The 288,358-nt window shown below is 40.0% G+C and overlaps 1 protein-coding gene and 1 pseudogene across 3 annotated transcripts; one reads left to right on the plus strand and one right to left on the minus strand.

Moving 5' to 3' along the window:
- Nucleotides 1-17,355: 17,355 nt before the first annotated feature.
- Ankrd28 (ankyrin repeat domain 28) lies at nucleotides 17,356-170,688 on the minus strand. Of its 3 annotated transcripts, none has more exons than XM_036176708.1 (28): nucleotides 170,356-170,688; nucleotides 106,519-106,602; nucleotides 89,210-89,288; nucleotides 79,933-80,003; nucleotides 69,812-70,012; nucleotides 67,931-68,018; nucleotides 65,489-65,631; nucleotides 62,998-63,210; nucleotides 54,398-54,476; nucleotides 52,461-52,575; nucleotides 51,099-51,181; nucleotides 49,253-49,316; nucleotides 47,533-47,601; nucleotides 44,750-44,890; nucleotides 41,497-41,608; nucleotides 39,611-39,637; nucleotides 39,190-39,264; nucleotides 34,515-34,716; nucleotides 31,002-31,089; nucleotides 30,521-30,638; nucleotides 30,222-30,441; nucleotides 27,885-27,972; nucleotides 27,717-27,800; nucleotides 26,974-27,119; nucleotides 26,117-26,199; nucleotides 25,672-25,754; nucleotides 24,013-24,104; nucleotides 17,356-18,296 (listed from the first exon to the last, which is right to left on the minus strand). In XM_036176708.1, exons 1-28 carry the CDS (start codon nucleotides 170,380-170,382, stop codon nucleotides 18,010-18,012), a joined length of 3,162 nt encoding a protein of 1,053 aa, XP_036032601.1. In that variant the 5' UTR covers nucleotides 170,383-170,688; the 3' UTR covers nucleotides 17,356-18,009. The 3 variants fall into 3 exon arrangements, with proteins under 3 accessions (XP_036032601.1, XP_036032600.1, XP_036032603.1); XM_036176707.1 differs by lacking the exon at nucleotides 170,356-170,688 and adding an exon at nucleotides 107,682-109,207; XM_036176710.1 differs by lacking the exons at nucleotides 79,933-80,003; nucleotides 170,356-170,688 and adding an exon at nucleotides 109,199-109,311.
- On the plus strand, nucleotides 126,685-127,171 carry LOC118576468 (annotated as a pseudogene).
- Nucleotides 170,689-288,358: the final 117,670 nt, after the last annotated feature.

Here is a 288,358-nt window from a genome sequence, read left to right on the forward strand (position 1 = left end):
ACTGTACAAAAAGAGCTAGGTTTAAATCAACCATGACGACACACACCTGTAATCCCAGTACTCAAGAGTCTGAGGCAGGAGAATTGAAAGACCGAGGCCTGCCTGGGCTACATAGTGTGATCTTGTCTCAAAAACATACAAACATAAACCAACAAAAAGTTTGTTTAAACTCAGAGCTGGGATGTGTAGCACAGTCTGTGAGGACCATGGAGGCTGTGCTATTTCTGTGACCACAAACAGCTATTCAAAAAATGCAAGCCATATGTGCAGGCTCACAGGGTGCGAGAATGTGGCCTCCAGCCTCAGCCCTGGCCAGCTCTCAGCCCCAGCAAATACTCTGCTGCCCCCTGAGAAACAAGCTCCACAGCCCTGGAGGAACCACGGCATCTAAAAGGGCCAGAGGCCTGACATCTCCACTTTGTCTAGTGCAAGTTGCAGCCTAGTTAGCTAAAAGAAGCGACTATTGTTTGGAGCCACTGGATTCTGGGATGGCTTGTTAGGCATCAGTCAATCAGAGCCCGTATCACTGAACCATATGGTTTGGGCTGCTTGACAGTCTTAAAAAAATTAAAAATATAAAAGGTCAGTGAGGAGACATCAGCGGCTACTGTCTGTGCGCCCTGCTGGCTGTGCAGGACTGTGGATCTGCACAACAGTAGCAGTGGTAAGCTGGGGGGTGAGGCCATTTGACTTGATTCTCCTGGTTGCTGCTGAGTTTCAGAAGCCCTGTCCACTTCTAAGCCACGTATACCTCACGACTGGCTAGTGGGCTCACCAACTAGTGAAGAGCAATAAAATAGTCATTTTAGGAAATGCAACAGTTTCTAGAATTTAGAATAAAAAACTGTACCAGGCTTTTTCTTTTGGGCCACAAACCAGCTCCCAAATTATGACACAGAGACTTATTATTAGTTTTGAATGCTCGGCCTAACTTAGGCTTGTTTCAGGCTAGCTCTTTCAACTTAACCTGTTTATCTACCTTTTGCCTTGGGGCTTTTTTTCTTCCTGCCTTCTGTATATCTTAGTTTCATGGCTTCTCCTATCTGCCTGGCTGGTGGCTGCCTGGTTGCCCCAGGTGTCTTCTTCTCTTTCTCCCTTGTTCTCTTGTCCTTCGTCTCTCATTCTTCTCAAACCTAGATTTCTCCTCTTATTTATTCTCTCTGCCCGTCAGCCCCGCCTATCCCTTTCCTGCCTAGCTTTGGCCGTTCAGCTTTTTATTAGAGCAATCAGGTGCCTTAGGCAGCCAAAGTGAAACAAATGCAACACATCTTATCTTAATTAAACAAATACAGCACAAACAGGTGTAACACATCTTTACATCATTAACAAAGGCAGCAGAAACAAATACAACACACCTTCACAGTTAAAACAGTATTCTACAACATAAACAAATGAACTCATCTTTGCCCAGTTAAGATCATTATCCATAACAAAGAACAATTTAAGGGAGGGAGGAAGGAGGGAAGAAGAGAATGTGTCTGTTAGAGTTCTTTGGAGTTACTCGTTCTAACTTTAATATTCTCTATATGCAGTACTATGCCAGGCTGGCTTTGAACTCCTGATTCTCCTGCTTCCCCGGTATTGAGATTGCAGACATGATCCACTGTTAGATCGCAGACCCTCTAGCTTGCTCTGCCCCGCTTTGCAGCTTGCAGCTGAAAGGTTAGTTTATGGTCATAGTGCGTGCCTGATCTGTGCTCCTCAGCTGTATGCCAGCCTCGGCAGGATCAAATGGAATGAAGATGCCTACTCTTCTGAAGATCCATAAGCACAAACCCCTTTGCCCTTGGGATTTGGAGGGAAGGCTCTTCTCTCTCTTTAAGGCCACATTGTGCTGCCCATAGTATGACAGTGTGATATGTCTCTTTGAATGCTTTTCCACTCTAGGCCGTATCAAGGCCCCTATGGCTACCAAGCTCTCCCTCCTAATAAAGCTCATTCTGAAGGGTATAATATAGGATCAGCTTCTTTCCATGAATCTGCTGTTTTCCTCTTACATTGCTAACAGTCACATTTATCCTGTGTTAGTTAAAAACAACCCTCCATTTATTTGTGTGGGAATATGGGTGGGGCACATGTACTGTGGTGCACTGTGGAAGCCAGAGGACAACCTGTAGGAGCTCATTCTCTCCTCTCTCATTCAGGCTCTGGGGATTGAACTCAGGTTGTCAGACTTAGAGGCAAGCACCTTTACCTCTGAGCCCTCTCACCAGCCCATCAAAACCAAAACAACAAAGGCTCACATCCAGAGAAAATAGAAAGGCATATTATCTGTAAAAATTAATGCATCTTCAAAGAAGAGTTGCTATCTAGAGTTTTCTGAAAACATTAAAAGAACAAAGAAGGTTGTGTCCTCTGGTCTATGATGTGCTTTTTATGGGAACTGTTACAAATGGGGCTGAACTGTGCCAAGAGTTTGACGTATACATGAAACAAATGACTGTTTTGATGAACTAAAAACACAAAGATGTACTTGCATGCAAACCAATACTTTGGCATAGTAAATGAACTTAAAATGTGTTAGAACATTTTTTTTTCTCAGAAAGTATACGATGTGAGCCTTACATTCTACAAGCCCTGAACACTCTATCTTAGATCTTTCCAAGGAATGGGCAATGTATGTTGAACATGTAAAATGGACATATGTAAATACAGACTCCTTCCTGAAAAGTAATTAAAAAGTTAAATGACACACCAGATTTTAAGAGACCTGTTTGGGGAGTTGAGAGGAAGCTTGCTGTCTTACAAAATTGCTGTGTGACCTTTCTGGGCCTAATGTTCCTGTCTCTGGGAAGGAGACTAAACTAGCCAGTGCCCTCAGACACCCTCTACCCCCACCTTTTTTTTTTTTAGACAGGTTTCTCTGTGTAGCCCTGGCTATCCTAGAACTTGCTCTGTAGACCAGGCTGGCCTCAAACTCACAGAGATCTGCCTGCAGTGTGTGCCACCACCTCCAATTTCTTTTTTTAGAAAGTGCTTATTGTGTGTGTACACAGTGTACATATGGAGGTCACAGGACAGTTTGTGGAGGTTGGCTGTCTCTCCACCATTGGACTCCCAGGTTTCAAAGTCAGGTGGTCAAACTCGATGGAAAACACCTTTACTGGCTGAGCCATTTCATTGCGTATGTGCACAGCATACCTACCTTTTCTATGTCGTTTACTTCTTAGTTTCAGTACTAGGAATGGGAACCAGGGCCTCATATATACTAGGATTTATTTTTAGATGATGTGTGTGTGTATGAATGAAGTCACATGTGTACCACAGTGACTATGTGGTGGCCAGAGGACAACCTGGTAGTTGGTTCTCTCCCTCCACCATGGGACCTGGATCAAACTCAGGCTGCCCACCTCACAAGTGCCTTTACAGGCCGAGCCTTCTTGCTGAGCCTGGTTTTTGTTTTGAGGGGAGGGACAGGGTTTCATATGGTCCAGGCTGGCCTCAAATCCACTATTCAAATTTCTTAAGGCTGGACCAGAAATAGGTACAGTGACACATCTGCCTTGTGTGGGTTGTGTTACTCAAGCTCCCTCCCACAGTCAAATGGAGGAAATAGACCACATTTGCCAGTCAGAATCTGGGAAAGGAATTCATGGCCATCTTAAGCCTGTCTCAATGGAGGCTTTTACACTGTTAGCAGATTTTATTTACTGGGGGTTACTATTATGCCAGATGTAGTAGCTAATTTAATGTTTTCAGTCCAGAATATTTTAGAAAGAGGTTTAATTTAATTTATTAATTTATTTGTGTGTGTGTGTGTGTGTGTGTGTGTACATGCATGCACGCTTATATGCATGCAGGTGCCCAGAGAGGCCAGTAAAGCTCCCTTGGAGCTGAAGTTATAAGCTGTTCTGAGTTACCTAATATGGATATTGGGAGCCAAACTGAGGTTCTCTGGAAGAGCAAGCACTCTTAACCACTGAGTCATATTTTCAGCCCAAGACAGACATTTTTACTAACTTATTTCACAGAGAAGGAAAGGAGAGGCTAACTTCCCTGAGACTACCAGGTTGTGTCTGATCAAGATTTTGAAACTGGGTAGCCTGTGCATGAGAAATTAATGAATTACTTAAGGTATTTATTCTCATAAATTGCTGTATTTATGAATAGCAATGGCAAGGCATGCCGAAGCATTTGCCAGAGATGGCCTCTCCCTATGTCAGGCCCAGGTGCCTTTTTGTTGCAGGGACAGATCACACCTGTGGGTGAGGGCTGCTTGAGGCCATCATTTCCAGATCATTCTGGCAGTTTCTCTGGACATGAATCTTATGAACAAGATGGAAGTCTCCAAGCAGCCAAAATATATCAGGAACCTAGGACTGGCAACAAAGACGAAGGAACAATTCACAGTAAACACGGGTGTCCACGGTCTGCAGACAAGCAAGAGCACATCTAACAAAGCCTGGGCTGCCCAGAATGTGTGTCAGCTCTTTCTATAGCTCTTCTCCATTAATGAACCATCTTCCCATACCTCTTACCCAAGTAATGCCACACTGCCCCACATAGATGAACAATAGTGTTTGGGAATGAAAGTGCCTGGCACCAAACAGTCTTGCCAGGCTATTAAGTACAGGCTCTCAGCACACAGCCTACTGGTTTCTTGCCCATACTCTGGCAGACACCCCCCATTTTCTGGATATCTGGATTGTATGTTTTGGGAGTCATAGCCACTCCAGGTAAACTGCACTTGCCTTGGAAGGCAGCACGGCAGGCAAGTCACATCCCAGGGAACTCAGTCACTGTAGCTCTCCTCTGTAACCCAGCAAGATGCCAGTGATGGGTGCAATGCAGGATTTGAGACTGATCGATATGGATTGATTGAACTGGAAACTGTACTGTGATTGGCAAATACAATACTTAATTTACACACACTCCTTTCTGAGAACACATTGAGGATACTAAGACAGAGCCATTCTGGGCCGGGAGGGCACTCTGGGCCTAAGGGTTCCTGAGTGCTTTGTCAAAATTTGTTACACAGAAGGAATTGCTAACTGATGTCATTTAGCTTAGACTGGTTGATTGTATGACTGCTTTGCAGCCTCCTGGGGCTCCACCATCCCTAGTTCTTTCCACAAAGGCATTTCCTTTAGGCAGACTCTTGCACAGTGAACCTGCATTTGCTCCAAAGAGGACCTAGACTAAGACAGTAGATTTTTTTAGATGACTTTTGAATGACTGAGACTACTTCTATTCCCTGAGAAAATATGATGTCTTCATTAGGAGACAGAATATCATGGTGTTATGGCAGAAAAGTTTTTTTTGCAAGGGGCCTTTCTGGAGTGCTTCCCTGGACCAGATCATGTGCCCAGTCCTCTGCATGTGTCCTCCCTGCTGATCTTCTACATTACCTTCTCAACAACAACAAGAAGCCCCCAACAGCAACCTCCAGTGAGATAAAAGGATACATGTTTTCATTAAAAACAAAAACTTGGGCTGGAGAGATGGCTCTGTAGTTAAGAGCACTGGCTGCTCTTCCAGAGGACCTAAGTTTGATTCCCAGTACCCACATGGCAGCCCACAACTGTCTGTGACTTCAGTTCAAGGATCCGACACCCTCACAAAGATATACATGCAGGCAAAACACTAATGCACATAAAATAAATAATAACCCCCCTCCCAATAAAAACACTTGAAGTTCAGAGAAGTTAAATTATTACTAGTCTTTTTTTTTTTTTTTTTTTTTTTGAGACAAGGTTTCTCTGTGTAGTTTTGGTGCCGGTCCTGGAGCTCGCTCTGTAGCCCAGGCTGTCCTTGAACTCACAGAGATCTGCCTGGCTCTGCCTCCCAAGTGCTGGGATTAAAGGTGTGTACCACTGCCACCAAGCTGCAGATTACTAGTCTTAAAATCACACAGTCACCAAGTCACGGAGTTCAGAGTCTAGGCTGCCTATTATCTCATTTAATCTTTTCCATAAAAACAACAGGGTATATCAGATAGGTAACATTTGCTTAATACATATTACATACCAGCCTCCTTCCATGAACTCTCAAATCCACCTTCCTTTTGCCTGAACCCCTGGGCAGATTTGGTTCTAGCTTTGCTTTTCCATGACTTGAGACACACATAAAATGCAATTGCTCATGTATCTAGTCTTAATGGAATACCAAGACTCTATTAAGCACAAAATGCATTTACATATAATGTGCTTTGTCTTTTAGAGTGTCTGTCTAAATGTCTTTAGATCCATGTTAACATGGAAATTTACTATAAGTGTTGAAAGTAAAAAGTATAAACATCGTGATGTCACTAAAAATGACTTGTATTGGAAAAATACAAAACCAATTTAGTGCGTTATGGTTTCTTAGCAGTAAGACTGGGCAGCTCTCTTCACAGCATCAGAGTAGTCTGGTGCTCCAGAAATCCTGTATTCTGCTTCCCCAACCCAGCTCCTGAAACCATGCATCTTGCTGTCTTTCTAGAGATATCTCTTCCCCCAAGAGAATATTCTTGGACTTAGAGAATGCATAATCTTTCTGGCTTTTCACTTGGTAACCTGGATTTGTGTGTTGTGTGTGGTGTATGTATATGTGTTTGTATGCAAGTATATCTGCACACATTATGTGTGTGAAGGCACCAGTAGTTGACATTGGGTGCATTAAATTTCTTCCCACTTAATTTTTTGTGACAGCATATCTCACTGAACCTAGAACTCACCACTTGGGTAAAGCTCCAGGGATCCTTTTTCTGCCCCCTAGCTCCAAGATCATAGGTATGTGCCAATGTGCCCAGCTTTCTATATGGGTCCTTGGAATCTGAACTCAGGTCATGTTGCATAGCAAACACTTTGCCAACAGAGCTATCTCCCCAGCTTCACGATAAGTCATTTCTTCTTAGCTTTGAATAACCATAGATGTATTAGTTTACTTGACCTTTTTCCTACTGAAGGTCATTTTGGTTGCTTCAAAGATTTGGCAACTGTCTATGCTATAAACACTCACGGGCATGTCTTTGTGTAGACATACATTTTTAGCTCCCTTTGGGTAAATACCAAAGAGCGCAGTTGCTGAAACATGGAGTAACATGAGTATGTCTTAGTTTTTGAGACAGGGCCTCTCTATGTAGCCCTGGAACTTGCTATGTAGACTAGGGCTGGTCTTGAACTCACAGATATCTATCCACTTGCCTTTGCCTCCCTTTGTGCTGGGGGGAATCAAAGGTATTTTAGTTTTGTAACAAACAGCAAAAATGGTTTTCAAAGTGGCTGAACCATTTTGAATTCCCACTAGCAATGCACCAGAGTTCTCACTGCTCAGCACAAGTGTTCTGTGGTATCAATGTCTTCGATCCCTACCACTCTGCTTGGTGTAGCGGTTCATTTGTTTTCATAGTGTGGAGCATATTTCCAACCTGTCATCTGTACAGTCTGTCCCTTTTTCCACAAAGGAAACATTCCAAAACTTCAGTGGATGCCTGCAACCTCACAGTACCAGACTTTCTATTTGTTTTCTTATCTGTATACCCTTATGATAAAAATTTAACTTGTAAATCTTAGCAAGAGATTGACAACCAATAATAGAAGTATGAAAACATACTGTAGCAAGTTATGTGTGACCTTTCAAATTACCTTACTTTACTATAAATTTGAGTACAGCAATTTATTTCCGTATAAAGTCATCAGTTTTACCTTTTGCTGCAGGAAGCACTGTATGGCTTCTCCACGGTGTGCCTGCTTTTCAGAGCACTGCTCGAGCTTGGGGTCATTATTAGGCACAGTAAGGATTAGTTGAATACCAGCACTGAGACTCTATAGCAATTGATCTGATAGCCAGATGGCTAAGTGATCAGCAGGTGCTAGTGTGTCCAGCATGGGTTTGTGGGGCATGGGGATGATCTATGTCCCTCATGGGACCGAGCAGGATAGGGAGCTGTTTCGCCACACTAAAGAATGACATATAACTTCAGGACTTGAGAATTGATTACCTATGGATTTTGACATTCAAATTTTCTGGCCTGCAGTGAAACCACAAATAAGGGGACAATATTGTTTATCTGGTTGAGTAAGATACAAATTCTGTGGTCTGTTTTCCACAATGGGTTATAACTGATTTTTACATCATCTGTATGTTTTGAATAACATTCTTTTATCTGCTATGCCTTTTGTTAGTATTTTATCCAAGTCTATGAGCTCGTTTTTCATTCTCTTACAGTCAACTTTTGCAAAGCAGAATTTAAAAACTTTATTGAGGTCTAGCTTCTTTCCTTTACAGATTGTGCCTTTGGTATTGTACCTAAAGTCACTGCCAAACAAACCCCAAGCCATTGAGATTTTGCCCATGGCATTTTCTGAGAGTTTGACATTTACATCCACAACAATTTCTGAACTAGGGTCCAAGAGTGTATATGCTGTGCCCAAGACTGACTTTTAGCAGATGTCCATGCATCCCGGAGTTTGTCTAAATGGTTTTCTTTGGCTCTATCACACTACCTAACTCTGCTGTCGAAGATCAGCTGATGATGCTGTGACTCTCCATTCTGCTCCAGTTTTTGTCCAAAGTCACACTCTATAGTCAGTAGTCTATAGTCTACCATAGCTTTTTATATCATGTGATGAAATCAACTCCTGTCAGTTCTTTGTTCTCCAGTAGTCTATGAATGCCTCTGTTCTTTTCCCTCTATACAAACTTTAGAATCAATTTGCTTACAAAATAAGCTGGCTGGAATTTTCATTTGGGCTGTATTGACTCTATAAATAAGGGGGAGGGATCTGATGTCTTCACATTATTGATGATGTATGAGCATGAAATGTTCATTTATTTTTTTGTCAGTTTTATAAATTTACTTCATGTAGCTCACACATATTTTTTGTGGCCTTTTATACATTGTCTTTCAAGGAATTAGTCTACTTAATTTAGATTATTAGATCTGTGTGTAGGAAGTTGCTCTTGGTAATGCTTTATTGTTCATGTTCATGGGCTCTGTACTAGGGTCTCCTTACTGTGCCTTTTTTCTTTTAAAGCTTTGATCGATTTCTATCAATCTTTGCAAAGCACCAGTTGTTGGATTTCCTGTCTTGGTAATGAAATGACTTTCAATTTAATTGATTTTTCTTTTTGAGACAGGATTTCTGTGTAGCCCTGGCTGTCCTGGAACTAACAGAGATCCACCTGCCTCTGCCTCCCGAGTGCTGGGATTAAAGGTGTGAGCCTTCACTTTTTTTTATTTTTTATTTTTATTTTTGTTTGTTTTTGTTTTTCGAGACAGGGTTTCTCTGTGTAGCTTTGCACCTTTCCTGGAACTCGATTTGGAGACCAGGCTGGCCTTGAACTCACAAGATCTGCCTGCCTCTGCCTCCTGAGTGCTGGGTTTAAAAGCGTGCACCACCACTGCCAGGCTATGAGCCTTCACTTTTAGTTGTTGCTTTTTAATTACTTTGGATTTAACTTACTCTGCATTTTCTATCTTTTAAGATGGAATGCTCACATGGACAGTCAATGCCAGGAACTTTACATTTAAACACTGCTTGATTAGCAACACAGAAAATTCTTATCTTTTCATTTCATTAATTTAAAATTTACAGTATCTTCTTTGACCTGCTTGGTTTTTATATGTTGTTTAATATTTAAGTGTATTCTGTTATATTGATTTCTAACAATGCTATCAGTGCCCAAGAGTAGACTCCATATGTTCTCTGGTGTTTTAAGTGTGCTAAGGGATGTTCTATACTTCAGAATAGTCTATTTGGTGTGTTTCAGATGAATGTGTATTTTGCTGATGTAATCTACAGAAGCTGTCCACTATGTGCAGCTGTTGATGCTGCTGATTTTCCACTTGCTAGTCTCCAGTCATTGATTAACTGGTAGGGCAATCTTCAAGTATAAAAGTGGATGTATCGGGGTTGGGGATTTAGCTCAGTGGTAGAGTGTTTGCCTAGCAAGCGCAAGGACCTGGGTTCAGTCCTCAGCTTAAAAAAAAAAAAAAAAAAAAAAAAAGTGGACGCATCAACTTCAACTTTTCCATCATTGGATTTGATACCCGACTGTTATGTGTCAAAGAACAAGATTAAGAATTTGAACATAGGGCAAGAATGTGGGCTGCTAGTTTCCAGCTACCACAGAGCTGGAGTGAGGAATGCAGTCAAAGGTTGGGACACTTGCTGTTCTTACAGTCAGTGCCTTTTCCTTCACACACACTCTGGAGGTTGCTGGCAGCCATTAATATGTCCACTTTTGAGAAATTCGATTCTGACATACATACTTTGCTGGTTTTATCACTGCTTCTGTGAAGGCAAATTTCAGAACTACTTATTCTGCCATTTTCACTGTCATCATGTGGTTTTTTAAATTAAGTTTCATGACTATAATTGACATATAGACAGTTCTTTATACTGTCTATAGATTTCTGAATAGATGCACATGAACACATTTTTTTTTTTTTTTTTTTGGCTCAGATCTTTGTTGAGTCTGGCATCAATGTGCACATTTGGATTTTCTACATTTCATAGTAAACATTTGGAACTCTCGGAGTGCCAAGGCATGCTTCTTGAAGTCCACCCCCCAAATATGCTAGTATGAGGTGGCACATTCTCTGGTCACCACCTCCTTGATGGAGAATGGCCCTTCCTTTTCTTACAACCTATCTTTGATGGAGTCAGAATGTAAGCAATAGAGCAGCTCTCTAAACTGGCAGTAAGAAAGCCTATCTATCCTAAGTCCTCTCTCAGCTCAACTGGTGAGGCATCTCAAGCTCCTCAGGTGCCCAGAATGGATCTTCCTATGGCCCTGGCCATCCTTCTTCCGAGGGCTTGGAAACTCCTAGTGAAGCACAGGCCCCTTCCCTGAACACAGCCTCTAGACAACTCTGGGCATATAGCTCCACCGAAAGTACACCACTGGGGAAGAATGGAGATGAGAGTCCCAAACTCAGACCCTGATGCCCAACCTTTGACCGCAGTTCTTATGCCCTGTTCCTACATCAAAGATGCAGGCAACTGCTGGCCTTCTCCCCTCCCCCATGTTCCTGGCACTGGGATCAAAGGTGTGTGTTACCACTACCTAGCTACCCAGCTACCCCTGCCCGCTCATGCTATTAGTATTTGTGGCTGCTCAGCTGAAAAGAGACCACTCTCCTCCAGAAGCTACCTTGCCTTGGATTCTCTTTATTCATTCTCTCAGGTTTTGGCATTTCCTGTTTGAGGCGCTGCCATCTGAACCACAAAGAACTTTCCTTTCATCTATGTTGTGCCTTAGTGACCAGAATGTGGGCTCATACCAGGCTACCAAGGCAGCAGAGGTTAAGTGGCAGGTTTTCCTGTCCATATGAAATGTGCATTGTCTCTGTTAGATCAGAGCCTATTAACCACAGTGCTTGCTGTTACTTAAGAAAAGAACTGTTGGTGATTTAGCACTCAATGGTAGAGTGCTTGCCTAGCAAGGGTAGGGCCCTGGGTTCGGTCCTCAATTCTGGTTAAAAAAAAAAAAAAAAGAAGAACCAACTTACCTGACGTTCTGACCAATTCTTTATTTGCATACAGCTCATGCTTTAGGAGACAGTGCTTCTACCACTCAAAGTGTGGTGCCATCTTTAAGGCAAAGCAATTCAATGCTGTACAGTTAGCAGGCATTCAGAGGGCTCATACTCAACAAACTAGCTCAAAAGAAAATCCAAGGGCTGGGGATAGGGCTTTGTGGCAGAGAGCATTTGTCTAGTGTATCTGAGGCCCTGAGTTCAATCCACAGTACAGCTCAAACAAAAACCAAAACCAAAACTCAAAAACAAAGCAAAGGATAAGGGGTTCTTGGGTGAATCTGTGACATGCTGTGGTTGATGTTGACGGGTTAGCTTAGCATCCCCATCCTCTACTGCTACCAGGAGTCTGAACATTCTTCTGCATATTCAGCAGCATCTTCTGTCACACTATACCACAAATACTTGTGTAATCCTTAGTGTGTGAACAAGTGACCCTCTCATCCTCAAGGGCTTCTCTCACACACCAGAACTCAGTCAGCATTGCTCTCAAATCTTTTTCTGGCAAGTAATTATTATTATTATTATTATTGTTGTTGTTGTTATTTGTCTGTCTGACCAAAGCAGAAGCAATCTGAGGGCAAGGACTTCACCTGGTCCCAATGTATCTCCAGTATTTGAGACATTGCTTTCGATATACTATGTGCTTAAAAGATGTTTGTTGAATGTAGAAAATAAGCTTTAAAACTGAAAACTTAAGTTTAAAAAAAGGAGTAGAAAGGAAGAAATATTTTAAGCTTAAATCACTATTCAAATTTTGTTTTAAAATCTAATTAAAACATCAGACAGAAATATAATAAACCCACCACCTACAATTAATGCTAAAAAGGGCATTTTTCTTTCTTTAAAAACAAAATCCCCAGTAGGCAGAATGCAAGAGTAACAAGAAGGAAATGAGAAACAACTCAGAGAACTAGGCAGGGATGGAGTCACAGTCGTGCTAAAGGTTGGAAGACTGGCAGTAGACGACATTGTACATGTCACCATCTTCTCTGATTTTTAAAAGCAGCCATTAGGTAAACCTTATAATCTTCCTTTAGTCTAGCATCTGCTTTGGAAAGGATGATCACAGTAAGAATTAGAGAAGATCAGGTTCTTTTGGAGCAACATTGAGATAGACAGAAGTGGGGTCTCTACCTTCAGAAAAGAGTAAATGTTTTTGTTTACTCCCCAACCTCTCCACCTCCCAGATCCACCCACACTAGAAGGCAATCAAGAACTGATCACAAGTTTGGTGTCAATTTGGGTTACATGGCAAGACCTTGTTTCAAAGGAAACAAACAGAAGGGGAGCACAGATACAAAGGAAGAAGAAATAGGCATGAAACAGACTTCTAAGTGCGACCAACCAGCTGGCACACCCTCTTAGAACTATGAACTTGGAAGCTGCACCCAAACCATCCTCCCCTGTCCTAGAGAGGCTAGGTTTACCATGCCACTTGTTAAGCCCAATGGGGTGGCAGTAGATGTGATTGATATACAGAGGGCACAGATCATGTTGGTGTGGTCAGATTCCTCTCAGGCTCATGAAAACATCCATGTAACTTTTTTTTTTGTTGTTTTTTTGTTTTTGTTTTTTGAGATAGGGTTTCTCTGTGTAGCTTTGGAGCCTGTCCTGGAACTCACTCTGTAGCCCAGGCTGGCCTCAAACTCACAGAGATCCGCCTGCCTCTGCCTCCCTAGTGCTGGGTTTAAAGGTGTGCGCCACCACCGCCCGGCCCATGTAACTTCTTATATTTCAACCCAGGCTCAAGGGTGAACACAGATAAAACAAATGAAGGCCAGCTCCTAAGAGGTGCAAAAGCCCTGTGTAGGCCCAGCTCAAAGCAGTCACTCAACAAGCCTCTATCAGCCAACCTGCAAAGGCATGAGGGTTATTTTAAGCAAGTGAAATACAGGGTGCTCAAGTAACTGAGGTGAGCAGATGGCAGGCTTTCTGGAGTCACTCCATCCCAGGGTGAAAGATACTACATCCTCCCTCACCTTTCTACATCCAGAGCCTCAGCTCCTTTCCAAACAGCAAGTGTTCAGTATTGGTTGTAACCAAATTTCTGTTTGTTCTAAAAATAGTCATCTATGAAAATGAAACTGAAAGGAATTTAACAACTTTGAAGTCAAGATAAAAAACAGAAAATCAGCAAACATGTTAAGAGACCATTAAAGAATCATGGCAAAGGAGGACTGCCTGCATTTGAATTCAGGCTTTAAAAATTACTGCCCTGATAAAAAATTGTTTCATCTCCTTCCACATGTTAAATGCTATTAATAGGACCTATCTCAGATATGGGATTAAGGGGTAATGTATTTCAAGCATTTTATGACTTTGCCTGGCACATGATAAATGCTGTATTGGCACCTGCAGAGATGATTTCAAGAAAGGTTAAATCCCCTTTATCTGTTGCTCCAACCAGTTATCAATGTCTGTAGTTTTTATGCCTGTTATCTAAGCTCCATCTAGTTTCTTATAGCCTCTTCTCATACACAGGAAGCTAAGTACTGAAGAGCACTGCATCCCCACATAGCCATCTTCTGAGCACTTTGAGGCAGGCTGGCTCTGTTCTGGAACCTAGGAAATCACTTAGCCTTTTTATCTAAGACCTTTTTTTTTTTTTTTTTTTTTTTGCGGGGGTGGTGGTGGTGTCGAGACAGGGTTTCTCTGTGTAACTTTGGAGCCTGTCCTGGAACTCACAGAGATCTGCCTGCCTCTATCTCCCGAGTGCTGGGATTAAAGGCGTGCACCACCACCTCCCCACTCAGCTTCTTTTCACCTGCTAATTCAGCCTGTTCCTTGATGTCAATCTCTGCGCCACCTACTCCATGAAGTCTTCCTCAAGATGTCCTGTTTCTGCTTTCCTCAGCAGCTTATCTCAATAATCATATTTTATCACTTTCTGCTTCTATTGTCTGAAGATCAAACTATTCACCATTGAAGGTACCACCACCATTCTGCCTATTGCTACCCCTGGTACATAGCAGGTAAGAAATACTTAATACATTTGAAAGATTCATTTAGATAAGCTCAAAAGTCCAAGATAACTTTATTAAAAAGCCAATGAATTTTTAAGGACAAGTCAGAGATGGGCATGGAGGCACATACCTGTAATCCCAGCACTTGAAGGTGGAGGAAGAATGACCAGGAATCCATCCTGGGCTATTTGAGACCCAGAAACAACCTGCAAAACACCTATCTGAAAACCTGCCATAACTTATCACTACACTTTTTAAAGGGAAACATTCTTTACACGTGAAAAAGAAAGACACTTGATTTTTTGCATTAAAAATTTTTATTTCATTTAAAAGATCCAATGTATGAAGCCAAATTAACCCCAAATTTACAGCTACATTTAGAGATCTCCTGAACTAAATGGCACTGTTCAAGGTCACCTATCATCACTATTTCCCCAAAGTTGTTTTTGAGCAAAAGCTGGTATTACTGTAATACACGTATTTCAGATATCACCTTTCACACAGAGGTTAAAGGCTGACAGGCTTTTCCCTTCTGGGTGAGGATAAAACACCACAGAACCAGGTCTAGTGCTTTTCCCACACCAGGTGCATGTAACTATAAAGTAACTTAGGGTCCTTTGCTTTGCTCATATATGTGTATTTATTCCAAATACTGTTGTTGGCCAACACTTTCTGGACAGTACTTCAGAATTTCCCTCTTCCGGTGCACACCAAAGGAAGTGGGTTGCTCAAGTCAGGGACAAACTACCACAAAGCAAAGGAACTGCTTTCCTAGTTGGCCGGCAATAGCACCAACCACCTCCCAAATGTTTTCAGTTATGGCATCATTTCCATAAAGTGAGGCAGGATCTACAGTCTCTACATACACAAGAGGATAAATTAAAAGAAGGGTTTGTTACTTTATAGCTACACCTTGGATTTCATTAGATGTGGAGACAATGTGTCTAATGAGTCCTTCTGGAAATCACTGCAGCAAAGGAGTCAACAGCCTGTGAAAGAGAAGACGTGGCAGAGGTGGAAGATTCATTCTTCCCACTCTCTCCTGGAGGACAGAGCTGGGCCCAGGACAGAAGTTACCCGGAGGGAGGCTTCAACTCGGTTAAGGAGCCCTCCTAAAGAGCTGCTCAACAATGAATGCACTGCTTGTGAGGTAGAGTCACTGCAAGTGTTCAAGGTGGAAAGACAACCTTGGAGAAGGGACGCCTGCATTGGTTAAGAGGTTAGACTGGATGAACCTCAGGTCTCTTTCAATTCTGAGATTCTAGAAAATTCCCTCAGGGAATTCAGAAGAGAATTCCTAAAAGGAAAGAGAAAGCACACATATGGTATACTTTTAGAATCCTCTTGAGTTCTCTTTTTTTAAAAGGTACAATAGAAAATGTAGTCTACGGTCTTTAAAATGCATATTTACCCTTCTACCACTATTAGTTAGGAAGGGTTCATTACAACTTCTTTATATTATAAAGAAAAGATGGAGATTATATTTATAATTTTGTAAATATTTTAGAAAAAAATGCTTAAAATCTAGTAGTCAATGCCCTAGAAACTTTATAGATTTTTAAGTAATATGCACAGATACAAATACATTGTTCATTAAATACAACTCACATCTGTTTTATTATACTCTAAAATATACAGGAATCTTGATGTACTCAAAGAGTGCAAGTGAGTACAGTACTCAAGCAGTCACTATTTCTATGTACATGCTCATTAATTCTTCAAAACCACAAAATTATCAAAGAGGTCAAAATACTGTTCTGTGTCTTCACACTTCATATTCAGAAAAACCAGCTGATAATTTACAATGTCATAAAGTTCCAGTTTCACAATACAAAAAGGATAAGGTGAATTGGTGTCATTTCGTTGCAATGTATGGAACTTTATCCAGCTCTATTAAGATCCCCCCCCATGTGAAATCATTTTTACTGGGAAAGTAATAGTTACAATAAAAGCAGAACCACAGAGAAGTGTTGTTTAAAAGCCTAATGTCAGCCCCTTCCCTATTACCTGAAAGGCAGTCTCCAATTTGGCAGGCAATCTCTCTCTGACAGTACAAACTGCAAACATGCTACTCTAGATCTGACTTGAACCTAAAGCCTGAAGAATTTTAAATTCTGCCCAATATAGAAATGCCTTCCAAGTGACCTGATTCTGTTTATATCATGAATCATCATCTACACCAAACTTCAACACTTCTGAAAATGAAGCCCAATGCTTTGAGGTTGATTTTTATAAAGAAAACACCTGAATCTGGGCATGGTGGTGCACACCTTTAGTCCCAGCAATCAGGAGGCAGATGCAGGTGGATCCCTGTGTGTTTGAGGCCAGCCTGATCTACACAGTGAATCCAGGACAGCCGGAGCTGCACAGAGAAACCCTGTCTCAAAAAAAAGAAAGAAAGAGAAAACATATGAACATATGAAAGCCTTCATACTGCATTAAACCATGAGAGAAAGCAGATGTCTTTTTTCTTTTATATAAAAAATTTAAAATTCTAGTTTTTATACAATTTTAAACCAGCTTTAGATGATCTCTTATAACAAGAGCTTAATTTTTTAAAAAATTTGATTCTTGCTTTGCAAAGCTCAAACATTAATAAATGACACCAGAAGTCCTCCAACCCAAAGGTGGAGGTGTGTCACCCAAGCAGAGGCTCAAACAGTCCCACTCCCCAGGTCCACTGAGCTACAATAGGTGATATAATCTGATTTTAATTTCATCAAAAACATTTCCACTATGGAATTCCTTAAACAAAATAGTTCAATCTAAAACCAAACCACTCAACAGTGGGCGGTAGCCTTGACCTATCTACAACTCTGTCACAAGTACTTGCACTCACACTGCACCTAGTCAGCTGGGTTTGAATTCTATAAAAACCTGAATCTTAAAGTTTTTATGAAAAAAAAAAAAAAAAAAAAACCCACAAAAAACCCAAACAAACCATAAAAAGACACTTGCTTTCTTTCATGGATTAATACAGCACTGGAAGGCTTTCCAGTGTTTTCTTTACAAAAATCAACACCAAACCAAATCTTAGCTTCATTTTCAGAAGTATTGAAGTTCGCTTTAGATGATGTCTCATTTCACCTACTTCTGTTTCCACAAAATGGCGTTCCAATAAAAAAATCTGTACGCTATTTGGTCCTTTGGCAATTTGGTGTGTACATAATGCCTACTATACCAAACTTTTATTGCATTTAAATTTAGCTGTAATTTTCTGGGTACAATTTAACCTAGTGTCCTTATCTCTTCCTTTAGAGCAGTGTTGCCTGCATAAGCAGGTCAGGGAGCAGTGTCCCAGTTTCTGGCCCCGCAAAGCCAATTAAACAATCCCACAAAGCAATCGACATCAATGTGTTTTCCACTGGTCAAGTCATTATTAAGATTCTAGAAGTTCCTTTTGCAAAACTTGCCTTTAAGATTCTTCTTCCTAATGTCATCACATTTCTTCTATTCGTTCACTGCGTGATCTTTCTTCAGAATGAATTTGTATATGCGTAAGAAAAGTGCTTTTTTTCCTGAAAAAGCCTGGTTTGAAGTTTCAGTGTCAGAACTTCCTTAGACCTTTAGCTCAGCCTTTCAGTAGGTCTCAGAGTCAGAGTCGTTGAGCTCATCCACATCAGTGTACAAGTACTCTTGTTCCCCACCAATGTTGTTGAAACTGCAATAGGAGCTAGGTTCATTTCTCATGATAGGCAAGGCTTCAAAGCTAACTGTTTTTGAGGTGTTGGTATAACGGTTAATGGCATTGAATGTCAGGGATGACAATGGGCTACTTGAGGAGACAGGCATCATGGTGGCCAAAATGAGAGCCAGGCAGTCAGCCACATCCTTATTGGGAGCACAGGCCAAAGCTGGAGTATAGCCTAGGAGTCAATAAAATTTAAAAATTAGTACCCTAAGACCCATGAGGCATGAGGTAGTAAGTCTAAAGGTCTTAAACTTTACACATAGATTCTTATAACAAATTCTTACAGCAAATTGATTGATAACTTTCTAGTAAGCTGAAAGAGACATGATCATAAAAATGTGGGGTGAAAGGAGAACGTTCATACTAAATAATAAAAGAAACTAGGGCCTTGCGATACACTTTCCCCAACATCTCACCCAACCCATCACACATCCAACCCAACTCAGAAAATACCGGGCATTCTTAGAATACGGAGAAGAAAAAACCCCAACAAACCCATAGATTAGCCAATCTCCCTTTAAAACAGTGAGCCAAAGCTTAGTGTCAGTTCATACCTGTGTAATTTAACTTTTATATGCTGAGAATCTAAATGTATATGAATTAAGCATTAAAGAGATGCTCATTAACTACATACCAAATGAATTATAGTCGTCAATTTAACATTTCCTAATGTGTTTGCCAGTCAGTCTCAGTTGAAGACTACAGCAGGTAAACTGGGTGTTGGGAAGATGGCTCAGTAGATAAAGTACCCTGTAAGCATGAAGACCTAAGTTCAAACCCAGAATCCATGTAAGTAAACCAGGCACAGTGGTAGGTACTTACAGATTCCTGGGGTCTACTGGGTAGACACATCCATGCAAGAAAATGATAAACTAAACAGGCAAATGTTAAAAGCCAGGAATCTAAGACAAGTATTTCCTTTTTATCTTAGCTGACAACCTTCAGACATCAAGTGCCCCAACACCAAGCATCAATGGGCAAACAATGGAGGAAGCATGTGGTACCTTGGTTGGCAAAGAACTAGCCTTGTGGATGAAGTGGGAGAAGATGGTGAAAGTAACACTGTGTGATAGCAAGTTTCAATTATTCCATATGACGTTTTGTTTTTACTTGTTTTAACCATATGGGGCCAAAAAGTGCTAACGCCACAGATGTCTTATAGTTTTAGCCTATAGCTTCATTTATTGTTGCAATGTTTTTCATATTACGCTTATTTCAGCATCCACATATATATATGAAAAGACTATTTGTTTTTAAAATAGCTTTATCACAAACCAAGCACTGATACAGTAACCAGCCAGAACAAGAAAGAACAAAGAAAGAGAACATACCAGACACCACAAGTGCTACATGTCTTTTCCTCCTCCACAGTGTAACTCTATTCTGACCTTTTCCTTCTGTGGTAACTATTTCCTTGTTACTAGTACTTAGTGTTTTGAACCTAATATAAATAGAAGCATATAGTATACATATTTTTAAATATGACTTCTTTTGCTTAATTACGTATGAGACCTAATTTTGTTACAGGCAACTATAGTCAGGTAATTTTTGCTGCTGTATTGTATTTCATTATAGGATCATACCACAATATATACATTTAACTACTGAGCATTTGGCTGTTCCCTCTTCTTCCATATATTTTCATTATCATTATTATGAAGGTATTATTAGCCTTCATGTAAAATTGCCATTTTGCTAAAGGTCAAAGAGAGCAACTAGCTGACTACCCCAAAGAACTGGCAAGAGTGGCTGAAGGATGAGCATGTTTTAATTAAACTACTTCCTCAAAGTGCCCGAGCAACAGCTTTATTCTCACATATCTTTTAAGGCTCTTCTGAAACTGTGAAGGTGCCAGCTCCTATTCACCCTGATGCTGTTAAGCAGAGCCAAACCATTGGATAGGACACGATGACCTGAATGAGTGGGAACACATCTCTCATCAGTTTTTGTAGGCTTCTGAAAACAGAAGCCTCTCTCCTCTTCTACATGAGCTGGTGTGGTTACACGAGAAACTCCTTGAGGACAGTCCGTGAATATGTAACATGTTCTTCTTCCTCTTCCTCCTCCTCCTCCTCCTCCTCCTCCTCCTCCTCCTCCTCCTCCTCCTCCTCCTCCTCCTCCTCCTCCTTATTCAGAAAATCCACCTCAATACCACTAGCCCCATTCTTGGGAGCGAAAAAAGGCACAGAATGTACTGGCCCCTTCATCTTGTCTTTATTTAGTCTTCAGAACATAATTAATCATCAACCTGTTGTTACTATCACTACACACAATCATAAAATGAGATTGACATTTTAGCTTGTGAATTAAAGCCACATTACTATGAAACATGTCAAAGGCATTAGAGGATAACTAGGTCACCAGTGGGGAACCTTTACCAACAGGATATTATCCTTTCCTTTTCTTTCTTTCTGAGACAGGGTTTCTCTATATGTCCTGGCTGGCCTCGAACTCAGAGACTCATCTGCCCCTGCCTCCTGAGTGCTGGGAATAAAGTGGTGCCACACACTGGCCCACTTCATTTTCATTTCTTAAAAAGACAACATGAATTCCTGTAAACAGTCAACAAAGAAGTACATATTGGCAGCTATCATAATGTGCAAAATGTGGCATTCATTTTAATCTATACAAGTAGCTGTATTCCTAGAAATACCTAGATTTTGCTTCTGTGTTTCAGATCCATACCTTTAACAGCCCAGTTTCATTCAGCTTTCCATTTGTGTCCAAATAAACTTAATACAGGATATTCTTGGCTCAATGCTATTTAAAGTGTCATCCACACAAGCTTTTCAAGTCACAGTGAATCTGACTTCATCTACAAAACCTCATCACTCCTTTATCAGATCCCAAAGAACCTATGATCATACACGCTAGGAAACATCCATGTTATTGTTCATTCTGAGTACTTCATCTCAATGCTGGTGGCCATCTATGCCTCTACGTCTTATTTCCCCATTCTAGTCTTGCTGCTCCCCTGTCAGACTAGCTGCATCTTTCTAATGTTAGACTCCTAACAACCTGATCTAATGCTTGACTCACCTCAAGTTCTCTCAATAGGTTTATTGCTCTTTCAGCTTAGAAGGCTCTCTCCCTAACTAACACAGAGACCTGCAACTGGACAGTGTGCAGAGTAACAGGTATTAGAGCACTTACTACTAAATGGGATGTCTGTATCAAACCTCTCCCCTCAAAGGCTCAAGGATCTCTTTGGAAGAGGAGCAGGGAGAGGTTTTAAGAGTCAGAGGAGGCCAGTCTGGTCTACAGAGGGAGTTCCAGGACAGCCAGAGCTGTTACACAGAGAAACCCTCTTGTGAAATGTGCCCCACTCTACCCCTAGCAAAAAAAAAAAGTCATAGAAGTTGGATGACTTCATGGAACATGTTTTCCAGACACACCAAGACTGATGCACATTATGAATTTAGAGACTGTGGGAGCATGCACAAAGCCTATACATTTCAAGCCAAATGGGGTCCCAGCACTGAGAGGGTAAAGTAGACAGAGTTCCCACCTCTAACCAAGAAGATATCTGCAATTTATAACCACTGGCAAAGGAAAAATTAATTTTCTCCACTAGTCTCCTAAGTATACTAACCATACTTCAGTTGGCCAACAAAACTATTATTTTCATATTTTTAAATATTTTTAATATTTTGTATTTTTGTAGACTTTTCTCATTTGCTTTGGACTTTTTTTTTTCTTATTGGTCTTCTCTTATTTATTTTGATTTCCATTTTTTGTGGTTTGTGTGTGTTTGTGTTTTCTGTTTAATTTTAAGGAGAGGGAGAGAGAAAGAAAGAGAGAACATAAAATTGGGTGAGTAGAGAAGTAGAGAGGATCTGAGAAGAACTGGAAGGAGACAACATGATCAAAATATATTATATGAAAAAAATTATCAATTAAAAAAAAAAGCCAGTGGCGGTGGTGAACACCCTTAATCCCAGCATTTGGGAGGCAGAACCAGGCTGATCTCTGTGAGTTCAAGGCCTGCTTGGTCTACAGAGTGAGATCCAGGACAGGCACCAAAGGTACAGAAAAACTGTCTTGACAAACAAACAAACAAACAAACGTACATTCCCTCCCCACTTGCTGCTGTTTTGGAATGTCTTTTATCTGATCTTGTAAGGAAGGGTCAACATTCTTTAATGTTCCTTTATAGAGAGTAGATTATGTCATACTTATTCCACACAGAAGCCTCAGGCTTAACAGTTTGATATAATAAAACATGTAACAAACATCTACTGAACTCACAAACTCTTCTGACACTTAGAAAACATCAGTGAACAAAGATGACAGATTCTCTGCTTTTATGGTGTGCATATTCATTCTAATGGAGGAGACACACATTGGCATGAAAAAATACATGATATTCAGTAAGTTAGACTATAATAAGATTTATTGAGAATAAAAGATGAATAGACTAATAGGGACAAAGAATGCCGTAATACAATTAGTTAGGGAGGTAAAGCTTCAAGGAGAAGATGAAATCTGAGCTATGATTTGAAACAGGTGAAGGATTTAGTCAAAGAATATTTGCAGATGAGAGTGTGCCAGGCAGAAGACAGCTAAAACAAAAACTATAATGCACGCATAGACTCTGTGGTAGTTTCGCTGGAGGGGCAAAATGAGGCAGAAAGGTCACAAGAGTGGAGTACTTTGTAGGTCACTGTGAGAACTAGGAATAAACTGACAGGAAAATATATTATCATGTGTTTTAAAACTATCTGTGAGGGTAGTAAGCAGAGAGAAAGATGGACAAATGTGGATTACTTTAAAAGTAATCAATAGCATTTGCTGATGGAGTGTATAGTGGGCATGAGAGAGGAACTGAGGACAATTCACAGTCCTGCCTTGAGCTATAAAGAAAGCACCTGTCTTCAACTGAAATCAGAGTTGGAAGGGTAAGGAAAAGGGTTGTTAGTTCTGTTTATTAGACATCTATATGGTATTATTAGTTAAGCAGACATATGAATGCAGACACTGGGAAGGCTGGCAATATATATTTAGGAAGTCTCAGCAAATAATTTTTAGAATCAAGGGTTAGAGTAGTCACCTAGAGGGTAAATGTAGGCAGAGAAAAAAAGAAAAAAGGATTTAGACTTCAGAACTCTACATTATGTGGACCCCCTAAAAGCCAAGTAAAGGAAGTTTAACCAAGAAAAAAGGAGTAATCACATACTAAAAGCTGACCTGCCAAGTGAAACAAGAACTGACTTAATATCGTGGAGAACCAAGAACCTTGATGAGAAGAGTTCTACAGTGTGGTGGTGACAAAGGCCTGCCTATACGAAGTCAACCCTGGAGTAAATAAAACACAGTGGCAGCTGGCAGCAGCTGTGAGATCAGTGACTGCTAAGGTGGCAGACTAATGAATGTCTTTATGTTGATGGGTGAGGCTGAGGGTGCAGCTCAGTAGAGCCCTTGCAGAGTATGCACAAGGCCTTGGATTTGATTCCAACACCACAAACACATGAAGTGATATGCTGATAAAGAGTAATTGCTAAAGTGAGGGTCTCTAATAAGAAAGAGGTAACAGAATCTCATTTAAGAGTAGAAGGACTAGCTTTGCCTAAAATTATGACATTTTAGTAGGGCCTTGGTAAATATTTGTTGGACGAATCTTTGGCTACCAAAACAAATAATAGTGGTGACCAAATAGTAAACATCACATTTGGTTTAATAGAAGGTATGCAAATTCAGATGCTCACCTACCAGATGGACTTTTTTCTTGTTCCTTTTGCTCTTATTTCTCTACTACAAAGAACTCAATATTAATTTCAGTGTTCTTCTTTGCCCAATAAAAAAGTACAGAACTTTATTTTACTTCAAAGATGCTCCATCAAGAAAAACTACCAAGAAGTTGGCCAAAGGAAGGACACATGGAGCTTACTTACCATTTTCATCCACGGCAAGTACACTTGCTCCTTTCCCCAGAAGCTCTTGAACAACCATTGTTAGCCCATTTCGGGCAGCAACATGCAGAGGCCTGTAGGGAAAAATTGTACATATATGTGCAGTGCATGCACAGACACACACCTGCCTGCACAGAGCATTTGGTCAAGTTGTGAAGACCTATAGTAAGAACCGAAGACACCCAGTTCTCAATCAATGAAGATGGGAAGGACAGTAGCACCTCCATAAGAAGCTCAGCCTTAGACATCAGTAGTAGTTTCCCGACCTCATCGAATCCTTTGTACTTTCCAAGGCTCCATATTTAAAAAGAGTTAACCAAAAGAATTACATGCTTTTTTTAATTTCTTGAACTTTTGAGGTTTTAATATAATTACATCATTTCCCCTTCCCTTTCCTGTCTCTAAACCCTCACATATACTCTTTTTCATATCATTGCCTCTTTATTTATTTATTTATTTTTATTCCATATATATATATGTATATATATATATATATATATATATATATATATATATACATGTATATTCCTAAATATAACCTGTTCAGTTTGTATAATGCCACTTGTATATATTGTATGTATGTTTTCTGGGCTGACTACTGGTATTAGGGTGGCATGCTCTTCCTTGAGAAGACCATTCTCTGCTCTCAGCATTCCTTAGGTACCAGTAGTTCTTTGTGAGGGGTTGAGACCTCCTGGGTTTTCCCTGGTCCACTCTGGCATGGCTAATGTTGTTGTCCTTATTCGGGTCATGTTTAGGCAGTCATGTTGGCAAGACTTTATGGCTTGTAGCTTCTGACCTTACTAGAAGACACAATCTCACAAAAAATTCCCTGACCCTCTGGCTCTTACCATCTTTTGATCCCTTCTTCCACAATGTTGTATGTAGATGTCCACTGGGACTGGGGGAACTACAGTCTTAACTTGCTAAGAAATGAAGTTAATAAATACATAATAAAAGCTATAAACTACAATACCACAAATTCTAATAATCTTTAAAAGATGTTTATTGGCCTCATGACTAATATTTGGACTGTTGAGGGATTGTCTGAACCTAGAATGTGAACTACTTCAAGCTTTTTTTCTCTTTTAAAACCAATGGAAACTGGAAGACAAAGATGGCAGGCATGGGCCTAAGATCTCTGTCAGTCAAACTCAAGACTTACTGCTTATACTAAGAGACTGATTCTTTCTGAAACCTCTTTAAGCTATATGCACACACAGAGCTTCTTACCCCATTTACTGCTGGTATGAAATGGCACTTTTTAGTTAATTTTGATATCACACAGAATAGCATTGCCTTCTTTTAGAAAATTATATGAATAAGTAAACTGAGAAAAAAATTCATCAACATTGTAATAAAGTTTCAGTTCAAACTATATTAAGGTAATATATTTCTTAGTTATATGATTTCAGAAATGAGTTATTATTTAAACATTTTGTAACTGATATACTACTGGTCACATTCCCTCCCTTCCCCGCAACTGAGGCCCAAAGCCAGGCAGGGCCTTGTGCTTGCTAGGCAAGGGCTCCACCACTGAGCTAAATACCCAACCCTACTGGTCATATTTTTAAAAGTGCATTTATCCTTTTTTAGAATTATATAGATCACTAAGTTTACCCAGATACTCAAAGTACTTACGTTTGCAAGGCTGCATTGGTTGCATTGATGAGGTTTCTATCTGTTATCTTTTCCAGTATTAACAAGGCACTAGTTTCATGACCCTAAAATTGTGGCAAATAGCTCTTAAAAACTGCACACTATTAAGAATAAACATATAAACTCAATCATCTCTACCATATGTACAATATTACACACATATCACAATTTTTCTAAGCTAATGTCTTTAGTATTTATTCAAAGGTATCAGAAATAGGAATAAGAAGACAGGTCAATAACAGTTAAGTGTTAAGCTTGTATTTCAAAACCTAGTAAGCCAACACCCCCCCACCCCACCTCCACCCAAGAAACTTGGGGTTAGTAATCATTAGGTTTGTTTCTAACTTCTGTTCATTTTACTGAGCTGGAAAGACTTAATATCACTCAATAGTAACCATGAAACTATATTCTTAAACTATGTACATACCTTGCCGCAAGCCAAGTGAAGGGCGGTGTTTTTACTCTTATCTTGTAAAGTCAGATCTGCACTAGCACTGCTAACCAGCATCTCTGGGAAGAAAAAGTGCATCAATTCTTATGTTTATGAACATGCTTACAGACTACCAATAAATCACTAGAGAAATGAAGACATACAGCAAAAAAGTACCCCTTTTGCAAATACTTAATTGCAAGAAAAACACTATAACACATACATTATATTATCATAGAATATGGAACCTTTATATTCTTATGCAAATCAGATTGTAGCAACAATAATTAACATTTTGGAGTGTTAATAAATGTCAAAGTTTTAGATATCCTGGATTTATAGGTTATAGTTAACCCTCACATCAATCTTCTAAAGCAGATGCTGTCATTTCTCTCATTTTACAAGTGAACAGAGGCAGGAGGTCACTTAAGATCTAGGACTCACACTCGTGCAATCTCATTCCACAGCCAGTGTTGTTAAACCATGAGGTTGAACTACCTTGTTAAAGAAAACTTTTCAGTCAGTAAGGGCAATGCTCCAAAATGAAAATGTGGAATGGTGAGATAATTCATGGAAGTCAGAAGGGTTGGGAATCTAAGTTACACACAAAGAACAGAATTCTTAAACAGCTTACAAAACCAAAAATCAACATGGGTTGTGCTTTTACTACCTAGCCCAGAGTAGCCTTACGTTTGCAATCTTCTGACAGGCTCTTGGGTAGCTGAGTTTATAGGTGCACACTAAGCCAGGTTCTAAACCATTTTTCTTTTCTTTATGGAGACACTATGTAGCCAAGGCTGACCTCACAATCTAGGCAGCTCTACTGCCTCAGGTTCTCTAAACAGTTTCTTTACCAACTGTATTAGTTTGTCCATTTTCTGCAGCCATCATGAGGGGTGTTTTTCCAGTAGAGTCCACGGAATTGACTTGAGCATTATGACTGAGCAGCAGCTGTAAACACTCTACGTGGTCTGTGAAGGCAGCGGCATGGAGAGGAGTCCTGGGGCAGTGAAATATAGAACAAAAGCTGAATGGCACATATGCTGGAAAAATTATTCTTTAATTCAGAACAAAAAATTTTCAAGGGTTTACATATTGGGTTATAAAAGTATTGCTAAGATACAAATAGGCTCAACAGAACTCACAAATTTCTACTTTATATATGTATAGTTTACACAATCTATCTTAAACTACAACTTGTCTAAACTAAGGATGAACTATATAATACTGTTAAAATAACACTGTATTGTTAAAGAAAAAATAGTTTACTTCCAAACACTACTTATTACAATTGTTGGACTCTTTTTTTCAGTCTTTAATCCAATTTAGAAAACTATTAACTTTTTAAGCTATTTTCTCTGGGTTTAAAATCATACTCCTTAAATCGGGAGATATTTATATTTTAAAATAAAATGACAAAAAATTTAAATGCCCTAATAATGCAAAGAACTTAAGACTTTATAATAATTTACAACATCTACAAAATGCTGTTTTCAATTAGTTTTGAGTTCTCTATAAGCTCTCAAACAGGTTGTCAATAATTACAGTGCCTTCTCTTATTGAAAGTAATACCGTATGCTACTAACTGGAATCCTACCTTCCCTTTGAATCTGTGGCATTCACAATATTGGCTCCTAAGGTATCAATAAGCATCTCAGCAGCACCTTCATTGTCATTGATCCTGGACAAGATACAAGGTTATCAGTCACAGTAAGAGTGTTTCTTAAAACACCCAAGGAATTTGATTCACTATGACTTTACTTACACAGCACAATGCAATGGACTGAAAGCATTTCCATCTATTTTCTGGAAAACATCCTGTTCTAAAAGCAGTTCCACACATGTCTCATGACCTAGTAGGTGCATAAGAACTAAATATTAAAATCCAAGAGATAGTTGCAACCATCTCAAATACACAGAAGTATCTATAAGGAGAATGTTTAAGACCCTGCTCCATACCACCTTCACTCTTTAGACCATAACCAATGATCTCAATAGCTCTAGAAAATTTCCAGGCATACACAGCTGCCTGCATATACTTATTTTTTCTTTTTACAATTCAAATGGTGTATTTTGTCCTGCAATTTTTCTTTTCAATTAATAAACTATATGTATCTTTCTATAATACATGCATAGAATAATTTCCTAAAACATGGTATTGTGAAAAAGGACAAATATACTGCCTGCTGAGAGAAGTAGGCAGATAGCTTTTTAAAAAGCAACTTTAAAAACACAAGCAAAACAAAAAATCCAACAAAACAATAAATCTCAACCAAAACTTCAGATTTTCTTAGCCTAGGCGTTGGTTCCCAGGAAGCAAATTTAGGTTGTTAGGCTTGGTGGCAAGCACCTTTACTGCTGAACCATTTTGCACATCCCTCAAAAAGTTGCTCTTGTAAAGACTTTTAAACTTCTCAGGTCTTGTTAACAATGCAGACATTAGCAGTAGCTGTAACCCACAAACCCTGAGACCAAGGGTTAGAGACCCACTATCTGTGTTGGGAATGGAGTACTCTATCTGCTATCTCCAGGGAACAGCACTGGGTAGAACCAAGCTGACAATCTCAATATTTCAGAAAGCGCTCGCTCTCTCCCTCTCTCTCTCTCTCTCTCTCTCTCTCTCTCTCTCTCTCTCTCTCTCTCTCTCTCGCTCTCTCGCTCTCTCGCTCTCTCGCTCTCTCCCCCTCCCTCCCCCCCCCCCTTTTGGTTTTTCAAGACAGGGTTTCTCTATGTAGCACTGGTTGTCCTGGAACTAGCTCTGTAGACCAGGCTGGCCTTGAAGTTACAGAGATCCGCCTGCCTCAAGTGGTGGGATTAACGGTGTGTGCCACCACTGCCTAGCTCAGAAAGTTATTTCCTGAGGGTGCTTACAGCATCAAGAAAAATTGATTAGTTTTGAAAGGAATAAATGATAAAAGCAAAATACTCAAAATTATACAAGCAAATGGCTCTATAGATTGAAATTTTGGACTTTAAGCTTACTAAGGTTATAGCCAAGTCTTTTCTAAAATCTGGTCATCATTTCATTTTGAGAGAAACATTTGTTTTGATTTAATTAGAATACTTCTATTTTTCTGAACAAAAATTACTAATCAGAGTAAAACCATTTAATATATTCCACTTTTGTAATGTCAAATTATAAAGCAGGCATCTGGTTAAAAATATGCCAGTAATTTTTTTAGACTGTGTGGTCTCATTGTATGAACTAACATAATTTCTTCCAGTTCAATTCAGAATCACTACAATTTTGCTTGTCTGAAAAAATTAGACACATCTGTTTTGATTTTTTTAAAGGGCAACCAGACATGCTACTTGTGTAAAACTCTGTTTCTTGTACAAAATGTACAAGATAAGAAATGTTATGAGAGTAAATCTCCAAAAGACAAGTAAATGCTCTACCTTAGGAAATACACTTCTGTGTGACATGGCTTTTAATGATGGTCAGATAACATTTATTAAAAAAAAATCAGCCAATAAAAATTTTTGCCTTGGGCAGGTGGTGGTGGCACATGCCTTTAATCTCAGCACTTGGGAAGCAGAGGCAGACAGATCTCTGAGCTTGCAGCTACCAAGGTCTACAGAATGAAGTCCAGGACAGCCAGGGCTACACAGAAAAACCCTGTCTTAAAACCCACCACCCCAAAGAATTTTGCTTTCAAAGTTTATCTTACTAATTTTTACATCAAATTCACATTTGTAATACTTTCTCAGGTTATAAGACTCACAAAATGTTAATTCATATTATAAAAACAAACTGAACTTCAATGGCAATATACAGCAATTCCTTTGACTCAGGGACAACCTTTAGCTACTGTACTATAACCATTCAACATCCATCCAAATGAGTAGAAAGGAAAAGAACATAAAAGCTTATCTCAAACACTTGAAAACTAGTGATTTGTCTTTAGCATGATAAAGGACAGGAGTAAGATACAACTAGAGAGTAGATAGATTATTCCTACTCTTTCCACTAATGTTACATTTTAAGCCCGCCTTATAAATATGATGTTGTCATCAATATCACAATGTATTTTGTGTTGCTTGTTTTTACTTAATACCTAGTAGGCAGGCACTCAGTGCAAGTTTTTATCTGATACTTAACCATTGTAGCAAGCCCAGTGAAGTGCTGTATACCCATGATTGTCTACTATGGCTGGATTTGCATCTATGGATGCTGCTGACTGCAAAAGGGCTCCAAGAACTCCAATGTGTCCACAGGCAGCTGACAAATGTATAGGTGTCCGACCCCTGCTGTCCCTTAGTAAGCACTTAGCACCATGTTGAAGCAATGCATCTACACATTCTTCATGGCCTGTAACTGCCTGCAAAAACAATTTGGGTATATTAAATACATGATGTGGGGCACCAAGGGCCAATGTTAGTAATCCAATTCCGGCTTACCCCTCTATGCAATGCTGTCCTTCCCCACTTATCTTTGGCATCTACGTTTGCTCCTTTGTTTAGTAGTGAGTATACACAGTCCGTGTGTCCATTGAGAACAGACAGCATAAGAGGTGTCCTAAACAATAACAGAATTAGGTTAGTGCTATCACTTACAAAACTCTAAAACAGCAGTGATGGGATGGCTTATTTTCTATATGTGCACTTCAGTGACATAACTTTATTATGTATTTAAAAGAAAAACTATATATATGTTTGTTTTTTTTTTCAGTATACAAACTATGACATATTTACTAAAAAAGGGGTCAAAGTGTTAGAATATCTAGTATTGTAATAACAATCTAAAGGTAAGGTGAGTGGCACATGCCTGTAATCCCAGCACTAAAACTGGTGAAGTAGTGAGATTGTGGAATGGAGGACTGCCTGGGTTATATAGTAAGATATTTAAAAAAAAGTTAATTTAAAAATTATTAAAACTTACTGTCCATTTCCATCTTGAATATCTACAGCATTTTGTGGTTCTGCATTTCCTATTAATAACCGTAAGCATTCCGAATGACCATTTGTTGCTGTAAAGTAAAAACATTTTAAATAATTTTTTCCCCTTGGTATGCATTGGTGTTTGACCTGCACGTCTTTGTGAGGGAGTTGGATCCACTGGATTTGAGTTGCAGACAGTTGTGAGCTGCCATGTGGGTGATGGGAATTGAACCCAGGTCCTCTGGAAGAGCAGCCAGTGCTCTTGACCTCTCGCCAGCCCCCTTAAAATAATTTTAATATACACAATAAAACAAAAATATCAGGGTAAGCACATCTTTTAGAATATAATTTGGGGGCAATTTCACTGAATTCAATAAGCAGAAGGACAACTATGCGTACAAACTAAGTTTGATACTGTATTTGTTATCAAGGGACTCATTCCTGCACATAGCAAGCAGAATGCACATCACCCCCATCCCTTCATCCTCCCTCATGTTGATAGAACCCTCATTTAATTTAGCTTGCCACTACAAAGAGTGACCTGTCTCCAGCTACGGGTACAATCAAGTCAACCATGTTAGATTAAGTCAGTCACAGACCAAGTCAATCATATTATCTTATTTTCCTTTGATACAAGAAGCAATGAAGAGTCTGGTGGACTACTGACTGACATTGTGGAATCAGCCAACTGTAGAACTGCACCACTCTCTAGGGTGAGACTAAACTCTGGTCAATTTAGGAAACTTTTGGTTAGGTGATTTATAGCTGAAAAGAATTCCAAATGGCATACACATAATAAATGACACATATTTTATCAAGGAAATGTTTTTATATGCCCTGAAGCTTTACTGGCAAGCGAAAGAACAACCGGAGTCTCCACCTCAATAAGAAGCCTTTAAAATATATCTCCTTCAAAATTCAGGTCCTGCCTTAAGTAATAAACTTGAAGTGTATGGAAATATGTAAGTGATACAATGATATAGAAAGGAAAGTCTTCCACTATTTCTAAACCCCCCAAAAAAGATAGACAGAAAATAGTAAAGACAGAAAACTAGATGCCTAAGTGTCTATAGTACTTTCTTTCCTTTTTTTTTTTTTTTTGAGACATGGTCTCCTGCAGCCTAGGCAAGCCTCAAATTAACTGTTTATGAAAGAATGGCCCTGAACTCCTGATCTTTGTGCTTCTATCTGAAATTACAGGTGAGTATCACTATACCATCTTTATACAGTACCGGGGATGGAACTTCTGACCTTTCTATTGAGATTATAAGAATGCACCACCATTCGACTTTTTATGTGGTACTGAAGTCAAACCCAGGGCTTCACATATGCTAGGCAAGCACTCTACCAGCTGAGCTAGTACAACACCTCCAGCCTTTCTACAGTACTTCACAGTTATATGAAACTAATAAGTCACAAAAATGTATGACTCAAAACCACCCTCACTCAATCTGTATGTTGCACTCTGGGAAAAGCTCTTAGCTTAGTAATAAACAAATATCAAAATACTTTGGGATAGTTCAAAGAGATCTAATTTGGCCTATTATTAAAAAGTCAGTTCCTTTTTTGCATTCAGTACATAGCAGATACTGATGAGTGTTTTTGTGTTCTAAGTTCAATAACCACAATACCACCATAGTATCATTGTGAGAAAAGCATGTCAACCTTCAGGAAGGGGGCGGGGGAGGAGAGAAAAACCTCTGCTTGCCCATAGCATAGTAGTAAAATGCTTCCTAAGAGATCTCTGAATGTGGAAGACATCTACCGAACCAGTTTCATTCAGTGTTTTTTCTTCTTTTTGATGGGTAGCACTTATGGTGCATTATATGGCAGAGTGTCTCAGTGCTCTTTATTTTTCAAGAACGCATATGAATTAGACTAGTGGCTGCCTGTACTCCTAGCACTTGAGGGAGGCTGGGTCTAGGAAAATTGTCAGTTTGAAGCAGTCATGGGATATATACAGCAGAGTTCCAAGCCAGTTTAGGGTGATGAGATTATGTGTTAAAAAAAGAGGGAATGACGATGACAAATGCTCCATTGAAAGCTCTAAACTGGTCCTGTGAATATTCTGTGGTTACAGTATCATTTTGTAGAGAGAGATTTGTATGACTCCATTCTTTATTTTCCTTTAAGATAGGGTTTCTTTGTGTAGGCCTGACTGTCCTGGAACCCAGGATGGCCTCGAACTCAAGAGAGATCCTTTAGCCTCTGCCTCCTGAGGGCTGGAATTAAAGGCATGTGCCACCACTGCCCAGCTGACTCCACTCTTCTTTATAATAGAAAATGACTCCTTATTCATACCACCTAATAGTTTCTACAAACATCTTTATTAGAGAGAGTTTAAAAACTCGTTAAAATATTTGTCTCTAAGCCTTACCTGAATATCCAATAGTTTTTAAAAGCTGCTCTGAGAACAACAGGGAATGTTTTCTATATTTCTATAGTTTTTTGAAATGTATTTGTCCCCAAACAATACAAGTACAATTCAAGTCATATATTGAATGGGTTCTTAAGGATTACTTCATAAACACAAATTGAACAAGAATAACACTTGACTATTATTTTTTAATTGTACTAGTCTTGGTTATTGAAAAAAGAGTACTATACCTTGTAGTAAGAAATCCTTAAAAAGGATTGGGAAATTTGTGTCTTTTATTAATATATGGCTGGTACTAAGTCATTTCTATGACTGTTTCCTTCCCCCTTGCCAATCTTTTCCTATATACCAATAACTTGGTTACACATCCCTGCATTTTTTAGTACATTGGCAAAATTATGAAACTACAACTTGGGGCAGTTCTTGCAGAAATTAACATTCTATAATTTTTTCTAGGAGTTTAATGCAATACACCAGTAAAATAAATAAAAATGACTATTAGGTCTAGAGAGATGACTCAGTAGCTAAGAGAGCTTCTGCTCTTGCAAAGGCCCCAGGTTTGATTTCTAACACCGACATGATGGTTCACAATCATCCACAACTCCAGTCAACACACACACACACACACACACACACACACACACACACACACATGCAGGCAAAACATTCATACACATGAAATTCAACTAAGTCTTAAAAATAAAAAGATTTCTTTTAAAAACATTAATAATTCCCATGAAATAACTTCCATTAGAAAGAAGTAAAAGATATTTGGGAAGTAGAGGTAGGCAGATCTCTGTGAGTTCGAGCTAGCCTGGTCTACAGAGCTAGTTCCAAGACAGCCAGGGCTACACAAAGAAACCCTGACTCAAACAAAACAAAACACAACACAACGGAAAGGGAGGGAGGGAAGGAGGGAAGAAGAAGTAAAAGAAGACTTAACCCTGGTGTTAATCTAAATATCTTATTTCATAAATCCAATTCCAAAGGTATATGATGTTTTAAAAGTGTTGTTTGTCCTTCAGAATACAATCATTTGAACTATTTAACATAAAAAGTAAACACAATTACCAGTAGCAGTATGAAAAAGTACATTAAGATTATAAACAGCATAATCAAGTATAATATTTGGCATACCTGCTGCATGGATAGGTGTTCTCTTCAAAACATAATCTTTTACGAGGATTGAAGCTCCCTGATTAATGAGTACATCCACACATTCCACATGGCCCTTAAATGCCGCAAGATCTAAGGGTGTTCTACCACTACTATTTCTTACATCAAGATCTAACAAAGATTGTACCAACACTTCCAGGGCTTGGTGATGACCATGATAGGCCTAGAAATAAAAATATATAAAATAAAAAAAATATTTAGACTGACTCTCCAAGTAGGTTTTTCTCCCTTTCATGGTTCTGGGGATAGAAACTAAGGACTTGTGCATGCCAGGTAAGTAAGAAAATAAGCAAGTTTTACCACTGAGTTACATGCCCAATATCCCACTGCTTTGGAAAATGTAAAGTAAGCAAATTCATGTTTACATTGCTATATCTGAGATAATACAAACTTTTATATTGAGAAGCCAGAAAGTTTAAATCATAGATTTTTTTTTATTGTAATAAATCACCAATACTCTCCCATATTAAGAAATACATATTCTGTAAATAATAAAACCTCAAATGACAGATGGTAACAATGCCTGAATCATGGCAGATATCAAAAACTGGATGTGACATAGAGTCACTGGAAGCCCTGGCTGTGAGGCTAATAATAACAAGGAAGCTTTCCAGACAGCTCATATTAAAAATCCAGATGTCAATGGCACATACATTTACACTGGACTGGATACTGTACAGAGAATAAAGCAATAAGCTTCAAAGAATGATAAAGCAGTATTTTTTGTGAAAAATACCCAAAAACTGTGCTGGTGAAATGGCTCAGTATGTAACAGCACTTGTTCTGCGAGCCTGGTGACGTAAGTTCAATTTCCAGAACTCATGTAAAGGTAGGACAGAATCAAAATCATTTAGGAGATGGACTGAGGGTTCAGGATGTCCACTTTAAAAGAAGGAAAGGAAAAGTCAGAAAGTACAAGCAAAGAGAAAGCAAGGCTTTGCTGCTGTCTGTATTGAAAGTTTATCTACGAGCTTAACTATCTCAAAGATAAAGTAAGTGTAGAAAATAGAATTCATTTTAGGATCACATCCAATTTTATTTGGTAATATTAAGTGGATGAACTTATGCTACTCCAAGAATGAGCTTTGAAGAATCTCATTTAGACACACAGAAGATAGTATTTAAAAAAAATAAATAAGCCGGGCATTGGTGGCGCACGCCTTTAATCCCAGCACTCAGGAGGCAGAGGCAGGCGGATCTCTGTGAGTTCGAGGCCAGCCTGGGCTACCAAGTGAGTTCCAGGAAAGGTGCAAAGCTACACAGAGAAACCCTGTCTCGAAACAAACAAACAAACAAACAAACAGGAAAGAAAATAAAGACCAGGAATCATGATGCTTTGTTATAGGGCTCTTCTCATCACTTCCTCTATGGGACTAAAGGAAAAAGCTTGTATGTCTAGCACCAACATTAGAAAAAAATAACACTTTCCTTAAGCCTTACTCCAGTGCCCGCTATATCAGGTTGTCTGAAAACGTGAGTTTAAATTAATTATAAAAGGGGAAAAAAAACTATTTAAACTAATTTCTGAAATCCTTTTAGGATTAGAAATAAAATGTTAAAATTGCAATATAATCACACTTCACTGAATTTAGTCATTAAATTGTAAAACTATGTCCATTTCAGTTTAGAAAAAAAAATACAGCAGCACTTACGTAGCCAAAGGATGAAACAACAGTAAGTGTCCATTGATAAGCTGATTGAATATAAACTGCAGTGTGCATATATAAGCTCAAAAGTGAAAGAACTGCATAGGGAAGAATTTTGGGAAAGTATGTTAAATGAAATAAGACACTCAAAAAAATTCAGAAGGGAAATGCTGTATGATTCCACTTAAATGTGGCATATAGAAATTAGTCAACAACTCTGAAAAATAAATATTTGGTTAAAATTTATGTAAAAATAAACAAGCACAACTGTCTCGTTAGTATGAAAATGTGCTCTATTGCTGTGTGTACATATGTGGGTGGTATCATGTGTGTATAGCAGTAGTTGTGCATGCACATGGATGCACATGTCTGTGAAAGCCTAAGGTGGATGTAGAATATCTTTTCTCAATTGCTCTTCTCATTCTTTTGCTTGTTTTGTTGAGACAAGGTTTTGCTATGCAGGCTTGCCTGAACCAGGACTTGCTATGTAGACCAGGCTGGTCAGGCTGGTCTTGACCTCATAGAGATCCGCCTGCCTCTGCCTCCTGAGTGCTGGCTGAGTGCCACCCTAGCTGGCTTTCCCTTTCATTGTTTTGAGACAAGACCTCCAACTGAACACGGAGCTCACTGATTCGGCTAGGCTGACAGTGAACTTCAGGGATCCTCTAGTTGCTGCCCAGCACCCCAAACACCAAGGCTTGCTTTTCACATGGGTTCAGGGGATCTGAACACTGGTCCTCATGCTTGCATGACCAGCATTTTACTGACTGAGTTATCTCCTCAGCCCCTACTCTTTAATAAAGTATGGGGTCCTACGTATACCAAAAAAAAAAAAAAAAAAAAAAAAAAAAAGAAATTGTCAAATTTACAGTAATAGCTAGAGGGAGGGGAAAGTACAGCTATTGTTTTAACAAATTTACAGTTTCAATTTTTAAGACATAAAAGTTCTAGAGATCTAACACTATTGAACAATACTCTAAGAAATGCATAAGAGAGTATATTTCGTGTGTACATGGTTATATTTGCAGCACATGGGAGACTAAGTTAAGGACTGTGAGTTAAGGCTAGCCTAGCCTACAAAACAAGGAAGTAAGAAAGGGGTAGAAGAGGGAGGGAAGAACTTGTCAAACTGGGGACAGAAAAGTTACACCAATAAGTTAGTAAGATAGGCCTATGACAGACTGCAGGACTTTCGGACACCACTGTTGCTAATTTGTTGACTCTCACCAGATGGCGATTTGCACCTAGCAAATACTCAAGAAATGAGTGGATGAGTGACAGGGACAATGCCAGAAAAGCCTAGTCATCTGTTCCAAGTTCCTTTCTTGTCACCAATAGTGAAACAGCTACTTTTTCCATCCTGACCTCACATTTTCAGACCTAGTACTAAGAATTCAAGTCTGGTAGAGGAGACAAGAAAGCAGAAAGCTTCAGAATACACTGTGCTAGCTAGGTTTTGTGTCAACTTGACCCAAGCTAGAGTTATCTGAGAGGACTGAGCCTCAGCTGAGAAAGTACCAGTAAGGTCTGGCCATAGGCAAGCCTGAAGGGCATTTTCTTAATCAGTGATTGATGTTTGAGGGCCAAGCCCACTGTGGATAGGTCTAGCCCTCCCTAGGCTGGTGGTCCTGGGTTCTAAGAAAGCAGGCTGAACAAGCTAAAGGTGAAAGCCAGTAAGCAGCATTCCTCCTTGCCTTCACATCTGCTCCCACCTCCAGACTGCTCCTGTTTGAGTTCCTGCCCTGATTGCCTTCAATAATGAACTGTGGAAGTACAAACAAAATAACCCTTTCCTCTCTGTGGTGTTTTAAATGAGAATGGCCCCAGCAGACTCAGATATTTTAAAGCTGTTCCCCAGTTGGTGGACTACTAAGGGAAGATTAGGAGGTGTGGTCTAGCTGGAGGAGGTAAAGCCCACACCTGGCCCAGTCTTGCCCTCTCTCTGGCTGCAGGTCAGTACACAAGCTCTTAGCTACTGCTTCAGTGCCATGACTGCCTGCCTGCCTGTCACCATGCTCCCTGCCACGATGGCTCAAGGACTAATAACCCTTTGAATCTGTAAGCAAATTCTCAATTAAATGCTTTCTTCTACAAACTGCCTTGGTTATGGGGTCCCATTACAGCAATCGTAACAGTAACTAAGACATTCCCCCATTAGCTTTTGGTCATTGTTTTATCACAGCAATAGAAACCTTAACTAAGCCAGGCACCTTCTTAGTTATTTAGATAACTAGAAAGTAGTACTATGGTGGGAGAGAAGTGCAAGGGGCAGAAAGATTGATTCAGTATGTCAGTGTTTGACCATATGTAAGGAGAATATTAAGATAAAAAGTTACAGAATACATGAAAAGAAATGGATTACTGAACTTTTAGTGATCCTGTTGTATGAAGTACTATTCTTAATACCACATAAATAGCTAGTGATAAATCTTGGTCTCTTGATGATCAAAGTCCTCTACCCAAATTTGTTTAAAAAAATAAATTATTTCAGTACAGAAGAGCTAAGATGGGTTTTACTTAATATTTCCTAATCTTGTCAGAGGAATCTGGAAGTGGATGGGAAATTATGGAGCATGTCCCCAATCCTACAGCAATGAGCAAGGGAAACAGCACTGACTCTACAGTCAGCCAACACCCATGTCCACAAGCAAGCCAACAACCGCTGAGTTACAGAAAGTGTGTGCTTTATAGAATCTGCTTAACAAATTGCAGTCCCTTTACTAGGGAGCACATTTTAAATTCATGTCAGATTCTCTCACTTAAAAGCAGAGCTTGAGGAAGCCAAGGACCACCAGTTAAAGGAAAGTGAGAAGCAGATAACCAGGAATGCACTGAAGAAGTTTCTGGATTAAACAAGTTCTTCAAGTTTTAATTCCATGGTAATTACTATACCAATCAAATGTCTAGGGTAGTAGTTTGAGTCAACACAAGTAGATACTAGAGAACTGTAGTGAAGCAGCCATCAAGTTGGCTATGAAGGCAGTACTTACAGCCAAATGTAAAGGGCTTATTGTTGCTCTATTATCTGAATCACTCAACATGTCTGTTCCTGAAGTTTCCATTAACTGAAAAAAGGAGAGGCGTTTAAAAATGTTAGAAATGATACTTTTAAATATATCATTAGTCGTTATCTCTCCTATCCCCCACTCCATTTTAGAGTATGTCAATAACTCAGCAAGCTCACAGAATAGGATAATCACGAAAGTATAGTAAGAATCGCTGACTCTGAACTTAATCAATCAGATGTTTGGGGAAACATTCTTCCATCAGGTAAATACCTCCTCTTCCTGAACACACATTCTTGTCACTGTCTTTGGTCTCAGGGGTACTATGTGAAAACATGTCTAATTTTAATTCTAACGAGAATAAAGAAAAAACTATTTTGAATGTTAGAGGGGAATCAATACTTACAACATCCAAGGGAGTTTCACTTGCAATCTGAAATTAAAAAAAAAAAAATGACATTTTATGAAGTTACTTGCTGTGCAAGAATGCTCTTGTACACTGTAAAGATTTGTCATTTCTATTAGTTTAATAAAATGCTGTTGGCCCATAGCCAGGCAGGAAGTGTAGATGGGGTGACCAGACTAGGAGAAGCTGGGAAGAGGAAAGGCAGAGACGGAGTTGCCAGCTAGACACAGAGAAAGCAGGATGAGAATGTTGGACTGAGAAAAGGTACTAAGCCATGTGGCTAAACATAGACAAGAATTATAGCTGGGCAGTGGTGGTGCATGCCTTTAATCCTACTACTTGGGAGACAGAGGCACGTGAGTCTTTGTGAGTTTGAGTCCAGCTTAGTCTACAGAGTGAGTTCCAGGACAGGCTCCAAAACCACACAGAGAAACCCTGTCTTGAAAAACCAAAAAAAAAAAAAAAAAAAAAATGGTTTAAGCATAAAAGCTAGTTAGTAACAAGCCTGAGCCGTTTATAATTAATATAAGTCTCTGTGTGTTTATTTGGGACTGAATGGCTACAGGACCATTTGACATCTTTATTGATATAGGGCTTTGTTAGTTCCTGTTTTAAACCCATGTTTTCTTTGTCTCCAGAAAAGAAGTCTTTTACACAGGTAATTAGACACTATAGTAGACAACAAATCTATATACGAAGCCTAAAATTTTATTCTAAAGATACATAGTAACCTATGAAATTATGGGTTATTTTTATAGTAGTACACAAAATGCTATATTAAATATGTTGACCTTCTTATATACCTTTCTTGAGTTTTCTTTCCTACTGAAGGGAAGGAATGCTTAATATACATGTCTATAAATGAAGCTTTAACCTGAACAGGTTGTCACACAGGAATATATTTTAACTCATTCCTTCTCTTCAGTTTGGCAAAGTAGAGTTCTGAATGGTGTGTATATTCCAGGACAAGATCACTGTTGAAATCCAAGCTTCCTTTGTAGAAGCAGATTACCCTTTATTAAGAAGAACTGGGAAATAAGAGGACCCTGCAGAGTCCTCTAAACACATGAGGAAAACATAACTCTCTCAGAGGCTTTTATTTTATTTTTTCCAAGTAAGACATGGTTACAGCCTTAAAAAAAAAATATATATATATATATATATGGAAAACATTTATTTAAAAGGGTAGAATAAATACAATAGACCTAGATGTTGAATAATATGAGGATTTGAAGGCTGGTAGTGTATAGCTCAGTCGGTAGTGTGCTCATATGAACTACATCCCCAGCACCACCTAAATTAGGTATGATGGTGCATGTTCAGGATTCAGGACGTGGAGGCTCAAAAGTTCAAGGTCATCCTCAGTTACACAGCTACTTTGAGGCCAGCCTCGATATGTCTGAGTGTCTCAAGAAACAACGATTTTAGGAGCCTTCTTCAGAGAGTGATCTGTTTTTTGAGGCAGTATCTCATTATGTTGTACTGGACTCAAGCCAGTGTCCTTCCTCAGCCTCCCAAATAGGACTGCAGGGATGCACTACTGTACCTGACTCTGCCCCTCAAGAGATTAAATGCCCCATCATTTAGACAACATTTCACCATAGCCCAGAACTTACAGTATTCCTGCCTTAGCTTCTTAAGGACTAGGGTTATAGGTATGTCCTACCACACTAGGCTCAGTGATTTGATTTTTTTTTCCTTTTTCAAAAGGAAAATAGAGAATGAGAGTTATGTTACTGAAGCAACTATGGATTTAAGAGGTAAATGGAGTATGAAAATGTTAAAGAATAAAACTAAACGTTTCCTGGACCATTTAGTCTCATTTTAGTTATGTTACTAAACTAAAAACTCACACTAGTCCTGTCATGAGAACTCAGAAGTCTTACCAGTTGAAGACACAGACGGTGGCCATATGCAGCTGAGTAATGAACTGCATTGTATCCTTGTTTGTCCCGGATCCCGGGATTTGCATCATTTCTTAGTAAGTATTCCAGGCACCTACATACAATAACAGCAAAATGACAATTCCAAATTTTACATGTAAATACTTTATTATAAAAATATCATACACACAAATCACATGCCAAAATTAACCAGATCTAAAGAAATACGATAAAACTCAATAAATTTTTCTATACTGTAGAATATGCCTTTACACTGTGTGAATAAATGAATATATGTCACTGTGATTGGTTTAATAAAGAAGTTGACTGGCTTATAGCTAGGCAGGAGAACCAGACTAAGAAAATGCTGGGAAGAAGGAGAGGAGTCTGAGAAGTCTCAAGCAGATGCGATGAGATGCAAAGCAACAGTGGTAGAGCGCTTGCCTAGCAAGTTCAAGGCCCTGGGTTGGGTCCTCAGCTCTGGAAGAAAAAAAAAAAAAAAAAAAAAAAAGAGATGCAAAGCGAACAGGATGGGAAGTATGTACATGAGGTAAAAGAGCCTCAGGGCAGCACATTGATTAATAGAAATGGGTTAATTTAAGTTATAAGAGCTAGCTAAAAACAAGCTTGAGTTATCAGCCTAGCATTTATAATTAATAGTCTCTGTGTGGTTATTTGGGGAGTGGATGGTGGAACAGAAAAGTCTGCCTATACTATACAGTAAGAATAACCATTTGGAATGAAAGCTGGAACTTCACATTAGATTTTATATTTTTAGTATTGAATATATTTTTATATACTTATTCACCTACATTTTGTTTATTTATTTAATTGGGATTAGGTCTCTCTGTGTAGATCTGGCTGTCCTAGAACTCTTTATGTAGACCAGGCTAATCCGATCTTCCTTCCTCTGCCTCTTACCATGCCTGGCTGGCCTTTTCACCTACATTTTAAATAAATGATTATATCCTGGTAATTGTTCTCTTCTTGTCATTAAAATTTTTATATGCATGATTACATAATATAAGTATTATATCCAAGATATAATTGCTTGTGTTTTTTGTTAATTTTGTCAGGCTTTTAACATGAAAGGGCTTTTTTTACATAACTATTTGGGAAGTCTAAATGACCACTGGCTTCATACAATGATGTGCAAATGTCAGATACATTTGCACATCAGATAGTAAGTCTATTTATGGTCTTTATTACTTGTTAAAACTTGGCCCCAAAAGGTCTTTGAGTACTGACTTACTGCCAACCCCACTTCCTCCTGTGAGATCATATCAAGGCAAGCGTGCGTGTATAGGAGGTATTATTTACTCATTCAGATAATATGGGTCAATATACACTCATAAGATAGCCAGATTCAGGTTACAGTTATTGATAACTTAGCTTTCTAGTTTTAAAAAATATTTTAAATTATGTGTGTCTATGTGTAGGTATGCACATTCTGATGCTAACCTTTATTTCTATTTTTTTTTCAATTTATGTATATGTACACAAGTTGTGCGCAGAAGTGCACACCCATGTATATGCAGAGACCAGAGGAGGACTCTTTACTACTCTCTGCCTTATTCCTTTGAGACAGGATTTCTCACTGAATCTGGAGTTTGCTATTTTTCAGCTAGGCTGTAGCCAGCAAGCTCCAGTGATCCACCTATCTCTGCCCTTAACCACCAGTGCTGGTTACAGGTGTGTGTAGCCATGTCTAACTTTTTACATGGGTGCTAGGAATCCTAACTTGTACCTAACTAGCAAGCATTCTTACCTACAAATCCATTTCCCCAGTTTCTAACCCTATTCCATTACTGCTAAAGGGCTTAAAACCATTTAGGCCTCTCAGGAATTACTTTCAGAACTTTTATACATTATAATACTCTCAGTGGTAGCAAACAGCATCCTTTCAGGCAGGAATTGCCTGATAATTTGAATTCAATTGTCTAGTCCCCAAGTAGAAAATTATCTTGACTTACATAAGTGCACTGTAGCATGTATGTCCATATCTACATACGTATCAAAATATACATTCACAATAAAATTTAAACTTTTGTGTGTGTATGCACATGTATTTGGACATGGTTGTGTGTGTCATAGGAGGTATGTGGAAGTTAGAAGACAACCTTGGGTGTCAGACTTCACTTCTACCATAGAGACAGGTCTCCTATGGTTTGTGGCTATGTACCTCATGGCTAGGGAACTTCTAGGGATTCTTTTGTATCTGATTCCCATCACAATGTACAAGTGTTAGAATTTCAGATGTCTACTACTAATCTGGGTTTACATAGATTCTGAGGTCAAGTGCTAATCTGAATTACATGGCATTATTTTTTTATTTTTTTTGTGGGGGACAGGGTTTCTCTGTGTAGCTTTGCACCTTTCCTGGAACTCACTCTGAAGCCCAGGCTGGCCTCGAACTCACAGAGATCCACCTGCCTCTGCCTCCCGAGTGCTGGGATTACAGGCGTGCACCACCACCGCCCGGCAATTACATGCATTTTAAAAAAGGATTAAAAAAGTGAAAAGCAAAAGACAGACTTTTATGTTAAATGTAACTTCCCACAACTAATTATTTTTAAAGCATCTTTCCCTAGGAGTCGTTATTCTTAACATTTTTACTCTCTGCTGACTTACACATGGAGAAAACTAGAAACATGAAGATCTAATTTGCTGTTTTCACCGAGTTTATTTTAGTCTAAGAAGACAAAATATTATACTGAGGCACTACAAATGGATCTGGTAATGGGATTTCTTATGCCAGTTTATATCACTTATGCTTTTTTTCTCACCCATCACTTTTGACCAACATTTACTTAGTCTGCTATCTAATATTTATTTAAGCATTCTGGACCTACTATAAGTCAATCTCAGCACTCAGGAAGCAGAGGCATGCCTCAATGAGTCTGAGGCCAGACTGGTCTACAGAGTGAGCTCCAGGACAGCTAAGGCTACACAGAGGAACCCTGCAATTAAAAACCAAAAACCAAAATCCAAACAATAAACAAACACTGTTCTGTAGGAAGAATAAGAAAAGATCATCTTCTATCAGATTTTTCAAGTAAGGGCCAGATGCTTGGGAGATAGCAACAGCTAGGATTAAATAATAATTATGAAATGTCTTTATTTTACAAACTGTGGATTCAGGGAATGATAATCAAAATATAAAAAGGAAATACACATTTGCAGTAAAACAGTCCCCACATGAAGATGCCAATTTATAGAAATAATGATTCTCTTCTCCTGCCTACATGGTACTTACTTGCCATCTGTGTCTGACGTAGCTGCATAGTGCAGGGGTGTACAGCCTCTTTCATCAAGGTCATTCACGCTTGCTCCTGATCCCACAAGAGCAAACAGGCACTGGTAATTGCAGTTGGCGGCAGCATAGTGCAGTGGAGATCTTTTGTAACCAAATTAATACAGGGAACACAAAAGCCAGGAATATACATTTGTAAACATAAGCATAGTGGACCCTTATTCCACACATTTAGTTGCAATACAGTCTCAAGTCAATCACAACCTCTATATTCTTCTTAGAAACCTAAAAAGTTTCATTTTAATAAAGTTAGCCTTATATACACTAACAAAAATGCCCCATAGTCCATGTCTTGTGTAATAAAAGCAAAAGAAAAACACAAGATGCACACTGGAGCGGTTATTAAAACTCCACACAGGCCTCAGCAGTAATACCAGCATTCTCACACATAAGCTAGGTGCAGTTGTACAGACTAACTTCCTGTTCAGAGGAGCTAATGTACCGTTTCAATCTCTAAAGACTTAGTAATCATAGCTACTTTCTCTCTGAATACTAAAATCACACAGAATGCTATTAAACATAGGAGTCACTATTTTAGAATGATAAAATTAAGATGATTCTATGATTTCATTAAACAAAAAACAAAAATTATAGTAAGTTCAGTTCAGAGTTCCTTACAGTGTATTTTTTCCCCTGTAATACCTCTATCAGGAAAATGATACCAAAACATTATTTTGCCTTATTGGATATTATAGTGTTTTCTGTTTATTAGTTTGAGACAGGATCTTACTAGGTAGCACTGGCTAGTCTAGAACTCACACAGATCTACCTCCCCAATTCTAGAATTAAAAGCATGTGCCGGGCTGGAGAGATGGCTCAGAGGTTAAGAGCACTGACTGCTCTTCCAGAGGTCCTGAGTTCAATTCCCAGCACCCACATGGTGGCTCACAACCATCTGTAATGAGATCTGGTGCCCTCTTCTGTATACATAATAAAGAAATTTAAAAAAAAAAAAAAAAGCATGTGCCATGATGCTCAGCGATTATAGAATATGCTCTATTAGAATATGCTTCAAAAATCCTCTTTACTGTTTGTTGCATGGAATGTGCAAATTACTACAAATAAAAATTTAGCTTTTTTAAAATTTCATTTTGTGGGCCATTTGTTCCCTCTGTTAGTACATTTATGAGCTCAATCTATTTTTCAAAGTATTATGGAGTCAATCATAGTTTTCTTCTATTCATTTCTTACTTCCTACCACACACAATCCTTTCTTTTCCTTCTGCATTGGTACTATCATATGCATCAATACACATCCACACATTTCCTTCTGATTTACACTCTTCCCATCACACAGTCTTACATAGTTTTTACCTGCTGACATATATCGCTTATACTGTCACCTACATCTTTCAAATAAATCCAAACTAATTTAATTCTTTCTTGAAAGGTTTTAATGTACTTTATGAGTCTAATCCTGCAATAAGTAGAATCAGATGTAGATAGAGTTTTCCTGGTCCTTGCCTGGCTCACAGTCAGAACAAATCTCTCACCCACCAGTCCCACAGCCACTCAGACCCAACCAAGTAAACACACTGAGACTTCTATTGCTTACAAACTGTATGGCTGCGGCAGGCTTCTTGTTATCTAGATTTTTTATCTGAAATTAACCCATTTCTATTAATCTATATTTTGCCATGTGGCTTTTGGCTTACTGGTACCTTACATCTCCCTTGTCATGGCAGCGGCTGGCAGTGTCTCTGCCTTAGCCTTCCACTTTCCAGAATTCTCTTCTCTGCTTGTCCCGCCTATACTTCCTGCCTGGCTACTGGCCAATCAGTGTTTTATTTATTAACTAATTAGAGCAACATATTTGACATTTAGAACATCCCACAGCAAACAGATAATAGAAACTCCAACTGCTATTACTACAAATGCTAGTAGCAATAAGGCTAGACAATGAGATTTTGTCCTTTTATTAAAGCTGCTTTCCTGCAGACTGTATTCAGTAGGTAATATGGATGTGTATAATAGAGGAGGTAGGGGAAATCACATATATATCTGTAACCTATTTTTTCCTTTTAGTAGTGGGAAGCAGGTATGGAAAGTATGAACTTTCACAAAAGAATGACTTAGAAAAATTCTAGGTACTATGAATTTTTTGAAGGCACTATGGGACAAGAGAGTTTTACATTTCTATGCCATAATTATAGGAAAAGGACAATTAATATCAAAAAGGATAGGAATGGAGCTAGAGGGATGGCTCAGCAGTTAAGAGCACTGGCTGTCTTTTCCAGAGGACCTGGGTTCAATGCTCAGCCTTCACATGATGAGTTCACAATGATCTGTAACTCTAGTTCCAGGGGATCTGATGGTCCTCTTTTGGCCTCCATGAGCATACAAGCAGGCAAAATACCTACACATACAAAATGAATTCTTTAAAAAATTAGGGGGGCGGACAGAGGAAGCTAGGAAGTAGGGGGAACCCAATTAAAAGACTGGGGTTAAGAACAAACACTTAAAACCCATTGACTCCGGCTGGTTGGTGTACAGTTGTGTGCTCTTTTTCTTTTCTTTTTAGCAATGTTAGGGATCAAACCTAATCCTGTGCATTTGGGAAGATAAGCCACAACCCTAGCTCTACTTCAGACTCAACTCATCCTGATTACAACTCAAAAGATGCTGTGTAACACAAAGTTAAATTTCAGAAGTCAGTTAAAGGTCCAGCAAGCCATTAAGTAGGCAAATTTAACCTAGCTTTAAAGAGGAGCTGAATCACAGATTACCTCCCAAATTTATCCTTTTTGTTGAAGTCTGCACCAGTATTCAGCAGAAGGTTTAGGCACTCCAAATTTCTAGTCAGGAAAAAAGAAAGTTTAAAAGTATAATTATCAGTGATTTTATGATAAAAACGGTAGGCTTAAATAAACATAAATGAATTTTTTTTAAATGAGGATTACTTTAAATTTTATGAAGAATAAAAAATTAAAATTCATTATATTTAGCACTTTAAAAAGTTATGTGCATACATACTGTCACATAGGAAATAAATAAATGAATTATTTTACTGTAAAAAAAGGAAGATCACTTTGTAAAAGATTCTAAGAGATTTACAGGAAACCAACACTTATATTTAAGGAGTGTTAAAATACTCAATTAAAATGAACTAAAAACAAACAAAAAAACATTCCTGTACCCTTAAAACACATAATAATAAGTCAATTTACCGCAATGTCTCCTATTCAGACTGAACATTGATTAAAATTGTAGGACATGCTTACACGCTTACTATGACTTAATTTTTATAAACCTGAACAACTTTGTACATTATAATGAAAACTGTGCCTCTTGACTTCTGTAGGCAAGTTTCACACAGATTCGGTTTGAACTAAAACTCTGGTGACCTTAGAAGAACAAGGGAGTGAGTCACATGTGCTCTCAATTCATCTCTATAACTTAGACTTGCCTGGAGGCAGTCTTGGTTCAGCAGACTTATTTGAAATAACAAGGAATTAAGGAATTTTCATTAGAGATAAAAGTGCTTACAAAAATGTCCTTTTTGATAAATCATGAATTAAATGGCTTAACACAAATCTAAGTTTTCAAAAGCATTAAGGTAAGAAAAAGCTTTCAGAGACCAGGAATTCTGGTCATTCAGTAGAACTGACTAGTTTTCCCTAGAGAGCTTCTTAAAACTTAATCCTAACAAGAAGGGTGTTGTGGGGTTGGGAATTTAGCTCAGTGGTAGCACGCTTGCCTAGCAAGCGAAAGGCCCTGGGTTCGATCCTCAGCTCAAAAAAAAAGGGTGTTATATGCCTATAGTTCCAGCATTTCAGAGGCTGAGGTAGGGCACTGAGTGTTAAGCCAGCCTTGGCTACATAGCAAGACTCTGTCTCAAAAAATCAGGACACACACACACACACACACACAAATAATATAAATGAAATTTAGTCTACAATGTTCTAATCACAACATTTCTTCTTCTGAGCCAAGACATAACTATTTCATCAACATTTTTTTCTCTGAAGATACAATTTTTAAAAGTACCATTTATAGCAGAGTACATAGTATTATTTAGAACATTCACAATAATTCACAATATTTTCAGTATTTTGAATACTCTCATCATTTCATAAACATTTTTCTTTGTTTAGGAATTATTTTCCCTTGTAAAAATTAACACTTCCATTTGTAGGGTTTTTTTTGTAGGTTCTTTCCTACTTAATACTTATGACTTAGTTGAAAAAAGAACAAGGGGGGTGGGAGGGTTAGGGGAGGCGGGTGCTGGGAAGCAATTTTTGCTGCCCTGAACTTTATTTTGTTAAATTCCAGGTATGTTTCAGTTTCTATTTTGTGAGGACTCAGAACTAACACAGGGACAAAGATAGACTCCATGACTGATGTTTGCCTGTCCGTCTTTCTCTCTGGAATGAACCCAGGTGCTCTTGAGATACTAAGTGCATGACACTGACTTCCATAAAAGAAATAAGGATACTATTAACATACCCTCCAGCTGCAGCTGCATGTAGACAGGTCCTGCCAAGATCATCTGGGGTATCTATGTCAAATCCTGTAAGAATGAGTATATATCTTCTCTCATATAATATTATCGATGCATTACTTTGCATTAAGATAGTATTATCAAAAAATATCATATCACATTGTTCTTTTCAATCCCAAGCAAACCTACATATTCATAACAAATACAAAATGAATAAAGAAAGAACACTAGTAATGCACAATATTACAAAAAATTCCACTCAAAGTTTGGCAATTTTACAGGTGCTATATTGTTGTTTGAAAGGCTATGCCAGGAGTGTCACACCTTCAGTCTCATATTCCCAGCTCCACAGAAGACTAAGACAGGAAGATCACTAAGACAAAACCAGGAATCTTGGCTAGCCTTGGCACATGGTATAAAACCTGTTAAAATCAAGCAAGCAAACAAAACCACTCCAGTTCCTAAAAGACTGTAAGGTTCGACAGGGATAATAGTCAACAAGAAAAAGAACAACAGACACAAACAGAACCCTTAAGATCATGAAGTGTAAAAGGCAAGCCATAAAAGATTTTGTTAGGTAAATCTATAGAAATTACCCACGTGATCACTAATACATCACATTATGCTAACGGCATTTCTTTGATGGGAACTAAAGATGTTCCCCAATGGATGTAATTTATGGTTATATACCCACATGAACATATAATAAATACTGAACTGTATACAACGAGTAAATGAACTTCTAAGTGTATAGTACACAGATATCTCAATAAAGCATTTTTAGCCAGGCATGATGGTACACACCTGTCATCTGAGCACTTGGGAAGCAGAAACAAGAGAATTGCAAGTTCAAGGTCAGCCTGTGCTTTACAGACTCTCCACTCATCACCTCCCTCCCTTCCAAAAAAAAAACCAAAACAAACAAACAAACAAAACAAAAAAAAAAAAAAAAAAAGACATATACTTTGTTCCATGTGGCTGTTCTTAATACTTGGGAGAGATTTTCATATTCCCTTTCATGCAAAGTGGGAATGGGCAGTTTCACATGAATACTTGTTGATACAAACTTAATAAAACAATAATGGTTATTCACATAAAAATGTATTGCACACACCCGCCAACAAAACCCCCCTAACCTCAGAAGAGTATCTGTCTCACTCTATATTTTCAATGAAACCTCATTAATTAATTTCAGTAAACATGAATGTTAATATTTAACTTACTTATATACTGCAAAATAGAAAGTAATTTAAAAACAATTTAACCCTATAATCAGTAATTCATTGATGGCACTTATTAACACTCATAGTTAGCAGTAATACTGACAAAAATCCACGTCAACTATAATTATAGCATTTTCTACTATGTATTGGTAATGAATGAATAATTTCATAAGCCTATAAGATATTCATATTATGACTTTTAACTATAAAAATGAAGACTCAAACCAATGACACATGCCAATTAAGGTATTTTGCTTCTAGGACAAGTTAAATAGGACAAGTTAAGAAGACTACTATCACTAGATAGAAGCCTCTCTACAGACAGTCCACACCCCATGTCACCAACTAACAAAGGGAATCACTTATAAGGCTAAAACATTTTGAACAGGGCCGTGGTGGTGCATGCCTTTAATCCCAGCACTCGGGAGGCAGAGGCAGGTGGATCTCTGTGAGTTTGAGGCCAGCCTGGGCTACAGAGCGAGTTCCAGAAAAAGTGCAAAGCTGCACAGAGAATTCTCAGAGGTGGTAACTGTGACCACAGAGAAGGAGAGGGACGATGCAGGAAGGCTGAGAGAGAACATGTGAGCAAGCATGTACAAACAAACTGATTTGTGAAGGTTCCACTGACCTGAAGAAAGAAGTTTCCTGCAGCAGTCAGAAAAACCACTTAAGGCTGCCAAATGGAGTGGGAACATTCCATGTATACCACGCCTTAAATTAACAGGACAGAAACTTCATTAAACACATAAAAATACAATAATATGAATATATTATAAAAAACATTACTTACATAAAAATTAGTTGAATAGAAATCTCGTAATACTTCAGACAAAAATCTGGCCAGTCATTGAAAAGTGGCATAACTAAGTACCCAACTATATTCTCCCAAAGCTTGTCTTTCTAACCTCAGTACTATCACCATTCTAGACTCACTGTCTACTTTATTTTTTTGTTTTTTTCAAGACAGGGTTTCTCTGGATAGCTCTGGTTGTCCTCGAATTCACAGAAACCCACCAGCTTCTGCCTCCCAAGGGCTGGGGATTAAAGGTGTACACCACCACCACCACCCAGCAAGACTCACTGTGTATTTATGAGCTCTATATTCTAAATATCAGATGCTAAACACCACCTTTGGGTTAACGTTTCTAGGTATTTGTCCAGAGAGCAAAACTTCGTCCTCATCTCACCTCCCCATTTAAAACCATTTCTGCAAGGTGCTGTGCTCAAGAATGTTCATCTCAGTCATTTTGTAATAGTGAAAACTTGAAATCAACTTAATTATAAATTGAGAATATTTTATGTATCCTTATATACTAAAATTAAATCCCATACAATAAACTAGAGCTATCTATAGAAATCTACATTTTTAAACTGCAAAGACCATGTGTACAATAACATATCATCTATGAATACATAAGACTTTTATACTTTGTTCATTAATACATATAAAGTGACATATAAGAATTAGAAACATCAAATTGATTATGGTTTTGACTTTTGCAGAACATATACAAAATAATTCATATTTTAAAAATGTATAGGGCAACTTTAATATGTATGGGGTTAGGGACCCCTTTGTATCAGCAACTAGAGACTCCTTGAGCTCTGCACAGCACAGTCTGAAACCACTGTCTACAGATGATCCAAGAAAAGCACTTGGTGTGTACAATATTTGTAACTTGTAGACTAAAAACAAAGGGATCATAAAAGTTAAATTTCTTATCAAAACTGTGTACTATTTATGCTGGAGAAAAAGGGAACAGAAATATAAAAATATGCCATACTGGATAATCAAACAAAATTATACATAAAACATAATGAAATCTACCAGTGTCGAAATAAAAGATAAGAAAAAAGCAAACAAACAAGACAATTACTACAATGTTGAAGATGAAACCCATGCTCCCACTGGAAATCTCTAGAAAAGCCCAGTCCCCCTGCTTCTGTGACTTCCCAGACAGTGATCACCACCTCTGTAAGTACTGCTTACTTTGCAGTGTCAGCACCACTTGTAATAAGAGTGTTGATTAGCAGCTCATGGCCATACCGGGCTGCTATATGCAAAGGGGTGTTTCCATTCTTATCTTCACAGTCAATTACAGCTCCTACAATAAAGGACACAGTGTCAGATACTACATTACATACAGATTGGACAATACTGGAAAATGCAATGTAATATGCTGTTTAAGCATAGATTAATAGATATAGAAATTCTAACTACTTTCATTCACAGTATATTTACTTGGGGTTACCAATTGCATATTTAAAAGTTTTGTGAATTGAGCATAGGATTTTAAACTAACAGAAGGGTTCTAGGGTACAATGAGTCTAAAGACCACTGTGCTAAAGACACTGCTTTAGAGCAGCACTTTACAGCAGTCCTGTGCTTCATGAAGTCGACTGCTCATACACAGTATTTTATAAATCTTTGGATCATGAATCTATTATTATTATTATTATTATTATTATTATTATTATTATTATTTTCCCTTGCAGAACTCTAGCAACAAAAGCTAACAAAGGGTTCTTTGGGGAGATGGCTCAGTGGGTAAAATGCCTCTTATTAAACATGAGAACAGAACTCATATAAAGTTGGGTATGGTAGTGCCCATCTATAAGTCAAATGCCCAAATAATGAGTTAGGAGGTGGGAATGAAAGAATCCCTGGAAGCCTGTGGGCAGACCAGTCTGCAGCTAACATCATAAAACTCTATCTTAAACAAGGCAGAAGGTAAACATCTGATGTTGTCTTCTGATCCCCACATGAACACTATAGCATTTGTATGCCTTTTCTAAAAAGACTGACTGACTGATTGATTGATTGATTATGTGTACAGTGCTGTGTCTGCATGGCCAGAAAAGGGCATCAGATCTCATTACAGATGGTTGTGAGGCACCATGTGGTTGCTGGGAATGGAACTCATAACCTCTGGAAGAACAACCAGTGCTCTTAACCTCTCTCCAGCCATCTCTCCAGCCCTGTATGCCTTTCTTTGCTCTCTTTCTCATACACAATTCACCATATACACATAAAAGAATTTTTTTTTAAATGTCAACAAGGGGCTGGAGAGATAGCTCATTGGTTAAGAGCATAGGATATTCTTCTAGAAGACCTGGGTTCACTTCCCAGAACTTATATCAAAGTTTACAACTGTCTGTAACATGAGTCCCAGGGAATCTGACACCTTCTTCTGGTCATCATGGGCACCACATGCGTGTGGTGCACAGACATACATTCAGGCAAAAGTTCATGTACATGAAATAAAAATAAATAAAATCTTAAAAAGAACAACAAAGCCTTTAAAAAAATTATATATTAGGGACTATTAACAGTCCTTTAAAACATGGTCTAAAAAATACAGATTTACATTAATAGTCATAAAAATTATTTTATTTAAAAGTTTAATTTACTTAGTAATAATGCAAACACATGAGAATAAAGTGGAGAAAATAGCCTAAAACCCTAAAAAGAGTTCATTTCAAAGCATTCAAACAGGGAAAAATGAAAAATGCAACAAAGCAAATATTAATATATAACATGTAGAAAGGCAGTTTTCCAATTAGCAATATTGGGGGAAAAAAGGTCAACACTAATTGCTATAGAAATAAAATTCATAGCTGGACAAGGTGGTGTAAAAGGAATGTGAATCGAAGGCCAGCTAAAGCTATGCAAGAGAGACTCTTCCCTTCTTATCTACTCAAAAGAGAAGAAATGAAATTAATAATTCAGAAGAATATAAATAACAATGAATCATATATATTTGTGGTATTTTATCCTCTGCTGATTTTCAAGAGATCTGAAATAAAATCTTAATAGTATACACACTGCTAATGGCAAATCCACAGAGCCATTCTCTGAGTAGATTAAAACCAAAAAACAAAAACTACATTGAAGAAATAAAGGAAACAAACAGAAATACTTTTTACCACTCTGGATAATGGTTTGTGATCTGGAGAATCTACCGTGAAGAGCAGTCATGTGTAGTGGGGTTTTCCCATCTTTACTCTGAAATAATGTAACAACAACAACAAAAAAAAGTTTAATTATTATGGTGTACCAAAATATGCATCCCTCAGTTGTACTTTAGATATCTTCTTATATAAATTTTATAAATATTACTCAAGAATCAAGTCTTCTGGAGGTAAACTAGCTTTTCAAAGTATTAACTGGCTTTTTATTTTTATGTATATCAAATGAGTATTAACTGTATATCAAACCAAAAATATACAAAATTCCCCACACTTACTATTTATACAAATTCTGTATGGTGTCGTAAAGTATAATCTTAACATTCCTATTATACAAGTAGAAAAAGTAAAACATAGGATATTAAATGATTCAACCACGGGCACCATAATTCCAAGTGGAATAGTCACAGTGTGCTTCCTAAGTTTAACATTCAAACTTTCACCTTGCACCGATGTTTTTGATTTTATGAAACCCCAAAACCTCCCATTTTTAGTCATTATAAGTCATTAAAAAAAAAACCACTGTCTTAATTTGTTTATAATTATTCGTAATCAATATTGTTAGCTATTTTCTTGAATTAAGATAATCAGACTGGCTGGCTGTGCATTTCTATAGTTCAGAAGAAATTCCAAATGCAAAAAACAATGACTGACTGATGTGCTATTTTCTTCCATTTAACATGATATCATTTAATCTATAAAATCTTATGGTAGTTAAACTATACAAAGGAAAGAAACTGCTTTGCGATCCTAATCCTTTAGCACTACCCAGTATGCCTTCTGTATATATACTACAACAAATATTCCAAGTTTGTATTAACCCTATAAAGCTTTTCATGCTATATGGGCATCAATAGTTATCAGGGTGTTTGAGTCTATAATTTTATATCACCTAAAATTCACAACATATCCCAGAATGGTGTTGAACTTGTGGTCCTCCCATCTCAGCCACCCAAATGATGGGTTCTAGGGATGTGCTACCATGCCCAGTTTGTTTCTTTAATTTTATGATTTTTTTTTAAATCTAGTAATCCTGAGGAATTTCTAATAATCTGGAAACATTGGAAAAAGGATGAGAAAGCATGTATGTATGCAGACTCCAGAACCACAGCAACATTAGTCAAAGAATTTGGACAAGTTGCTAACTTTCTTGAGCCTTTACTTCCTCAACCGAAAATGAGGAGAATATTATCTACACCTTATAGGTCTGTTGCACAGTCTAAAACTGCTTACATAGCATACCTATACTTGTTATTTTATTCCTTTAACTAGGAGGGAAAAAAGCACAAAGATATTTAACAAAAGCATTTTAGTTTTATGTTTTCAAAAGTGTTCACTATGTGGTAAATTCCAACTCAGTGTTGATATTTTACAGCCATTTTTTATAGACAAAAAGCAAAGTAAATAAAAATGTATAATGAAAACAGGATTCATAATACAGTGAAATATGAAAGATGTAACTTCAGCTAACATTTTCAAGTATTGTAAATATGTTTTAGGTATAATTTTGAAATAGTTCATATATACCAGTCATTTAATCCTCACAACCCTATGAGATAAACACTATTATTTTCAGGCCAGTGAGATGGCCTACTGGGAAAAACAGCTTGCTGCCAAGTCTGATTGTTAGAATTCTGCCCTCACTCCAGCAGCATAACTGCACATGCACAGTTCAGTAGTCATCAGTGTGCGCTGGTGATCACGTTCGTGCAACGTGGTCACACAATTTGTGCATGTGTGGTGCGGTTCCATAAGCCCCTCTGTGCCTTAAAGAGCCGTGACTCAGACCCTGCCCCCCCCCATCTTCCCTCTCTCTGCATGTGCTGCCCTCCCCAGGCTTGGTTCTCTTGTCTCCGCCCTCCCAATAAAGCTCTGAAACTAATACTGGGTTCTGTCCTGACAGTGACCTTTTTGCACTTCATTTCACTGTGAGTTCAGTTTGATCTCTGGATACACATGGTGGAAGTAGAGACCTAATCCTGCAAGTTGTCCTCTAACCTTCACATGCATGAATGCACACACACACACTTTAAGTATACAAACATAAAAAAAAAACTGGTGTAAAAATACACTATTATTTCTGTTTTATAAGTGAGGAAACATACAGCCTGAGATGAAAGAATTTCTCTTTGTCTTCTAGCCTGTAAGAAATGGGCTTGTGGGACTGGAGAGATGGCTCAGTGGTTAAGAGCACTGACTGCTCTTCCAGAGGTCATGAGTTCAATAAGTTCAATTTCCAGCACCCACATGGCAGCTTACATCTGCTTGTAACTACTAGATCTGACACCTTCACACAGACATGCATACAGGCAGAACACCAATGCACATAAAATAAAAATAAATTGTTAAAAAAAGGTCTCCAAAGCAAGTTCCAGGAAAGGCGCAAAGCCACACAGAGAAACCCTGTCTCGAAAAAGAAAAAACAACAACAAAAAAAAGGGAAATGTGCTTGTATAAGCCTACAGAAAACATTAATTAAAATATTTTTACTTTCTACATACTGATTATATAAGGTATTCTAAAATATTCAGAGGAAGAGATTAAGATTACCAGTTGAAAAATACACCTTGGGCGGTGGTGGCGCACCCCCGCTATAATCCCAGCACTCGGGAGGCAGAGGCAGACGGATCTTTGTGAGTGCAAGGCCAGCCTGGTCTACCAAGCGAGATCCAGGAAAGGCACAAAGCTACACAGAGAAACCCTGTCTCATCTCAGAAAGAAAAATACACCTTAACACCAGCAGGAGAGCATATTTATTTCTCTTTGAAATGGAGAAAAATAGATTGTTTTCAACCATCTAAAATCATACTAGAATGAAGCTAGGAGTTAATTTTTTTACATCTATTTTATGTATTATTTATTTTATGCATATATGTACATGTGTTAAAGTGTGGAGGCCAGAAGATAACTTGCAGAAGTTGGTTCTCTTCTCCAGGGATCTAATTCAGGTTGTGAGGCTTGGAAGCAAGTGCCCTGATCCGTTGAGCCTTCTTGGCAGCAAATAAACCAACATTCTGGGAGTTGTTATCAGAACACAGTAATAACAAAAGCCACAGATTTTATAGTAGTTTTACGCTTAAACTTTAGTGATATTATTTTTTTAGTTGAAAAATTTATTCCTTTTTTTTTTTAAATTGGTTTTTTGAGACAGGGTTTCTTCTCTGTGTAGCTTTGAGCCTTTCCTGGAACTCACTTGGTAGCCCAGGCTGGCCTCGAACTCACAGAGATCCACTTGCCTCTGCCTCCCGAGTGCTGGGATTAAAGGCGTGCCACCACCGCCCGGCTTCTTTTCTTTACTTTTTAAGACAGAGTCTCTCTACATAGTGCTGGCTGTCATGGAACTCACTCTGTAGACCAGGCTGGCCTTGAAATCACAGATCCGCCTGCCTCTGCCTCCGGAGTACCAGGATTAAAGGAGTGAGTCACCTTGCCCAGCAGGAAAATTATTATTATTTTTTCCTGGAGCTGAGGACCGAGCCCAGGGCCTTGCAAGCACTCCACCACTGAGCTAAATCCCCAACCCCTATTCTTTTTTTTTTTTTTTTTGGAAGAGGGGGGACGAACAGTTTCTCTGTGTAGCACTGGTAAACCAGGCTGACATCAAATCAGGGATCCACCTGCCTCTGCCTCCTGAGTGCTGGCATTAAAGTCCAGGTGAAAATTTATTCTTAAGGATGAACAGAGCATTTGGTCTTACACATAATTTCAGCACTCAAGAGGTTGAAGCAGGAAAAACACTGAGTCTGAGCATGCTGGAGTATGTAGTAAGAAAGGTATCTCAAAGACAGTCAGGCATATAAATAATCTCCGCACTTATGCTGTAAATGCAAGGCCAACCTCAGCATATAGCAAGTTAAAGGCCACTCTGGACTACATGAGAGTCAGTCTCCAGAAACAGGGAGGGAAACTGTTTTTGTTAGGGCTAATATAGCTTAGGATTCTGCCTTCATTCCAGCTACATGATGGATCTACTTCAGGCTTTTTCTGTCTCACGAGCATCCTGTCAGACACAAAAGCAGCCAGAGTGCCAAGCCAAGAAGTATGGATGGCTCCAGGACAGCAGGACAGCCCACCATCCCAGGACACCTGTCTACCTCAGAAGGCCCCCTTCCCTACCCGTCCCCCCCACAAGAGGCAACTGATGCCCATGAAGTCAGCTGGAAGCAGTTTTTCCAGGAGAAATGATGCCCCTATTCCTATTCACTTGCTTTTTTATAATAAGCAAAAAGTCTAGAATGTTAGGATTCTGCACTCACTCCAGCTACATGACTGCACATGAGCAGTTCAGGGTCATCAGTGTATGCTGGTGACTATGTACGCGCCTTAAAAGCTGGATGCAGACCCACCCTCTCTCTGCTCTGCTCCCCTTTCCCCCCACCCCACCATCTTTCTCTCTCTCTCTAGGCCTGGCTCTCTTCTCTCCCGTCCCCGCTTTCCCTCCTAATAAAGCTCTGAAAACTAACACTGGGTTCTGTCGTGACCGTGACCTTTCCACAAGGTAACCAGTGCCACCAGCAGCAGCATTTATCATCCTTTCAGAAGCACCATTCTCAAAACTTGGGAGAAAATGGTTTGTTTATTCAGTTTACATTTCCACAGCACTGTTTATCATTGATGGAAGTCAGGACAGGAACCTGGAGGCAAGAGCTGATGCTGAGGCCATGGAGGGAGGGTGCTACTTATGGGCTTGCTTCCCCTAGCTTGCTCAGCCTGCCCTCCTACAGAGCCCAGGACCACTGGCCCAGGCATGGCAACACCCACAGAGGGCTGGGCCCTCCCCCATCAATCACAAGTTAAGAAAATGCCTTACAGCAGCATCTTCTGGAGGCATTTTCTTTCTCTTTCTTTCTTTCTTTCTTTCTTTCTTTCTTTCTTTCTTTCTTTCTTTCTTTCTTTCTCTCTCTCTCTCTCTCTCTCTCTCTCTCTCTCTCTCTCTCTCTCTCTCTCTTTCTTCCCCGCCCCCTCTCTCTCGGTTTTCGAGACAGGGTTTCTCTGTGTAGTTTTGCATCTTTCCTGGAACTCGCTCTGTAGATCAGACTGGCCTTGAACTCAGAGATCCACCTGGCTCTGCCTCCCGAGTGCAGGGATTAAAGGCGTGCACCACCACTGCCTGGCCTAGAGGCATTTTCTCAAGTGAGGTTCCTTTCTTTCAGATAACTACAGGTTGTGTCAGGCTGACATAACATTAGTCAGCACAGGAAGAAGGAAAGGGGGGAGTGACAGAGGAAGTTATGGAATAACACAGCAAGTAGGAAAAGATATGTATGTATGCAACCAAAACAATCAATGTAGTCAGGCTCATATTAAGAAAAGTTATAAAAAGACGACCATAATTACGTTTTAAAGCCCATTCATTTAATTCTACTGCTCTTGTAAAGATCAAATGTTTAGAAAGTGAATTATTATAAATTTAAATTCAAATTCAATTTCTATATTTACAAGTTAAAGTTGGGAACAACAAAATAGAGAAAAGGGTAGAAAGAACAGCAGTAGCAGGGAGGAGTAAATGATCAGTAAAATAGTTTTCCTAACAGGCCAAATGTTAAGGACGTGGTCAATGAACAAATATAGAAAAACAAGTCATTGAGAGTTACTATTCTTGTTGGTTGAAAACCTAGAGCCACCAATAATCTTTGTACAATTTCACAGCAAGGTAGAACTTCACAAGTCAAAACATAAGAAACATACTTCAATGTAATTTAGTACTAATATAATTCAGACAACTGAATTTAAAGGGCTATTATATATTGTTAGGCAAGTTTTATGATATCTAGTGTAGGCTTCAAATCTGCTTAATCACTAAATTATACCCTTTGCCAACAAACAAAAATCACCCTGTGATGGATAAATACTGAATTTTATAGATTATTCAGGATATGGGTCTAGTTTTGAACATTTTATAAGTAAAACTTCTTAAGAGAAAAAAGTCTCAATTTAAATTTTGAAGGAAAAGATAAACAGAACTAATCATAGGTACTAGAGGCAACCACAAAGACACTGACATGAACCAAGGGACTCATCATCATCAAGCTGCATGAAATATTTAAATGCCAGTATAGAAATTAATATCTTTAAAATCTAATCTTATCCTTTAAATATAGCAGCACATAACTGAAATGTTTATAATAACTAATGGCATAAGCCTTCAATATTTCCATGAAACACATAAGGTGATACAAATAATTAATTTTAGATGTTTTATCATAAACACTTAAAAAAAAAACTAGATCCACAGAGAAACTCTGTCTTGAAAAACAAAACAAAACAAAACGATTTGATTTTTGCCTCTGAGGTCCATTAAGATAAACTGAAAGATTTTATTTTTAGGGGGGAAAAACAATTCTCCTTACAACACAAATTCTGTTATTTTTCTAGGCTGGGTAAGAATTCAAGTTAAAATGATCACTTGGGTTTGGTAGTGAACACCTTTAAACTCAGCACTCCCAAGGAAGAGGCAGGACTGTCTGAAGAGTCCAGGCCAGCCTGGTCTACATAGTCAGTTTTAGGTCAGCCAGGTGATACACTGAGACCTTGTTTCAAACAAAACAGTGAAAACCTGAAAACTGTGAAATACACTTTAACTAAACTATTAAAAAATGTTACTAAGTGACTTGAGGATTGAAAGCATACATATATAAATGCATACATATACATATATACATGTATGTTTTGTTTTTTTGTTGTTCTGTTTTTTCAAGACAGGGTTTCCCTGTGTAGCTTTGGTGCCTGTCCTGGATCTTGTTCTGTAGACCAGGTTAACCTTGAACTCACAGAAATCCGCCTGGCTCTGTCTCAGGAGTGCTGGGATAAAAGGCATGCGCCACCACTGCCGGCATATGTTTTGTTTTTAATTGAGATAGGGTGGACTCAAAATCACCATCCTCCTGCCTTAGCTCCCAAGTGTTAGGATTACAGTGTCTGCCATTATGCTTATCTTTAAATGTATACACTGTGTACCTGTTTGTGTGTGCAAATTTGTGGGAATGTTCATGCACATGGAGGCCAAAGAACAACACTGGGCTGTGCCTCAGGAGCCACCCACTTTGTTTTTTAAGAGAAGGTTTATCATTGGGCTAGAGTCCTCAGGCCTGCTAGGCAAACCACTTTACTGAGTATTTCCATAACCTTTAAAGGTAAATTCTTTAAAAAGATAGTTTAGGGGCTGGAGAGGTGGCTCAGCATTTAAGAGCACCTGTGATCCCAGTTTGACTCCCAGCCTCCATATGGTGACTCACAATTGTAATTCCAGTTCCAGGGGATCTGACTCCCACTTCTGGCCTCCATAGGCACCAGGAATATATGTAAGCAAAATATCCATACATATAAAATAGTAAGATAACTTAAAAATTTAAAATAATTTTAAAAAGACAGTTTAGCTCAAAGCATAATAGAGGCTCTTAATAATACTTTCTGGTCTTCCTTCCCTGAGTATGAATTAAATAAATTTGTCCCTTAGCTGAGAGAGAAAAGAATGAACTAACTCCCACTAGACTTAATGCTGCTTCACTTCTCTTGTGTAGGTTAGTGTTCTCAATTAAGAAAGGCAGTGCTCATCTACTGTCACGTTCAAAAGGAGCAGAAATTCTGTATAAACAGTATTTGTAAGCTTACATAATTCTACTAATCCTACATGATTCAAATTTGATTGATTGTAGCTTTCTTGGTAACACATATTTCTAAAATGCCTACTCCTGAAAGCAATTATGAACAAGAAGCCAAAAGACCATTCTTTACGTGTAACTACAGATAATATTTCTATCCTAACACCATGAAAAATTTTGTAACAGAAATTTCAGAAAAGAAGACAATTTCAAAACAGTATTAGAGCATGAATATCCATATACATATGTGGATTCTACCACCAACATTTCACTCCATGTTTTTCATCACATTATCGATACAATTATTTGATGCTTTAGAGTTAGTCACAGGTGTCATCACTACGTGACAATCGGGGTGCATCATTCATTATTTAACACCTACTGTCTCCTTTCTAACACAAAGTTTACATATAACGAAGTAAGTGCACTAGTCTTAAGAACTCCGGTGAGTTTCCACAAGTGCTCATCTACATTACATAAGGCCTGCCAAGCACAAGCAGCACCATTACCCTGTAAGGTCTCCTCATGCCCCTTGCCTAGGTGATCCTTCTTTCCCATGGGCAACAATTGATCTTTTATTTGCCCCCTGACTATAAATTCTGGAACTCCAAATAAACAGAATTCCATTTGTTCTAGAATCTTGCATAGATGGAAAATGTACTAAATTCTTTCCCTGATCCAGGACAATATTTTAGAGATTTATCCATGCTCTTTTTTTTTTTTTTTTGAGGGGTGGTGGGTGGTTGGCACTGTGTAGTTCTGCTGGTCTCAACTCAGGGATCTGCCTGCCTTTGCCTCCAGAGAGCTGGATTAAAGGCATGCACCACCACACCTGGCCTTTCCCATGTCTTTAAGCTCACCAGGAGCTCTTTTAAATTCTGGATGGTCTGTGTTATGAATATTGTTTTAGACAGTTAACTAAGTACAGAAAGCATGGGTTCTAATTTTGTTTCATACCTTCATATTGACATCAGCCCCATTGCTAACCAGAAGTTCTAAACACAGTGCTCCGTGTGTTGATGCAGCAGCAAAGTGCAAAGGAGTGAATCCTTTTTCATTCTTCTGATTCACATTAGCACCACAGTCTATGAGCTCATTCACAACAACATCTTGTCCATTATAACAGGCCACATGAAGAGGTGTGTTTCCATAGACATTTGGTTCATTCATCTATAGGAGAAAAAATATGAATGTTAAGTAATTCTTCTATTACTACTGTAAGCTATTTTAAATTATCAGTTATGGAAAAAGGGATAAATAAAAGATAAGATTTATAATGTTAAGGTTGTCTTACAATAATAAACATAACAAGCAATTTAGTGTTAAATAGGTTACGTACATTTAGAGAATGTACTTCACACACATAATGTTAAATTCCTTCACAAGAGTTATTTTAAGAAAATAAAAACAATATATTTTCAAAAGTCTTTGAGCTAAGGGAGAATTTATTACAAATGGTGAGCAGAAACAAGGATACTTCATTCATCTGTTTCAGATCTTTTAAGGCCATTATGCTAATTGGTTGAAACAGCTACAGGCATTGGTGAACAAAAATGAAACTTTTAGCTATCCTGTACTTTTCAGGGTCCCACTCAACAATATGTTTGGGTGTTTTGCAACTTCTTCAAATTCCCACATTTTCAATGTCTTCCTTCCTCGTTTTTCAGTAGTGTTTCTCACAGTCCTCAAACAGTCAGTGCACCTCTACAATCCTAGCATGTCTTGTCTAACTAGCACCACATACTTTCTGACAGCTTTAACGTCTCCCTCTCTTTGCACTCTTTCTCCTTGCTCACTGCTTTCAAGAATCAGTAGGTTTGATCCACATGCCCCCACAATAAGAGTGAATAACATTAGGAGGGTAGGGATGGTGGCATATATCTATAACCCAAGCCCTTGGAAGCTGAGACTGGAGGATTCCAAATTTGAGGCCAACACAATGAGCTGTCCCCCAAACCAAAAGAGTAAATACAATAAAAAGAGGGACTAAAGGACAAGTATCTAAAGAATGTCATATAAAAGCTACATGTATTCTTATTCAGGGATCAAATATATACCAAGTAAGCAGGATTTTTCCCTAATCAAAATGAATGGCTGGGCAGTGGTGGCACACACCTTTAATCCCAGCACTTGGGAAGCAGAGCCAGGCGGATCTCTGTGAGTTCCAGGCCAGCCTGGGCAACCAAGTGAGTTCCAGGAAAGGGGCAAAGCTACACAGAGAAATCCTGTCTTGAAACACCAAAGGAGTTATAGTTCTTCATTTTGGGCTGGAGAGATGGCTCAGAGGTTAAGAGCACTGACTGCTCTTCCAAAGGTCCTGAGTTCAATTCCCAGCAACCGCATGGTGGCTCACAACCATCTGTAGTGAGATCTGGTGCCCTCTTTTGGCCTGCAGACATACAGGCAGACAGAACACTGTATACATTAATAAATAAATAAATCTTTGGGGCTGGAGAGATGGCTCAGAGGTTAAGAGCACTGGCTATTCTTCTAGAGGGCCTGAGTTCAATTCCCAGCAACCACAAGGTGACTTACAACCATCTATAATGAGATCTGGTGCCCTCTTCTGGCATGCAGGCAGAAAACTATATACATAATAAATAAACCTTTTAAAAAAATGAATGGTATTACTATATAGTGTTATAGTACTCATATGTACATTTGGTTAAGTATTTTGTCTTCCTCCCTTGCTTTTGTCAGTATCCCATAATGATAATGTGATCTGCTACAGTCATTCAAAGTTAGACTTACTACTCAGAAAACCGACAATAACACTACTACCTAGTCAAAGTGTGTCTGATCTGCTGGTTCCCAGAGAACTGGAAGGAACAGAACTACAGGACCTGAAACGTGACGGAAAAGAAAAACTTTGGGCAAATCACTCATCTTTGGAATTGGCTTTAACTCTTTATATATTTTGACTAATTACCTATTATATTGGTTAGTGTTATGTGTCATCTGTGAGGAGGGAACCTCAATTGAGAAAACTGTCTCCATAAGAGCAGGCTGTAGACAAACCTATAGGGCAATTTCTTAATTAATGATTGATGTGGAGGGCCCAGCCCATTGTGGGTGGTGCCATTCCTGGGCTGGTAGTCCTGGGTGATATAGAAAGAGAGTTTAGCAAACTAAAAGAAGCAAGTCAGTAAGCAGTAATCCTCCATGGCCTCTGAAGCAGCTCCTGCCTCTAGACTGAGTTATATGGAAGCATAAGCCAAATAAACCCTCTCCTCCCCAAGTTGCTTTTGGTCATGGTGTTTCAGCACAGCAATAGTAACCCAACTAAGACATATATATTGATCATATCAGGATACTAGCTAATTAAAGGTGTGAAAAGATTTGGTAAAAAGACAAAGATATTACTGCTATCTTTCAAACCTAAGTTCTGACAATACAGTAAAAACATAGAACAACACATTAATTTGTACTGCTTAATCTATATACCTACATCAACTCCAAGATCTAGAAGGTACTTGACTACACTGATCATTCCACTAGAGGCTGCTGCATGAAGAGGTGTATAAGACTTCTTATCCTTGCACGTCACTTCAGCTCCATGAGACACAAGTAATTTCACTACTTCGATATGACCTGAAGATACATTTATAAAAATAAGCAAACAAATCCAAACAGATCAGCACACAGAAATTATTAAATATACCCTGAATACATTTTAAGAAGTGTAAAACAGGCCAGGTGGTGGTGGTGCACGCCTTTAATCCCAGCACAGAGGCAGGTGGATCTCTGAGTTTGAGGCCAGCCTGGTCTACAGAGTGAGTTCCAGGGCAGACTCCAAAGCTACACAGAGAAACGCTGTCACGAAACAACAACCAAATCCGCCACCCCCAAAGAAACGTAAAACAACACATTACGTTTATGATGCATGACAACTAATAATTCATGAGGATTGAAAAAAATCTAAGAATTCAGAATAATTTTGACAAATCTTGGTAGCAAGAACAAATAAAAATAATACTATTTACTATTTTATCTAGTGTCAACCTTGACTAGATCTTGTTCCTCTCCCAAAGGTCATTTAACATCTCTTCTTTCTCTTTTATTTTGTGATGTTTTCCATCATGTCATCACATGACATAGGTGGAAGAAGGACATTTACCAGATGATAGAACCTTCATCTTGGACTTCCACAGCTCCAAAACTTAAAGGAAATTAAATTCTGCTCAGTATAAATAAGCCAATCATGGGTATTCTGTTATAGTAACAAAGGTAGATCAAGAATGTACTGCTAACTCCAAAGCACAGAAGACCTTTTAAATCATAATCAACTGTATCAAGGACATCTGATCCATGCTAGGACCAGACTAAGATTCACACACTTAACTATTTTAGAAGCTCAACTTTAAGCAAGCCACAAAATTATTCTGGCTTTTATTTCATGAAAATAACTATTAAGTTAAACCTAATTTCTTCAAAGTGAAAGGCTCACTATACTCTGTGGTGGTATTGTGTTCCCCCAAATAGTGTGTGTTCCCCAAAATAAACATATCTGGGGTCAGAGAACAGACAGCCACTAGAACAAAGCCACAAATGGTGGCTAGAAAATGGGAAGAGTAAGCTATAGCAGAAGTTGGGCGGTGGTGGTGCACACCTTTAATCCCAGGGAGTGACGCAGAAAGTACAAAGATATATAAGGCGTGAAAACCAGGCACCAGAGTTAGTAAAGCATGTAGTTAGTTAAGCATTTGGTTGGTTAAGCGTTCAGGCCTTGGAGTAACACAGTTCAACTGAGATTCATGTGGAGGAGGACTCAGAAGCTTCCAGCCTGAGGAAACAGGATCACCTGAGGAACTAGCAGGGTGAGGTAGCCATGGCTTGTTCTGCTTCTCTGATCTTCCAGCATTCACCCCAATAACTGGCCTCAGGTTTGTTTTTATTAACAAGTACCTTTAAGATTCATACTACAATACTCCATTGACTATGCCAACCTTTTTAACACAGAATGTGTTGTTTTAAATTGCATACACAGTTTTAAATTGTCTCAATGAATAACCAACAATAGAATATTCAAGAAAGAATTCAAAACTTAAGGATGTAAAACTCCACATAGTGTGACAGACTTTAGGATGAAGCAGAACTCCTTCTGGCTATTTTACCTTTAACACAAGAAAAAATTTCCTTATGTTAAGAAGAGGCCCATTATTTTTGGTTGTCATATCACATTTTTAGGTTTTGGCTATCAAAATAGGGTATATGACCAAAATGGTACCTTTAGGGTGTAACTCTACACTTATAATCACAGTGCTGGGAAGGTAGAAACAGAAACTCTCTGGAGCTTTCTGGCCAGCCAGTCTAATATAACCCTAGGTCCCAGTCAGAGGCCCTGAGTCAGAAAAGGCGGCAGATAGCTCCTGAGGAACGACTCTGGAAGTTGACCTAACACACCTGTACATGTACTAACACACACACACACACACACACACACACACACACACACACACACACACACAGTGCTTAGCTCATAATGGGTTAAGTTTTTTTGCAGTGATGAAGATTGAACCCAAGGCCTTGTGCATGCAAGGCAAAACACAGTATCACTTCGGCTATACCTCCAGTTTAATAAGATGCTTCTCAATGCATCTTTATAACTTATACTTTAAAAACCCAATAAAAAGAATGGATATGAGAATGAGCTTTTAGTAAACACCCATCTTAAGTTAAATACCCCAGGCAACCATCTGAGATGTCTCTTGCTTCATCAGTTTTATAAATTAGGTCCAGTGTACTGTTGTAGTAAACTACTTCTACTTGTTCTGTCTGGGCAGCAACCTCACATATTGTATAACTTATTGTTATACTTAAAAAAAAGTTGCATAAATGTCAAACCCAAAATGCATTTATATTGTCAAAAGTAAATTTAAAAAGTACATACCCATATATGCTGCCCAATGGATGGCACGTCTATCTTTCTTGTCAAAAGCATTAATATTGGCACCTCTGGACAGGAGTAGTTTGACCATCTGGAATAAAAGTAATCAGTTTCAAAAGTAGAATTGTTTATAAATATGCCTTGTGAATATTTAACTTGATTTCTCTAGCACCGGATCACTGCAGTTGTAGAAAGGAGACATTTAATATACTATGACAACACAGGAGGGAGTTCACTGTGTTACTAAAGTCAGGCTGCAGCCTCTTTTAAGAGGCCACTTTGCAACTCAGTATTTTATGAACATCTAAGTAAGTACAAACCTTGCAAGTCTCAAGATGGACTACTTAAATAGAAGTTGCATTGCTATTATAGCCTAAAGTGTTATTAGAATGTAAAGAACTGTCTTGTACCAGTAATGTCTGAAATTCAATTTTTTCCCTCATGGTAGATCTACTATGTTTAAATCAAATTATTACAGTCTATTTTCAAATTTTATATTTTAAAGCCTGTATTTCAAATTCAATATTTACAAAGTCTATTATCTCATAGTGAATCAATAATACTAGAATACTTATGATTTGTGTTCTTTTCTTTGCACAGCAGGACTAGGACTTGGGTACATTAGAGTGCAACTGGTTTCAGCTGCTTAGAAGAGGCTGAGGTAGGAGGGCAGCCTGGAGTTCAGGAGTTTGGAACATCATAATAGTTCATTTTAAATTAAGAAAGGAAAGTGAAGAGATGGCGGGGAGGGGGAGAAGGGGAGGTTCGACAAAGTTTCCTCCAATTCTGGTTCAATTAGGCTTACCAATGCTTGATGAAAATACCTATTTGTGTGTGTGTAGACCAGAGATTGATATTGGGTGTTTTCCTCCATCATGCCCCACCTTATTATTATTATTTATTTGGTTTTGTTTGTTTCTTTGTTTTTTGTTTTTGTTTTTTGAGACAAGGTTTCTCTGTTGTAGCCTTGGCTGTCCTGGAAGTCACTTGCCTCTGTTTCCCTAAGTGCTGGGATTAAAGACATGTGCCACCTTGCCCAGCACTCCAAGATTTTTTTTTTTTTTTTTTTTTTTTTTTTGAGACAGGGTCTCTCACCTGGAGTTTACCAGTTTGGATAGGCAGGCTGACCAACAAGTTGCAGAGATCTGACTGGGTTATAGGTGTGCACCACCACACCTACTCTTTATGTGGGTGCTAGGGATATGAACTCAGGTCCTCCCTCATGCTTGCATAGAAAGTACTTATGGCCTGAGTCATCTTCCAAGCCCTGTAGTGACTAATTTTCTTTTTTTAAAAAGATTTATTTATTTATTATGTATATAGTGTTCTGCCTACATGTATGCATGCACACCAGAAGGGGCAGAAGGTCTCATTATAGATGGTTATGAGCCACCATGTGGTTGCTGGAAATTGAACTCAGTACCTCTGGAAGAACAGCCAGTGCTCTTAACCTCTGAGCCATCTGTCCAGCCTGACTAATTTTCTTAACCTGTTTTCTTTTGCTGGTTCTTTTACTAAGGAATTATCTCAATACAAACTAGAAGAAAGCATCGATTCTAAACACTGCCTTTCTTTGCTATTATCCTTCCTTTTGAAAGAACAGTGAAATTGCTATCTTCCTGTACTTTCTAGACAATGACAGAATACATCTCTTGTTATCCTCGAGCTGACAATGCTGTCATTCTAGGACATTGTGAAATTCTAGTGTATGTGTACTAAGTACTAAGTAAGTTTTTAAATTTGAGAACACATATCACTGAAAAAGAAAAAAGCTGGGAAATTCTGTTTGCTTTTCCTATGAACTAAGTGAATTAAAAGAAGACAAATTCATTAATACCCGAAGGCTGGAAGATAGACAATCAGTTTCTAGTTGAATGCACCTACCTCGCCATGCCCACTGAAAGCTGCATGATGTAATGCAGTTCTCCCTGCTCGATCCGATACATTCACATTACTCAGAAGAGGTACCAAAGACTCAGCGCACTTTACAGCTTTATTCGCAGCAGCTATATGTAAAGGGGTCTGCCAATTTTTGTCTCGAGCATTAACATCGGCAGAATGCTTCAAAAGTATTTGAACTGCTTCCTAAAATATAAACAAGAGGAGTGAATACTTTTAGAAATTATGAAGATGTAGACATATGGAGAAAATAAAAGTTTTGAAGGAGCTCAGAATAAGTATGGGAATTTAAGAAAGATTTTGAATTTAAAGATAGTACTTAGAGCCATAAAAAGATATATCTTGTTAAAATATTCTCTTTTCTCACTAAAAGCACAGCACTCTATTAAATGTACAAGAAAAAAGAAAACAAAGAAATGCATGTTTTTCATTAAGTGTTCATGTCTTGTCTCTTATTAGCAAAATACATTAGCATATACATAGCATAGCTTTAATAAGATTTATTATTTAATATTAAATATACAGAAACTTAAAAAGACATTTCTCATCTCACAAAGAATTATGCAATTATATTTTACAAAGTTAAAAAAAATCACTAGGTCTGGCTCACTAAATTAGTACATAAAAGGTCTTTTATTGCAGTGCTATTTAACATGAATGTTACTACTGAAGTAACTGAAGCATTACTGTACCGAGAAATTCATCTCCTTAGAAGCATATCGGAGTCTTACACTATCACTTTTATAAAGTAGATGTATGCAGGATTCCAGGAATTTAGCATGTCATTGGCATTAAGCAATATAATCATAATTAAAACAGCAAAACTGTCTTCTTACAGTGATAATCCTATTTTTAGTAGGTAAGTACAAAACCACATATGAAAATGAAAAGCAACAAAACTAGAACAGAATCTCAATACTATGACTTTTTAAAATAATTAAAACTTTATTTTTAAGAACTTGCAAATAAAAAACATCACACAAAAAAGTCAGCCAGATTCCAAATTGCATGAATTTCTATGGTTAGAAGAGTCATTCTGAAGCTGTGGAACTTCACAATAGATCTTACTTTCAATATCAATTATTATTTTATGCATTTAATTTACCACAACCTCCACCATCCATGACAGCTAAACTAGAAAAACAATGAGCTTTATATTCTTTCATAGCTTGTGTCCTATACCTACTTTCCACCCTTCTGTATCACCTAACATTTACCCTTTCTTGTTCTCATTCTTATGTTTTACTGTACACACATATTTGTTTGCTTATATACATTATATATAAATATATAAATTATAGACTAGAGTCCACATGAGGGAAAACATGCAGTATTTTCCTTTCTGAAACTGTTTGACCTCAATTAATATTATATATTGTAAGTTCATCAGTTTTTCTGCAAATTGTGATTTTATTTTTCTTTAGAGTTGAATAATATTCTATTTGTATGAGATTTTAATTATCCACCCATCTCTTGATGAATAACTAGGTTCCTTTCATTTCCTTGCTATAGTGAATAAAACAACAATAAACATGGGAGTGCAAATATCTCTGCGGATGGCAAGAAATAATAAGATTAGGAAATAAATTAAAGAAATGAACATTAAAATAACAAAACACAAAATTGATCAGAATTGGTTCTTAGATCAAAAGAGTGTCATCATAACAGACTCTAGCAAAATACAGAACATTACTAGGGCCATTATGAAAAATTATACTTTAAAAAGCTACATAACTCAGAAAAAATAGATTTTCTAAATGTATATCACCTAAAAAAATTAAACTTAGAAGATATAAATAATGCAAACACTCATTACAAGTAATGGGATTGAAGTCATAGTCAAAGTCCTCCCATCAAAGAAAAGTCCAGAAAGCAGATTCACTGCTGAATTCTATCAAACTTTCAAGAAAGATCTCTTACCAATTCTTAACTTTTCCCACAAAACAGAAGATGAAGGAGCACTACCAAATTTATTCTATGAAGTGAGTATTATTCTGATGCCCAAACCAGGTAAAGACACAAGAACAACAATAAGAAAACTACTGAGCAGTTTCCTTAACATAGATGCAAAAATTCTCAGAAAAATAACTTGGCAAACAGAATTCAGGAACATATTATATTAAGGAGATTATTTATTATGATCAAGTGGGCTTCATCCCAGAAAGGCAATGTTGGTTCACATACATAAATTAATAAATGTAATACACCATAGAAATGAATTTAAGGACAGAAATGACATAATCATTTTGACTGATTTTAAGTAGATATTTGACAAAATACATTATCCTTCATGATAAAGTTTTGGAGATATTAGGAATACATGGAATATACTTCAAAATAATAGAGTTTATACAACCAACCTATAACATACATTATATTAAATGGAGACAAACTGAGAGCATTTCCTCTAAAATCAGGAATAAGACATAAGAATGTCCAATCTCCCCTCTCTTATTTGATACAGTACTCAAAGTCTTAGTTATAGCTAAAGAAAGACACAGAAGATGGATAAAAATAAGAAAGGAAGAAGTCAAATTATTTTTATTTGTAGATGGCATGATCCTTGACTTAAAAGGTACTATATAGTTTACTAGAAATCTCTGTGATCTAATAAACACAATAAAACAGCCAACATAAAAAAAAATACCCCAGTGGCCTTCATATTTTCCAACAATGTACTCTCAGAGAAATAAATTATAAAAATATTCCATTCAAAATAACTCAAAAACATCTGAAGTATTTAGGAATATAACCTAGTCAAAAAATAAAAAGACCTCCAAACAACAAAATCTTCAAGACACTGAAAAAGGAAATCACAGAAGGTACTAGATGATGGAAAGACCTTCCATACTCTTGGACTGGCAGAATTAATATTGTGGAAATTGCTGTATTATCAAAAATATACAGATTTACTGTAATTATCGAAAATCTGATATATCCACAGATCACATAAACAAATCAATAAGTATACTGTCACACCAAATATATTTAGAAAAAAACAATTAAAGAATCATATGGAACCACAAAAGAGCACAAATAGCCAAAGTAATCCTAAGGAGTAAGAACACTGCTGGATTATGACAATACCTGCTCCCAAACCATATCATCAGTATAGTGATAAAAAACAGTCTAGTATTGGCATAAAATCAGGAAGGAGGTCCAACAGAAAGGAGGACCCAGAAATAAAAGACAAAGCTATGCCAATTTAATTTTGACAATGGAGACAAAAAGCACGTATTTGAAAAAAAGATACCCTATTCAACAAATGGTGCTCTCAAAATTGGATATCTTATCTGCTGTAGAATGAAATCAAATTAATTTTTCACCTTGTAAAAAAAAAATCAACTCAAAATTGGATCAAATCCCTTAATTTAAAACCTGAAACACTGAAATAAAAGAAAACAGATAAAACTCTTCAAGATACTTCAAGAACTTTCTGAATAAACACCATCAATACAGGAACTAGCCTTAAGTATCAACAGATGAGACTATATGAAAATTTAACTATTAGCAACAGAAACTATCAACAGAGGAAACAGTGAAAAAGAGAGAAAATCTTTTCAGCTACACTTTACACAAGGGGCTAATATCCAGAATTAACAAAGAACTGAATAAATTAAATACTAAGGAAATAAAACTGCCAATCAACAAATGGGCAAGTAAACTGAGCAGTTTTCAAACAGAGAGATACAGATGTATGGTGATATTTTATTTGTGCTCAAATAAATAAAGCTTGCATGAAGATCAGAGGAAAAAACCAGCCACTATATTAAACATAGAGCCCAGGTAGAGATAGCACATGCCTTTAATCCTAGCATTTGGGAGGCAGAGATTTATCCAGATCTCTGTGTTCAAGGCCACACTGGGCACAGAGCTAAGCGTGGTGACACATGCCTTTAATCCCAGCACTAGTTAACTACAGAGGTCTGGGGGTCTGTACAGACAGGAAGTGATAGAGCTGGGTGGAAAGAAGAAGCTGAGCAGAGAGAGGAAGTAAGATGGTAGGGCACAGAAAGGGTTTATAGTTGTGAGTATATAGGAAGTAGCTCTCTTTTTATGCTGAGGATTTTCTAGGGTTAAGAATGTGGCTGGCTTCTTTCTCCTTCTCTGATCTCTCAGTTTTTACTCCAATATCCAATATCTGGCTCTGGTTTGTTTATATATATGGTTATATATATACATATATATAACCATATATATGGTTTTATATATATATATACACATATATATGATCTTTATTGACAGATAATTCACATAGTATACAATTTTCCTGTTTGCACAATTTGATATACTTTAGTCCAGCATCCTCATAGGCCCATGAAACCATCACAACTTCCTTTAGAACATCGCTGTCTTCAATTTCTTTCTTTCCTTTTTTTTTTGAATGCTGAAATGCCGTTTATTGAAGGAGGGAGGTCTTAAATACAGGCTTACAGCACAATGGGAACCCAGGAGGGCAGAAGTTCGCTTCTGATGTTTTACAATCTTGTATCTAAGCTGTTTATGCCTAATATGCTGGATACACAGACAAGGAGCTTCCCTTAAAAATTCAGGAGGGTGGAATCTCGCAGAGAATTAGCATAGGAAGGATATCAAAGTCAAGGTCAGCAAGCAAGGCAGCAGTTACCCAAAATGGGGGCCAGGGCCCTACAAGTCCCCCCACTTTTACCAAAAAATAAGCTTCTGACTTAGGATGCGTGGCTCTGGGTTTTGATTAATAATACCTTTTAAGATTTGTCTTGCACAGATGGCCAGTAACTGATTTTAAAAAGTATCTCTAACCATCAGGGAAACACAAATTAAAACTACTCTTACCCCAACTCATTATCAAGAAACTAACAGCAGGGACTGGACAGATGGCTCAGAGGTTAAAGAGTATTTGCTGCTCTTGCAGGAAACCTCGGTTTGGATCTGAGCACCCACATGGCAGCTTACATTCATCTCTAACTCCAGATCTAGGAAACCAATAAAGCAGTTCAGCTGAGATCCTTTTGGGTGAGGACTCAGAGGCTTTCGGTCTGAGGAGACAGGATCAAGCTGAGGAATTGGTGAGGTGAGGTTCGCTGTGGCTTGTTCTGCTTCTCTGATCATTCAGTTTCACCCCAATATCTGGTTCTGGGTTTTTTATTATATTAACAATTAGATTTCATGCTACAGACTAAGGCTCTCATCTGGCCTCTGCAGGCAAAACACTCAAACACATAAAATCCAAATAAATAAATCAAAATAAATAAATCTGACAGTGCTGGGAACATGACTAAAACCATCTTGTGTAAAACTATCCTATGTGATTCTGAAATGTCACATGTGCAAGCTGTGTTAAAGAGTCAGTCATAAGGCAGCTCAGATAGAAGCCAAGCCTAAGGGAGGCAGGCTCTCTAATGTGTTAATGAACCAACCCTAAGCTGTGAGCCTTGATAGTGCAAAGCTAATGCCAACTGGAACAGTACAAAAATTGGAGGTGGCCCTGGATCTTACCCCTGAGACAGGGCACTTCAAGCCACTGTGCTGATCCCCATCTGCAAAGGGACTTTGAGACTGGTCACTGTGTGACTCTGGTTTATGAGTCAAATTTCACCTTCAAATTTCTTGCACAGTTGATGAGTTTACACAGGCCCACCTGTCAGAACTAGCCCCTGGCCAATGCTCTTAAGGACTTTCTGGAACTTCCAACAGTGCCACACTCCAGGTGTAACATAGCTGAAGAACCTCCCAGCAGATGCTGGTCAAGCTCACAGCTCACTGGCTCTGCTTGTCAGTCGGGAAGGATATGGAGAAAGAGGAACCCATATTCACTGTTGGAGGTAAAAATTAATACTGCCATTATGGATATCAGCTTGGAGGTTCCTTAAAAAATTAAAAATAGAACTACTATATTACTCAGCTCTCACTCCTGGGCACATATAAAAACCTTAATTCTATCACTTACAAAACATACTATTCAAGTTTTGTAAAACTGCCCCTCGGTGCTCTTACCTAGGAGAAAGAGGATACTAACTGACCACCATTCTTTTCAAAATTGCTATAAGATATAACTAACTAATTCACATGGAGTAACAGAATTTTCCTAGGGACCTGCCCTGAGAAGATTCCTCCCAGAGTCCTGGGGAAGAAACTACATCTGGCATGGAGTTATCTGAGGGAAAAGAATCTATATACACTGAAGAGCCAAAGCACCCCCATTTCAAGCAAGCCCCTCACCCCAGCTTGAAACAGGCCCGAGTTTCAAAATTCTCAGAGCTGCTGACGTAAGTCCCAGGACAAAGTCAGGATGCTTGAAGAGCCATGTGGTAGCAACTGATTAACCATAGAATACCACAATACTGGAGATGGTCAAAGTACAAAATCAGGATGTTTGAAGGACTATCTGGTAACAATTGATTAACCTCAGAATGCCCCAATGCTGGAGGTAATCTATAAAGTTTGACAAACAATCGGTTAAAACTACAAAGTAAGATAAAACAGAAGTTCTGAAAAGCCCCTAAAACTCGAGCCAATCAGAACTGTACCTGTACTTGCACCCCTAAATGATGTAAGTTTATGATTTTTGCCTTTAAAAACTGAGCTTGCAGAGGGGCGGGCACCTCCTCTAGCCTCTGCTGTGTCGGGGTACTCAAGGTCCCTGTGCAGCTTGAACTGAAATAAACCTTGCTTTTGCATTTCGGTGAGTTTGAGTCTCTGGTGGTCTCTTCGGGTGTCTCGTGCCCAGGGCACAACATACACCATGGTCTTAGTCCATTTATTCCTCTATGACAAAATCCTATCTATGCAGCTTCAGCTCCGTCCTCACATTCAGATCCTCTCTGTGCTCACTTTTCCTGTCCTCATAGTTTTAGTAAACTCCTATGCTTTCAAACTCATCTTCATCCTCTGTTCCTTCATCCTCCATCTTTCCTTCCTTGCTCCTTACTCTGGTCCTGAGAAACTCTGCCCTCTCCTCTCCTCTTCTCTCTGGCCTCTCCCTTAGCATCTATAGAAATTTTCCTTGTTCTCTCTTCTGGCCATGCTGCTCTGCCTGTTTTCTTTCCCAGTGACAGGACTCTGCTCTGACCAGAAAATCTGCCCCAGTCTTACTACACCTGGTTATAAAAAAAGCCCTATTGTCCCGAGTCAATAGCTCTGTGGTGCTACTAGGCCCGAAGGCAAGAGATGGTCTAAGCTTCATTTGCACAAGAAACAAAGTTAGGCATCTACAGCCTCCTGTCTCCTAGGTCCTGCAGGGGTATTAGTTACCAAGTGGAACAGCAGTTAAGTCTGAGAAGCTACACTGTTCGCCAATGGCCTAGTAGTATATGGGCACACAAGAATTTCATAGCAGAAGACAGCTGATATATTAAAAACTAACACCAAATATTCCTTGATAAATGTCTTCCTCTAGAAAAATGCCTTGAATTTTCTAGGTATAGCTTTAATATACAACTGAATCTCTATAATATATTCTTGCAGGCCACTAGAATGGAGAGCATTAAAGTGTGAATAGCTATAAGGTTACAAGGGTTCAAGGATGACTAAATGACATAAGCACAACTTTGGTCTTTGAAATAAAGAACCATCAGAACTGTCTGAAATATAGGAAACAGCATTAGTACTTAATAGGGTCGGCAAAAACAAAAAAACAAACCACAAAAAACTGAGGAGGTGCTCAGTAATCTACTAGCTTGTTGAGCATGTCAGGCAGTGTATCAAAGATAGACAAAGGCCCCACAATTCCATTCCAGTTAGAGAAAATAAACAGACCTCTTCAAGAATGCTGCCTTAGTTAGTTAGGGTTTCTATTGCTGTGATAAAGCACCATGACCAAAAAGGAACTTAGTGAGGAAAGGGTTTGTTTTATCTTAAAGCTTATCATGAAAGGAAGTCAGAGCAGGAATTAAAGGCTGGAACCTGGGACAGGTAAGCAGAAACCATGGAGGAGTGCTACTTACTAGTGTGCTCTTCCTAACTTTTTCAGTGTGCTTTCTTATATAACCCAGGACCACCTACCCTGGGATGTACCACCCACAGTGGGTTGAGCCCTCCTACTACACCAACCATTAATCAAGATAACACCCCCATAGACTTGCCTACAGGCCAAAATCTTAATGACACCATTTTCTCAATAAAGATTCCTTCTTCTGGGGCTGGAGAGATGGTTGAGCAGTTCAGAGTGCTGGCTGCTCTTGAACAGGCTTTGGGTTCAATTTATAGGACCCACAGCAGCTTACAATAATCTATAACTCCAGTGCCAGGAGAACTGGTACTGGATATATTTGTACCCATGGGCACAAATCACGTATATGGTACATGGATATACATGCAAGCAAAACACTCCCCACCCCAGCACACAGCAGACCAAGCTGGGTAAGGCAATACACATCTACAATGCTGGCACTTGGGAGGATGAGGCAGGAAGATCGGGAGTTTGACATCAGTCTACACTACAGAGTAACAGCCTGTCTCAAAAGAAAAAAAGAGAAAAAAAATTTGCTCATTTCAGATGACAAGCTGTGTCAAGTTGAACAAACAAAATAAACCCAATAAGGACAAATGCTCATATCAGTTTCTTTTGAACAGTCATAAAATCAAATATGCAAATATCTTTCAATAAGAAAGTGCAAAGGCACACTGTATAATATTACTCAGCAATAAAGGGAAACTCATTATTAACATTGGCAGCATCAACAAATCTTAAAAAGGTTATATTGCAGAAATCAAAACAAAATAGTACATATTGCTTGATTCAAAATTCTACAGGGAAAATGACAGTATATAAATCCTAACTGTAGCTCCCTCCTGGGGATACAGAAAACTGAATAAAAGAGACATGAAAGGGCAAGTTCAGTATCTCATGTACTTTAATGAAGCAGTAAAATGATAGAAAAAGGTCCAGGTTCTCGGTCACTAAACAGCTGCCTTCAAATATCTGTTCTCATAAAGGTGTTATAAGGTCTAGAAGATAGCAAAAAACATTAAGAATAGTTTCTAAAAATGTCAGTTATCTTAATGCACAAACAGTATATAGAATTATAAAAAGGAAAGAGTCTTTTATCCATGGGAGATACCTCATATTACATTAAGACACTTTTCAAACTGAAATGGGCATTAAGGGCTGGAGAAACGGCACAGTGTTTGATAAAATACAAGTGTGTGTGGACCGAGGTATGGATCCCTAGAAGCATTGTTTTAAAAAAAAAAAAAAAAAAAGCCAGGTACGTGTGGCAACTACCTATAATCCCAGCACTTTGGAGGCAGAAACAGGAAATACCCAGGTCAAGCTGGCTAGCTAGGCTAGCCAAAGTTGGCGAGCTCTGAGTTCAGAAAGAGACTCCATTTCAATGAATAAAATGTGTAGTGACCAAGAAAAACATCTGATATGTTTGGCCTCAACTTTGGGCCTCCACATGCATGTGCATACAAATGCAAGCACACTTACATACATACACAGGTGTGCCCAAACACACGAGAGCATGAATACACACACACACACACACACACACACACACACACACTCACTCTCTCTCTCTCTCTCTCTCTCTCTTAAAAGTTATATTCCTAAAATTAACTTCAATATTCAAATAAATTCTTCAAATTAATATTATATACTGATGAAATTATATTCAGCAGAACCTTGCGACAGGGTATTATGAACCAGTAAAGAAAAGACTTAAAGAGGATTATGTGTTAGAAAAACACTTTCTCAGGCTGGAGAGTTGGCTCATCTAACTACTCTTCCAGAGTACCTGGGTTCAATTCCAGGATCCACATGGCAGCTCACAACTGTCTATAACTCCAGTTCTAGGGGATCCAACACCCTCACACAGACATACATGCATACAGACAAAACACCAATAAAAAGTTAAAACAAATAAATTTAAAAAAAAAACTTTCTTTCTCTTGGAGGGATAGATACAGGGTTTCTACTCTTGTTTACTCCAGACTCTAAGAGCCTTACATACAAAAGGAGAAACGCAACAATTAACTTAGTTTGTACAAATTCTAAAGTAAAATGACCAGCCTAGACATTTTAGTAGTTTTTTTTTCTTCTATTAAAAATGCAGTTTTAAGCTGGACTCATGCAGGTTTACTTAGTGATTCTTTATATACATTGACTAAGAGAAATGTCATACCTCACTACAAGATGCAACTGCTCTGTGTAAAGGTGTCAACCATTTGCTGTCTTTGGCATTAACTCTAGCTCCTGTAACAAGAAGAAAAAATAATTGAAATATTTTATACGAATTATTTTTAATAAAAGTTAGATGTAGTCCCAATTGGATAACAATTGAAAAATTACTTGTATATTTTCTGCCAATAAATGACCCTTAAGTTATAAAACAAAATCATTCTTTTAAGTTGATTTAATTATCAAAAAAGGAATCAGTTATTTTTATTAAAAATAAAATAAACACCATTTTATAATTTGGCTAGAAAAGCCACCTTTATACAGAGCATATTCAAGATAAAATCAAATCCTACTTTAAAGTATGTGTTAACCTCAAATACTTAAAAGAAATGTACACAATTTTATTCCAAGATGAATTGTTTATTAATTTAAAATATTCATTGCATTTCCATACTAATGAATGTCATAATTATGTCATAAAGTAACACAAAGATAGTTGTACAGGTCTAACTATAAACAGACTGATATTATAAGGTTATTATAAAAAATAGATCCAATGTTTATAAATGTAGGAAAACAAAGAAGAAACAAAACAATATACATGTCTTTCTTGGTTATACCTAAAGTTTAAAGAAGGATTTTTAAAAAATCAAGTATGTGTAATTAAAAAAAATTTAAGTCAACAGACAAAAGTACCAACAAAATATAAATACATCCAACAAGATAAAAATATTACATTATAAAGTTTTTAAAAAATGAACCAAATACAAGAGGCTTATAGTAGTAGTATGCTGTGAGCAGAAAAGAAATTACTCTGGCTACTCAGCTGGCCACAGGTTTTCTCCTATACATCACTCTACATTTATGCCACAAACCCCGATTCCTCATTTCCTAGATGATCAAAAAAATAATCCTTAACAAATTTCTGCAGTTTTATACCTATGTACACAAATCAGAGTCAAGTATTGCTAGAATTCACACTTCCCAATGCTTACATTGCTTTTGTGTTTTTAAGTGTGAGGGTCCAGGGGACGGATAATCAAGTGCAGTGACTATGTCAAAGCCCTAATGCAGCTGGGTGACCCCTCTAAGTTTCTTCATCTATAAAACACATTTCATAATACCTTGGTATAAAGATTACCAGACAGCAAACCCAGTACATACATTGATGGTAGATTTAAAGTCCTAAACACAAGAGATTATAAAACATGCAGAAAACAAATGTATTAAAATTTGAGAGTAGGCCGGGCAGTGGTGGTGCACACCTGTAATCCCCGCTCTCAGGAGGCAGAGGCAGGAGGATCTCTGAGTTGGAGGCCAGCCTGGTCTCCAAAGTGAGTTCCAGGAAAGGTGCAAAGCTACACAGAGAAACCCTGTCTCAAAAAAAAAAAAAAAAAAAAGAGAGTAGACTGACAGCTGTGGAACCTGCATGGGACTAGACTAGACCCTCTGCATAGGGGAGAAAGTTGTGTAGCTGGGTCTGTTTGAGGGGCTCCTGGCAGTAGGATAGGATCTATCCCTGGTGCATGAGCCGGCTTTCTGGATCCCATTACCTATGGTGGAACTCTTTGCTCACCACTGATAAAGCAGGGAGGGGCTAATTCCTGCCTCAGCTGAATTTACCAGGCTTAGCTGTCTTCCCTCATGGGAGAACTTACCCTGTTAGAGGAGGCGTGGGTTGGGGGGGAAGGGGCTGGAGGGGGGAGTGGGAGGCAGGATGAGAGGGGTAGCTGTGGTTGGTATGTAAAATGAATACAAATTTTTAAAAAAGATTTATTTATTTATTATGTATACAGAAGAGGGCACCAGATCTCATTACAGATGTTGTGAGTCACCATGTGGTTGCTGGGAATTGAACTCAGGACCTCTGGAAGAGCAGCCAGTGCTCTTAACCGCTGAGCCATCTCTCCAGCGCCCCCTCCCCATTTTTTTTTTTTTAATTAAAGAAAAAATTGAGTTCTTTAGGCATCAACAGTGATGACAATGACACAACCAAGAGCCAATGAATGGGAGCTTTCAAGAATGCTGAGAGAAGGATGGAGTGAAGCCAAAATTAACGACCTAATCAAAGGGAGTAGTGTCTACATTTCTAAAACAGTTTGTAATGCTAGGGATCGAACTCAGGATCTTGTGATGGTACAGAAGTGCTTGATAACAAAGCACACCTCAGACTAGACACAACCCAGCCACAGCAAAGTCAGACTCTGTTTTGAATCTAGGTAAAGATATTTGAAATTTTCATTTCTTTGGAAGGCTCAAGTCCTAGTTCATAAAGGACAATAGGGTCTGTCACTCTCTCATCTGACTGCTGAGGAGTTCCATCGTTCCCTATTATCTCTGGGGCTCTTCCTGCATAAATACTCATGTCCACAAATGCTGACACACATAGTAGAGATATAGGCCTGAAGATATACACAGACAACTAGAAGAGAAAGTACAAAAAGATGAGATTTCATAAATGTCTTCAACAAGTCAGCATTAAAGTAACGACAAGAAAACAGAATGTGGTTGTCACAAAAAACAAGGTACTCCATGTGCTAATACAGCTTTGAGAAGTAAAAAGTCAAAAAAAGCAGTAACTGGAAATATCTTTTACCTTTAATTAGAAATAGGAAGAGGTAAGTCTATATTTATATTTGCTTAATACAAATAGTGAAACTCTAGAGGAAAACAAGCTATTACAAGAGTAGGTGCCTAAGTGGTTGGTTATGGGGTACACCGAATACTGGGCAGGCACACCGAAAGTTGGGGGAAAAGAGCTACTTCATTGCTATTCTCTATTATTAGAGCTCATGTTATTTTCTATTTATGTACAGAATAATCTTTGTATGCCTATTCAAAAAATAAAACATATTCAGGAAGAAATTAAAGGATGATTATGAAATTTTCCCAGAATTTGGCTTCAAACACAAACAATAGGAAATGAACCAGGAATTAGATAATTTTTTTTCTTTTTTAAGTCTTTCTTTTGGACATGCATTATGAGATACATAACAACGTGGAAACAATCTAATTATAGGTACACTAAGGAGATCAAAGTCAGAAGAAAACTCCCTGTTCATTCTGACAACCTTTTTCCTTCTTCAAGCTTAACAATCAAAATTAATTTATTGAAACAAGCAACTACAATAAAGAATCCATTAAAAATTAACTGAGGATATCACACTGCTATTTGTGACAAACACTAAAAAAATATAAGGCTTGTTCAATGATGGGATTTTAAACTTTTTTTTTTTTTTTAAGAAGATGGCTATCTTTTGTTACATCCTGGGCCCCTTTGAAAAGCACTAATCCAACAGCGCCCCCCCCCACCCCCAGCCCCCAAAAGTAATAACCTAGACAGGAAGCCATGGAAGAGAACTTTTAAAAATTGTGGTGAGTGTATGTTCTGCGTAGCATGAAGTACTAAAGTGTAGCTTTCCACAATAGATGGCTGATGGTGGGGGTGCGGATGGGCAAAGACTCACTTTTCTTTAAGGGGTTGTTCTAGGGAGTTTGACCAGCTCCAGTGACTATATAGATAACATAAATTGGACTTTTTTTTTTTGCAGGGCGTGGACAAGGTGGTGGTGGGGGAGACAGACCTGGGAGGACTGGGAAGTAGAGTGATCAGGGTACATTATGTAAAATTCCCAAATAATCAATAAAAAATGTTAAAAAATAAAAATAAAAATAAAAGCATTAATCAAATGTTTTAATTTCTTGTATGCAAAGGCCAATTTATGAAAAACTCTGTGGGCACCAATGAAAAAGTCCTCTCTCTTACACACATGCATTGATTTATACGTGATCTGTGTATTAACAAACATGATATAGTAATGCATATTTTCAAGAATAGTAGTTGGCTGTATTCCTATAAAAAGAAATAATAACAGTATCAATAATAATGATCTAAGAGCCACAAGCAAAGCAGCACATTTTTGATGTGTCAGATTGCTAGAGCCTCTGTTAGTAAACTCTCTGAAGACAACAGAGTTATGTTCTACAAGAACTCTCTTAGGATTAGCTATACATTAATACATATATTAGACAACAAGCCAATCTAGTAATGCAAAAGATACAGCCAGAGTAGTTATGTGATCCAACAGCTAGTCAAGAGTATATAATACTACTCGGTCAGTGGTAGCCTTTAATCCCAGCATTCAGGAGGCAGAATCAGGCAGATCTCTGTGAGTTCGATGCCAGCCTGGTCTACAGAGTGAGTTCCAGGAAAGGCACAAAGCTACAGAAAAACCCTGCCTCAAAAAACAAAAAACAAAAACAACAACAAAAAAAAAACAAAAACAAACAAAAAAAAAACCAAACAAAAAACAAAAACAAAAACCCCAAGAGTATAGAATACTAATCAGAAAGGTTAGCAGGGAAGATGAGGAAGAAAGAAAGGAAAATAAAAAGGAGCAGGAGGAGAGGAAGAAGAGCATTATATTTCCTTAAAACATAAACTCTCTTTGTGGAGAGAATAAAAAACAAACAAACCTCTAACAGCCTGTAGCAGTATCATCACATGCTCTACACAAGACAAAAGATAAAAATCTATGAGCTATAAAGATGCAAAGTCACTAAGAAAAGATGAACCTCTTCACTATGTCCTGGTTATTCAAACAGAACCTATACACTAGGAATCCTATCTCCACTGCTACTCCTAGGTTACTGGTAGATGTTTGTTTTGGCAGGAGAAATTAATTATTGCAAACAATGTGAAGGCAAAAAAGAAAGCAGTTTGAAGAAGATGGTACTGATGGCTATTTTAACTGCTAGACCATTCTCCAGGCCCCAATACATAGTTCTCAGAGAATAAAAATATTTTTTAAATGAACAGGACATGCAGACACATACAGACAGACTGAAAGCAGAGGGAGAAGGCCAAGGAAAGAGGTACACAACAGAGCCTTTGTTTTCACAAAAGAAGCAGTCCTGCTCACGCCTTAATGTCAGGCTTCTGACGAGAACTGTGAGGTGAGTCTCCACTGTTTAAGCTACCTGTTTGATGGCACTTTTTTTTTTCAATGACAGCCCTGGCTAATTAATACACATGGGTTGTAAGCTTTCAAGGGATTATTCATACTTTAGGTCTATTTCTGCTGCTGTTGTTGTTGTTGTTTTTTGAGACAGGGTTTCTCTGTGTAGTTTTGTGCCTGTCCTGGAACTCAATTTGTAGACCAGGCTGGCCTCGAACTCACAGATCTGCCTGCCTCTGCCTCCTCAGTGCTGAGATTAAAGGTGTGCCACCACCGCCTGGCTTAGGTCTAATTCTTAAAGGCAGAAATAGCAGATTCTTGTTCTGTATTAAGAATCACTTTTCTAAGAAGACAATGAAATGAATTTTTGAGTAATGCCTTCCATATGCTGGCAGTGTAACAATTCAGCAGTCAACTTAGTCAGCTAAGATGATTTGAATGGAAGCATTAAATTAATAGCTTCCAAACAAAATAATCGATTTTTAAGTGATGATAAAATTTAGTCTTTTGGACAGACACTCTACAATAAAAAAATAATGTGTATGCAAATTCTACTCTATGTGAAGCAATAATGGTAATGAAGAAGGATAGGAACAGGGGAAAAGAGAGATTCAGATTATGGCAGAGGTAATGTGAATTGAACAGAATGTGAGTCTGAATTCTGCCTCTAGCTTTTCAGCTACAATAGTACAAGCTTCAGTTGTAAGTCACACTGCTAATAAAAGTTAGCTGTCTTAGTTTTCTTGCTTTGTAATTCTTTCGTACAGCTTAGGGTAAAAGAAAAGACTAATTTTAGTATAGTATTAAAGAGATACATTAAGGGGTTGGGGATTTAGCTCAGTGGTAGAGTGCTTGCCTAGCAAGCACAAGGCCCTGAGTTCAGTCCTCAGTTCTGGTTAAAAAAAAAAAAAAAAAAGATACATTAAGTAATTATTGCTTACTGCTATTATTTTACTCCTGCTAAAACAATTATTAGTTCCAGTGGATCTCAGCTTCTAAGAAAGCTTGGCTATATGTACAATGTCAAAAACACTATTTACTTACAAATCTTGGAGCTGCATCATGCAGAAATATTTACTTTCCAATTAATTTGACTACAAATTTTATAAAGTTCAATCTTAAAACAATTCATCAAAAATAATATAAAGAAACACCACCGTCAATGAGGAAATAGTTACTACTAGCCATGGTGGTTTGAATGAGATGTTTCCCAAAAGCCTTGGGCATTTGAATTGGTACACTTGGTCCCTAGTTGGTAGTCCTGTTAGAGGTTTAGATGCTGCCTTGGTGGACAAAGTGCATCACTGGGGGGAGGCTTTGAGGTTTCAAAGGTGACATACCATTCCCAGGTTACTCTGCTTCCTGTTTGTGGTTTAAGATGTGAGCCCTCAGCTCTCAGCTCCCCATTGCCCCCATCATTATGAACCCTAACCCTCTCCAACTGTAAGCCCAAAAGGAATCCTTCCTTTTGCAAGTTGTCTTGGTCATGGTGTTTTAGCACAGAAATAAAAAAGTAACTAATAAAGAAACTGGTACCAAGGAGTGAGCTATTGCTGTGACAGACTTGACCATGCTGCTTTTTAAAGGAATATGGAACTTTAAACTTGGAAAATGGTTGAACACTTAGCGAAGCTTGATGGGAGCTTAGTGGGACATCTTAGAAGGAGCTTGGAAGACAGCAGTGCTTTGAATTACGGGAAAAGTAGAGACCCAGCTCAAGAGATTTCAGATGGAACAATATCAGCAACTGGGCTAAAGACCATTCCTGATATTTTGGCAAATAATATGACTGCTTTTTTGACCTTGTCCTAAGAACTTTCCTAAGGCTAAATTTAAAAGTAATAGACTGATTTCTTTGTTGGAAATTTCAAGATAGCCTAATATTGGCGTTGTTGCATGGTTATTAGCAATCATTAATATGTAGACCTACAATGAAAAGAAGCAAATGGGATAGAAAAAATACAAAATGTACAGTTTGGAAAGAAAAAAAAGACACTGGCGCTGGGCGGTGGTGCGCACACCTTTAATCCCAGCACGCGGGAGGCAGAGGCAGGCAGATCTTTGTGAGTTCGAGGCCAGCCTGGTCTACAGAGCGAGACCCAGGACAGGCTCAAAGCTACACAGAGAAACCCTGTCTCGAAAAGCAAAACAAAACAAAACAAAACAAAACAAAAAGACACTGGCAAGCTAAATGTTACATAGATTCACACTATTAAGGAGAAGCCAAATCTGCAGTGGAATGAAGGGAAGGGTGCCCTTAAGACAAGACCCCAGACAACTAAGTTTCCAATCTGTGAAAAAAAATTTCTGCTCCTAAAAAGCAACAAAAACAATAGGTGCTGCTGATGTGGTTAAAGGTGTTGGGGCAGAATTCAGTCCATGTTTGCAGCTCTACTTGGCAGAGTCACCTACATGGTGCTGGCTTTAGAGTCATGATTCTTAAACTTCCTCTGCAGTTTAAGAGTCCTTGAGGTTAGGTATGTGGCGGGGGTGGGGAGTGGGGTGAGGGTGGGTGGGTGTCCCTGCATGAAGGCCTGAAAAGGTCATTGTCTGAAGCTTTGGAAAGTAAAATGTGGGTTGTGTTGGAAACCTCAAGATATCAGAATTGGAGACTCCAAGGTGGTGGTGGTGGGTAATCTAGGTAGTAAAGCTGAAAAGACAGTGCCATCCATCTAAGCACTTTGACATCAGACAAGAAGCTACAGAATTTGGAGTTTGCCCAGCTGGGTTTTGGTCTTGCTTTGGTCTACTGTTTCCACATTATACCTCTATTTCTCTCTTTTGGAATGGTAATATGTATCTTGTATCACTGAATGTTGAAGTATGTATTTGTTTTTTTATTTTACAGGGGGTTACAGCTTGCCTTGAAACAGTGTTGATTCTGCAAAAGACTATGGAGAGTTTTGAAGTTAGACTAAATGGATTTATTTGCATTATGAGATAGTCAGAAGCCAGTGAAACCCTGTCTCACAAATAAATAAATAAATAAATAAATAAATAAATGAATAAATAAATAAAAAAATAAAAAAAAACAACCCACAGCAGTAGAGTTATCAAAAGTCCTAGACATCAAAATAAACAGACCTGTGCTACTTCTTACACAGCCACTTTTTTATTTTATCTTTTCATGTATGCTGTGTATGGAAGTCACAAGATAACCTCAGGTGCTGGTACTTTCCTTCCAACTGCAGTTGAAACAGGGTTATCTTTGCTGTTCACCACCACACATTCAGCTTTTAGAGATTCTCCTGTCTCTGCCTTCCATCTCCCACAGACACACTGGGATTGGAAACTGCTATCATGCCTGGTCTCAAGTGGCTGGGTCCGGAGGATCTGAATTCAGGTCTTGATGACAAGCACTTTGCTCAGAGAGTCATCTCTCCAGCCCTTAGCACAGCTATTTTTTTAACATAAAAAAAGGTTTTTCAACAATTTTGTGACAAAAATTCCATGTACTAAGCTTTGACTCATCAACATATTCTATTAAAAAGATGCCTTAGTTAAGAGGAAACAGGATGCTTTTTTTCTTGAACTTCTTGTTCTTAACTTCAGTAAGTTTTAGCTGAGAACCAATTAGTAAACAGATAAAATAATTCATAAAGAAACTAACAATATTAGATAGGTCTGTACCACCCCATATTTAATTTTATATAACTGTAGATTTGTTATAAGAGCCAGATTTAAAAATTTTAAATACATGAATAATGGCAAAAATTTAATGAGGTATTATTTGAAACTGTGTATATTATAATTTATTATTTTTATTTTATGTACATTGGTGTTTTGCCTTCATGTATGTCTGTATGAGGGTGCTGGATACCCTGGAACTGGAGTTACAGACAGTTGTAAGCTGCCATGTGGGTGCTGGGAATTGAACCTGGTTCCTCTGGAAGAGCACAGTCAGTGCTCATAACTGCTGAGCCATCTCTACAACCTTAATGAGGAATTTTTAAAGAGACTACATAACAAAATTTCTTTTCTCAGCTCTTCAAGTCTGAATTAAAATATCAAATGAATGATATTACTCCATTTCAGTACTAACTTATTTCATTTTTTCATAGTAGCCACCCCCCTTTTTTTAAACAAACTGTAAGATTACTTGTATTTATCAGAGTATAAAGTTTGTAAGGAGCAACCTTAGTTCTACTTCTTAAAGCACTTTAAGCACCTATATAACAGGTTATATGATCAGAAATTGTAGAGTGAATAATTTGGTTTCAGCTTATGAAACCAATATGAAGAAACAGGTTATATATTTAGTAGGCAGTCAGGCTAATTATGACAAAACCAAACAACATGAACTCATCACAGGAGTTGTCATACCAGATAAAATAAGCAGTTCAATGATTTCTGCATCTCCAAGATAGGCAGCAGCATGTAAAGGAGTTCTCTTCTCATTATCCTGTGAAAAGATGAAATAGCACTTTAAATGAAATGAAAACATTATTAACCACCAAATTATTATTTTCACAACTCTACTCTGCAAGTCTCAACAACAAGATACAGAATGTTTCAATTGCTAAGATGAGAAAGAGCCTTTACAAATGTAGCTAGCTGGCTTTAAAACCACAGCTTGAGTTGAATGGTTCGGTCCTCCTTTGAAAATCTGCAACAAAACAAAAGGTTTTGAGGACTAATGTGACACCACAAATGGAAAGTTAACTTTGAAGAAATTTTGTTTCACATGTAAAATTCTTAAAGATATTATACACACTTATCTTCAGCTGATGTGTATAAGGCATATGTGAGATGACAGTTGATTAAACTTGAATCTCATCCTCAAAACAACCATCCCATATATATTCCCCAAATATTTTTAAAAATCATACTCTGGTCTCAATAATTTTAGATAAAGGATATTCAATCTTTATAAAGTCCATCAAAGAATAAATAAAAATTAAAAATATAGATGAGGAAACTGTGTATATATATACATATATATTTTTCAAGACAAGGTCTCACTATGTAGACCAGGCTGGCCTCAAACTCACAGGTATCTGCCTGCCTCTGCTTCCCAAATGCTGGGATTAAAGGAGTACACCACTATGCCTGGCTTGAGCAAATACTTTATACATACTACTTTTCTTTTGCCAATACAGTTCCACAATTTTAAAATAATTTAGAATTGACAGCTTAACACATTAAATACAAACTTAAAAATATCAGGTAATTTACTCATCAAATGTTAGAATTATCCTTTAACACAAAACTAAAGTTAGTCTTAATGTTTCTATTGGTTTTTACTTTCACACTCAAATACATACATGTTTGTTTTAATATAAAAAGCACATCTTTTTTTTCCCAAATCTTCCTCCAGAAAGGGAAGCTACATTTAATGTAGAGCTTTAAAATTCTCTTCCTTCAAAAGAAGTGTCCTCCAATTGATGAAGCAAGGTACAACATAATGTCACATTAAGAGACTTTTAATTAACAAAGCACATATAAAATTATGTTGGACTATCACTGACATGGCTATATTTTAGAAATAATTATTTAGAGGTAATTATTTTGAGATTTACATTTAGTATTGTTAATGAGGGTTTTTGTAATAGATTAAGTTCTTTTCCACCATGTTCTACTTGCTGTCTATACAAAGCAAGTTGTGCCGGGCGTTGGTGGTGTACGCCTTTAATCCCAGCACTCAGAAGGCAGAGGCAGGCAGATCTCTGGGAGTTTGAGGCCAGCCTGATCTACAGAGTGAGTTCCAGGACAGCCAGGGCTACACAGAGAAAACTGTGTGGGTAGTTTGAATGTAATTGGCCCCTGTAAGCTCATAGGGTGTGGCACTATTAGGAGGTGTGGCTTTGTTGCAATAGGTATGACCTTGTTGGAGGAAGTATGTCATTGTGGGGGTGGGGTTTGAGGTCTCGTATATGCTCAAGTCACACTCAGTTGCAGTTCACTTCCTGTTGCCTTTGGATCAAGATGTAGATCTTATCCAGAACCATGTCTGCCTCCATGCTGCCATGTTCCACTATAATGATAATGGACTAAAGCTAAGCCACCCAATTAAATGTTTTCCTTTACAAGAGTTGCCATGTTCATGGTGTCTCTTCACAACTACTAACAAAACACCCTGTCTTGGGGGTGGAAAAAAAAGAAGTAGCAAGCTGTAACTTGTCATTTACTGTATGATGAGAGATTATATCTCTAGATTACCTAGTTATGTTACTTATAATTAGTGTGGACCAATAATAAAGGAATGAAATCAACTCACAGAACTTTCAGATCACCTTCATTTTAAAAGGTAACTGTCAAGCTGGGTGACTAAGCTTGCCTAATAGCAGCATTTGGGAGGCTGAGAGAGAAATATAGTTCAACTCTACCATGAGCTACATTGTGGAGTTCCAGATCAAGTTAAGCTACATCGCAAGATCTTGTCTAAAAAGACAAAACAAATGAAAACAAACAAAAAACTAGCTTACAGCTAGAGTGTTTTCCCACTTCCCAGACTAAAAGGCAGATGTAAAACCAAGCCAGCTTTGAACATATAGATGTAAGGCCAGTATCACAGCAGACTGTCAAACAAGATTGTGATGATTTCATAAGAACTAAGTCACCATCTTGGAACACTGACCTCTAGACTACTTGGAAAAATAAGCTTGTATAAAGTAGATTAATCCCCAGTCTTCACAGCTTTTTTACTGGGGGAGGGGGTTGTATGTGTGGATACATGGGTGTGTATGTGTGCATGTAGAGGCCAGATGATGTCAACCTCAGGAATCATTTCTCAAGAGCTGTCCATTTTGTTCAGACAGGATTAACTACTGGGACATGGGACTTGATGATGATTAGGCTAGTCTGGTTGGCCAGTGATTTCCAGGAATCTATGCCTTCCTGGTGCTGGTATTACAAGCATAGATCACCACATCCAGCTTTTATGTGGGTATTCGAACTCTTGTCCTCACACCTGCCCAGCCAGTACTTTACCCACTGAGCTATCTCCTCAGCCTCAACATTTTAAAAGATAACAAATTTAATTGACTTTGTAATAATTTTCTAGTTTGAGAATCTCTAAATTACTTTGAGAAAGAACAGCTAAGAATGGGTGTGGGGGGTGGCTTAGCAATACCATATAAAAATACTACATGGGAGATTAATTTAGTGTTATAAATGACAAATAAATTAGTAAGCTAAGAGTCCTTAGCTCTATGACTAGAGTTAGAATTGCATCAGGTTTTTTATTTCAATTTTCATACCAGGATACGGAATAGATTGAGAGAAATCATGCACCAAACAACTGTTAAAAAGCTAACACAGAATATCTAGCAAACATTGAAAGAGAAAGATTTACTGAAAGTTGAATACTAATTTAGACATTCTGGTGCTACTCATTAACCAAACAAATTCTCCTAATATAAAGATGTGATAGACCTAGTTAAACAGAAAAACATCTCTATTGCAATGAATAAACAGGACAGAAAGCACAATGACACAGAAAGTGAACCATCTGTGTCTAAGAGATGCCTGGAATTCTATGACTCAATGCTTGGAATACTATGAAGCTATTAATGACTCATATGAACATAATATTCCTCTATGTAAATCAAAATAAAAGCAGGGAATTAATTAAAAACTAAAGAAAAAATACAGATCTTATCTTTTTAGTAAGTTAAACAGTGAAAATTAGGCAATAAATAGCTAAAATTCCCTTTAGCAAAGTATGGCTTTTAAAATTACTCCTTTTTTAAAATGAAGAAATTCCAATCTGTCTTTAGAATAAATGATAGTTTAACTGAATCACTGTGTGAAACAAAATGCTGAAAACAAACTGGATGCCCCCTAAATGGTTACTTAAATAATGAGACAAGAAGCTCTTCATCAACCTCTATTTAACTAACTCAGATGATTAACCAATATTCTCGGTTTCCTGGATAAAATGAATAATTATTTTTTGCATATGAGGTACTCTGACTCATATAATCTTCCACTAACAAATCCATACACTCTTGATCATACAATGGAATCTGTGTTTACCAAGGGTAAAATGTGTTTGGAATTTATGTATATGTGGTTTATTTAAATAGCATTTAAACTGACAAATCAGGAATGAAGGACTAAGTATTTCTATGATCAACAGGCCAAATATTATTTTTAAAATTTAATAAAGGAAAGTTTTAAAAACATTTAAAAAGTGCTAGAGAACTGAAAGGGTCAGACAACTAAAGAACTAGGCTCTGTGCCTTAGTAAAGGGAGAAAGTAAAAATCACAGGAGTTTACTCCAAGACTAGCTTTACCCTAGTACCACAGGCTGGCCTACAACTCTCATGTAATCCATGGAGGCTCAAACTCAAGATCATCCTGCCTCTGCCGCCATGGTGACAAGATTATAGGCAAGTACCATCAAGCTTGGCTTAAGATGTTCAGTTAAGGGCTTAATTTCTCATACCACTTAAAGAAACTCAAAATGGAAGGTACAGATAATGCACTGTGAGTATAGTCCAAGAAAAATATTCACATTATTGAGTCATACATTATTAATGAAAGACCTTCAGCTTAATTAAAAAAAAATTCCTGGTGAATATTTTGTTACATTGAAATGCTTAGCAATGATCATACTTTCAACATATCAGAAAATCAGATTATGAGTTGGACATCTACACAATCAAATATTGTGCTTACAATTTAAATTGAGAGGGAGAGATGGGTAGATGGGGGGTGCTATAGGTCACAGGGGAATAAACATTGCATTATGGGAGTTCAAGAAGGAAAAGAAGCTGAGTTGTTGGTGCATGCCTATAGTACTAGCACTTGAAGGATACAGAGAGGCAGGAAGATCAGGAAAAAACATCTTTACTACATGACAACTCTGTCTCAAACAAACAACCCAAAAGAAAATATAGTGGGAAAGACAGGAAATACATTTAATGAAATAATAGCTAAAACCTTTGTATTAAAGAAAAAAACTTGAGACAGAAATGATATCCCATTTCAAATGTTATCAATGTGAGCATATACATATACACTTTATGGGTTAGGGAGACTGTTCATTCGGCTCCAGAACACACATAAAATGTGCAGTAGACCATGCCTGTAATTCAAATTCCAGCGATGGTGAGATGGGAGGCAGAGACAGGCAGATTCCTGGTTCTTTGACTAGGTAGCCTGGCCTATATGACAAGATTCAGGCCAATCAGAGATTATCTCAAACAAAAGGTGGAAAGCCCCTGAAGACTGACAGCCTCCCATGTGTAGGTAATCTGCAAGATTCAGGCCAATCAGAGACCTTATCTCAAACAAAAGGTTGAAATCCCAAGGACTGACAACCTCCCATGTGCAGGTAAGTACCTGCACTAATGTACACCCCCATCCACACATTAAACAAAGAAGTTATGGCATGTGCTTGTAATTTAAGTGTTGAGGGATGCAGACAAGAAGGTTCCTGGGGAATTGTTTAGCCTGTCAATGATAGATCCTGCCTCAATGAAAAGGTGCAAAGCTCTCTCTCAAGGGCTCACACTCAAGGTTGTACTGATTTCCATGTGCCAACCAAGCAATTTCCAAGTGTATACTGCTCCTTTCTCAACATATACAGATTTCTAAAAGACAGAGGCACAGTGGCAAGTTCTTGCAATCTCAGCATCTGGGAAGCAAAGACAGAAGATAACAGGGACTCACTAGCCAGCCACACTAGTCTAATTGGTGAGCTCTAGAACAATGAAATCCTGTTTCAAACAAGTAAATGGTTTCTGTGGTGCAACACACGTGGGGGATGGGATGACTTCTTTAACAAGACAAATGAAAACCTGAACTAAGTTAAAATTAATACCTCATGTTCAATGATACTACAAAGAATTAAGGCAACTTGGAATACAAGAATAGAATTTATAACACCTACAGTTCAAAGGGGGCCCATTCAGAATATGAAAAGCTGCTGCAAATCCAAGAGAAAACTCAAAAGAAAAATGGGCAAGAGACTTAAGAGGCTTGCTGTGTGTGTACATGCCAAACAAAGTCATTAAAAGTTAGGCTAGTCTATACAGTGAGTTCCAGGACATCCAGGGCTACACAGAGGGACCCAGTCTCAAAAAATAAAACAATAACAAAAGCAGCAGCAATCTCATTTTAACACTTTACTATAGCCTATTAAGTGTGCAGAAACTTCATTTCTTAAAAGATATAACCTTAAATAAAAATACTTTATAGCTTAAGAATGCCAATAAGGGGTTGGGGATTTAGCTCAGTGGTAGAGCGCTTGCCTACCAAGTGCAAGGCCCTGGGTTCGATCCTCAGCTCCACATACAAAAAAAAGAATGCCAATGATCACTTGAGCTACTAAAAACACTATTGACTGACTTGTTCAATTTAGAGTTGTCGAATTATTTTAATGTCTAACAAGCAACGAATTCGCAAAGTTCAATAAAATGAGACATGTCTGTATAATTAAGTGATTCATTCAACTTTATTATGCAATATTAAATTAAAAAATGTTAGCAGGACTCTTCAGTGTGTAACCCAGCAGTCAATGAAAGGCCATTTTTCCTGTAAATTTTGGTTTTGAGACAGGTTCTCACTCAAGTCCAGGCTGTTCTCAAGTTTGTGTACAATCCTCCTGGCCCTACTCTCAAGTGCTGTTAGTTACAGGCAAAAGCTATGACACTGGACTGAAGCTCAATGTTTTAATCTATAAATCAATCGGGATCCACTCATCTATATTCGTCATAAATGTAAAGGTTTCCTTTCCTTTTCTAAGACAGAATCTTGGTCTGTAACCTAGCCTGACATGGAACTTCTAATGTAGTCCAGCATGGTTTTGAACTCACAATTATCCGGTCTCTAACTCCCAAGTGCTAGGATTACAGGCACATGCCACCATACCTAGCAAATGTCCATCTTTTCTATACTTCAGGGTTTGGGATTATAAAGAAATATTTGTTACAGAAGTCTTGCAATAAGAGCTATTATAGTTGAGTACTACCTTTTAGTTCCTGGATCTAAAAGTGAATCTCCCAAAAGATATAAACATGACGAGGGACAGATCTCAAATAGGGCCGGGAACTTGTCTCAGTTAGTTGGTAAAGTGCTTACTTTGTAAGCATGAGTAAGTCTGATCTCATGGTGGCATGTGTGTGAGTAATCCCAGTGTTGGGGAGGTGGAGAAAGAGGAACCCTGAAGCTTCTTGGCCAGTCAGTCTAGCCTAATTAGTGGTCCCCTGGCTAATGAAGGAAGCTGTCTCAAAGGAGGATGATATTCCTAAGGATGGTTCCCAAAGTTGCTCTCTGTCCTCTACAAATGCACGCATACATTCATTTTTAAAAAAGAAATAAATGCTGTAATAGGAAGCATACATTAGTTTGTAGAGGCAGCCCTATCTTTTGCATTAATTTGTGGATTAAAAAGTTTGGTAAGTTTTCTTTTTTAAAACAGCTTTATTGAAATGCTATTTGCAAACATACTGAATGTACAATCCAGTGCTGAGTGGTACTCTCAGTTATATATGTATCTTCACAATCGACCTTGGGACATCTCATCATGCCAGAGAAGGTTCTTTCTCTTTAACCAGCAGTTCTCAACCTGTGGGCCACAATCCTCACAAGGGTCACATGTCAGGGAAGGATAGCTCAGAGAAAGCCAGTGAGAGAAACACAGTTTAGCTCAGATCAGAGCCAGCTCTGCCCCTGTCCAACTGACTTGTGAAATCAACCAATCACAGAGCAGGACAGCAGAATCCTGGCTCTAGGGCCCAGAACCAGGGAAAGAAACACAACCTGTGTTTGGGACCTGTGCCAGAGAAATGAACACTTTATCCCCAAACCCAGAACCCAGGAAATATGCCCTGACTCTGAAACTAGTACCAAAATAACACTCTTGGCCCCTAGAATCAGAGTCAGTGAAAGAAATGTGCCTTGGCCTTAGAGGTAGTGTCAAAAAGCCAAGAAAGGCCAGCGAAAGAAACACAGTTTGGCACTGAAATCAGGGCCATCTCTGCCCCTTGCCCACAAAACTGGCCAATCCCTGGGCAGAAAATAAACTAACCAATCACAGTTTACTCCGCCCCCTAGACATCCTATATAAACTGCCCTGCCCGGTCAGTTGTGAGCTATTCTCTCCACCCTGGTAGAGACAGCTACTCTCCTGGACTCCTCCTTCCCAAATAAACCTCTTTCTCAAAAGAGTATTGGGTGAAGACCTTCATTGACTGGTGAGCAGAAGAGCCTTGCTGGGACGTCCCTTAGTGGACTGAGCAAGGGGGAGCTGAGCAGAAGAGCCTTGCTAGGACGTCCCATAGTCCCATAGTGGACTGAGCGAGAAAGAGCTGGTAACACTGAGGCAGAGCCTGTGGCTCTCCAGGAAAGGAGCAAGATTGCTGTGTCCTGCAGGGAGACCATCCCCCATCACACCAGGCATATCCTGACTTTTCTGAAGAGTCAGGATACCCTTCCTTGCTGAAGCAATTCCAGGCCTTACTCTCCCAAGAAGTCAGGAACCTTCTTTTCCAAGGTTGGGCTGTTTCTTTGCAGTCCCAGCCATCATAGCTGTGCTAAACGGCTTTAGGTGTCAGGGACACCTTCAGGGCAGAGCTCTTGTTCTGAGTAGCTCGAGGTGTCCCGGATACCTCGCCCTCTAGGGCTGAACTGTCTCCTTGCAGTTTCAACCATCAACTGACTAACATTTTGGTGCCGGAACCCAGGACACCAAACCCAGAGTTTTTGCTGTTTACCTACAACTACAACACAAGGAACTGCATTACAGGGTCACAGCATTAGGAAGGTTGAGAACCACAGACTTAAACCATCCTCCTTACTTCCATTCTCCCTAGTCCTACCAAAATAAATACTGCATCTCTATGGGTTTGCCTGCTTTGCTTACATGTCTTCATGGTTTGTTTATACCATAGAATTATTAGTATTCCATTTTATTGATGAATAACATTCCACTGTATGGATATACAACATTTTTTATTTACTCAGTTGATGGAAATTTGAATTGCTTTCTTTCTTTCTTTTCTTTACTTTTTTTTTTTTTTTTTTTTTTTTTTTTGTCTATTACCAGTAACACTGCCATGAACATTTATTTCTACATAGAAAAATCTTGCCAAGTGGTGATGGTGCATGCCTTTAATCCCAGCAATTGGGAGGCACAGGCAGGAGGATCTCTGTGAGTTTGAGGCCAGCCTGATCTACAGAGCTAGTTCTAGGACAGCCAAGGATACACAGAAAAACGCTCTGTCTTGAAAAACAAAACAACACAACAACAACAACAATAAAAAAAAAAAAAAGAAAAGAAAGAAAGAAAGAAAGAAAATCTTCATGGAGACTTGTTTTTTTAATTTTTAGGAGGTATAGCCTTAGGAATGAAACAACTAGTTAATATGGCAACTGATATTTAGAGTTGAACTACTATTCTGTCTTCTACAGTGACTTCTTAGCAGAGTGATCAAGGGCTCTACTATCTGGAAATTCTTGGCATCATTTGTTACTGTCTGTCTTTTTAATTATCTCCATCAGACCCAGCACTGTGACACATGCCTTTAATCCCAACACTCAGGAAACAGATCTCTATGAGTTCAAGGTGTTCTTAATCTACCATAGTGAGTTCCAGGCAGCTAGGGTGACACAGTGAGACTCTGACTTAAAAAATAAACAAACGCAAAAAAACCCAACCCAAACTAAAAAACACAACTTCATCCCAGTGAGAATCGAGTAGCACTTATTAACGTTTTCCTGATGGCTAATCATGTTCCACATGTCTTCATGTGCTTATCAACCATCATGCACTTTCTTTGGCGATCTATTCATCCTTTGCCTGTTTGTTTTTTTTAATTGGGCTACTTGTCTTTTTATTAAGGATATAGGAACAAACAAACATAGTTTGTCCTATGTCTGTGACCAATGTGTCACATATTTAGGTTTCCTATTACCATCAGGAAACAAGCAATCAGTCCTGCTGTGGACTTGTTTGGATGACCTTTAATTCAAATTCAGTCCTAACACTCCCTACTTGGGAGGTAGTATTAAATGACACAGTACACTAGTCACAAGTTCCATGTTGTATTTTCTGTGCTTCTGACTATAAATTAAGAGTTCTCATGACCTCCTATCTTCCTGTGTATATGCCATTCCTTCAGGAACTCCCATGTGTGATCACTGGTGATCACACCAATCTTCAGTCTTTATTCTCCAGAAGCTACAAGGTGGATATGAAAGACCGTTAATAATGCCTTGGTCTTTCAGGTGATTGAATCCCATCCTGAAGCTATTTGGGGGCTCCTAGACTTAGTCATCTGACTAACATAAAAAAGACACTATCACACTTAAAAGTTCAAGGGTTTTAGGTGTTATGTGCCAATAAATGGGAAAGAAGTCAAACACTTTATAATATCAGATTCTACTAAAAAAACAAGAATGTGGTCTAAAGATATACACTAACAGCACTTATGAGAACATGAATTAACAATATACACTATAAAGTGCTATGTACACAGTCTATAGGCCACATGTATACCCTATAGAAACACAAGCTTATGTATACCATGTATACCAGAGACATGTTTAAAATAAACTTCATTGTTCATAGCACACAAAAACTGAAAATAACCTAACAATAGCAGGATGTATAAACTGTGTTGTTAACTCACTGGAACCAGGTAAAATTTTAAAATAAACCTACTGTAGAAAAGAACTCAGACCAGGGAAGTGATGGTGCATGCCTTTAATCCCAGCACTCAAGAGGAAGAGGCAGGCAGATCTCTTGAGTTGAAGCCAGCCTGACCTATACAGTGACTTCCAGAACAGCCAGGGCTACACACATAAACCCTGTCTTGAAAAAAAGAAAAATGAAAAAGAGAGGGAGGGGGGGGGAGGAAGAGAGAGAGAGAGAGAAAATTCAGACCCAAGTAATAATATACTGTATGTTATATGATCTATAGGATTCAAAATATGAAAGACTAAATTATGAGCAGAAGTTAAAAAAAATAAAGTCTAATATTTTTAAAGTAAGATTTGTGTGTGTGTGTGTGTGTGTATGCATTTCTGTGTGCATGTATACACGTATGTAAGTGTCCACAGAGGCCAGAGAGGGTGCTGGATCCCCTGGAACTGGAGTTATAGGTAGTTGTGAATCACAAACAAACTTGGGTCTTCTGCAAGAACAATACATACTTGTAACTACTGAGTCACCTCTCTAGTCCCCCAAAATGAAAATTTCATCATTCTGTAATTTTGAGGTATTAACATTCAGAACAACAAGAGGAGAAAAAAACTGGACACCAGTAATCATTTTTACAAAATATTAATTAAGGTCCATTTAAACTAAGGGGGTAGGTGTATTAGTACTAGCAAAAGATGTAGGCTCTGAAAAGGGATATCCAAGTTAAGACCAGTAGCTAAAGCCAGACCTGTAATCCCAAATACTCAGAAGGCCAAGGCAGGAATATTGAAAATTCAAGGCTTGTCTAGGAAACTCAGTGAGAACATGTTTCAAAGCTTATGTTGTCATCCTGTCACCCCACTCCCCCGCCCCAGGGTTTTTCTGTGTAGCTCTGGCTGTCCTGGAACTCACTCTGTAGACCAGGCTAGCCACAAATTCACAGGAATCTGCCTGCTTCCACCTCCTGAGTGCTGGGATTAAGGCCTGCACCACCACTGGCTGGCAAGTTTCAAAGTCTTAAGAAGGCTGGAGAGATCTCAGTGGTTAAGAGCATTTGCTACTCATCTTGGAGGACCAGGGTTTGGTTCTCAGTACCCACATAGTACTCACAACTTTAACTTTAGTTCCAAGGGATCCAACACCCTCTTTTGCCCTTGCCTGCATAGTTCACAAGACATATATGCAGGCAAAACCCTCATGAATAAAATAAAATTAAAAATTAAAAAAAAAAAAAGGTAAATAAGAGGGCTGGGGATATAGCTCTTCCTCTCACATGCCAGATTTTATGTTCAATCCTTAGCACTGAAACCCCCTTCCAAAACACAAAGCATACCTATTGGCTTGTTTTATTCTTCTGGGAAAGCCTTTTGAGTTCAAAAAAAGTTGTCAGAAAAATTCAAATACTATGCTCACTCTTTATATTCCTGAATACCAATTTGCTTCTATATGGAAACTAAGACTAAAAGAGATTACTTAAGATTCATGTAAAATATCTTGGACAGGCAAATAAGCAACTCAGTTTCTACATAAAAATAAAACAAAACAAAACAACCAACCACAAACCTTCCCTGAATGCCATTTCTTTACTAAACCAATGTTTGGAAATACTTGAGCTATTACATTTTGTACCTGATTTTTTTTTTTTTAAAGCATATATGACATCCTAAAACACTTCATTTACTACATTTTACTGGTATAGAACATCTTTGAAATAACCTTGGTGAGATGTATTCAAATCCTTGATTCTCTATAAAACTAACAAAAGCTGGGGAGATGGTTCAGTGTGCAAGTGTGGTTGTTCTGCAAGCAGGAGGACCTAAGTTCAAACCTCCAACATGGGAAAAACCAGGTGTGTCTGTGTCTGCCTGTAACTTTAGCATAAGAGTGTCAAGACAACAACAGGAAAAAAAGCATAGTGTTATTTTTAAATGTGTTACTAAGATAAATGTATTCTACAGTGATTATAAGACATGAAAAATTTATTTTAAGGATTCCTAGTAATTGTATGAAACTGCATATTTATTTAATAATTACAATCATTCATTTCATAGTAGAGAATCTCAATTATGTAGTGCCAGTAAAATATTTTCTTTGTGAATACAGCATTTGAGTGGGATGAAGCAAATTTTCCCTTTCAGTCCTGACTCAAAATAAAAGTATTTTGATTTGCACAATTTTGAATGTATTAGTTACTTATACTGGCTTGTGTGTACCAATAAACTGGCAACATGATCTGAAATGGAAGCCCCATGTTACCAAAAACTACACATTTGGCTCACTTGAATATTTGTGCAGAATGGCAGTGACCAGCATCCATCCTGTCTCTGCTCCCTGCTGCCCCAGGGTTCCATAATTTCTTGAGTTACTTTTATGATCTCCTGCTTGATAATCTTATAATCATAACTTTCTTCTCTGTAATAAAATAGTAAAAACTCAGCTTGTCAGAAAAACTCTAATGACAAGAACTTTTAGAAAAATGGCTTTTCTAAAAGTTGAGGTTCCTGACCTGAGGACTGAGGGCAAAATGATTTGAATGTAATCTCCCCAAAATGTAGGTACTGCCAACGGGACAGTGAAAGGGATGGGGGGGGGTTTAAGAGATGATAAGGCATTCTAATATGATTGAGTAATAAATAATTCTTATGGGGGTCAACAAAATGGTAATTTTGGTAAATCCATGGAGTTTGCTGGCTAGCCAGTCTAGCTGGATCAGTACTTCAGGGTCAGTGACACCTTGTCTCAAAGAATAAGGCAAAGAGTGTCAGGAAGGCACTCAACACTGACGTTTGGTCTCCACATGTGCATGCATATATATACACACAAGTCTCATACAGATTAACTTTCATCTATAAAGGGACGGCAGCTTTCTCTAAAAGTAACTAATACTTTAGTTGTTAATACCAACTAAAATAACTATCCATAAATTTTACCTTTGCAAATGTCCAAAAAAGCTATGCAGTATGTAGTACTATGTAGTATGGTTTAGGGACCCCACCAGATAACATAAACTTAGGAACTATATTAGAAGGATAAGATAAGTTCCATTTTGCTTTTATCATACCTCATCCAAAATAGCACTGTACTACTACATAGAGGGTTCTTCTGGGTACCCTGTTTCTACTATAGTGGAAAACCAAAGCTAGAGGTAGATTCTAAATTCAGAGTCCTAGGATTTGATACTTCTTTGTAGACAGTCTCACCACATGGGAGACACTTAGGGTGGCAGGGCAGACCATCTACAATCAGAAGGAGAATGTTGAGGGTCACGGAAATGAGCAGAAAGATCTTAATGGTAGCTGTGCATTCTGGCCAATGGAGATGTACTTCCAGAAAGAATTTTACTCCATGTAAATTGATTCATCTCTCGTATGGAATGTTAAAATCACAGTGTTTATAATTTATACACCTTGGCCTTTTGTTTGCAATGAGCTTCTAGAGCATGTAAGCTTTTTCCAACATACTCATAAAAAGGTCATCTTCAGTGAGAATGGCTGTGTTACAGGGAAGAGGGCCTGTTAAACAGGTTGTGTACAGAGGGAAACTTAAGCATTTCAAAGTAAATGAAACACCATTTACATTAGGAATAAAAAGCACAGAATATAGAAAAATCTGGCAAAAAAGTCATACTCAATGAAAGTAAAAAATATTGGTAAAAGAAACTAAAATTTATCTAAGTACATAAGCTAAAAAATATCTAAATATTGTGCTATATCTACTGATCCTAGACATTTTTAACTTTTGTGAATCTTATTTTGACAGTGAATGATGAAATAGAAATATTTTTCTGCTAACTTCACAAGATGGTACTTTGAGTAAAACTAAGTAATTTTTTAAAAGTTCATACAAATGTCTGTCTCTGAAGTCAAATTTTGTAAGTAACACTAACTAATTTCTACCACTCTGGATAGAGAAAAATAATTTTTACTTGCAGAAAAACAGCTTTCCTATAAGTACAGATCAGACTTTTCTCTGAAGTGGGGTGCCATCAATATTTCAGATTAAATTATTTGATAACTACAATATGACATCAAATTCTTATATATTCTAAGGAAAGATATTTAATTATTATTTTAGTCATATAAATAAAAAAAATGAAATCTTCTGGGTAAAGTCAGAAAAGCACTCAAAGTCATTGAGAATTTTTGGAGAATCCTAAATTTGGGTTCAAGAATGACTCTGAAGCTCATTAATGTAACCCTAAATATATACAACAAAAGCATAGTGTCAGTGCTGAAGCTGTTGGGATTTGTTCAAAGTTGTACATCTAAAATGGTGAAAAAAAATTTGACTCATAGTCTACAATGTTCTTTATATTATAAACACCATATAGCTTTAATTTTTATGTTATTTATCCCTAGTGGTTTACAGTGCTTCTTTCATAAGTAACTTTTCATTTTTCCAGAAGTTTGCTATTTCTGTTGTAAGCAACTACTTTTTTGTTTCTTCTTCCTATGAAAATACGGATCCACTCCAGATATAGCAATGAAAACAAGATCCTAATCTTTCCCCAAGAAATGAATGAAGCAGGCAACAAATCACAACTGATATAAGCAAATTAATTAATTAATTAAATAGATAAATAATCATTTTCTATTTTGCCTGCTGATAGAACAGGCCTGTAACCACCAAGACTTCAGGGCTTTTTCATCAGTATTCTAGAAAAGATGTTTCCCCCTGATTTGAAAGGAAATCTAGAGAATATTCTTTCTGCTTTGTCTGTTTTGAATATGTACAGTTGTTACTCATCCCATGTTGTCAGGACAAGGCTCAGATCCTAAACTCTGCATTGTCATAAGGACAACTGATAATCATCTTGCTCTGGAGAAATTATTCAACAAGCATGCTTAAGGCTTTGAATTTGATCACCAACACTACAACAAATAACTTCCATCAACAAACTACACATGCAATAAGCTTCCATTTCCTTAACCAGTAAGCTGCCTTATTTGAGTTCAGATGCCTAGGAGGTATGCAGAAGCTAGGGGTGGAAGCAAGCATCTGCAACCCCAGGCAGTGCTGGGTGGTTACAGACAGGCAAATCTCTAGATTAAGTGAAATACCTTGCCCAAAATATAAGCTAAAGAGCAACTTGAAGAGACATCCAATGTCAACATCTAACCTCCACATGCAGAGACACATAGGCACACACACAAATACCATATACACATCTGCATAAAATAACCTTTAAAAACATGAAATCTCAGTTTCAAGGAGTATAATTCTTCAACACTTAACCTTTGTTATGACCAGGAACCTATTACATTCTCCCTCAAAGAAGGGCCACTGATATTTCTTATAGTGCTAATGATGTTCAAAAACAAGGCTCAATTATTTTTTCCGTTTAAGGTATTTTGACCTAATAAAATAAGAGAAGCAATGGCACCTACAAGCTTTGTAATGATTATTAAAGTTAAAGATCAAAAACCAAACGAAGTAGTGTATGACTATTTCCCTTCTGCTCATACATCTATATCCTACAACTATTTTCTGTGCTAGGCAAAGTAGACTTGCTATGACAGCCTAATTAGGTAAAGTGAACCACGTACTCCATTTAAAATAAATAAATCCTGAATTAGGTGCATGCTTCTCCAACTAAATATAAACCAAGAAGCCATTTACTTAAAAAAGGTTTAGGGGAAAAAAGTTATGATAGTAGTCTCCAGGTCAACACTCCATGTTCTTAGAAATCAACCATTTGAGACAATAATGCAAATGTACTCAGGTAATCTGAACTAAAAAAAAAAAAAAAGATTAGATATTTACCAACATTAAATAGTCAGAGTACTCTAGAAAAGTAAAGAGAAAGATCAGAGTTCAAGATGTGTTTGTAGTATATGCTTTTTTATAATTACAAAAAATTCTAGAACATCTCTTTTGGTGGTGTTACAGCAGCTTTAGGAGTCATGAGACTTTTCATGCCATCCTTAGCTCAGAGGAACATTTGTTTCCAGAGAATATTACATCTACTATGTTCTTAAGTTCAAAAAGTTTTCAAACAATTAGTCCCTCATAATTGTGTCTAATTAGGAATCAGGAGTCTTTGTATATGTATGTGTCTCTGTGTGTGTGTGTGTGTGTATCTATCTACCTATCTATCTACATAGAATCAAACAAATATGACCCATGAAAATGGAAAGACTATTTGAAAAGAGGAAGGGATGGGGAGGATAGGAAAGGGTAATGGAGAGTAAATAAGATCAAAGTACATGATTTACTTAAACAAAAATGTCACTAATGAAGCCCACAATTTTGTATAGCAAATATACACTAATAAAAAGTCTTCATTAAACTCTCACCACAATTATTTACAGAAATCACATCTGATTTCATAATCAAAGTAGATACATTTTAACTTTACAGAAATCTTTTCCGTCAAGTTTTTAAAAGAACCCTTATATCTAAAAAAGCATTATTACAAAATGTCATATTTGCAATTTACTTTCAAAACATAGTTCAACAAAAGAAGAACATATGTATCTAGACACACACATACACACATGCACACATGATCTATCTTTGTGAACGAGAGTGAACAGTAAAATGTTATCAATGTTGAAGCAAAGGAAGGGTCCTGAGACTATTTTTCAACACTCCTATATTTGAAAATTTTAAAGTAAAAAGTTCAGAGGACAAAAATCTTTTAATTGGCTTCGAGGAGCTGTGGGTTTTCAGATAGTACATTACATATGTTCAGTGTTCCCCTTTGGATCCCAAGCAAGACTCCTCTGCCTTCACAGAAAATAACTGTTGCAGAATTATGCTTTTAAACAAAAACATGCAAACAAAATTACAATACTAGGAAAGAGGTATTTTAAAAGTAGGTTAAGCCGGGGGATTGTGGCACACGCCTTTCATCCCTGCACTCGGGATGCAGAGGCAGGCGGATCTCTGTGAGTCTGAGGCCAGCCTGGTCTCCAAAGTGAGTTCCAGGAAAAGCACCAAAAAGTTACACAGAGAAACCTTGTCTTGAAAACCAAAAAAAAAAAAAAAAAAAAAAAAGGTAGGTTAAAAAGGTTGGTGTAAGTGAATTAACTGCTTTACCTGAAAGTTAACATCTTCTTTCTTAAATATTAGTGCTCGAACTTCATCTGGATCACCATTAAATATAGCTTGCACCAGTGATGGCTAAAAAAAAAAAGTAACAAAACATTAATCATATCATATGTATAATTTTAAAGATATTTCTGCATGGTTTCTAAAGCTAATGTTTTTTCTCCCTTGCAGCCATAATCTTTTTTGAAAGGTTTGAGACATTTCATGCAGACTGATCATATCAAAGTATGGGGTTCATCCTGTGGGGAGCAAGTATAATAAAGAAGCTTAATTAATAAATCTATTCAAAAGTAATTCGACCAAAATAAAGTAATAGACACTCATTTTATTTCTTATATGAAAGCCCTCTGCTTATACATGATGAAAAGAAAGACATATATACACAAATATAAGTCTGATAATTCAAATCTATTTTTGGAAAAAAACCAGTCAAATAAGCAATTATTAATCCCACTGAGGGCTATGAAAGAAGGAGATTTTTAATAACATACATGGGGTTCCTACTATATGTATATAATGATAGAAATCCCAGAAAGGAAATTTAGCAACTGATAAAAAAAAAAGTCAAAACCAAAAAATAATATACATCTGAATATGAAAAGATAAATATATGCATGTCTAAATACAATTTCCTAAAAACTACATAGCCTCTCCAAGGCATTATATTATACTAGTCAAATAAGGAGTTAGTTGACAACAGTGTTCAAAGCAAGGTTAAGGATGTACCCTGATTCTTTTTAATATAAAGCCTTGCATGCAAATAGGTAAAATTCTTTATAGAAAAGGCTATGCCTTGACGTTGCTGGTAGTAGTCAACCTTTTCAAAAATATGCAGAGTTCCTGATTCTTGTCAGATCAGTTCTAAAACCAAAAGAAAACAAGAGCATGTTTTCATAACTACTTCTTAGTTTATTTTCAAGTCCTCAAAAGGAGATGAACAGATGTAGTCTAAAGTGGAACCTAAGCATTTGAAAAAGGAAAATTCAGTAATGTGCTCATTTTACATACAAATAATACTGCATCATACAGACCCATATATTGCCTGGAGCTTCTAATGAAACTAGAAAATTTAACTCAATGTAATTCTTAAAAAATTAAATTTACATAACTAGCTCTATAAAATATAATCAACAGAAACTTTCATAGCTTACCAATACACTTCCAGAGGGTGGAGAATGTAGAGATTTACTTTCCTGGGGCAACTTAGAAATGAATACAGGAGAATCATCTTCTACCTCCTCCAAGACAACAATACACACTCGACTCATTCGCTCTTTTGTAACACTCAACTCCACGCTATGGGATAGGAGTCACAGTGGAAGGAGCACAAGCGGTTTCTCCTCCTCTTCTGTCTACCACTTACGAACATTCTCTGAACAGTGCAGCTGGTTTTATAGTTGGTGATATTAGAGAAACTCAAGTTTAAAATTATGATACATAACTTCCTAAAATAAAAACCTATTTCTTTCTGCCAGGTTATTACAATCTATAAAGTTTCACATTGGTGTGTCAATAATTAAAACTCTGTCAAGAACTAATTCTTTTAAAAATATTTTTCTTCCACCAAAGTAAGTTACATTGAGCTCTGAAATTTACTTGTACAAACAATCATTGTTTTGGGTGACACGCCAGCACAGCATAAAAAATGAAATTAGAAACAACTGCTATGATAGAAGTGGCCACGGATATCCCCACTCTTGTCTGCAAGGTCATACAGTTACCAGTAGGCTGGGCGGCTTGTGGCTGAAAAGAAAAACAGAATCTCACTATTCTGTTTCCACTTCTACTTTGTCTTCATTTTTTTTCAGCTTCACTGACTTAACACAGATATTATCCAGGAAATAAACAAAAAGATATAGAATTTAGCCTAAATCCTAAAAATTGAAGGGTTGACAATTCTCTCTGTGTTCAGGAAAGAAAGAAAAAACAAACAGCCACCACTCTGCATTAACAGCAAAGCTGCAGCACATTTACACGTGATGAGTCAGATCACAGGAGACAACAGGACTACTGGTACGAGAACACAAATTGATTAATCCAAACTTCGCATATAACAGCCGAAACACAGATAGCTTTATCCCATCAGGAACATAGGCAAGGCAAAGCTTTCATTCTTTCTCCATCAGGCAGCTGTTTCTGGCTGCCCAGCAAAAAGAAACAGGCACCAGGCAGAAATGGTGTCAGTGGAGAATCCTAACACAACAAGCAGACAGGAAAAAAATCAGAAGACCTTTGAGCTCCAATTACTGCTTCTGAGTTTTCATTTAAAAAAAGAAGGAAAGAACGTAGTTTATCACTCTAGTATTTCCTTTCATTTCTACACGAATACAGCTTCCATTAAACGGTCTTCATTCAGAGGAAAAACAGCAGACTGTGCATCTTCTCTGAGCCAACTACTTTATTCAATCATCTGCCTCTGTGCCAAGAGTTTCCTTCCCTGGTAAAAACCGCTACAGTTATCCTTTTCAGTTGATTTCAGATGCTTTCCTGTTCCTCAGATGATCTTGCAAAATGCCGCTGATATCCTCAAATGAGTAGGCCCTTGAGAAATATCTACACAACCTCAGAATCGGTCCCGCAGAAGCATTTCAACCCAGCAACAGTCTGAAGAGCAAAGACTGCAACCCGCAGGACGAAATGCCTAGTAATGCTCACATGTTACACTTACCAGAGAGCTGAGCGACTGCTCAGGATGTAACTTCCTCTAGCAGGAGAAAAAAATAGTGCATTTGGACAGCCTTCACAATTAGAAGGTTCATGCCAGTTCTGTGACTAATCCAGATCAAACTGAAAATTCTATAACTGAAAAATAAGTGCGCTTTTAACATTTTCCACTAAAAGCCACAAGGAAATCTGGTGTACTGCCTCTGCTGACTAACACTGGCTTTAGCAAGTAAACAATCCCAAACAACTTAACTGCTTTCGTATGCCACAGTACAGCAAATGTTTAACTCCATGCTAACAACTGCAGTAAGAATGTCTGTAGTGAATTTATGAGAGCTCTCAAGAAGAAAGAGAAATATCCTATCAGACTAAAAACCATGAAGCTAAGTTAAGGTGCATTACTCTTATTTTTGCCAAGACCTTTTTCTTCCTCCTCCTAATGTTAAAATTTTATGAATCATTTGAATTTTCACTGAAAAAATTAAATAATACCTTCCTATCTGAACACATTCTAAAGTATTAAAAACAATTAAGCAGCTGCATAAAATCTTGTCCTGAATTATTCACATGTCAAAAGAGCACAGAATCTTACAAAGATAACAACCAACCAACTCCTCCTTCCCGATAAAGTAATTTCCCAAAAGCTACAATTAAGTGTGAAAATCAACCATTTGGGGACTGGGGTTGTAGCCCTTTGTCTAGCATGCACCAGGTCACGGGTTTCATCCTAAATACTGCAAACATACCATCCAAACCTCTTTGAAGTTGGCTTTTACTACTTTTCTCACTCACTTTGCCCCAGACTAAGAGTATTTCCCAATTTATTACAAAGAAATACTATGCCCCACGTTGGTCTGTATTTTCCCCTTTTAGCATCCCATATTCTTATAAGCAAACTCATGCTATTTCTGAGCATTTTATTTTATGCTTGGTGCTATCTGTCCTTCCTTAATATAATAATCTCCTACATTCCCATTTTATACAGGAAAAAAAAGAACTCAGAAATCAATTATTTTGCCCGGTCATCCAAATGATCAAAATGCTTGATGCCAAAAACATATATTCCTACTATCAATAAAATTCTTTTAAAATTTTAATGCTATGTATAGAAATGATCATTAAAGAAAACCTATAAATAATATTGAAAGTTTAGGTAACAAAAGATATTATTTATTTGTGAATAAGTTATTTTTGAATGAGCATTTCAATGCTATTCTTTGTTTAAGCCAATTTACTTGTTAAATCATGGGGGGAGAGTTAATATAGGTAAGAACATCAGAAATTATAAACAACAATTGCTGGAAATTGTAAATATCCATCTACAGAAGAACCAACATTCACATGGGTTCAATAGTTATCTTCTGTGGGGAGGGTGGATAGGATTTTGCTATGTTGCTCAGGCTGGCCTAGAACACTGAACAGATTTGCCTGCTTCAACCTCCCTAGTAGATGGTTCTCTAGGTACATGTCACCATGTCTGCTTCTATTAGTTACTTTAAAATCTATAAAATGTTTTTAAAGACAAATATGCAAATATGCAACATACATAAATATTACCCATCTCCATATAGTTGAATCAAATATATCATTCTAATAATTGATACATATAAAAATGAAATTATAAAATGTTTTTAAAGACAAATATGCAAATATGCAACATACATAAATATTACCCATCTCCATATAGTTGAATCAAATATATCATTCTAATAATTGATACATATAAAAATGAAATTATAGTAACATCCTAATGCCCACTTTCAGGGTTCTTCTTCAAAATAGAACCTCTTTTCATACAAATAATTTTAACTTGTTCCAAACTATCTAGTGTGTAAGTTCACCTACTTTTGACTGAAGAAGTTGCATCCTATTTCTTGTTTGAGCCCAACTTTTACACTGAAGGTTTTCCCAACCATTTTGTATTTGTCTGTGTGTAGTGGTGGTGGTGGTGGTGGTGGTGGTGGGGGTTGAGACAGGGTTTCATTGTGTAGCTCTGGCTGTCCTTATTCTGTAGACCCGGTTGAACTCACAGAGATTGCCTATCTCTGCTTCCTGAGTGCTGGGATTAAAGGCATGTGCAACCACTGCCCAGCTTCCCAATCATTCCATAAAATTTATCCTACAAAATTTTAAAATTTAATTTAAAGCCCCTATGTCAGCACCTACACCATGATTGGAAAATGAAGTGTTAACACATCAGTACTACATAAATCTAATGAATTTAGAAAAATTCATAAAGGATGGCAAGACTGGACCAACTCTACTCAAAGTGTAATATATTGTAATAATCTAAAGGCACACAAAAATCACCTTGAACAACAATATTTATTTTAAAGACATTTACCAAAATACATAGCATTGATTGAACAAATATTCAATCTTATTTCTTCTATGCACAGCACATCAAATAACCAGAAAATATTGTATGTGTATAAAAACTTCATCTGCTAAGACCTTACACAATATAAACAGGGTGTTATATTATAAATAAGCAGTACAAGAACACAAAAAGCTGAAAGGCAACATAGACCAGAGGCTTACATATGAAACACAGATCAGATCATACATTCATGAGAAAGTGAACAGCATACAAATTCATTAACTGTAACTGGCATGTAAGGTAACTTCCAATTGTCCAGCCTCTTAAAAAGGAGGTTGGGACACTAATGGATACTTTTATAAAGCTATCCACAAACCTCACTGTTATGTTTTCTTGTTTTAACTTTGATTTTTTTTTTCCTCTCAAAGAAACCAATACCAACTAGCTGGAGCTTTTAGGATCAGAACTCATTCTTACATTGAGGGGAAAGGCTCTAAAACACCATTTGTACTGCATGAATAAACTACTCAAATCTTAGATGTATGATCTAATATACAGTATTATCTAATAGATATGAAGATACCCACATGAGTAATTTAAATACTCTTATATAGTCATTACATTTTAAAAGGGTAAGCAAAAACTGCTAAAATTAAATTTTTAACATGTCCAAAATAAGATGCAGAGACCCACAGCATTATGTGGAGGGAGGAAGGGAGGGAGGGGGAGGGAAGAGGAGAGAGAGGGAGAGAGAGAGAGGGAGAGTGGGAGGGAGGGAGACAGAGAGAGGGAGAGAGAGGGAGGGAGGGAGAGAGAGAGGGAGAGAGAGGGGGGGAGGAAATGGGAGTCTATCAAATCCCTCCCCTCAGATCTCAGAAAATCCTGTGGAAGAGGGGGAAGACTGGCAGAGCCAGAGGAGATGATGGAAGGTGAGAACAAGGCCTCCTGAATCAACTAAGCAAGGCACACATGAGCTTACAGAGGTTGAAGCAGCAAGCATGGGGGCCTATATGGGTCTACACCAGGACCTCTGTGTATATATTATAGCTGTTAGCTTATTTTCATGGTACTCCTGAATGTGAGAGCTTTTCCTCCTGTTGGGTTGCCATGTCCAACTCCAATATGGTCACTCTTACATACTGCTGATGGTAGTAATGTCAATTAGTTCAGCCACTATGGAAATCAACGTGAACGTTCCTTGAAAAGTTAAAACTACAACTACCATATGACCCATCTATAACACTCTGCAGTATATGCCCAAAGAAGTCAAAGACAGTATGTGACAAAGATACTGTGCATCCATCATTATCACAGCACTAACAATAGCCAAGCTACAAAATAAGCCCGGGTGCCCCAATCAACAGTTAGAAGGGAATTTACTCATGAGTTATGATCACAAGGATGCAGAAAGGAGGATGGTTTGCATAGGGAAGATCAATAGAAAAACATTTGAAGATAAAACTTTCATTGTATTTGGTCAAAATTAAGGAGTAATTTTTCCTATTTCCTATTCTCAAATATATTTTCTTCAGGAATTTTTTTTTTTTTTTTTTTTGGTCAGAGCTGAGGACTGAACCCAGGGCCTTACACTTACTAGGCAAGCACTCTACCACTGAGCTAAATCCCCAACCCCCTTAAATATATTTTCTTAAATTTGACATTTTTTCTTATGTCAGTGGCATTTATACAAGGGTTTCCTACAGTCTAAGAATGCCCCCTCTTAAAACAAAACAAAATAAGAAAACTCTAGAACTCTCACAGTGTTTTCCATTATTAGTGTGTTGTGAATAACTTATACTGGTGGGAAAATTAACTCTGGAAGAAAATGACAAGGTTTAACTTTTGTAATATGTAGTTTCCCTCTTTCTCTGTAATATGTAGCTTGCCTCTGGTTGCTACTTTAATTTAACCACCATTAACCTCTCCCTTCTTATAGCCTACCTTCAGTTTTGTTTGGAAGTCCACTTCTATATCCCATATGACTTGGAAAAATCTTGAATAGAGTAAGGTGATCATGGTAATTCTATTCTACCTACTAAGTGACTCATTTAGTAATTGAGATGCAATCTGAGCTAGCTTGCTCTGTCACATGCCAGGGAAAGTCAGCTGTAGTGCTTCTAGGAAAGTCTTTATTTTTGGACCTAAAAAGAAAGAAGGAAATGGCCCTCCAACTGGACAACAATATGTTTGATAATAACACCATGAAGTATGCTAGGCATTGCATGACTGAATGGAGTTATCCTAGAGCCCATGCTAAGTCTGAAAGAGGGAAAAGCTGAAAAGAAAAAGTGATTGACCTCTTATGGTCATAGCATTGAGTAACCAAACCATTTACCCTAAAGCACAGTATTTCAATTCCTACTACTACAAGACCCTTTACTATTTAATCCAGTTTCTATTTTAACTATAAAGTATTTTCAGTTTAAAATAGCCCTAATATTAGAAAAAAACAATATTGTATTACAAATAAAAGACTCATTAAAATATGGTTTTTTGTTTTTTTTTCCGAGACAGGGTTTCTCTGTAGCTTTGAGCCTGTCCTGGAACTCAATTTGGGGACCAGGCTGGCCTCGAACTCACAGAGATCCACCCACCTCTGCCTCCCGAGTGCTGGGATTACAGGCGTGTGTCACCACCGCCCGGCCAAATATGATTAACCTTATATTGGCTTAAAAGTTTTTAAGAATGTCTGTGACTCTGTATATGATGAATATGAAAAATTACAGCATGATTGTTGGCAGGTTTAACAACTAAATTAGCTAAGATTGGACTAGTCATAGATTCTAATAAGATATCTCCTTTGTTTTTAAGAAGTTTAGGACCAGCCACAACTAATGGAATTAATATTACTTAACAGTAATAAGCATGGCATTTTATAAGCTTATTAAGTCATAAAAATTATTTAGAAAAGAAATTCCATACCACAAACACATTAGAAAAACACTTTCCTCCTTTTAATCATAAAAATTGCTAAGGGGTTGGGGATTTAGCTCAGTGGTAGAGTGCTTGCCTAGCAAGCGCAAGGCCCTGGTTTGGTCCTCACCTGGGGTGGGGGGTTAGAAAAGAAAAGAACATTTGTAGGCTGGGCGGTGGTAGCACACCCCTTTAATCCCAGCACTCGGGAGGCAGGAGGATCTTCTGTGAGTTCGAGGCCAGCATGGGCTACCAAGTGAGTTCCAGGAGAGGTGCAAAGCTACACAGAGAAACCCTGTCTCAAAAAACCAAAAAAAAAAAAAAAAAAAAAAAAAAAAATTGCTATGCACGGGGCTGGAGAGATGGCTTAGAGGTTAAGAGCACTGACTGCTCTTCCAGAGGTCCTGAGTTCAATTCCCAGCAGCCACATGGTGGTTCACAACCATCCGTAATGAGATCTGGTGCCCTCTTCTGGCCTGCAGACATACATGCAAGCAGAACACTGTGTACAAAATAAATAAATAAATCTTTTAAAAAAAATTGCTATGCACAAACATAACATTTTTCATTGTCTGTTTATTTTTTGTTTTTTCAAGACAGAGTTTCTCTGTGTAGTCCTGGCTGTTCTGGAACTTATAGACCAGACTGGTCTCGAACTCACAGAGATCTGCCTGCCTCTGCCTCTCAAGTGCTAGGATTAAAGGCACTTGCCACTACACCCCCCAAAATACAGCATTCTTTGATAAACAGAACTAAAGAAAAATGTTCTAAACTGAGTCATTACTTGAATTTTAAAATAGTATGTTTAGTGTGTCTCCACCCTGTTACAGTTAAAAAAGACGTGAGTCATTTTCTTCAATATTTTCCAAATGATAGTTACTTTAGAATGGAAATGATATATATATAGTTTTAATTTGTGTATGGAATAACCAACGTATACATAAGCTACTGATCTTTCAGTACTAGTGGAAATTCTTTGGCTGTCTCATGTAATTATTGCTTAAAAAAGTAAACATAAGGTAACCATAGCAACTTGCTCTCCTTAACTTTTAAAGTACAGTAATGCAATACTACATTTACCCAGGTGTTTTTAAATTACAGAAACCAACATGAATTGTAAATAATCTTTCTTAAGAACTTAATTTATGTGTATGTAAGAGTCCTGCATGTATGTGTGTGCGCCCTGTGAGTGCGTGGTATCCATGAAAGCCAGGAAAAGGATATGAGACATGGAGTTACAGGCAGTTGTGAGCTGCCATGTGGGTAATAGTAACTTAATCCAGATCCTTTACAAGAGCATCAAGTCTCTTAACCAACAAGCCATCTCTTCAGTGTTTTTTAAAAGGCAAAATTTAGCCTGTTTAGAATAACTCACATTCAGCTGGGTATGGTGGTACATGTCTATGAACTCAATGCCAGATTGGCCTCCACAGCAAGACAGTCAAAACAACAAAACCACCACCAAAACAAAACAAAAAACTAGTAAATACTAGATAGATCAAATGGGAGATCTGAGCGTAACAAAACATTAAAGAGAAAAAAGACTCTCTAACTCATATTGGCTTTCAAGTCAGCACCAATGATTAGTAGCTTTGCTTACTTTCAACCTACTTGAGATATGAAGAAATAAATTTACTTTCCAAAATCCAATAGTAGTTCATAATTATTATTAGAACAGTCTTCCCTTTCACCTCCTTTACTTTTACATGTCAGGTATATTCTAAAAACCTTACTTGCTGTTTAGCCTATTAAAATGCTTTGTTTATAGTCTTGAAAGGAAGTAAAGGCAGAGTTTTCATTGTGTACACATAAATTCTGAATAAAATCATAACTTCTTAAGCATAACTCTTGAGTCTATCTCCTCTTAAGAGGTCATTTTACCTTCTGTTTTCCTAAGTCCATGCTATTCTAGAGGTCTTCCCTACCATTGGTTCCTGCTATGTTCACACCATGCAGTGTTATCCCCAGAGCACCTGCGTGTGTGTGTGTGTGTGTGTGTGTGTGTGTGTGTGTGTGTGTGTGTGTGTTGAGGGGAAAGATAGCATGTTTTAGTCTGCAAATGTTACTAATATACTTGCCCATAAAAGCATTGCTCCTTTTCGGACAGGTGCCATCTAATTAGGTGAACTTTCTATTTCTTGTTGTTTATACCTGTCAAATATCACTACCCAGTTCATCTGGATATTTGTCTCAGTGCCAGTTAGACAGCTCAGTGGATGAGGACACTTGATGCCAAGCCTGACAACCTACGCTTGATTCCCAAAACTCACGTGGTAGGAGAGAATCAATGCCCACAAGTTGTTTTTTGACCTCTGAGGTGGAACACACACACACACACACACACACACACACACACACACACACACACACAGAATCTAAATGATTTCTACTACTACCCTAAGTTTCATATGTGCCAACTTGTTGCAATTAAAATATGTCATGACATTCCATACAGTTCTGCCTTTGTATAATGCTGTTCCCTTTGCCTAGAATGCTTCCCAGCCACCTCTTTACCCACAGAATATATAGTAGGGCTGTATAAAATAAGGTAGAAAATTAGAGAGCAGGTAAGACATGAAGAGCCATGAGTGCTATATTATAGCAAATACATTTTAAATTTGCACATGATGGAATATACCTTTAAAACCAAGTTGAAGAGTGAAAATCAAGTTTGTGCATTAAAATAACTCACTGTGGACATAAAGATAGCCTAAAAATGAACTGCCACTATAGCAGAAATAACCACTAGTAAGGTACTGTGAAATTCTATACCAGAGACCACAAGACAGTGAATGGAGGGGAAAAAAAAATCTGCCAACAGCTATCAATAACTTCACTATGCCTTTCAAACTTTTTGGCTATCACTGACTTATATAAAAAATTTTGACATAAGGAAATAATATGAAGCTTATAAAACGTACTTAGTAAAATCATTAAACATCATTAAAACATGAAAACCACCTTAATGCTGAGTAAAAGAATGATTTAAAATATAATATATGCCATATAATGCACATGTATCTGATATTCAAAATCCCCTTTGTCCTGCAATGCTGGAGACTGAACTCCAGAGCCTTACAAAGGCTAATCAAGTACTCCATTAACCAAGCTACATCCCTGCTTCTCTGTAAGGGATTTCTAAAAACACAAAACAATACTTATAAATGTCACATGGAATGAAACTGTGTGTGTGTGTGTGTGTGTGTGTGTGTGTGTGTAAGACAGTCTTAATTATGACAGAAAGTTTGCGTGTTGGGAATTGAACTCAGGTCTTACACACGATAGGTAAATGTTCTAACACCGAGCTAGATTCCCTAGCCCAGGAGAGAGAGAGATTGATTCTACTCATGTGCGTGCATGTGCACATTCAAACATGTGCTTGTGTTTTGTTCTTGTCTCTGAGTAGCACTACTCCTCAGAGCAGAGCAATGGCTCTCATTTCTCTAACCTGAAACACTACCCTATAACTAAGAAAAGTCACGCCCAGAAAGGTTAGGGACAAAAGCTCCCATTACCAAAACATAAAGACTACGTATTAAACTCACTGCTAAAAAGTAAACCCTAAAGAGCCAAAGCCTTTCATCCATGCTATAGGTCACAACCCCTTTGGAGTAGAACAATCCTTTCACTGGGGTTGCATAGCAGATAGCCTGCAATCAGATATTTACATTATGATTCATAACAGTTGCTAATTACAGTTATGAAGTAGCAACGAAAATAATTTTATGGGTGGGGGGGGGTCACCACAACCTGAGGAACTGAATTAAAGGGTCATAGTGTTAGGAAGGTTGACAACCAGTGCTCTAAATCCACTGGGTTATAAAAGCCTCTAAATTTATTCCTTAAAATCTACAAAATAAGTCCTGGAAAGCTGGCTCAGTGGCAAGCTGCTCTTGCAGAAGACCCAAGTTCTGTTCTCAGCACCAACACCAGATGGCTCACAGCTGTCTGTCTCCAACTCCAGTGGACCTGATGCCTCTGGCCTCGGAGAGCACCTGCATTCGTATGTGAACACAGACACACTCAGATAATCTGAGCAGACTACAAGGTGGGGCAATTTAAGATGCTTGTTTTTAATGTTTGTTTTCTTCTCTGAACTGGAACCTTGTTATAACCCCAAATAAAATCTTGACTCATTCAAATAAGTGTCAATAAGCCATTTGGTAGTATCTATTTTTTCTTAAAAAGGAAAGTTTTTGTCATAAAGGTGTGAAAGGCTATGGGCCAGGAGAAAACAAAATGATCATTAAGGACAGCTTTTAAAACCAGAGCTTCCTGTTTTTAAAGCATTATAAGAAATTGTGTTTTCTAAAAAAAACCTTGGATATCATTTAAACTACAATATCATCTGTGTGCTTGTCTAGCTAGCTTGTCATGCTAGCTTGCCTAGCATGTATAAGAACCCTAGTTTGATGAAACTATCACCTACACTATCAAAACTTCTTAACTTTATTGAGATAAGATCTCTCTATGGAGTCCTGGAACTCACTATGTGAACCAGCAGGCTGGTGTTGGATTCACAAAAATCCTCTTGCTTCTGCCTCCCAAATGCTGCTGGGATTACACGAGACACTGTCAACACACACACACACACACACACACACACACACACACACACACACACACCTCTCTCTCTCTCTCTCTCTCCCTCTCTCTCTCTCTCTAACTGCATAGCATATCACAAGATTTTTTTTTGAGTTGAGCATCAAACCCAGGGCCTTGCGCTTGTTAGGCAAACTCTCTACCACTGAGCTAAATCTCCAACCCCACAAGATTTATTTATTTATTTTTTGGAACTAGTTTAAAACTCACTCTACTGTACAACAAACTATACCACCACTTCAATTTTATTGTAGATTTTCACAAATGTTCCCTTATACAAATTTAGAAAGGGCTTGTAGTACTAATGCAAATGCACCACCCAGTGGCAAAAGATAAGAACCACAACTTTTACAAAGAAACAGCAAAGGCAGATTGAAAATTCAGAATTGTCTCCAATACTTACTAACAGAAAAAAAAGTGTGGTGTGTGTGTGTTTGTGTGTGTGCGCGCTGTTAGTAAACTGCTATTTGTTGCAATTTTTCCATTTACCACACAAAGCCTTATGTTTTTTGTTTTGTTTGTCTTTCTCTTTAGCATAGGACTTTTTGTTTGCTTTTCTGTTTTGCCCATCCATTTCTCAAATGCTGGGTTGAGAAAAGAACTAGAATGGGTATATTTTATGATTTTTATCTAAAGCCTTTATGACCCAGGTGTCATAAAATAGTTTATGAACAGAAAGTAGATGAGGCACAGAATTTCCAGTGAAAGTGTAGTTATCATAAAACATCCCAGATAATAATAAATGAGCCATTCAATATACTTTTAAAAGTAAGAAGAGAGTAGCTGGGTGTGGACCAGAGTGGAAGCAGGCAGATATCAGTGAGTTCAAGGCTAGCCAGTGCTACACAGTGACATCCTGTCTACAGGGGGTTTGGTAAGAAGTGGGGAGAGAAATGGGGTACAAAGGAAAGAACAGGGAATGGAGGGGTGACCCCTTAGAGAGCATTTTCCTAGTATGTGCATATCTGTACCGCAGAATAAATTAATGAATGAATGAATAAATAAATAAGTAAATAGATAAATAAAGCAGTAGTCGTTTGTAATGGAATCTAGACTTTTTAAAAAGGGGGCCAGGTAAAGATTCACCAACAGTTATGTACCTCATTCGTCAGAATTGTTAAAGAGAACACAAATTGTGAATGTGATCACATTCACTCCAGTTTAACATACCAAATAGTCTGTCTATCACAGACAGGTAATAAGTAGCTTCCATTTCTAACTAACAGCTTTCTTCTTTAAAAAGGGGAAAAGTTAAATAAAACTAAAGGCAAATCACATAAAACTCCAATCAGGGTATTTTTCTGTTTTGAAGCAATTTTGTATTGATTGTACTTAACATCAAGCAGCATTACTGTTTTGAGAGCATGAGACATCTAACAAGAAGGCAGCAACAATTACTGCACCAGTTTCTTTCTTACTGACTATAAAGTCTTGAACATGTTTCCATTCCAAACGTGAAGCCCAACATAAAACTCTGGGCCTTCCTGGTGTCTCCAGTCAGAACGCTTTTCCTCTGGAGTCGGCGGTTTTTAAACTACATTCACCTAACTGAAGCCTCCTCATGGTTACTGTGGCTGATAATGATTAGAGTATGTATTACATTTAATATTTAATGAGTGAGAAAGTAACAGACAGCTGGGCAACAGAATGTAAATGTTTACTGGTTTTACAGGACAAATTAACACAATCTGCAGCATTGCTCATTATCTTCAGCTATTTAATATTTTCTTCTCCAGGCTATAAAGAGAACATTAAGTAAGATCTATATGGGCCCCTTTCCACTGAAAATCTATCAGAATCACTAAGTTGCTATATATTAAAGTCCTCCACCAATACAGAGCTCACTACTATATATGAACTGCCTCCAACTGGGAATAACATTAAGTGTTAATTCACATGTAATTATGTGTAAAGATAAGTTATATGTGTGTGTGTTAAGGTTAAGTAGTAAGGATGCATAAGTAGTGGAAAAAAAACCCCACAATTACAAGAGCTGCCAGTATTACTACACAGGACTACTAGGACATAATGTGAATTTCCTACCCTAACATGAATTCCATATTACTTTCCTCTGGTGGAAGCAGTAGTTCTATTGTTTCAGTTCCAATCACAGGCCTGTAGCAGAAAACAGACATCATCAAAAGCAAGAGTAAGCCAACCTTCAAAGTAAAGGGGCTATGTGCTTTAAGAAAACAGTGAGTTATTAAATGATACAAAATTTACTTTGATTTTTACTAATTCAGAATTTAGGTTTTATCCTTCTATCAAGAAAACTAATTTGTGTAGGATTTTTTTTTATTCCTGTTATTTTATTTTTTTTAGATGAAGTTTTTCTATGTAGTCCAGGCTGATCTCAAACTCTCAATCGTCCTGCCTCCAATATCCACCTATGAGGTTTACAGATGTACACATACCATATTTACATATAACACATATTATGTATACAAATATCTTTAAGGAAAATATTTTTCAGGAATTCCTTTATATACAAGCTAATTCTTACTGGACTCTTGAAGAAACCCAAAGTATGGGGCTTTCTTTTTTAGAACTGATGGCATCAAATTATCCTTTTAAATCTTAAATACACACACACAAGCAAAAACCTTGTCCAAATATATTTTCTGACAATATATCCAACCACTTAGCCATTATGTTTATACATGGTTTGCCTTAAGTTAAGAAGCCACCAGTGATGCATAAAATAGTTTACATCTTTATATATGAAACATTAATTTCAAATATATAAATGTAAGAATTTACCACAATTTCTCTTAAAAATTAAATACTGCTGGGTATTTTCTCTATATAGGATTCTAAAAACTTTTAGTTATGTACTTTTTAATTTGCATCGTCCCCTCAAAACAAAGTGAGAGTTTATTAAGAATGGGTTTTCGTAGGGGTTTAAGCTGGGTGTTAAGGGAGAAACACTTAAGGACAGCTGTGTGGGAGTGGGCATGTGCTTCTGAAGAGAGTGACTTACCCATGTCTCCATACAGTCCTCTATAACACTTTGAAAGACTACATCAAGTTATACACAAAAGTATATCATGCTCTTGCAACCCATTTCCTAATATTAAACATTTGAGTTTCTTCACTAAGAATGTTATATATTCTTATGTAATAGTTTTCCTAGAATAAAAACAAGTTGCCCACTAGTTAATTTAGCAAAATGGCTTTATCTTCAAAGTAAGCAAAGTCACTTCTAAAAAATTATGATGACATAATTCTCATGTCCAATATTATTAAAGAACACATGCCAGAATTAAACTTGTGTAAATGAGTATGCATCGACCATTTTTCATACTACACTAGAAAAATCTTGCTGTTTTTTAAAAAAATCATCTTTGTCAACAGTAACTAGATACTAATGTCCTAATAGGCCTTTTAAAAATGCAAGAAACATAGAAATGATCTTATCTAGCTTTAGTGCAGAAGGTAAGATATGGCTTGTAAAGTACTAAACTGTGTTACTTATCCTTTGTTAAAAAATATGAACAAATCAAGCTAATTCAAAGTATCACAGTGGCTGCGCATGGTGGCACACACCTGTAAATCCTACCACTCAAGGCTTATGAGTTCAAGGCCAGCCTAAACTACACTGCAAGTGTAGCTTGAGCTGTATAGTCAATCTCTACTTCAAAAACAAAACCAAGTCAAAACACAAAGAACATTATTTTCTGTACACTATCTAGCTATATAAGAGACTTGGTAATGTCACTGATTTGCCACTTGGTGGCAGCAAATACAAAAGAAAAAATTTTCAGTACATCCATTTTACCAATATAAAGTATTTTCCAAATCTTATATTTTAAACCAAAGTCTCGAATGAGGGGGCTTTATAATTCTTAAAACAACAACAACAGGGTCTGATTATATTGTTCAAACTAGCCTCAAACTCACACAACCCTCCTCCTGCCTTGGTTTCTAGAGTGCTAGTATTACAGGCATGTACAACACTGCCCAATAAAACTTTAAGAGGTTTTAAATTGTTTGTTATACCTAAACAAGACCAGGCCAGTCCTGAACCCTTCTCAGTATTCTCCCTCAGCCCCCCTAACTATTAAGATTATTGGCATGTGCCACCAACATACTCAACTTTGATAATAATGATTTTAACATTTTCAGTCAAGCTTAAATTTCTAATTAAAAACAACAGCCTTCTATTACAGCACTGACAGACACAATTTAGTCACTTCAAACAGTATGTGACTCTTTTGATGATTACTAAATAATGTGTATCAAAATTTAAAAAATACATAAATCACATTTTCTTACTTTAACCAAATTAGATGGCCTAACAATTTATCCCAGCTTATCCAACTTATCGCTTGTTAATAAATACTTATATGTGAAGTGCTAAAATTACATCAATGAACAAGATTTTTTTGGTTTCATGAATCTTATACAAAATCTTGCATGTATTTCTTTTACATAGATTTTGTTATACAGAACAGTAGAGTGAAAAAACAGATAACAAAAAACCTACTTTGGTGAAAAAAAAAACCAAAAAGAAAAAGGAGACTGTAGTTTTCTTCCACCCATACTTTACAATAAAAAAATATTGCACAAAAAGAGCAAAGTAAGGATAAGCACAACCCTGTCTTGTTTGCTTTATTATCACCCTTCTCTTTTGTTGAAATATTTATTTTGAAAGGAAAAGTACCTGCTGTTTTTTTATTAATGTACAACCTGACCTAAATATTTTAAGTTAGAAAAACCTGAAAATGTATTTAAGAGGCTGGAGAGATGGCTCAGCAGTTAAGAGCATTAGCTTTTCTTCTAAAGGATCCCAGTTCAATTCCCAGAACCTACATGGTAGATCACAACATTCTGTAACTTCAGTTCCAGGGGACCTGCTACCATCTTCTGGCCTCTTTTGGGCACTAGGCATGCAGGTGATGATGCACATACATGCATGCAGGCAAAACACCCACACACATAAACTAATAATAACAACATATATAGAGCAGCTTCTTACACAAAATTATCACACAGCAAAGTATGTTTCATTTCTCAGTAATCTGTTCTCAAAATTGCTGCCAAAATGTTTTATGGTAGAAGACACTGGGTATCATGAAACTAGCATCACAAGTGGATTCAACCTCAGACTAAATGTGTGGATATACTGATAGATAAATCATGAGTTAGACACACAAGAAGATTGTAAAGGCTTGGTCTTCAGAGAACATCTTCAAGAGCATGGATCATATCTCATTCACATGTATCATGTGAATCAGCTCTGTGCTCAACTTAACATATAACAGTGATGGACTTTTTCTCATGAATGAACACTTAATACTATACCTCCCTCCATTTTTTGGGTATTGTTTCTGCAAGATTTACAGCCTACAAACTAATGAGCAATTTCACACAATCAAATACTAAGTGTCTACAACATAAAATCCCCAGAGACAACATTTCTATTTCCTTAAATGCTCATCTCTTAAGGAAGAAAGGTAAATGAACTATATGAGAAGTGCTTTCATAGATGTTTACATATGTGCACATCTGCAAAGAAAACAAAGACATATATGCAGTTTAGTATATGTGGAATTACAAGATATTCCAGTTAGTTAATGATAGAAGGGAAACTGGACTACTATTTAATTTTACTATACACTGAATCCACTTAAAAGCTGCGATAGCTAAGTAGGATTTCATTAAAAGTCGTATGCTGGGGCTGGAGAGATGGCTCAGGGGTTAAGAGCACGGGCTGCTCTTCCAAAGGTCCTGAGTTCAATTCCCAGCAACCACATGGTGGCTCACAACCATCTATAATGAGATCTGGTGCCCTCTTCTGGCCTGCGGGGATATGTGCAGACAGAACATTGTATACATAATAAATAAATCTTTAAATAAAAAAAAATAAAGTTAAAAAAAAGTCATATGCTGTTAGTTTTAGATAATACTAATGAACAAGTAGAAATTTAAAGTTTTTCAGATACCATTTATAATAGCATTCAAACTCTGGAAAATTAAGGTATAAACTGCACTTGCCCAGCATGGTATCAGGCAGTGTAATGTAAAACACAAACTAAGAAAATACACAAAATAACCTTGTCTCAAAAAACTAAAATCCAAAAACATAAAAGAAAAAAATGACTTTTAATGGCACATAACAATGAACATTGTATTCCTTTCCATTCAGCTTGTTCAAAAAGGCAGTGAAATTAAAATACGGCATAGTAAGGAACACTAAAACTCTATCCCATGGCTCCAGTATTGATGGTGTAGCAGAAGCCAGAGGCCTTGAATAAGACCGACAACTCATTACAATGAACTTTTGCAAGTAAAGCTATTTGGGAAAAGGGTAGACTGGGTCACACATCACAGCTTCCACTGCAAAATGTTTACTTTTTCTTTAATTTGCATTTTTATTTTTTATTATTTTTATTTTTGTTTTCTTTTGGGGGAGGTTACAAGGGCAGAGGGCAGATACAGAGGGACGGGGAGATGAGTAGGTTTGGGACGCATGATATGAAATTCACAATCAATAAAACAAAAACAAACAAACAAAAAAACTCCATGCCACTGCAAAGTAATGAAGAACATGGCAAAACAATGAAAATCATTTATTTTCATAAGTAAAATTTCATCAATATCTTACAAAACCCAGAAAAATGGTTAATAAAGAGAAGCTGTTGCCAGGGCGCACGCCTTTAAACCCACTGCTTGGGAGGCAGAGGCAGGTGGATCTCTGAGTTCAAGTTCAAGGTCAGCCTGGTCTACATAGTGAGTTCCAGGATACCCAGAGCTACATAGTGAGACCCTGTCTCAACCCCATGCCCTCCCCCAAAGAAACAAAACAGAGGAGGAAGAAGAGGAGGAGGAGGAGCAGGAGGAGCAGTAGGAGGGAAGGGAGGGAGAGAGGGGCTGTTGAGTTTTGGTAAAGCTCTGTGGCAATTTAACTTACCTATTCACCATTCACAACTTCCTTAAATGACTGCAATCACTTTGACAGCAATTCACATTGTTGTAGTTGTTGGTACCAAATAGACCTGACCCTTGTTTTCAATTACTGGCAAGGGGGTACTAAAGGATGGGTTTGGACCTTCTTTTGGTTTCCAAGACTTGGAGAGTCCTAGGGTTAAAGTAGCTTCACAGATGTTATGTATCAAAAGCATTTTGGGGCCAATGTTCACATGCAGCCACCCATGACAAGATACAACAGTTGCAACAAGCAACAGACAAACCTAAAAGTTTGTGAAGAGGCTGAAAAAGGAGATAATGAAGTGAACATAGGTTTTAAAAACTATGCATGTTGGAAACTCTCAAAGTCTCCATGAATACCTGTGGCTACACAAAAGCTCAGAAAACATCTAGCAAGAACCTCAACTTTCACCTTAGGTGCACCTTTTAGTTCCTATGCAAGCAGAAATGACCTTAGAAAGGCAGTGCTGTTTGGCTAAACACTGAATGTTCTAATACAGAAGGGCTCTGCAAAGACTAGAGAGTTTTTGTCTCTTGATGCACATAATTAAGAAAATTTCTGTCAAATCACAGCTGAACACAAAGAGAAGGACCCAATAAATACAGCCTACCAGAGAGAGAGAGAAAGTCACAAAAATCAGAAATAACAATTCCTAGGGGGACGCTGCGCCATATATGCCCCTTCCTTTCTAGCCTCCCTCTTAGACCCTGCAGTTGCCACATTAATGCCTAAGAAGAATCGGACTGCCATCTATGAACTTCTTTTTAAGGAAGGAGTAAGGTTGCCAAGAAGGTGTCCATATGCCCAAACACCCCGAGCTGGCTGACAAGAATGTGCCCAACCTTCATGAAATGATGGCCATGCAGTCACTAAAGTCTCAAGGCTACGTGAAGGAACAGTTTGCCTGGAGACATTTCTATTGGTACCTTACTAATGATGGTTTCCAATATCTCCGTGATTACCTCCACCAACCTCTGGAGATAGTATCTGCCACCCTGCGTTGTAGTGGTCCTGAAACTGACAGGCCTTAGCACAAAGGTCCAGAGGGTGAGCGACCAGCAAGATTCACAAGAGGGGAGGCAGACAGACACACCTACAATACTGCTGTGTCCCCTGGTGCTGACAAGAAAGCTGAGGCTGGGGCTGGCTCAGCAACTCAATTCTAGTTTAGAGGCTGCTTTGGTTATGGATGTGGCCAGCCATCTTGGTGAAAATGGAGAGATTGTGTGATGTTGAATACATTTTAAAGAAAAAAACTAGGGGTTGGGGATTTAGTTCAGTGGTAGAGCACTTGCCTAGCAAGCTCAAGGCCCTGGGTTCGATCCTCAGCTCAGAAAAATAGGCAGGTGGTGTTGGTGATGCTTTCAATCCCTGCACTTGGGAGGCAGAGGCAAGAGGATCTCTGAGTTCAAGTCTGGTCTACTGAACTAGTTCACAAAGAAATTCTGTCTTGAAACAAACAAAAAACCAACCAACCCCACCAAAAAAAAAAAAAAAACACCAAAAAAACCCCAAAAACCTGTTTTTGGCCGGGCGGTGATGGCGCACACTTTTAATCCCAGCACTTGGGAGGCAGAGGCAAGTGGATCTTTGTGAGTTCGAGGCCAGCCTGGTCTGCCGAGCTGGATGCAGGAAAGGGGCAAAGCTACACAGAGAAACCCTGTCTCGAACCCCCCCCCCCAAAAAAAAACACCAGAAGCAGGCACACTGACCTTACTGAGGTGGGGGGGAAGGGGAGCACTACTATTATGGTTAATATAATTGTGTATCAACAAATTAGATAGATAATTTACACAAACTGAAAAAACTACCCCAGACCCCTTCCCCCGCAAAAAAGTACCTGAACATATATACAAACAACAACAACAAAATAAGATTGAACTGGTAATCAAGAACTTCCCAATAGAGGATGGAAAAAAAGGCTCAGCAGTTAACACATTTTCTATAGCTCACAAGTTTCCTCACTTTTCAAAGCCATCTGTTATGGACCTTAGAAGTCAATGCACTGTCTTGTCCACACTGAATGAAGCAATCTCATTCGATCTCATTGGTAGAAACCATGCAGGCTAATCTACGACAACTATGTAACTGCATGAACAACCCATAAAGCATTACAGTTACATTCAAACAGTCTTCAGGCTTCAAGTTCCTGGTGCTTTTAGAAATGCCCTCTCAGAAAAAGGAGAGAAACCAATGAAAGTGATACAATCCCAGAAGTATTTAATGATAGTTTATCAGATATTCCTATTGAGATCGAAGATGTGGACGACTGTTTTGACAATTCCGGAGACGACTCTACTGATTCTACTGACAGTGAAATTATTAGACCAATCAGGAAGAGCAAGGTGGTAGTGATTTAATTGTTGGTCTGAAAGTGACACACCACCCCGCTTACATATGTTTGAAGGTCATGCTGGGGTCACTACATATCTGTCTCAGCGTCAGTCTGTAGCCTCTGTGACCAATCACTTTTTTGGTTATGAATTGTTTGAGATGTTGTGCAAGAGCTGTCCAACTATATCATGATCAAATCACAAGGAAAAGCAAAACACCATCTAGGACAGTAAAGTGGTCTTCCCCTGGGGGTGTGAGGAGAGCTCCTCGTAAAGATCTACCCAAAATGTTGTCAGGTGATATGAAGCAGCATGAAGCCATATGTATTCATGAAAAAGGAGGAAAAAGTACTAGGAACTTTGTTTAATTAGTTGTTTAATAGTTTTGTAAATAAAAATGTTATAATTATTGAAAAACAACAGCTAAAGTACATTATGACCTGTAATTATGATGATTTAAATAATGTGCAGTTTGCCCCCAAAAATGTGTGGTTCTATGCAGCACGAAATGTGTTTAAGGACACTTGCTGCTCTTGCAGAGGATGGGAGTTCGGTTCCCTGAGCCCATGTGGTAACTCCAATTTTAGGGGATCTGCAAGCACCAGCACATGTGCACACACAAATAAAATTTTGGTTTTTTGTTTTATTGAGCTGAGGATCGAACCCAGGGCCTTGGGCTTGCTAGGCAAGTGCTCTACCACTGAGCTAAATCCCCAACCCACAAATAAAATTTAAAAAAAGAAACTTTCCAATGAAGAGCAGACCAGGATAGACTGCTTCACTGATGAAGTCTAGCCAAAATTTAAAAAATTAACATGAACTCTTCTCAAAACAGAGGAAGATATGTGATTGTTTTTCTAACAAAAAGAGCTGAGTTAAATAGATAGATAATTCTTGAGGCTGGTATTACCTTTATCCAAGCCAAAAAAAAAAAAAAAACCAAGAAAAATATATTAGGGGGAATTTAATCTCAGGAATGTAAGGGTGGTCTAACATTTTTTAAATGCCACACTATGTTAATTAAATGAGAGGGAAATTGACAATCTTCATTGATGCAAAGAAAAAAGCATTTTATAAAATCCAGTATGCTTTTATGATTAAAACACTCAAACAATGCAGAAGGGAACTTCTTTACCATTAGAAAGAACACTTAGGTGCCAGGTGGTGGTGGCACATGCCTTTAATCCCAGCATTCAGAAGACAGAGGCCAGTGGATGGAGCTCTGTGAGTTCGGCACCAGCCTGGTCTACAGAGTGAGTTACAGGACAGCCAGAGGTACACAAAGAAACCCTGTCTCAAAAAACAAAACAAACAAACAAAAAACCCAAACCAAAAACAAAAATAAAAACAAAAAAACCCCAAAACATTCCGTCTCAGTAGGAATATGGAAATGCAAATTACAACATATCACTTGATATACACACATCAGATTGTAAATTTAAAATAATTCTTAGCAAATTTGGAAGTAAAGGGAAATTAACAAGTGGTTAATAAGTGGTAAAGAGATATTAACAACTGGTTATAGCAATATAATTGCTATATAATTGCAATATAATGTTATAATCACTTTGAAGAAAATAATTATAATAAAATGCATACATATCTTTTTATAGATATATAAAGATCTATCTATAGATATAAATATACCAGTAATTCTGCTTCCTCATATCAATCTCAGAAATGTTGAGAATCTCTGCTCTGCTCTCACTCTCCCTGCCCCCTATTCCAAAACCCTGCCCTCAGGGCATCAAACAGCAGCTCTTCTCCCTCAGGGGTCAGCTCCTCCCTGAGGGCTGCTCCAGATCATGCCTACAGGATATTTAAGACCTGGTCGCCAGACCTGCCCCAGTTTTCTCTCCTGCCTTTCCTATAGTCACCTGGGAGTTGCTTTGCTCTGTTTATTGTTAATTCTGATCTTATTAATTCAGCTAGATTTGGCTTATTGCATTGGTGGAGGATACCCAACAACTGGGGATCCAATACTTATCAAGAAATACTGAAGATAAAATGATAAACCAGAATTTCTATCATAACACTATTTGTTCAAAACTCAAGTCTATGTAATTACAGTGTGTTAGAGCAATAAACTGTCATTTCCTGTTCTATGGTCACTGGGGAGTCTATTAGTGGGCTTCAAAAGATTTTTTTTTTTTTAAATTTGGCATGTGCTTGCATGTTCATGTGGTGTTCTCAAGCCTGTGTGCCAGTCGGTGCCTTGGAGGTCAGAAAAGAATGTGAGATTCCCTGGAGCTGAACTTACAGGTGTAGTTGGTTGTAAGCAACCTGATGTGGGTACTAGGAAACAAACTTGGGTCCTCTGGAAGAGCAGTAGTTCATGCTCTTAATCACTAACAAAGTTTGCCTTTAACCAATGTTTAAATCTATATCTATATATTACTCAGTTTGATGATGCTGTTACAGCAGTTTTCTCCTCTCAAAAAATAGGCAGTTGACTGGAAGACTCCCAAATAAAAGTCAAAGACTTCAATCCACAACTAGACAGAAGAGATAAAGAAGGCCACTATAACTCATTAAGATAGAACATTTTAATGGGGCCAGAGAGATGGTTCAGTGGTTAAGAGCACTGACTGTTCTTGCAGAGAACCCAGGTTCAATTCCCACCACCCACATAGTAGCTCACAACCTTATGCAAATCCAATTCCAGGGGACCTGTCTCTTCTTGCCTCTGTGGGCACCACACAGCCAAGTAAGTGATGCACACACATACATGTGGGTAAAACAGCCATTTACACAGAATTAAATTAAAACATTTTTAAAAGATAAAACATTTTGAAATGTATATGCACTAAATGTTGGGGGTTCCCAATTTTATAAAGCAAGTGCTACTACACATAAGAGAACAGATACACAGTCTGTAATGTCAACATCTTACTCTCATCAACAGATAGTTGCTCCAGGCGTAAATAAAAGAAATTCAGAGTTAATCACACCACAGGCTAAATGCACTTAATAGACATTTACAGAAGATTCCACTCAACAGCTGGGAATATCTTCTCAGCAGCACATGGAATTTTCTGACTCTCCAAATATTTGAAATTAAGAAAAAAATTTATAAACTCCCAGATTAAAAACACAAATCATCAGAAGCTTTGAGATACAGCAAAGGCATTTCCTAACAGGAAATGAGTAGCTGTAAGTGCTTATATTTCAAAAGCAGAGCAATCTGAAATAAACAGCTCAGTGATGTACTCCAAGGTCTTAGAAAAATAAACCAAATCCAGTATCAGTAGACAGAAGTAAATTAGGGTAGAATTAAAAAAAAAAAAGAATATAAATAATCAATGAAGCTGGTTCTATGAAAAGATAAACTCTTACTCAAACAAACCAAAACAGAGATATACTTAACAACTTAATGAACAATTGAAAAAAAAAAGATATTGCAACAAATACCAAGGAAATCCAGAGGAATGCTTTGAAAACTTTCTTTCTTTAGAAAAATATTTATTTATTAATGTAGTTAGAGTTTTCCTGCCTGGCCCAGTCAGGACAAATCTCTCTTACCCGCCAGTCCCACAGTCGCTCAGACCCAACCAAGAAAGTACACAAAAACTTATATTGTTTACAAACTGTATGGCCGTGGCAGGCTGCTTGTTATCTACCTTTTCTATCTTAAATTAACCCTTTTCTGTTAGTCTATACTTTGCCACATGGCTTGTGGCTTACCAGTGTCTTTACATGTTGCTTTTCATGGCGGCGGCTGGCAGTGTCTCTCTCCAACCTTCTACTTCCCAGAATTCTCTTCTCTCTTGTCCCGCCTATACTTCCTGCCTGGCCACTGGCCAATCAGAACTTTATTGACACAGAGCGATATCCACAGCATTTCCCCTTTTCTTTTTTTTTAAGGAAGGTTTTAACTTTTACATAGTACAATTACATATAACAAAATAATTATCAAGCAAGAATTACAGTTACAATATTAAAGAAGATATCCTATCTATCTTATATTTGTGAGTCTAAGGTTTTATATCTAACTTATCTTTTATCATAACTGAGGAAATTATAACTATCTAGCCTTTAACCACATCAAAGACCTCAGAAGGATATAATATTACCTGAGAACCAGGAGAAGGATGTAAGCATTTTTCAGGAGTCTTGCAAGAGTAGACAGAGACAGCTGGCAGCCTGGACAGTCACCTAATGATCTTTCATAAAGTTGGGGCATTTCTCTTCAGCCCACAGGGCTAGAGTCTCTTGGTCACTTCTCTAAGTGTCCTGTAGAATGTCTGGCAGTTTCCTCTGTGAAGCAGGAACCTGAAGGACCATTTTGTCAAGCAAAGTTTAGTGGTCACCTTTCTATGGATCCTGCATGTCCAGTCGATCAAGCAGTCCAGGCAAGAATAGTTTCTTGCCCAAATGGCTATTTTTGCCAAGGTGAAGATAAACTCCATATGAAGTGTCTTTAATGCCCATCCTCCTCTCTGAAGTAAATTGGTGCTGCCAGGAGCAGACATGTCTCACTGTCCAGAAAGTCTAAATTTTACAAGTACTTTAAATGCCATATTCTGTAGACCTTTGAAGTGTTTGAAGATTACCTGTCTATCTGAAATATCTCTGTGTATACCTAGAAGACTTAACTAACATGGCTATGAGTATGATTATCATAGATGACCAGTTATTAATCTATTTTTAATTATCCGTTACAATTTTAAATGAGCTATATGAACATAATACTTTAAACAAGAGTAGAAATATAGACACAATATAACAAAATTAACTAAGTTTGTATCAATAGACTAAAATCTAAACCAATGTAAAACATTTTAAACAAGTTGTTGCTCTTTAGAAGTAAGTTCCCTAATCTACCCTTTCATCCTATTATATCTATATCATATCCCCCTTTCTTCTTTAGAAAGAGATCTCATTTATAATCAACCTGCTTTAAAGAAAAATATTGTTTTTTCTCTGTCCCACACCAGAGGGCTCTTCTGATTTGGGACACAAGAATCTCGTAACCTTTTCTTTTAGCAGTATGTCTGGGTTTAGAGAAGGAATGAGCCAATTCCATCTACAAAGCCAGCTTGATAATTTTGGGAATGTGGGCGTAGTTTCTCTTACTACTTCCTGCTGGAGGGGGGCGCTGTATCTTATGGGGATACAAAGAAAATTTTAGGATTATGGAGTAGTCCATTAGGGTGAACCTCTGAGCCAGTTGTCTTGAAACCATTCTGGATGTTGGATCATCTGGGCCATGGTGTCATCGGAGACCTTTCAGGTGGTCTTGGCTGATGAAGCCTGATGTATCTTAATGTGGAACAAATCCATAGCCTCTGGCTTTCTGTGGAAACAAAAGCAGAGACTCTTTTCCAAAGCAACATATCCTTATATCCAAATTTTGAAGTCAAGGTACCTTTAAAATTTACATTTTTATTTAACTCAACAGCTTTTACGGTCAAATCTTTTTTTGTAGTTAAAAATCCCAAAGACAAGACAAACCAGATTCTCTGTGTAATATCCATCTTTGTAAGACTGAAATGCCGCTGTGGCTGCTGGCTCTGCTCACCTCAGCTTCCCAACATGGCGGTGGTACAGTTTACCGTCAGCTCGTGGTCTGTAGCCATGTGTACCAAAACTATAAGAAGCAGTTCTATCAAAGCAGCGCATAGCCCAGAAACCTTTTTTTTTTTTTTTAAACTAGCAAAGGCTAAATCCAGCACACAGTAGAGTAAAGTGCTGCTTGTAGACTCCTCATTCCCGCCGCACTGCAGGTCAGACACACACGCCAGGAACCCACCAGGAACCCGCCACAGTAGCTCAAACCGGCAGGCTGCTGCTAACTTGAGAGAGACAACTAGGAAGCTGTTTTTAGCTCTGTTTTAGAATCTTTTTTGTCAGGTTTTAGGTGGAAACTCTTGCCCCACGTTGGGCGCCATTTGTAGTTAGAGTTTTCCTGCCTGGCCCAGTCAGGACAAATCTCTCTTACCCGCCAGTCCCACAGTCGCTCAGACCCAACCAAGAAAGTACACAAAAACTTATATTGTTTACAAACTGTATGGCCGTGGCAGGCTGCTTGTTATCTACCTTTTCTATCTTAAATTAACCCTTTTCTGTTAGTCTATACTTTGCCACATGGCTTGTGGCTTACCATTGTCTTTACATGTTGCTTTTCATGGCGGCGGCTGGCAGTGTCTCTCTCCAACCTTCTACTTCCCAGAATTCTCTTCTCTCTTGTCCCGCCTATACTTCCTGCCTGGCCACTGGCCAATCAGAACTTTATTGACACAGAGCGATATCCACAGCATATTAATTATGTATACAGTATTCTGTATGCTTACAGGTCAGAAGAGGGCTCCAGATCGAATTACCGATGGTTGTGAGCCACCATGTGGTTGCTAGGAATTGAACTCAGAACCTCTGGAAGAGCAATCAGTGCTCTTAACCGCTGAGCCATCTCTCCATCTCCGACTTGCCAGCGAGCAGGAGAAAGCAGTAGTAGGAGGGCCTACTATGTCATGGCACCAATGTTATGATACTGCACGTGGGAGGCCCTGGCATACCAGGCCAGGGTATCCCACTTGGGAGGGAAAACATGCTGGGCAGATGCAGTGGCAGGCGGTAGCATGTGGACAGTCACTCACACCCAGGCACTGCATCCATGTGGAGAGAGTTTATTTGATAGAAAGATGGAGAAGGATAGTCAGAAGCGGAGGTGTGGAGAGGGATGAGGCTGCATACCTCGTGGGAATGGAGGAGGGGAGGGGCAGTTTTCTTTTTTAAAGGGGACTTTATGACAGGACAATGGGCAGGTCTCCAAGGGGTGTGTCAGAATACTAACACTATGTAGGAATCTATCCATTTCATTTAGATTTTCTAGTTTGGGATAATAGGAAGTTTTCAGGGGTAGGGGTGGGGGATAAGCTGTAGCTCAAATAGAGAACTGATGCCCTTTGGAGCTTGCTCCACGTTGGGCACTAGATAAATGGTTAAATGGGGGGGGGGGGTTAGATAATAGGATAATTTCCCGGAGTCTATTTGAAAGTCAAAGGAATTTATTCAGGGTTTAAGTCACAACAAGAATAATTGAGTTGGTCCAATCCAGGAGGAATGGAGCACAGATGGAGAACCAACTCGGTTTTCAGGAGAGCTCTGCCTTGATCCAAAGCACCAGCATCCAAGACCACGAGGTAGAGAAGAGAGAAGAACATGTACTCCTCCCATTCTTAAGGGGTCCCTGTCTCAGCCACGCCTGAGGAGGAGGAGGAGGAGGAGGAGGAGGAGGAGGAGGAGGAGGAAGAAGAGGAGGACACATAGGTACCTAGTAGTTTCCTGATGCCAGCCGGGGCCTCCCATGTGCAGTATCATAACACATAGGACATACAAAAATGAAATAGAGATGATAAACAACTTAGACCTAGACAAACAATGTGACTGAAGCATTAACACAGTCTCACAACAAAGGCCCTTGCCTAAACTGTCACTGTCAAATTCTACCAAAGCTTTAGAGAAGAGCCAACACCAGTGTTCTTCAAACTAGGACTCGGGAGGCAGGAAAATCTCTGTGAGTTTGAGGCCAGCCTGGTCTACATAATGAACTCTAGGACAGCCAGGTCACAGACCTTGTCTCAAAAACAAACAAAAACAACAAAAAAGTCTCAATAAAATACTTGGAGATTAAAGAACACATTAAGACACACACACACACACACACACACACACACACACACACACACACACACACACACACACCATGAGTAAGTCAGTTTCATTCCAGGGACAAAAAAGATGGTCCAACATACATAAATCAGTAAGTGAAACACTCTACATTAAAAAGACTTAAGTACAGAAATCATACAACCATCTCAATTAATTATGGTCTTTGACAAAATTCAACATCCCTTCAGGATATGAACACTAAAGAATCTAAAAGTAGAATTTAACATAATAAAGTTGCATGTGACCTATAGTCAATATTATAGCAAATGGGGAAGACTAAAAGCATTTCTTCTCAAATTGGGAGCTTGTCATGGGTGTCTACTTTCTCCACTAATAATTAATGTAGTACTCAAGCAGTAAGAGGAGAGAAAAAAAAGACAAATAAAAAATAAGTCAAATCCCTACTTGCAGACATGACACTCACTATATTTTAAAAAAGACTAAAAACTTAACAGAACCTTTAGTATTAAATACACTTTCAGCAAAAGTAGTTGGGTGCAGAATCAATGCAAAAATTCCACGGTTTTCTTACTATCAATAATAAACTTTCTGAAAAAGAAATCAAGAAATAAATCTCATTCATGATAGCTTAAAAAAATAAAAGACCTTGCCGGGCGGTGGTGGTGCACTCCTTTAAACCTAGCACTCGGGAGGCAGAGCCAGGTGGATCTCTGTGAGTTCGAGGCCAGCCTGGGCTACCAAGTGAGCTCCAGGAAAGGCGCAAAGCTACACAGAGAAACCCTGTCTTGAAAAAAAACAAAAAATAAAAATAAATAAATAAAAGACCTAGGAATAAACATAAGCAAATAGGAAGAAAGCTTCTACAGCGACAGTAAACTAAAGAAACTGAAGGCACTTAGATGGAATAAGCATCTCCCAACTAAGTTACATATCAAATTGATACCGTGAAAATGGCTACAGTATTGAAAGTAATCTACAGATTCAATGTAACCAGCATCGAGATTCTAGTCACAGAACTAGAAAACAAAAACTCAAAAGATACACAAAAGATCTTAAATAAGGCTAAAACAGAAAGTATAATACTGGAATATGCTAGGATTGCCAGGTAAAATGGCAGATTATTAGCTGTCTACCACCCAGTGAAAGAATCTATTCCAATAAGAGAACAAGCTAAAGAAAAAGGATTAAGCCAAAGTGGAGTTTTTCTTCAACAAAGCAATAGCCAAGACAGGGACAGAGGTATCAGTTAAGGAGGTACTCTCCTTGTACACAGAGTGGCAATGTGAAAATATAGAGCTAGGGAAGACTGTCCAGTCTGGGGGGGATGTAACCAGAGCCTGGAAACACTGTGAGGAAAACTGCTAAAACATAGCAGATCCAAGTGACAAAAGTAATACAGGCAGGCACTTGGAAAACACAATTTTAAAGACACCAGGGACAAGGCTGTAATTGGTGGCAAGGTGACCTTAGAAATTCTAGAAGTTGTCTTCCCACAGGGAAATCCCCTCAACATGAGATACTGACTTATCTTGAACATTTCACAAATAATCCTACAAAAGACAAAGGAGAGGTAGAAACCACATCATTCCAAGTAGAAAAGAATACTAAGATTATTTCATTTTATTTTAAAATTTTTAAAACTTGTATTTCTATACTTTGTAACTATTCAGTTAATGTTTTAACTTGCATCATACTCAAATAGGCTTTTATGAATGCCCTTTCTAATTTTTTCCGTGTGTGATGTATAGATGTGTGGTCTATGCTTGTTTTTGTGTATGCAGGAGGATGAATGTACACATGCAGAAGCCTGAGAAAGATGTCAGGTTTCCTGGCCCATCAAAATTTACCTTTGAAACAGGGTCTCTCACTGAACCTGAAGCTCAAATTTCATCTAGGTTAGCAGGCCAGCAAGCTCCAAGGATCTACCTGTCTCCTCCCTCCAATGCTGCAATTACAGGAACAACAATCGTACCTGCTAGGGATTCGAACTCAGGTTCTCATTTTTGCACAGCAAGTACTCTTACCCTCTAAGCCATCTCCTCAACCCACTAGCCAGACCACAGCCTATGTAAGCCACTTAAATAAATCCTCTTTTAATAGTTATATAGATTCAGTCTATCTGTTCTGTTCCTCTAAAGAAACTTGACTAATACAGAATTCTTCATAGGTTTATTAGGTATACTTTTTCAATGGCTTTACAAATATTTCCCAAGTCTTCTTAAAACTAGACCAAACTTAAACCTTTCAAAGGTGTTAATAGCAGGGTTCTAATGCTAAAACAAGGTAATCCGGATGAAATGTATGAAGAAACATGTAAAAAGCCAGGTGTGGTGGCACACACCTTTAATCCCAGCACTGGGAAGCAGAGACAGGTGGATCTCAAGTTCGAGTCCAGCCTTGTCTACAGAGATCCAGTATGACCAGGGCTACACAGAGAAACCCTGTCTCAAAAAAAAAAAAAAAAAAGAGAAAGAATCTTGTCCTCTAAATCACTCACAGTAAACTTCTCTTACATACTGTCCTAATACCAACCAATCATAATTCATTAATTAACAAAGCAAGTTCCAGGACAGGGGTACACAGAAAAATTCTATCTCAAAACAAAACAAAACAAAAAACCAAAATTTAAAAACCTACAGAGAGTATTTTCAGAACAGAAAGCCTACTATCTTTGTTGAAGGTTAGAATAAAGATATGTCAAAAATTAAAATGTTCTGTAATATTTATCCTTTTACCAGTATATCATTGTCTTACCTTTAAGGTTTCAAACTTTTATCTTGCTTCTTTTCAACTTTCATAACATAATGCTTTCTCCATAATCACCTGTCTATTATGACCTGGAAAAGCCATTCACCATCTAATTTTTTTTTCATTCTTTCTGATTTAATTTTTCAATCATCTGATTTATAATAAATTTTTGAGCCACATGAAGCCAAAATGTATTGATTATTATTGAATTCTACCCTAAATTTTGTTTATTAAAACTATACTCAGGTCTAGGGGAAAAAAGAAATTTTTATCAAAGTCCAAGGAACTTAAATCAACCCTGTGGTAGCCTAACCCAACAAAAAAATGTATGCTCAAAACTACCTAAGCAACCAATCTTAGTGGGCCATCTGCTCTAAAACTTTTCTATCTCCTAACCCCTTCACACTTTTAAATTCCTAGGGAGCTGAAAGAGTTTTGCTTGTGGGGGTAATCCCTTTGATAGTTTCTATATTCAAAATTAAAACTGAAAAAAATATAAGTAACCGAAAACTTGAAGCACAATCCTAATTAGTCTTAACAATAAAAACCCAGAGTCAGAGATCAAGGGTTAAAGCTGAAAGATAGGAGAACAGAGCAGCAGCACTAGAGATTTATCTCTATAAATCCTCAAACAGAATTGGGGGGGGAGGGGGAAGAGCAGGATCCTGTCTCCACCCACCTTATATTCTTGTCTCTACCTCCCTAGTGCTGGGATTAAAGTTGTGAACCACCACTGCCCCATTCTGTTTCTCTTTTAGACCGGTTCAATCTTGTGTAGCCTGGGGTGGTCTTGAACTCCTAATCTTCTTGCTTCTTCCTCCCAAAGGCTGGGATTAAAGGTCTGTGCCCCTACTGCCTGGCCACTATGTTGAACTAGTGGCTAGCTCCATCCTCTGATCTCCAGGCAAATATTTTTTCAGAACACAAACAAAATACCACACAACAAAAACTTAAAAAAAAAAAAAAATGAAAAAAAAAAAAAGAAAAAGAAAAACCAAAAGGTTAAAAATGAAGTGAGTAGCACTGTTTTAACTTTTCACAAACTCTTTAATGTCTGACTAGCTTAACAAAAACTAACAGAAGTCTCAGCTGCTTCTGTATCCAATCAGTAGCAGAAAGTCATCCTGGCTCAATAATATAAAGAAAATCTATACCCATAAGTAAACAGAAAAAGGCAGCATTTAAAAATCTTTTTCAGGTAACTATGGATTTTCTCTTGACTACATCAGAACTTGACAAGCATTATTTTTAAATTGGTACAGTGATCTCTCTAGCTGCAATGGAACCATATCAACAAACTTTTCATGCTTCATTAACATCCACTGGCTAGGGTCTAGAAGTATAATCAGTGATAGAGCATTTTGGTAGAACATAAACGACACCCTGAGTTTGACCCCTAGTATTGAAAAAGAATATATACAAATATATAATCAATACACTTTGAATGGATTTTTTAATAACATCATGAATCAATAATCTGGAAAATGCTAGTTTATTGAATTATAAAAAATCTTTCCATTATTGATACTTTAATTATATATAATACCAACCCCCTTTTAAAACACCCAACACATTTGCTCATGCTAATGACCAGAAAGTCTAAAAACTGTTAAGCATAGGTGGGCAGTACTGATCTTTCCAATTATAATTTCTGTTTTAAAGTTCTAATTTTCTTGATAGTTAAAAAATATTGATAAGTACATTTCTTGAAGTGATAAATTTACTATTTTTCCTTTTCAATGGAATGTTTGAGTCTGAGTAAATATGATTTGTCAATTATTCTTTAAAGTAAAAATGTACTATTTATTTATGTTTTAAGTCTTAGTTTAGGTAAGCAATTCACAAGGCATATCTGTGAAGTACTGAAACATTATCTTCCATAGACTCAAGAGCTAAATGTAGTCAACGTAATTTCTACGTGTTTTTTTTTTTCTTTCTTTGTGTAGGAATGGAACATAGAGCCTTACATATGCCACTATGTGGTGGTTTGAATGAGAATGGCCTCCATATCATTTGAATGCTTAGTCACCAGAGAGTGGAACTGTTTGAGAAGGATTAGGAGGTGTGGCCTTGTTGGAAAAGGTGTGCCACTGGGGGTGAGCTTTGAGGTTTCAAAGACCCACATCAGGCCCAACTTTCTTTCTTTGCCTGCTGTCTGTGGATCAGGATGTAAGGTTCTCAGCCACTGCTCCAGTGCCATGCCTGTCTACTTCCTGCCATGATGGTCATAGACTCACTTACCTTTTAAAACTGTAAGCAAGCCCCCAATTAAATGCTTTGTTTTATAAGAGCTGCCTTGGTGACAGACAGTGGTGGTGCACACCTTTAATCACAGCACTGGGGAGGCAGATCCAGGTGGATCTCTGTAAGTTCAAGGCCAGCCTGGTCTACAGAGCAAGATGCAGGACAGGCACCATAACTACACAAAGGAACCCTATCTCAAAAAACAAAACAAAAACAAACAAAAAGAGGTGCCTTGGTTATGGTATCTCTTCACAGCAACAGAACAGTAACTAAGACATCTTGACACTTAACAAGATAACAGTAGGTACTACCATTTTTGCACCACCAGTACAAATTTCAACAAAGTACTTGGCTACAAAGTAATCTTAAATCCATTAATAGATCTTAAATTAGTCTCTGAGAACTCAGGTAGCTATAATAATTATTATTATTTTAAAATATTTTACTTTCATTTATGTGCATATGTGTCTTCCTTCATGTGTGTATATGCATGTGTGTGGATGCCCACAGAGGCCAGAAGAGGGTGTCAGATCACCTGGAACTGGAGTTCCACGAAGTTGTAAGCTGCCCAGTGGGTGCTGAGAACAGAACCCAGGTCTTCTCAAGAGCTTCAAGTGGAATTAACTGCTGAACCATCTCTCCAGCCCTTCGGTAGCTATTTCTTTCCAAAGGAGAAAAACAAAAATGAAAACAATGAAGCCCACAGTATACAGTGAAAAATTAACTTTAGTCAAAGAAAGGTCTGGCCCTTACTAATCTTGAAAGTAAACTTTTTAAGCCCTTGGAATGACCTACTTAAAAAAAAAATAAAAAACAAAACTAGAGGTCTTTGTCTATTCCTAATAGTCTAAACAATAATATATATGTTCAGAACTTTAGGCCATACAGTATCTGATTTACCTCTGAAAAGGATTACGACTAAGATCAGCCACATATGTGGTTAACCCTATCTGTGACTGATTATTCAATAAAGTCATTGCACACCAAAGCTCAGGTGGAGTATTACTGGTTAGTAAACCTCCGCAAGTTCAGTCTTACATCACTATAGGGAGAAGTAAGCATCCACTGACCACACAGCTATAAAAGAGGACACCAAAAAAAAAAAAAAAGAAAAGAAAAGAAAAGAAAAGAAAAAATAATAATAAATAAAATTTTAAGTCAGGCAGTGGTGGCATACTCCTTTAATCCCAGCACTTGGGAGGCAGAGCCAGGTAGATCTCTGTGAGTTTGAGGCCAGCCTGGTCTACAGAGCGAGATCCAGGGCAGGCACCAAAACTACACAGAGAAACCCTGTCTCAAAAAACAAACAAAGAAAGTAAAGATGTTGAATGACGTATGCTTTTAATCCCAGCACTAAGGAGGCAGAGACAAGTAGATCTCTGTGAGTTCAAGGCCAACCTGGTCTACAGCATGAGTTCCAGACAGCTAGAACTGTTACACAGAGAAACCCTGTCTCCAAAAAAACAAAATCTCACCCAAAAAAGAGGACAATTGCTACCTTGTGCCTAAAGTTTCCAGGACCCAAGCCTGTGCACCTTTACCTATTAGTGGGTTAAACCTGTATTACTCTGATGTAATAAACCATATTATTAATTTAACTGTTTTGTTGAGACCTCTAAGTCCGATCAAATTACTCAATGGTCTTGGTCACCTCTGAAATAAGGTTGGTTAAAATCAAACTCCTCAGTACATGAAAGCAAATTAATCACCTACAGGCTTGTGTACATGAGACATACAATTTTGCTCAGGGCCCATTATCTGTATGTCGCCATGAATATACACATCCATATACATATTCACACAATATTAAAGATGTAGACTGTGTGGCCACACAGAATGTTATAGAGAATGATTTCTCAAACTCAGCAATACTAAATTTTAAATCAATGGGTCCCCCACCACCACTCATGTGTGTTGCATGTGTGTGCAGGTGCACTCACCCATGTGGCTATGTATAGAGACCAGAGGTTGACACTGTGACATACTTCTTAACCCCTTCTCTATCTTATTTTCTTTTTTAAAAAGATTTTTGTTTGTATATGTGCATATGCCATGTTCGGGGATATGTGTGCCTGTGGAGGCTACAAGAGGACATTAGATCCCCTGGAGAACTCTAGTTCTCCCTCAAGACACCCTGAATCATGTCTGTCAGGGTCACCAACTAGCCTTAGTAGTCACTATCATTTCATGTACCAACAAATGTAATCTTCCTTTTTGGAGCTTTTTGTGATCATTTCAACAAACACATTCATCCAAGTTGACTTGTACTCATACTAGGCAAATTCCCACAGTATGCACAAAAGGATTTGCTATTTGGGGTATTTGATGTCTTATCACTAACTATGGAAGGTTGTGTAGAAACTAACTAGGTCACTGAGGCAATTACTACTGGTCACTTACAATGAAAGTCCTCCTTATTGTTTGACATAAACATTTCTAACTAAGCCCCAAGTCTTAGGTGATGTTTTCCACCTTTAATTTTGTCAGACCTTCCATATTATTTAACCTCTTCACCTCTGGATAGTAGTCCATAACGAAAACTTGTGGGATCCCTGTAGTTGTTCTAATATAAAATCTTAGTTGTTATTCTTTAAGATCTTTATTATTTTTATTTATATGTATGTGTGTATATGTATGCACCATGTGTAAGAGTGCCCATGGAGGCCAGAAATGGTGTCGGATCCCTTGGAGTCAGAGTTGTGCATGGCTGTGAGCTGCCACATATAGATACTATGTAGGAGCTGAACTCTGGTCCTCTGGAAGATCAGCCAACTGCTCTTAATCACTAAGCTAGACCTTTCTACCTTACATTTTGAGACAAGGTTTATCATTAAACCTAGCTCACTATTTTGGCTGGACTGGCTGGTAAGCCTCAAGGAATTGCCTGTCTTGACCCTCAGCACCGGGTTATAGACACATACCACCACAACTGACTTTTATATAAATGCTGGGGATCCGAACTCATGCTTATGTAGTAAGCAGTTTGCCTACTGAGCCATTTCCCCATCCTCAGATGGGGACGTTTTAATAAAGATGTTTCTTTATTAAAAGAAAATGTCCCATTCAGTGCAAAATTGGAGCAACATTTCTGGCCTCTACCTAATAGATACCAGAGGCACTTTTCCTCTCCCCATTTTTAACAATCAAAAAATGTCCCTAGGTATTGCCAAAAATGAGCAAGAAGAAAAAAAAAGTGTTCTTGATGTAACCTGTCTGTAAGTCTGTAAGATTTGACTTCATCCTTTTTTGTTGTTGTTGTTGTTGTTTTTGTTTTTTGTTTTCTGAGACAGGGTTTCTCTGTAGCTTTGGAGCCTGTCCTGGACTAGCTCTGTAGACCAGGCTGGCCTCGAACTCAGTGATCCACCTGCCTCTGCCTTCTGAGTGCTGGGACTACAGGCGTGCGCCACCGCCGCCCAGCTTCATCTTTTTATAAAAGATTTATTTTATGTATATGAGTGATCTGCATATATGTCTGCACATCAAAAGAGGGCATCAGATCCCACTATAGACAGCTGTGAACCACCATGTCAATGCTGGGAACTGAACTCAGGACCCCCAGAAGGGCAGCAGGTACTCTTAACCGCTGAACCATCTCTCCAGCAAGAAGGGATAAACTGGGGTTAGGTAGTGTTGGAAATCTCCGCTCTGGCTCCACTCCTCCCATCCCAGACCCCGCCCCTCAGAAAGCCTGCCAAGGGTCAGTTCCTCCCCTGGAGCTGCTCAAAGATCACACCTAGAGGGTATTTAAGGCCCCCTTCCCTTGAGATCACCCGGGGATGCTTTGCTCATTAAATCTGGGCTTCTAATTCAGTTTGATTTGGCTTATTACATGGGTGGAGTTACCCACCACCAGGGATGTTTTAAAAATACTTATCAGGTAGCTCAGAGGTTAAAAGTACTTGCTGCTCTTGCAAAAGACCCAGGTTTGGTTCCCAGCACTTACATGGTGGCTCATAACTGTAAGTGCAGTTCCAGGGAAATCTTAACACTTTTTTCTGGCCTCTGCAGGCACCAGGCACACATGTAGTCCTCTTATACACATGGAGGCAAAACAATCATATAAATAAAAAAATTTTTAAAAGAAAGTGAATAAACTAATTTTTAAGTCCATCTTCCACCTTTCCTCAACTTAATTATCTGATGATGGAGAACAATTATGTTTGGTTCCCACATACAAGCAGTATTTCAGTAACAGTGATTAATTGTTCCTTCTAGGAACCCAGGCTACCAATTCCAAGTGGAGTAAACACTGAACAATGATCTTTCAGTAAAGATACAGTGTTTATCATGTGCTTCTTAGGCACAGTATTATAAACCACAGAGGGAAGGCAAGTTATCACCTTAACATTGGATAACTCAAGGTACCTTTAAAAAATACAGGTGCCAGGTCCTATCTCAAACTTACCTAATCAGTATGTAGTGGGTAGCCATCCCAGCATTGGCCTGGAAGTTCCAATCCCCACTGAGGCTTCGGTAATGGTCACGCCCACAAGGCGGGGCAGAGGAGGAAGCGGAAGACGAAGGATCGGGAAGAGCTCTGTCTCTTGGTTCCCGGACTCTGGACGCGGGAGGTAGACCGAGCAGAGTTCTCCAGAGAACACCGCCGGACTGCGCTATACCCTTGCCAGACCCTGTAACCTACCCCTTCATTTGTAAGTTACCCCACAAAATAAACCTCCCTTTTAACTACGTGGAGTGGCCTTAATAATTTAACCAATATCAGTACTCATCATTCATCCACCTACTATTTGAATGTCACTATATGTAAAACACTGTTATAAATGATAATGGTATGTGACAGTCCTAGCACTCTAAAAGTTCATTTAATCAGAAGGAAACAGACCATATACACACGTGTCAAAGAAATAACATTACTTCAGATATTGCTACTGGAAAATAAAACAATAGGCTCCATTTCTCTATGTTCTTAATACTCTCCATAGAAATATCTTTAAAATACTGAATGTGGTAGGTGAAAATGTTATTTTGATTTACTATGTAGGAAGACCATAACACAATCATGTGCCTAAATTCAAACTTCTTTGTTATATATTTGGTGCTTGGCAAAGTTATGACCTGCCTCCAGCTCAGAACTGAATTAGCAAATTTCCCCACAACTTCAAGTCAAACTTTTATTAGTCCCATAAAAACAGTATGTTAAACTAAAAAAATCAGGAAACTTGTTGATTTGATGAATAAGGATAAAAAGAGCCCCTGTAGTCACAAAGCAACTATAGACAAGAACAGTAGTCCAGGAACAAGGTCTTCTGCACAAGTCACAGGGGGGAAGGAGGGTTGCAAACAAACACCATTGACAAGGCCTGTTAACAGAATCTAGAAAGACTAGAAGGGACATTTCTCCCTCTTTCACTTTATACTGTGAAGAACTAGTAGTATAAATTAGGAATTAATAAATTTTCTGATCAATTTTTCCTTAGAAGCAAAGCCAAGCCTCTCAAACATTTCTATGGATAAAAACTAGTGAAAATAATGGACATCAAATACTTAAGTAACACTTAAGTTAATGGTAAAACTACTGAAAGGTACTGCTAATAATACATCATGTTCAGCCTTTCTTTAAGAGTAAAATCAGATATCAAAGGCTGTTTCTTTCAATACATACAGCTCCCATTCCATGTATACAAACATAAGCAGACTGTCCACTCTGAAACAGTGGTTCCCCAACTGTTGTTGCACAAACTTCATGATGAGCTTCCACAATTCCTATGCTATATAAACTTACTGCACTTTGTCAAAAAATTGCAATTATTTTTAATGAGTGTATGTACATGTATTTATGTATATGCTGGTGCACATACACCCATGTGAGAGTGCACAGATGTGCACATGGAGGCTAGAAGACAACTTCAGTTGTCACCCTCAAGAATGTTATCTATCTTCTTTGAGACGGAGTCTCTTACTAGCTTATAATTCATTAATAAGGCTAAACTAACTGGCCAGCAAGCCCTAAAGGTTCTCCCATCTCTGCCATGCCTGGCATTTTTACATGTGTTCTTCTAGAGATAGAATTTAGATCTTCATGTTTGTAAGGAATTCACTGTACCTCCTGAACCATTTCTCACAGCCCCCAAATCTATAATTACTTATGCCTTCAAGTAGCTAACTACTTGGATAATATTGGCCAAATTAGTGAGGAAATCACAAAGAAAGAAGGATATTATCTATCTTTCTACAGCTTGTTTAAGCCATCTCTGAATAAGCATTCTCATTATCTAGTCTGCAAAACCCTTTCTTTCTTCAAGGCTCAAATCTGAAGGGTTCACTTGCCTTGAGTCTCAAGAAACTTTTGACGTTTTGAACAGTGTTGAGACTTGTTAGAGACTATGGGAACTTTGGGAGTTGGACTAAATGCACTCTGTGTCATGAGATGGCCATGGGCCTATGGGTGCCAGGGAGCCAACTGTGGTGACTTGAATGAAGAATGTCCTCTATAGCCTAAGGTACAAAAAGTAACACAGGTCAAATACTAAAGGAAAATCTTCAGAATGGAACAAGATAGTTGCTGGAATTCATATGAAGAAATTATAAAACAGCCAAAGACAACTGCAGATAAAGGAAAAGTATAAATATATTTACTACTTTTATTTTCTTTCTAATTTATGAGCTTATTGAATGAAAGAAATATAATTACACCATTGGGCCTTCCACATATAAAGATGTATGTACATAACAGAAACAGCACACAAAGAGGAGTTATATATAATAAAGCTATATTAGTTAAAAAGAATGATACTAGGTGGTTAGCTTGAATCTCTAAGAACAAAGAATTACAAATGATAAGAATATAGGTTAATAAAAATACTATAAACCTTGCTTTATTCTTTAAACTGGTATACACTACAGAAAGAATTAAAACTGTCATCAGGTTATTATGCTAATGAACAAAATATATATTATAATAATAATAGCAAAAGACAAGGAGAGGAAATGGAGTTAGCTACATTGAGGCATTAACAGCATTTATATGAAGTACACTGCAATAAATAACACACGATTATGGAACTAAAAGCTGGAAAAATAAAGAGTTTTTTGAAAATCAAAGAAATCAAAAATGATAAAATAGGAAGAGAAAAAAAACACATATTTAAAAAAAGGATTAAGGACAGAGAGATAGCTCATTGGTTAAGAAGTCATATTTCTCTTGCAGAGGAACCATGTTTGGTTCCCAGCACCCACACTGGTAGCTTACAACCACCCATAATGCCAGCTTCAAGGGAGGTGGCAACCTCTGGCAGACTCCTTGGACACACCAGCACTCACATACATATTACACAGAAACACACATATATACACATATAATTAAAAAATATTTTAAGATAAATAAATGGGTTAAACACACCATTAAAAGGAGTTTAGTCAAGTCAGGGCCAGTGTGATAGCTCCATGGGTGAAAGCACTTGTGGCACAAAAATGATGGCCTGAGTTCCATCTCTAAATCTCATGGCAGAAGGAAAGAATACATCCTCAAAACTGTCCTCTGACTTCCACAGGTAAGCCACATCACAAGCACATATATACTCAAAGACACACACACACAATTCTTTTTTAAAAGATAGATTGACTGTACTTTGAAAAGAAATAACCAAGGTGAGCAAGAGGAAACAGAAAATATGACTAAACCCATACCTTTTGAAATGGAATTAGTACTTAAAATTCTCCCACAAAAAAGTCCTGACCTACATTGTTTCACTGTATCAAATAGTCTAAATAATAAAATTATTTTTTCATAAACTCATGAAGATAATTCAACAGGATAGACTGCTATGCATCATCACTCCGAAGAAAGCAATACCTCCATATGAAAGTTAAAGACAAAGTGCCAGTAAGCCAAATCCAGGAATACACAGCATAGACAATTCATCTCGTCTGCAAACATAAAATTACCACAACTAACAATTTTATTTCTAGGACTACTTCCAGAAGAAATTAAAACACATCTTTACAAAGACTTATATGTGAATATTCAGAGCAATATTATTCATAATTTCCAAAATTGGGAAACCATTAAAGTTTCCATCAACTGGAATGTATGCAGTATATCCACACAAAATTACACTATTAAGCAGTAAAAAACAAACAAAAAAAAACACAATATGTTTAAACATAATTGAACCTTAAAAATATTTATGCAAAATGACAAGAATCCAGACCCACTCTTGCCAGCAAATACAAAATTTACTTACATTTTTTATTTGACAATGGAAAATGTTTTCATTAATCAGTGAAGTAAGTAGTATTTTAAAGTTGTGCTATAATACACAGCATAATTAAGCATTAAACAGAATTCTGGTTAAGCATGGTAGTAAACGCCTGCAGTTGTGGAGGCCCACAAAGGTTCCTAGTGAGATCTGAGCTTGCTTTACCCAGCAGAGCTGCATTAGAGGATTGCTTGACCACTTACATGGTTACCAAGTGTTTGGAAGGGTCTGCACTTGGCTGTGCTGAGGGGGGTCTTTTGCCCCACCCCTTTGCATTCCTTAAAAAAGTCCCTTCGAAGAGACAGAAGGGGCTGGTGGGTTTTGATCCAGGCCCTCCCAAAACTATCCTGTGTTTCTGTCTCTCTCCCCTCTATACTTCTATCTAAATGTTTCTCACTTCTCCCTACTCAAGAGTACCGGGGGGGGGGGGGGAAAGAGTGGTCTCCTGCTGTGGATATCGCTCTGTGTAAATAAAGTTCTGATTGGCCAGTGGCCAGGCAGGAAGTATAGGCGGGACAAGAGAGAAGAGAATTCTGGGAAGTAGAAGGTTGGAGAGAGACACCGCCAGCCGCCGCCATGAGAAGCAACATGTAAAGACACTGGTAAGCCACAAGCCATGTGGCAAAGTATAGATTAACAAAAATGGGTTAATTTAAGATAGAAGAAGTAGATAACAAGCAGCCTGCCACGGCCATACAGTTTATAAGCAATATAAGTTTCTGTGTGCTTTCTTGGTTGGGTCTGAGTGACTATGGGACTGGCGGGTAAGAGAGATTTGTCCTAACTGGGCCAGGCAGGAAAACTCCTAACTACAAATGGTGCCCAACGTGTTGGCAAGAGTTTCCACCTAAAACCTGAGAAAAAAGATTCTAAGACGGAGCTAAAAACAGCTTCCTAATTGTCTCTCTCAAGTTAGCGGCAGCCTGCCGGTTTGAACTACTATGGCGGGTTCCTGGCGTGTGCATCTGACCTGCAGTGCGGCGGGAATGAGGAGTCTACAAGCAGCACTTTACTCTGCTGCGTGGTAGATTTAGCCTTTGCTAGTTTAAAAAAAGAAAAAAAAGTTTCTGGGCTATGCGCTGCTTTGATAGAACTGCTTCTGATAGTTGATGGTACACATGTCTCCAGACCCAGAGCTGGCAGTAAACTGTACCACCGCCATGTTGGGAAACTGAGGTGGGTGGAGCCAGCAGCCACAGTGACGTTTCAGTCTTACAAAGATGGATATTACACAGAGAATCTGGTTTGTCTTGTCTTTGGGATTTTTAACCACAGAAAAAGATTTGATCATAAAAGCTGTTGAGTTAAACAAATATGTAAATTTTAAAGGTACCTTGACTTCGAAATTTGGATATAAGGATATGTTGCTTTGGAAAAGTCTCTGCTTTTGTTTCCACAGAAAGCCAGAGGCTATGGATTTGTTCCAGATTAAGATACATCAGGTTTGATCAGCCAAGACCACCTGAAAGGTCTCCAATGACACCATGGCCCAGATGATCTGACATACAGAATGGTTTCAAGGCAACTGGCTCAGAGGTTCACCCTAATGGACTACTCCATAATCCTAAAATTTTCTTTGTGTCCCCATAAGATACAGCGCCCCCGTCCAGCAGGAAGTAGTAAGACAAACTACGCCCACATTCCCTAAATTATCAAGTTGGCTTTGGAGATGGAATTGGCTCACTCCTTCTCTAAACCCAGACATATTGCTAAAAGAAAGGGTTAAGAGATTCTTGTGTCCCAAATCAGAAGAGCCCTCTGGTGTGGGACAGAGAAAAACCAATATTTTTCTTTAAAGCAGGTTGATTATAAATGTGATCTCTTTCTAAAGAAGAAAAGGGGATATGACATAGATATGATAGGATGAAAAGGTAGATTAATGAACTTACTTCTAAAGAGCAACAACTCATTTAAATGTTTTACATTGGTATAGATTTTAGTCTATTGATACAAACTTAAAGTTAATTTTGTTATACTGTGTGTATATTTCTAATCGTGTTTGAGGTATTATGTTTGTATAGCTCATTTTACATTGTAATGGATAATTAAAAATAGATTAATAATTAGTCATCTATGATAATCATACTCGTAGCCATGTTAGTTAAGTCTTCTACGTATACATAGAGATATTTCAGACAGATAGGTAATATTCAAATACTTCAAAGACCTACAGAATATGGCATTTAAAATACTTTTAAAATTTAGACTTTCTGGACAGTGAGACATGTCTGCTCCTGACAGCACCAATTTACTTCAGAGAGGAGGATGGGCATTGAAGACACTTCATATGGAGTTTATCTTCACCTTGCAAAAATAGCCATTTGGGCAAGAAACTGTTCTTGCCTGGACTGCTCGATCAACTGGACATGCAGGACCCATAGAAAGGTGACCACTGAACTTTGACAAAATGGTCCTTCAGGTTCCTGCTTCGCAGAGGAAACTGCCAGACATTCTACAGGACACTGAGAGAAGTGATCGAGAGACTCTAGCCCTGTGGGCTGAAGACAAATGCTTCAACTTTACAAAGGAACATTAGGTGACTGTCCAGGCTGCCAGCTGTCTCTGTCTACTCTTGCAAGACTCCTGAAAAATGTGTACATCCTTCTCCCGGTTCTCAGGTAATATTATATCCTTCTGAGGTCTTTGATGTGGTTGAAGACTAGATAGTTATAATTTCCTCAATTATGATAAAAGATAAGTTAGATATAAAACCTTAGACTCACAAATATAAGATAGATAGGGTATCTTCTTTAATATTGTAACTGTAATTCTTGCTTGATAATTGTTTTGTTATATGTAATTGTACTATGTAAAAGTTAAAACCTTCCTTAAAAAAAAAGAAAAGGGGAAGTGCTGTGGATATCGCTCTGTGTAAATAAAGTTCTGATTGGCCAGTGGCCAGGCAGGAAGTATAGGCGGGACAAGAGAGAAGAGAATTCTGGGAAGTAGAAGGTTGGAGAGAGACACCGCCAGCCGCCGCCATGAGAAGCAACATGTAAAGACACTGGTAAGCCACAAGCCATGTGGCAAAGTATAGATTAACAGAAATGGGTTAATTTAAGATAGAAGAAGTAGATAACAAACAGCCTGCCACAGCCATAGAGTTTATAAGTAATATAAGTTTCTGTGTGCTTTCTTGGTTGGGTCTGAGCGACTATGGGACTGGCGGGTAAGAGAGATTTGTCCTAACTGGGCCAGGCAGGAAAACTCCTAACTACAGTCTCCCACAGGTGGTGACCAAACAGGAATTTGGCAAAAGTGGGGAAAGGGCCCTGCAGGAAGCAGTTGGACATGTCTAGTATTGTAGTATAATGAAAGTGGGGTTATTGATTCTCAGGAGTCAAGTTAGGTGATGGAATGCTGAAGTTGGAAAGTGAGGCTGCAGTATATAGTCTATCTAGGTTTCTCTCTCTCTCTCTCTCTCTCTCTCTCTCTCTCTCACACACACACACACACACACACACACACACACACACATACAATTTCTATCTACAAAAATAAAAAAAAACAGGGTAAGAGGGAAAAATATAAAGTAGAATGCAGAAATATAGTCTAAGAAAAAAAAACAGGATAAGCAACAAGACAGAGAAACTATGTCCTTGATTTCCTAAACTATGTCCTTGATTTTCTAACTATGGGGTTATGAATGCAAAATCCTAGGGAAGAATCAGAAAAATCTATATCAAAGATGAGAAAAATGAGCAGAAAAAGATTCCTGTGGAAGCTTTTGGCCTGTGGGTGTTGATTTGGGACAGTTTAGATCTAAGCCTTGAAGAAGCTGGGAGGAATTTTCCCTGGGACAGACTCAAGAGAAACAAAAGTCTCCTCCACCCACCAGCAAACACCATTGCAACACAGCATCATCAGAAATAATTTCTGTTCGGCTATGAAGCAAAGGAGAACAAAGGTCTTACAGGAATTTTAGTAATCTCTCTCTAAAAAACTAAAAGCTTTTCAGGTTTTTCTTTCTCAGATTTTCTCTCTTTCTGTGAGGGCAAAAATTTAACTCACCTGGAAATAACATCTGTTAGTATGGGAAAATCACCTGTAATTGCACTAAGGAAAAAAAAAAACTCTTGGAATATGGCAAATCTTCTCTGCTAGTCCTGGCTCCCCTTCAAGCCAGAATTATAAAAAGCAGCTAGGGGCAGAGTGTTCACAGAGGCACAGAGGAGGTGCAGATGTTGCAGGACGTTTGGTTGATCCAGGCTGCAGAAGAAGAGCATGGGTCCTGAGCTGGGGCAGTGGTATTAGGGACTCTGCATCTTGGAAGAGGTGACAAGCAGAGACAAAAGAGACCTATCAGGGAGAAAATCTTTCTGAAAAAGCTGTTGTTTCAAGAGCTTCTTTCACTGATCCAGTAAGGTGGAGGAGCAAGCCCTGAGGGGCTTTTGCTTCTGGCACCAAAGCACTGATCCAAAAGCACGCAGGCAGATAAACGTGGCCCACTCTGTGATAGCTCAGGAAGATTAGAAACCTCCCGTGGAGTGGGGGGTGGGGGAAGCTCACTTGATTTTGATTTTCAGTATGAAAACTGACTGTGTGAACGGAAGTTTTCTGCTGGACCCAGAAAGGCAACCTGGGAAATAAAGTTCAAAAAGTAGCTTGGAAAATGTAGTACATAACATAACAGAGTGAGGATAGAGGAAGACAGTATGGAAAATGTAGTTTTTCAGCTCAAAATGGTGATACTGCCCCCAAACTTTTTTTTTTCAGTTCAAAATGCAGTTTCTTTTCAAAGCAATGTTAGAAAGCTTAGTCTTACCTCCTGAGAACTAGTAACAGGTGAACAACTTGCCTCTAAGGAGATAATTAAAATGCTAATACTGTTTTTCAACAAGCTACTTTGAACTCATTTAGAAAGCAAGAGAAAATGGTCTTTATACTGGGAAATTGCTTCGGGTGTGAAAAAAAAACTTACTAGATTGAGTTGTGCTTAAGATACAAGAGGGAAACCTTGGCATCATTAAAAGAACTCATGGTAATCTTAAGCTTAAAAAAATTAAGAGGAAAATTTACCCTCAAGTTTAAGAGCCACTGATAAATTAGGCTCTGACTTCAAACTCTCAAGAAAACTTTCAGAATGATATCAAAGCTGACTATAAACTCTGAACTTTAGAAATAATTTGTGTACTTTCTGTCTTATTAATAGTTCAGTTAAAATACCTCTTCTAGATGTTTGCTAAAAGTTGTAACGTAGTCCTATAGAGTTTGCTTATGAATATACATTAGTTCTATTAAAAGATTCTTTCTAGGTGTTTGCTAAAAGTTTCCTCTTGAATATAAGTTTGGTAAATAGTTCTAAGAAATCTCTTCTAGATATGTGCTAACGTCTGTAAAACAGTCCTATAGTTTCCTTTTGAATATAAAGTCTGTAAAATAGTTCTATAGTTTCCTTTTCAATGTGAGTTTGTAAAAATAAGTATATGTTGAATGTGGGTTTGTGAAGGGTGTAAATGTTGAATGTAGGTCTGTGTAAAGTGTAAATGTTGAATGTAAGTTTATAAAATGTGTAAATGTTAAATGTAAGTTCATACTAGAATTATTTTTATTACTCCACCAATATCTGTCTAGACAAATTAAGTAACATTAATTTTTAAAGGAATATGTTTGATAGCCCAAAATATAATTAACAAAGGCATCATAATTAGGAGAGCTTTTCTGTTTTCTTCCTAGAAGTTTCCACTTCTGTTTCGGTTTAGAAAGGGGTAGGTCTCCCACAAAGGGTTAAGTCCCCCACAATTGAGTTAGTTTGTAAAAATGTCTTTATAATTAGCTTGGGTTTTGTTTGAGTAGACACTTTGAAATGATTTGAAATGACTGTTTTCTCCAGGGAAGCAAAATAGTTTCTTGAAAGTTTTACTCAACACCTGTTAGGAGAGAGTTTTGATCCAGGAAAGGGTCTTGGTGCAGCTGAGACTGCTGTAAGCACCTTAGCCCCATTCCAAAAAGCATATTTTTTTTTAATTTTTCTCTTTTTTTATTTTTTCCAAAAAGAATATTCTATCTTTATTATCCTCTACTCCTTACTGGGAGGTATGGCAGCTATGGAGACAGTTGTGAATGTTTGCAAGCTCATCCATGACAGGTAAGGAAGATCAATCAAGGAGAACAACCTAAGACAGGCACAGTCTACCTGAGGGGCCTGGGGAGCCTTTATTATATCAAGAAGCGGGAGTTGTGGGGGCCCACAAAGGTTCCTAGTGAGATCTGAGCTTGCTTTACCCAGCAGAGCTGCATTAGAGGATTGCTTGACCACTTGCATGGTTACCAGTTATTTATTTGGAAGGGTCTGCACTTAGGGGTGCTAAGGGGAGGTCTTTTGTTCCACCCTTTGGCATTCCTTTAAAAAGCCCTTTAGAAGAGACAGAAGGGGCTGGTGGATTTTGATCCAGGCCCTCCCGAGGCTATCCTGTGTTTCTGTCTGTATCTCTCCACCTCTATACTTCTATCTAAATATTTCTCACTTCTCCCTACTCAAGAGTACCCTGGGGAAAAAGTGGGAGCCTGTCTCCCACATGTAGTCTCTGCACTTGGAGCAGCTGAGGCAGAAGGATCTTAAGTTTAAGATCAGCCTAGGCTATATAGTGAAGACCCCGTCTCAAACAAAACAAAATGGAACAAACAAAACCAATCCAAATACTAAAGGGGCATTATTACTTGATTTTTGTCCAACCTGACTATTACAATCTTAGCTAACAGGCATAGTACACCCAGACATTAATATGGAACAATATGTGAGAAAGGGGGGGAAATTCAAAACAAACAAAAATAAGAGATAAACAATCTATCTACATTTCAGTTAATATAAGTTTAAGAGTACAGTCTAGAAAAAATTAATAGTAATTCCCTTGAGTCAAAATAAAGAAGGGCTGAGCTTATAATGCCCAAGATTCTGGATTCAATTCCTACAACAAGGGAGGGAGGGCAAAAGAATTGCAAACTTAAAAGTAACACCAGTAAATAAAATTGTATTAAAATAAATTTTTAAATTTCAAAAAATTCTTCCAACTTCACACTTGGATGCAATTAGCCACTTCTTCAGTGTTTCCAACTCATGGCTAATAGAACTGTCCTTATCTAATTTCATCTTATCCCATAATAGGAAGCAGATAACTTGGGGTTTTGTTTGTTTGTTTGTTTGTTTGTTTGTTTGTTTTGTTTTAGAGTCAGGGTTTCTCTCTGTAGCTTTGGAGCCTGTCCTAAAACTCACTCTGTAGACCTGGCTGGCCTCGAACTCACAGAGATCCATCTGTCTCTGCCTCTCAAGTGCCAGGATTAAAGGCGTACGCTGCCACCACCACCTGGCAATAACTTGTTTTATAAATAAATGTATCTCCAGTATCCAGGATCAATAGATAGTAGACATGAATTCTTTTTAATCCAACAATCAGGGTGTTTCCATTAAAAGTGTTACAAAGAAAACAATATGCAACAACTGGAAGTCAACTGTTGGAAGACATACCTACCTACCATACAAGTAAGTTTTTAAATGCACAAGCTGAGAGCAACACTTAGCAAATCTTGATCCTCAGAAAACTCCAAGTTAATGATCACCTTGGGAGACTAAGGAAGCTGGAATCTACTTAGGCTGACAGAAGTTCGGGATCTGAACCCATTGTTTCTAAAGTGGCTCTGATAACAGGTGGGAAATAAGAGGCATGTTCTAGGGAGGAAACAAATTTGCCAGAAATGAAGTAACACACAACACTTGGGCTAAATTTCCTATCCCCACATACACATAACTACCATTGCCACAAAATGCATGAACAGGTAATAAATATCAGTTAATTGGGGCCCACTTACTAAGAACAAAACAGCCTTGACCACAGGAAGATTCAGATTCTAGAGCAATATCCAAGGTGATCCTTGGTCTGTGGTCTAACTGGACTCTCACAACACACATATACATCAAGAATTTGTATTTAAGTTTGCCAAGTGATTCCAATATAAATATAAATAAACAGTGGCCTAAGTAGTAAAGAGCTTGGGGGCAAATAGGAAAATCATTTTCAAAGAAAAGTTTAAAATAATGTTCTGAATTATGATGGACATTCAATAGTAATTCCCACCTTGGGGACTGTAACTATTTACATAAAATAAAAGCCTTGGAAGGAAAACTACTCTAGTTTCAACCAAGATCATGTTAGATATAATTTTCCTATTCTCCAGACTTCAAAACATTATTTCTTTAATCAGAGCAATTTAAGCCTAAGTTAAACAACGCCCAAGAGAATATAGTTGCCACTTGGCAGAGTCTTTCCTCTTTGGCCTGTGATAAGCAGTCTCTGGTGGCTTTTTCTTACTACTTGTAGTCTCTCAGAATTTCTTTCCTCCACCCAGCCTACGTTCTCCTTTATATTCTTCTTGATCCTGAACCCTTCTCATTCCCTAAATAAATTCATTTACTTTGATTACTACCTACAACACTCTTCTATGAAATCACTCTCATATTTAACAGCTTACTCAAGGACATCTCAACATTTAGAAGTTCCAACAGAAATTTAATATTTCCAAAATCAAATTTATCTTACTGGCTGTGCAGCATTTCAATTGGATTTAACTTCCTACCAATCCCTGTACTTTACTAATCAAAAATATTATCAATTCTCCAGAATTCATTCAAAATAGAAATCTTGTACTATCTGTTTTGGATTATTCAGGGATATTCAGAATTAAGTTCCAACTCCCTAGAATGTAGACTTTTCATGACCTGGCTCCTCTCCAGTAAAATAACTTCTTTACACTCTATAAACCCTATGCTCCAACCATATATTCTAACATTTTGGCTGGAGGTCAGGGAGGTTTTGTTGAGACCAGGTCTTGCCATGTAGTCCTGGTTTGGGCTGGTACTACTCACGGTAGCTCAGACTGTCCTTGAATTTGCAGCAATTCTCTTGTCTCAATCTCCCCTAAATGCTGAGATTACAGGCACAGGCCACTATGCTTGGCCATATTTCCTGTCAACAATTCTCCAAAAACATTTTTGTATGCTTTTACAGTCTGGTTATAGAATCTGATGCAAAACAGGAACAAAAATTGGGAGCTTGCTATTAAGGAAGTGTTTAGAAGTCTTAAGGATGGAAAAGCTGTATCAATAACACTATCTTGGGTGAAACAAAGATTATTTTTTCTTCCTAAGTTCTCATTTTACTCAAATAGTTACAATGCCCAAGAAGAAACAATTAATATTCATGTTTAAGAAGTTACCAATAAACAAATTAAGACCAGAAAACTTCATGAATCTAGTAAAAGACAACTACAAAAACTCACAGCAGACATCATATTTAATAATGAACGACAGGAGATTATGAACAAGACAAGGATGTGCAACCCAGACATGGTGACTCATGTCTGTAATTACAGAAACTGGGAAGCTGAGGCAGAAGCACTGCCATGAGTTAAGGCTAGCCTAGGCTACATAGTTGAGTTCCAGGACAGTGTAAGGCACCACTGAGATCCTGCTACTACTTGTACCCAAAAAACTGTCTAGTCTCATCACTTCTATTTAATATTGTACTGGAAATATTGTACTGGAGATTCTCCTCAGTGCAAGCAAGCTAGAAGAAATAAAAAGGATCCATACCAGAAAGAAAAGGTAAAGTTACATCCAGTAAGATGATACAGCTTCTACATAGGGAAAAAAAAAAAAAAAAGAACCCTGGAATCCACTAAAAACCTATTAGTACTAATAAATGAATACTAATGCAGTAATGCAGAGTATAAGAGCAATTAAAAAAAATGGAATTGTTGCTGGGAGGCAATGGTGCATGCCATTAATCTTCCGCACTCAGGAGGCAGAGACAGGCAGATCTTTGTGAGTTCAAGGGCAGCCTGGTCTACAGACTGAGTTCCAGGACAGCCAGAGCTACACAGAGGGGAAAAAAAATGTCTTTTTATACACACTCTAAAAATAAAATTAAGGAAATCCATTTCCAATAAACATCATAAAAATAATGAATTGAACAAACGAAGACTAAAACATACATTCTACACAGTAACACTGAATGAAATTTAAAAACCTTAATAAATGGGAAACAATTCATAGTCACAGATTGAAGACTTACTTGTAAGATTCAGTATTTCTCAAACTGACTTACACATTAAATACAACAGCTATGAAACACTCCTATCTTTTCTAACAGATTCAGGGTGTTGCTAAAACTAATACAGGAATATAAATGACCTATAAAGACAAATTCTTGAAAAACAAGAACAAAGTTAGGACTCATTCCTCTTCTTCAAGCCTACTACAAACCTATAGAAATCAAGCCTATATAGTACTGGTACACAGACACACAGAGATCTAACTTGTCTAACTTGTGATAAAGATGTTATATAAGTCAATAGTAAGGGGACAACTAAATATACATAAAAATATATTCTTACCACATTGCATATACAAGACGGATTACAAATCTAAATGTATTAAATCTTTCTGTTAGTTTCTTAAAAGTACTGCTAAGGCAAACCTGGTGGCTTAAATTGATAGAAATTTGGGCTAGAGAAATGGCTCAGTGCTTAAGAGCGTGTACTGCTCTTGTAGAAGATCCAAGTTTGGATCCCAGCACCCATGTTGGGCAGTTCACAATCACTGATAACTACAGCTAAAGAGGAACCTGAAGCCTAGCCTTTACAAGCATCTTCACTCGTATGTGTACGTACACACACACACACACACACACACACACTTTTTCTCTCTTAGAAAATAAAAATTAATCAGCCAGGCAGTAGTGGTGTAAACCTTTAATCCCAGCACTTGGGAGGAAAAGGCAGGCAGATATCTGTGAGTTCAAGGCCGGCCTGGTCTATACAAAGAGTTCCAGGACAGCCAAGAATGTTACGCAGAGAAACCCTGTCTCAAAAAACAAAACAAAACCTCTTAAAATAAAATAAAAATCAACATTTTATCCTGTCAGTCACGGAGATTAACAATCTCAAATTGACAAGCCCTGAACATGTTAGGGGAAAAATTATCTTCTCCAATGCTTTAGGCATTCCTTGGCTTAGAACTACATCACTGTAAACTTTGCTTCCATCTTCACATGCCATTCTTTCTTACGGTCTGAGCTGCCTCACTGCCACAAGTAGTTTACTGACAAGAGGAACCCAAGAATGGCAGGTTGTTCTATTTCCACCGCCCTCTCCCACCTACAGGGTGGTTTACTGCTTGTTGTAGACTAAGACCTTGTAGGCACTGTGACTGATGGGTTATCTTAGTTCTCTCCAAAGTGTATCTCAGTACTGTTTTCCTTATTCTCATATGAACTTGGAGACATCCTCATCTGGATGTTTATCACTCAAAGGCACATTGACTTGGGGGCCTCTGGTATGAGTGGAAATTTCCTCACCCACAGGCATTCACAAAAGTACAACATCTAAACTATGTTGTCATTTAAGGCCTTGTCACTTATGTCCTATTGGGGCTGATCTACACACACAGGACCTGTACACAACACCAACCAGTATGGTGAAAACCGTGAAGAATGGCAACAACTGTTCCTCCTCCAGACCTGCATGATTGCAATTATTATAGATTCTGGAAAGAATCCTCTAATTCTTTTTTGTTTTGTTAGATTTATTTATTTATTATGTATACAGTGTTCTGCCTGCATTCCTGACTGCACGCCAGAAGAGGGCACCAGATCTCATTACAGATGGTTGTGAGCCACCATGTGGTTGCTGGAAATGGAACTCTGTATATTAGGAAGAGCAGCCAGTGCTCTTAACCTGAGCCATCTCTCCAGACCCTAATTCTTCCTTTTCCTTTCTATTACCTCTTAGGACTTTTTTTTATTAAAAAAAAAAAAAATCTTTTGTTTCATTATGTACTGCTGTTTTTATTATTGTTGCTGTTATTTTCAGTCCTGGAGATTGGACATGCAAGGCTGCTACCACTGCTGTGTTCTCTCTCCAGCCTACCTCTTCTTCCTTTGAGCTAATATTTTTCCTACCTTTTTTTAACTTTGTAGTCAAATTTTTATTTCTTGCTCTTCTCTTTATTTTTCCTTTATCCCTTTTTTCTCTTTACCTGCTCTTTTTCACTCTTTTACTGACTTCACCTTCATAATTTTAATTCCACAGTTTATTGCACATTGTCTTTTCTTTTTCTATGGTTAACAGCGATAGAGCAGTCTCTTTAAGTTTTATTGTATTTCTATATTTGGCTTGCTTGGGTATTGCTGCTGTTACCATCATTGGCTTTCTCCTCTGAATAGTATTGAGAATTAAGTCCTCAAGAAAAGGTTGCTCATTAAGAAGGTCACATATAAAACAGAAGAGATCTCTATCCCAATAGATGCACAAGTATAGCAGAGGAACAATATGAAAAAGAAAGTCAACATAATTCCTATAAAACCACATAAATTTTCCATAACCAATACAAAAATATGGAAATGGTTGGAATGTTAGATTAAAAAGAGCTTTAAGATTTGAATTTTAAAATGATCAAGGACCTCAAAGAAGAGTCAAATAAACAAATGAATGTCAAAGTTAATTTAAGTCTTGGACAAGAAAGTCAACAACCTGGATAATTCAGCAAACACATACATAATGGGAAGGGGAGGGGCTCCTGGTAATGAAAAGCTCAATAATCAAATAAAATACTCAATGGTAAGTATCATCAATAGATTAGAGCAGGTAGAAGAAAGAAAAACAGGGATTGAAGAAATGCTTGAGAATACACACTTTAGACAGCAACAAAGGGAGTAATGTATCATTTACACAACTTTTAAGATCTCTGGGATATAATTAAGAATCAAGAATACAAGTTTTTGGTGTAGAAGAGGAAGCTGTAAAGCTGGGTGTAGTAGGTAGTTGTTCCAGCTTTGACCTGGAAGTACTACCCCCACTGAGGCTTTGTTGACTGTCATGCCTACAAGGCGTGGCCAAGACAGGAGCCCTTAAGACCTGAGATCCGATGTGCCAGCTCTCTTGGTTCCTGGATCCTGGATGCTGGAGGTAGATTGAGCAGAGTTTTCCAGAGAACACCACTGGACTGTGATACACCTTTCCAGGACCCTGTAACCTATCCCTTTACTTGTAAGTTACCCCACAAAATAAACCTCCCTTTTAACTATGTGGAGTTGCCTTAATACTACAACCAATAGTAGTTGTATGGTTATGATGGTACATGCCTGTATTTCCAGCACTTTGGACTCTGAGGTAGGAGGATCACCACAGTGAGTTCTAGGGCAGCCTGAGCTACACAGCAAGATGTAGATGTAACAGTCTTATTAAATAAGAAACACAGAGCCAGTGCAGACTTAAAAGCCCAAGTGTAGCTAAGAGGTGAGACTTAAAACTGCCTTCTTACCCTTCCTGCCGCTGTTGTCCTTCCCCTCAGCAAGAGACCTACTTCCTGTGTATCTGTCTTTTCATTGACTTTCTGTTCTGCCTTCTCATTGGTTGTAAACCCAATCACATGACCTCCTCCTTACTGCCTGTCTATATAGACCTCCAGGTCTTCTGTGGTTGGTATTGAGATTAAAGGTGTGTGTCTCATGCTGGCTGTATCCTTGAACACCCAGCAATCTGCCTGTCATGTCATCAGGATTAAAGGTATGTGCCACCACCACCCGGCTCTTGCTATTGCTTGCTATTAGCTCTGACCCCCAGGCAACTTTATTAACATACAAATAAAATCACATTTCAGTACAAATAAAATATCATATTTTCCCCTTTCTATTTTGATAAAAAGAAAAAAGGAAAAAAGTTATAACTAATATAAGAACTATATACAAAAGTACAATAACTATATACCATGTATCCAAGCAATAAATACCTTAACAATGTCTAGTCCATTTGCATTTGACAAATTCAGACAAAATAATTCCATTATCTATCCTATTTTGGTAAGTCCAAAATGTACCTGATTCACTTTCTATCCTAACTTATATTACTAACAGAACTATCTTATAACGTCTTTCAAATTTATACACTTACTCTTTAGTAAGTTTCTTTTCTGAAATTCTTAACAAGGAAAACTAAAACTATCTAATCTTCAACTATAACTAACTAATCTTCAACTCCCTCAGAGGCCCAAGAAAGAAATAATATTACCTAATAAAAAATAAAAACAGGAAGTGCATGCAGCAGCTTCCAAAAAAATGTGAGTTGACAGAAACAGCCAGCTGCCTGGGCAGTCACCTGAGGTTTCTCCGCAGTATTGGGGCATCATCTTCTGCCTATAGGCTTAGCGTATCTGACAGATTCATTTGTGAAGTAGGATGTACACAAGGTTAACAGTTCAACCTCACATTTGGTGAGAGCAGTCCATGTACCAGAAACAAAGGGAGGAGGGAAAGAGAGGAGGAGAAATTATAGTAGAAAACTCCCTAAATACAAGGAAAGAGACAGCCATCCAAGTATAGGACACATTTAGAATCCTTAATAGAAGTGACCAAAAATCCTCTCCATATTATCTGACAGTTACAATGCCCAGAGCACAACACAAATAATACTGAAAGCTTCAAGGCATAAGTTATGTTCTTCCTACTATGAGCCTATCACAATAACAAAAAAGTTCAACAGAAACCCTAAAGGCTCGAAGAGCATGTACTAATATAGTTCACATCCTGAAAGTAATTGCTAACCTACCTTTGAAAATTGAAGGAGACTTGGATGGTGGTGGCGCACACCTTTCATCCCAGCACTTGGGAGGCAAAGGCAGGCAAATCTGAGTTCAAGGCAAGCATGGTCTACAGAGTGAGTTCCAGGACAGCCAAGGCTACACAGAGAAACCATCTAAAAAAAAAAAAAAAAAAAAAAAAAAAGAGGAGAAATAATGTCCACAATCAGCATAAACCGAAGCAAGTCATGACTACCAAAACAACAGTGTATACTTACAAGAATACTACTACACAAAGAGGAAGACAGACAGCACAATCATGAAAGCTCAAAAGAAAGAAAAATCTCATTAGGAGAACAAATAAATGAGAATTAGTAAAGAATCAAATTCAGTATACTAGCAAACTTCTAAGGTGAATAAGGAGAAATTTTGTACACGCCTTTAATAACCCTAAAGGCAAGGTTTATCTTTCAATTCAAACACACAAACCGGATGTTTGGTTTAAAAAACAAGAGCCAATTGTGTGCAAGAAAATCACCTCACCAGTGCATGCATCTCAAGCAAATATCAGGAGTAGGTTATACGTGTATATTAAAGGCAGACTTTAAACCAAAATTATAAGCAAGAAAATAACTGAGTATTAATGGGAAGCAATTTGTCAAGTTATGACTGTAAATACATATGCACTCATTTTTATCAAACAAGTACTACTTGTGTACATATAACAAGACATGACTTTAATACTCCTCGCTGATGACAGATTATCTAGATTAAAAAAATCAACAAAGAAAACTTTAAGTTAAACTGTATCATAGATCAAATGGATTTAATAACATCTACAGGATATCCCAACCAAGAGTTGCAGAATATATGCTGTTCTTGGATACCCAAGTCACTTTCTCCAAAAATGATTGCATTTAGGACATAACAAATTTTTCCTTAAAACAACAACAACAAAAAAAACATTGGGGAGTGTGCATCTCCTGATGCTGATTACAAAGCCTTCTAGTCCACCTTCTCAAGTTTTTAAAGGTAACAAGCATTCAGACATAGTTGCAATTTCATTGGTAGATACAAAGTTATTTTCCAGACCTTCAGAATGAGTCTTCTGAGTATTTCAGGTGTTCTTTGACAAACTCTTCCTAAATCAAGAAAACTAACCAAGATGGTGCAGAAAATGTCAAGAGAAAACAAGTCTCGGGATTTGCATAGTAACCACCAATCTCCAGAGTATTAACAAATATAAAAATATTGAAATTGGGCTGGAGAGGTGGCTCAGAGGTTAAGAGCCCTGGCTGCTCTTCCAGAGGTCCTGAGTTCAATTCCCAGCAACCACATGGTGGCTCACAACCATCTGTAACAAGATCTGGTGCCCTCTTCTGGCCTGCAGTCATACATGCTGTATACATAATAAATAAATAAATCTTTAAAAAATATATTGAAATAGCTTCTTTTATTTTTCCAAATCAAAACCAAGTGAAACTACATAAAATATACAAACACAGAGAATGAAACCATAATTTTTTGAAGAAATTAAATTAAAAATTTCCTAAACTCAATAAAAATGAAAACATTATTAAAGTGGATGAGATACAGAAAAAAAAAATATGGGTTTAAGCAGGAAACTTACAACTATGGGCGTGCATATCCAAAAAATCCAAACATCACAAAAGAATAACCTAATGATGCATCACATAGTCTGATAAATCCAAAATTAGAAGGAAAGAAAATCAGGGCAGAAATAAATAAAATGGGAACTAAAGCAACAACAGAAAGGACCATGAAAAACAAAGGCTGTCTCTTTGAGAAACTAAGCAAGATTAACAAACTCTCATCTAAACAACCAAAGAGAGAGATGACCCAAATTAACAAAAGTAGAGACCAAAAAAGTAGCTTTACCAAAGACTACCAGTGACACACAAAGGATTGTTGGTAGTGTACTGAAAACTTGTGTTCCATCCAATAAATTGAAAATTCTAGAACAAACTTCTAGATATGTATGACTTACCAAAATTGACACAAGAAGGTATATTAAAAAACAAACAAACAAACTTAAAAGATCAACAGCAAGTAGCATTACAGCAGTAACAACAACAAAAAAATCTCAACAAGGAAAAATCCTCAAGCAGATGAATTCTCAACTCCTCGATGGCTGAATTCTACCAGATCCTTAAAGAACATTAATGCTCCTTAGTCTGTTCCATAAAATAGAAAGGGAAGGAACACTACAAACTCATTCTACTAGTCCAGCACAGATGAGAAAACAGTGAGAACAATGACAAATTACAGACTAATTTCCTTGATTTAAAAAAAAAAAAATTAAGCCAGGCGGTGGTGGCGCACGCCTTTAATCCCAGCACTGGGGAGGCAGAGGCAGGCGGATCTTTGTGAGTTTGAGGCCAGCCTGGTCTACAGAGCAAGATCCAGGAAAGGCGCAAAGCTACACAGAGAAACCCTGTCTCGGAAAACCAAAATAATAATAATAATAATAATAATAATAATAATAATAATAATAATAAAGTATTTGCAGAATAAACTTAAAAATTCACTAAGAGACTAGGATCAGGTCTGTTTCTTTTTAAGGATGTAAGACTATCTCAACATACACAAATCAATAAATGTAAGGTGACAAATACACAAAATTGAGGGCAACCAATTGATCTTAATAGAAACCTAAAAAGCCCATGACAAATCCATGTCCTTTGATAAAAGGCTGTTAGAAACTAGTAATACAAGATCATACCTCAAAATATTAAGATTATTTATAACAAATCTATAGCCAACTTCACACTGAATAAGGAAAAACTGAAAGCATCAGGAATGAGACAGGACTGTCCTTTCTCTACATTCTCATTTACTAAATCTCAGCTGGAGTAATAAGGAAAAAATATGGCAGTGCATGCCTTTAATCCCAGCACTCTGGAGCAGAGACGGGTAGATCTCTTCAAGTTCAAGGCCAGTCTGGTCTATATAGAGTTCCAGGCCTGAGAATCAAAATGTTGAAACTCTCAGATCCTTCTCTACCTGTAGTTGGTAGTTTCTATTCTTTGACTCTGGCAGACTGCCACCCAGCTCTCAAATTATATGGAGGCTTATTCTTTCTTATGAATGCTCAGCCTTAGCTTGGCTTGTTTCTAGCCAGCTTTTCTTAAATTATCTCATCTATCTTTTGCCTCTGGGCTTTTATCTTTCTTTATTTCTGTATATCTTTCTTTACTTCTTACTCCGTGGCTGGCTGTGCACCTGGGTGGCTGGCCCCCTGCATCCTCCTCTTCTCCTTTACTTGTTCCTTGATCTTCCTCTCCCCAGATTTCTCCTTTTATTCTTTCTGCCTGCCATCCCCACCTATCCTTTTTCTTGCTGTTGGAAAAAAGTTCGTGCCTACTGTTACCAACAGAAAACAAAAGTTTCCTTTTACTAACAATTTTTAATTTATTTTGTATGTCTCAGTGTTTCATCTGCATGTATATCTGTGTACCACATGTGTGCCTAGTGCCCTAGGAAGTAAGAAGAGTGTTGTGTACCCTGGGACCGGGGCTAAAGACAGTCATGAGCCGCCATATGGGTTCTGGAAATAGAACCTGAGGGTGCTCGGAATTGAACCTAGGCCCTCTGGAAGAGCAGCCAGTGCTCTTAAACAATGAGCAATCTCTCTAGCCCCTAACAGTATAAAAAATATTTTCATCTACTCATAGGCAGAAAACACAGTAATTATTTCTTATCCCCTTAATTACATACTGGCACAAACCAAGAATGCTGTCTTATTCTGATTACTGAATGGATGAGAACAATTTCCTTTATTTGCTTACTGATGTTCTATCTGCCTTCTTTGTGTATCTTACATGTATACTGCTGGTTGTGTACCTGTGGGTACATGTATGCATATGGAGGCCAGAAGTCAACCTGCAGTGTTATTCTTTAGGAATAAGCCAAGTAGGCTGGGCTGACTTGTAGTGGATAGCCATCCCAGCGTTGGCCTGGAAGTTCCAACCCCCATTGAGGCTTCGGTAATGGTCACGCCCACAAGGCAGGGCGGAGGAGGAAGCGGAAGACCAAGAGGAGGTCTCTCTCTTAGTTCCGGGGCCCTGGACGCTGGAGGTAGACCGAGCAGAGTTCTCCAGAGAACACCACCGTACTGCGCTATACCTTTGCCAGACCCTGCAACCTACCCCTTCATTTGTAAGTTACCCCACAAAATAAACCTCCCTTTTAACTACGTGGAGTGACCGTCGTGAGACAGGTTAGTTTTACCCTACAGATGATGTGTTGTTGCCACACTGACTGGTCAAGAAGCCCTGGGGATTTCTCTGTTTCTGCCTCCCAAGAGCTGGGATTATAAGTATGTGTCATTGTGCCCAGGTTCTTTACATGAGTTCTGGGATCAAACTCAGACCCTCATGCTGATGTGGGTGGCAAGCACTTTACTGATTGAGCCATCTCTTCACCTCTAATTTTATTATCTACACCATGTAGACCCCTCCTCATGTTTAAACGCCTGAAGAACACCCTTACTCACTTCTAGCTTCTATGTACTATGCTTTGCAAGATTATGAAACAAACAAACAAACAAATTATATTACTCCTTATCCCAAATGTGTATAAAGCTTTTGAGTTAGAAGCTATATCAACTACCTTCCAGGTTTAAAATCCTGTGTATACAACCAGATCTTCTCATCCTTCCTCCAAAAAGTATTTCATCTAGCTTAAGTGCTTTTCCTACAAATGGGAAAGGTTAAACTATTTGCATTCCACTTTGTGACTATCATCACTTCTAACAGCTTGTAACATATCAATACATAAATGATTTCTAAAAAGAGCAATTCCCCTTAAATTAGGCAAAATAAACTCAGTTCTTAAAGTCTTTCAGAGGAACTAGATGAGACAATTATTTAGTAGTACAGTACGTCTTCCCTCACAATGCCATCTCATTAACTTGTTCAAGTAGTCTCAAGTTTACATGTGACATTTTAAGGATCAATATTACCACCAAGTACTAAAGGATATTACATAAAAACTGGAACAGTATTACAAATGCTTCAAAATTGTAGTTCCTAAATACTCAAATGCAATGCAAAGACGCAAATGGATTGCTTTTATTTCATGGATTTTATAAACTAAGATGTTCTAAAAATCCACCAGATTCCTAATGCACACAATGACCAAATCACAAAATAATCTTTCCAAAAGTGAAGAGCTAGAACCAAATATGCAGGTATAAAGTGCTACTAGAATAATAAAGAGTAGTGGGAAATTTAGATCTTGAGTTTCATGGTATTAATGATATAAGAATTAGATGATTTAGGCTTTAACTCTGTTGTTATTCAGTTTTGTTTGTTTGTTTTTCTGACAGAACTTTGAGCAGTGAAAGGCTTTGTGGTATTTAACACAGTAACCAAGAGCTACCTCTGGCACTTTTGAAAAGTGACTGGCACAACTAAGAAATTGAGTTTTCTTAATTTAACTAATTTAAAGACTCTATACATGGCTAATGATAACATGTTAGACAGTAAAGTTATTCACTTAATTTGAAATACAAACTATCAACCTATGATACTATTCAAAGTATACCTTAATTTCAATACCAGTTAAAACTATATTGATACCAAATGATACATAGAGCCAGCCATTAGCATAAAGAGAATATTCATTTTTCAGAACTTAAATTTTAACTGGTAGAAAATAATATAATACATATTAAGTTTTTCCCTATTATTTTTGTTAAACCTGTGCTCACTTTCGAAATAGTTTCTCACATGCAAATAACTTTCCCTTCAAATATGTTCAGTATCTCCTATTCAGGAAAATAATGGCACAGTAAGTACTCAGCATTAGTAGGTTCCCAACTACTCCGAAATTTCACAAGTTAATTTCCCTTTTCCTTCAAAGAAAGAAAAACAAAACATTGGGGAGTGTGCATCACCTGATGCTGATTACCAAGTATTATAGTCCACCTTCTCAAGTTTTTAAAGGTAACAAGCATTCAGACATAGTTGCGATTTCATTGATAGATACAAAATTATTTTCCAGACCCTCAGAAGGAGTCTTCTGAGTATTTCAGGTGTTCTTTGACAAGCTCTTCCTAAGTCAAGAAAACTAACCAAGATCGTGCAGAAAATGTCAAGAGAAAACAAGTCCGGGGATTTGCACAGTAACCACCAGTCTCCGGCAGAATCAGTCAAGACTGGTAGGTTTGCTTTCTTCCGCCACCACCTCTCTGCGAGGCAGTGCACTGGACCATGAACCATCCTACGAAGCAAACCCGAGAGCAAGGTCGTGACCCCAGGTCACGGCCGCCAGCACGGCTGCCACTTGGCATCGCAAAGCCACCTGTTAGGCCCGAGCCTCACCTGGCAGGAAAGAGGAGGCGCCTACCCGGCAGCGCGCCGGACGCGAGGGCGGCGAGCGCGGAACCCGCCCCTGTGGTGGCGGCCGCGATTCCCCCGGCAGCACGTGGGTTTCCCGGGGCCAGGGCTGCACTGACAGGCGGACGGCCCGCGGTCCCAGGCTGCAGCCTCGCGCCGTTCCCGGCCCGGGACACCCGCTTCCCTCGCAGCCACCGCGCTGAGCGGGCGCCCGGGCGGCCCACGCCGCTGGTCCGCCCTCCTCCGGCTCCTCGGTGGCGCGATTCCGCTCCGCCGTCCCTCACCTACCTGGTCGCGGAGTTTGAGGAACGCCATGGCGGCCGCCGCCGTTCGGCCACTGCCCGGGGCCGGCGGGTAGGTGGCCGGCTTCGTTGAAGAGAGGAGCGCGGGCAGGGGGCGGCGCCGCCTCCCCGGCCGCCCGCCGCCGCCGCGAGCCCCGCCGGTCCCGCCTCCTCCACCGAGGACTCCCGCCCTCTTTCTTCCTTTCTCCCTCTCTTCTCTCGGCCGCCTCCACACGCAGCCGCTGCCTCCGCCGTCGCCTCACACCCCCTTCCCGAAATACCCCGGCAGCCCCCGCCGCCGCGCCGCTCCAGCCCGCGGCAGCGGCGGCATCCAAACTCCACTCCACAATATTACCACCACCGCCCGCCGCGATTGGCGGGCGCGCGGGGGAGAGGCCAGAGTAAGCCAAGCGCCTATTGGCCACGCCGCCGCGCTCGCTCGCGTCCAGGCCCCGCCTCCCCGCCGAAGGAGGGGCGGGGCACAGGAAGCGGCGACGCGCGGAGCGGGCGGGCCAGGTGGCGGGGCGGCTGGGCGCGCGCCCCGGGCGCGGTGGGCGGAGCCGGGGCGGGAGGTGGGGAGGAACCGAAGCAGGGTACCTACTGGGTAACGGCCCGGGATGGCACGTGGAGGTGGAGCGCATAGGTTCGGCCCAGCCAGGTGTGAATGAAGCAGCCGGAGTGGGTGCAGGGTGGGGGGTGGGGGGCCCTCGGGGCTGGTGCTGCTTCCCTGAGAGTAGCGAGGGCACCGGGGAACCGGGCCCGCACGTGGAGGGAGAATGAGAATGCCTCTGTGGCTTTGGGGGCGAAGTGGTTGCTGGAGACTGCTGGCATGCGGGACGGAAGGGCGTGGTCTTCAAAGCCTGAACAGGTTGTGACCGCCGAGCATTTCTCTCCAAAGCTCCCTTTTCAATCTTGCATGTATTTTTTTCCCTTTCTATATCATCAAAAGGGTTTTGCCTCCCACTCGAGAGGAATCGATTTTTTTTCAAAAAGATATGCAAGATTTCCAATAAATGGCATCCTCGGATGGAGAAGAGAAATGACTCCCTCACCCCGACACACACACCCACGCCAACCCACTGCTAAGAAGAGGCTTTTCTTTCTTAGGCAGCGGCACACTGTTACCATTCCAGGCTTGTGTAGGAGATTGTTGTTCGCCTATGTCTGTCTGCTTGGGCGGCTCCAGCCTCTGGTTAATAAAAGGTACAGATGGTTAGAACACAAACGTGCGGCTTGGTTTAAAAAACAAAAACAAACCTCTTTTCCCTGCATCAGTGTGTCTCTTGGGACAGACTTTTTTTAGAGAATGGATTTGAGCCTAATGGCAGTCTAGAGAAATGCGGATCTGTGCCAGGACTGTCAGTTTATTATAATACTGCACTTAAAAACAACTCTTTAGCCCCATAAGAACAGAAAATATCAAAGTGCAAGATCAAACGAACTGATACTATGAGCCTTCTGATATATCTTAACATAACCATGCCATAATTCTGTTGAAAGAATCTCTTTTCTAAAATATTTTTCACCATATATGAATTTGGTATTTGCTATTTTAAAATGGAGGAATTCTCCTAACTGATGGAAGAGGCTTCAAAGGAGGACAAATGGTTCTTGCTTGGCCTTTCCTTGAGTACCTGATTCCTTTCTCCATCAGCTCTGGAGATGAAATAAGGATTCTGTCACCCCCATCTCTCTTTTATCAGTGCATTGAAGACTGAACGAGTTGATGGTCTGAAAGCCTCAGACTTCTCCAAGACAAAGATGTTGTGACAACCTTACCACAGTACTTTATGATTACGATTTCCCATGTACTACATCCAGTTGTGGACATAAGATTTTATTCTCTTCTATATGTATGCCTGTCTAATAGTGAAAGCTGACTCAGAAGTTGACGGACCTGAACAAACACCCATCCTCAGTAATCTCTCTGGGTTAAAGTTCTGGAGTTTAAAAGCACAACACAGCACAGATTGACTGTGGAGAGTATACAAGTGATTTTGAGGGTATGAATTGAGAGTAGACCAAATGTGCATTTCAGTGTGTTAGGATTGAGCTGATGAAATTTTAATTAAGAGTAACATATGACAATGTTCTATCTCTGTGTTATTGTGGGTGTGATGCTGCTGCAGAGGTGACTTCAGTCCTAGGTGGACTCACTTTTCTCTTTTGAACACTGTTTAACATCTTGTGTCTGTTGCTCACCCTTTAGTTAAAAAGAAAGAAAGTTAAGTTTAATCTTACCCAGCGTGTTCATCTCACACAATCAAGCAGGATAATAGTATGAAAGGCTGTGGAAATTCTGAAGGACCATCCAAATTTAATATTAGTATTTTAACAACTATATAGTTGTTGAGATAGTAATAACTGTTGACTCTGGAAAAAAACAAAAAACTATATAATTAAGCAATAAAATGAAAATACTCGTGTTCAAGTGCAATTAACATTAAAATACATTATTATTCCTTTATAAGTTAAAAATTTAAAGATCTCAGCCGGGCGGTGGTGGTGGTGGTGTGTGTGTGTGTGTGTGTGTGTGTTGTATGAATGTGTGCTTGTGTGCATCCTTGCATCTTTGTGGAGGCCTGACAGGATGTCTTCATCAATTGCTTTGCACCTTATTTTTTCAGACAAAGTCTCTCACTGAACATGGAACACCCTGTTTTGGCTAAACTGTGTGGCCAGCAAGATCTGGAATCCAGTCCTCACACGTGTGTAGCAGACACTTTACCCACTAAGCCATCTCCCAATTCTTAGGTCTCTTTTTCTGTACACCATTGACATTCTCCAGCAACCCTGCTCACACATTGCTTTTCAGTCATAGAGTAGTCAGTATTCCTAACAAGACTGAAGTAAAGACTGACTAGTTGGCTTAAACCCATGAGTCCATGCCTCAGCTATTCACTACTGCCAAGTCTGGGAACTGATGACAGTCTCCATCAGAACTAGTGTCCAAAATAAATGGCACAGATATAATCACCAGGAAAGTTACTGTAAGCTAAGCAGCCACACAAAATCTTATTTCCTAATCTACTATATGTTAGACACTTACTCAGTACCTTCCTTATATTCTTTACCTCATGTAATTTTCAGTAACCTCTTTATATTGCTACCTAAAGAAGCTAACTGTGCCCAGACTCAACCAGCTTACCACTAGCAGGACCTGATGCATAATGCCCTTAACAACCAGAAAAGTGGCCTTTATAGTAGGAAATAGACTATTTCAAGGGTTTTTTTTTTTTTTTGAGCCAGATAATCCCTTCTGCATAAAAATGACTTTTTATGAAGAATCTGAACTACCAAAAGATGCAACACAGGTGTGCCAAAGCAGCGACGGTGAGTTCAGAGCCCCAGAAGATATGATGCGGGGCCAAGTGTGTATCTAAAAGAGTTTAGGAGGGGGACAGAGAGTGAATGAAAGGTAATATACATAAAGATAACGTCTAAGTATTTCAGACTTGAAGGAAAACATGAGGTAAAGGAAGAAACAGAGTCTCAATAGGAGTAACTGAAAAGTGAAGCAGGTAGTAGTGGAAGTCTAGAAAACCAAGCAGGATATGGAAATGCTGCCATTCACACACAGGAAAGCCAAGTTGACCTAGAGGAATGGCAGCCCCCTGGCCAGCAGGTATTTCAGCAACATAAAGATGATGGGAGGACTGAGGATCCATACCTGAAACACTAGCTAAATTATCTTTATTTCGTTTTATTTTTGAGATAGGGTTTCCCTGTGCAGCCCTGGCTGTCTTGGAACTCACTCTGTAGACCAGGCTGGCCTCAAATTCAGAGATCCACCTGCCTCTGCTTCCTGAGTGCTGGATTAACAGTGTGCACCACCACCACCAGGCGTAATTAAACTATCTTTCAAGAGAAAGGGTAAACACATTTAGTTAATGCTTGCCAAAGCTGGCCATATTGGGCTCTCAGTCACCATTGGCATCAGAAGGGGAGAGTTTTTCATGAAGGCCCAATAGGTCTCTGCCATGTTGGGCTGTAGCAGCAGCCACAGGGTGCACACAGCACTCAGGAATCCAAAGAGGAACCTCATTGTCCTGAGGAAAGACATAAACAGAACCCCGTACACACACCAACACCAGATTGGGTCCCTCATGGAGGGGTTTCTTAAAATGAGAACAGTACAGAGTCATTAGGAGAGCTAGAAAAAACAAGTTTGGGATTTTGAAAAAAAAAATTTCATAAACCACACAACAGAACTGACATGATACACTATTTCCATCAAGCATCAATACCAGGAGCTCAACTTTACTTCATTTTCTTCTGCTTTCAACATCAGCAATAATTCTGTCAGAAACTATTTAAGTCATCAAAATGGATGCTATGTGCAGAGCTTGTGTACATCCATTTCTTACATTTCCACTGGTCTTTCTGGTTTGCACAGCCTATGTCATAGGCCTCATGCTAGCTGCAAGAGAAGCAGAAAATGAGAGCTCTGGATTCCATTTTTCTTTCCAACATAACTTATCGATTCTTTGAGAATTTCATATCTTGCATCTCAATTCTGCTCATTTCCCAGTCTCTCCATATCCACCCTTCATCCTTGCAGCATCCCCCGCCTGCAAAAAAGAAAAAAAGAAAAAAATTAAAGCCAAACCAACCAAACAAACCACTTTGCTCCTCAGTCCTTCCTGCCTCTCCAACATCTCTTCATTTGTCTTAGTGTCATTAGAAGTCACTGTGTGTCACTCAGTGTACCCTTTTTTCTTATCTGCTTTACTTGCAAATGTTAATTGCAATGAGTCTGGTTCAAGGACTCTGGTTTCTGGTACACAATCATCACTGGATCCTCACTGAATCTCCTCTGGGACATCCAGCGGCCGTCCTGAGTCATGGAGATCCTTTGGGTATCATTCTGCAGGACCAGTCCCTTCACATGCTCTAGTAGGTCATAGATGGGGTAGATGTTAGGGTAGGTCAACTCAAGGCCCTGGATGTGGGTCTGGGTGGTAGTTGAGCAAGTCAGACCTGGCCACTGTGGCTGCCCCCTCAGGTGAGGGACAGAGCCAGCTCTCGTATACCGTGCCATCAAGACCAGCTCTCCTACACCCATAATGAGGGGGTAGCTCTCTTGCTGCAGTGTCCAGCAAGGGGGAGGGCAGCTTTCCCAGGGCCATTGAAGGGCAGAGCTGGCTCAGCCTGGCCCTTTGATTTCATCATGCATGGTTCCCATGGCCTCCTGTGTTAACATGAGCCATAGACAACACAGAGCCCAGCTGCAGCATGACCATGGACCCAGACATGCCCCTCCACTACAGCTTGGTCCTGGACATTACACTGGGTGGCAGTGTAGGCCACTTAGATTAGTAAAGCCCCTGCAGTAGCATGGCCCTCCAACACCTGCGTGGTCACAGGTGGCAGCCCAGATACTGGGCATCCTTGTGGCCTTTGATGGCAACATGAGTGACAGATGTCAACATAGACCTTGGCTGTGGTAGGACCATGGACTCAGTCATGGCCCTTGGCAGCAGCCTGGGCTGGGTTGTCACCATGATCCTGGGTGGCAAGCAGGCTACTGAAACAAGTCTTTCTCTTTCCTGCCAGCCAGCTCCCAAATAACAACATGGAAACTTCTTATTAATTATGAAAGCTTGGCCTTAGCTTAGGCTTGTCCCACTAGCTCTTATAACTTAAATGAACCCATTTATTTTAATCTACATTCTGTTGTGTGGCCTGTTACCTCATCTCTCCATACTGCCTATGCTGTTTCCTCCACATCTGTCTGGCAATTCTGCCTTTCTTCTTCCCAGAATCCTTTCTGTCTCTGGAAGTCCTGCCTAACCTCTTCCTGCCTGTCTATTGACCATTCAGCTCTCTATTAAACCCATCATAACAATATATCTTCACAGAGTATACAAATATCCCATAACAGGATGCCCGTCTCATCCTACTCCTCACCACCCTCACTTCTTCCATTCTACCTCTTTCCACAGCAGACAACCCATTCTACCTCTTTCCACAGCAGATAACCCATTCCACTTCTTTCTCTCCCATTTCTCCACAACACATTTGCTCATCATAATGACACCCTTCTGCCCAGCTCTAGGTGAGCCTGTGAATGTCTTCAGCCAGCCCAACCCTTCAGGACCCAGGCTGGCCTGTGGGTGACTTCCACTCTCCTGAGCCAAGTCCAGAGTTCTGAATTCTACTCCAGGAAGGTGGAATTTATAACCAGGAATGTCGCGCCCGCCTCAACCAGCAAGGATGACGCAACAACGGGGCTCTTCTTAAAACAGTTTATTCAGGACCTTTGTTAGTTGCGTTGTCTCTCCCCTGGGGCAAGCCTCTCCCAGCACCTAAGTAGGTCTGGGCTACCAACCCCAGACAGCCACATGGGCACTATCCACAGGTCCATGCATATGCCACTGGCACACGATTCCAGCCATAGCCAAATAAGGAGCTGTTTACCACAAAGAGTGCTTGCCATCGGGAAGGCAGAGGGTGGAAGCCAGCGCCATCTTTAGGGTGCGGCTACACGCAGCTCTCTACACAGGAAGTTATCCTACAATAAGACTATTTAACATATATGACAGCCTTCAATATAATAAACGGTTACTAACATGTATGTGGAACATTGGGATGCTATGGAATAATCTTTTTGTACACTGTGAAGATTTGTCACTCTGATTTAGTTTAATAAAAGGCAGATTGGCCAGTAGCCAGGCAGGAATTATAGGCAGGACAACCAAACTAGAAGAATGATGGGAAGAAGGGTGGAATCAGAGGAGATGCCAGCCAGCCATGGAGGAAGCAGAACATGTAGAAAATGAGGTGACAAGCCATGAGCTGAGTGGTAAAGCATAGATAAGAAATATGGTTAATTTAAATGTAAGAGTTAGCTAGTAGCAAGCCTGAGCTATTGACCAAGCATTTATAGTTTATATTAAGTCTCAAGTCAATTATTTGGGAAGTGGCTGCTAGTTATTTGGGAGCAGATGGTTGAGACAGGAAAACTCTGCCTACATTTGGAAATACTCACCAAAATAAGAAAAATAAAATGTAACTTCCAAATCTATACAGGACATATATGGCCTAAAGAAAATTTAATTAATAAATCAAGAAGAGAAAGACAAAGACAGGGAAACATAGTGGGGAGGGCAAATAAACACCAAGACAGATATTTAGTTCAAGATAATGGAAAGAAGTCCAAGTATATAATTAGTCATAATAAAAGTTAATGGGTTACACCTGGTTATAAAAAGTGACATTATATACATCCATGTTCAAGCTCAATTTAAAAAATAATAGCTATGGGTTATTCACATGGTCAAACATGGTCAAAAAAGTTTGGGAAAGGAAAAAGATAAAGAATCACATACCAAGAAAATACTAAACAAAAGATTGCTCATCTAGATATCAGCATCAAATATATGTATCAGAATTTAAGATAAGTATTGATAGAAATAAATAGGTAATATGTTATCGTAGTAAAAGACACAGTTAATTAGTCAAGAAGATACATAGTTGTAGGGATGGTTCGGTGGTTAAGAGCACTCTTTGCAGAGAACCCAAATTCAATCCTTAACATCCATGTTAGGCAGCTTACAAGTGCCTTTAATTCCAGCCCTAAGGGGATCTGATGCCTCTGGCCTCAGCGGGCAACTGCACTCCCAAGCACATACCCACACTCGATAAACACACATAATTAAAGATTTCAAAATCATTAAAAAAAACACACACATGGTTGTGAACTTGTGTGCATTTAGTTACTTAAAGCAAAATTTTATGGAATTGCTTAAGGAAGTTAGCAAAGACAATATCCAAATAACGCACAAACTAACATGAGGGGCTTACACTATTAAGTCACTAGGCTTAACTATGTTATGCTTTCAACCGCTGTGGCAAATCCTTGAGAGAACAATATAGAGGGCAGAGGCTCTCTTTGGGCTCACTGTTTCAGAGGTTTTACCCAGCAGACATCCCACTTTTGACCAGTGACCGCCTGTGTCAACAACAGGCTATTGAGAATAGTTTCATTTACTCCAAGTTTTTCTGAGGGAGACTTTGCATAACTGCTCCCTCTCTGATAATGATGCTGCATCTATGTTTGACATACATGAGCAATACATGTAATAGATTGCATAAGATAAACATTTCATAATTATATACACATATGATATAAACAAAAAATAAACGTTTTGGGAAAATGAAAACAGGGAAAGTTATGCTAATATTAACTGGAGTTATGATTGAATGACAGAGATGAACCATTTGTTTTCTATGTTTTGCACATTTTCTTTAATGAGAAATCTTTATCTTAAAAATTTCTTTACTATATTAAGATTTTGTGTACACTTATATTATTCAATTATTATAGTCACTAGAATAAGGAAAGACAAAACAAATTACTACAATGGAAAAAGAGGGGCTAGACAGCAGAGCTCAGGTAGAGAATACACTTAGTGTGTTCAGTCTACCCATAGCTAATATGCTTACAATTACATTTTATTTTTGCCCTCTTTGTTTTAAGTCCTGGAGATTGGACCAATGGCTTAACATATACTAAGTATATTCTTTCAGACTAGTGAAACAGCAAGACCCTATTTCATGTTGCCTACAAGAGACACACCTAAACTGGGAACAATGGCACTTGCCTGTAATCCCAGCACTCAAAAGTCCATGTTCAAGACTAGCCTGGGCTATGCAACAAGGCTCTGTCTCAACAAAACAAGCTCCTCAAAGTAAAGACATTGAAATAAAAACCTAAGACTACAAACGTAAGTAGGTTGAAAGTAAAACCAAAGATACAATATACAGTAGTAGCTATATAAGATCTGGAATGATTATATGGCAAACAAAATAAGCTTAAAACTAGGACTATTACTGTATATTTTGATAAGAGGCTAATACACTCAAAATGCATGACCATTGTAATGCTAAGAATTAGTTTCAAAATGAGCTAAGTAAAAACTTGCTGTTTTACCTTTGTCACAATGCCTGTGCTTTAAACTACTAGTGGCCCAGTTACTAAGGCCATAGCCTGGGGGAAATTCTGTTCCTCCAGACAATGGCTCTGTTGCTGCCACTGAAGGCAGCTTTAACAAAATCTCTATCGTTCTAATAAAATGATTCAAAGGCTAGATTGAAAACCTGGGAGCTCAGAGAGTTAGTGTAGCAACTGGCTACCTTTTTCTCTCGGCTGGACTAGAGTTGGGTTCTAGCAGTCACATAACAATCTAGCATCCAAAGCATGTGCAGATTTCAGCTTCAAGGAGGTTGATGGGCTTCTGGCTTCCCACCTAGCCCAAAACCTTAAGCCATGTGTTCATGGAGATAATACCTCAAAAGAGATAGGGACAGAGTTGCAGAAGAGGATGCTTCATGCCTTGTTCTGCCCCCAAGCCCCCCCCCCCCACAAATGAGTAATGAGGGAGGGATTTCCTAAGAAGAAAATCTCACCTATGACAGCATCAAAGTATTTAGTGGGGCTGGAGAGATGGCTTAGAGGTTAAGCCTGCTTCCTGATCTTCCAGAGGACCTGAGTTCAGTTCCCAGCACCTATGTCAGGCAGGTTGGCTCATAACTAGCTGTAACTCCAACCATCACTCACTTGCACATACCCACATGCAAACACACACACATAAACATAATTAAAAATAACTAAATAAATCTTATGGAATACTTTGGAATGAATTTGACCAAGGGAGTGAAGGACTTGTACACTCAAAACTATTCGATGTTGGATTAAGAAATTAAAGGCATAAATAAATGGAAAGGTAGCCTGTGCTCATGGATCATAAAAATTAATATTGTCAAAAATGTCCATGTCACTCCAAGCAATAGACAGATTCAGTAAAATCCTTATCAAAATTCCAAGGACACATCACAGAGATTGTTTCTGAAATCCTAAATTTTTATGGTACCAAAACAATCTTAAACAGTCAATGTGATTCTGAAGAAGGAAAATATCATTCAAGGCCTCTCACATACTGATTGAAAGTTATATTATAAAGCTATATTAATAAAATCAGCATGGCACTTGCATAAAGACAGCTACAGGCCTGTGGAACAGAGTAAAGAACTCAGAAATAAATCTAAAGATATGTGACCAACTTATTCTTGACAGAGGCACCAAAAAGACACATTAGAAACAGATGACTTTCTCAATAAATAATGAAGAAACTGTATTTCCATACCCAAATTAATGAAATTGGTTTGCTATCTTATACCACATATAAAAATCAACTCAAAGTGGAGAATCAAAGTGGAGAAAAGGTCTGAAACCATAAAACTGTTAGGAGAAAATTCTTTGGCCCTGGCCCTGGTAATGATTTGGATGTCCCATCAAAAAGTTCAGTCTAACAAAGAAGAAATAAATGGAACTGCATCCAACTAAGATGTCTCTTCATGGTAAAGAAAACAATCAACAAAAACATAACCTACAGGCTGGAAGAATAGGCAAACTATGCATCTGATAAAGGGGTATATAGCTTAAAAAGAATTTGTGCAAGTCACAAGCAAGAAAACATATAACTGGATTTTTTTTAATGAGCAAGGTGGCTAGGGAGATGGTGCTATTAGTAAAGTGCTTGTTGGAAAGGATGAGGACTTGAGTTCAGGCCCTAAGTGTTCAAGTTTAAAAAGTAAAAACACTAACAAGGCCATGCACACCTATAATCACAGAAATAGGAGGATCCCAGACTAGCCAAAACAGTGAGCTCTAGATTCAGTGAGAGACCCTGTCTCAAGAGGTAAAATGCAGAGTGGTTGAAGAAGATGATTAACTTCTCTGACCTCTACCTGCACATGCACACGATACACACACACACACACACACACACACACACACACACACATCATCATCATCATCATCATCATCATCATCATCACCATCACCACCATCATCGGTTTAAGAAGGAGATTCTACTATTTGCAAAAGATGATCTCAAAAGACATTATGCTAAGAGAAATAAGCCAGACACAGAAAAATATTTCATGATTTCCTTTCATATGGAGTCTAAAAAGCATACAAACAAGAAAACCCAGCCAAATATGTAGACATAGATAACACATTACCTACCTGAGGCAGGAGGAAGAGAAGATGGGAAAAATTAATCAATGTAAAATATCAAATGTGTAGGATGAGTATGTATAAAAATTGAATTACCAAGTTAATAAGAATATACCACATTCAGTCCTTTTACTACGTGAGTATTGTGGCTGTTCTTGCTACAAAAAGATAGTTATGTGAGGTGATGAATGTGTGAATTTGTTCATTATATTTTATTGTATAGGTGTGTCTCCTGGTATTATGTTTTAGATTTTAAATATATTTTTGGGGTTTTTGTTTGTTTGTTTGTTTGTTTGTGACAGGGTTTCTCTGTGTAACAGCCCAAACTATCTTGAAACATGCTTTGTAGATCACAGAGATCTGCCTGCCTCTGCCTCCCAAGTGCTTGGATTAAAGGCATGCGCCTTTAAGCCACCACCCTGCTTAGAATTTATTTTTAAACAGTGTGATTTCAGCACTTCATTCTCAATTGATCAAACAGTGAAGAAATTTGAGACTGACAGCACCATCAATTTAGCTGGTATTTATAGAACATTTCACTAAAGACTCAACATGTCATTTCAGATGTACATGGAAAATCCTCCAGGATAGACCATATGTTAGATCCCCAAATAAATCTCAATAAAATTGAGAGACCACATTCTATAAAGCACAATCTCTGATTACAATGGAATTAAGCGGGAGCATGTAAGAGAGAGAAATCTGGAAAAACATCAAGTATTTGGAAATTTTAAAACATTTCTAAGTGAGTGGAAGGAGTCCCATAGGGAATTATCTAGGCTGAGCACAAACTCAACACAGCAGCATGTGTAGGGAGCTGACACCATGCCTGCCTGGAATGTGAAACTGGAGCTCCCTGTGTCAGAAGGGAAGAAAGGTCTTAAATCAAGAACCTACCACCACCACCACCACCACCACCACCACCACCACCACCACCACCACCACCACCACCACCGCCGTAAGAAACAGAGGGCCAGGGCCATTCAACCCAAGGAACCAAGAGAACAAATGAAACAATCAACACTGCAGCAGGAAGACAGCAGATCAACAAGATGAAACTCCAAATGTTTAAAAATACATAGACAGAATTGGAACGCCTTTCACCAGACAGACCAAAAAGAACGACAAACAAAAACCAAAACAAACCCCCAGAGAAATGGCACTAATGGCTGAAAGCAGAGTATTGCTGTCAACTCCACACCCTTGAAAGTATTGCAAAGTGATACAATGAATAGACTAATGGTAACAAGTTAACCAACTTAGGTGAAATTCACTTGTAATCACTACGTAGTCGCAGTAAGAAACAAAATATCTGACTAAACTTACAATGAGAAAAGACATTGATTAATGATTCAAAATCTCACCAAGAAAAACCAACACCAAATGGCTTTACTGGCGAATCCTATAAAACATTTTTAAAAAGAAACGATGGCAATCCTTCAGAAACTCCTTCAGGAAATAGGCCATTTCCTAGCTCCTTTATAAGGCTAGGATTACCTTGATATCCAAGTCGGAGAATATAACAAGATGACTATACACCAATATTTCTTATGAGGAAAGATGCAGAAAGATGCCTCCAAATATTATCAAAGTGAAATCAGCAACATAAAGCAACTATGTGCTATAACCAAGTATTATTGAAGGAATTGAACAATTTATATGAAGGAATTGAAGGATTTATTGAAGGTGAATTTAATACCTCAAATCAACTTACATAACACAAACTATTATTGCAATAAAAGGAGGTAGGTGGACTATGTTCTCAATAGAGTGAGAAGAGCCAACGAAGGAAATATGTGGAACAGGAGAACCCAATAACTTAAAAGCACATATTTCAAGAAAGAAGGAACAACCTAGGCGTGGCAGTGCAGGCTTGTAATCTCAGCACCACAGGAGTGGATCCAGAAGGATCTCCTGGGCTATAGCAAGAGAGAACTTGTCTTTAAAAAAAAGAGAGATGTGTGAAAATAAAAATAAAGGAAAGAAAAAAATGAACGTTCACTAGATGAATACTGCCATCACCGATAGTGAAAAAGAAAATGAGCTGAGACTTCATCTCATAGCAGAGGGCTTGCTGAGCATACAAGGGCCTGGGGTCAATCCGGCACCACACAAGGAAAGTGAGACTCAGCCATTGAATTGAGCCGCGTAGAGATCGACGGCATGGTAAGAAGTGTTTGGGGGAGACACTACAAGTGAAAGATGAGCAAGCTAGAGCAGAGTGAGAGAGAAGTGGGCAGAAGGAAGACAGAACTTTCCCAAGGACTCTGGCTTTGACAGACAGCGGAGAAGTAAGTGTTAGGGCCCGAGGAGAACAGAAGAGGGATCAGATCCCCTGTGCTGGAGTTGTAGGCAGTCGTGAGTCCTTTTGAAGATCAGTATCTATTTTTAACCCCCGAGCCGTCTCTCCTGCCCCCAGAATCAATGATTTTCCTGGAACGTGTGATAAGGAAGACACTGGCAAGGGCTTTGTGGGTGGACAGAAGGGAACAATTACTGTGATGGACCATAGACTGTAGGCTGGATGAAAAGGGGAGTGGAGAGAGGAAGGTCAGGGAAAAATCGATGGGAATCAAAAGACCCAGGTCCTGGTGGGACTCCAGAATTGTTGGAGAAGGGATTATCAGAATGAGTGAAGTAGGAAGGAAGGAAATACTCCTTATAACGAAATGCTTTCGGTGAGCATTTCAGATTGTGGAATGAGAAAGCATGGGAGAACGAAGTCAGGAAGGAGTGGAGAAAAAGAACACTGGAGGTGAGACATCAGGAAACAGAGAGGGCAAAATGCCAGTGAGATCACTTAGTGCTTGTTGAAGTCACCACGGATAACAGATCACAGTGCAGACACAAGAAAACAAGTGCTAAGATTTTCAGTGAAGGAGGGGAAGTGACCGCAAAAGTAAGCATGAGGCCAGCAAAGAATGGTGCCAGGTGCCATAGCAGACCCATCCAGCAGTTAATATTCATTTGTGTTTGAGCAGCACTTCGAGAAACAAATTAACAGCCTCGGGAACCAATGTGCTAACTAGAAAATGGTGTGTGCGCCCATTCAATGTAAATGACAGAGGCTAGGGAGATGATTCCGTGATTAAGCACTTGTTGTACAAGTATAACTATCTAAGTCCTCATCTCCAGCATTCACATAAAGTCAGATGTGGCAACACGTGTCTGTAATCACAGCATTCCCACTGTGAGATGGGAGGTGAGCAGAGGAGAATCCCTGGAACCTCTCAGACCAGATTCATCACCTAGACCCACAGTAACAAACAAGAGACCCTGTTCGAAATAAGGAGAAGGACAAGGGATGACACCCGGGGGTTGTCCTTTGGCCTCTACATGTGTGTTGTGCTCTCTCTCTCTCTCTCTCTCTCTCTCTCTCTCTCACACACACACACACACACACACACACACACACACACACACACACCATCCCCCCTCACACAAAATTTAAATAATAATAAAAAATGTTCAGCAAAGAAAATGTTACAGTATGGTGAAGCAGAAGAAACACCATTCTAAGCAAGACTTAGTTTTAGCTCTGCCAGCAATAAGATGTGGGCTTGGATAAATCAGACTCCAGTTTCTGCACTGGATACAGATCAGACAGTTCCTAAGACTCCTGTGGGCCTACCTTTACATAATTCCATGATAGTATATCAAATAATGATTATTTTCAGGGAAGTTGGGAAAAATACTTAACTATCCCAAATGTACAGAAAGGGGAAAGTGAAGGATAAAGGACTTCATTATTTGCCCAGTGAACGTGTGACATCATGTTCACTGCTATGTTTGCATACACAGGGCACGGAGCATGGGCTATATTCTGTATTTGTTTTCATCCACCTTTCACAAAGCTGTGTTTGTCTTTCAACTGTCTATGTTTGACTCTAGCTACAATACCATGACTGCTTGTGTCAAAGAAACGGAAAATACCACTGCAGCCCATCATGGGAGCATCAGTGTATAACACATGCTTGAAACAATATGTTGTTTTTATTCTTTTTATTATTTTTTAGTTACATGTAGGTGCATGAGTCTGTGTGTGGGTATGGACACATGAGTTCAGGTGCCTGAGGAGGCCAGAGGCATCTGCTCCCCTGGAGCTAGAGTTTTATAGACAGTTGTGAGCTGTCTGATGCGGGTGCTGGGAATCAAACCAAGTCCTCTGGAAGAGCAGGAAGTGCTCTTAACCACTGAGCCATCTCTCCAACCTCAACTGATATATATTTCCAGGAAGCAAAAAGAGGTGTTTCAATTCAGGAACCATATGCTGCTCTGATGTAATTACATCAGTGTGTATTTATTTCCTTGGCAGTTAACTTAATGAATGGGTCCAATAACCCTTAACATTAGCACCCTGGGGGCTGGGGATAGAGTTCAGTAGTTGAGTACTAGTTGACCATACACAAGGTCTGGCTTCAACCCCCAACACCACAAGAAAAATAAATATTAAAAAAATTCTCTAAAATAATGTTGAGGTTGGATTGGAAATCAAGATTTGGAAGGATATAATTTAAGGAAATATTTGAACATTTTTCTTTGTAATTTTAGGCCTGTATTTTAAAATATATATATATAAGAACACTCAGTCACATATTTTCAATTTCATTTGAGATCCAACTCCATGCTAAGGATGCCAGTAAGGGCTCTGAAGATCATGAAGAATGAGTCAGGGAAAGCCTCTGTCCTCTTTTCTAATAGGCTTGAGGAGCCAGCAAGAGCTGCCAAACCTGATGGTGGACCCACACAGCGAACGGGAGACCCAGCTCCTGCTAGCTGGCTTCTTACTTACACACAATGAATAATCAGTAGGGGCCATTTTGGAAGCACACGATCTGTTGAGGAGCACTAGCCCCTGGGACTTGCCAAGACATTTCAGGCACTCAGGAAAAGGCTCTGCTCTCTGTGCCTCTCTCCTCCATCTTCCCCTCCCAGCCCAGGTCTACAATGACCTCTCTTTCTCTCCATCCTTCCTTCTGTGGTCCCTGCTGCGGACTCCTCCTGTGCTGCGGACCCTTGTTCAGAGCAGATGTTCAGTTTGTCTTTATATTCTCTATTCCGTTCTAGCTAGGTCACAGCTTCTTATTATTTCTGCTTTTAATGACTTTGTAACTTCCATAAGGGCAGGACATTCTTATATGTCTGTCTACTCTGTGTCACTGCTTGAATTCCTCACTTGCAATGTAAGTGCCAATGGAGGCCAGACTTTGTTGTTTATACTTCCTAGGCAGAGGTGGCAGTCTTTTTGTTTGTTGTTGGTGGTTTTTTGGTTTGTTTGTTTTTGTTTTTTGTTGTTTGTTTTGGCTTAGGTATTTTTGAGAGAGAATCTAGAATAGCCCATGCAGGCCTCAAACTCACTCTGCAGTCAAGGCTGGTCTTGAACTGCTGATGCTCCTGCCTCTACTTGAAGCAATGCTCTTGCATTAGAAAACAGGATGAATGAATACAAGAGCTATTATAGGTTTACGCCCTAGGTAGGTGATGGGCTTTCCTGCCCCATCACAGAAAAAGGCTTTCTCCCTTTTCTTTGTAGTCCAGGGTGGCTTTCCACTCACCGATTGGGATCTCTCACTCACTGAGCCATCTCAAGGGCACCCTGGAGACTGGCTTTGACCAAAAAGATGCAGTAGAAGTAATATTTTGTAACTTTATAACTGACCATTGTTTTTGTTTTGAGATAGTCTCCTGATGTAGCCCAGGCTACATCATAGTTACATAGACATGACTTCCGCTTTTGACCCCCTTGAGCTTTGCCACTTTTCACAACTAAAAACATCATGAGAAGAGTTGCTTCGATGCTTGACACTACAGGTGCTTTCCACAAGTTCTGCTGAGGCTGGTGTAGGCAAGAGCAGGATACATATTTATAACCTATATAGTGCATACAACTGCATAACAATAGTTGAGATCTGTGGAGAGTTAACTCCAAAGTAGTTTTATTTATTTCATTCCTATTGAGTCTATCTCCACCCACCCACCCTTGAATCTGAACAGCTTTGTATCTAGCCTTTTAAAACTTACCCTTATTTACTTAGTTTGTGTATGAATACGTGGTGGCAGTGGGGATGGAGCGTGGAATGCATATAAAGGTCAGGGCACTATCTACAAGAGTTGGTTCTCTCCACCTTGTGGGTTCAGGGATGGAACTCAGTTAGGCAGGTGCCCTTTACTCACTGAGCCATTTCAAGGGCACCCTCAAGACTGGCTTTAACCAAAAAGATGCAGTAGAAGTAATATTTTGTAACTTTTGAACCTGATCCTTCAAAGACCTTGGAACTTCTGAATAAATCCTTAACAGTGTTGTAGAATATTAGTTAGAGATGTGTTACATTTGTTTATGCTGTGGAATATTTTTGTAATGATGAAAAAATGTGTTACATTCTTTCATGTTGCATTTGTTTAACTCTGTGAAGCTGTGTATTTTGCCTACTAAAACACCTGATTCGTCTAATAAAGAGCTGAACAACCAATAGCTAGGCAGGAGAGAGACAGGCAGGACTGCCAGGCAGAAAAAATACATAGAAGGAGAAAAATAGAAGATCAAGGAGGGAGAAAAGGAGAGAGGACACCAGGGGCCAGCTACCCAGCTACATAGTAAGCCATGGAATAATAGTAAAGAAAGGTATATAGAAAGGTAAAATCCCTTAGGCAAAAGGTAGATAAGATAGTTTAAGCTAAAAAAATCTGGCTAGAAACAAGCCAAGCTAAGGCCAGACATTCATAAGTAAGACTAATTCTCCAGTTATTTATTTGGGAGATGGGTGGCAGTCCCCCAAAGAGCAAAGACTAAAAAACAAGATCAAAAAAACAAAAAAACACCAACTACACCACAGGATTAGGCACCATCCTTAAGAAGCTTAGATGCAAGGGCTGAAGAGATGGCTCAGTGGTTGGATGTAGATCCAATGTTAAAAGTTCTTATAATAATAATAATAATAATAATAATAATAATAACAATAAACAACCAGAGCCAGATATTGGGGTAAATGCTGAAAGATAGAGAGACAAAGGAACAAGCCACTGCCACCTCTTACTTCTAGGACTCCTCAGCCTGGAAAGCCTTCAGTTCCTGTCTCCTCATATCTTATATACCTTTCTCTGCACAGCCATCACTTCCTTTTCAGTGCTGGGATTAAAGATGTGTGTGCTTCCCAAGCAAAGGCATGAGATCTCAAGTGCTGGGATTAAAGGTGTGTGACTCCCAAGTACTGGGATTAAAGGTGCATGCCACCACTTCCTGGCTCTGTTTCTCTCCTAGACTGAGTCAATCTCATGTAGTCCAGGGTGGCTTTCAACTCACAGAGATCAGGATCTCTGACTCCTGAGTGCTGGGATTAAAGGCATGTGCCACCACTGCCTGGCCTCTATGTTTACTCTAGTGGCTTGTTCTGTTCTCTGATCTTCAGGTAAATTTTATTAGGGTACACAATATATCACCATAGTTGGGAGCACTGATTGCTCTTCCAGAGAACCTAGATTCATTCCCCAGCACCCACATGGCAGCCCCCAACTGTCTGTAACTCCAGTTCCAGGGAATCTGACACCCTTACAGATGTACATACAGGCAAAACACATTAAAATGCACATAAAATAAAAATAAATAAGAAAGAAGCTTAGCTGTGAAACTACACAGAGAGAAGCCATCTAGCTGCTGTAAGTGACACATGAAGTGGGAATAAAACCATCTTAAATTCTCTAGCCCCATCCAAGTTGCCCCAGCCAATCACATGTCAAAGGAACAAGCCCCCCCTGAACACTCCCATTCAAACTGTGTCTGTGTTATATGTATAGGCTTGTGTTGGGGAGGGGTGGGTACACAGGGTGTGGAGGCCAGAGGTCAACATTGTGAGTCTTCCTTGATCACTCTCCACCTCATGTTTTTGAGGCATGATCTCTCCTTGAACCTGGAATTAATCAATTCATCTAAGCTGACTGACCAGTGAGCTCTAAGGGTTTACCACTCTCTGCTCCCCCATTCAGCACTGTGCTAGGTTCTCAATGGGTGCTGTGGACTTGAACTTACGTACTCAGGCTTGTTTGCAAGCACTTTATAACTGACCATTGTTTTTGTTTTGAGATAGTCTCCTGATGTAGCCCAGGCTACATAAATAAGTACTCCAACTCTCGATCCTCCTTGCTTCAGCCTCCTGAGTGCTGGGATTATAGGCATGTACAATTGAACTTGACTCTAGCTTTTCATTCTACAAATAAAATGTAAAGGAAATGAAAAGAGAACCTAATGATGTTTTTAAAGGGGGACTTAAAGAGTCTATGAGCAAGTTAGAATTTTTTTTTTATTTTATTGTATTTGTATTCAAATTTAAACAAATATACTAAAAAACATTTATGGGGTAATGGGAAATGTAAACAGTTGTCAGATATTTGATGACACTAAGGAATTATTATTAAGATATGATAATAGCAGTATATTTATGTTTTAAAGGAATATATGGTAGAAATATATACAACATGTATATGGATAAAAGACTACTCCCTTGATAATTTTTCAAAATAGATGGGTTGATAAAGTGAGTGAAGTTATACAAGAAACAAAATTGCCCAGAAGTTAGTAATCAATGACTTTGGCTGGTCGGTTCATTAAGGTTTATTCTTATTGTCTTCTTTACATTTTTATATATTTGAAGTTTCCTAAAATAAAATATTAAAATAAGAAGGAAGGCTTCTGGGGCCAGCATTACAAGAACACTGAATCTGTTTTATTTGTTGATTAAAGTCACACTTTTAATCCACTGTTTATATACTAATATCTATATTGATTGGAAGGCACATATCTAAGAGCTAGGGATACTTAGACCTCTATGTTATAAAATTATGAGTTCTTAAAGCTGGGCAGTGGTGGCACATGCCTTTAATCCCAGCACTCACGAGGCAGAGGCAGGCGGATCTTTGTGAGTTTGAGGACAGCCTGATCTACCAAGCAAGGTCCAGGAAAGGCGCAAAGCTACACAGAGAAACCCTATCTCAAAAAACAAAAAAAACCAAAAAACAAAAAAAAAATATGAGTTCTTAGGGAATCAATTGTTTTTGTTGTTTTGCTTGATTTTTAATAGTTTTCAGTGTAATTGTTATCTCTTTTTAACTAATGTGTTCAGGGGCCCTTCTCCTCCAAACATATATAATTTGTTCACTCTATTGACACTTTGTTTTTAGATATGGTCTTGCTAGGTCTAGGCTGGCCTCAAACTCAGAATTCTTTTACTTCAGCCTCCTGAAGGATTGGGATTACAGGTATGCACCACCAACACCCTAAAGCACTGTGTGTGTGTGTGTGTGTGTGTGTGTGTGTGTGTGTGTGTGTGTGTGTGCGGTGCTTGGGGAGGCCAGATCCCAAGAAAATGGAGTTGCAGACACTTGTGAGCCACCATATGGGTATTGAGAATCAAACCCAGATCCTCTGGAAGAGCAGCCAGTGCTCTTAACCTCTGAGCCATCTCTCCAGCCCCACATCTTTTTCCTTAACAAGCACCTAGCAGCCCTTCCCCCAGTATTTCATCATCACAAAAGCAAAATGGATGACTATCCATGAAGTAACAAAGGATCATATCAAGACTTTGAAAGCATAGAAGGGACTGGTTGCCATGTCCTTAACAGGAGATAGAAAGAGGGCATCTCATTACCTTCTAAGATGCGCCTCTGGAGAAAATGCAGGTGGGTTCGGCTTATTTGAGAGCAAAGATGTAACCCAATGCATTTCAGTTGACCTCTTGCCCTCCTTTCCCAGTCAGGTGAATACCATGCTCCAGTGGATCTCCAGGTGTGATCCCTCAGTCAGCAGCAGCATTATGGCCTGGGAAGGGTTAATGCAAATGCTTGAATTGCACCCCAGACCTATTGACTCTGAAAGTCTGGAGGTGGCCCACTGACCTGTGTTTTAACAAGCCCTCTGGTGATGTTGATGCTTAAGTTCAAGATTCACCGTTTAGAGGAAAGTGGTAAGAGCTCTGTGAATGTAGTTTAAGGACAGCCCCCCCACACCCCAAAAACGTCTGCTCTTTTACCCACTTTTAATGTTTTTGTTGATTGTAGGGAAAACTTTTGAAGAAATAGAAGGCTTGGCTGAGGATGTAAGAGAGCAGTAGCTGTGGAGAAAATCTATGCTCCACAAATAGAACCACAGACACCAGGCTGGGCAGATGCTCTCTCCCACCCAGGAGTAAGAGCAGACTAGAGAGGTTTAACTAAAGCTCATGAGGACTGGGCCTCCAGCATCCTTTTTGAGATAGCAGCCCTTAGCCAGGGAGACCTAATGCCATGGGCTGAGCATAAAAGTTACCCTCTGAGAATGAGGATATACAGGACAGTCTACAAGGAGTGACAGAACCATGTGACGAAATCTTGTCCTGTTTCCATGTGGCTTCTAGAAAGTTCTAACCTATGTAGTTGACAGTCATGACTTGTATTTTATTTCTATTAATACTATTAATATTTCTATTAATAAAATGAAGATAAACAGAAGAAAAACTGATCATGTTCTCTTCCAGGTTTTTGTTGTTGTTGTTGTTGTTGTTTTTGAGACAGGGTTTCTCTGTGTAGCCCTGGCTGTCCTGGAACTTACACTGTAGCCCAGACTAGCCTGTAACTCAAAGAGATTGCCTGTCTCTGCCTCCTGAGTGCTGGGATTAAAGGTGTACCACCATAGCCTGGTTCTCTTCCAGTTCTTAACAAGGCAATGGGCATCCAGAAACACAAACTACCATTTCTTATTCCTATATCATTTGGTTTGTACTGTGAAGAGAGCTCAATAATAAAAGCCATAAAAATCATCTAGCAAACATCTTTTATGTCTGTGTCCCTACAAAACAGTTTTTCAGTTCTAGAAAAATAGACTTTTCTATTGGGAGGGAATGATTGGTGGGTAGAATCTAGAAAGTATGAGAGTCTGTGCCAATGGGACTGTTCCTCACTCCCCCACCTTGATTTCAGACAGTTATTGGAGCAAAACATTTTCTCCTCTGATGATCACAGATAAAACAAATATCCCTATTAACTGTGCTCCAAGAAGCTAAGTAGCTGTAAGGCCTGAAGACACACTGCAAAAGGAGAGCTGCCTGATTCCAAAGGTTGCATTTTTTTCATTATACCACATAGGATAACATGTCATAACAAGGACATGTTATGGAATATTGTTTTAAGATGTGTTACATTTTTTTATACTGCAGAACATTTGTTTCAATGATGCAAAGATGTGTTGCATTCATTTATGTTGTATTTGTTTAACTCTATGAAGCTGTGTTACTTTGTCTAAAAGCTGATTGGCCTAATAAAGGGCTGAACGGCCAATAGCAAGGTAGGAGAAAGGATAGGTGGGGCTGTAAGGCAGAAAGAATAAATAGGAGGAGAAATCTGGGAAGAAAAAGGAGCAAGAAAAAGAGAGAGGACACCAGGGACCAGCCACCTAGCTACACAGCAAGCCACAGAGTAAGAAATAATGAAAGGTATGCAGGAATAGAGAAAGGTCAAAGCACAGAGGTAAAAGATAGACAGGGTATTTTAAGAAAAGCTGCCTTGAAACAAGCCAAGCTAAGGCTGGGCATTCATAAGAAAGAACAAGCCTTCTTGAGTATTTATTTGGGAGCTGTGTGGCGGGTCCCCCAAAGAGTAAAGAGTAAGAAAACAACCGACAACAAGTACACAGTTGTTTGCTCATAACTTAGATCACTGTACTGGCTTTCTGATTAATATTTATTTTTAGTGAGGGCGCGCATGTGTACACTCTCAAATGTGAACCCTAGGATCTGCCTGCCTCTGCTTCTCTAGGGCTGGGATTACAAGAGCACACAATTGTATGCAGCTTTATTTGTAAGATTTATCTTATTTTTATTTATTTGCATGAATGTATATATGCATGTCCAGCTTTATTTTTAAGATTTATCTCATTTTTAATCATTTGCATGGATGTATATATGCATGTGCACATGCATGCTAAATGCCCAGGAAGGCCAAAAGAGAGCACTGAATTCCCTTGGAGCTCCAGTTAGAGTTAGTTGTGAACTTTAGGATATGGGTGTTGGGACCCAAACTCAGGTTTATGTGAGAGCAACAAGTGCTCATAACTACTGAACCATCACTATAACCCCTACATCTGACTTTTTCATGTGGGTTCTGGGGATCAAACCCAGGTTCTCATGCATGGGTGGCAAATGCATTACCATCTGAGCTATGTCCCAAACCTGGCTTTTTGGTTTGTTTATTTATTTTTAAGAATTTTATTTTTTATTTATGTGTTCTGTGTCTATGTGAGTGCTAGCCATGAGTATGCAGGTGCTCCCAGAGGGCAGAAAATGGCATTAGATCCTCTGGGTCTGGAGCCACAATTGGCCATGAGCTGCCCAACATGGGTTCTGGGAATCAAATTTGGTTCCTTTGGAAGAATGGTGAGTGCTCTCAACTGCTGAGACATCTCTTTAGCCCAAAGACTTAATGATTTATAAATCACTGCCTTCTGAACTTTGTTATGATAAACACATCCCTGAGAGACTGGGTACCTTTAATAAATTGGCAAACCTGCTATCTGACCTAATGACAGAAAGCCAGGCTCTATTCCAGAAGTGACCTGTACACAGCTGTTTACTCTCTGTTCCTTTAACTATACTAGACATCACCACTCAATTTCAGGGCTCTTCTTTGTGAGTCTAGACATAGCCTGAAGTCCTTTTTAACAGGATACTCCAGGAAGCTACTGTCATTTGACCCGTGAAACTGTATTGTTTTGCTGGTCTGTATGATAGTTACCTAACAAAACCAGCTTTCTTAATGTGCAGCCTCAGGACAAACGATTACATCACTCCCCTCTTTTATTTTTCTCAGAAGGGAAAAATAGGGTCAACTAATGGGGTATACAATGGAGACCTCTGCATGAAAACTGGCATTTTAGAAAGTCAAGACTTATTAGGATGACAGAATTCACATTGTGTATTTTCTTACTTTTCCAGAAACAAGATCAAAGGTGTTTATAAAGTTTTCTTCTATGGCTATGTGTGATGTTTTTGTATATGATAGTAATGATGGCTTGTATGTCTTGGTCATTTTGATTGTAAGTAATAAAAGTGGCCCCCAAACAAATAGTGGCTGAAATGAGATTTTCTTTTTCTTTTTGTAAAAAGAACTCCAGGGGCTGGGAGGATTGCTCATCAGGTAAAAGCCCCTTGTCCTACAAGCCTAGTGACCTGGATTCTGTCCTGGAACCCACATAAAAAGCTGGGTGCAGTGGCACGAATCTGTAACTTCAGCACTCCTATGGAGAGACAGGAGACAGACAAATCACCCCAAAGCAGAACAGTTAGCTAGGAATCCAGAGCAAGGCACAGACACAGAGACACCCTCAACAAAGTTGCAGGAGAGAACTGACTCCTGAAAGCTGTTCTCTGGCTACATATGGGTGCTCTGACACTATTGTACTCATTCTCACATACACCACACACACATATGCACACATACACAAAACAGAAAATAATATTAAAAACTAAAAAGGACTCTAGAGGAAGGTAAGCCTAGAATGGATGGTGACTCCAAGGCTGTTAGGAATACAAAAGTCTCTTCTATTTGCATTTTTATATGTAGTTAGGTTACTTTATCAACTAAGGTGACTACTGAAACACATTTGTGCCAGGAAGGAAGTAGGAAGGACAAACAGATGTGTTCAGCTCTCTGTCTTCTGTTCAAGCAGTTACAGTAATCAGAATAATGGCCCCCCCAAAGATGCCCACTCTGATCCTCACTGGTGTCCCTTGGGGATTATCTCACATTGTCTGGATGGGCTGAATCACAAAGGATAAAATGTTGGGAGTGGATCCAGACTTGGAAAGGGTATGTATGATAGTGTGTCAAGGCACAAAAAATGTGCTCTGAGGGTAAGCATTGATTAAACTGCTCTTGATAGGATTTTTACAAGAAAATAATATTTTATCAAAACTTCTAATGTTCTTGGTCTAACCTATTAAAAAATCAGCCTTTGTTTAAAAAAAATCCCTGTGCATTTATAACGCAGAAAAAAGAGTTTTTGATATTTTACTAAACAATTTGGAAACAGTAATTTTTTTCTTCTTTTTTGTCAGAGTCTTGATATATAACCCAGGTTAGTCTTGAATTTGTAGTTCTCCTGCTTTAGCCATCCTGAGCACTGGGATTACAGGTGTGTACCACCTATTGATGATTAAGATCACTTTGCCCTTTTTCAGTTTGCATTGGCATTTTTATGATTATATACTACCATGCAAAATAAAAGCTGCCTTGTTATTGGCAAGGCAAGAAGAAATTCAAAATAGCAGAACATACCAATGCTTTAGCAATGTGAGTGTATTTTAAAGTATAACTAGGGTTCAAAAATGACAAAGTTACAGTAATATTATAGACATATCTACAATACAAAGCAATAATTCACATAGCTATGTCAATGCTGTAGTGTGGTTGATATTTTGAAGATCAGAGGACAGAACAAGCCACTAGATTAAACATAGAGGCCAGGCAATGGTGGCACACACCTTTAATCCTAGCACTGGGAGGCAGAGGCAGAGATCAGTCTCAATTTCTGTGTGTTCAAGGCCACACTGAGCTACAAGAGATTAATCCAGGGTAAAAAAGAAAGAGCCAGGCAGTGGTGGCACACACCTTTAATTCCATCACTAGAAAGGTTGAAACAGGAAGTGATATGGCTGAGCAGAGAAAGGAATATAAGGAAGGAGGAGACAGGAATTCACTCTCTTGCAGAGGCTCTTTCAGGCTGAGGAGTTGGTGACGTAAGAGGTGGTGGCTGTGGCTTGCTCTGCTTCTCTGACCTTTCAGCCTTCACCCTGATATCTGGCTCCAGTTTTTATTGTAAGATCATTCAGGATTCATGCAACACTGTGGGCTGTAGTTGAGATTTTCCTGGATACTTATTTGCCTGGAGAACAGCACAGGTGTGAGTTGCTGTATAATATTTCACTGGAAACTATGGTGGCCAACAGCAGACTGTCTCAAACCTTCCCCTCTAATTGGCACATGAGTTTGTGCCAATTAGAAAGCTGCTGGGTGCAGGCACCTCAGGACTCTGGCTCCTCTTTCTGGGCATTTTTCCTGGCTCTGCCTTCCATTTGCATACTGACTCTATTTCAGGCTGGCAGGAAATCATGACAGCTGTCTTGGGCATCAAATGTAGACAGGAGATGGCTTTTCTAGAGCCTTCTTAAGACTAAGAAGAAGCCCTCCACCACACTACCTCTTGTTGGCCGGAACTGTACCCCTCAAATGCCACAGCATCAAGGATGGAACGCTCTCAAGTCACCCTGTTCATTCTGGGTATAAAGGGTTTAACATAGAATCGGGGCATCCATGGCAGCTGGGAAAGCAGGGTGTGGGGAGAGCAGAGCAAAGACACTCTACCTCAACAGACTCCAAGTGGAAATGCTCAGGTGTGCATTTCCTCAAGTCTGTTCCAGGAAGTTTCAGGAAACCTCTCATCTGCCCATCTATATAGCTACAGCCATTCCCAGAAGAAAAATGCTTTTCTATTTCTGTATCTTGCCTCAGTTCCTATCATGATCATTGACCTGGAAAAGGACAAGGATGGTGTTCTAGGAGTATGAGTCCTGGATTTGGAAAGGAAGGTCATGATACCACATTGGCAGTAGGCATTCTAGAACACCCACTCTTGACACAGCCCCAGTCAGAAAATTGCCTTAGGCCTATCCAGGTTCATCCTTGGACCTAGAGGTAGGCTATGGCTATTCCCACCTGGGCTATACAGGGAGAAAATGACACACCCTCACCATCCTCCCAAATCAGGCCATAACTAGCAAGGGAAGTGAAAAAAAGAACAAACAACAACATAAAAAAGTTGGTTAGACAACTGGCAGTATTTCCTACCTGCTGTGCCACACTGTAATTAAAATTTTCATTGCAAATCAACATATTTGTTACCAAAGTAGCTAGTTATGTATTTTTAAAAATATATACTGCATACACATGCCTGTTATTACCCACAAAGTACAGTCTACAGAAAGCAATTCAGTTCCAGGCTAAACTGTAAGATTACAGTTGGCTGATTGGTGATGTTTAATGTTACTGTGCTCAGTAAGAAGTTAAATCTCCCCTAGAAAACGCCTTCATTAGCTCCTCCCCCTCAAACAGCGGGCCAGATTCATTGGTCTGCTGTATCTATATAGGTTGTACCAGCATCCTGGCACATCCTAGAATTAACCGACTTGTTTGCACAGCTGGTGTTTACAGGCTCAGCCATCTCCTCTCTTTGCTGCTGGCTGTCATAGTACACCTATTTGATTCTATTCTAGTTTCTTAGAGACTGCAGGACTGGTTTCCCCTAGAGAAAAAGAAAGCTGGTTCTGAATCTGTTTGGGAACCGGAAGAAAGAATCGGCTGTTAGGACGCTGATTTCTGATTTACTTTGTAGAGTAAATCCTTTCTATAAGAGAGAACCAAGGGCAAGGTTCTGGGGGGTTATCAGGAAAGTTCTGTGAGGTACTAAGCTTCTGTTCTAGAGAGGCCCACAGCTTGGCATGTCCTCCCACATGCCTCCTCAAATATGCCAGTGGCATATATATTTATAACTCTGCAGTAAAATAAATGAAATTTATTAGCAGAGATAACTGTCATAATTCAATCAGTCGTACTCTATAGAGCACCTAGGAATAACAGGCATCAAGATTATAGATGTTGGGTCAAATCATATACAAGTGGGACTGGAAAGATAGCTCAGTCAGTAAGGCCTGCCTCATCAAGCATGAGGGCCTGAGTTTGAACCCCAACACCCATGTGTAAAAGCCAGTCATAGCAGAGAAGCACATACCAGCCAGTCTAGTGCTCGGGCAGAAGAGTTTCTGCTGGCCAACCAATCTGGCTGAACTGGTCAGCTCTGGGTTCAGTGACACACCTCTTTAAAAAAAATCAAGTGGAGGGTGTTGAGGAAGACGTCTGATGTCAACCTCTGGCCTCCTTACCACATGTGCACAAGTTCATGAGCAACCCACATATGCACGTGTATATTCACATAAACACATGTAGTCATAAGGGAATGGAGGGGACTTGAGACACTAATTAGGGACAGTGAATAGAGAAGGGAGGCCTGGGGTTGTACACAAAGGGGAGCTGGGGACATGGAGAATGTGCTCCCAGGAGGCCAGAGGGATTCTTCTGGGGGATGGTTAGGTCTAAAGGCAGGATTTTCATTGTGCATCTTTGTACACACCCACCCTAGTAGCTGCCCTCAATAAATGTTAAAGTCAAGGAGTAAATGAACTTGGCAGTACACAATAGTCTTGAATTGGCTTTTAGAGGTGTACATCTTTCCCCTGGCTTCCTAAACATTTATTCCACATCAGTGGAGCCATAGTGTATACTAGAAGAGCCACACATGAAATCACTTTAACCTGTGAGGCTCCCAGTCAGTGGTTCTCAACTTTGGCTGTGCTTAATAATCGCTTAGGAGATTGTGGAAAATCTCAAGGCTCAGGCTTCACCTTAGACCAGCTAAAACCAGAATCAAAACCAGAATCTGTGAAGCAGAGACCTGGACATTGGGATGCCACAGCTGTCATCCATTACGCTAAGCTAGCATGGAAATGGCTCTGCCGGGGGAATGGGGAGGCCAAGAAGAAATCTTTCAGTGCAAACAAGGGCCAGGGGCCACTGTCACTGAGGTTCAAAGTACAGAGAAGTCAGAAAGAAAGAATTCAGACGAGGCCGAGGAATGTGGTTTTTGTGAGCATCTGGAATTTGAGTATGAGAGGGTGTGTCACACGTCTTGGGAATACATAACACTTCGGCCCACAAATGCTGCCACACTGTGAAAAGAGATGGGGAGCTATTGAATTGCCTAGGCTGGCCCTGGCTAGTGACCCCCTTCCCAGCCTTCTGACTCCAGGGACACCTGAGCCTCAGGGCTCTCTTGTACTCCACAGCTGAGTTTTCTCTGGTGACCTTGTGCCATTCTTGGGGGGAAGGGAGGGTAGATAAGTGTTGTTTGGTTTTTTTAGCTGCCTTTGGTGTCAGAGGGGGAAGGAGGTGCTGAGCTGAAGCAGGGAAGGAGAGCTGTGACTCAGGGGAAATTCTCAGATGCTACAGGCTGCAGCAAGTGTGTGTCAGTGGGAGGTGAGAAAGACAAACAGAGGGCTGAAAACAGAGCCAGGAACCTGCCTAGTGCATAATCAAAACTTGACTATAAATAAATGGAAGGATGCGCCTGTTTAGTGAAGTGATTTTCTAAAGGGGTGTACAGGCAAAAGCAAATCCTCAAGCCCTTCCAAAAACCAGGAAGACCTGCTTGGCAGGGGCACCGTTGCAAAAACACCTTTTCCAGATAACCGGGGAAGCTTTCCTTGTAGATGCCCAAACACCCAGCAGTTTAGCTTGTCTTTTGAAATCTTTCTAAAATGAGTTCTATTCTCCCTAGAAATGCTGGACAGAGTGCAATGCCACTCATTGGCTTTTAGTGACTCAGGTTTCAGTAGCAGAACCTGATTACCTTCTCATCGCCCTCCTAACACATTCTCAGTGTGGGTCCCCTGCTCAATATAGGAGACCTAGTGTAGGGGTCCTCAGAGTGTCTTGTTTTGCTTGGGTACAAACGAGCCTGCACAGGTTTGTGACAACTGTCTCCCTCTGAGTCTTTTTACAATCTCAAATATGTTGAGGATAGATATAATTACTGCAAGTCTGGAAAATAACCGAAGTGTGCTTATGATTATTTTTTAGTGTTCTTAAATTGCACTTTGATTTTTGAATATTTTCAAGAGGATCCTAAAATCATTCATATTCTGTGACTCTAGAATACACATAGGAGAAACAGCTCAGGAAACTAAAATAGTCTGTACCTCCTTGAATCTCATTTCTCAAAATATTTTGTGTACAATCCTCCCTGGCTTTGGCACCCTATGTATTCCTACATTGACCTATCCAGAATGGCACAAGGAAAGCTAAATATGGTGGCAAGCCATTGATGGGGCAGCAGGCTTTCTGAGGCTTTCACCGTTCATTGTGAACATAGAAATAAAACCTGAATGTTCTGGCGAATTTTGCACAAAACCCTTTGCAACTGTGTTACTAGTGAATACCTGCCTCTCCTCCAGGCTTACTGGTTCAGAAGTGTGAATGAAATCCAGCCCAGTGGCAGGTCAAATGTCTACCCTTGGTTCATTGCTGAGCTAGTGAAGGGATTAGGGCTTCCGTCAAAAGCTGTGACAAGGACAGTGGAAGCTGTCAGATCACCCCCAGCTACAGAGACATAACTATGAAGAAGGGCTTGGAAGCCTCACTAGGTAGTGTTTCAAGGGCATCACTGTTAGGATCCAGAGTGAGAAGTGAGGTGCCCACTGTAAACTTGTGCCATTAAGAGAAGTCTGCATGCCCAGCTGTTTTTTCTCCCCAATGCAAGAGAGTCTGTGTGCATTACATGTTAGGAGACTTTACATAAAGAATGGTTAGATGGGAACATTTCCTTTGTGTATGTGTGTGTGTGCTGTGTACTTGTTAGTATGTGTGCACATGTGCATGTATGTGCATATGCATAGAAAAGCCCCAGGTCAACAACAGGTGTCTGTCCTTGGTGGCACTTGACCTTTATTTTTTCAGACAGACTCTGTCACTAACTGAACCCGAGCTCTTTGGTTCAGTTAGGACAGCTGGCCAATGGATCTGCTAGCTTTCTCTCTGTAGCTGTGACAAACACTATGACCAAGAACACCTTGGGGAGGAAAGGCTTTATTGCATCTTACAGGTTATAGTCTGACACTGAGGGAAGCCAGAGAAGGAACTGCAGCAGGGCAGGACAGGTTCCAACAGAAACCATGGAGGAATGTCACCTAATCATTTGTGCCACCTGGCTAGCCTGTTCAACTAGCTGTCTTTCTTTCTTTTCAAAAAAATTTTTAAAATTATGTTTATGTGTGTTTGTGGGCTGGGGGGTGGGATGGGGTGGGGTGGGGTGGGAGAAGGTGCAAGTGAAAGCAGATGTCTCTGGAGGCCAAAAGAGCTTTGGATCACCTGGAGCTGGACTTACAAGTGGCTTTGTACCACCTGATGTGGGCGCTGGGCTCTTAACTATCTGTCCAACACACAGCTCATTTTCTCATACAGCCCAAGCCCGCCTTGCCTAAGACAAGGGCCCACAACACCCACAGTGGGCTTGACCTTCCTACATCAATCAGCAACTAAGAAAATGCCCTCACAGATGTTGCCACAGGCCAATCTGGTAGAGGTAATTCTTCTTCCATTGAGGTTCATCCCTCTTTTCAGATGACTGTGATGATCAATGTGACAGCTAAAGCTAATTAGGACAATAAACTTCACAGAACCTTTTGCTTCTGTTCCTTCCAGTGTTGGGATTACAGAGGCATGCTGGGAATCTCAATTAAGGTCCTTGTGTTTGCTTAGTAGATAATTTAACCTACTGGGACATCTCCCCAGCCTTAGATATGGACATTTTCAGTGGCAAATTGGAGTTAGGTGTGGTTGTGCATGACTGAAGTCCCAGTACTAAGTAAGCTGAGGCAGGAGGATTACAAATTTCAAGCCAGCATAGGCTACATAGTGAGTTCTAGACCAGCCTTGACTATATAATAAGATGCTGTCTCAAAAACAAAATTCAAAAAATATCCCTAAAACAACAACAAAATAACATAAATTAAATAAAAGTAATATAGACAAATTAATTAAAAATCAAATGGGAAATTAGAATTGTGTGAGAAGATCAGTTCTATAGGCTTCTTCAATTCTGCTTAATCTAATGAACCATTTTAAAGGATGATGAAGTGAAATTTTAGTTGCTCTGTGTTGAGTAACTACATAGTCCAGGAGCTGAGTTTTCTGATTTTTAAACTGGAAAGGCCCGGGTTTATCCTAGCTAATATTGCTGCCATTTGTTATCTACAACTATTTAAATGAATTTTAAATTCCTTAGATATAATTCAAGTACTCCAATGCTCATCTATACTAAGTGGCTGCTGTGTCAGAGAGTATAGAAAAACATACATTGTCACAGGAAGTTCTTTTGGTCTGCACTGAAGATCCTGAAGAAAAAATCTGTTCTACCTCTAGTAAGATTGCCTATAGATGATTTAATAATACTATAAAGCATCTCAGGTGTCAGTTCTACCCTGTAGCCATCCGTATCTTTTCTAAGCATTGCTCTCTATTCCACAGGGTAAGAGTAGGCAGCCATGCTTCTCTAGATTTGAGCTCTTTGGACCAGAGGTGGTCACCTGACCCAAGCACAGTCTGTCAGAGATTCTTCTTTGGGAATTTGTTACTGAAATTGAGACACAAATTCCTTCTTACCCAGCCCAAGCCCACCTGCCTAAATGCCCACTGTGCGCTGGGCCCTCCTACCTCAAGGGGGCCCAGTGATGAGGATGAATGAACATGAGTGCTAAGGATAGCTATCTGATGTCAAGCATGCTAGAGATGCAGAGAAAGCCATGGAGGCAAAAACCATGGAGGCAAAAACAGAAGAAACAAGCAAACACATGCAGAGCAGAGTCCTGGCAGCGGCCTTGTGGCTCCCACTTCCTGAAGCCTAACTACATTCCTGTACTTTGCTTTTTTGGGTCACTCTTTTACATTTGGATAAAATTCCTTGTTTTCCCAAATGGTCTCTTACTTAATACAGACGAGCTCAATCTAAATCAGTGATAATTGATCAGAGTTGATTAAAAACTCTGAAGCTCTATTCAGACTCAGCAAACGAATACAGTGATTGATTGATGATGTCTGTCACGGCACAGAATTGGAAGCTAAAGCATCTGTGTTGAATATTTTCTGTTCCTGCTCAGTCAACCTCTGAGATGATGACCTCACACATTCCCGTTGGTTCTCTGATAAATGATTAGTTGTTTGGGTTTCTTTTTTCTTTCTGATAATGCTGGGTAAGTAACATGTTATTCATTTCCTAATGTTTCCTGCTAACTGTTACTACTGGTGAAATAAAATGTAGTGACACTTTAAGACCTTAGGAAAGAGAGATAATAAATTGGAGCTATTAAGAATCAACCCTTTAAATTTCATATAAAATGTGAGCTTTCACATAAAATCCAAAAGCTTTCAGCAAAATATGGCTTTTAGTAATGTCAGCCAAGTTCCCCAAAGTTAGGATCTACATGTTTTTTTAAAAAGTTATCACAAGGCTAAATATAAATTTAAATAATGTCAAATGTATTAAGGCGGTTCAGTATAATTAATCTAAAATAACCTTTATTTTTTTTTCTTTTCGTTTTTGGAAACAGGGTTTCTCTGTGTAGCCCTGGATGTCCTGGAACTCAACCTGAAGACCAGGCTGGCCTCAAACGCAAAGATCTGCCTGCCTCTGTCTCCTGAGTGTTGAAATTAAAGGTGGGTATTACGATATAGCACAGTAGTAGGGTTCTTGCCTGCCATTCACATAAAGAAATCCTTATCACTAAAGAAAGAAAAATTGGGGAAAAAAAGGAAAAAGGAAAGGAAGAAATTGAAAGATTTTCTTTTGAAATGAATATGATGTGCTATGTATGTACAGCTGAGTGAACTTTGTCCTTTTCTCATGTGATAGTTATGACTAATTATGTAAAAACTGATACAGGACATTCATTGCATAACAGTTGTGAGTGTGGGCCCAGAGGCAACAGCTGCAAGAATGCTGAGGTAAGGTGCCAATTAGCTAGGGAGAGGCAGGGTAGAACTAGGGGTCAGGACATAGGTGAAGATGTGTTGTCAAAATGTGCACAGACACGACACATCCAAAAACCAAGGCAGTCGGTCAAAATCAGGATAGGCTGGACAGGAGGATTGCCATGACTTTGAGTCCAGACTGAATTATACACTGAGTTCTAGGCCAGCCTGAGCTACAACACCCACCCCCTACTGGGATAGACATAAGAAAGACCTTGCCTGTTTAAGACCAGCCTGCTGGTAAATGGTAGACTGTGGCAAAGACAATGGGCTTAACCTGGGCTTCTGAGCTGTATAAATTGAGAAGATAAATGTGCTGTTTTAATCTAAGTTTGAAGTTTGTTACACCACAATAGAAAACTAATATGCTCATTTTGATGATAGTCTATCAAAATAGTTTGAAGTCTTCCTGTAGCCATGAAAAACTGTATTCCAGCAAAGGCATACATAGACACTCAATATGTAAGACAAAACACAAGAATTTCTCCACTTAGGACTGAATAGAGAGAATGGATCCCCTATCAGTAGAATGTCTAGTGCCCAAGAGAGAGCTCTTAAAGCCATTGGCTTTAAGACAAACTGGACAAAGATCATAAGCATGCTGATCCAGATGCACCCTGGAGGCTGCAGGAAAACAAAACAAAACAAAACAAAACAGGGGACTTCCCATGGCAGAGTATTGAGGACACTGTGGATGTATCACCAAAGTTTCACTTCACTGTTTCTGATCACTCTTTCAGCTCCTGAAACTGCTCTACCTGCTTTGAAAAGTTCCATGTATCTAGGATTTTATGTCTCTTGCCAAGAGGCCTTCAGTAAAGGGGTGATTGTGGATAAATACAAAAGCTATAGCCCCCACTCTGAGTTGGGACCATATTGAGTAAGTAATTTATATTCTAGACTTTTCTAGCTAGGTCAGGTTCCAGCTACCCTTCCCTCAGTAGAATGGCCTGACATGGCACCAGACTTGTTTCCTCTGTCTTCTGCTCCTTCCACTTCCCACCAGTTTTCCTCTGAGTCAATTCTTTAACGATGCTTTGCACAGCAATTCCTGTCCTAGTGTTTGCTTCAGGGAACCCAAATTGAGACACAAGGGCAGCTGAGACTTCTCAACAGCTCCGAGGCCTTTCTATGTATTTGAGTCTCTTCTTGGTCATATTTCATCCTGGGTTCCTGTGGCCTTCATGGCCCCTATGATCCTCACATTCATCCTTTGCAAAGGAGAATGTAATTGTCCTTATGCCACCATGCTCCATGGAAAAGCTCTGATAGGCAGGGTTTTACCCCAGGCTACCTCAAGAGGCAATTGATCTCTCTATTGTGGGATGCACTTCCACTAGATTACAATGTAGCTCAGTCTTGTTCTTTTAGTTCAAATAAATAGAATTAGTTAAAAACACAGAATCAATATCAGCTCTTGTCTAACTATAAATGGCTGCTTTCTATGCTGCCTTAGTTAGGATTTCTATTGCTGCGATGAAACACCATGACCAAAAATAAGTTGGGGAGGAAAGGGTTTATTTGGCTTACATGTCCATATCACTGTTCATCATTGAAAGAAGTCAGGGCAGGAACTCAGCAGGCCAGGAATCTGGAGGCTGGAGCTGATGTAGAGGCCACGGAGGGGTGCTGCTTACTGTCTTGCTCAGTCTGCTTTCTTATAGAATCCAGGACCACCAATCCAGGGATGGCATCACCCACAATGGGCTGGGCCCTCCCCCATCAATCACGAATTAAGAAAATACTTTACAGCGGGATCTTATAGAGGCGTTTTCTCAATTGAGGCTCCTTCCTTTCAGATGACTCTAGCTTGTGTCTAGTTGACTTAGGACTAGCCAGCACATATGCTAAGATGGCTATTGCATCAGATGCTAGCAGTGGTTCTCAGTCTATGGGTTGTGACCCCTTTGGGGGCTGTATATTAGATAGCCTGCATATCCAATATTTATATTATGATTCATAACAGTAACAAAATTATAGTTATGGAGTAGCAATGAAATAATTCTATGATTGGGGGTCACCACACATGAGGATCTGTAATAAAGGGTTGTAGTCTCAGGAAGGTTGAGAACCACTATGCTTATCAAAGATGATGTAAATTCAAAAGCTTGAGCTACTAAGCACATTGGTCTTAAAGTAGCAGGTCAAAACATGTGTTTTTAAGATGCACACAGACATGAAAGATCAAAACACCGAGGCAATTAATCAAAACCTGGCTACAGCTGGGCAGGAGGATTGCCATGAGTTTGAGTCCAGCCAAGGCTGGACTTTGCACTTGGAGCAGCTAGGAGAAGGTGTACTTGCTAGTGATTTGGGCAGGACGCCAATTGCCTATAGTGACCTGCATGTAGAAGAACAGGCCAGGACCAGAATTATTTTCACATTGACTGGCATCAGGCCTCAGGGTGGAATCCCAGCAGACAGGGGCTACAAGAACTCCCTTACAAAGAAGCTTAAAAATCCAGGTCCTAAACAAGCAAAGCTTTTCTCTTGACCCCCTCTTAGGTATGTTATGTCTCAGCCTCCCATGGCATATCTTTTGTGTACATCAAAGAAAAGCTGGAATAAGGAAAAGCAGAGAGAACCCCCAGAGGGAGCTACCTATGCCAAGACAGAGGCTCAACATGAGGCAGCTCCTTGTCCATCATCCGTTCTCCTGAGGAATATTTAGTTGAGTGCCTGTGCTAGGCTACTCCCTTCTGAGGCTGTGAAGGCAAATCCCAAGGTCATTTTGTGCAGAGGCAGCATGACTAAAATAAGCGATGCTGTAGGCTCTTCTTAAGTGTCCCCAGAAAGGGACAGGCCAAGAGAGGTGGAGTTTGGGGAGGGTAAAAAAGTAAGCAACAGGCCACAGCCAACTTGCCAGGCAAAGATCTGAGGTCAGAGCTCTAGGCTCCAGCCAAGAGGCAGAGTTTGAAAAAGCAAGTTAAGGTCAGTGTTGAGGAGCCCAGGCCAGGGATAAGGGCACAGGCAGAGGCATGGGTAGTGCCAGGTTCTGGGGAAGAAGACAGATAACACACTCAGCACTCAGTTTGCCAGGCTGTTGAATCCATTTAACCCTTACAGAAGCCTTGCAAGATAAACACAAGGTCCAGAAAGAGAAAACTCAGGCTTTCCTAAGGGTACAAATCACCAAGACTTACAATCCAATCGGAGTTCTGATTTAACAAGTGCAGGTGCATCCAAGCATGTACAGTTCTAAACACCTCAAGGTGATAATGCTGACTACTGTTGGCCCACAGACTACAGACCACAGAAGTTAAACCCCTGACCACAGGGCTGGGAAGATGGCTCAGTGGTTAAAGCGCTTGCTGCACAGGCCTGAGGACCAGAGTCTGGATCCCCAGAACACACCAAACAGTGGGTGGGTGCAATGGCCTGTGTATAATTCAGCCTTGGACAGCAGAGACAGGTGATCCCTAGCAAGCTGGTTAGTAAGAATTAGGGTTTGAGAGACACTGTGTCGGTAAATAAGATCGAAGAGTGATAGAGGATTCCCTAAAGTCAACATCAGGCCTCCATATGTGTGCACACAAGTGTACTTATACATCTCTGTGCCCACATACATGCAAATATGCACACATACACACATAAAAATGAAAACAAAAAATTGGGGAAACCTGATGACAAAAGCCAATCATTTTATTTTGAGTAAAAGGTAGAGAGGGAAGGACAGGGAGAGAGCAGTAGCCTAGTCTGACAAGTCTAGTTTCCCAAAGTCATGGTGATGGACCTGGACTGTGGCTGTCTGCTTTCTGAGTGGGAGCAGCTGTTTGCAGTTGTAGAAGGGAGGAGTGCTGTTCTGAAGATGGTGTGACCCCTCTGGATGCCTTGGCAGATATAGTCACACCAGAGACCCCTCCTCTCCCTGCCAATTCAATGTGGCAATTTTTTGTTGTGGTAAAAGATTGCAGTAACACAACTCAAAGAACAAAGATTTACCTGTGGTGAGGAAGAATATCACCACACTGAGAGCATGGCAGAGCACAGCTACTTACCTTATGGCTGCCAGGGAGTGGCTGGAGAGGAAGAGACTAAAGACAAGTTACATCCAGACAGATATAATACCAGTGACCTGTTTCCTTCAACTGGGCCCGGCCTCCCAACATTTCTACCGATAATGTCCTCAAATGATGAACCCATTCATGGGTTGATCTATTGATAAAGTCTTGACCAAATAACTTCCCCAAAGTTATACTGTATTGACAGCCACACCTTCAACACATTGGCCTTTTGGAAGGATGTTTCACATTCAAACCCACCTTAAGCTGGCTCTGGGAGTTTTCCAGGGGGTGACTACATGAAGCACAATGCATGTATTTTAAGTTACTGTTTACAGTTTAGTGATCAGTTAATTTGAATAATATCTATTGTGATTAAATTATTTTTACAGCAGTTAGTTTTAATAAAGCCAAATCTATTTGTTTTGAGTGTATTTGGTGGCAGTGGGGGTTCGAGACAGGGCTTCTCTATGTAGCTCTGGCTCTGCTGGAACTCACTCTGTAGACCGTGCTGGCCTTGAACTTAGAGATCCACCTGTTTCTGCCCTCCCCTACCAAATACCAGGATTGAAGGTATGCACTCTTACCACCTGGCCACATCTATTCTTAATAGACACTTACCCTCCCATTTTCCCTCTCTTTTTCTCTTACATGATCTGTTCTTTAAGAAAGTCTCATGGCCTTTTTATTAACTTTCTTCCTCTATGTTACTATGGGTTTGGTGCTAAAGTATGCTCAACTCTTGTTTAGATTCCCTTGCTCATCTTTATTTTGATAATTATTGTTATGTATTTTTAAGAGACCATTCATTCATAAGATGTTTTAGTTCCTAGAATATTTTCATTGGCATTTCTTTCATTTTTACTTCCAAATAATCCAATCTAAGTCAGTACCATCAACTCGTTTAATAGAGGAGGATATGGGGACACCAGAAGTTGAGTAAATTGCCTAAGGCTATGGCTTCGTACGTGGCAGAGATAATCTGTCACATGCTAAGCAGAGCTTTCTGTGTTAATAGGTCATTAAGTCCCTGCCCCATCTCTATTATTACTCCATTTTACAAACAAAAACATAGAATCCTAGAGGAGTTACCTACTGTCTTGAAGCCAATGGGGCAATATGGGGGTTGAACCATGGTCTAGCACTGGTTCTAACATCTAATGGCATCCACGCTAGAAAGGGTCTGTTGCAGCAAAATCATGGGCGTTGGTGAGGATTTTACCAGCTTGCTCTAGTATGACAATGCTCTTGCCAGCCGCCATAAGGACCTTAAGAAACTTAGGATAGTCATTCTCATATAAGGTGGAGGCTACCAGCACTGGTGGATGTTAAATATTGCAGTTTCAAATCACCACTTGGACCACTGCTGGGGACTAAGGGACACACTTGGTAGTAGCCAACTCTAAAATAAACCTACCCCTTTCTGTAGTGTGCTGGATCTTCTACCTACTCACCACCAGGTTCACAGGTACCACCTTGGTCACGAAATTACATTCCATCATGAAATCCATTCATCTCAATGATACAAGCTGAAGAGAATTGTATTTGCCAGGAAGGGATTGAGACTGTGACTTGATAAATAGCCCAGGCTGCCCACCAAGCCTTGATCTTCTTGCCTTGGTCTCCTGAGTACTAGGATTACAGGTGTGTTCCACCAGTCCGGGCCTCAAAGGCAAAGACTTTTTAGAAGAAACTGGCTGTGGAGGTTTGAGTCAAGCCAAGGAGAGGCACTGGAGAGAGTGAGAGGGATAGGGAGTGGGCACAACCCTGGAAACCTGGAAAGAGCCAAGAGAAGAGTTACTAAAGCGTATGTGAGTGCTGTACTTGTGAAGGGTGTAGCTATGGCCTGATGTATACAAAGAAGAAACACCCTGCCTTCTCTCTCCTCCTTCCTGGTCATCTGCCAGTGTCCTTTACTGGAGAATCTGACCCAATGTTAGCTGGCCAGAGCACCTGGCTGATGGCGTTCAGCAGGGTCAGAATTCTCAGCACAGAACAGGATACGTGTGTGATAGAATGCAAGAAGCGAGCCACAGCACCTAGTGCGGGAGCACACTGGTTCTGTCTTCCCACACCAGCAAAATGAGGAAGAACCTCTCTTCAAGCCACCTCAGTTCCATGTGCTGGCCCAAATTCCCAGTCCATTTGCAAAATTCCTTCCTGAGGCTTAGTGTTTTCTGACCTAAAATTCCTTTTTCCCCGGCGAGGTTTCCAGGCAGCGATGAACGTGAAGGACTGACACCCTTGTCAACAGATGAAAACAAAAATCAGAGTCTTCTCAGGCCTAGTGTCTAAGCAGACACGGATTTTTTCTGTTCTCTTTTCCTACTGGAAAGAGCATGGTGAAAAATATAGTCAAGTGGAAGCAAATGTTGGCTGTTGATGGGAATGCAGATAACGGGAATTATACCGAATCACTTGGGTATCTCCGGCTCATGCTATTTTATTTTTTATTTTTCCATCTTAGTTTCACCATGGATCAATTTGATGTGGTGAAATTCAATAATTAACTTAATGAATGCGTATCAGCAATCTACTGTAGCTCTGCCAGGGAGACACTGTCATGATCTAATGCCTCAAGAACTTCACAGCTTTTAATTTTTATATTTTAGTTCTATTTTAATTATATTTATGTGTGTTTGTCAGTGTACGAGTATGTGCACTTGAGTGTAGGTGTCTGTGGAGGCCAGAGGCATTAGAATCCCTGGAACTGGAGTTATAAGCAGTTATGAGCTTCCCAGCATGGGTTCTGGGAAAAAAAACTTGGTTCTTCTGCAAGAGCAGTAGGTATTTTTAACTGCTCAGCCATTCTCCAGCCTCAAATTCACAACCTTTTAGAAAACAGAGTCAAACCAGTTAATGTTTAAGAAGTTTCTATTTTTTTAAATGCACTTTCTTTTTAATGTGTCTGAGTGTTTTACCTGTATTTATATACACTACCAGCAGTCTGAATCCAGAAGAGGGAATTGGATCTTATAGAACTGGAATTACAGATGTTGCCAGCCATTATGTGAGTGCCAGGTCATCTGCAAGAGTAGCAAGTGTCCTTAATCACTGATCTAGCTCTCCAGCCCCAATATTTAAGATGTTTTTTAATTAGTTTAAGAAAATGTTGTAGTTTGGCTTGGTGATACATGCCTATAATCCAGTTCTCAGGAGATCGAAACAGGAAGATCACAAAATTGAGGCTAGCCTGGGCTACATAATGAGATCTTGTTTCAAAAGAAGTAAATGAAAATTTAAGATTCTATTTCCTTCACTGGAAAAAATCAAGAATTAAAATTCTTGCTTAACAAGAAGGCTGTAAAGAATGAACAGAAAGTTGTCACATGGTACTCAATAAATATTTGTTAGCTGTTATTATTAGCTATGATTTCACTTTTAAGAAGTCTGACAGGATTAAAAAACACGTCCAGTATTTTGATTGCTTTGAGGAATTGGATTCCAGTCTCAGGCAATTTAGTTGCAAGTCTGCTAATATAAAGGCTTGTTTATAAATGAATTAGAGTTGTAGATGTAACTATACAATATTTTCACAAAGTCATCAAGAAATTAAGCTTAATCTTATCATGCTTCCAGATCCAATGTCTAAGATTCAGAAAACACAGAGGATGTAGATCATACTCAACATCATCATGGGGATGTAACATGAAGTCAAGACTGTATCCATATGACCTAAATTGTGTTTTCCCCAAATCCCTGCCTTCACCTCCAGTGTGACTATTTGGCAGTAGAGCCATTAAGGTGGTAATTAAGGCTAACAATATATTTCGGTTCAGTTATATATTTATTGATGTATTTTTTGAGACAGGGTCTGTCTATGTAGCCCAAGCTAGCCTTTAACAGCCGATACTCTTGGCTAATTCTCCTGAGTGCTAGGATTCTGAATGTTCACCAGCACACTTGATCAGACTACTGTTTTATAGCAAAGAAAGAGACACCAGGAAAAGGCTGCTCATTATCTCCTATGAGCCTACAGGGGAAACACCACACACAACACAGTGAGAGGGTGGCTATCTGTCATCCAGGCCAAGAGGTCTTCCCAGACGCCAACTCTACTTGTACCTTTATTTTGAACTTAACACTTTAAGAACAGAGGGAAAATAAACATGTACTGTTAATGCCACCCAGGATGTGTATTTTGTCACAGCAACCCAGAATTTTTATTATTTCTTTTAGGTCTAACAAAGTTATGATCATAGTTTTGTAATATTATGCATTATTGAAATATTCACAGCTAAAAGCATGTGAGATCTGGGATCAGCTTAGAATAACATGGAATGGGACAGTGAAGGCAAGGAGTGAGAGAATATGAGAAATGAGATTGCGTAGGAGTTAACATTTAAAGAAGCTGGGGTTGGCTCTATATGGCTTATTTAATACTATAATTCCTCTACTTTTGTGTGTGTTTGAAATTATCTACAGTAGATTAAAACTAATGTTTTACTGAAAACTAAAAAATCATTTCTCTCAGTGTCAGGGATAAGAAGAAATCCAGTTTGTTTATAATGTGTTGATGGTGACAAGAATTTGTAAGCTATAAGGATCTTGACAGTGGTAGATGTACAGAGCTTCCATGCACATACATGCAAACTGAGGCCTTTCTATTAAAACTGCCAGTTTTTCAGGCTTAGTTAGTACCCACATAAGCATAGGGAGCCCTACTCCTGAGTGCTGCTGATGGGGGAACACTGGCTTTGTAAGTTCACAGCACATTTTGTTGCTGTGAAAAATACATGAGGGGGGCTGGAGAGATGGCTCAGCAGTTAAGAGCTCTTCTAGAGAACCCAGGTTCAACTCCCAGCACCCACATGGCAGCTCACAACTGTCTGTAACTCCAGTTCCAGGGGTCCTGACCCCATGGCAAAGCACCATTGGACATAAAGTAAAAATAAATAAATTAAAAAAGAAAAATATGTGGGGATATCAAAGGAGGAAGGGGTTGCTTTTGGCCCAAGGTTCCTGAGATTCACTCCATAGCTGGCTGGCTCCATTACTGTAGGGCTATGGGGATGATGAGCACCATGGAGGCAGCAGACTATTGGTAGGACTATTCGCTTCATGACAGGAATGAAACAGAGAGGAGTGATGGATAGGGAGAGGAAGGGCAAGATATAGCTAGGAAGAATACCCCCCAGTGACCCACATCTCCAGCTAGTCCTCACATCCTCAAGCGGCCCAGCACTTCCCAGCAGTCTATTTAATTTTTCATTCATCTGCAGACTAATCCATTGATCCATTGAGGAGGTCAGAGCCATCAGGATCCAGTTACTTCTCCATTATCTGCTAGCCAAACACCCAATACTTGACCCTACTGGTTCCATTTCATGTTCAAACCATAACCGCCCTGACCCTTCAGAGCTTCCATCTAGTGGGCATGATTAACTAAAATCAATAAATTTTGGAAACTTTCTTTGCCTGATAATAAATGTAATGATCATAAGGACTAGGATAGACTTGGCTGCAAAGGGGCTAAGAAAAAGTATTGCATAGAAGGTGTTTTATAAACTGAGAGACCAATGGGATGGGATGAAAGAGCCAGCCTGGGAAGTGTAGAGAGTGTGCAGGTGAGGGGGGGAACAGTGTGAGAAAAGGCCCTGCAAGGACCGTGTTTGGTTTGTTAAAGGAACTAAAGATAGCCAGGATGGCTTAGATGTTGTGACCCAAGAAGCCATGGAAGGAAGGACCTATAATGAGGCTAGAAACCAGTCAGGGTCTAAGTCATGAACCACAATAAGCACTTGGGTTTGATTCTAGGAGCCGTGGAATTCATCATGGATTTTTATCAGAAGTTTGACTTGCTTCAAGACAAGAGTGGACATTTAGAGAAGGCTCTAAAGGACCAAGTGAGGAGGGTGGCCTTTGGTTTGGGTTTTTGGAACTGCTTTAGGCACTCAGAACAGCAGTGAGAAAGAACTTCCAAGGGAACTCTGTGTCAACAGCCTTCAGAGTCAGCATCTTTCTGGCTTTCCCAGTGTCCAATGAGCTGTTGGTTGAGTAGGAAGATCTTCTTGTTATCTGTTGTTATACAACAATTTATACCAAAATTTAGTGACTTATAGAAGCAGAAATTGTTTAGGAAACTGAAATTTGTCCAAAGCTTGGTGAGATGGCTTTTCCCTGCCTCACACTATCTCTGGGATCTTGGCTGAGGTCACTGGGATGGCCAGGATAAAGAGTGAGGGTTGGCTGGACCTCTCATTTTTTTCTTCATGTAGTCCCAGTGCCTCTCAGTGAGGTTTCTCATGATGATCTCAGGATAGTTAGTCAACCCTTCCAGCAGCTCAGACTCTAGGAGAGCAGAGTGGGAATCCCAAGGCTGTCCTAGAGAAGGAGTCCCAAGGCTGTCCCTGCACCATCTCCAGACTTCACACAGTGTACTTCCATTTCTGTTACTCAGGGCCAGCTCTAGATCTTTTTGGGAGGGGACCACATACAGAGACAACTCAGAGGCTGGCCAATGAGAGTTTATATAACCCATATAGTATGTACAGCACCATGGGAGAGGGATGCTGGGGAACTCCTAATGGAACTTGCTTGGCAATTCATGACTGTGGCTTCCATTTTACAGAGAGGAGAATTGCATCTGAGGAGAGCTGAAGTACTTGGTATAGCAAAAAGGACTTTGGAAGCTGCTTGTATATTGAATTTAGAGGGTTGACCAAAGCGGAGTCTGAAGGAAGCCAAGATGCTTTGTGAAAGCTGTCAGAACAAAATGGAGTCAACCTTAACAAGAATAAAGAAAGGTACAAGGCTGAGAGGTTGTGAAGGATAGGAATTTATGTGTATCTGGCCTACAAACTGCAACAAAAGCCTTCCAGAACCACAGCCTTGCACAAAGGCCTCTACAAACAACAAAAATACTTCTGCAAGAGCACATGCCTAGTAAGTTACTAACTTACCTTGGCTCACAGCCACCTCGCTATTGATCTTTGAGGACAAAGATAATTATTTCAAACAGAATCTTATGTAATGCTTTCCATTTTTTACCCTTAAAAGCTTTTGTCTTCCTCTCCCTCATTGGATAAACCCATGTGCATTCCAACCACAATGCTCACTCCTGAATAAATCCATTATCTTCGGGGACTCTCTCTCTGCTGTGGTTTGAGTCTGAAATGTCCCCCACAGGCTCATGTTTGGGATGTCTGTTCTCTGGAGTGGGGTAATATTTTAGGAGGCTGTGGCACTCTTAGGAGATGGAATGTGGCTGATGAAAGTAAGTAGCTCACAAGGGGTTGGCCTAGCTTCCTCTGCATCACGGCCCCTGCTGGGTGCAGACCTCTGCTGCACACTCTTGCTGTCGTGGTCTGAGCTGCTATACCTGGCCTCCCTTGCCATGATGGACTGTGATCATTTGACACGTAAGCCAAATTTTCCCTTCCATAAGTTTCTTCTGTGAGTTATTTTGTGGCAGCAACACGAAAAGTAACTCTCCATTGTTAGGTTGACAGTCCAGTGAGGAATGTGGTAAGTTTGTTATGTGGCGTATGGAGTCAATCACTTCTCTCTGCTCTCAAAAAACCTGTTAAGTAAGTGATTTCTCTTGTTAACACATTGTGAATATTTTCTGAGGGAGGAATCAGTCTCAGATACCAAGTTCTGTTTCAAGGAGGATTTGATTACAGCCCAAGGGAACCTGCCTGCATGTAGGATACTAGAAGACTAAAGAAAAGCTAAACAAATGACTAAATCCAGAAATTTCTATGATCTGCTACTGGCTTATTATGATCACCAGCAAACCCGTCATTATGTCTAACCCCATGATAGCTGAATTTTGGAACTGGTTGCCTCCATTTCTGATTTCCTCCTCCTCAACTTCCTTTCTGCTCCAACCTCCTTTTTGCATTGTAAGTTTGAGGACAAATACTTTCCATAGTGTGAACTCTGCTATAGGAATAACTCTTCAGAATTAAGAATTATTTAATTATCTGATAAAGCGTGACCCTAGTTAGTCTTATCAATAAAAACCAGGAGTCAGATATCAGGGTAATAACCTGAAACATCAGAGAAGCAGCCACCTGTGACTTCCTACTTCTCTGGATTCTCTGACTGAATGGGGGTGGGTGGGGCGAGATCTTGTCTCCATGGCCCTGATTATACTGGGATTAAAGGTGTAAACCACCACTGCCTGGCCTCTATGGTTAACTAGTGGCTAGCCCCATCCTCTGATCTCCAGGCAAACTTTATTTATCAGAACACAAACAAAATACCACACAATAATCTGATGTGTATTGAATATTACATGACGTAGAAAACTCTGAGAAAAGATGGAATTCAAAGTCAGCAAAGGATGCAAGCCCAGAATGTTCTATGAAATGGTAAGAAGTGGCTGAGAAGTGATCAAACTAAAATCCTATTGTTTGGATTTAGAGTTTCTTTTTGTTGGTATGGGTTTTTTTTTTTTTTGTTGTTTTGTTTTTTGTTTTTTTTTTTTGGTTTGTTTGCTTTTTGGGGTTTTTGTTTTGTTTTGTTTGTTTTTGAGACAGGGCTTCTTTGTGTAGCTTTGGCTGTCCTGAAACTCACTCTGTAGACCAGGCTGGCCTGGAACTCACAGAGATCTGCCTGGCTTTGCTTCCCAAGTGCTGGGATTAAAGGCGTGTGCACGGTGCTCAGCTAGAGTACATTATTTTTATGACTAGAACAGTTCCCCATAGACTCATTTGAAAGCTTGGTCCCCTGTTTGGGGAGGTAATGAGACCGTTAGGAGGTAGAACCGTGCTGGAGGAAGTATGTCTCTGAGGGTGGGCTTTGAGTGTTTATAGTCTCACTCTACCTTCAGTTCTCTCTCTGCTTCCTGTGTGGAGTTAGGATATGATCACTTAGCTTCCTCCTCCTGACCACATGTCTTCTCCACCATTATGGACATATAGCCCTCTGGAACCATAAGCCAAAATGAGCTCTTTCTTACGTTGCTCTTGGTATGTTGTCATAGCAACACAGCAATAACACAGGAGGGAGGGGCGCAGTGGAGGGTGAGGGTGGAGGAGAAATGTGTAATGGAAATGGTAGTATCAAACGGAGCCTGAATTAAAGGTGACACTGAGAAGACATGGAGTTTAGAGGTTGAATGGGGGGGGGGCGGTGATCTCAAGAGTATGAACTTTGACCCTTCCATTTTGGTATCTCCTGCACTGAGCCTGGCATATTGCAGTTTATCAACACAAGGTAGCTGAAGATCCCAGGGCTTGGGACAGTGGCACCTGGACTTGATCCTTAGTCCTAGAGCATTGGGAACTTGATGATTTTCCTCTGAACCACTGAGTCAGAAATTATAGGGGTCCAGTCAAAGTATTCTGTGTTTTAGCAAGTCTCTTAGGAGGTTCTGGTGTAGGCTAAATTATGGTAGCACACACCTTACTCCTAGGACTCAGGAGACAGAGGCAGGCAGATCTCTGTTAAATTCAAGGTCAACTTGTTCTACAGATCGAATTCCAGGACAGCTAGGACTACACAGAGAAAAGAAACCCTGTCTCAACTTCCAACTCCCAGAAAAGATATTACTAGTGATCAGGAAGAGATAAATCACTGACAAATTGCATTCCTCCTTGAAAAAAAATAGAGACTTTGCTAATGAAAATATATTCAATGTTTTAAATTTTTTAAAATTATTCTATGTATTGGCTATGTTTGCCTGCATGTATATCTGTGCACCATGTGTGTCCATGGAGTTCAGAAGTGGACATCGAATCCTCTAAAAATGGAGTTACAGATGGTTGTAAGCTGTCATGTGGGTGCTGAGAATCAAAGCTGGTCTTCTAGAAGAGCAGCCAGTACTCTTAACTGCTGAGCTATCTCTCCAGCCCATAGCCTATAGTTTTTGAAATAGACTTTTTATAGAATAGGAAGAAATAAAAGAAAAATGTAAAACACACACACACAAAAAAAAAAAACCAAAAAAAACCAAAACAACAACAACAACAAAAAAAAAAAAAAACAAAAAAAGAGCTGTGGTTTTATGTGAGATCACTCTTTCCAGCCCAAACCACATATCCATCCTCTTTTTCAATCTCCATTGTCATCCCTGGCAATTCCCAGCAGCTGTCATCAGCATGTTTCCTTCTAAAGTGAAGAGGCCATGCCAAATTCTTCACTTTTTTGTTCATTCACAATGCTCTGGGAGTCACGGGACAGGAAGTATTAGTGGGATTCTCTGCTTGCCTTGTGCCTTACCTGGACAATGAGGAAATTTTGTGTCTGTCCACACAGGATCACTCCCCCATGGTCTGGAACCTTAGTTACAGCTCATTTCTGTGAAGGCTTTGTGTGAGCATCCAGGCATGGGTGTGGCTTCATGGCTACCCTCAAGTCACCCACAGTCTAGTAGGATGGTATGATAAATACACACAGAACATGGGGCTTTTAAGATTACAAACTATTTTATATAGGGCTTATTTGATCCTTATAAGAACCCCCTGGAGGCAGGACATAATGACTGATGCAAAGCAAATCCCTAACCTGTATAGAATGTGGGTGGGCTAAACTTAGAGGGAAGTCTTCTTGATTCACAACCATTCCCTGCATGGCTAAAGAGGTGGGTGGGGTCAAAGGAAGGCAAGATGGGACTGTGATTATATCTAAAAAAAATGTATTTATTTGTTTGCATGTATATCAGGCTGGCTTCTGAGATGGTCTGTTGCTGAGAGTGACCTTGAATCCCCGACCTCCCTAATGTTGGGATTATAGGTCTGACTCACCACATCCAGTAAGTATGGTACTGGGGGTGGAACATAAAGCTTCATGCATCTGAGGCAAGCACTATAATAAAGGAGCTACATCCTCAGGCCCTCTAAGACTGCTCAGTTGAACCAGTTATGTAAGATATGCTCTGAAGTAGGAGGAAGAATGTTTATAAAATGTGTCCTTTTAACTGACTCCCCCTCCTACCTTAGCAGGCAGCTTAGTAGAATGTGCCCACACACACACACACATACATAATAAATAATTTTTTAATGTAATGAAATAGTGGAATGAGAGACACAAAATTGCTTTTCAGAGAAAGGATGGTCAGAGATGGCCATGGAGGAAGGGGTCAGAACTAGAAATACGTTCTTTCTTCTTTTCAAATTACTTTATTCTTTGACAATTTCATACATGTGTATAAAAGGCATTCTGGTCACACCCCATCCTCACATACTCCCTTATCCCCCTCCCAACCCTCCCAGCACCTTTCTTTCCCTCCCACTACAGTGTCTTTTGCTTTGTGATCCACCAAGTTTAAGCAGAGCTACATGCATGGGCATGGGCGTGGAGCATGAGAGGCATACCAGTGTCTACACCACTGAACACCATAGCTGAAGTTTTCCTGTGTCCTGCCTGGCCCGCGGTCAGGACAAATTCTCTTACCCACCAGTCCTCCAGCCACTTGGACCCAAGTAAATACACAGAGGGACTTATATTATTTATGAATAGTATGGCCATTAGCTCAAGCTTATTACTGGCTAGCTCTTACACTTAAATTAACCCATAATTCTTATTTATGTTTAGCCATGTGGCTTGGTACCTTTTCTCAGTTCTGCCTTTACATCTTGCTTCCTCTGTGTCTGGCTGGTGCCTCCTGACTCAGCCCTTCCTTTTCCCAAAATTCTCTTTGTTTGCTTATCCTGCCTGTACTTCCTGCCTGGCTACTGGCCAATCAGCATTTTATTTATCAACCAATCAGAGCAACACATTCACAGCATACAAAGCAACAATGACTCCCTTTATCCTCTCAGCCATCAACTACCAATGGCTCCTAAGGAAAGGGCCCACAAGCTATGAGCTACTCTTCGCTGTACATTGATGAGTGTAATGGTTATGTCATGCCTAGAGATAGCTTTTCTAGACCTGCCCTCCACTATCCTGCATTATTCTTTCAGGGCTCTTGTCTGCAGTGTTCTCTGCACCTTGGAAAGGGTGATGTGAAAGGGTGATATTCATGATAAGCCCTCATCAGTAGCTTGTTCTCAGCACCATGACAAGCTATGAATATTTTGTTTCTTGCAAATAGCGGTGTGTGTGTCTGTTAATCAATATTCACATTAATGTTACTATTATCAACTTTATATATTTGGTAGATATTTACAAGTAAAAAAATAAGGAAGGAAAATGGAGATTAGAGATGGTAAGATGATTGAAGAAGTAAATGGCTATATAGTCAATAACTTGAGGAAGTGACATTTTTTTTTTTTTTTTCCTGGAGTTGGGGACCAAACTCAGGGCCTTGTGCTTGCTAGGCAAGCGCTCTACCACTGAGCTAATTCCCCAACCTGGAGGAAGTGACATCTTTTGGAGATGCCAGCTCAGTTTTTCTCTTGTGTCTTCTCTATCAAGATTCTGCAACCCTGCTACATCATGCTGAGAAAACAAAATTAACTAGATAAATGAATAACCCATAATGAGGGTAAAATCAGGCCTTTAAAAATGAAGTCAAAATAAAAAACCATCTGTAAAACCAAGTGTTGTTATTGGTATTTTACTCTTTTGCTCTTTCAGGGGGCCCACCACCCAGCTCCCAAATAAGTCACACACACGGAGGCTTATTCTTACTTATGAATGCCCGGCCTTAGCTTGATTGAGTTTCTTACTCGCTTTAATTATCTTAACCTATCTCATCTACATTTTGCCTCTGGGCTTTTCCTGTTTTCTTATTTCTGTAAATCTCACTCTTACTCTGCGGCTTGCTGTGTAGCTGGGTGGCTGGCCCCTGATGTCCTCCTTCTCTGGCTCTTAGTTCTCTTCCATCTCTTTCCTTCTTCCTCCCCTCAGATTTCTCTTTCTATATATTCTCTCTGCCTGCCAGCCCAGCCTATCCTTTCTCCTGCCTTGCTATTGGCCAGTGCTTTCTTAGACCATCAGGTGTTTTAGACAGGCACAGTAACACAGCTTCACAGAGTTAAACAAATGCAACATAAACAAAAGTAGCATACCTTAAAATAATATCCTACAACAACCAAGATACAAAGAAGATGCCCTCCTGAATGGCAAGGGAAGCACCCTGCCTTAGCAAAATGCACATGGGGATGTTTTAAAGCAAGCCATTATATATTTTATTTCAATGAAATCCATATAGTACAGTAATTTGATATATATTTATCTTTTAAGAATGCAATAACATGGGGCTGAGTTCTTGCCTCACAAACACAAGAACACACAAAATTTGAATTCTTAGAACACACATAACTGGTGAGTGGATGTAATCCCAATGCCCAGGAGGTGAAGAGGTTTCTTTAGAGCAAACTGACTAAAGAGGCTAGTCAAATTGGTGAGATTTAAGTTGAAGTGAGAGATTCTTCCTCAAATATATAAAGTGAAAGTAATTGAGGAAGACATCTGATGTGAACTGCTGGCTTCCATGAATACAAACACACATGTACACATGTACTTGCATACACATATGTGCCTAAACAATGTAAACAGCATAACATATGCATGTACACATATACATGCAAAATACAAGAATAATCTCATTGAAATACTGATAGTTGAAATACTGCTTTTAAATAGATATTTTAGAACAAAGATTTCCAAGTTAGACATAGTAGTACACGCTTATAATCTCAGAGTTTAGAGAGTAGATGCAGAGAAGTCCTGAGTTTGAGGTCAACCTGAGCTACACGGTCAAATGCTATCTTCAAATTAACTAATTAATTAATTAATATTTATCAAGTGATTTTATATCATTAAAAATAGGATAAGATTTTTCTTGGATTTTGTACCATTCTTCTGGTTGGATTCATATCGTCATTGTTTACCCTGTAGAACATCTTTGTCATTAAAGATAAGCCCCTGAGAGGTAGACTCTCTTTTCTGGGTTTAGTTGTCACAGTAATTATTGGTGTATATTCAGTCAAAATAACACCAAGGGGCTGGAGGGATGGCTCTGCAAATAAGAGCACTGGCTGCTGTTTCAGAAGACCTGGGTTTGAGTTCCAGTACTCACATGGTTCACAGCGATCTATAGCTCCTGTTCCAGGGGATTCAGTGTCCTCTTCTGGCTTCCTAGGGTTTCTGCATACACACAGGGTACATACATTTATTTACATAGGCTCACACATATGCTTATAAGTGAAAATAAATAAAGCTCAAAATAAAAAAAAAACCAGAATATGCTTTGATGATTATGAAACATAGCTTTTATTGGAAATTGACTCCTTAATGAAAGGGTCTTTGTTGTTGTTGTTTTGCTTTTGTATAATTAGTTACATTTATTGTTGTTACTTAAAAAAATCACCAACATTCCCCCTTTTTTGTTTCTTTTTGTAGATAGAAATGCTGAGGAATTCTGTTCCTGTTTAGACTGCAGGATTGGAAGCTTTATTGTAGAAATGTCATTTAATTTTTTGAATTCTCTTTGAGTTGAAAAGTGAAAAGAATATCGTGACTTTTTCTCTCCAGATGAGTTTTAAACAGCCATCAGAAGATAATTCCCACCTCTTACAATTTTGAGAGCAATGAATCAATGCCATTTGACTTGTGAAAATATTTGTTACTGGTTTACACTGTTAGTCACATTCTCAACAATGGCACCAATATTTCAGGTTGTGGCTTTGCTTGGTAACCTGAATTTTTGTATCCCGAAGAAAAAGAGCCAGTTATTAGACTTGGGGTAGAAGAGAGGGGCCTTCTGTGAAAAGAGGGTGAAAGCATTGTAAACGAGAATCCACAGGCTTGACCCCGTTTTTGTTTTGTTTTTAGGAAAGAGTACAATTGAGCATGGAGAATCTGGAAAGTGCCCTCAGAAAAGCGACCAGGATTCCAAGTGAGAAGTTCCAAGTGGGAAGGAACACTTTTGGAATATGCTCTTGGGACCACTGACACAGGTGAACTTGGGAACCATTAGAAACACAGAACTGGAGCCGCAGTCCAGACCTGTTGAGGCACAATCTGCAATGAGCAAAATTCAGGAGCTGAAGAAAGCAGTGGGCCAGCTCTTCTCTTCTGGGCCTTGACTCTGTGCTCAGGTTCCTTCCCAGGGAAGCAGCCATTTGCATGTCTCCTGCGCTTTTACCTTCCATTATCCATTATCCAGGGAGTCACCTGGTGCAGTCTCCAGCAGCCCGTGGGGCTGACTGCAGTGGCCTTTTTGACCCTGCACACCATTCCAAGGCTGTCTGTGAGAAGCCAGATCCCCCTCCCCTCGGAAATGGTGGCTGATAGCTCTGATCAGATTTGGGTGAGAGATCCTTTTCTTCCAAGTGTCGCTGGAGCCTGGAATTTTGAATTAGTGGATGTTGAGATTGAACAAACCCATCTGTGTTACAGAGAGGCTTCCTCCTGTCACCTTGTGAGCACTGTGACCTCATCTATCATTAGGAGTGTTAGAAACAGACAGACTACCCACCACCACACACACACAGCAAACTAAAAGCCTATTCAAAAAGAGGGTCAAAAATTGCAATTTCTAGCAAAAAGAAAATGGCTGATTGTAGTCTTGAAATGCCTTTTCCTTTCTCTGTATTTCTGTTGCATTGACAATCGTGCCATGCCAGCTTGGCCTAGTCCTCTGCCTACCCTCTTGGCCTTGCATTCACTTTTCCTGTGTGTAGGATTCCAGATCAGTAAACAAGGGTGCCTGGAGCCAAAGCCTCTCTCTGGAGTGTAAACACGTGTGTTAGTGAAGCTTCAAAGCCCACAAGCAGTCCGTGGGAGGAAGTGATTCTCTGACATTATTCTCACTTTGTCCCTACACCAAGAACAATCATACCACAGAGAGCAGGCACAGCTCAGAATTCAAATCCTGCCTCTGTGTCCATATTCTCTTGGACTTTTGTGTGTCTGTCTTTAAAATGGTATCTTCTCAATGGCTTTGGTATAATTGAATGGCACTTAGCACATAAGTAGGTAAGTGGGTGTTGTATAAAACTGACTGATTACATCCTTCCCAAAACAAAAAAGGCTTCATAAAATCATGGGATCATAGACAAGATCTTAAACATTTTAGATGGTGATAATGATGGCGATGATGATGGCATGATATATATGACTGTGGGCATGCAAGTGACACTACTACATGGACGCCAGAGGGTAAGTTTGGGGATCCAATGTTCTTCTTCCGCTGTGGGTTCCCTGGATCTGACCCAGATTACCAAGCTTGTGGGGCAAGTGCCTTCCCCCTTGAGCTACCCCTTCTGCCCTGGGCAAGGTCTTAAGGCCTCTGGGTTTCTGGGGAAAAAACAGGAGAGGAAAGGAATCTGCAGCAATGAATCAAGTTTTAGATTTCACATAGCACCTAGGTGCTAATAACAACTTGCAGGTTGTTTTTTTTTTTCCTCTTACAGCTGATTGGCCATGGACCAGTGCTATGGGTCATGTCACTGCAAAGGGACAACAACATGAACAGACAAGGAGAGAGATAAACAGTGGAGCACAAGGAACACCATGGAGAGTCCTCGGACGACTTTCATTTGCTGCTTCACACAACATTTGCACAGTGAAACTGCAAGTTCATGTCAGTGGTTCTTAAAGTGCAGCTGCCTCAGAGTCAACATCTCCTGGAAACCTATTAAAGAACCAGGGAGCCTGGGAATGTTTCTAGCAAGGCCTCCACATGGCTCTGATGCATCTTGAGTTTGGCGCTTGCTAGCTCACATGAGAACAGCTTACAGCTCTCTTTCCCAGTGCAAATCATAAATGCCACAGTACTTTAAATTCCTCACCTCTTTGATGTACACATACACACTGCAGAGTTCTCAGACAGCATTCTTACCAGTCCTTGCAGAGATAGGCATGGATATGGACTACTCCTCTGATTATCAGGAAGCAGCGATCCCAGAGGAGTCTGCACATTAAACAAATGAATCTGCTTTCACTTCTGTTCTCTTTCTCTCTGCACATGTGTGAGCGGGTGCACATGCATGTGCATGTACATATGGTAGTCATTCTACCTTTTATTTGAGGCAGAGTCTCTCATTGGCCTGCAACTTTGCCAAGTAGGTTAGGATAGCTGGTTGGCAAATTTGGGGGAATCTCGTCTACGGTGGCCATTTCTCTATTGCTAGGATTAAAAACATATACCAACCTGCCCAGCTTTTTAAATATGTATTCTAGGGATTTGAACTCAGGTCCTCACATTTGTGATGCAAGTACTTAGCTGACTGAGCCCTCTTTATATCCACCCCCCAACCCCCGCCACCTGCTCTTTATAATTACCATTCTGCCAGAGTTACAGTGTATTTGCAGATGTATTACACACGACACAAATCACAATCCCATCTCTAGAAGCCCCAGATTGTCTGCATTGTGGTGACGTCTGTGCTGATGTCATGATGTCCTGCAGGCAGAAGCTTGGGCAGCATCACAGTTCTAAGTCTTTATTTTGGATTCCAGTCTGGTTAAGTGCAGGAGAGGGGCCAGTGTGTAAAGAAGGATGCTTTCTGCCAAACTTGACAACCTGAGTTTGAGGCCTGGGACCCAGGTGGCTGAAAGAAAATACAGGCTCCCAAAAGTTGACCTCTGAATTCCATGTCCACCAGTGCACACACCCGAGATAAATACATAAGTAAATAAGTGTCATAATTTTTAAGTCAAGGAGAAAGCTAATCCTTGAGAGTCTGTATCCAATTCTGTTCCTTATTCATAGACTCACTTTTTTCTGTTTCTGTCTGTCAGGTCCACAGACTGTGGATCCTTACCTTCACGTTGTCTGCTTGCTTTCCTTATGAAAGACAAGCATGCCACAGGTTCTCTGACACCTGAGAGGCTGGGAGACTTGTTTGAGAGCTGTGGAATTCTTGAATGTGCTCCCTTTATTATATCATTTCTGTTTATCAGCAGATGTTCATTACCTACTTTATTTTCATATGACATTTTCTAGAGAGTTTATAAATGATGGGCTGTATTCATCCCCCTGCAGAAATCAGGCTTTGTAAAGATAGCAGGAAAGAGAGAAGAAAAGAGAGAGCGAGTGAGCGAGCGCGAGAGCGAGCGCGAGAGACTGAGACTCACAGCTAACAGCTTCCTAATGAGGAAACCATGAACACTGTATTTTCAACATCCAACTCCCCAGTTTGAATAATTCATGGGGAAAAAATCTGTCGGGCTAGAAGTGCCTGGGCTATTTTAATGAAAATAGAGTTTGGGGAGCTGGAGAGCAACAGCATTGGTTTTCATGGGGGAACCGAGAGCAGCTAGAGAAGGTTGCCTGGCACACTCCTATCTTCAGTGTTCAAGATCATAGAGTGATTTCGGGCCTGTCGCAAACTAGAACCCAGGACCTCTGCCACCCGTATTCTTTGCACTGAACCTCAGAACTTGCCCCAGAGACACCAGGGGAAAGTTAGATCCAAGGCCCCTCTCTGCTGTGCTAGTAGAGCACAGAAGGTCAAGGAGATCACTCTGCCATTGTTGGTTTCTACTCAGCCGGATTTTAGAGTCTCCCCAGGGTGCTTAAACAAATCCTGAGGGTCAGAACCCACCCATATGAACCAAATCAGTTTCTGGTGGGGCCCAGGTCTGCGCCATAACGCTCACTGGGAGATACCTACTGGCCCCCAAGTTTGAGAAACCTCGTTATTCCCTCCTCTTGCTCCCACGATCTTGAAGACTGGATTCCTCCTACTCTCTGTTGCTGTTTCTTTTTCCCTCCTTCCTTTAAAAAAAAAAAAAAAAAAAAAAAGGATTCATTGCCTCAGCCTCCTCTGTTTTTTTCCTGCTAACCCTTGGGTTGGAGCACAGTAGTCACACAGTTTATAGTGGGGTGATGCCCTCAAACCTTTGTGGCTAGACACAGCCTAGGGATGGATTGTGCTATCAGCTGCTAGCCTCTCTCAGCTGGGAGGAGCCTCTGGCCCCTCCTCCATCCTCTCCAGGGTCACTCCCCAGGGTCTTTGTGTCCCTCTCCTAGGTCACTGTTTGCCGCCCCTCTCCTCACTCTCTCTTCAAGCTTCCCTCCGTGGCTTCAGCCCCCATCAGGCATGGGTTTGGACTAGAGGACCCAGTCTGGTACCGGAGCTTCGGAGTGGCTGCTTCCTGTGATTCATGCTCGTAGAGGGAGCAATCCTCCCAGCAGCCGCTCTTTTTCCCCCTCGCTGGCTACGTGTGGGTGTGCAGCAGGCTTTTGCTAGGGAAAGTTGGCAAAAAATAAAACTTCTCAAGCTTCGATTCTGCCGAGAGGCCGCGCAGCAGTTGAGAACTGCTGAATTGGGCTCCGTCCACCCCCCTCCCCCCTCCCCCTCCCTAGGGAGTGGTGGGTCAAGTTCCCGAAGCTGTGATTTGTTCTGAGCTGCCTAACTTGGGGAGGGGGGGGGGGAAGCAATCGTAAGGGTGGCACTTTAAGATAAACCAGCGGACAATTAATTACGGGGCTTTCAAGGGAGGATGCTGTTCTAGTCATGAGTAAAACTCAAAGGGGCCGCCACCTCTGCTAAGAGTGCTTTATGGGCAACGGGGGGGGGGGGGGGGGGGGGGGGGGGGGGAGTGGGGGGGACAGAGAGAGACAGAGACAGAGCTCAACAGAGGAGAGCAGACAAGAAATAAAAAGAGTCATAAAAGGGGGTGGTGAAGGGGTAGGAGTGGCAAGATGACAGCTGTGTGTTTCTTTTCCCAGGATTTAAAGCTCTGAATTATTTGTCCAGCCCTTTCTGGGCAGCCCTGTGGTAGCATCCATATTGTTTTAAGCATGCCATTTGACCCCCAAGGTATTTGTCCCCTGAAGCTTAGCAAATAGGATCCTAACAGCTGTAGTTTCTTTCTCAGTCTGTTTCCATGTCCCTTCTTGTCACTTTCTCACTCCCACACTCCATCTCCCTTGCTCTCTCTTAGACACATGCAGAATGTTTTTGGGTTTCTGTTCTTCTCCCTCCCGGCTATATAATGAAGTAAATCCAAGTTTTCAGTCTTTTGTCAAGTAATAAATGAATATCACTGGTAAAAATAGCACCAAATAAGATTAACAGCAGCTAAAACTGCATGTAGGGAAAAATGATTATTGGTGGAAAATTGCATACAGGACCAGATCTTCCCAAGAGGGGGACAGCCGCATCTGATCAACAAAACTTGGTTGACATCATGGCCAGAGAGCAAGTGTTAACAGCAGATAAAATTGGGGATAATGACAAATAAAATCTTGTAGAAAAATAATTGGTATCGTTGAAAATAACTTTACTAAACTAATGAACAAAAATGGTAAAAACTGGAAATGGTGCTGACTGATCAATGAATCTCATCACTTAATGACACTTGTCCCAGAGACTACTTTCTTGATAATCAACCACCTTATGGTTGTTCTGATGATATTATCATTTTCAGTTTTTGGTGGGAACAAAATAACAGAAGAAAATGTTGTGGCCCCTAAGCAGCTGCCTGAAGCAGCAGCAGCAGCAGAAAGAGATAGGGCTTGGGAATCTGTATTTCTGTTTTAAAAAATATTTGATTTATTAATATTATTGTTATTATTATTATTACTGTATAGCGGAGGCTGTTCACATCATGGAAACAGAGTGGTAGTAACAAGGGTCAGGCAGTAAGTGACCCTGTGAGGCTTGCCTTCTGCCTACTTGCACTGAGTAGGCCCTGCCTCCCAAAAGTTTCACAGTGCCCACAAAATCATTCCACTAGCTTAGAAACAGTACCCAGAACAGTCTGTAAGGGACATTCTTATTCAAATCATGACACTATCCCCCCGATAGCACCTAGCTTTGGATTTCTGGCTTCCAGATCTACTAGAAAAACAATTCCCTGCTGTATAAGTCTGTGCTGCTCGTCATGGAAGCACCAGCACTCAGTCCTTGTAGTAAGGACACCCACAGAATTACCCGTGAGCAGAACAAGGTGACACCTAAGGCATGCTTTAAAATACTCCAGAGTATTTTACTGAGAGTAGGAAATTGATAAACAGGACTGGCTAAGAGCTGATGATATTGGAGCTGGGTAGACAGGGCCAGGGAACCATATGCTATTCCTTTATATTGTCCAGTGTTTGAAAAAAATGCCAAGTAGTTTCTATTATTTACTTATTTATTTTTGTGTTGCTGGGGATGGAACTCAGGACCTTATACATGCTACGCAACTGTTCTATTATTGAGCCACATTCTCAGCCCTAAATAAATAATTTTTTTAATTGGCACTATAATTATGTAAGACTCAAATGTGTCCAACCTGCCACCCACGGGCCTTGTACATCCCAGCACAGCTATGAATGCAGCCCAATACATTTATGAACTACAGTGCCATGTCACAATGCCAAAAGGTTGGCACTCCTGGAAGTGATTTTGATGTATATTCAAGTAGATGATTACCAAGGCAAATTTCCATAGCCTGTATTCTAACTAGACTGCTATGGTCTAATATTTCATTACTATTACTACCACCAATTTTTTTGTTTGTTTTAAGATATATTTATTTATTATGTTATACAGTGTTCTGTCTGCATGTATCCCTGCTTGCCAGAAGAGGGCATCAGATCTCAGTGTAGATGGTTGTGAGCCAACATGTGGTTGCTGGGAATTGAACTTAGGACCTCTGGAAGAACAGCCAGTGCTCTTAACCTCTGAGCCATCTCTCCAGCCCAAGATTTTTTTTTATGTATATTTAGGAACAAGATTTTATCAAAATATAGCAAGGAAGCAGAGAAAAGAATCAAGATGCCAACTGCAGTCCGTAGAATTGTAGGCACAGGATAGGGAAGGAGGAAGTAGCATGTGCTGGTGTCTAACACACCATCTTTGTTATCACTGGCTTTGAATACTCACCCAGATCTATGAATTAAAACTTAACATTCTTAATCCTTTTAAAAAAAGTATTTGATATGAATGAATCTGCAAGATCACATAGTAGAGCATGGAGGAGCTGGGATTTGAACTTGTATTATTTCCCTTTTCCATAGTCTCATGCCTACATATTGCCAAATACTGCACCATAAAGGGCAGAAAAAACTCTCAGAAGGACAAGGTTATGGAGAAGTAGAGTCAGCTGATGACTAACACAGGAAGATTCATACACGAAGATTTATGTATTAATAGGAACCTGTAATTCCAGTATTCAGAAGGCTGAGGCAAGAGGATCATTATTTCCAGGCCAACTTGGGCTACTTAGCAAGGTGGTATCTGAAGGGAGAATTAAAAGACATAAGATTGACACATGAGCTGGGCTTGAAGGAAGATGCTGAAGGTGGAGAAAAGATCCTGTGAGCATTCTCAGGATGGAGAAGGATGAAAGATGCAGAAACTTGGTAGCAGCCAAAGGATGGCACAGGGGTGGGAATGAACTGCTGGTTCCTGGGAAGAGACTGAGAGCAAAATTAGGGTGTTGGCCCTGGAATGAAAGAAGATATTTTAAGACATGGGCCTGGGAGAGATTGAAAAAGATTTAGGTACATGGAAAAATGATGCTTCTGGCCACAGAAAAGGAAGTTGAGAGCAGGTTCAGATGAACATTGAAATAAATGAGCTCTCTTCAACATGTAGAATGGACTAAGGGAGATGGCTGAGGTGACAGGATTTTAGATTTGAAAGATCATCTTCTCTGACTTTCATTCAAGATATCTGTAACCAGTCAATATCCTGAAATGCTAAGGAGACCTTGTCCCTTCGGTCCCACCTAAGCTGTGGTATAAATCTGTAGCCTGGTCAGGCACCAGATGTTGGGCACAATAGTCCTGAGATTAATATGAAGACCTTCTTGTGGATCCTCCTGCTTCTACCTTGGCCTTTTCTCCATTGTTTCCTTTTAGCCATATGCTTTAAGGTTGCTGTGTTGCATGTACAGTCTGTGAGTGGGGACCCTTTGACCTCAAATGTGCTATGGAATGTGTGTTCTGTGTGGCTATGTGTCACAGCCCTGGACAACTGAGCCCTTTAAAAGCCACATCTTGCTGGGCGGTGGTGGCACACGCCTTTAATCCCAGCACTCAGGAAGCAGAGGCAGGCGGATCTTTGTGAGTTCGAGGCCAGCCTGGGCTACAGAGGGAGTTCCAGGAAAGGCACAAAACTAGCTCTCCTCTCTGCTCTCTGCCATGTTGACCTCAGGGCCTTTGCATGGACAGTTCTATCTAGAAGTGTTGTAAATCTGACACTTTGCCAGCCTGCCTTTCTGTAACTCAGTACTGGTAGCTTATGTTATCATCCGCCACCACCAGGTGTGGTGCATTTCTGCTCTTGCTATGAGTTGTGTATCAACACTCACCCCTTTAAAAGGTCCCTAGCCCATCACTCTCTCTGTCTTATTCATCCTTTCTGCCTCTCAGTTTCTCTGTCCTCTCTCTCTCTCTCTTTCTCTCTCTGTCTCTCTCTTATCTCCAACTCCAAGATGGCCTTTCACTCTTGCATTTGATCTGTTGTGTGTTGTGATCTTTCAGCAACACACCTTGGTCCCTGCCTGCCAAGGTGCCTTCCTCAGCTTTATCCTAACAAGAAAGACAGGTTACAGCTTTTAAGACTTTATCAAATGTCATTATCCACGATGCCTATTAGATTTCAGCTGTCTATCACTTCTGTTGCATCCTTAATCGACACCATTTCTACTTGTTTCTCTCTCAGCACCTGTTTTTTTTTTTTTAACACATTTTTTTTTTTTTTCATTAAGAAAATGTTTGTCTCTCTTTAATAAAATAGAAGCAGGTAAGGTCAGGGTTTTGTGTCTCGGAGAGACAGATCTGTGAGGCTCATTGCCAGCCAGCTTATCCCAGCTTGATTTTGTCAAGAGACCCTGTCTCAAAAAATAGAGGTGGGAAAAGCATCTGATGCCAACCTCCTGCCTCTACCTACAGTACTTACATATATGTTCTCTCTCTCCCTCTCTTCAAATGTGATCAAAGTGAGTGTGCAGAGATGGAGGGAAAATTGTCCTTTGTCATCCAGGGGACACAATCATAAATGTCCTTACAAAAAGGACACAAAGGAGATGCTGCAGCAGCAAAGTGATGCAAAGCAAGATTCTTCCTTGCTGGTTCTAAAGATGAAAGAGATCCAGAGCCAAGGAATGTAAAGAATGCAGCTCTGGGAGCTGGAATTGGCCAGGAATCCCACTCTTCCCTGGAACTTGTGGCAGGAGCCAGGCCTGTGGACACCTTGATTTCAGCTCAGTGAAACCAGTTTTGGATTTCTGACCTCCAGGGCTGTTAGAGAACATATGTATGTGCTGGGGGATATCTTTCTGTATGCTGTGAATATATGTTGTTCCCATTGGTTAATAAATAAGCTGCTTTGGCCTATGGCAAGGCAGCTTAGAGGCAGGCAGGAAAGGAGAGAGACAGGAAAGAGAAAGGCAGAGACTGGGGAGACATGAGCCAGCTGCCCAAGGAGCAACATGTAATGGCATGCAGGTAAAGCCACAGTACACGCGGCAAAACATAGATTACTAGAAATAGGTTAATTTAAGATATAAGAGCTAGCTAGCAAGAAGCCTGCCATAGATCATACAGTTTGTAAATAATATTAAGCCTTTGAGTGATTATTTTATAAGTGGCTGCAAGACCACAGGGTCGGACAGAACCAGAAAAACCTTCCGGCTACACATAAGATGTTGGAAACCACCAGATCTGTTATTCTTTGTTATAGCAGCCACAGGATGCTGGTACAACAGGAAAGGGCATTTTAGCAAGTAGGAATCCTATATACAGACAAAGTGTGTAAGTGAGAAACAAGGGGGCTGTCTTAGTTAGGGTTACTATTCCTGGGATGAAATAGTATGACCAAAGCAACTTGGGAAGGAAAGAGTTCATTTCACCCACAGTTCCATATCACAGTTCATCATCAAAAGACGTGAGGGCCGGAACTTGAGCAGGCAGGATGCAGAGGCTATGATGGAGGGATCCACGTGCTAGCTTGTTCCCATGGCTTGCTCAGTCTGCTTTCTTATAAAATCCAGGACCATCAGCCCAAATCATCATGGCCAAATTAATTAAAGCAATCAATTAAAGCAAACTTTTTAAAAATTTGCTTACACACGCTGTCTCTCCCTAAAAGTAGGGTTAAAGAGATCAGCATTGGACTTGAGGAAGACAAGGTTCTTATAGTTCAGGGGTAGGGGGTTTTCAATGGGGGATTTGGTGGGCAAAATAGGTAAGGTTGCAGGAGCAGAGCATAAGCATAGCAAGTTATTCATAATGACCTCCTGGAACAAAGACATGATTGCAAGGCGGTTGTAACAAGGTAGTCATAACAACCTTTCGAAACAAAAATAGGTGGTTGCAAGATGGTTATAATGACTTTTGGAAATGAAGACATGTTGCTGTTTCCTGGAACAGGCAGTACAGAACCATTTGTAGCTAAGGTTACAGGTGGGGCATAGCCCAATCCTTGAGAAACAGAGGTTTAATCATAAACAGAAATGAACCTAGTTTGTCTTACTACAAAATGGCTTTTAAGCCTAAGATGGAGGCAGGCTGGTTCATTAGTGGCACTGTTCACAATGGGCTGGGCACTGCCCCATGAATCGCTAATTCAGAAAATGTCCTACAGGCTTCCCTACAGTTTGGCCTTTTGGAGACATTTTCTCATTTGAGGGTCCCTCTTCTCTGCTAACTCTATTTTCTGTCAAGTTGACATAAAACTAGCCAGCACAGGGCTGGAGAAAGATGGGGTTGGAGAGGTAGCAGGATTTAAATTGCAGGTGCTTTTCATGTCACACATAGGAGATAGATAGCCTTCTGTTGATCCAGGAGAGTACAATTGTTACAGTAGTCTTGGCAGCTATAGGGGATGGATATCAGGCTTCTGTTGAGGCCTGTTAAAAGAAAGCTATTTCCTCCTGGTCAAAGAATGGACTGTACCTCTGTCCCTGGGTAGAAACATGCTATTCTGCTCTGCACCAAAAGACCAAAAGACATTGCATATTGTTGTTTCCTCCCTTAAGAGTTAATCTAGCTGAGCCTGTCAATTACCCAGACAAGAGACCACTACTTGGGAAGGCTGATTACTAAAGCCATGCTTAAGAGATGGGAGGAATAATTATCCCTTTACTGAGATAAAGTACTTATTGTCCCTGGGAACTCCACCCCCAGGCAGCTGCTTGCAGAGTTTCCATCAGGCAATACCATGGAGCCTCTGCCCTGTGACTCATCCACTTTTCTAAGTCTTAACTCAGAAAAACATAACTTTTGTCAATGCAAAAACAGAGCTCTCACATCATGTGGGATAAGAGATCACTTATTCTAGGTCCAAATATGAGTGACCATAGCCTGTGATGATAGATTTAGGTTACTCCAAATTCCATGATGAAATTTTTATAACAACAGAAGAAAGTTATGAGTTGAAGCACTTTTCAGATACACTGATGAAAATGTTAGGTAGGTAGGGTAATGCAAAACAAAGTCTCTGCTGTAGGCCTCTGTGCTTTCTGATGTCACTCAGCTTTTGGTTAGTGGAAGCTAATGGTCCCTTAAGTAATACATTAAAAAAAGTTTATCTGTTATAAGGATGTTTGGTCAAAAACAGACATGGCAAAAATGGCTGGCTATTGGAGAGATAAAGATAGCTCAAGATAAGTTGTAATTAGGCTTTGGGTAGGTCCAATGGGTCCACCATCACGGATGCTCGTATCAGGTAACCAGCCTTGCAGAGGTTCAATGGGAGGTTCAGTTCTTTTCTGGAACTTTTGTTTACATTTTCCTATTTCTTTTAGATATGGACCAAAACCTGGACATTTTCCTAGTGCTATAGGCCTTCTCATTATGTGAAGCTTTATACCTTTCTCTGCTTCTTCTATGCCATTGCTTGTTAACTGGCTTTCTTTCTTTCTTTCTTTCTTTCTTTCTTTCTTTCTTTCTTTCTTTCTTTCTTTCCTTCCTTCCTTCCATTTCTTCTTCTTCTTCTTCTTTTTCTTCTTCTTCTTCTTCCTCTTCCTCTTCCTCTTCCTCTTCCTCTTCCGCTGCTGCTAAGATTTACAGCTTGTCTGCTCTATTATTTTTCTCTCAAACTCTAATAAAATTGTTCTCAAGCATTCTTCCAAATTTATTTTTAAATTCTTTTATTTATTTACAAGCCTAAGAGCCCAAAGAGGAAACCCCAATTTCCCTGTTAACATTTGGTGTCCACAGTGGGGTTCCTCAAAGCTGCTAGTAACTAGATAGCTGGATAGCTGTTGTAATGTGCCGCCATTGATGCCCTTCATTTCTGTAAGGCTCCTCTGTGAAGAAGAGGCACTCTAGGAAGTGCTACTAGCACTGACCATTAACCCTTTTCTGGAATCTCTTTTCTGCACACAGCTTCTGGCCTGAGCTCATGTGGTTTCCTGGGGGTAGCCTGTACTGAATGACCTGTCTGTATACACATTCAGAACATTTCAGCTTCAGCGGATAGCTAAAGTTTTGTTGTGGGGCTGGTGAAATAAATGGTCAGGGTACTTGCTGCCAAGCCTAATGACCTGAGTTTGATCTCTGGAACCCACATATAAAGGACTGGTTTCCATAAGTTGTCCTCTGACCTATACTTACACACAACCCAAACAAACATAAAGCCTTATTGTGGTGACTTAGAAGCTCAACTTCTCCATGTCTCCACTCCTGCCTCTTCTGCTCCCTGCCACAGGTGTTGACCCCTCCTTAATACACATCCTTTATTCTAGTTTCTGTCTCATTCTTTCTGTTGTAATTTACCCTGCCAATGAGACCTAAAAGATCTCTACATAAGAGAAACAAATACAAGATTGAGCTGAGTGGTGGTGATAAAAACTCAGATCAGTGTGTGGATGGGCTGGGTTGGGAAAAGACTGGAGGACAGGTTGGTTGGACATAGTCAAAATGTCTCCCAGCGCTAGTTTCTACCTATATAGAGGCAGAGAGAATTTGTTTATTTGCCAAGGATCAAGCCTGAAAAGCAAAAAGGGATTGATTGATCTTGGTGTTTCAGTTCCTTGGGTCTTTCAAGAAAGCTAATGTGAGGCCGGGGAAATGGCTTAGTATGTAAAGTGTTTGCCATACAAATATGAGGACCTGAGTTCAGATCACCCGTGTAAACAGCCAGGCACAGTGCCGTGTGTCAGTAATCCCAGCACTGGGGAGAGAGGAGGATGTCTGGGGTTCACTGGACAACTACTCTGGCTGAATTCACGAGCTCCAGGTGCCAGTGAGAAAGCCTGTCTCAAAAAAATAAAGTGGAGAGAGAAAGGGAGGAAGAAACATTCTGCTGACCTCTGGCTTCCATATTTGCATGCACACACAAAATAAATAAATAAGTATAAATAAGCAAATAAACAGAGGGGAGGGGAGAGAGAGAGAGAGAGAGAGAGAGAGAGAGAGAGAGAGAGAGAGAATTGAAGATTGAAGTAAATACACAAAATGATAAATGATCAGAGAGAGGTTGTGTTCCAGTCGGTCTGTCTCCCCATTGTCACAGGACTGAGATCTGTACAGGGTCAGGCTGGACTTCTGCTCTGTACTTACTTTAAAAGTGTTTTCCTATTTCTTTTTAAAAATATAATTAAATTATTTCATTTTTAAAATTTACTTTTAATTAGCATAAAAATCATGACCCTTTCATTGGTACATATGATATATTTGTTCCCCTATACCTGTTTTCTCTGTCTCTCTTCTGGTCTCCTTTCTTCCCCCAACAGCTCCTTCTGTTTTCATGTCACATATAGATAACTGTAATATGGATTCTGCATATGAGAGCAAACATGATATTTGTATTTTTTAACCTGCTTTATTTCATTTTGCAGGGATAGCCATCTTTGAGTTCTTTAAGGTTGCGGGTCTGGTGGTGGTGGCGCATGCCTTTAATTCCAGCAGTCAGGAGGCAGAGCCAGGTGGATCTCTGTGAATTCAAGGCCAGACTGATCTACAAAGAAAGCTACAGGACAGGCACCAAAACTACACAGAGAAACCATGTCTTAGAACAAACAAACAAATAAACAAAATGTTGGAGAACCACGTTCTATAACCAGTTCAGTTGAGGCTCAGCTCTATCACAATGAGTGGGTTTTCAAACATCTAACCTTTTCTGCTCAGAACCCAGAGGAAGAAGATCCCTAGTGGGGTTTGGGGGAGGAGTCACCTGCACTGAGGTGAAAACCTATTTGATTGTCTGCAGTGCATGCTCACTTTCTGCATGCCATCAAGGCATGGGTGGAAGAGAAAGAAAAACTGTTCATTCAATAGTGCAGAAGAGGATGCTGGCTCTGGAAGGATGGAGTGTGTGATTTCTCTCCCTAGAAGAAGGCTGCTATCTGGAGGATCCTGTGAAAAATATGACATAGCCAGCGGCATGATGGCAAATGTTTTCATGGCAGGTTCTGGGGAGTGGGGACTCCTGATCTGCAGGTGTTTTCTACTTTGCATGGTAGGAACCCTGTCCCCATGGCCTGTCTCCCACTACAAGTATATCTTCACAGAGTATGGTTCTGGGAGAAGTGTACAAGAGTGCACCATTACACAGGTTCCCTGCCCCAGAGTGGTGGCAATTGCTAACTGAAGAATAATAATCAGGAAGCAGTGTATCTTGAATGCTTGACTTTAACTTTTTCTTTTCTTTTGGATATAGGGGTCTCACGTATTCCAGGCTGGCTTGAACTCACTTTGTAGCTAAGGATGACCTTGGCTTTCTGATCTTCCTGCCTCCATCTCCATCTCCTCACTGCTGGGATTAATGGTATATAACCCTATGCCTGGTGTATGCTGTATTGAAGATTGAACCCAGGACTTGGCACATGCCAGGCAAACACTTTCCCAGCTAAGCCACATCACATCCCTAGTGCCTTTACTTCAATTTTTAATATAATTTCTAGATGTAAGCTAAGATCATTTGGTTTTTAATTATGACTGCATTTAACAGCAAATTGGCAGAACTCCTGAAATTTTAATTATCATGTAGTTCACTTGAGCCAATAGAAGTGGCTTCAGGTTGTCATTAACTCTTGTGGAACTTAAAAGAAAAACAGCCCATGTTTTCTCTGGTTATAGGCATTAAAAAGGGCATTAAAAGCCATACTCACTTGTTCATTCATCTTTATTCAGTTTTTAAACAAGCACCCTGCTAGGGTCTAGAAATGCTGAAATGAATAAGGGACCTTGACAGCGGTAGACAAGGGAGCTGATAACTGCATCCCTATGTGTTATCATAGTGTCTGGAAGGAGCTGGTAACTGCATCCCTATGTGTTATCACAGTGTCTGGAAGGAGCTGGTAACTGCATCCCTATGTGTTATCATAGTGTCTGGAAGGAGCTGGTAACTGCATCCCTATGTGTCATCATAGTGTCTGGAAGGAGCTGGTAACTGCATCCCTATGTGTTATCATAGTGTCTGGAAGGAGCTGATAACTGCATCCCTATGTGTTATCATAGTGTCTGGAAGGAGCTGGTAACTGCATCCCTATGTGTTATCATAGTGTCTGGAAGGAGCTGGTAACTGCATCCCTATGTGTTATCATAGTGTCTGGAAGGAGCTGGTAACTGCATCCCTATGTGTTATCATAGTGTCTGGAAGGAGCTGATAACTGCATCCCTATGTGTTATCATAGTGTCTGGAAGGAGCTGATAACTGCATCCCTATGTGTTATCATAGTGTCTGGAAGGAGCTGGTAACTGCATCCCTATGTGTTATCATAGTGTCTGGAAGGAGCTGGTAACTGCATCCCTATGTGTCATCATAGTGTCTGGAAGGAGCTGGTAACTGCATCCCTATGTGTTATCATAGTGTCTGGAAGGAGCTGGTAACTGCATCCCTATGTGTTATCATAGTGTCTGGAAGGAGCTGGTAACTGCATCCCTATGTGTTATCATAGTGTCTGGAAGGAGCTGGTAACTGCATCCCTATGTGTTATCATCATAGTGTCTGGAAGGAGCTGGTAACTGCATCCCTATGTGTTATCATAGTGTCTGGAAGGAGCTGGTAACTGCATCCCTATGTGTTATCATAGTGTCTGGAAGGAGCTGATAACTGCATCCCTATGTGTTATCATAGTGTCTGGAAGGAGCTGGTAACTGCATCCCTATGTGTTATCATCATAGTGTCTGGAAGGAGCTGGTAACTGCATCCCTATGTGTTATCATAGTGTCTGGAAGGAGCTGGTAACTGCATCCCTATGTGTTATCACAGTGTCTGGAAGGAGCTGGTAACTGCATCCCTATGTGTCACCACAGTGTCTGGCAAGTGGGAAATATTTGTTTTTTGTTAACTCTTATTAACACACTTAAGTAATAAAATTAATACTATATTTATTTATAGGTGTGTGAAGGGCAGGAGGGTGCAATGGGCGGGGGAATGTGGAGGTCAGATTGTGTAAGCCTGAGTCTTTTCTCTCCTTCCACCATGTGGGTCCTAAATTTAGAACTCAAGTCATCAGCTTTGGTGGCAAGCACCTTTTCCCTCTGAGCCCACTTGCTAGCTCACCGTACTTAAATTTAAAAGGTAATTCTATGTGAGTCCTAATATCTAATTTTGTTGGTTCTCAAAAATGAATGTTTTGTGACAAGAACGTGTTACCCATGGCGGTAGCTCAGGTCTCCAGCTTTAGGGAAGAAATAATACTGGGTTGAACTAGCACAGAAGAGCTCTTATAACTGAAACTGATTATGTTTTGTTTAGACTGCAAAAAGTTTCACTGGCCTAAGGGAGGCACCAACTTTGGTAAAACCTTATTTCTGTATCTGGGAAGGTGTTTCCAGAAGGGATTAGCATCTAAATTGGTAAAATGACTAAAGTAGATGGTTTCCCCAGGCTGGGCAAGCATTCCCACCCCCACCTTCACTGAGGCTCCAAGTACTGTAAAACCTGAAGTGGGGTATCTTATACTGCCTTTGTGAGCTGAACAGCATCTTCACTGGTATCCAGCATGTGGACAGCAGATACCTCAGCCTCTGTAATTACACTAGCCACTTCCTATAATCTCCACCTATAGCATACAGATGGACATGTGCATTTTCTGTGGGTTCTGCTTCTCTAGTGAACCCAATACCTACAGAAAACATTGATGCCCAAAGCATCAATTTTAGCATATCAATAGGAGGAACAATTTATGGACTAGCAAAGTCAACACTTCTTCACAATGCTTTATTAAAAAATTTATAAGTACTTAATTTGTTGGCTTTCCTTCTTAGGAAAAAGAAACATTCTTCTGCATACACATACCAAGTTGCCTGATGTACATTTTCCCCAATGAAAATATGAAAGATTAGCCTGTCTAGGTACTGGGATTTCAGTGCAGTTGGAAGGGCTTACTGTGTCCTCTGGGTCACTGTGTTGTGACTAAATTGGGCTCAGGGTTTTAACACAGGGCAGGGTGCTCCCTGCTCATTTCCTCTCCTTTTCCTTAAATGAGGTGTTTCTCATAGAAGCAGACACTGAGTTAACAAAAACAATGGGCACAGGCACACTTCAAAACCCACCATTTTACATTTACTAACATAGTTGATATCTTGTACACCTTTACATGTTAAATTTTTATTTTTATTTATTTATTAATCAAATGTACAGTCTCCAGTTGGCTTCAAACTTGTACTCTTCCTGCCTCATACTCCAGAGATCTAGGACTACAAGTGCACACCTGACTGCTTTTTCACATTTTAACAATGATTACTATTATTATATTGATGAAGCTCTCTCAACTCTGGCTGCATATAATAATTACAAAGGATCTTGGAAAAGAAATAAGCAAAAAAGACTCCTGGGCTTGCTCAAGATCAGTTGAATAGAACCATCAGAGAGAAGAATCAAACACTTAAAAAACCCTCTAACATGCCAACCAGATTTCAAACCACTGTTCCAGCTGTGCATGGGAACTCTTGCTTTGTTTTGGAGGTCTTTCCCTGACACAGTGATAAAAAATGGCAAGGGGATGATCCTAGAGCAGAAACCTCACAATTTGAAGTAGTCACAGTTCTGATGCCAACTAGACATTCGAACTTGGCCTTTGTGGTTAGTCTCAGGGTCAGGACAAGGGTGTTTTGGGTACATAATTTCAGGAGACACTATCAAGGCAGACTGTGCTGATCCTGAAAATATGCATCTCCTAAGGCTGAGGAGACAGATCAGTGGTTAGCACGCTTGCTGTGTGTGAGGACTAGAGGTCTGATCCCCAGAACCTACATAAATTCTGAGTGGCGGTGGTGACTCTGGAACTCAGTCTATAATTCCAGCTTCAGAAGGTGGAGATAGGGGATTCTGAGAGTAAACTGGCTGTCAAGACTAGCCCTATTGGGGTGGTCTGGGTTTGACTGACAGACTCTGCTTCCAGTGAATATGATGAAAGAGTGATGACATCAACCTCCAGCCTCCACATGCATGCCTGTCCATGTATACATGCACTACAGAGGTGTGCTCACGTGTAAGTGAACATGCATACACACAAAAAAGAAAGAAAGAAGACAAGACAGGAAGGAAGGAAGAAAGTGTCTGTTATTTGTTTCTGCTCTTTTGGGGGGCTCACCACCCAGCTCCCAAATAAATCACACATAGAGGCTTGTTCTTAATTATAAATACCTGGCCTTAGCTTGGCTTATTTCTTGCCAGCTTTCCTTAACTTAAATTATCCTGTCTACCTTTTACCTCTGGGCTTTCCCCATTCTCTTAATTCTGTAAATCTTACTCTTACTCTGTGGCTGCTGTGTAGCTGGGTGGCTGGTCCCTGGAATTCTCCTCATTCTCCTCCTACCTCATTCTTTCTTTTTTCCTCCTAGATTTCTCCTATTTATCCTCTCTGTCTGCCAGCCCCGCCTGTCCTTTCTCCTGCCTCACTATTGGCCATTCAGCTCTTTATTAGACCATCAGTGTTTTAGACAGGCACAGTAACACAGCTTCACAGTTAAATGAATGCAACACGAACACAAGTAACACACCTTAAAATGATATTCCCCAACAAGTGTCTCCTTATATATTGTTACCTCAGCATCTCGTTTAACTTTTTGCATTCCCACATCTTCCCTGTTTGCAAAGCAAGATGGGCTTGACTCCTTCCACAGCCTTTTCCGGTGCTAATGTTTTATGTCCTATACCAAAAGCTTAGGCCTACAGAGAACCAATCAAAGCAATACTCATAATTACCTAGGTGAATCTGGCCAATAGCAATGAATAGTTTAAACTAGAAAAGCTCTCTTTCTCTGCAATAGAAAGGTAGATTTTTTCCCCTCTGTGATTCAGCAAAGATGTAGAACAATGCCCAGCTCCTCCTAACCTTAACCTTCTCACCAGCATCAGCCCCATTGGCTCCAGTTATTTTCTTTGACTTTTATACCAGATTGTAATGCCATCTCTACCCTATGATGAAAAATTTACTTGTATAATCCTAAAGTTTTCAAAACATGTGTGTTGATAAGGGCAGCTAATAACAAGGTATATAGCTAACTATTCCCCCTAGGGCACATTTATCTTACCTAATTTTAAATTTCAAAATAACTCTATAGGTTTTGGGTCAGTGTTGAGTAGATTTAACGCCTACAGGCTGGTGAGAATTGGTCCTTAAAATTTCAAGAATTGGGTCAGCTGCTTGTGAAATACAGTGTCATTAAAATTCAATTAGAGCCAGTCCTGACAGTAGACACTTGTAATCACAGCACCTGGGAGGTGGAGGAAGAAGGATCAGGAGTTCAAGGACATCTTCAGGTCTTCAGGTATGTAGTAAGATGGGGACCAGCCTGGGCTTGATGAGGTCCTGCCTCAAAAGTTCAACCCCCACCCCCAAGGCTCAGGGAGCATCGTAGGGGAGGAAGTGAAAAGAATGTAAAGGCTTGAGGATGGGAGGGGTGCTGTGAAATCCTGTCTTCTGGGTGTGACATGGCTGCTGTACTCAGGAACCTGCTGAAATTATGATTATAGGGACAAGACCCACACAAGAGCAAGTCAACAAGATCGTGCCGCATTACATCATTCAGCACTAACTGGATTTAGTGGGTTATGAGAGAGAGGGGGTGGAGTGGGGTGGGAAGAACATGGACATGAAGGTGGGAAGGTGTGTTAGGGAAATAGGGGAGTGGAAAGCTGAGGGTAGATATGGTCAAGATACATGGTATACATGTATGAAACTGTCAAAGAATAAAGAATAAGCAAGATATATCCTTTAAAGAACCCAAATTTTCCTTTTCTTTCCTTTTTCCTTCCTTCCTTCCTTCCTTCCTTCCTTCCTTCCTTCCTTCCTTCCTTCCTTCCTCCCTTCCTTCCTTTCTTTTTTTGAGACAGGGTTTCTCTGTGTAGCTTTGTGCCTTTCCTGGAACTCACTTTGTAGACCAGGCTGGCCTCAAACTCACAGAGATCCACCTGGCTCTGCCTCCCGAGTACTGGCATTAGAGGCTTGCGCAACCACCAACCGGCTAATGTAACACATCTTAAAACAATATTCCACAACAACCATTGTGTTCCAATTTCCCCATCCCTTAAGCAGGCATTATCTATTCCTGAGTTATCTTAGAAGATTGTTGTGAACATGTTTTGCTTTTAGTATGAAAATAATTGTGTGACTTATGATTTTTTATTTCTTTTTTTGTTGTTACTTTTGTTTTGAAACAGTGTCTCATGTAGCCTAAGCAGGACTTGAACTCTTGATTCTCCTAACTCTACCTCTTAGGTGCTAGGATTATAGGCGTGCACCCCCATGTCTGGCAATTTGTGGTTCATTGAAAGTCCTTCAAAAAAAGTAAGCCTGGGGGTTGGTGACATGGCTCATCAGGTAAAGGTGCTTGCTGCCTGAAGAGGCAAGCCTGATGTCCCAAGTTCAATCCCCAGATCCCCAAGAAAGGTGGCAGGAGAGAACTTGACATAGTTGTCCTCTTGACCCTCTCCCAGTAAGAGTTAACAGAATTCAAATTTACAAAGTGAAAACCTTTTATGTACACAAGCCATCATTATAAAAGCTCAAATACATAAGGGAACAATGAACAGATGCTTATATAGAAAGCTAGAAAATGAGGCCTGCAAGGTTTACTTTACCTGTTCCACTTGGTGTGTGGCTGGGTCAGATTACTGACTGCATTCTCACACCCGATCTTTGGAACCTGTTTACTTAGAAGAGCCCTTGACATAACCCAATCACTGTTTGCATATTTTTGAGACAGTGTCTCTCTGTGTAGCCCAGGCTGGCCTCGACCTGGCAAGTACTGAGATTATAGGTGTGTACCACAACAACTGGTTGTAGCAGTTTTTAGGGTGGCAGATTGTGGTCATTCTGGGGTATGTGAGCTTAACTCCTGGCTAAAACTAAGGGTTATGATAATTCATAATTATGTTAAGATTTTTCATTTATAGGCAATTTTCACACTCTAAAAACATGTGAACAAAATGTAAAGGTTCATTTATTGCTGAATCTTGTGGTTCATTTGTTGCAGTGTGGTGGTGATGCTACCTATCCCCTCCCCAGTGTTCACACTTACTCCTGGGCTCTGATGGATAAAGCCCAACCTTGAATCTGGACCACTTCTGGACCTTAAACCCAATCTGGAGTGGTCGGAGCCTGGCTGAGGGCTACAGGTACTTGGGGTTCAGTTATGGCAGGAAGTCTGAATCCAATCCAGCCTCCACAGCTTTGTCTGTAGAAGAAAGAATGACTTTTTTCCTTGAGTCACCCAGGCACCATTGTTATGAATCAAACAACTTAACTTCAAAGTTGCACTAAACTTTCAGGTCTTTGGGTCACCAGGGCCACATTATGTGCCTAAGGACATCTAGCTAAGGGAGTTCACACGAAGGGTAAAGAACAGGCCTGGCCTCCCACCTACACAATACTCGCATTATTTGAAGGTTGAACTGGCCCTGAGAGGAAGTTGCAGTGTCTTTTAGTGGATCCATTGGTCTCTCAGAGGCGTGCCACTGCAGCAAGTTCTGGTGGCTGTGTGGATGTTTGTGATCAACAGACATCGGTAAGCACCTGCCAGAGCAAGGTGTCTCAGTGATTTGTTTTCTTTTTAATTAAAATAATATATTGCTATTTCATGAGAGTGTCTCCTGCGTGTGTGTTTGTGCATGTCTGGTGCTGGAGGAGGCCAGAGGAGCCAGAAGAGGATTTGTATCCCCTGAAACTGAAGTTACAAATGGTTGTGAGCCAGCATGTGAGTGTAGGGAATCAAACTCTGGAAGAAATAGCTCAGCTCTGAAGTGCTCAGCCATCTCTCTAGACTCCAGGTGATTTTTGTTGCCAGAGAAAAGGGTTTATGCTCAAAAGGAGTTGGAGAACCGGGGCTGGTGAGATGGGTCATCAGGTAAAGGTGCTTTTCTCCAAACACAATGACCTATGGCAGAAAGAGAAGACCAACTTCTGCCAGTTATCTTCTGAGCTTCACAAGCGCGTGTGTGTGCACACACACACACACACACATGTGCACACACTCACACACATACACACTCACACAGACACACTCACTCACACACACACTCTCTCACACACACCACACACATACACACACATACACACACTCACACACACACCACACACATACACACACATACACACACTCACACACACACCACACACATACACACACATACACACACTCACACACACACCACACACATACACACACTCACATACACAGACACACACTCACACACACAGACACACACTCACACACATAGACACACACATACACACACATACACACTCACACAGACACACACACTCACACATACACACTCTCACACACATACACACACATGCACACACACACATACACACTCACACAGACACACACACCCACTCACACATACACTCTCACATACACCACACACAGACACACACATACACACACTCACACACACACCACACACGTACACATACTCACACAGACACACACTCACACACACACCACACACATACACACACACACACACACATACTCACACACACACACACACACACACACACACTGAAGATTCTGCCAAGGGTTCATCTGGAGGTTCATCTACAACTTATCAGCAGTCTTTGAGGCACAGCAAAACAAAAACAAAACCCCCAGAACATATTTAAACATAATCATTTCTCATGGTTTTGTGGGTCAGATGGAGCAGCTAATTTGGTGCTGATGGAATAACACCACTTGCATATTTGGTGGTTGGCCCAATGTCAACTGGTGCAGGGAGATTCTTGCCTTTTGTCATCCATCGGGTTAGCCTGTCTCATTCGTATGGTGATTGCCTCAAGGTTCCCAAGGGCTCCAAGAGCTTTGATTCTTCGTACATGTAAGCAGTTTGATGGCCCCTGCACATCAGAGATAGTATGCAGCTTTCTCCTGGCTGCAAAGTAGCTGAACCAGGATGAAACCAATGGCTGGTCCGATGTGAAGACTGTATTCTTTCCTTCTACATTGTGTTGGGATTCCTAAGGGATGGGGAGGACATACTGGCACCACACCCTGCCTTTGAGATCAATTTTCTTTTTGTTACATCACTGGTTCTAGAACGCTGATTTCCAGGACTTTCTACAGTATAGCCCCTACCCTGTTCTCCATTCCCACTGCTCCTGATGGGCTCTCTACCCACTCTGTGTACATACTGGTTTCAAGGAGGTGGAAGAGACGCATCACTTCTGCCCTTCCGGCCCTTCAGGGCCCATTCATTAACCCTGAGGTGGATGAGATCCTCATCCGTTCCTGGTGGGCTTTATGTTGGGAAGGTTGTGAGGTTCCCACAAGCCAGAGCTAAAGCAATGACTTCTCTCTGCTTCCCAGTTCTCTCTTGTTAGTTGGAGCTCAGTCATTCAGTGGTGACCCTTTGAACTGACCTCAGAGGAAGGACCATGATGCTCAGAAGAAGTATCCAGTGCCTCCAGGGACGTGATCTTAAAAGCACCCTTCTCCTCTGGAAAGGAAGGAAGACAGCTGCTGACCGTGTGACCACTGCTTGCGTGACAGTGAAGCCTGGCACACCAGTGACCCTCAATGGATGCCAAAGGAGTGGGGCAGCTGTACAGTTAAGGTTAAATTGCCTTCAGTCTACAGCAAGGAGGGATCTGACAGACGTCCCACCCACACACACACACATGGGGCAAAAAAATCAATAAACATCATACTTGCCCAAAAACCTTGGTGACAGAGTGGAAATGGAACTTGATAATGGATGGTTAAAAATAGCAACTGACAGGCAGATCTCTGTGAGTTCCAGGCCAGCCTGGTCTACAAAGCAAGTTCTGGGCCAGCCAGAGATAAACAAAAAGCCAAATTAATTGCTCTTTTTCAACATTATTTTTATTTTTCTATACAAAGAGACTGTGTTTTCCCACTTCTATGTTCCCTGGTTGGGGGAAAAAGCAATTAAAGACTGTTTCACTTCAGTTCAACTCTTTCTCACATTTTATCTAGTTTTTCATTTGAGGAGAGTTTATTTTTAAAGTTCTTTTCCCCTCTGATGCCATGCTGGAGGCTTAGGATTCTCCAGCATCCCCCTTTACTATTTCCTTGGGATGAAATTGATTTGGGTTCCATATGGAGTGGGAACAATTGACTTTGCCCAGTGACCTGGGAGCTGGGATTATTCATTTGGGTCTTGCTTCCTCCTGGAAATCCTCAGCTTTCATAGATAAAGATCTGGCAGACTCGGCTCTGTGCCTGGTGCTGCTTTGGTGGTCAGAATTGTTAGCATCCTGTTCGTTCACCTCTGATGACGTATTGTGTTCTATAATTGTGTACAGAATAAACTTTGAAGAGTAAACCATGTTCATTGCCTCTTACATGCTTTAGACAGCTCTCTGATTTCATCCAGGGATACCTCCAGTCTTGGACAGACCTGAGGCTGAAGGAGGCTGGTCCTGCTTTCCACTGTGGTGTGGACACTATAGGTCTATGGAGGAATCCCATTCCCTCACAACCTACACTGAGGAGTTTAGAAGTCCAGATCTTAGATAAGAAATGGATGGTATTCTCCAAGTGGTTTGGTTTAGGAACTGGCATGTGATCATTCTGGCCAAAACAAGCCAGCCAAAAGACAATCCAAGATGGGAAAGTTTTGTATGACTTTCAGGTCAAGAGTGTGTGTGTGTGTGTGTGTGTGTGTGTGTGTGTGTGTGTGTGTAAATCAAAGGCCAATGTCAAGTCTCTTCCTCAATCACTCTCCACCTTATTATTTTGAGATAGCATCTTTTACTGAACCCAGAGCTCATTGATTCACCTTGATTGGCTGGCCAGAGAGTTCCAGGGGTCCTCCTGTCTCCAGCTCCTCAGTGCTGGGATGACAGGCACACCCTGCTGCATCTGACTTGTTTTTGTTTTGTTTTGTTTTTCGAGACAGGGTTTCTCTGTGTAGCTTTGCGCCTTTCCCGGAACTCGCTTTGGAGATCAGGCTGGCCTCGCATCCCGAGTGCTGAGATTAAAGGCATGTGCCACCATAGCCTGGCAATGAGAGATGAAGTGTTTTTTTTTTGTTTGTTTGTTTGTTTTTTGTTTGTTTTTTTTTTTTTGCGTCTGACTTTTTAATGTGGGTACTGGGAGACTAAATTCAGGTCTTCATACTTTCTAATCAAGCAAAAGCAGATAGATCGCAAGACCAAAAGGTGCTACAGTCACCTTGCTGACTGCCTGAGAAAATGTCCAACCCACACAGAGAGAAGGGGTAAGCAAATCCTAGACAGACAGAGCTGATGGCCCATGGGACCATGGCTGGTGGTACCCAGCATCTAGACCTTTTCAGCTCAGTTGACTAGTTAATCCCTTTTACTGCATATACCAATCAGCATGGAGTTTTCTGTCTGCTACGACCTGAAGCATCATTGCCAGTACAGACAATGTTTGCCAAAGAAATGTGAATGGTAAATAGAGAGCTTGGTCTTCTGAAATACTATTAGCACAAATACGTGAGCACACACAGGAAAGACAATGTAAAGCTCTCCCTCCTGTGTCACAAACAAAGAAAGACGCTCAGAGACTTTTGAAAGAGCTAAGTGGTGGTGCACAGGCTTCTGCTAGCCTCCAAAATCCTAGATTTAACAACAGCAAAGCCCAAGTTGTAATTTGAGGTCAGCTTTGTCTACAGAGTGGATCCAGGACAGCCAGGGCTATGTAGAGAGACCCTATCTCAAAACAAAACAAAACAAACAAACAAAAGAAGGTAAGTGTATTAATTTCTTCAGTGTCCCTATGACCACACCACCTGCTAGAATAGCTTGAGGGACAAAGGATTTATTTTGGCTCATGGTTTCAAGACATTTCCATTCATCTCAGCAGAGAAGGCATGGCAGAGCAGCTCTGCCTGTGGCAGTGGGAGTGTAGGCAGAGGCTCTCCACATCATTGTGGGTATGGAAGAAGATTGAACAGGGCCAGGAACTGAGGTTGTGGCTGTAGCCTTCAAGGGCTTATCCCCAGTTACCTACTTCTACCAGCGAGGCCCCATCTCCTAACAGTTCTACAGCTTTCTAAAACAGCATCATCGGCCAGAGACCAAATGATCACAACATGAGGCTGTGGGGAACATTCCAGCTTCAAATCATAACAACCAGCCCTCTGCTTGCCTACAAACAAGCTTGGCATATGGATCCAAATAATGCAGTCTGAGCCTATCTGGCCTTCACATCCTATTTCAAAGCAATTTGTTAAGGTGCTTTCCTGAATACGAAGTCCTCCTGCCAAATTTAGTTGGAGCTGTCAAGCAGTACAGTTGCATTTTCCTGGCTACAAATAACTAGATGAATGAATGATCTCTCCACTGACAGATGACATCATATTTAAGAGGTCTACTGCTGCTGTTCCTTTCAACATTTTTAGATCTATTTACTTTATGTATATGACTGTTTTGCCTACATGTATGTATGTGTGCCACATGTGTACCTAATGCCCTCAGGGATCAGAAGAGGGTAACAGATCCCCTAAAACTGGAGTTACGGTTTTCTCTGAGCCACCATGTAGATGCTGGAACAGAACCCATGTTCTCTGTAAGAACACAAGTGCTCTTAACCATTGAGCCATCTCTCCAGCTCCCACTGCTGTGGTTCTGGAAGACTCTGTGATAGCCCAATTTAGATGGTTACTGTCTGCTTTTAACAGGGTTCTGAACTTGCTGCTGGTTGATTATTAGAATGAACTATTTGAATGGCTTTTCTTAGTATTTAACAATGGGCACGCTAGTGTTCATTGTCCTGAGAGCATCATTGTGTACAGTGGTAGACACTGGCCATGACATAGTTACACTTATGTGATCATTTGATTTTTAAGTCTATGTTTGAAAAACTGGATCTTAATTCCATAAGCTTTCAGAGAAGAAAACCCTGTAGCTTGGAATATTTGAGATCTCAGTAGCGGACCCTGAGTCAGCCTTGTGGGGTTCAGGTGAGAAGAAGAATGAAAATCTCTCTCTCTTTCTCTCTCCCCTCTTCTTCCTCTCCCTCCCTCCTTCCTTGCCTCTCTGCTTCCCTCTTTCTCTCTAGGGTCATATGTAGCCAGGCTGAACTTGAGTTTGCTATGTAGGTAAGGATGATCTGATACTCCTGATCCTACTGCTACCCCCACCTCCCAGTGCTGGGATTGTAGGTGCTGCTGGGGTCAAGCCGAGGACATTATGCTTATTGAGTAAGTGTTCTACTAGCTGAGCTACCTCGGCCAAACTCTAGTGGCAGGGGAGGGGCATTGCTGAGATAGAGCCTCACCCTGTAGCTGAAGCCTACTTACTTCAAACACACTTTGTAGCCCAAGTTGGCCTTGAACTTGCAATCCTTCTGCCTCAACTTTCTACATGCTGAAATTGTAAGTCTATATCTTCAATTCTGACTTAGAGAAGTTTTCTTTTCTAAGAAAGTGGTACAGATACAGGTGTAGTGGAAGGAATGTATACAGCATTTAGTCGACTGACCAATCTGTCTGAAGGAGGTGACGGAGAGTTCTTTTTGAAAGGCAATGTAAAGAAAAATAAGCCCCAGGCTGGAGAGATAGCTCAGTGGTTAAGAGCACTGACTTTCCAGAGGACCCAGGTTCAGTCCCAGCACCCACATGACAGCTCACAACTGTCTGTAGCTCCAGTTTCAGGAGATCTGACACCCATGGCAAAACACCAATGCACATTAAAAAAAGTTAAAAAAATTAATTTTAAAAGAAGAAAGAAAAATACGCCCTTAAAACTCCAACTCACAAGGCTGTGGTTTTCTTTTTGTAGATATGTGCAAGGCTAGTATTGAAGGCCAGGACAAAGGTTAAAGGCTTTGACAAGTGAGACTAGCTGCGTAGCGCCTGACTCTGGAGGCTGGAGCCCACTTACAGATAAATGAGGTGGTCCATGTGCAAACAGACCAGGAGCCCACTTACAGATAAATGAGGTGGTCCATGTGCAAACAGACCAGGAGCCCACTTACAGATAAATGAGGTGGTCCATGTGCAAACAGACCAGGAGCCCACTTACAGATAAATGAGGTGGTCCATGTGCAAACGGACCAGGAGCCCACTTACAGATAAATGAGGTGGTCCATGTGCAAACGGACCAGGAGCCCACTTACAGATAAATGAGGTGGTCCATGTGCAAACGGACCAGGCTGGTTGAAGGATAGAAAGAAATGATCAGAGCAGGAGATATTAGGGAGAAAGATAATCTGTATCCTCAGTGACAAAGTGGAAATGGACATGTAGATGGAGTAAGCATGCAAAATGATCCTGAGGTCCATAGGCTTAGTGATGAGCAAATGTAACAACCCCTGGAAAAGTCAAGGAAGGCAGAAAAGACATCCAGAGTCAGGAGAAAAGAAAAAGGATTGGTCTCTTGGTAGTCTGAGTTTGAAGTGATGCCAAGACAAGGAAGTAGCATTGTCAGGGGCAGAAATAAGGACCCTGGAGCAGCTGGCTCCTCACCAACTGTGTTTGGATTGTGATGTCCAAGATGGAGGGATATATCACAACATACCAAAATATTTCCCTTTGATTGGTAAGATAAAACTGTGTCTGGTTTTGATCGATGACACTGAAGGACATCTGGGAAGAAGTGGGTTTTTTTCTTCCTAGGAGGCATCAATGAGGAGGAGGCTGGTTTTGCCTTCATTTCTTTCTTTCATGCATGTGACCCATCAAGGGAGTCTTTGGAAAGCAGCCATCCTGACTGCTGTGGCAAGAACACTGATGAGGTCAAGGGCAGAAAGCAAAACCAGTAGTCATTAGTCACTTTCCTAGTCTGCAGAGCCAAGTTTGGGACTGTTTTCTCCAAACTTACTGTTAAATGTGTGTTTATATCAAATGCCTATAGTCAACCTCTGTTAGCTGGTATCTTATTGCTTTCAGCTGAAGGTATTTAAACTGATGTAGTTATTAATGTCTGGGAGAATGGGTGTGGCCTGAGAGAGGGGAATATAAAGCCTGGAGATAGATCCAGGTTTAGGAGGTGGAATACACTTGTGAATTACATGTTAAGAGTTTTAACTTAAAAATGAAGTCTCAGGTAAGTAAGATAGATGATTCAGTGCGTGAAGGTGTTTGCCACCATGCCTGACAACCTGAGTTTGATCCCTGGAAGCCATGTAAAAATGGAAAGGAGAAAGCTGACTCTACAAACTTGTCCTCTGACCTCCACACACATGCTGTGGCATGTGCATGCTCCTCCCTCCTTGCCGACTCACCATACACATATGTACATGTAATAATAATAGATAAAAATAGAAATGAAGTCTACATGAAAAGTTTGTTCAAACCAGTCAGCTGCCTGATGTGTATAGTTGGTAAGGGTTTCTTTTTCCCCAGTCTGTAGGCTGCGTCTTTTCACTCTGGTCCTTGTTCTTACTGGGTAAAAGCTTTTTAATTTCATGTAATCTCGTGTTAGTTCTTGGCATTATATTCTGCGCTATGAGTTCTTTTCTGAGAGTCCTTATCTATGCCTATATCTTAAAGTGTCTCCCCCAACTTATATTATTGTCTTTAAAAAACAAATGAGAACCAAGTGCTGGCAAGAGTATGGGGAAAGAGGAAACACATATTCACTGCTGGTGGGAATGCAAACTGGTGCAACCATGATGGAAATCACTATGGTTGTTCCTCAATCCTCTGAAAATAGAACTATCATATGACCAGCTCTTACCCTTCCTGGGTATTTACCCAGAGGACTTTAAGTCATCAAACCACAGAGGCACATGCACATCCATGTTTATTAGTCCACCAATGACAATTGCTAAGAAACTGAAGCAGTCTATATGTATATCAACAGATAAATGATGTGGCAGTTTGAATGAGAATGACCCCATAGGCTCATATGTTTGAATACTTGGTCCCCAGTTGGTGCAAATGTTTGGGAAGGATTGGGACGTGTTGCCTTGTTGGAGGAGGTGTGCCACTGGGGTAGGCTTTGAGGTTTCAAAAGACTGTGCCATTCTTGTGCTTTCTATTGATGGATCAAGATGTAAGCTCTCAGCTGCTACTCTAGCACTGTGCCTGCTTGCCTGCTGCTCTGATCCCTGCCATGATGGTCGTGGGGTCCTAATACTCTGAAACTGTAAGCCCCGATTAAATGCTTCCTTCTGTACATTGCCTTGGTCATGGTGTCTTGTCACTGCAGTAGAAAAGTAACTAATTCAAATGGATAAAGAAAATGTGGTATATATTCACAATGGAATTTTATTCATCTCTAAAGAGAGTGAAATCATGATGATTTCAGGAAAATGGTTGAAACTAGAGATTATTGTGCTAACTGAAATAAGCTTAAGTCAGAAAAATCAATGGCACATGTTCTCTCTCATATGGGGAATTTAGGTTGAAAATTATGTGTGTCAGATTGCAAGCCCAGCGCTACTTAGAGATCTTTGGCAACAATCAACTCTGCAGCTCTCACACAATTGAGCCTGTATGATAATGAGTATTCAGAGACAGGTAATGTCTGGGGGGCACTCACCAACCTAAAACAGAACACCTGTGTGGCCTGGACAGGTGTCTCCATGACAGATAAGGTGACCTGCTGACATCCCACACAACCTAAGTCAGAAGCTCATTTTTTATTAATAGGAGGGGACCTGTAGGGCCCTGGCTCCTGTTTTGGGTAACTGTTGCCTTGCTTGCTGACCTTGACAATGATATCCTCCCTATGCTAATTTTCTGCAAGATTCCACCCTCCTGAATGCTTAAGGGAAGCTCCTTGTCTGTGTATCCAGCATATTGGGCGTTAACAGCTTGTATCCAGCATATTGGGTGTTAACAGCTTAGATGCAAGATTGTAAAACATCAGGAGTGGGGGTGGGGATTTAGCTCAATATTAGAGTGCTTGCCTAGCAAGTGCAAGGTCTGGGGTTAGATCTTCAGCTAAAAAAAAAAAAAAAAAAAAAAAAAATCAGAAGCGAACTTCTGCCTTGCCCTCCAGGGTTCTCCCATTGTGCTGTAAGCCTGTATTTAAGACCTCCTCCCTCTTTCAATAAGCGGCATTCAGCATTCAAAAGAAAAAAAAGAAGGAGGAGAAGGAGGAGGAGGAGGAGGAGAAGGAGAAGAAGAAGAAGAAGAAGAAGAAGAAGAAGAAGAAGAAGAAGAAGAAGAAGAAGAAGGGATAAAGATTATGATGGGGAAACCCACAGAGACAGCTGATGCATGCTAGTTGGAGCTCACTGACTCTGGACTGACAGCCCGGGAACCTGCATGGGACTGAACTAGACCCGCTGAATGTGGGTGACAGTTGTGTGGCTTGATCTATTTGTAGGGTCCCTAGCAGCAGGGCCATGACTTATCCCAGGCGCATGAACTGGCCTTGGAACCCATTCCCTGTGGTGGGATACCTTGCTCAGCCTTGATACAATGGGGAGGGGCTAGGCTCTCCTTCAACTTGGTATGCCAGACATTGTTGACTACCATGGGAGGCCTTACTCATTCTGAGGAGTGGATGGGGGTAGAGTGGGAGGGAGGTGAGGAGGCGGGAGAAGGGGTTGGTATGTAAAGTGAAAAAAACTTTAATAAATAAATATATTTAAAATACAAAAGAAAATTATGTGTGTGTGTGTGTGTGTGTGTGTGTGTGTGTTTTGTTGTGTTGTGAAGCTAAAAGTGAAACCATGATATGGGAGGAAGAGTTTGAGGAGGAAAGTGGGGAGAGAGTGTAACAATATGCATGATATAAAAACAAAAGGGGGCTATTTTGAAGGAAGGTGGGGACTGGAGAGAGGGGTTTGGGGGACAGGGAAACAGGGAGGGCAATGGGGAAGGGGACAAGTAGAAAGGCCTATTGAGGGGGAGGGGGAAGGACAGGGGAATCCATGGCTGATATGTAAAATTAAATTAAATTATAAAATAAAATAAAAAGAAAGGCGTATTAACATATATATGAAATGTTATACTGAAATCCATTACTTGATGTGCTAATGATAATAATGATGATAATAATAATAAAAAGTCAAGATTCCCACCCATCACTAGAATTACCTCTCCCTTGGTCTACCCCGGGTGCATTTTCCAGAGAGCCTGTGTTTCAGACTAAAGGTCAAAAAGGAGATCAGTTTCAGTTGTGAGCTTCAGAGGGCTGAGTCTTTCTCTAATGTGATTTGCTTCCTGTTGCTGAAACCCAGTCCCTTCAAAGGAGAGCGCTAACTAAATGAAGCATCTCCTTGCCTTTCTCCCTTGGATGACGTAGAGTCGGAAGCATTGGTGTGACAGGCTAAGGAGCTTTCTTTATTCCCTGTGGATAGTGGCATGTCACCAGAGAGGCTGGAGTGACAGAGCTGACCCATAGCCCAGGGAGAAAATGGCCTGGATCTTTGACAGAAGTGAGCAGTGTCCAGTTCCTCTTGGGAGAGGGAGGGGAAGGGAGAGATTACAATGAGAAAGCCGTATCTATTCCACTGAGCAATTAATGCCATGAATTTTCTTTAAAAACCATTTTTTTCAAGATATTTGAATCCCCATCTAGGTAGACTGCACTAATGACTGCTAATGGATACATTCTTTTAATAAATAACGAGGGACAAGAAATTTGCCAGATATTAAACTGTGTCTTATCTGAGTCTATAAGGGTTCTATCACACGACAGTAGTGTAGGAAATATGACTCTTCAGAGGGTAAAGAGTCTAGTTTTCCTTGGTGCCATCTAAATTTACCACTAGGAAGAACAGTACTTCATTGGCCTATCCTGAGATGTGCTGATGGGGTCATGTCTCAAGTTTAATTATATATTTCTTTTTGGTAGCAATGGAAATATGAAATTGGCACCTCTGTGTTCTTTTCTGGGCGTTGCAGCCTCAAAGTTCTGCTGTGTATCTGCCTCTTGGAACTCCCACTATGAACTCAAAGAGCTTGTGTAAGTTGTCATTACTTTGTCCACTGTAGAGAGCCGTGTGCCACACCCTAGAGATGGCGCTGGCTTCGCCTTCCACCTTCCCGATGGCGAGCGCTCTCGGTGGTAAACAATCCCATATTCGGCTTGGCTTTAGGATCTGGCTTGCTTTCGTATACCTGGACCTGTCTGCGATCCCCACGAGGCAGTTTAGGGTTGGCTACCCAGAGGCTATTAGGGCTGAGGGAGGGCTCCCCCCGGGGCGGACGCGACAGTCCATTCTTATTTTTCCTCCTCCTCCTCCTCCTCTTCCATGTCTTCCCCTATGTTTTTGCTTCTTCTTCATGTTTTTTGTTTGTTTGTTTTTGTTTTTGTTGATTTTTTTTTTTTTTTTTGAGACTGGGTTTCATGTGGCTCAGACTGGTCTGGAATTTACTGGGTGGCCAAGGCTATCTATCCTTGAACTCCTAATTTCTCAGCCTCTAGCTCCGTAGAACTGTAATTACAGATGTGCACCACCACATCCTTAATTCTTCTTTTCTAGTACCTTACACAGTGTGCTTTTGCTTGTCTGTAAATTTTAAATTCTATTCTTGGGAGTTTCTCAAGATTCAAGCAAGCCACAGTATTTTACTCTTAGGAGACACTTCTTAACATATAAAAAGAGATCCAGTAAATCAATGGTGGAACATCTGAAGAAAAATAGACATGGAAAATAAACCAGAACTTCAGAAAAGAAGAAATGGTCACTAGTTACATGGAAAGATGATCTGTAGTTTTTTTTGTTTTTGTTTTTTTTCAATGTGTTGGCTATGTTTGTTTGCTGTGCTGGGTGGTGTAGTTAGAGTTTTCCTGCCTGGCCCACAGTCAGGACAAATCTCTCTTACCCGCCAGTCCCGATATGCTAAATAAACAGCAACAGGTAACAATGACTCCTAGAAATAGATTGCATAGTGCTTTATTAACCTTGAATTTTCTCAGTGCTGATGAGAAAGGAACAACAGCTGCGGAGAGACACTGGACGACAGACAAAACTCCTGAGCTAAACCAACCGGTTTATTTCAAAGATGTGTTGACCTCAGAATGGAAACCTGGATATGTCCTACGTTGGGGAAGGGGTTTTGCTTTTGTTTCCACAGGAGAAGAAAAGCTATGGATACCAACAAAATTAATAAAAATTCAATTCGAACAGGAGAAGCCCCTTGATGAAGAGAAATAAAAGATCATCCACCAATGTGACATCTCTTCAGGTTGTAAGAAAAAGTTAACAATCAAAGGTTGGGGTAGGCTTCTGTTTTTGTCTTTCCAGGATAATGGAAATACCCATCTTCCAAAAATCATAAGGCCTTGGATATCCGGATGTTTACAGCAGAAAGAAAGAATCTATTGGTACCAATCTACACAGGCAATCTCTGAAGTCTCCAGAAGGAAGATGGGGCCCCAACAACAACAACAACAACTCTACCCAATCCACAATGATGCCATGGTAATCATCATCATACTACACTTCTTGCCAGAATTTCAGACAATCTTACCCATTACTTTAAGAGTTGCTGCAGAATCTACAGTTAGTCTAACTGAGATTTAACTATCTGAGCTTTCTCACAATACCCAACAGAGATACCATCGCCCCCTAAACAGCAGGAAGCAATTCTAAGAAAACGACGCCCCTTATCCCTTAGGTTTCATATTTCTCAGGGTTATGGATAATGGTTCTAGGGTTGGGGGTGGAAGAAATGGTTAAACTCAATACTCTCCTTAAGGAAAGAAAATATGTCTCAAAAAAAAAAAAAAGGGAAAAGAAGAAATGGAATGGATACATATAAGATATTATGATAGACTATCATATACATTAGTAAACAAATTTAGTAATATAACAGCCTTTGTACTGTTATGAATTCTTATATGTTGATACAAATATAAACTTTTTATATTTGTATATGTTTAGAAACAGTATGGCTGTGGCAGGCTTCTTGTTATCTACTTTTTCTATCTTAAATTAACCCATTTCTGTTTATCTATGCTTTGCCACATGGCTTGTGGCTTACCAGTGTCTTTACATGTTGTTTCTCATGGCGGCGGCGGCTGGCGGTGTCTCTCCAGCCTTCTACTTCCCAGAATTCTCTTCTCTCTTGTCCCACCTATACTTTCTGCCTGGCCACTGGCCAATCAGAACTTTATTTACACAGAGCGATATCCACAGACTTCCCCTTTTCTTTTTTTTTTTTTTTAAGGAAGGTTTTAACTTTTACATAGTACAACTACATATAACAAAACAATTATCAAACAAGAATTATAGTTACAATATTAAAAAACATATCCTATCTTATATTTGTGAGTCCAAGGTTTTATATCTAACTTATCTTTTATCATAACTGAGACAATTATAACTATCTAGTCTTTAACCATATCAAAGACCTCAGAAGGATATAATATTACCTGAGAACCGGGAGAAGGATGCAAGCAACTTTCGGGAGTCTTGCAGGGTAGACAGAGACAGCTGGCAGCCTGAACAGTCACCTAATGTTCCTTTGTAAAGTTGGGGCATTTGTCTTTAGCCCACAGGGTTAGAGTCTCTCGGTCACTTTTCTCAGTGTCCTGTAGAATGTCTGGCAGTTTCCTCTGTGAAGCAGGAACCTGAAGGACCATTTTGTCAATCAAAGTTTAGTGGTCACCTTTTTATGGGTCCTGCATGTCCAGTAGATCAAGCAGTCCAGGCAAGAACAGTTTCTTGCCCAAATGGCTATTTTTGCCAAGGTGAAGATAAGATATGAAGTGTCTTCAATGCCCATCCTCCTCTCTGAAGTAAATTGGTGCTGCCAGGAGCAGACATGTCTCACTGTCCAGAAAGTCTAAATTTTAAAAGAATTTTAAATGTCATATTCTGTAGGTCTTTGAAGTATTTGAAGATTACCTATCTATCTGAAATATCTCTATGTATATCTAGAAGACTAACTAACATGGCTACGAGTATGATTATCATAGATGACTAATCATTAATCTATTTTTAATTATCCATTTTAATTTAAAATGAGCTGTACAAACATAATACCTTAAACAAGAGTAGAAATATACACACAGTATAACAAAATTAACTTTAAGTTTGTATCAATAGACTAAAATCTATACTAATGTAAAACATTTTAAACAAGTTGTTGCTCTTTAGAAGTAAGTTCCTTAATCTATCCTTTTATCCTATTATATCTATATCATATCCCCTTTTATTCTTTAGAAAGAGATTGTGTTTATAATCAATCTACTTTAAAGAAAAATATTGGTTTTTCTCTGTCCCACACCAGAGGGCTCTTCTGATTTGGGACATAAGAATCTCTTAACCTTTTCTTTTAACAATATGTCTGGGTTTAGAGAAGGAGCGAGCCAATTCCATCTCCAAAGCCAGCTTGATAATTTTGGGAATGTGGGCATAGTTTTTCTTACTACTTTCTGCTGGAGGGGGGCGCTGTATCTTATGGGGATACAAAGAAAATTTTAGGATTATGGAGTAGTCCATTAGGGTGAACCTCTGAGCCAGTTGCCTTGAAACCATTCTGGATGTTGGATCATCTGGGCCATGGTGTCATTGGAGACCTTTCAGGTGGTCTTGGCTGATCAAACCTGATGTATCTTAATCTGGAACAAATCCATAGCCTCTGGCTTTCTGTGGAAACAAAAGCAGAGACTCCTTTCCAAAGCAACATATCCTTATATCCAAATTTTGAAGTCAAGGTACCTTTAAAATTTACATATTTGTTTAATTTAACAGCTTTTATGATCAAATCTTTTTCTGTAGTTAAAAATCCCAAAGACAACATAAACCAGATTCTCTGTGTAATATCCATCTTTGTAAGACTGAAACGCCGCTGTTGCTGCTGACTCCGCCCACCTCAGCTTCCCAACATGGCGGTGGTACAGTTTACTGCCAGCTCTGTGTCTGGAGCCATGTATACCATCAACTATCAGAAGCAGTTCTATCAAAGCAGCGCATAGCCCAGAAACTTTTTTTTTAACTAGCAAAGGCTAAATCCACCATGCAGCAGAGTAAAGTGCTGCTTGTAGACTCCTCATTCCCACCACACTGTAGGTCAGACACACACGCCAGGAACCCGCCATAGTAGCTGAAACCGGCAGGCTGCCGCTAACTTGAGAGAGACAATTAGGAAGCTGTTTTTAGCTCCGTCTTAGAATCTTTTTCCTCAGGTTTTAGGTGGAAATTCTTGCCAACACGTTGGGCGCCATTTGTAGTTAGAGTTTTCCTGCCTGGCCCACAGTCAGGACAAATCTCTCTTACCCGCCAGTCCCACAGTCACTCAGACCCAACCAAGAAAGCACACAGAGACTTACATTGTTTAAAAACTGTATGGCTGGGGCAGGCTTCTTGTTATCTACTTTTTCTACCTTAACTTAACCCATTTCTGCTTATCTATACTTTGCCACATGGCTTGTGGCTTACCAGTGTCTTTACACGTTGTTTCTCATGGCGGCGACTGGCGGTGTCTCTCCAGCCTTCTATTTCCCAGAATTCTCTTCTCTCTTGTCCCGCCTATACTTTCTGCCTGGCCACTGGCCAATCAGAACTTTATTTACACAGAGCGATATCCACAGCAGGGTGGGCATTGAGCCTTGGGCTTTGCTCATACTGAGCAAGCACTCTACCATTGACCTACATTCCTAGCCCCCAACTTGCCATTTTCAATTCAACACTATGCTTCTAAGCTTCATTCACTTATAGTATCATGTGTAGATGTGCCCATTTTCATGTTATTAACATTTTATGGCATGGGAATTTTACAGTTTCATTTTCCCTTCAGTACATGGAACATGAATCCATGTATTTATAAAGCTTAAAAACAGCTCAGCATTATGAAAGAGACAAAGGATACAGACATGTGGTAGAGCTATTAATAAACAAGAAATTAATAACTGAAACATTACCTTGAGGATAATGTTTTCTTAGGAGAGGAGGAGATTGATTTGGGAATAGGATGGATAATGGATCAATTACCTCTTGCTGAGTAACAAGACACTCCAAAGCCAAGCAGACCAATGATTGCTCAAGATTCTCTGGGTCAAGACTTCAGGAAGAGGAAGTGGGGGCATTGGCTGGTCTTTGCTCACATGGAGGTGTGTGGCTCATGCATGAGTCTTTACCTGTAGGTTCAGGTGGGCCTTCCCTTCCAGTCTGGGCCCTTGATGTGGCTGTGTGTTGGCTGAAGTGCCTTAGACTCTGCACTGTGCTTCTCATCTGCTCATCATCCTCTTCCTTTTCCTCTCTCTCCCCTTTCTTTTCTTCTTCTTCCTCCTCCTTCTCTTCCTCCTCTTCCCCTCTTCCTTCTCCATTTCTTCCAGAAAGATTTATTTATTCTTTCTATGTAGACAGCATCTAAACAATATTTGTGTAACTAAAATTTGATGGCAGTTAAAGTGTATTAACTAGGAAAGGTGTGCTCATACTGGGGACATACTACACACAGTTCCTGTTGGAGATACCCAGAGTGGGCTGTAAAAACAAAACTTTAAAACTCTGAAAGCTTGGGAAGGAGCAAAGAAAAACCTTTTCTTTGTGAAAAGATACAGAGAGGTAGCACAATCTCCTCTTTCCTCAGGGATCTAGGGAGGACTTGGTTACAGCCAGCTATATCTCTCAAGTGGCCCACCTTAAGAGAAACTTGCCATCTGAATTCTATTCCTGTCTCCATTAGGGTCAGAGCATAACTACAGGTAATTGTGACTGCCACCCCCCCCCCCCACACACACACACATGAGACTTGTCTAGAGGAGCGGCAGGGCCCAGGTCAATGTCTCCTCTCAAGATCAGCTTACTTAGGTTTCTGCCCCTCCCCATTACCCTGCCAATGACCTTCCAGCTGTCTGCTTATCTTCTGTCTCCTGTCTGCCTTAACCTCCTGACCTGCTTCAACCAATCCTCCTGATCTTGGACTTATGAACCTTGGGCTTGTCCCTGATACTTGGTAGCCATACCCCCTTACATTTTTTATTCTCCTTTAATTGGAAGGCTAGCCCATGTGAATGACAGCAAATTCAAATGATACCCTAAAATAAAAGCTCCTTTTCTGTCTATTTCAGTCCCATAGCTCCCCACTGTCAAACAGCTGAGCAGTCAGTTTCCTCACAAGTGACTTCCTGTAAATACACCGTCTATGTGTATACTTGAACAAATAGGTATCAACACATCAATGTTGCTCTCTACTTCCCTTTCTTATCTAACATCCTGTCACATGTCTTGGTCTACATCATACCTATGGCCTGATCTGACTCTAATAGAGGCAATGCTCCATGGTATAGAGGCTCTTTTATTTATGTAGCTCTTTTCCTCCTGCTCAATAGAGATCCTACTCCTTATGTTTCTGGGTCGTACAAACAGTTGGGAGTGACCCCTACACACATAGATCTTTGCAGGCTTCTGCCAGCTAGTGTTTGTTCTGAAGAACAAGCTTCCAGAAGGAATAGTGCCAACTTGGTATGTGCCTGGCCTCCCTCACTCATTATGCCCTCACACTTGATGTCTTAGAGCTCTGTTGACACTTGCCTGCCTTGCCTGAGTACACTATGATTTGTCCATTCTCATTGCCTCTCTTGGAGGCTTTTTCCTAGAAGGCTGTTGCTCATCTCCATTGTTATTTCTGCTTAATTATAGTTCTTGCCCCTCGGCACTTAGTAAATAAATGAAGGGATGGATAAGTTCAGTAGTAAATTTTATTGATCTAAACATGGGTGCCAGATGCAGATAGCAATAGTGATAAGCAACATCCAACTTCTTACTCTTGAATGGACAGAGACACGCAACAAATAATTGTAAATAATTTCTTAGATAAATGTTATAAAGGACAATGTGGTAGTTTGAATAAGATTGGCCCCCATAGGATCATATATTTGAATGCCTAGCCATCTGTGAGTGGCACTATTTGAAAAATATCTGGAGGTGTGGCCTTGTTGGAGGAAGTGTGTCACAGGGGGTGGGCTTTCAAAGAGCCCATTCCAAGTCCAGAGTCTCCGTCTTCCCACTGCCTAAGGATCTGGATGTAGAATTCTCATCTACTTCTCTAGCACCATGTCTGCCAGCATGCTAACATACTCCCCACCATGATGACAATGGACTAAACCTCTGACACTGTAAGCCAGCCCCAATTAACTGCTTTCCTTTATAAGAGTTTCCATGGTCACGGTGTCTCTGCACAGCAATAGGACACTGACTAAGACAGATGATAAGGAATTGACACTGCTAGAGACATCTCTTGTTCATAGTCAGCTGGTACTGGCACACAAATCTACACATGGGAAGGACTGGGCTGGCTGTCATAGGGAGAAGGTTCCTATGACATGAATGGAAGGCTGGGGGGTGGGGGGTCTGAAGCAGTTGATTCAATCGAGGAGCTAGACAGGAATGCCACATCTGGACTCCCCAAGAGGAGGACATCATCACTCATAAGGTTGTATAAGCATAGGGTGGACAACCCCTCTATAAAACTAAGATGGGAAACTGGGATGGAGTTTGTCTAGGGGAAGGAGGATATGATTAGGTAAGTAAGTCACCTGGTTAAAATTTAAAATTCTATTTATTTATTTATTCACTTATTTATTTATTCACTTATTTATTTATTTATTTATTTACTTACTTACTTACTTACTTACTTACTTACTTATTCTCCCTCCCTCTCTCTCTCTCTCTCTCTCTCTCTCTGTGGTCAGAGATCAACTTTGTAGGGATTGGTTCTTTTTTTCCCACCACGTGGGGCCTGGGGATAAAGCCAGATTGTCATTGTTAGGCTTGCAAGTGCCCTTATCCACAAAATCATCTTGCCAGCCCCAGCTGGTTTTCCACAGAAGGGATTTAATAGGAATGACTGTTGACAGACTAACTGAGCAGGTAAAGTAGAGCCAAGGAGTGAAATAAGGAAGAGCCGCCACCAGAAGAGGTGGAGGCTATTAGAGCTTAGAAATTCAGAGCAGAGTGTTGGGACCTGGGGCCCCACCCTCTGAAGAGTGGGCCACTTGGCTGGTGCTGGTGTCTCAAGTGAGGGCCAATATGAAGCTGCTTCTTTAGGCACCGAGCAAGCTGCAAAGTAGATTAAACAGCTGCGGCAGAAGCTGCTTTTGCTGCCATGATGCTTAGAGGACCAGTTAAAAGAGAGGCAAACAGGTCAAAGGGCTGGGGATGTAGACCAACGAAAAAGCAACTGCCTAGCACCCACCAGGTCCTGGGTTTGATCCTCAGCACCAAAAGGAAAAGAAGGAAGAAATGGAAGCAGATAGAAGGGAGGAAGTCTCTGCCTAAGAGCCCAGTCGGAGCGTGCTGTCAAAGCATGTGTTTCTATCAAAAGTTCCATCCACGACATTGCTAGAGCATTGTGACGCTCAGCCTCTCTTCCTCGACATGGTGAGGAAAGGCAGGGACACAGGGAAGTGGAGGCCACTGGGAGTCCTTTTCAGACTGTCGATGCCAGTCACCTTTCTTTCAGTGTTGCTGAGACCTGGCTGGTGCTAAGCTTTCAAGACTAGTGACAGCCATTCTGCAAGAGGAACACAATGAGAAGGCTCAGCTCAGTACTTGTTGGGTCTCCTGTTCAATCAAATTATACTTTATCACAAAGTTAATTCAAGGCTTATATAATGATTCCCATAAGCATTATGGTGCCGTATGGTAATCAGGCATCCATGTGGTAGGAGGCTCACTGAAATGACTATAATTAATATTACTTCCACACAGCCAAATCCACTTAACTTTTCTCTCCTTCTTTGTTGTGTTTCCAGTATCTCAGCTCCCACCTTGATAGCTTTCTCTGATACCACCCACCACTTAATGATCCTTCCATGTGTAAACTCGGATGTGTAAACTAAATTACTATGATTCCAGACACTGTCCCACAGTATTTGGGTGCTCTGCCTCTGCCTCCTTTTCTGTGTTTGCATTTTTCTCCCTTCCCTGAGGGAAATTAAGAAACAGGAGGCTGTGGGCTGAATTTCTTAAGGGAAGTGCTGGTAGTGGGCCTGGCAAAAACTGTTCAAGAATGGTCTATGTGCATGAAAAGAAGCTGAAGCAGGTTGCCCATAGCTCCCCCCCATTGGCTCCAGGTGTCTTGGGGGTCATTTTTGCAAAGAATAAGAACTTTCAGATTTCAGTAACAAATGACTAATCATGTAACTAGGAGCAAGAGAACACACTGGCATTGAAGGAGATTCGGTGTGTGGAAGCTGTTGCTAGATTCTTCCTTGTGTTGATAAGAAATAAGAAGGGATGGAGCTAAAGGATGAGGGAGGAAAGAAAACAGTAACAGCAGCATGTGGAAGGACATTGGTTTTCAGCAGTTCAGGTTTAACTGAGAGCTAAATTTGGCAATGCTGCCTCAAAGTCAATCTCTTACTTTTGTTCTAGAACTCACCACTATCTTTAAAGGCTGTATTGCTGTGGCACCAGAGCATCTTCATGCTTTTTGGATGGCTTTTTCCCTGATATTTATCCTGCCTTCCCTTATGTTTTTCTGTCTCCTGTCCCCAAGACTCCTATGCCACCAACACTGGTGCAGCTGACACTAGACTGGATGTTACATGCTCGTTTAGAGTTTCTGTCTCTGTCTTCTCAATGTTGATTGGTTGATGATTGGTTAATCAATTGATTGATTGGCTCTTGCTATATAGTCCAGGCTGGCTCTGAACTCATAATCTTCCCATCTCAGCTTCCCGAGTACAAGGATTATAGGCCTGTGTTACCATACCCAGTTCTCTCTAGTGTGTTTAATAGTAATTGCCACCACCCTGGGTGTCAATGAAGTGTCAGTACCCCTTATGGAGTGTGTGAGAGTCCAACCCATAGATTTGAGATTAACAGGACCTCTGGGTGCTGGTTTAAATGTGTGCAAGCTTCTTGCTGTACAGCTGAAGCTAAAAGGAATTAGGTTTGTTCCTCGGGGAACAGCAGGTGCTTTAGCCATTGTTCTGTTGCTGCAAAGAGACATCATGACCATGGTGGCTCTTACAAAGGAAAGCACTTAACTAGGCCTAGCTCACAGTTCAAAGGTTTAGTTCGCTGTCGATATGGCCAGAAGCATGGTGGCACACAGGCAGACACAGTACACAGTGCTGGAGAGGTAGCTGAAAGTTCTGCTTCTGGAAACTCAGGCAGCAGGAAGAGAGAGAGAGAGAGAGAGAGAGAGAGAGAGAGAGAGAGAGAGAGAGAGAGAGAGAGAGAGACTGGCTTGAGCATTTGAAACCACAAAGCCCACCCCGCAGTACACACTTCCTTCAACAAGGCTACACCTACTCCAACAAGGCCACACCTAAGCCCCCCCCCCCCAACAAGCAGCACCACTCCCTAAAGACTAAGCATTCAGACACAAGAGCCTATGGGGCCATCCCTATTCAAACCACCACAGCTGGTGAAGGCAACTGGAGGTCTACCTTTGTCCTGCTTTTCTCTAAATTTCTCTTTTGGGTTTCACAGCGTCACAGATCCTATTTTAGTAATTTATTATTATTATTATTATTATTATTATTATTATTATTATTATTATTATTATTATTTAGAGAGAAGGGAAGCCTTGATGCTTTGGCAGGAATGTAAGTGAGTACAGCCCTCCGGGAGATTCTTCAAGAAATTTAAAATAGAACTTCTGAATGATCCAGCTAACCCACTTTTGGGTCTACATCCAAAGGGAATGAAGTCAGTATGTTGAAGAAACTTCTGTACTTCCAAATTTATTGGCACATAAGTCACAGAACCAAGAAATGGGCACAACCTCTGTTCTTGTCAGTTGATGAATGGATGAAGAAAGTGTTGTACGTCTACATGATGGAATACTACTCAGACATAAACATAATGGACTTCTGTCATCTGTGACAACATGGATGGAACTGGAAATCATTATGTTAAGAGAATTAAGCCAGGTATAGAAAGATTAGTAGTATGTGATCTTACTGATATGTGGAATCTAAAAGAGTTGGTCTCATAGAAAGTGAAAGTAGAATGGGGTCCCCATGGGCTGGGGACAGTATGGAAGGGAGGAATGGGAGGAGGTGACTGATGGGCACTAAGTTACAGTAAGACAGGAGCAAGAAGTACTGGTTGTATTGCCCAGAAGGGTAAGTATAGATGCCAGTAACAAACCATACATTTCATTCTCATCATCAAGAATTGGTAAATGTTTTAGGAGATGGAGATGCTTAACCCAATTTAAGAATTACTTGATTGAAAGATCACATGGAACCCCACAAATATAAGCATATATTAGTTAAAATAAATTTAATCAAAACCAAAGGAAACAGAATCAGGGCCTGCAAGGTCCCCAATACACTTAATGTGTTCTTTCATTTGCTCCCCAGATCTCTCTCTAATGACAGTGTTGCCTGGTACACACAGAGAAAATTGTTTTCTTTGCCAGTTGTCCAAATAGAGGAAATTTCCCAAATTCTTTGCTGCAGTTTCTCTAAGTCAGTGGACATATGCTGTTGTTTGAAAGAGCTATCTGTTACTAAAGGAGACAGAAATAAAAGAGAAAGAGGCTTGCATACCGACTCTCTGGGATAGGGAGCAAAGCCTTCCTAGAGATGTGAAAGACAGTGACCACAGTGGTCAGGCTTGTCGTCATAAAACTGAACCCTGAAACCCAACCTGTGGGTCCCTAGGTCTCAGAGGTATAAGACAGAGAGGAAACAAGAAAGAAGTCACAATCAGATTGTTAGCACTGGGCTCCATGCTTTACCACACAGGCTCTGTTGACAGACTGAGGCCACCTCCCCTCTTGCTTTTCCTCTCCTCTGCTGCCCCCACAGCTGCTCACTACTATCCAAGTGTTCAAACTGTTCCTTTCCCCATGCTCACACCTCTCTGTCTCTGTTGAGTTCTCCCCACCGGATTTCCCCTTCCTCCTGTATTAAATGTGGGAACACCTCCTCCAGGCAGTCCTACCCTGGCCATGCTGCATCCTAGGAGGTGTTATTCTGGGGTGTTCCTACACCCTCTGTCGATCTCCATCATTGTATGAGTCACAGGATATTCTGTTTGTTGCTTTGGGTCTGAAACTCCTCTAGGCATCCAAACACATTGAGGTTAGATGCCAAGCCTGCCCCATCTTTGCACACTTGAATCAAACCTAATGTTGGGTCACACTAGGCAGAAGGGTGTTCAGAAGTTTTCTAGAAGGCATCCACTCTTTGACAAATTCTTGAATGTTGCCTGGAGGTCCTCAAGGGCAGCAAAGCCTCCAAGAGATTGTGACAGTGATGAAGGGGACCCAGCACTATTTTCATGATTCTAAACCCCTATTGGACATCACACATTCACTTGGGACAAGAAACTCCTCCAACAAAATGCTTCGTTTATGACTAGAATACTTTTTGATAACCCCAGATATTTTATAGGGAATAAGACCTATATCAGACTCAGTATACATGTGCCTGTGGTAGTTGTTTTTTGTTTTGGATGAAGAGTAAGTAAAACTTCCAGCTAAGTGGCAGGGATTTAAAAAAAAAAAAAAAGTTTCTTTGGTGGTAAAAATGGGAGATGACAATTTCGTGGCTTTGCTCATTTCTTCAAGTTTATTGAGCACCTACTATGTGTTAGCCAGTGTCTTTGGTGAAACATTAGGATAACATTAGGGAAGAAGATAGTCCTGATACTGCCTTCTATGAGGAGAAAGATAACAAATCAATGAATACATAACACAACACCAGCTTCTATGTTCTCAGTTTCTGCCACTCAGAAAATGAGTTCTGAGGGAAGCTCTAGGTGGATTGGTAGAAGAGAGACCTTTGCAAGGAGGTTATACTTAAACTGACTCCCACATGCAGCTGAATTTTTCCTGTGTCCCACCCGGTCTGCAGCTGCTCAGACTCAAGTAAATACACAGAGGCTTACATTAATTAAAACTGCTTGACCATTATCTCAGGCTAACTACTGACTAGCTCTTATACTTAAATTCAGCCCATTTCTGTTAATCTATATGCAGCCATGTATTCTGTGGCTTTACCTGTGTGCCATTACATGCTGCTCCCTGGATGGCGGCCTGGCATCTCCTGACTCAGCCTTCCACTTCCCAGAATTCTCCTTATCTGTTTATTCCGCCCATACTTCCTGCCTGGCTACTGGCCAATCAGCATTTTATTTATCAACCAATCAGAGCAACACATTCACAGCATATAGAACATCCCACAGCATCCATGGGGCAGAACACTTCAAGGAAACACAACCATGCAAATGGCTCTAAGGACAGGGACAGATATGGCACTTATGTTGTCTTTTGGCTTATTTGTTTCATGTCTCTATTGGGTTATAGTCTCTGTGACAGGAAGAGATGTCTATATTATTTACCAGCATATGCCCAATGCCCAGCTTAGGGCCTGTGTAGCACACAGTCCATGTTCATCATGCTCAGGGATCCAGAACTACAGGAATGGGTTTATATCTACACCAACTCCGTGAGTCTTCAAGTTCAGGCTGAGTGTTTTCTGAACTGATAGGAATCTGAGGTCAGACTTGCTTGACTTCACTTGCAATCTTCTGAAAGTATAACCAGGGCCTTAGCTGCAGAGTAATTTCTGGGCAAAGAAAGATTCCAATTAAGAGTTCAAGTCCTCCCATACATGTAAGAGAAGCCCTTGGCTGCACCCTGTGGTAAAAGGATGGTAAAAGGTAACTGATGTCCTGTTCTGGGCTAGCTGGGTCCTTAACCAAACATCTACCATCATAATAATTGCATAAAAAAATTTATTCCAGCTGAATGTAGTGATACATGTCTTTAATCCCAGCACTAGGGAGGCAGAGGCAGGAGGATCTCTTTGAGTCCCAGGGCAGCCAGAGCTACATAGTGAGATCCTGTCTCAAAAAAGCCCTCCCAACCCAAAACCAAATCAAAACAACACACACACACACACACACACACACACACACACACACACACACGCTCCAACTGCTGAATTTAGGTAGGCTTGGAATATTTGAGGGGCCATTTCTCACCATCTGCCTTCATCTGTTTTTTTGTTCCCCCCTTGGAGCTGAGGACTGATCCCAGGGCCTTGTGCTTGCTAGGCAAGTGCTCTACCACTGAGCTAAATCCCCAACCCCTATCTGTTTTGTAAAATCTTGAAATATTTAAAGTCTTAAGGCCTATATCGATATCTCAAGTTTTACCTATACTGATCCAATATAATTATGTGTTTTGCTTTTTCTCTAAATGTTTGAAGTGAGTTGGTTTCAGTCAGCTAATGTTGTCTAACAAGTGACCTCAAAACTTTGTGGCTTAAAATAACAGTGGATTGTCTCTCACAGAGTGAGTCTTCTTCATCAAGTTAGGGCAGTAAGGATCTACAGTCTTCTGAAAGCTTGACCAAGGCTTTGGCTGAGGTTGGAATGGCTGGAAATGCCAATGTTTTAGGAGTTAGATGGACCTTCACTAGGAGTTGAATCAGGACTGTCTGAATGCAGGCCTTGATTCTTCTCCTGGCCTCTATGTTGCTTCTTGTACTGCCTTACAACATGGTGGCTGGCTTCCAAGGAGGACTATGCCAACAGTAAGCATTCCAAGATGGAGGAAGCAGAAGCTGCCAGGTGCATTAAGGGGTATTTTGGGAAGTGGCCAAGTGTTACTTCCTGTGTATTTGATTAGTGAAAGCACTGAGGAGCTGGCCTGCAGTCTGTAGGAGAGGACGGCAGAAGGGCAGCTCTGAGGAAGGTGCTCATCCGGGCCATTAAAATAGTAGTCAAGAAGGTTTAAAAATAGCTGTTCTTTTGTTATCTCAGATAAATGAGACATGAAATAAATAACCACATGGCTCAGTGATCCTTTTTCTGGGTAAAGGGATCAAAGAAAGGACTTGAGTCTCTGCACACCAGTGTCCATAGCAGCATCACTCATCACAGCCAAAAAGGGTGGGCACTGCCTCAGGTTCCACTGGTGGATAAATGACTAAACAAAATAGGATGCTGCCTTTAACCATTTGATAACAAAGTATCACTGACTGAGTGGTTTATAAGCCAGAGAAGTTTCTTAACAGTATGGAGACTGGCGAATCCATGAGCAAAGTATAGGCAGATTCAGTTTCTGGTGAGTGCTTTCTCTGACATCTCTTGTTGCAGTATTTTCACATAGTGAGAAGCATGAGGAATCTCTGTGTGGTATCTTTTAATTCTAAGCCTGTCCCCTGTGACTCCATTACCTCCCAAAGTCCCTACCTCCTAATATCACCATGTTGGGTGCTAGGATTTCAGCATATACATTTGTGGAGTATACAAATGGTCAGACCACTGTAGATGTGTACACGGTAGCATATTGTTCACCCTTAAGACAAAATGAATTTCTGACACACATGGTAACAAGCTAGACGTAAAAGGAGACTCTCAGGCCCACTAAATACACTGAATCAGAATCTGCTGTCCAACAAGGACCCCTGATACTCATGCACTTGTTAGTGTATGAAAAACACTGAATTACTTGAACATAATGCTATGTTTTGTTTTTGGATATTCAAATAAATATTTGCCACACTAATTGTATTTTCTATTTTTCATTTCTGGATCATTTGGCATTATTTCAACCCTTACATATTTTCATTGGACTTTGAGATGGTCCTGGATCTTTGGCACCATGCCAGGAATGCCTGGAGAACACTATTAGTAAATTCTGGACATAGTCACATCCTCTCTGCTCTTAATGCCTGATTTCCCCTCTCTGTGGCTGCATTTCTTCCCATCAACTTTCAGGTTTCCACTGGGGCTCTTGCCTTTAAGGCTGCTAGAAAGACTGAGCCTGTGGCTGGAGCACCCCTCAAAGCAGACCTAATTTCTCCCTAGGACACCTTGATCCAGTTCACAGGTTAGGGAGGCCAAATCAGTCTTGTTCTTCCAATTACTGAACAATAAACCTTTAAGGCCCCATTCCAAACCAAAATGATTTCCTGTAGTTTAATATTCATACAGGAAGGTGCACATATTAGTCTACAATTCAGTAGATTTTTTTTTTCTTTTCTCTTTTTGGTTTTTCAAGACAGGGTTTCTCTCTGTGTCTTTGGCTGTCCTGGAACTCACTCTGTAGACCATGCTATCCTCGAAATCGGAGGTCTGCGTGTCTCTGCCTCCCACGTACGGGGATTAAAGATGTGAACCACTACTGCCTGGCTGTTCAGTAGATTTTCATATGCTCTCAGATGCAACCCTTAGATTCAGTAACAGTATAATTACTCATCCCTAATTCTCCTAATTACTAGGGAGCCTTCTCAGTCACCATCCCCCCAAAGGTCTACCACTAATTAGACCATACATAGAATTGCCTGGTTTCTGCCAACTTTTGTGCCTTTATAATAGAATGGTGCAGAACATTCTTTTCTTTATGGATAGCCTTTTTTTCAGGTCAACTCTAAATTTGTGAGATTTCATATATGTAGTTGTATGTAATTCTTAGTGCCATATAGTGTGTCATTGTATGAATTTGTCACAATTAAACGTTTATTCTATTGGAGCATTTAAGCAGTTTCCAGTTTGGGACTCTTACAAACAGAGCTGGGGGACACAGCCCGGTGCTTCTGTGGGGAAGAAACACCTGCCACAATTGTGTTGTTGTTCTGGGTGTGCAATGGCTGGGTCAGAGGATAATTCTAGGGTTAGCCAAGCCATTTTCCACACTGTTACCCCATTCGAATCTACAAGCGAACACTCCCACCCCCTTTCTGTTCCCTTAAGGGTCATGGCAAATTTCAAACAGGACGTTGCCCTCATATGTAAGATTTACAAATTTCCACCAGAACGTTGGGGCCAACACTTCAAACACGAACACACTCCAAACCCTCAGTGGTGGCAGACTGGAAAAGCATGGATCAGATGACAGCTGTAATGCAAGATGCTGAGGGTTTCCTTTGTTGCTGAGAGGGCTGGGGAGCCTTTTGCAGAAGCTGCTGCTTGTCAGGCTTGCCGGTCTTTGCCGGGCTAATTACCAGCACTTGGGCAAGCAAGGGGGCGGGCATGTGCACAGTGATACCAACTGAGCCATCACCAGGATTATGACTAATTAGAAATGCAAAGTGCTCAAAGGTTCAATCCACCCCCTCCACCCCCCCCCCCCCCCCACACCTCTTCAGAATTCTAATGTCAGCATGCTTGTGATTTGGGGTTTAGGAGCAGGGACGCTTGCAAAAATCTGCCGCTACTGACTGAATCACACAGCGTCCACCCTACGTCATGCGGCTTCCCTCCCAATCATGCACCGTGGATGAGTTTCCTTTGTGTCACTCAGGGTTTGGAGAAAGCCTGTCAGTTCCATTTCCAGGACTCCCTGGATCCTAGCATACTAAACACGTTATTCCTCTGAGCTCACCAAGCATAGAGGAGGAGAGTCACAGTAATCCAGGCCCCTGCAGTGGTGGGTGGGGCAGAGCGGTTACAAGCAAGCTTTGATCCCCGCTAGCTGCAAACCGCTACTCACACACAAGGCATGCAAATTAGGCCCCAATTAATAGCGCTTATTAACATCTCCTGGAACCACGCAAGGAGAAACTGGGAGGGTTTGCTGGGGAGGAAAGCGGCATTTATGCACCACATTGAAAAGGCATGTCTGGTCAGGAGAAAAGTCCCTGGGCTTGCCTTGCCGGGAGGTAAGAACCAAGCTGCCATCTCTGGGCTGCTTAGGTGCCCTCAGGTCATTTGGAAAAGCGTCCACATGGTTCTTGCTTGAGGCGTGGTTTGATGGGAGCCAAGGAATCAGATAAGAACAAACTTCCCCGCTTCCCCTTTTTCCTGGGACGCCGTGTGGGACGCCGTGTGGTCTAAGCTCTAAAGAGTTCTGAATGAACAGCCTCTGAGAGGACTGGGTAGCACAACCGCAGGCCCTAAAGAAAGGGACTAAGCTGGGCGGGGGTGGAAGCTGGGTGGGGGTGGGGGCGGGGCGGAGGTGGGGGCAGGGAGACTATTGTTTAAAAGATTGCTGAAGAATTGCTCTAGTAGGCGCCTTGCTGGCTCTAGGATGGGGCTTCATCCCTTCCAAGTGAAGCTGCAGAATAAAAATTTAAATGCCTAAAATATACCATCATATTACCTTAAGATGCAACTATCAAAATATTTGCAACATAGTACGGCAACAAATGTGCTTTAGAATCATGAACTATTAAACTCCAATGACTGTAATAATGTTAAACAGGGACGACCAGGGGTGCTATTCTGGGCCATCTATGGTAACTATAATGTTATACTCACAGGTGCTGTCAGGGTTCTGGTTGGGGGTTGCCTATTTTTATGATTGAAGGAAATGCAAAAATCAACCTCGGTTAGTGGTTACAGAAAATAAAGATGTAATTTCTTCCTTTTTGGTTTTACAAGTTCCCTGCCTTTTCAAGCATAGGCTTCTAGGTTAAAAACCCATGAAGAAGCCAGGAGTGGTGGTATATGCCTTTAATATCAGCATTTGGGAGGCAGAAGCAGGTGGATTTCTGTGAGTTTGAGGCCAGGCTGGCCTACAGAGTGAGTTCCAGGACAGCCAGGGCTACACAAAGAAACCCTGTCAAAAAAACAAAACCAAACTAAACCAAACGAAACAAAAAACCATGAAGATGGTTTGCTATCAGCCAGTGCCTCCTACTGTATGGAGATGGCAGGAATGACAGGTTTTTGGTTATTTGGTGTCACTGTGACACCAAATAGAAACTCCTGGATGTAGCTGTTTTGGCTCCTGGCTTCAGGGGCTCTTGGTCCATCATGGCGGAGTTTGTGGTCACAGGACTGTAGGATAGAAGCTCACCACATCATACAGATCAGGAAGTAGTAGACTAGGGGAGGGGCTATAACCCTCACTGTGGTGGACCTTGGGTGCTGCTGACCTACTTCTGTGAGCTAGCCCCACATCCTAAATGCCCCATGCCTTACCTCCAAACAGTGCCCTTCGGATGAGAAAAAATCTCTCAAAATATGAACCTGTCAGGATTTTTACAATCTATAACATTCCACATTTGACACATCTCATAATGTAAAATACATTTAGTCCAACTTTGGAAGTCCCTGTATTCATTTTTGGTGCATACTAGAGACAGGGTCTTGGCTGGTCTGGAGGTTCAAGCTAGTTTTGAACTCATAGAGATCCACCCGATTCTGCCCCCTGAGTCTTGGGAACAAAGGAGTGCACTGCCATGCCCAGCCCAAGTCCCTATGGTCTTAACAATACAGTACTGTTCAAAGTCCAAAGGCTCTTCTGAGATATAAGGCAAACTCTTATCTGTGAGCCCCTGTGAAATAAGAAGAAAATTATGCACTTCAAAAGACAGTGGCAGGATAGCATTTTTATTGCAAGAGGCATAAGCAGAAAGCTGGCCAGGAAAGACAGGACAAAGTAAAACTGAAACTCAGGGAGGCAAACATTAGATCCCACAGCTCTGGGTTCAGAATCCTACACACAGGGTTGAGGTAGTATGCGTTCCTTGAAATACTGTGTGTTCCCCGAAATAAACTTATCTGGGGTCAGAGAACAGGATGGCCACAATATTAAACATGAGGATAGGCAGTGGTGGCGGACACCTTTAATCCCAGCAGTCGGGAGGCAGAGCCAGGCTGATCTCTGTGAGTTCAAGGCCACATTGGAAACAGCTAGGCATGGTGACTCACGCCTTTAATCCCAGGGAGTGGGGGCAGAAAGAGAAAGATTATATAAGGCGTGAAGACCAGAAACTAGAAATATTTGGCTGGTTAAGCATTTGGCTGGTTAAGCTTTTAGGCTTTGGAGCAACAGAGTTCAGCTGAGATTCATTCTGGATGAGGACTCAGAAGCTTGCAGTTGGAGGAAACAAGACCAGCTGAGGAACAGGTGAGGTGAGGTAGCTGTAGCTTGTTCTGTCTCTCTGATCTTCATGTTACACAGGGTGTCATGATGGGACATAGGCACCAAGAGGCTTAAGAAGCCCTGCCACTCTGGTTCTGGTGCCTGCCACATGAACGCTAGCTCCCTTCAGTGACTGCAGCTTTCATTGACCGTTCTCCCGTGTTCTTGGTCTTTCTAGCATCCTAACATCTCCAGGGCGACCTAGGCTTCCCCTTGAGTTTTGGACATGGCCTAGTCAGAGGTGCCTACCTGCAAGGACTCTGATATTTGCATTCATTGCCTTGCCTTCCAGGCTTTTCTCTAAAGTCTGGGGACAAGCCTCTGTGATCCATAATTCTTTTATTTTGCATACCTGAAACACCAGGGCCCTATGGCCAATACCAGGTTCTTTTGATAGCCTGAGAAGTATCCTGTTCCTCTCGGACCTTACTGCAGTGTCCTCTAAGTGCCTTCATGATTGAACTTGGAGAAATACTTTCTGAGGTGCTTGTTTGTGCAGGGAATAACTAGGATCTCATCAGAAGGAAGTCTTTCAATGAGTTTTCGGTTTTACACAAAGGGCCTTTCAATGGCGGGGACTCATCCTCAAGGAGATTGTCCTGTTGTCTAGTGCAAAGTGCAAGGGTTCTTGTGTGTATGTGTATGTTGTGTTTAGTGCATGCTTATGAATGTTCAGGTACCTGGGCCTGTGTATGCATGTGGAGACCATCAGGCATCTTTCTCTGTACTGTGTGTGTGTATCTTATTATCCTGAGACAGGATCTCTCACTGAATAGAAAGTTTGCTCTTTCTGCTGGTTAATGCACTCTTGGGATCCTTATGTGTCTGTCTCCCAACGTTGGGGTTTCTATGCATATGTACCCATGCCAGGCTTTTTACATGGGTGCTGGAGGTTTTAACTCAGATCCTCTTACTTACACAGCAAGTACCATTACCCACTGCATCATTTCCCCATTATGCCAAAGATCTTAAAAAACATTTATTTTTATTCTAGTGTATATGTGTGTACACATGATGTGTGGAGGAATGTGCATGCTATAATGTGAGTGAAGAGGTCACAGGGCAACTTTGTAGGGTTGGTTTTCTTCCTTCTACCATTAGGTAGGTTCTGGAGATTGAATTCAGGTTGCCAGGCTTGCTCAGCAGGCACCTTAAACCATTGAGCCATCCTCCTAGCCCTGAAGATGACTTCCTCCTCCTCCTTGTTGTCTTCTTGCTGTTGCTGCTGCTGCTGTTGTTGTTGCTTTTCTTTTCCCCCTCCTCCTCCTCCTCCTCTTCATCCTCCTCCTTCATCTTCCTTATGAGACAGAGTTTATCTGTGTAGCCTTAGCTGTCTTGAAACTCTCTCTGTAGACCAGGCTGGCCTTGAACTCACATATATCCACCTGCCTCTACCTCCTGAGTGCTGGGACTAAAGGTGTATGCCACTACTGCTGAAGATTTCTTTTTAGTGGTGCTAATTTCTTTAAAAACTGTGGCACCCTTTTCATCATTTCAAATACATCTGCTCCCCCCTTTTTTTTGTCAAACTGCATGTTTTTCAAAACTTTCTGCTCTGCTTTTTGCTCCTGATTTCCCTGTGAACGTGTCTAAAAGCAGCGAGCAATATTCATGTTATACTGTCTTCAGATTTCCTCCACCATTAGTTTTTAATCCTTTCTCACTCAAAGTTTTACAACACAGGCAGAACATGGACTATTTCTTTGTTAGAATGTAGTACAAATAGACTCTAGTCCAATTGCCAGCAGAGTTCACATTCCCATTTGTTCCCTCTATTTCTCTTAGCATTCTGGTCTTTTCAACTCCCACCAGAATTGTCCATCTTATGGTATTACATAAGAATACTTATAAGCTTTATAGAATTACAATCTTACAATATTCTATACTACAATACTTATTGTATTTATTCTAAAGCTTTGCCAGCCTAAACTTCAAAGTTTTCTAAATTATTCCTATACACCACTTCTGAAGTCTTAAGAATCTGACCATCAGGCTTATGGCATCAACCCCACTCCTGGTACCAATCTTTTGCATTAGTTACTTTTCTTGTCACTGGGAAAGTATCTGGCAGAAGCAATTTAGATTGAGGAAGATTTACTTAGCTGCCTATTGCAGGGACTACAGTTAGTCCATCATGGTGGGAGAGGCATGGTAGCTGAAGCAGCTTGCTCTTCATATCTCAGTAGATCAGAAAGAAAGAGTGCACAGGCTGAAGTAGGAACAGGCTACTCGTCCTTGAGTCCTCCTCCTCTGTGACCCACTTCCTTCAGCTCAAGGTTCAACAGCTGGAAACAAGTGTTCAAGCACGCAAACCTGTAGGGGACATTTTACTTTCAAACCATAACAGTTACTTTTGCATCACTGTCTTAGTCAGTGTTCTATTACTGTGAAGAGACACCATGACCAAGGCAACTCTTATAAACAAAATAATTTAGCCAGGGGCTTGCTTACACTTTTAGAGGGTTAGTCTATGAATCATCATGGTGGGAAGCATACAGGCATGGCACTGGAGCAGTAGCCAGTAGCTGAGAGTTTTATATCCTTTCCTCAGGCAGCAGATAGATAGAGAAGGGGAGGAAGAGGGAGAAAGAGAAAGAGACTGACAGACTGGTATGGCATGATCTTTTCTAAAAGGTTAAAGCCCATGTCCAGTGGCCAACCTCCTCCAACAAGGCCACACCCCCTAATCCTCCCCAAACAGTTCCACCAACTGATGACTTAAACATTTAAGTATATAAGCCTATGGGGCCATTCTCATTCAGACCTTCAATCACTGTGATGAAATTCTTGACAGAATCAACATATAGGAAGAGAATATTATTTTGGCTGATGATTTTGCCTGGGCCTGTTGTGAGGCATGACATCATCATGGAAGGAGTATGTAAAAGAAGTGTTTCTTTACTTCATTGTTGAAAAGAAGCAGAGGGGAGTCCTAATAGGAAGAGGCCAGGACAAGATCTATTAGCTCCTAACAGGACTATTTTCTCCACCTGGCCCCCACTTCCCACGGTTTCACTACTTCCTACTAGTCTGTTCAAATTTTGAGTCTGTCTTTCTTTCCAAATGTTCTTGATCCTAAGCAGTATCAATGGTAAATGTTCTTTCTTGATATATTTATAAAAAATATTAATTTTACTGTAATAATTTAAAGTATGCTTGTGTAAATGTTATTGTTTATGTCTGAGTCCATACATTTTGGGGTTAATGTCTGAGGTTTTTTTTTTTTTTTAAGTGTGCTGTGGTAGTTTGAATGAAAATGGCCCCCAAAGGCTCAAAAGGAGTGACATTATTAGGAGGTGTGGCCTCGATGGAGTAGGTGTGGGGAAAGTGTGTTACTGGGGACATGCTTTGAGATTTCAAGTGCTCAAGCCAGGCCCAGTGTCACTCTCTCTTTCTGTTGCCTGAGCATCCAGAAGTAGAACTCCTAGATACTTCTCCAGCACCCTGTCTGTCTGTGAGCTGCCATGCTTCCTACCATGACAATAATGGACTAAACCTCTGAACTGTAAGCTAGTCACAATGAAATATTTTCCTTTATAAGAGTTGCTGTGGTCATGGTGTCTCTTCATAGCAATAGAAACCCTAACTAAGAATATGCTTCTAATGGCATATCATATTTTTATTCTCATTTTATCTCTATTCTAATTAAGTTAAATTTATTATTTAAATTGCATTGCACTTAAATGTTTTTTTAGAGAAGTCTTAGTTTCACAGTAGCATTGAACAATAGGTACAGAGATTTCTCATAAGTTCTCTGTCCATACACATGCATAGCCTCATTAGCAACACACCACCAGAGTGGTGCAGTTACCACAGCTTGTGAACCTGTGATGATATTTCATTATCAAGTTCATAGTTAACTGACATTAGGGTCCACTCTTGGTATTATGGCTTCCATAGACTTGGAAAGGTATGACACAGATGCCGCAAAATGCATGATGACAGGTATCTATCATGAGACCATCACACAAGAGAATTCAGTTCTTTCTTTTGGACATCTAAAAAGGTCACTGCTATGGTCAAGGCCATCTAGCTGTGAACATACGTTCCTCTGAGGTATGTTTATTTAAAACCGACTGCAGTCTCCAGGCTACAGATATGAGTTGCTGAGGCTTCAAAGTAAAGGTGCTGTTCTGTTCTACCAGACCTTGGACTCCTCACCTGGAGTACTTTGCCATCCTGGGAGCAAGCACCTGAAGCTGTCCTGAACTAAGTACTGGTGCACAGAGCCCGTGCTGCTGCCAGGGAACACATGGGTCTCGTCATCTCCATCTCAGTGTGGGTGAGCACAGTGGTTTAACTGCTCAACCAGCCTAGGAAGGAGGCTGGCAGATATGGGACAGAGCAGGCATGACACTTCTGGAAGGAAATGAGTCTGACAAGTCTTAGACAAAGGATGGGGCAGCCACCACCAAGGCTTTCTGGAAATCTCTTTTCATGGACTCGTTTTGTTTATCTCTGCTAATCTGTCCCATAATGAAAGAAAACCAATGGCCATGTGTTGAATTCTTCCTGTGTGTTAGGAGCAACAGAGTGCAGAAGAGGTCTTGGACAAGCTCTTGAAAGCCAAATGCTCATTTCCAGAAAATTCCACAAGGCTGCAGAAAAACACAGCCATTATTAAAAATTAAATTCTATCAACCTAATTAACTATATTAAAGCAAAGGTGGTGAGTCCCCACATCACCATACTCTAAGCATTTCAGTGCACTGACTGCCATGTCCTTGGAGTTGTTCCTTTCTACTGTCCTGCACATCAGAAATTCCATAAAATGATTCGACACCCTGAATCTCTTTGTCACAACAGTGGTTTGAAATTAGCAACAGGAGCAGTGTTTACCCCACAGCAATCAGCAAAGTACACAAACTGGAGCTTGATTCATTGTTTTCTTCATTGTTTTGACATAAAAGAACAATAGGGTAAATGTTAATAATACAAATTAAGTTTTAAAATGTGTCAGGTCTACAGCAGATATATTATGAATAGTATGGAAGTCTGAGTAATTATTTTCTCAGTATTTGAAACTATTATTTGATTTAGCAAAGAAATTATAGTTGTTAGTCAAGCAGGATGTCACCTGCCTGGGACCCCAGAACTCAGGAGGCTGAAGCAGGAGAATCGTGAATTTGAGGTTAGCCTGGGCTACTTAATGAAACCTTATCACCATCCTGGAAGCTGTGGGTTTTCCAATGAGTGAAATTCAGGTACAGATTTTTCTGTTTGCTCTTGTCTTGTTAATGTAAGCAAGCAAAAATATCAAACACCTTCATCTTCATGTCATAGCAGTGTTCAGTGGTTGGTGCCAACTATATAGGATACAGGAATTGAATAAAATTAGTGTTATTTTGTGAGAATTAACTGGCTAAATGGAATTTACAACAATGAAAATCTTAAGTCTCATTATTTATAGATTATGTTCCAAATCCTTTCAGAATAGTTTACATGAAATATGAATACTTACACTTTTATATAAATACTTACATGTTTAACATAAATTACATATAGATTATGTTAAAATAAACACAATAAGTAGTCAAAACTCTTATTTTTCTGGGCTGAGGCTGTTGTATTTATTAAGTATCATTTCTTTTGCTATAAATATATTTCCTTCTTTATCTTGCTTTCCAAATTCCATTGAGTCTAATCTCCCTCACTGGGGTCTTGTGTAATAGCCCTTGTGAACAATGCCTCAGCTTCTATATAGCTCTCTGTACTTCTAGAGAAAGTAGAGCTGAAGAGGGCCTTGAAAACTCAGCTCTAAGCAGCTATTGGGGAGTTCAGTGGTTGGAACAAATGATATAACCAAAAGATGTTGACTGAAAGCTCTGGAGACAGAGGAGGGAGAGAGAGAAAATAGTGCAGTCATGTATACAGAATAAGGACAAGACTCTAGATTTTCATTTAACCTTTAATTTCTTAGGCCTAGTGTGGTGGAAGATTACAGCAGGTTGGAGGCCAGCCTGGTCTATGTAGCAAGTTATATTAAGAGACCCCATCTCAAGAAACAAAACCCAAAACAACAACTGAATCTAAGAAACAACATCAACATTTTCTTAGTGTTCTTCAAGTTCTGAACATGATGCAGTTATTTGACTGACTGTACCATCATAACAACCCTTGATTCAAGTTGGCTATGACCCAACCTAGAGGAAACAGCTCCCAAGTGCTCCTTAGTTAATGGGAAATTATATTATTCCAGATATTTGACATGGGCAAACTCAGCTCAGTAGCTAATTCCTTAAACAGGTTGCTTTGTTTTGTTTTGATTTTTGAGGTACAGTCTCATTACATAGTTCAGACTGGACTACAGACTTGTGATCTCTTGCCTCAGCCTCCTGAGTGCCAGGATTGTATGCTTGCACCTCCACTCCTGACTTCTTTGTTTTTTCTTCAATTGCATTTTCTGACCACATCATTGCCCATGGCATGTACTGGACTTCCCTGCATCATGTAGAAGGAGATCAACTGGATCAAAAGCCCAGGAGAAATGCCCCCCCCCAGTCCATTACTTCCCAGCACATCCTGGCTATAAGCTCCTCCTTACACCCCTGTGCAGGGACCAAGTTGCAGATTGCCTAGTCTTTAAGTCCCAGTCATTATTGACTGGCTATCTGAGTTTCCTCTTCAGAATATCTGATCACCCAGCTCCCTAAAATAGCCCAAGCCAGGGTCAGATTACCTCTGGCTGCCAGATCACATCTGCAAGATGAGCTCTATCAACAAGCTTAAGGAGAAACAAATCCATCATACCAGTCGTGACACCTGGGGAAAGTCATCAGGGACCAGTCCCATCTCCAATCACAGCCCAGTGTGGAGTAGTCATGTCAGAGGGACTAGGACAACTCACTAACTTCTCCCTTTCTTTCTTATAACTTCCATCGCCTCCAAGTCTACTATGGAAAATCAACTGGGGAGCAGATCATCATTGTTCTCCTGGATTTCCTGTGTTTGTCCTTGTCCCCTGCATGTCTACCCTCAAGAAGTAGAGTTTTTGCCTACCACAAATGAAGCCCTGGGTTGGCTCCTCAGCATTGCATAAAAGGTTTGGTGCCATGCCAGGAATCCTAGCACGTGGAAGGTAGAGGCAGGAGGATCAGAATTTCAAGGTCATCCTTGAAAAGTTGGAGGTTAGCCTGTGCAACATTAAATAGTGTCTCAAAACAACGGTAAGACAAGTAAGACAAGGGAGGGCCTGAAGCAGTGACTCTTAACCGGTGGGTCACAACTCATTTGAGGGCTGAACAACCCTTTCACAGGGGTCACTTAAGACCATTGGAAAACACAGATATTTACATTACAGTTTGTAACAGTATCAGGGTTACAGTTACAAAGTAGCAACAGAATAACTTTATGGTTGGGGGTCACCACAGCATGAGGAACTGTCTGAAAGGGTTGCAGCAGGAGGAAGGTTGGGAACCACTGGCCTACAGGATCTACTCTTATCCCCTTAAGCCTTTACAAATTTGATTCCATACTATAGTTTCTCCTCCTTCCCATCCACAATCTTCTTGTTCTTTATGCTCACAGACCCCTCCCACTCCAGAACATTGGCCCACACTCTTCCCTCGAAGATGCTCTCACTCACTCCTTCACTTCCTCAAGTCTTCCTGCAAACCTCCGCTTCTCAGAAAAGCCTACCCTTTGAATGGAGCTAATTATGCCTGGAGGCTGTCTCTAGTCCCTTGCTACTCCTCTTCCGCTATTCCCATAGGACAAATTTACCTTTGTTCTCTACCCAGTAGATAGGAAATGTCTAAGAAGACACAGATGGCTGTCTTTTTTGTCTAGTTTGTTTGCTAGTGAGTCTCAGGTGTCTACAACATGCAAGTAGTAGGAACTCAAGGACTATTTGGTATGTGATGAGCACTCTTTGAGATGAAGAAAGCAAGGCCTACTCTAAGTTGGAAACACTGAGCCATCTGGTAGCAGAAATCAGTCCCTCTCCTCTGGAGCCCACATCCACCATTGGCTGTCCATCTGCTTTCCACCTACAACTGACTTTAGGGGCAAGTTCCAGGGGATTCCCTATGTTACTGAGTGGACAGATATTCTTGGGATGTCCACATTGATTTGTTCACCAAGTTTAAGAAGATGGTTAAGTCATGTGACGACTCTACAATATGGTGGGGTCTTATTTAAAAAGCCTCTTTACTTGGTTGACTATGTCCCTACATCAACACTTGCAGCACAAAACTCTAACAAGCGGTCTTTGTTGGTGCTAGAGATCCTGGAGGTAGGGAGAGAGGCCCGTGGCTGAGGAGGAAGGATCTACCAACATAAGCTGAGTCATGTGAGCAACTGAATTCATACAGCCAGGGCCTGCTGTGGGGCAGGGAGCCCAAGGCCATCAAATAGAAAACTGCTTCCATGTAAAGGAACAAACTTTCTGAGGCATCCTCCCTAAGTCCCTTGCTGTGCCTCCTACTTGGATGGCTGGTGACTTCATTTGTGACTTGTCTGAGGGGTTTATGAGTCAGCCTCAAGACTCACTTCCATAAGCTCCTTGTCACTAGACACTGAGGTCATCTTGTAGCAATCCGTTTGCCTGACAGATTCCCTCAAACCTCAGTGGCTTAGAAGAACAGCCACTGAGTTGGGGAGATGGCTTAGGAGCTAACATGTTTGCCTTGCAAGCACAAGGGCTTGCATTTGATCCCCAGAACCCACATAAAAAATATCCACACTCACAATCTCAGCACTAGCTAAGCAGAAACAGGTGGATCCTTGGGGTTGCTAGCCAGCCAAAGTAGCCTATTTAGTGAATTCCAGGACAATGGAAGACTGCCCCAATAAACAAGGTGAACAGCTACTGAGGAATGGCACCCAAGGTTGTCCTTTAGCATCCAAACATGTACCTAAATACTGAATACATGTTCATCCACCTGAATGAACACACACACACACACACACACACACACACACACACACACACACATACACACACACCTACCTATTGAATTTCCTTACACCTCTAAGTGGCAGTCACCCAGGGTCAGCTGGATGGCCTTCATGTACTAGGCAGCATGCCATCTTTAGGTGGTGGCTGCCCTGGTACCCCTCCATTTGGTCTCTCCTTCTTTGGGGACTTGGGCCATCTCAAAGCACAGTGGTCTTAAGGCATAGGATGGACTGAACAGCAATGACAATTTTCCCAGACTCAATTGGTGCACACAGAGCACAGACTCAGGCTGTGTTCAAACAGATGGGACTCCATCTTCCATTGGAAGGATGTGACTATTTGGAATCCATGCACAGAGATGTAGGTAGTCAGTCTCCACTTTGCGTGGTACTTTATCTTACCTCTCTGCTTCAAAGGAGATGTAAGCAGAAGATACACAGAAACACAGTGAAGAGCTGTGAACATTTGAGTACCCCAAATATGTATACCCTCTATTTAGAATGCTCTCAATTTGGTCAAATTATTACTTTATAAATTTCCCTACCTCTAGCTCCATTTGCAACTAGTCTTTCTTGCCCCGGAAGTTGCTCCCCAAATCCTAGGCCTCCACTGTCACTGAGCCAAGTTGCCCCATCCTCGTTGCTTATACTTATGGCACCTTGGAGGCATGAGGCATCTTTTTTATTTCATTTTTATTAACATAGAAGAAATCAGCTGAGCATGGTGGCACAAGCCTTTAATCTCAGCACTCAGGAGGAAGAAGCAGGAGGATCTCTCTGAGTTTGAGGCCAGCCTGGGCTACAAAGCAGGTTCCAGGACAGCCCAGGCTGTTACATGAAGAAACCCTATCTCAAAAAACTAAATAAACATATATGGGGAATCTTTTTAAGCCTAAAATGACCCTAAAACCAAAGAAGGAGTAAATCTAGCTCCATCTAGCTCCCATTGACTCCTGACTTGATATTGGGATTATTTCCCACAGAAAGCTTTTGTTTTTAGCTAAATTGTTCTACTTACCAATAAAGACTCAGAAGTAAGATGTTAGTGTGAAAAGCTGCTAGATCAGAGAAGACCAGAAACAACCAGCTGACCTTCCTTTTTGACCAGAGACTAAGCAAGAGAGCATCTTTCCACCTGTCCCAAACCAAAAAGAGCTGCAAATCTCCAAGTCTCTTTCTACTCCTTCCTGTGGGTCCCTCTATCCATTTTCCTGGGTCCTCCATACTCTCTATGAATAATTCTTATCAACTAGTTGCTGGCTCTGCCCCCTGATCCAAGGTTAATTTGATTAACACAGTCTTGGAGTTTCACAGTGTGATCAAATAACCCACAACAGAAAGCTATCAGACCTGCTAAGTCATAAATTTGAGTGGGCTGAGCAGCAATCTGTTGGTAGATGGAGATGGGACACCCGGACACAAGCCCCTGTAGGACCAGAGACTTTCTGAATAGATCAATGAGCAGGAGCCCAGGTCCCCACAGCCCCACCACAGTTTTACCAGGGGTCCTCCCTAAGCACACATCTATGGTCATATGTTGGGCTCTGTGAGGCCATCGGAAGGAAAAGAAAGAGCCCTGGCTGTTTACATTTGGGTTGGCTCAGTATATGGACACGGGCCAATAATGAACACTTGCTTTATAATAAACACATCCAGGAGCAGCTTAAAAAACACGGAAGCTGATGTTTTCACAATGCTCAGGGGGTAAAAGCAGGAAGACAAAGTTTGAGGCCAGCCTGGACTACTTAAGTCCAGGTCTTCCTGAGATACACAGTGAGACCCTGTTTTAAAAACACCAACAGCTGAGGATATGGCTCAGGGATAGATCATTTGCTTAGCAAGCATGAGGTGCTGGGGTTAATCTTAGCACTGCCCTTCCTCCATCAAGAAAAAAATAATAATAGACATGGAGAATGAAAATTGTGTTGAAGATCCTCTAAAGTCACAAGATCTTTTCTTTGTGTACCTCAGCCCTGCCACTGTTTTCCTTTGTCACTCTGTGCTGGCACGGAACACTCAGTTTCTTTCCTCTGAAGGGCTCCAAGGTAGAGGCGGGTTTCTCAAACCTCACTCACTCCCTGCATCAAGTGACCATCGTCAGCCTGACAGAGTCAGAGTGCTCTCTCTCTCTCCCTCCCTCTCCCTCCCTCTCTCTCCCTCTCTCTCTCTCTCTCTCTCTCTCTCTCTCTCTGTCTCTCTGTCTCTCTCTGTCTCTCTGTCTCTCTCTCTCTCTCTCTCTCTCTCTCTCTCTCACACACACACACACACACACACACACACACACACACACACACACTTTCCTGGCTTTTCTCCATCCCAGCTTTGTCCTGTCTGCATTATGTCCTTGCCTGTTCTGACATGGAAGTTATCTTCCCATCATTTCTTATGTCCTCCCCACCATCATTTCCTGTGTTTTTTCCACTCTTGTTTCTCATGTCCCCTCTACTATTGTTTCTTGTATCCTTTAAATAGAAATCTCAGTAACTGGCTTGTCTGCTAAGAAGGGCATTAGATTTAAACCCTGGTTCTGTAATTCTGAGCTGACCAACTCCCTACCTTCCTCTTGTCTCTTCTCCTATTTTCTACATGTCCGTCACCTTTGTCTTCTAAAATTGCAACAGAATGGGCCTTGCAATAAGAAAACACATTGTCTCCCATGAACTTGAAATTCTACTTAGCAATCTAGTTGACTTACATGAAGACGGTTCTATCAAAACCTTTCTCCAAGTCTAGATGTTCTCTGTTTTAGGTCATTAAACACTGTGGGTGCTTTAGTTAGGGTTTCTATTGCTGTGAAGAGACACCCATGATCATAACAACTCTTATAAGGAAACATTTAATTGGGGATGGTTTACAGTTCGGAGGTTTAGTTCATTATCCTCACGATGGGAAGTATGGTGGCATGCAGGCAGACATTGCTGGAGAGGTAGTTGAGAATGCTATATCTGTGTTGGCAGACAGCAGGATGAGAGTGCCATACTGGGCCTGGCTTGAGCATCTGAGACCTCAAAGCCCATCCTCAGTGACACATTTCCTCCAACAAAGCCACACCTACTCCAACAAGGCCACACCTCCTAATAGTGCCACTCCCTATGGTCCTATGGGGACCATTTTCATTCAAACTACCACAGTGAGTGATCTGTTATCAGTCTTCATGGAAAAAAATGAATACATTCCAAGAAAAAAGTATTATAGTGCTCATAGTCTTGGATTATACTGCAGAGAAACAACATCAATGCCAATACTTAGGAGGAGGAAGAGGAATAGGAGGAGAAGGAGGGAGAGGAGGAGGAGGAGGAGGAGGAGGAGGAGGAGGAGGAGGAGGAAAGAACCAAACACCAACACACTCCCACATAGCATAGCCTCTGAATGGATGAGAAATAAAGACTGCAGCTACAGATTGTTTAGAAAGAATGATGACAATATTCCACAGTGCAGGCTGAGGCTGTGCACAAGAAGAGTGTGGGGATTAGTGACTGAACATGAGGAAAAAGACTATAATGAAATGGCCAATTGGAGCTTCAAAAGATTGACAAGAGAATATCACCAAGTTAACTAGAAGGAACTGACAAAGCAGAAATGGACAGTTAGAAAAGAGAAAATTCAATTCAGGACACACACACACACACACACACACACACACACACACACACACAATTGGAAAATAAG

This window comes from Onychomys torridus, unplaced genomic scaffold, assembly GCF_903995425.1.
Source record: "Onychomys torridus unplaced genomic scaffold, mOncTor1.1, whole genome shotgun sequence".
In the NCBI taxonomy this organism is placed as follows: domain Eukaryota; kingdom Metazoa; phylum Chordata; class Mammalia; order Rodentia; family Cricetidae; genus Onychomys; species Onychomys torridus.

What these genes read in the sequence shown, in the direction of transcription:
- Ankrd28 (XM_036176707.1), bottom strand. Translation starts at nt 107,798, where the DNA reads ATGAGTCGAGTGTGTATTGTTGTCTTGGAGGAGGTAGAAGATGATTCT. An exon ending in CAGGAAACTTCTTTCTTCAG is followed by an intron (nt 49,317 to 51,098) that starts GTCAGTGGAACC and finishes TCATTCTTACAG; the next exon opens with GATTTGACATAGATACCCCA. An exon ending in ACCAATGCAGCCTTGCAAAC is followed by an intron (nt 24,105 to 25,671) that starts GTAAGTACTTTG and finishes TTTTCCCTACAG; the next exon opens with GCCTCTGCATGTTGCTGCCC.